The following is a 227,406-nucleotide window of genomic DNA, read 5'->3' on the forward strand; positions in this document are numbered from 1 at the left end:
TTAAACTTGCTAGTTTTTTTTAAAAAAGTATCAACAACTATATAAACGATATTCACATTCTTATGTCAGGGGACAATTTCTAAGCCCTTTTTTCATTCAACTCGACATCCCATTCATGCGAAAAAGAAGAAAAAATGGTGATACGTTTATAAAGTTGCTGCTTTTCTTTAAAAAAAAAAAAAGAAAAGTGCTCCCATATTTTTGTCTTATTTTGCTAGAAGAGATTGTATACAAGGAATGTAACTTGTCCTTTGGATTGACCACTACAGTTTGGATGACTTTCTATCCTATGGTTATGGGTTTTAACGCACAAAAATGCATTTATTCGAGGAATCAACTCCTTGCCCTGATGCCGGCGTGATGAGGGGGCCCTATCGTGGTTGCAGAGCCGGAACTAAGCTGAAGGCTAAGCGGCTAGCGGCGTTAGAAGCCTTCGGTACCGTCCGTAATCATGGGAAATGTCAACTCTCTACCAAACAAGACCAACGAACTGGCTGTGAAAAACATCAAAGCGTACAGGGAGTGCAGTTTGCTGTGTTTTACGGAAACGTGGCTCACGTCTAGCAACCCGGACGCTACGCGGAGCTACCCGGCTTCAGCGCTGTTAGGGCAGACACGAAAGCCTGCGGGAAGCGGAGAGGAGGCAGACTCGCTATCTACGTGGACACGAGGTGGTGTCACCCTGGGTGCAAAGATTTCCATCTGCTGCAGGGGCGTCGAACTTTTAACCCTAGCGTTCATATAGATGGTCAGAGAATGGTCACTTGCCACATGAAGGTTTAAAAGAGTTCTAGAAAGCGGAACGTTTTACAAGATGTTTCCCTTGTAAATCAAGAGAAGTGAGTCTGGCGATGGGCTGCAGCCTCATTTATAGGAACATTAACACAATGTAACCTACCAAGAGGCACTGGAGCTACTGAAGCTCTCAAATGGTAAATGGTCTGCATTTCTCTGGCGCTTTTCAAGTCAATGAAGACCTCCAAAAGCGCTTTACAATGTACTTCACACAGACCCATTCACACACATGTAACCGCGGTGTACCTGTCCCACCAAAGATCCACATTCACGCTGGACTGCGTGATGAGGTTTTTATTAGAGTTGCTGCAAATGAATGAGTCACAACACAACACGTGGTAAGCTTCTCTGCTGGCTTTGATCTCGTTGGCAGCTCGTTGTAGACTGCCCAAAACATATCAAAGAGCTTTCTTTACAGTTTACATAAAAAACATTTTAGAATATCAACCATCACAATACATTTTTACATCCATTTTAACAAGATCGTATAGTGGTTTTTTTTTAACGTTTACAATGACTTCAACATATTTTTCTTTAGTCTGAATTTTACCCAATCATCCTTTTTATATTTATGAGAAAATATAAATAATAACAATAATGAGTATAAAAACAGGTACAATTTACCTGCAAATGAATGAGTCACAACACATGGTTAGCCTTCTCTGCTGGCTTTGATCTATAAGGGGAATTAGCATTTTAGCACAACATGCAACGTCCGGCAAAACTAACATAAGAGGCGACAGAAACAAAACAAAAATAAATCCAAACTGCTTGACAACATCAATCACATTACTGTACATGTTGAGAGATTTGTCAGCTGTGGTTTTTGGTTGAAAATTAACTTTTTGCGGGGCACCAAAAGATGGTGTCTTTCTGTTGGCAGCTCGTTGTAGACTGCCAAAAAACCCCACCTTCCTGTCGCAAAGCCCAAACCAACTTTACCACATACCAGCAGGTGGCACTGTTGGACTCATCATTGCAGGACACATATACAGAAACTATACAACATATTTCATCAAAAATTTTAATAAAACAAAAGTTATTATCACACCCGTTACACACACACTCACACACCAGCAGCGGCCATGCACCAATTACGAAAAAATAGGGGCAAAAACATTTCGACCTATGAAAGGTTAGTCCAGCTTTCCCGGACTCTATGGTACGCTGCTGAGTCCATCCATAGGCGGCACTATAGGCCGGCATGCTCTTCCTCGTTTTTTGGCTTCATCCACACAAACTGGACAAGTCTGATAGTTTGACCCGACTAGCTTAGCCAGCAGTAGGCACGCCGACAAAAGGGGCGTGTCCTATCTCATCTTCAGTTTGCACGTTGCCCAGTTTGAACCGCGTTACCCACAATGCCCCGCGTCCCTACGTCATCTTCGAGGGCCCGGCATCCATGATGGCGGCGCTCGGTGCGGCAGAAGTCATCACACAGCTGGAAAGCGCTGCTAAAGTTTTAATGGTGAGACGCGACGAGCTTTTTCTCGCAGCCGCCGCGTCGCCGACCCCGCTCGGAACCGCTGAGGCGAGGCGAGTCGGCTGAAAGTTTCCCCGGTGCCGCTTTAGTCGGCGAGACTTTGCTCCCAAGCGCCAGGAGCGGCGATGCGTGGCTAAGCGCTTCCTTCTCTTTCTTGATTTTCTCATTCTTAAATAATGGCAGACTGTTTCAACTTTTGCCTTAAAACTGCGGGGTGAAATGTCACCTTTTTTTATATGTGTTTCAGCGTTAATGGACGCGCTGTTAAAAAGCATTCCCCCTTAAACTCAAGAGTCACCAAATTCCCGGTTTTATCGTTATTCATCTCTTTTTGGGTTACTGGGATTTCAAAATGTCTCGTCCCTTCTATTTCTCCATGGTATCTTTCGCTCCTAAATGCCAATTATTCCATATTTTCTACATTTCTCTGAAAGAAAGACATTCAAACAATACTCGAAATGTATTGATCCAACACAGGATATCATCATATACTTTTTTATTACCAGTTACTTCACACGTGGCTTAGGCTAGGAGTGTTAAATCTCATGGGGCTGAACTGCTATCTTTAAGAGAAAGGAGAGAAGGAAGGAAAGAGAGAACAAGGGAGAAAGAATCAGAGAGAGAGAAATGGTGAAAAGAGTGAAAGTACAATATATAGAGAAAGGGTAATGAAGGAGAGTGATAGAAAGAGAAATAGCATTAGAAAGAAAGAAGAGAAAAGGATAGAGAAACAGTGAGCATGAGAAAATGAGAAGGGAAAAGGGAGGGAGAGAAATAAACTAGTGAATAAAAAGACAGAAATAGAATAGAATATACCTTTCTTGTCATTGTTACAAAATGGGTTAACATATTGTGACAACGAAATTGGGCATGACACTCCAGTTTTACACAATCACAGTGAGGTATGAGCCAAGAAGATAAAGGAACAGAGAAGATAAGGTTATAAAACAAGGGGGATAAGGCTATAGTTATAATTGACATGGTATTTACACAAGAAATGTCGGCATGTGGGATGTTGCATACAGTTGTTATCGTGATACCGTTGGTATCGTAAGGGTTGTGCAATATTGCATTTGGTGCAAAAGTCATCATAGTGCAAAAAAATAGTCAGCATAGGCATTGGTGCAAACATAGTCATCATAGTGCAGAAAAAAGAAACGGTCAGACATTGTGCAAGGTGAGCAGTAAACGTAGTGCAGTCGACATGTGCAAGAACATAGACATGAGTACCATTATATTCGTATGAGGAAGTGTTTGGCAAGAGTTTTTCAGATTTTGGGGCGGTGTCTGTTTTGAGCAGTGAACAAACATAGTGCAGTCAGCATGTGTAAGAACATAGGCGTGAGTACCAAATAGAGAGAAAGGGAGAAAAAGAAAAGACAAAGTGGGGGTAAATAGTTACTTTGCCTGGCTTGGGCGAGGAGAGTATGTGTGTGCGCCCTGTCTATAGCTCTGCCTCTTTCCTACCGCTCACCCAATCAAATGCTCTTGTGGCTTTGCTAAAGCTTTTGGGTAAAACATTTGTTTTGGGTTAAAGTTTGTTCTATGGCTTTTCATCATAAAGTGTCTCAACAATGAGCATGGGTTGTTTAATTGCTTCCACATAAAATATTATTTAGCAATTCACAGCCACAAAGAAGTCTGTTGGTGTGAAACCTTGACAGTAAACGGCTGTTGATATTGTTTTCAATATATAGTGGACTGAACCTTTCGAAAACCTATATTCTGTCCTGGCAACGCATCGACGCTCCGTGTAACAATTTAAATAGTTGCTGTACTATGCTGTACTTGGCTCATGTGCTAGACTCAAGACTACAGTGTAAGCCTGCACAGTCACATCAAACTCCCACCATGCAGGGCAGTAGTCAAAATTCAGACCAGCTCAGTAGCCTAGATGGTAGGGCGCCCGCTCTGGGACTGGGAGGTGCCTGGTTCAAGCCTCGGCCGAGTCAAGACTTCCAACATTGGTACTCATTGCCTCCCTGTTCGGCGCTTGGCATTAAGGGTTGAATTGGGGGTCGTATATAGAATAGAATAGAATATACCTTTATTGTCATTGTTACAAAATGGGTTAACATATTGTGACAACGAAATTGGGCATGACACTCCAGTTTTACACATTCACATTTGGTCACCTAATGACTAAAATGGCTGCGCCCTGTTTGGCTGCAGCTGCATCGGCTCGCTACAGTTTAACTGTACGGGTCAGGTGTATCGACATTTCCTTCTGTGTGCATTGTTACAAAGAATGACAATGAAAGTAAATTCTAATTCTAAAATTCTCATGAAAAGAGCCATATATGGCTCACAAGCCATGGGTTCCCACCCCCTGCTGTATCGTGTGTCACAGTTGCATCTCTACATATAGTAAGTCCATGTTGTGGCTAGCCACCTACGAGCACATCTTGTAAGCCCGCTAGTCACAGTAGAGCTCACTTTTGGACTGTAGAATTTGTTGAATTCTATGTGCGATATGAATGAAGGGCGGCATTAGCTCAGGAGGAGAGCGCTTGTCTTGGGATCAAGAGGTCGCAGGTTCGATTTTTGGCTCCTCTGTGTTACATGTTGAAGTGTCCTTGGGCAAGACACTGAATCCCTAATGCCCCTAATACGCAGGTCGGCGCCTTACATGGCTGCATAGGCGCTATTGGTGTTTGTGTGTGTATCCGTTTGTTTCTCCGCATTTGGACGATCAATTTCCATTCCCGCCTTCTGATTTCCATTTCACGTGTCATTGAAAGGCTTGTTGGTTTGAATTTTCAGGCACCGCCATCCATGGTGAGCACGGAGCAGCGCCAACACGCGGAGCACGTCTTCCTCTCCTTCAGGAAGTCCAAGTCGCCTTTCGCCATTTGCAAACATATCTTGGGTAAGTGAGACCGATACCGTGACAGGGCGCTTCATAGGGATCGAGCGATAGGGCCGATATCAATGATGAGCATTAAGAGAAGACCGATAACCCGTATTTGGAGCCGATATTTATGTGCTATAAAAGCTGAAAAATCGGCGTAAGGAAAGAAAGCAAGTATATTTGTTATCAAGGTAAAACTTGAGTAGCTTTCTGAAACCCATCCATCCATTATCGGCATCGCTTATCCTCAGTAGGGTCGCGGGGGTGCCGGAGCCCATCCCAGTTATCTTTGGACAGTGGGAAGGGGACACCCTCAACTGGTCTCAGGGCACACAGGGACAGACATTTAGCTCGCTCATTCACACCTAGGGACAATTTGGACCAGCCAATTCACCTGAAACGCATGTTTTTGCAATATGGGAGGAAACCCACACAAACACGGGGAGAACATGCACACTCCACACATGAGGTTCGATCTCATAGCCTCAGAACTCTGCCGCACACGTGCTAACCACTGCGTCGTAGATTTTTTTGCTGCATATCTGTCATATTTCAATAGTATTTTGTATTATTATTTTTAATTTTATTTTATTTTTTTAGCGTTTCCTTTGTAATAATTTTGTAATGTTACTGTAGCCCACAGTAAACCACACCCCCTACATTGCATATTACCGAATCTTATTGCAATATGTATCCTGTGTAGCACTATTTAGTTACTCTATATAACATGCTACAGTGGGCATTTGCACGTCACACTGGGTATTTGTATATTGTATTCTTTTTGCTTTATTATTGTATTGTTCTCAGCTCAGGGATGCTGCTGGAAATGTGAATTTCCCAAAGAGCATGAAGAAAGTATCTATCTATCTATTTAGTTGTATTATTGCAATATTTCGGTGGTAGTACCTCTGTAGTATAATTTTTGTAGTAATTTGGATTAGAAGTATTTCCAAAGTAGTATTTTAGTAGTATTCTGGAGATGATTTGTAATATTTTTATTGTCGTATATTTGTCATATTTCTCTAGTATTTTTGTAATATTACTAAAGTTGTTATTTTGTAGTATTTTTGGGTGAATGTAAATTTTTCGTTTACTTTCTGTCATATTTTTGTATTATAGCATTCCTGTAATATTCTTGTACTATTTTTATTGTTATTTTTTTCTTTTCACAATCAAAGCATCATAATATATGACTGGCCCCTATTTCAAGCACAAAACTTGATAATTAATTTTGTAGTGTGTTTGTATTATAGTACTACTGTAGAGGTATTTTTTAAAGTATTTTAAATGTAGTATTTTAGTCGCATTTTTGTAGTATTTTGTAGTAGTGTTTTTGCCATATTTCTTTAATATTTTGTAATATGATTGAAGTTGTATTTTGGTAGTAATTGGGTTTAATGTTTCTGTAGTTTACTTTCTGTAGTAGTTTTTGTAGCATTTCTATAGTATTTTTTTCTTCTCAGATCTGAAGTAAAAAATATGACCTGTTCCTTTTTTTAAGCACTATATTTGATGTTTAGTTTTGCAGTCAATTTGTTGAAGACACTCAAAGGGACAAAGTTGGCATCATGAAACATGTTTCTATGAAGGGTACTCTATTTACTATTGTGTATATATGTGTGTTTTTTTTGTGTACTTGCAGAGAGCAGCAAGGTGGACTACGTGCTTTTCCAGGCGGCCTCCACCATTATGGAGGCGGTGGTGAGGGAATGGATCCTCCTGGAGAAAGGCAGCTTCGAGTCCCTCCGAGCCTTTCTGCTCACCTACGTGCTGCACAGACCCAAGTAAGAACGGGAAGAAAAATCCGGGGTTCGGACGGGGGCTTGAAATCCTGGAACATACTTGAGTTTGAATGGGGTGTTTTCAAGGTCAGCTAAATGTCAGAATTTTGTGAAGTACTTGAAATTGTTGCCATTGCCGTGTTTGTTGGCATTCTGACTAGAGACCACGCGATAAATGAAGAAAAAAAATCTGAGGGCCATTGGTTGTACCCAAGAGGACGGCTCTTTTTTTTGGGTTCAGCTCAATGAGAAGAGCCGTCTCTTTGGCTACCTCTTATTTTTTTTTCTTTTGCAATATATTATCAACAATAAGAAAACATCACACACCAATTTATCAGCAATTAGAAATTTCATGTTATGCAGAGAATCGAACACAAAATGTAAATTTAAATATTCACATCTACAAAAAAACAATTTGTAAAATTCAAAGCAATTTTAGCTTTTTACACACAAAACAGATTCAAAGTCCATCAACCACACAAAAGTTACTGAAAATACAAAATAATAAAAACAGAAATTAAAAATATTAACTATTCAGTGCTATAGATCAGTGATTTTCAACCACGTGCCGCGACACACTCGTGTGCCATGAAAAATGATTTAAAGTCACTTTTTAAAATTTTATAAAACATTTATGAATCATTTTCTGCAAATAATATGTCATTTTCAAGTGTCTGTGCTGTAAAAAGTGGGGGTATTATCAATTATATTGTAATTAAACATACTGCTCAGTGTCATTTTATAGCATTTTTGGTTAGATAGATACTTTCTTCATCCCCATAGTGTATCCTTGTAATAATAATAATAATAATAATAATTTCCTTTGTATTGTCATTCTTTGTAACAATGTGTTGAAAAATAAAAGAATAAAATAAAGGATATGGAATACAAAAATACCCAATATAACATGTTGATAGAGTATTTAAATAGTGACACTGTAATAAGAATAGGGTAATATGCAAATGCAGGGGTGGGGTTTCATGTGGGCTTTTACTCCCCCGGGTGGAGTTAAAGAGCCTCATGGCAAGAGGAAGAAATGATCTCCTCAGTCTGTCCGTTAGTGGTGAGCTGCCAAATTTTTCCCATGTAAAAAACATGCCCCGGCTCAAAAGAAGTTTGAAAATCACTTCTACAGATAAATGATAAAATGGAAAAAAGTAAACCATTTACAATTCTGTTTAAACCAATTAGGACGAGGATCCTCTGACAAATACGCAAAGATATAAATACTGAATGCACTCTCTTTCGGAGCAATCAATATCATTAAAATGAGTCCAAATTTGGCTCGATTTTTTTTTTGCTTGTTATATACACAGTACTCTTTCTTTTTTTGTCTTCCGTATTAAACCCTTTTATTACCCCACACCTCTGGAGCCCTTTCTTTTTTTGACCACCATTCTTACCAAACACTTATAGAGCCCTTGTTTTATGATGTAGCCAATTTTTGATGGGGAATGGCAGAATTCATGTCAGTTTAAAGCAGCCCATTGACACAACAAGATCCAAACTAGAAAAAATTCAAATAGCTTAAAGAATGGGCTAGCATTTTAATCATAAAAGTCAACTATAACAACAAAAAATGTTCTTTTGAGCGGCGCTGGATTTCTTCCTTGGAAGGTCCTGGAAAAATTGGCCTTGAAAGTGCTTGAAAAGTGCTTGAATTTGGCCACGATTGATCCTATGATGATTATTTTTCAGAGGCTTGTAGGTTTGGGGGGTTGCTTCTTCGTGGATATTGAAAACCTTTTCTTTGCAAAGGGGAAAGAAACAAAACTACTGTATGAATGATCCTTATTTTGAATGTTTTTAATCTATTAATAACAAATGAATAAGAATAAAAAAGTGCTGGAATTCTGCCATGAAAAAGGCGTAGGAACCCTGGTCATCCTGAAAGGGGGATTACCACTTGTGAGGTCCCTTCTCAACGCTGTGGTTTTGAGTTTTTCCTTGCCCGCATGTTGGATTTAAATCAGGTGATGGTGTCATTGTAATCCTGTGCAGTTCTTTGAGACATTTTTGTGATTAAGGGCCATACATATACAGTGGAACCTCGGTTTTCGAACGCCTCTCAGTTCGAACAAATCGGTTCTCGACCAAAAATTTCGAGAAATTCTCGCTTCGCTTTTCGTTCCAAAAATCGGAGTTCGAACGCCGGTACGCTAGGGGCGACGCTGAGCGGCGTACGCGTGTAGATTGCCCCCACCCCTCGTGAAGAACTGTTGTCACAGCAACGCGCACTCCTTTTCTGTTTTCGTTTTTCAAAAGCGGTTTAACCCCTAATGATGCCTCGGAAGAAGGTCGGTGCAAGCAGCAAAGTTGCTACAGGTGAAAAAAGAGGAGTAGTGCGTACAACTATTGCATTTAAGAAAGAAATAATAGCAAAATATGAAGAAGGTGTGCGAGTTTCCCTTCTTTCAGGAATACAGCATGGCTTCTGCCGACCGGTAAGAAATCCTATTCATAATTCTTTTCTTTATCCTTTAACCGCTCACCACTTGTTGTGGGGGGGCCCGGGTGCTAAATGACGTGTAAACGACCTGATTTTTTTATTTTTACATGTTCACGTTAGCGTCATCTTTCGTACGGAAGATGACGCTAACGCGAACGTACGATTAGCCTGGGTTAGCTTCATGTTTACATTCATGGTAAGCCTTCAAGGATTTGGAACAGATTCAAATGATTTTACACTACTTTTAATGGGAAAAAACGGCTTCGGTGATCGCACAAATCGGTTTTCGTACAAAGAAATGGAACGGATTATGGTCGAGAACCGAGGTTCCACTGTAAATGGGACTTGACTTGTTAAAACACCAAAGCGGTAGTGAGCGCGATACAAGCTATGGCCGCTTTGCCGTTTCAGCTTGCAGAAATACGTGCGTGAGCAGATCCTGCTGGCCGTGGCCGTCATCGTCAAGCGCGGCACCCTGGACAAAAGCGTCAGCTGCAAAAGTATTTTCCTGGAGGTGGGACAGCTCATAAGCAGCGGGAATCCCAACGTGGTAAAACACACACACACACACCTAACCAAACAGTGTTTTTCAACAGCACTCGTGGGCCGCAGGAAATCGTCCGGTTTTAGATTCGATCAAAAAATCCATCGCAAAAATCATGTCATTTTTCAGTTTTTATCCCTTATTCAGTAACTGCAACATTCATACACACCAGTAGGTGGCAGCAGATCAATCATACATATCTATCTATCTACCCTGGTCATATCCCTCAAGAGGGGGGACCGACAACAAGACAAACACATACAATAACAAAGAAAATAAAAAAGGGAAAAAAATAGCAAAAACACACACATTTTTGGGGACCATGGCCAACCCAAATGCCCAAACAAGTTAGGCACCTCGGCACCCAAGTTAGTCATGCTTTCGTCCGTCCGGATGAAACGGGACGCAAGAAAGCGGCCGTGTCACTCGGGTGAGGGTGACTCAACACACTATTTTGTTCAACAGCAGGGCCCGACAGCTTTCGCTGGTTTACCCCTGCCGCATCATACAGGTGCCCTGACCTAAGTTAGTCATGCTTTCGTCCCTCCAGATGAAACGGGACGCAAGAAAGCGGTCGTGTCACTCGGGTCAGGGTGACGCAACACACTCTTCTGTTCAACAGCAAGGCCCGACAGCTTTCGCTGGTTTACCCCTGCCGCATCATAGAACACGTCCAAACGTCCCGCTATCCTTTCACGACACCTCTCCACTTATACCTATCACCAACAAGAGCTCTAGATTCCACTAGATTTAGACCTCTTTCCTACAGTGCACTCATAACACCATCCATCCACGTCAATCGCGGCCGTATCATTTATATAAATAAGATTTTTGTATACCATATAACTGCTCATGAAGTAGTACAGGGAAACATATATTTCTTCACCCTTTTCTGTTTGATAAAGCTGTCTAAAATTGTTCAGAATCAATCCAATAGAGTCAAAACCTTGCTCATAGTTTTGCAGATTTTAAAGATGATATTTTACTTCAAAATAAAGGGTTCCCACAGATCCTTGAAAAGTCCTAAAAGGTCATCAATTTATTATTCTAAAAATAAGGCTTTTGTTGGCATTAAATTTCCTAAATTTTCAAAAGGCTTATAGATATGAACACGTAAATAAGATTTCTGTTTGTTTGAACAAACAAAAAAAATTCATACATAATGATAAAGATGCTTCTTGAATGTAGCAGGAGAGTTCTATAGAATTTAGGAGCATGTCAATGTTCTCGATTTTCTTCAAATTGTGCGACACGCCCTAGTTTTTGGCGCCCTCCTCGAACCTGTAACTTCCCAGTTTTGAGTCTTGGCTGAGTCGTACCTAAGATTTACAACATTTTCGAGAGAAATCCGATGTTTGTGTGAGATCGTTCACATGTCCGACTAAATGTGTCTCCTGTGACTTTTAAGCATCTCTTATTATTTCGCTTGCGGGAAAGATGCATTGTTAGCGGAATTACTCATGGATGCTTGCGCCGTCGCATACAGGGTTAACAATTTGAAAGTTGTTCTGCTACCGGAGGCTGAAGAGAGTTGTTCCCCCAAATATGAATTCAATCCAAAAGCTCTCTTTCCCTCCATGGGATGCTTTCCATGTTTTGGTCCGCCATGGTGTGTTGATTTCTATGCTACATGAAAAAAATGATGGAAGCCGAGCAGCCGCCACGAGAGGATTGAAGATGAATGAATCAAAGGTTAGCAAGTGGAGGGAGCAGAAAAACAAATTTAGATAGATAGATGGATACTTTCTTCATCCCGGTAGGGAAATTCACACTTCCAGCGGTATCCTTATGTTGAAAAATAATAAAATAAAAGATAGAATACAGAAATCCCCAATATAATGTGTCGACACAGAGTACTTAAGTAGTGCTACGGAAAAAACACACTGTCATAAAATAGGGTAATATGCAAATGTAGGGGTGTGGTTTAATGTGGGCTTTTACTCCCCTGGGTGGAGTTCAAGAGCCTCATGGCATGAGGAAGAAATCATCTCAGTCTGTCCGTGGAACAAGACTGACAGCAGTCTGTCGCTGAAGCTGCTCTTCTGTCTGGAGATGATGCTGTGTAGTGTGTGTTTAAATTTGTAATCAAGGCGGCGCAGTGGTTAGCGCGTGTGCGGCACAGTTCTAAGGTCTTGGGAACCTCCTGCGAGGTTTCAAATCCAGCTCCCGGCCTTACTGTGCGGAGTTTGCATGTTCTCCCCGTGCTTGCGTGGGTTTCCTCCGGGCACTCTGGTTTCCTCCCACATTCCAAAGACATGCATTTCAGGTGAATTGGCCGGTCCAAATTGTCCCTAGGTGTGACTGAGCGAGTGAGTTGTCTGTCCCTGTGTGCCCTGAGATTGGCCGGCAACCAGTTCAGGCTGTCCCCTGCCCACTGCCCGATGATTGCTGGGATGGGCTCCAGCGCCCCCGCGAACCTACTGAGGATAAGCGGTGCAGCTGATGAGATGAGACCTAAATAAACAGAAAGCAAAATCTTATTCTTAAGTACGCACACTTGTAAACAATAGAATAAGCTGCAGGGACTCTGATTTCGTAAAACCTTGAGAAATGGGTTAGAATTGTAAATTCTGAAAGAATAACCTGAAATTGATGAGATAAAACTTGATACTCTCAAATAAAACAAAACAAAAATCTAAGTCTAAAGAAAACAGATTTACTTTATTGTGATAGGCGGTATGAATGCTCAAAAGAGGTTGAGAAAGACTGCAATAACCAACGCGCGGCCAGTAGATGGCAGCAGCCCATCGGTGTTTGTCTGTGCTTTTGTGCAGCAAACGCTGGCGTGTTCCATCTTGACCGCCCTGCTCAGCGAATTCTCCAGCTCCAGCAAGACCAGCAGCATCGGCCTGAGCATGGAGTTCCACGGGAGCTGCAAACGCCTTTTTCAGGTGGGTGGGTGACGTCACCCAAGGGCGGGGCTCTCTTCCAGGGCTACTCCTCGCTACTTATTAGTGCCAGGAGAAATGACTTCTTCGGATAAAAACTTGTACTACCGTATTTTCCGCACTATATGGCGCACCATGTTATAAGGCGCACCTACAATGAATGATATATTTTAAAACTTATGCCATACATAAGACGCACCCCATTATAAGGCGCTATAAGTGCATGCTGGTTTAAGATCAGGTAATTGTGCAATTTTGTAATTGTAATCCTGTGCAGTCCTTCGAGACATTTTTGGGATTAAGGGCTATTTACGGTAAATAAATGTGACGACTTGACTACAGTAGAGAATGTAGTTACGTTATGCAACCTCTAGATGTTGCCACGCTCAAGGGAATGTCAACAAAATATTCAAAAAGGTCAAACTTTATTAACAAACAAGCTTTCCACAACTCCATTCACTCCCAAAATAAATAAACAGCCGTTTTATTATTTTCTCTGAGGTAAAGCATTTTCGTGACACATCTTTGAACAACATCGACATATCATTTTATTTTTTGTCCATTTAGTCAACACGCAAAGAAAAAAACGTCTGATACTGTTATTTTAAATGAAACGTTAGTGCAATCGCAATAAAGTGACACTCGTAATGTGCAAAAACAACGAGTGCAAAGCAATAACATAATAACTGTAAAATGTAAAACGTAAACACACAAAAGAAAAACAAAGATCACTCTATAAGCTCCTCATCGACGAATCCCTCGAATTCTTCTTCTGCTGTGTTCGAATTGACCATATCTCAGTGAATGGGCCATCCGACACGTCCGGTGTTTTTGTGCCAGCGCTGTTGCCTTCATACGTATAGTTATCGTACTGACACTTCTGCTTGCCGCTCTTTGTTGAACAACCCACTGTTCAAGTGTCTCCTCTAACTCTGGCCATCTTGCTTTATTGCCACGGAAACTTTGTTGAGTTTTCCTTACTTGGCGGAGCTTATCTTCATCCTTTCTCCACTTCCGTACCATCGATTCATTTAAGTTTAACTCTCTCGCTGCCGCTCTATTGCCGTGTTGTGCTGCGTGACTGATCGCTTTGAGTTTAAACTCGGCGTTGTACGCGTGTCTCTTAACAGGAGCCATTTTTTATACAAATGCACGTATGAAAGAGAATCTCGCTCTCTCTCTCTCGCTCTCTCTCTCTCAAACGTGACATTCTGAATAATTCTGCGTTTGTTTAAGGTAAATTGTGCTTTACATCTTCACCAGTCATAACCCTGGATTCAGACAAATACTGTATTTGTTGAATATGAATTAAGCAGTTTAATGGGGTAGCCATTTTGCCACTTAGTAAACAAATACAACACGAGCCCCGGCAACTACCAATCGTTTAATATTTCCCAGTATGCACAGCGCGAAAAATGGAGTCGGCGGCTGTTTCTCGTAGTTGCGAGACCTTGCCAATTTAATATTGAGCCATATATAAGGCGCACTGTGTTATAAGGCGCATGGTCAGCTGTTGAAAAAAAACAAGACTTTTAGGTGCGCCTTATAGTGCGGAAAATACGGTACTTGCTAAGTTGTTACTGGAGAGAAAGAAAGAAAAGGGAGAAAGAATGACAAAAATAGAGAGAAAGAAAAAGAAAGGAGGAAGGAAAGAGAAATAAAAAGACAGAGACAAATAGAGAGTGAAATAAAAAGAGATCGGCAGCGCAGTGGTTAGCGCGTGCGGGGCACAGTTCTGACGTCATGGGTTCAAATCCAGCTACCAGCCTTCCTGTGCGGAGTTTGCATGTTCTCCCTGTGCTTGCGTGGGTTTCCTCCAGGCACTACGGTTCCCTCCCACATTCCTGAACATGCATGTCAGGTGAATTGGCCGCTCCAAATTGTCCCTAGGTGTGAACCAGTTGAGGGTGTCCACTGCCCGGAGATAGCTCGGATGGGCTCAAGCACCCCCGCGACCCTACTGAGGATAAGCGGTGTAGATCATGGATGGATGGATAAAAAGAGATTGAAATAGAGATTAAAAGGGAGTAAAAAAGATTATAAAAATAAAAAATATACAGGCCTCTGCTGTAAATGGCCACAGGATAGCACTAGTCTCTATTCTCTGGTGCGATTTTGGCCCATTCTTTTTCCAGCCTCTTCCACAGTTCGATGATGGTAGTTGGGGGTTTTTGGGTTGGTTTTTTTTTACCCAAAATTTGTCACCGAGGCATGGCAGTTAAGCAGACCCCCAGGGTACGACATGAATCCATTCTGAAGTGAGGATCGCAAGGTGAAAGTGTTTTATAGTGAGGGATACTGTCAGCTAGACAATGTCTTCGAAATCCCCGGTACCCGCGTAAAAACCTTTAAATTGTATATACATCCAATCTTTGGTAACAAAATGGGAGATTTGTAACGTATGTGTACATGGTTAAATAACACAATAAATACACTTGTAAAATAATTAGAGCCATTTATTTACCTTTGGTGTGATTGAGCTGGTACACTGGAGTAGCGGGTGGATCCAGTAGTGGGGAGGACAGGGTGGGTTGAAATGAAAATGAATTTTGAGACTTGCAAGGATTGATTTGTTTTTCTTGCTCACGGGGCGCTTTGGTCCCATTGTTATCATGAGAAAGGTATTATTCTGCGAGGGGTCGGAAAAACATCTTGTCCCACGTGAGAATATTGTCCGGTAACGAGGCCGTCACCCGGTGGTCTACTACATTGTGATTGCGGTCGTTGTGTATGTCAGGAGGACGGTCTTCGGCAGATCTTCGCAATGACCATGGAGGTCCTGCAGGAGTTCAGCCGGCGGGAGAACCTTAGCGCTCAGATGTCGTGCGTCTTCCAGCGCTACCTCGCCTTGGCCAATCAGGTGCTCAGCTGGAACTTCCTGCCGTCCAACTATATCCTTTCCTCGGTATTCTACCATATGAAAGGGATTATGAAAGACCCTGCATTGATCATCAAAAGCTGCGTGGGGTAAGTTTACCCGCCGTCGTGTACAGCTTGCAGTTTTTATTGCCTTCCCTTGCTTTTAGGTATTTGATTGTGACTTTTACTTTGTGTTTTTCGCCGTGTGTCTTGCAATGAATGTAATATTGTCCAGATAGCTCCGTGTTGGCGTCCAAGCTAAGGCTTCCAGTTTTGTTTGGTCCAGGTTAGCCCTGTTAGTAGTTGGATAGCAGGCTAGCTGGCTGTGTGCCCATTATTTTTTTCCCCCAGCCGGGTTCGTGTTTGTCAGTACCCGGGATGCTTCCCTGCATATTTTTTGTCAGCCAGGCTCTTGTTTTTTTGCCTAGCCTGCCTTGATCATTTAGTATATTTACGACTCTGTGTGTTTGTTGCTGTGGTGGTTATTGTTTGTTGGCTTCTGGTTATACTGGCCGCCTACTGCATGCATTTGTTTGGCCCGTCTCTTATTTTGCTGCCAAGCGGTCCCGGTTAGCCATCTGTTGCAGCCAGCTCGCCTTTGGTGTCCCAGCTGTTTAGCTCTCTGGGTGCTATTTTTGCCAGTTGGCCCCATTTTGTCTGCTCGCCATTTGTCGTACCATGCTGCACCAAGATAAAATTGAATTTTCAGCTCATTTTATTTCACTGATTGACGTAAGATGATATAATAATATCTATGAAATGATAATGCCAGAGCCTGTGTCCCCCCAGTTACTTAGGATGGTTGAGGCTCAATTTTTACCTTCATGTTTTTCATTTATTACGGTTTCCAAACAAGGTGCAAGGAGAGTTGTTTTGTAAAAATGTTACAAAATACTGCAAACGAGGATACTGACGTATTTGCCATTGACCCACTCATAACGCTCATCCAATCAAATGACTCTGCGCTTCCATGAGCTTCCAATAAAAGGAACGGTAGATGGGACCCAACTGCTCACATTATTGGCGTTACGTCGGTTATGCATCAACATTGGAACTTTTTCGAAGAAATTTGCACGAGCGGGATTTTATCTCTGAGCCACGTAGACTCACGAGAAGAGCCATATCTGCCTGGTGAGCCATGGGTTCCCGCCCCCAGTTTTAGATGGTCACATAGGGTCATCGTGTACCCTCTTGCATCAACGAGTTAAAAAAAACGCCGAATCATATTGCAATTTGAAAAAAACATTTCGTGTTACTCGTAATCAACATCATGAAGAGTATCTACATTTTCATTATATGCCCCTGAAAAAAGACGACACGTGAACTCACTCTTTCCATGATGCTTTTAATGTACCTTTACGTTTTGTAGCGTCATCCATTTTGTGAGCTTCTTTTGAATCTTTCTTCTGGGCTGAGGTTTTGGCTGGTTTCCTAACCACTTCTCCATTTCTCTTGTGTTCTTGTTGTGTCTACTTTGGAAAATGATATGCAAACGATCGACTTTATAAAGCTTGGGAAAATCCGAAAGCAGGGAATTATTCGATGCAGGCTTCTGATTGGCTGCCGAGTATGCAAATTGCTACAGTAGTACTACAGAAATACCTTATTAATACTACTGCTATGGAAATACTTCCAAATGTATTCTACAGAAATACTACAAAAATACCACTACAGTAATAGTTTAATGCAAAAATACTACTACAGAAATATTACAACAGACATACTACTAAATACAGAGTCAGTAATAATACAAAATTACTAAAGAAATACTACAACGGGGCTCAGGAGGTAGAGCGCTCGTCTTGGGATCAAGAGATCGCAGTTCGAATCCCGGCTCCTCCGTGTTACATGTCGAAGTGTCCTTGGGTAAGACACTGAACCTAATGCAGGTTGGCGCCTTGCATGGCTATTGGTGTATGAGTGTGTGTGTGAATGGTTAAGTGTGAAGCACATTGTAAAGCGCTTTGGGACTTGACTTGAAAAGCGCTATATAAATGCAGATCATTTCATTACAAAAATACAGTAATAGTATAATGCGAAATTACCACTTCAGAAATATTACAACAGAAATACTACTAAATACAGAGTCTGTTATAATACAAAATTACGAAAGAAATACTACCAAAATACTACTACACTAATGGTATAATACAAAAATATTACTGCAGAAATATTACAACAGAAATACTACTAAATACAGAGTCTGTTATAATACAAAATTACGAAAGAAATACTACCAAAATACTACGACACTAATGGTATAATACAAAAATATTACTGCAGAAATATTACAACAGAGATACTACTAAATACAGTCAGTAATAATAAAAAAAATTACGAATAATAACGAAATACTACAAAAATAGGACTACTTTAAAAATACTACAAAATACTACTACAGAAATGCTACTACAAAAATAAAATGACAGTGATATTGCAAACATACTACAGAAATACTCCTATAGAAATACTTATACTTGCACAGGAATACTACAATATCACAACTCCAGTAATACCAAAATACAGAAATATCACAAACAAAATTCCTACAAATATACTAGATATACTATGGAAATTCTACTATGGAAATACTTTAAAAAATTACCTAGATTCTGCATAAATTTTGCAAAAATATCACTGAAGTCATTGAGGAGGTGGGCAAACTATGGCCCAAGGGCCACATACGGCCTCCCAGGCTTTTTTTCACCCAACCCGACAAACTAAAACAATCTCGTTCTAATGGCCATATACTGTATATAATAAAGTATTACTGATGAAATGTGTTTTTAAATGCCATTGTCCTTTTGTGTGTCTACCACAAAAATCATTCTACAGAAATACAGCAAAAATATCACGACAAGAATACTATATGTACACAAATACTACGAGAGAAATTGTGTCTGAAAACCTTAATGTGTCCTTTGGATTTGATATTAATGGGCGCCGGCCTTAGTTCTGGTTATGAAGACATAAAAAAAATCCATTCCGGGGAAAACTACCCAAAATAAAGTCACCGTGAATAAAAAATTTTGTAGGCATGCGCGAAAGAGAATTGCTAGTCCGTCTCCAGCATGCACAAGTGTCGTCCGGGCGCAAATCCCAAATCCTCGCTGGCTCCGTATCTGAGGGGATCCGGATCACTTTCAAACAAGCGTCCGCAGATGAGTGGCGGTGTGAGTGGGGCGCGAGTCATTCCTCGGGGCCTTACCCTCCCCCATCTTTTTCCAGGCTGCCCTTCGGTATGCCCGGCACGCCTTTGTGTGTGTCTGCCTAAAGACACCGCGCCAAAGGCATCCCGACTTATGATTGCGTTGGCATATTTGAGGTGCTTGATACTACACGAATGCAAAAAAAAAAAAAGTCCCGGGTTACCAGGGGTCGTAAAAGGCAAACAGGCGGCCCGCGGGCCAGATCCGGCCCACCTAAGGGATTGAATCCGGCCCGCGAGACAACACTCAGAGAAGCGCAAGAGAAAAACAAGCTGCAGGTTGAAATATGTCAACTTGATGTTGCCAAAGCCAGGTGCCTCCAACAAAGACACTGTACAGTGGGACCTCGCTACTTTGCCGTTCGACGTTCGCGGGTTCAGAGCTTCGTGGGCCTAAAAAATTATGCTAATAAAATAAAGTGTATATATATATATATATATATATATATATATTTTTTTTTTTTAAATTTATTTTAAGCATTTTTGAAGGGGCGTCGCTACTTCGTGGTTCCACGTTCGTGAGTTCAGAGCTTTGCAGGTCTAAAAAATAATAATAATAAAAGAATATTTATTTATTTATTTATTGAAGGGGCATTGCTACTTTGCGGATTTTCACTTTTCGCATGTGGTTTTGGTCCCCATTAACCGCGATAACCGAGTTCCCACTGTGTCTCTCTCTCTGTCTCTCTCTCATTTCCACTCCTTTTCTCCCACTCTCTGTCTCTGTCTCTTTCACTCTTTGTGTCCCTCTTTTTCTCTTCCTTTGTTGCTCTTTCTCTCTTTCTCTCTCTGTGTCTTTTAAGCTCTTTTGCTCCAACTTCCTTTTTTCCTTTTCTCTCTTCTCTTTCTCTCTTCCTACCCTTCGTGCTTTCTTTTCTCTTTTCTCTCTTTCTGTCTTTCTATTTCTCTTTGGATTTCTTTCTTCCTCTCCCTTTCTTTCCCCCTCTCTCACACTCTCTCCCTCTCTCTCTTTCTCTTTCTTTGTCCCACCCTCTCTCCTTTTCCCTCCCTCTTTCTCTTATTTCTTTCTCTCTCTTTTTCTTTCTCTTGAATCTACTCGTCCGGCCCCCGACAGAATGTTTGTTCTATCGTGTGGCCCCCGAGTTCAAACGACTTTGACACCCCTGCTTCAGAGTATAAGTCGCACCAGCCAAAAGATGGTTAATTAAATGTCGGATCTAAAGCGACCGTTTGCGTATGGGAGAGCTTATCAATGTTGACTGATAGGAGAAATTCAGGCAAGGACTTTTTGGTATTAAAAAATGCAGAACATTTACCATTTGGATGCTATTGGCCAGCGCGACCCATTATTGAGGGGAATTCAGCTTCTTTTTAGAGAAGCAGCTCTTTCAGCTCAGCTCTTTAGATTTTTTTAGTCGCTTTAACCGATATACTACCAATAATAACGTAACATTATGCATGATATGAATAATCAAAAATGTATATCTATATATTACACTAGCCTTTATTTTTTTTAGTTTCTTTATGAAATGAAATGATGTGCATTTCTATAGCGCTTTTCAAGTCAATGACTTCCCAAAGCGCTTTACAACGTGCTCCACATTTCCCAATAGCGGCCTTGCAGCCATGTAAAGCGCCAACCTGCTTATTGGGGGTATTAGGGGTTCAGTGTCTTACCCAAGGACACTTCGACATGTAACATGGACGAGCCGGGATTCGAACTGGGATCCCTTGATCCCAAGACGAGCGCTCTACCTCCTGAGCTACTGCCGCCCCAGTAGCTCAGGAGGTAGTTCCCTTTTTTCTGTATTACAATCTCTCCTGAATATTTCATGTGCCCTATGTGCTCCTGCGGCAGCTCCTCACAAACCCTCATTCCTCTGCTCAGCGAACTCATATTAACCAACTAACCAATTAACATGAAGTTAGTGAGAGTGCCCAAAAAAACTTTTATTTTTTTAAATACAAGTTTGAGACCCTGGCGACAAGACAGGGTTTTTTCATATGACTGGGCAGGAATGTCCAAAGTCCGACCCTGAGGGCCAGGTACGGCCTGTGATCAAATGTTCACTGGTATAGAATTCATGATATGAATGAATGAAAACTTTATTTCCAAGATGAAGATAAAAACAGAACAAAAACAATACCTCAACAAAATGATGTTGCATAACATGTTGGAAAAGGGGTAGTATGAAGCAAATCCTTATATTTCCTACCCCCTCATCTTCCCTTGTTAAATTTACACCAATGATATAACAACAATAGTAATAATATTAATAATTACAGTTATGATATAACAATAGCAACAATAACAACAAAGTTAACCATAGTTTTAAACACAGTATTTCCAATCTCACTCATACGCCATTTTCTTCATCCCTGTATTCCGCCAGGAATGTTTTTTTGTATTTCAATTTGAACACGTGAATCGTCGGACATTGTTTAATCTCGTCTTTTAAATTATTCCAAAGTTTGACTCCGCGCACAGACACACACATACTTTTCCTGGTGGTTCTCACCTTTAGGATTAGGAATTAATTACAGCCCCTTAAATTATAATTTCGTTCTTTCTGAATGAATTATTTATGGATATTTTCTGGCACTATGTTTTTGTTGACCTTAAATAGCAGTTGTGTAGTGAAAAATGTCCCTAAATAATCTCATTTTAATCATTTGGACTGCACCACGATATGCATTGAATGTGGCCTGCCAGTGATGTTGATCTGTGTAAAAAAATGGTTCCAAAAAAACCCCACCATTTCACCAAATAATGGCAGGAGCCCATTGGCCACCTTGCCCTTGGTATTTTGTGTTCATTTTATCCCTGCCCATTTCCGACACGGCGACTGTAAATAAAAAAGGAAAGTTGACTGTGAGGGCTGCCGCTTTGAAGACAAGGAAAAATTAGAGGATTTTTCCACCGAAACTGGAATTAAACGAGTCTACCTAATTTGCCAAGAGACTGTGGCTGTTTTCAAAGAAACAGCGGCTAGGCAAAACACGCCGACGGCAAAAAGCGAGAGTCAAATAAAAATGCTACAAAGGCGAGCGACGAGGTATGCGTTCGACGAATGCCGGGCTGAATATCCGGTCCTCGCATATTTTCAGTTTAACAAATCGGGACCGTTTTCTCAAAGGTTCCGAAAGCCCGGGTTCCCGTAACTGCCGACATTGGCTGGCTTTCCTTCGTTTGGGTGCGAAACGGGCGGCGCGCGTGTCTGTCGGCGCTTCATGAAGCTTTCTGGCTTCAGCTAAGAGGGCGGGACGTTGAAGCGCTTCACTCGCCACCTCCTTTCCGCTCGGGGGCTTCTAATGGAGCGAGGCTCGGGTCGCCCCGTCTCTCGGCCACGCCGCTCACTTATTTGCCATCTGTCGGCACGCCGTCTGTTCTCTAGCAGACGGGAAGGCGCGCTCAAGGATAAACCTCGAAGACCCCCGAGTGAGGGGGTCTTTTTGCTCTTCGCTTCGCCGGCGTCAAACGTAGGGTTCGAATCCGGCCCGCGAGACGACAGCCAGAGAGAAATGAGCTGCGGTTCGAAATAGGTCTTCTCCATGATGACAGACACCACTCTCTTTTTTCACTCTCTTCTTTACTCTTTCTTTTTCTTTCCTTTTCTCTCTCTTTTTTTTCTCTCACCCCCCCCCTCTTTTTTCTCTTTATATTAATGTCACTTTATCTCTCTTTCTTGTTCTCCATTTACTCTGTCAATCTTCTTACTATCTCTTTTCTCACTTTTTCTCTTTCTCGCTCTTTCTTTTTCCTGTTTCTTTCTCTATATCACTGTCTTTGTCTCTTCTTTCCCCTGTGTCTCTTTTCTCTCTTTCTTTCCATCTCTGTCTTTATTTTCTGTTTCTCCTCTGTCTCTTTTCTCTCTCTCAATCTCTCTATTTTCTGTTTCTCCTCTGTCTCTTTTCCCTCTTTCTCTATCTTTTCTGCTTCTTTCTCCTTTGTCTCTCTCTCTCTCTCTCTCTCTCTCTCTCTCTCTCTCTCTTTCCTCTCTTTCTCTCTTTTTCTCTGTCTTTTGAATCTACTAGTCCGCCCCCCGTAGGAATTTTTTCTAGCATGTGGCCCTTTGCCCCGTCTATAACTCACAGAGGGGTATTTTCAACGCTAATTCATTTTTCTGTTTCTCCTCGGTCTCTTTTCTCCCTCTCAATCTCTTTATTTTCTGTTTCTCCTCTGTCTCTTTTCTTTCTTTCTCTCTCTATCTTTTCCTCTTTCTTTTCCGTTTCTTTCTCCTTTGTCTCTTTTTCTCTTTCTCTTTCCTCTCTTTCTCTGTTTTTCCCTGTCGTTTGAATCTACTAGTCCGGCCCCCGTCAGAGTTTTTCTAGCTTGTAGCCCCCACACCCAAATTAGTTTGACGCCCTCTCCTTGTTTAGAACTCACAGAGGGGTATTTTCAACGCTAATTCATTTATTAGCTTTAGATTTTGGGAGTGTCATATCTTTGGGCAGGATTCTAATATTATTTTGCTATTAATATTGAATTTGGTACTTGCTATTAAAAACTCTCCCCCAAGTGAAAGCCAGCTTCGCGTGGCTCGTTTCACCTTAGACGTGATGTTATCACGACACCGAAGCCTTGTTTTCGGTTTTATTTTTTCTTTCGGGAACAACCGAAAAAGCACTTTGTCTTCTGACAAAGATTTTTGGTGCTGAAAATTTAGCACCTTTTCGTTATTTATAAAAGAAAATAATCACCTTGACTGGATAAACATAGATTTCATCACTTACATGAGCAAGGCTGAGAAAATAAACCCTAGATAGATAGATACTTTATTCATCCCCGTAGGGAAATTCACTTCCAGCAGTATCCTTTTGTTGTTTATTAACAGATGAACAGGATGGCCTCGGGGTGCTGTGTTATAGTTTAGCCACAGCGGAGTGGATGACGTCACACGCTAGGCCAAAAGTTCCACGTCCCTGCAGCAGATGGAAATCTTTGTGCCCAGGGTGACACCACCTCGGGTTTCACGTATATAGCGAGTCTGCCTCCTCTCCGCTTCCCGCAGGCTTTCGTGTCTGCCCTAACAGCGCTGAAGCCGGGTAGCTCCACGTTAGCGTCTGGGATGCTAGACGTGAGCCACCTTTCCGTAAAACACGGCAAATTGCACTCCCTGTACGCTTTGATGTTTTATCACGACACAGAAGCCTTGTTTTCGACAACCGAAAAGCACCTTGTCTTCTGACAGCAAGATCTTTGGTGCTGAAAATGTAGTGCATTGCTGTTATTAAAGAAGAAAAAAATGAGCTTGACTGGATAAACATAGATTTCATCACTTATAAGAGCAAGGCTGAGAAAATAAACCCTAGAATTCCACCGAAGAAAAAGTTTTAAACATCTCACCTCATACTCTTGACCTCCCAATCAAAGAACAATATTATCCCCCATCGGAAGGTCCCATTTTATGGAGTGGAGCGCCGCTAACACGGTAATTCTAGCGCTCCCGTCAAGACATTGTCCCCCTCCTCCCCTGCCGACAGCTGCACCGTCGGGGACAAAGCTTTCGGGGAGCCGACGACAACGGGAGACGGGTGCCGGCTTGTTATTCCACAGGGTGGCATTTAGCGAAGGATGCTTCCCTTAAACCCCCGCACGCGCCTTAGCGTAGCGCCGTCGGGATCAGGCGTAATGAATAGAGGACACAGTAGAAGCTCGCTAATCCGTTAGCCGCACACGGCGAGGCATGGCGGAGATTAGCCCACTCATCCGCGTTTGGGCTATTTGCAGAGGCGATGAGGACACCGTGAGTGTTCTCCTTCAAGGAAGGTCCAGCTGCTGGCCCTTTAGCTCTTTGCGTATCGGGCGTGTATAAGGTGTCCCCGGGGCCGTTAGCGCTTTGCTAAATGAGCCCCATTGTTTGTTTGGGGGTCGCCGTTGCTGCGGTTTCACGCGGAAAACTGGCTACGGATATCCCTGGGGTTTTCCCGCCCAATGGGGACCAGGACCACCGGCTAAAAGTGAAAATCCGAGAAACCCCAAAAGGTTAAACTTACCTCCAGATGAGCGTTCATCACAATAATAGATCTACGGAGAATAACGCACTGCCCGTAATTTCACTTGCATGAATTGTTTTGTTATCATTAAGCAAAAGTAAAACGAAATCAGTGTGAGAAAGCACTTTCGAGAGGTGACCCCACAAGTTGTAGCTCCCGGTCATCCGTTTCATGGCTAATGGCGTTAGCAAGACACAAAGTCCACTGCAATGGCTTCAAAATGTTGTTAGCCTAGCCCAAGGGGTTTCCTACGTTTTGTGACTAATAAGCGCAAAGGGCACCCACTTTGACATGAATTTCTAAAATAGCAACTTAGCTAGATGGCTATCCTAATAGCTCAAAGGGTAGCTTGATGGTTAGCTTAAAAGTTAAACAGGTAAAAACTAAAAGAAAGCTAGATATCTAAAAGAGTAAAAAGCCAAGAAAATAGCCATATATATATATATATATAATTACCCCTAACACTTCCTGTGGTGTGTCTTGGGCAATTGGTAAGCTATAAAAAGCTTGATAGCTACCTAGAAAGGCCAAAATCTACTTTGATATCTAGCAAAACGCGAGGTAGCATGCAAAAAAAAAGAAAAAAAGCTAGCTAATAGCTAAAAGAAAGGGAGAAAGCTAAAAAGACAGCCATATAGCTAGCTGAAGTTTTTTTTGCTCGTTCGCTTTATAAAACACAACTGCAATTTGTTGTATTTTGTATTTCCTTTCAATGAAATCAATAAAAGGATGAATACATACATTTGCCTAATACATGAATCGATTCTCATTCAATTCTCTTAATTGCTTCAAAATAACCATCGATACCTGAATAGCCCATCGGCTGGAATTCATTTTTTGATTTTCAAAAATAATAATTGATCATGTTATTACTATGTTGTTACAATGATGGTACCACGTTAATGATTAAAATAAGCTTAAATCCGTGTTTTTCAAGCCTTTTTGAACCAAGGTACACTTTTATTTATCAAAAAGTCAGTCGAAAATTTTTGAAAATGAAGTTAGGTCAAATATTTTACTGTACTACCTCATAAGCAGATAATTAGTATATAAAAAGAAGAAAACAATACTTAAAATGAAAAATAATGTTTTTTTTACAGTGCAATCTTAAACCGCTTTGTTAAACAAATTAAGCTATTAAATGTACTGTGCTACCTCGTGAGCAGATAATTACTATATAAAAAGTATATCAAAATCTACTGCCCCCTACTGATATTGATGACTATTACAGTTCCATGTCTGAAAAGAGCAAAAATCCGGAATAATGGCCTGATTTTTTGGGGAAAGATCAAATTGGGAAAGTTCCAGTGGCACACTAGACAAGGTCTCATGGCACACTGGTTGAACCACACTGGGTTAAATAGACTTAGTCAACTAATAAGTGGCAAAATAAGACACACTGTCCCTTTATCTTTCATCATAAAACTATCATCCTGGGGGTTGCAATTGTCTCCTGAGCCCTGAGTTGTTGAAAATGATCATGCATAAGCAGAAAGGAGTAGCAGTACAAAATAACGTGTCTCCTCCAATGACGTCATAAGATTGCTCCTTTATAAAGTCCTCCGCATGAAAGTTACAGAGGCACATGATGTAAACTCGAGCAATTTATACACTCGGCGCAAACGGACTTCGCTATGAATGAATGAATGAAAACTTTATTCGAACATTAAAATAAAAAACGGAACAAAAACAATAACTCAACAACAAAATAATGTTATATAATATGTTTGAAAAGGGGTAGTAAGAAGCAGATGCTTATCTTCCCTATTGAATACACCAATGATATAACAATAGAAATAATAATAATAACAATTATGATATAACAATAACAACAAAGTTAACCATAGTCCTAGACGCACTATTCCCAATCCACCCCATTTTCTTCATCTTTGTATTCCGCCAGTAATGTTTTTTTTTTATTTAAATTTGAACACATGAATAGTTAAAGTGTGACTCCGCACACAGACACACACATACTTTTCCTGGTGGTTCTCACCTTTGGGATCATCATATCACGACAGCCCTTTAAGTTATAATTTCCCTCTTTCCGAATGAATGATTTATGGATGTTTTCTGGCACTAGGTTATTTTGTTGACCTTAAATAGCAGTTGTGCAGTGAAAAATTGGACTAAATCATCCAATTTCAATCATTTGGACTGCAAGAATAAAATATGAGTATGATCAAGATACGTTCTAATTGCACGTTTTTTGGGAGGATAAAAAATGAACTTTTGTCATGATTGCCCCAGACTTCTGCACAGTATGTTCAGTATGGCAGAACGAGAGAACAATAGAATAAATACAATGCATCATATTTTCAAATGAATTTGGCTTTATTCATGATTGAAATGCTTTTAGATACTTTAGTTTGTATGTGTCTGATGTGTGTTTTCCAGCTTCATTTCTTGTCTATGATGACCCCTTAAAACTTGCGTTGACTATTAACAGATTAAAAGGATGGCCTCAGGGTGCTGTGTTTGTAGTTTAGCAACAGCGGAGTGGACGATATAGCGTCTAATGCAGCAGCATCCATTTTGACTTCTAAATCTTGATTTGCCTTGCGATGACCAAAGAATATTACAATAGAACGCAAAGGGTAAACCAACAAAAGGAGGCGAAACACACGCCAAAGTTCCCCGTCCGGCTAACGTGGCCGCGTTGATGTGCGAAGGCGCTCGTAATATGTTAACGGCGCGCGTTCGAACCCCTTGGCTCGTTGACCCGCTTTTAAGGGGAGGGTGCGTTCTTGCATGTTTGTGTAAGCAGCTATTGGGAGCCGGCCGGCTGGAAGCGGCAGCAGGTGAGGCTTTTTAAAAAGCCAGCAAAGAGCCCACACGTGTCCTCGTCGCTCCCCTCCGGCGCATTCGTCATGCGGGAAACATGCGGCTGGCGCTCATGCCTGCGCTTTAACGCGGGGGTCGGGGACCCTGTGGCTCAGAGATCAAATGGAATATGATGGATAGATAGATAGTTTATTCATCCCTGTAGGGAAATTCACACTTCCGGCAGTATCCTTTTGTTGTTTATTAACAGATGAACAGGATGGCCTCGGGGTGCTGTGTTTGTAGTTAAGCCACAGCGGAGTGGATGACATCACACGCTAGGCCAAAAGTTCCACGTCCCTGCAGCAGATGGAAATCTTTGTGCTCAGGGTTACACCACCTCATCTTCACGTAGATGGCGAGTCCGCCTCCTCTCCGCTTACCGCAGGCTTTGGTGTCTCTGTCTTACAGTGCTGCAACCAGGTAGCTCCACGTTAGCGTCCAGGATGCTAAATGTGAGCCACGTTTCTGTAAAACACAGCGAACTGCACTCCCTGTACGCTTTGATGTTTTTCACCAGCACAGTCAGTTCGTCGGTCTTATTTGGTACCATGATTACGGACAATATTGAAGACTTGTAATGCCGCTAGCCGCTTAACCTCAGTTCCGGCTCTGCATCCATGATAGGGCCCCCTCATCAGGGCAAGGAGTTGATTCCTCGAATAAAGGCATTTTTGTGCGTTAAAACCCATTACCATAGGATAGAAAGTCATGAAATGAAACGGTCTGCATTTATATAGCGCTTTTCAAGTCAAGACTTCCCAAAGTGCTTTACAGTGTGCTTCACATTTCCCAATAGCGGCCGTGCAGCCATGAAAGGCGCTAACCTGCTTATTGGGGGCATTAGGGGTTCAGTGTCTTACCCAAGGACACTTCTACATGTAATACGGAGGAGCCGGGATTCGAACTGCGATCTCATGATCCTGAGACGAGCGCTCTACCTCCTGAGCCACTGACTGTTATAAGTAGATTTGTGATAAACCCAAAGCGTTTTTCTGTTATATAATTTGATTAGCAAGCCTTAATACTTTGCACAACGTTTTTTTTTTTTTTGCGATGAGTCGTTTTATTATGTTTCGAGTTGTGAAAAAATGGGGCAGGCAACTTTATGGCTGGTGTCCGCCGCACTTGACGATAAGGCGCACGTGCCCACATTGAAACATGAGATATTTACAAAGGTACTCAGAAAATGTCTTCGTAATATACGGTACCTTGACCCATTATCGCGTATCTGTACGATGTCCCCAGTCACAAAAACTCTTGGGATTCAAGATATGCTGACCGTTTCAAAATATACTCATCACAGATCACCATCAGTCTGAAACAAGATATACGAAATCATTGAGGTTACTCACCAGTTTGCCCCTGGCTGTCTTCAACCTTTTTGAGTGGCCGCAAAAATGGCTTTGTTACGTCAGGGACAATCTACAGAATCCAACCGTGTCAAATATTGACTCCAAGACACACCTTAATGACCACAGATTAAAAAAATCCGCCTAAGCGCATCCCTGCATCGTTGGACGATCCTTGTTGTGATCCATTGGATTGGCCACATTAATCCCGTTGACTCGTAAAATGATTCCCAATGTGGTTGTTTGATTTCCCCTTTCGATGGACACCTTTTCCATGATAAGAGTCTGTTCATGCTAGTTTTATTCATGCACAAAGCGCCAAGTTATATTCAACTTGCGTCTATCCAAACACATATTCCACCTGTCTCACTCCTACCTGTACTGCTCTGGCACTCCTGAAAGCCGCAGGCTTAAAAGCTTGTGAAAATAGTCGCGGCTAATTGTCCAACTTTTACGGTATATTGCTTTACTATACTTATGCTTATATTACTCTCGCTCTCTATCTAGACATCTAGACATCTATTGATCTAGACATCTACCTATCTAGACATCTCTCTATCTATCTATCTAGACATCGATCTATCTAGACCTCTATCTCTCTATCTATCTAGACATCCATCATCTAGACATCTCTATCCATCTAGACGTCTATCTATCCATCTAGACATCAACCTATCTCTATCTATCTATCCAGACATCTATCCATCTAGACATCCATCTATCTATCTTGACATCTATCTATCTAGACATCTATCTATCTATCTAGACATCTATCTATCTAGACATCCATCATTTAGACATCTCTATCTAGACATCTATCTATCTATCTAGACATTTATCCATCTAGAGATCTATCTATCAATCTTGACATCTATCTATCTAGACATCTCTCTGTCTATCTATAGAGACATCTATCTATCTATCTAGACATCTATCTATCTATCTAGACATCTATCTAGACATCTATCTATCTATCTATCTAGACATCTCTCTATCTAGACATCTATCCATCTATATCAAAACTATATTATACTACTTTATGATGAAAACCCACACAACAAAGTGTAAACACCCAGAAGCCTTAGCAAAGAGCGGTAAGAATGGGCAGAGCTATACCTTCAGAACACGCAATCCTGCTCCTTCCACTTTGCACTGAATGTAAATACGTTGGTCGTTTGCAGTATTTTGTAACATTTTTACAAAATAACTTTGCTTGCACCTTGTTTGGAAACCATTTTTAGGACAAAAATGAAGGTCAAAATGAGGCTAAACTCTCAAGTAACGACAGGAGGGAGACACATTTTAAGTGGTACATTTATATGGATATAGGTCACAAGCTCTGGTATTATTATTATTTTATAGATTTGATCATATCATCAAACGTCACACAGTGAAATAAAACGTGCTGAAGTATTTTAGCTTTTGTCTGGAAAGCGGGTTTGGCTGTTTTGTTGAATTTTGTATTAAAATATATGACGTGGCTCTCACACTAAAATATACTTTTTCTCGTACGGCTCTTTGGGTCATACGAAGTTTCCCGAGCCCTGCTTTAACACCCACACAGCCTCCACTCTGCTCGTCCTTTGTCCAGAAGAGACAAGTATGTAGTGGCTTGGTTTTAAGTGACGGTTATCCTTCCAGGAATGTGGTTCGGTCCATCTACACATGTGCACCGGTTATTTTTAAACAAATGAGTCTTTTTTAAAACTTTGGAATTTCCCCTTAAAAATGGAAGTCCACATGAAAACTAACCTTGCTGCCAAAATTGAGGGAAAAGTTTGATTTCGTTAGTGGGCGGCACAAGAAAATTGGGGAATATATCGGAGTTTTCCGTGGATCCTTGAAAATTCTTGAATATTTCATTGTTCTAAAAAGAAGGCCTTAATTGGCATTAAAAGGACTTCCTCTCTTTCTCTTTCTCCCTTTCTCACTCTCATTCTCACTTTTCTCTCCATCTCCTTATTTCACCAGTTTTTCTCTTTCATATCCTCTTTCTCTCTCACTTTCTTTCTTTTTTTCACTCATTTTCTCTTCTTTCTTGCCCTCCCTCCTCATTCTCTCTCTCTTTCTCGCTCTCTCTTTCTTTATATTTCTCCTTTCTACTTCCAATTAGTAACCTTAATCACAAGAAGTCTCAAAGGGCTTTACACGTTACAGACTATTATAAAACCATCCCCTGATCTAAAACCTACATGAGGGCAAGGAAAAACTCAAAAAGATCAGCATGAGGGAATTAAATGATCTGCAATGAAATGATCTTCCCAAAGCGCTTTACAGTGTGCTTCACATTTCCCAATAGCGGCCTTGTATTGCAGCCATGTAAGACGCTAACCTGCTTATTGGGGGTATTAGGGGTTCAGTGTCTTACCCAAGGACACTTCGACATGTAACACGGACGAGCCGGGATTCGAACTGGGATCCCTTGATCCCAAGACGAGCGCTCTACCTCCTGAGCTACTGCCGGAATGAAAAAACCTTGAAAATGGGGCCGCACACGACGTAAGGAACGGATGTTGCATGAGTATCAAAAAAACGATACCCAGACATTGTCAACATGAAATGTAGGTCATACAATATAATTGTGTTTTAAGACCAGATTTCAACAGTTCCACCGGGGTTGTAGATTAAATCTGAGAGCAGAGCATTCCAAAGCACCAGGGCCTGAATGAAGAGCGCTCTCGAAACTGCTGATTTCTTCTTGGCTCTTGAGACGAGCATCCCTCGAGTAAAGGCTCCAAGCAGGAACATAAGGGGAGATTAAATCTGAAAGATATGGCGGGGCAAGTTCGGGCATCATTTTTGTAGTACAACGACAAAACCTTGAAATCAAATCTTAAACTGACGGAGGCAGTGCAGGTCAGCCAAATATTTAGCCAATATATTTTTGGAATGAATGAAGTTTTATTTGACCACTATGAAGCGTTAAATAATACGCAATGTCCCTTTAAATGATGATTTTTTTTTTTTTACGTAACTTCCCAAATTCAACCGATGACCATGTTTGTTTCCCACACAAGTCTACTTCATTGTCTTTCAATTATTTACAAGTTTTGTTTGTATTTGGCTTGCCAGAAACATGGACTTACACTATACATGGATGGACACAAGTATGGTATTTTTACCGTGAGGGAGGAAAATAAGACAGAAATGTCTGGAGAAAACAACCAACACTTGTGAGATCCCTTCTCAAGGTTTCTTTTTTCCTCACACTGAGGTTTTGAGTTTTTCCTTGCCCGCATGTTGGTTTAAGATCAGGGGATGGTGTCATTGTAATCCTGTGCAATCCTTTGAGACATTTCTGTGATTAAGGGCTATACAAATAAACGGGACTTGACTTAAGGAGTAAGCTGAAGTTTTCACGAATCATTTTTCTCCGTACTAAAATTCCCATAGTGCTTTGCGGCATAGAAATATCCCGAATGAGGCAATGCTAATGTATGGGTGTGCAAACTTCAAAAAGCTAGTCAGATTTGTTAAGCTGAAAATGTGAGCGTGCCAACTATTCCTGGGCCATAATAAAACTGGAAGCCTGAACCCGGACATGAACGGGGAGCTATCGGGACAATATTCATACAATTTCTATCTTCGCTAACATTTGAACAGGATGTAATTAAATCTCAGGAAATCTACACCAGAACATCACGTTTTGGTTATCTGATGTGTATATTGAAGCTTTTAAGGGATTCAAAATGGCAGCTAAGACGATGGTTGAAGGATTGTTTTTCTGTTTTGTTTTTGTATAAGCTAAATAAATGATCCCTGACAAGAAAAAAAAAATTATTAATTGCAAGACACGCGGCGAAAAACACAAAGGAACAATCGCATACCTAAAAGGAGGCGAAGGCAAAAAAGGCATGAACGCTGTCAACGACGGCTGGTAAACTTACCCCACCCAGCTTTTGCTGACTAATTTCTTGAGATCCATGGCGCGTGGAATCATATGGAACATATCTGCATGATTGTGGGGAAATCAAATAAGATCTTTTCATTTAAGGCACCGGCCTAAAAAGAGCGTTCTTGTCTTCTAGACAGCGCTTTTTTTCCATTGTCGCTACTCGGCAAAGTTCACGGCGAGGTCCTCGGCCCCCAACGCGGCTATTTTTACCCCCGTCCGCTCGCCGCGTTGACAGGTGCGAAGTGGCGGCGCGAGGCGGCGGAAGCCGGAATGCGTCGGCGCCCCCTGCCCCCGCTCCTCTTTGATGAGGCATTCCTCGGCTCTCTCGTTTGTCCAGCCGTGCGCCCGGAATCTCGACACGGACGCTCGTTGACGAGACGGCTCGGTAGCGCTCGACTGACGGGAGATGGGCGCGTTATTTTCATTGGGAGCAACTGTCACTTTCATCTCATTTTAGAAAAGTTCCACATTCGGGATGTTATTTTTAAGAGTTGGCTTCTGAATGATGACATCGTTTAAAAAAGAGGCCGTTCAAGTAGAAATACGTAAACTTTTGTATGATTCAAGACAGGGGACTCAAATACGGACAGTTGAGATGCCCGCGAACCCGTTCTGATAAGAGCTCATCAGTGCTGGCTCATTGGGATTTCTTATTGGTTGAGTCTATTTAATCCTATTTTTAATCATTAACATCCTAATGACATAGTAACAGCGTAGTGATAACATTGTTGAATCAATTCCAGTTCGACAAAAAATCTATTCAATTATTGATCGTTATTTTTAAGCAATTAAGAGAATAGAATGAGAATCCGTTAATGGTAAATGGTCTGCATTTCTATAGCGCTTTCCAAGTCAATGAAGACCTCCCAAAGCGCTTTACAATGCGCTTCACACTTACCCATTCACACACGCACTCACACTCCGATAGCGGCCATGCAGCCATGCAAGGCGCCGACCTGCTTATTGGGGGCATTAATATATTTATTCATTTTTTATCCATTTATTTTATAGGAAATACAGGATAAAACGAATTCAATCGCACTTTATGTTATTTATAAAGCAAATGAGGAAAAAATGAGCAGTTAGCTTGCTATCTGGCTAGCTTTTTAGCTAGCTATCTTCTTCGCTTTTTTTTAGCTATCAAGCAAGCTATCTGACAAGTTATCTAGTTAGCTTTTTACATTTTTTGCATGCTATCTTGCTAAAATGTTACTTTTTTTTGCTAGTTGGCTAAGTAGATTTTGGCCTTTCTAGGTAGCAATCAAGTTTTTTTTTAGCTTACTATTTGCCCAAGACATACCACAGGTGTTAAGGGTCATATATATATATATATATATATATATGCCTATTTTCTTGGCTTTTTATTCTTTTAGTTATCTAGCTTTCTTTTAGTTTTTACCTGTTTAACTTTTAAGCTAACCATTAAGCTACCCTTTGAGCTATTTAGAAAGCCATCTAGCGAAGTTGCTTTATTAGAAATTCTTGTCAAACTGGTTGCCAAATTTTAGACATTGTGAAAGTGTTGTGATTGTTTGACTTCTCTTCCTAGAAGTCCATCCACAATGCGTGTTATAATCATGCGTAAAAACGAATCGCGGGTTGCATTTATGGCTGTTTATTTTCTGCTCTGATTAGAATGCACATTGTGAAATTGCATACATGATGTTTGGGAATTTCATTGGCTACCCAATGTCAATCGTTTAAATCGGTTACCCTTGTTCGTAGATATTTAAATTAAAATCGGTCACGGTTTTTTTTTTTTTTCAATTCAGGCCGTCATTGGCTATTGCAGGCTAAGGCCCGTGAGAAAAACTTCGAGAAACAAAGAAACAACGTTGCAGTGTCGGGGAATAGCTTTGTGTCGGACCCAAATTTGCTAAAAGCGGCATTGGCGTTTGCACTTTCAATGCACTTCACCCCCTTTCGCTATTCCTGCTTTCTTTCTCTCCTTTCTTCCTTTGTTTCTTTTTTGCTCTTGTTCTTTCTCTCCTGCTCTTTTTTCTTTCTCTCGCTCTTTTTTATCCCATTCCATCTTCTTTTCTCCATTCCTTTGTCCTTCTTTTGCTTCCTTCCCTCTCTATTTCTTTGTTCTTTCACCTTTTCCTTTCTTTTGTTTCACTTTTGCTCATTTTGTCTTTTCCCTCTTCATTCCTTCTTTTTCTCTCTTCCTTTCGTCATTTCTTTAATTCTATCTTTCATTCTCTCTTCCTTTTGTCTTATCTTTTGTCTTTTTTTCTCTCTTCCTCCTGTTCTGTAAACACAGTTCTCTCTTGCTCCTTTTCTCTATTTCTTCCTTCCATTCTGCAGACCTTTGAGACTCTTTGTGATTAAGGGTGTCACAAATAAACATGACTTGACTTGAGGTTTTGGAGTTTTTCCTTGCCCTCATGTAGGTTTTAGATCAGGGGGCGGTGTCATAATAGTCTGTAGAATAATCTGTGGTCCGTGCAGTCTTTTGAGACTCTGTGATTAAGGGCCAACAAATAAACAGGACTTGACTTGAGGTTTTGAGTTTTCCCTTGCCCTCATGTACGTTTAAGATCAGGGGATGCTGTCATAATAGTTTGTAGTTTGCAATAGTCTTTGATCTGTGCAGCTCTTTGAGACTCTTTGTGATTAAGGGCCAAACATTTAAACATGACTTGACTTGAGGTTTTGGAGTTTTTCCTTGCCCTCATGTAGGCTTTAGATCAGGGGATGGTGTCTTAGTAGTCCGTGCAGCCTTTTTGAGACTCCTTGTGATTAAGGGCCAAACAAATAAACTTGACTTGACTTGAGAGTGGTGTCAATCGAGCGGTCTGGAGAGGAACGGCCATATTAGCAATAAAGAAGCTCAATGAAAAAGGAAAATAAGAGTAGACTGATTGAGACTCTTCGAGTCCCTCCCTGTTGGAATTTTGGTACGGTGGAGGAGCGTGCCGGGGGGCGTGTCCCCATTTTCCAAGGAGTCCGCAGGCTAGATCCCGCGGCACATATTTTACTAGCTCTGGAGAGGGGGTTTAGGGTCTTGGCGGCGGGGAAGCGTGGAGGCAACGCCATGCCGCTCTTGTCCTTAACCGGGAGCCGCTCACTGGGGCGACACTACATCGCCATGTTCGAGGCCGTCCAGAACGTCAACCTCAAGCCCACCGAGACCTGGAGGGAGGCGCTGCTCGACACCAGGGTCATGGACCTCTTCTTCACCGTGAGTACATCATTTCCTCTTCCTGCCGGTCGTTTGAACTCGTGTTTGCCGATGATGTTTAGCGCTTTACCGCGTCCTTCGCTCTTACCCATTCGCGTACTCGCACACCGATAGACGGCCATGCAAGGATGAGGGGGAATTGGGGGTTCTGGGTTTTGCCCGTTCTGAGATGGGGCTCTTTAGGATAAAAAAAAAAAAAAATCCGCCTAAAAGCATTTCAGCCTCGTCGTAGGTTCATTGTTGTCATTTTTTTGTTTCGCCACAATAAACAGACTTGCGGCATGAGCTCAGGAGGTAGAGCGCTCGTCTTGGGATCGAGACATCGCAGGTTCGATTCCCAGCTCCTCTGTGTTATATGTCAAAGTGTCCTTGGGCAAGACACTGAATCCCTAATGCCCCCAATAAGCAGGTAGGCGCCTTGCATGGCTGATGCTGCTATCGGTGTGTGAGTGTGTGTGTGAATGGGTAAGTGTGAAACACATTGTAAAGCGCTTCGGGAGGTCTTCAGTGACAATGAAGAGCTCCCAAAGCGCTTTACAATGTGCTTCACACTTACCCATTCTCACACACACACACCAATAGTCAGCCTCCAAACGTTTTGAGGATAATCAAGATGCTAAATGGTAAAATGGTAAATGGTCTGCATTTATATAGCGCTCTTCAAGTCAATGAAGACCACCCAAAGCGCTTTACAATGTGCTTCACACTTACCCATTCACACACACACTCACACACCAATAGGGAGTCAGCCTCCTAATGTTTTGAGGATAATCAAGATGTTAAATGGTAAAATGGTAAATGGTCTGCATTTATATAGCACTTTTCAAGTCAATGAAGACCTCCCAAAGCGCTTTACAATGTGCTTCACATTTTTCCCTTTCTCACACACACACTCACACACCAATAGCTGCCATGCAGCCATGCGAGGCGCCGACCTGCTTATTGGGGGCATTAGATATTCAGTGTCTTGCCCAAGGACACTTCCACATATAACACGGAGGAGCCGGGAATCGAACCTGCGACCTCTTGATAATACTTGCCTTACTAACACACAGGTTCAGAACAGCAATCTGAATATGAATCAGTCTGAGCATGAAGCTATCAGCAAATGAAGCAAGCAAAATCTGTAGAACATCGACGTTTCGTTTGGGGATTGATCTGCATAAATTGTGGAAGCTGTCATCAGACTAACACTATAATACGGAGGAGCCGGGAATCGAACCTGCGATCTCTTGATACCAAGACGAGAGCTCTACCGCCTGTTCACCACCCCTGCCCTAAAGGCTATCGCAGCTGAAGGACTGTGAAAAAAAGCTTGTAATTGGACGAAAATAGTGATAGTCGAACGGTCAGAGGCTAATGGCCGCTTTTGAAATGATTTCACAGTCTGTTTACTTTGAAAAGGAAATTATTTCGCGAAACCAACGGATCGCCACAAGGATCGTCCAACCATGCAGGAATGCGTTTAGGCGGATTTTTTTTATATGTTGTCATGAAGGTGTGGCTTGGAGTCAATACTTGGATTCTATGGATTGTCCCGGATGTCGTATTTTGGTTAATTATGCCAGCTTTATAGTTTTGGGGTATCTTCTTGCCCTGGCAAGCTGACTCGCATCCATTAGGAACCTGGAGCAGACCCCAAAACCTGCGAGCCTCTCGAATCCCCGAAGGGCCCCAGAATGTTAGCGACGCTAACTTGCGGCGAGCCGTGTCGGGTTTCCGCCCCGACCGGCGCTCCGGTATTTCTAGTAGCTCCCGTGTTTGTTGTTTTAGACGCCGTCAGCTGTCGGAGCCTTGGCGAGGGTCGGCCCTCGGGGGTCTCGGGTCAACCTCGGCGTGTGCGCCGTCTCCATCTGTTCAACCCTTCCTTGATTAAATGGCATACAGGCCGCCTGTTATTTTTATCCATGAAAATCACGTTTACTTTTAGCCCTCTTTCAGGAAAAACACCAAATTTCAATATCCGGCGATATCTAACATTACTGTTCAGAAAATGTAACAGTTAAAATCACATTTTTCAGGGTTATAATGAAGTCAAGACGGGAACAAAAAAGTGGAAACAGGAACTGTTTATGGATATATCAGGGTTGTTCGTGGATCCTTGAAAAGTCTTAAAAGGCATTGATTTCGTTATTTGAAAAATAAGGCCTTCATTGGCATTAAAAGGACTTCCTCTTGTTTTCTCGCCTTCTCTTTCCATTTTGTTCTTTCGTTCTCCCTTTCTCTCTCTCATTCTCGGTTTTCTCTCCTTATTTCACTCTTTTTGTCCTTTATGCCCTTTCTTTCTCTCCTTTGCTTTTTTTCATTCAATCTTTCTCCTCTTCTTTCTTACCCTCTCTGTCTTTCTATCTTGCCCTCTTTCTTGTTCTCTCTCTTTCATTCTCTTTTACATTTTTTTCTTACCCTCCTTTTTGCTTTCCCTTTCACTCATTCTCTTCTTTTCTTTATTGCCCTCTTTCTTGTTCTCTCTCTTTGATTCTTTTTTTCACTTCTTTCTTACCCTCCCCTTTGCTTTCCCTTTCACTCATTTTCTCTTTCTTATCCTCTCTTTCTTTATTTTCCTCTTTCTTGTTCTCTCCCTCTTTGTCTTTTTGCTTTCTTACCCTCCCTTTTGCTTTCCCTTTCACTCATTTTATCTTCTTTCTTACCCTCTCTTTCTTTGTCCTCTTTCTTGTTCTCTCTCTCTTTCATTCTCTTTTACACTTCTTTCTTACCTTCCCTCTTGCTTTCCCTTTCACTCATTTTCTCTTCTTTCTTACCCTCTTTCTTTATTGTCCTCTTTCTTGTTCTCTCTCTCTCTCTCTCTTAGTCTCTTTTTTCTTTCTTACCCTCCCTTTTGCTTTCCCTTTCACTCATTTTCTCTTCTTTCTTATCCTCTCTTTCTTTATTTTCCTCTTTCTTGTTCTCTTTTTTTGTCTCTTTTTCACAGAAGGAGTACTTGGGGAGGAACAGTGTGGGTTTAGAAGAGGAAGAAATGTAGGGATGAGATTTTTGCAGTGAGGCACTTGCGTGAAAAGTTTATAGGGATAGGGAAGAGAGGTGGATTGGGCATTTAGAATAGAATAATATATATAGAATATACCTTTATTGTCGTTGTTACCAAACAGGTTAACATATTGTGACAACGAAATTGGGCATGACACTCCAGTTTCACACATTCACACATTTATGGATTCAGAGAAAGCAAATGACTGGATAGACACATGTTGTATGACAGGCGCCATATATATAGACATAGATATATATATCATACATTTTTCATGCTTGCAGAATACATTTAGGGTCTCAATGGAGCAATTTTTTGGGCCCACTGAAGACCATGTGACTTACCCTTAGCATTGTTGGCGTCTTATGAGGTTCTCGAGTAGAAGTCCAGAAATTGGACGCATGGATTCATGCCTCTGAGCTGTTTTTTTTTTTTCTGGCTGCTCAGACGGCAATCAATTATCAATGTATCTGTAAGATATGTCAAAATTGGCCGCACTTGAAGCAAACAAGTTGTCGCTGAAAGGCTTTACTGGAATCGGACAAAACCAGACACAAAATGGCGGCTCGACACATAAAGGACGGAGCTTTTTGATTTCATCTTTATCGTCTTTGCATTTTGGCAACGAAAATCTTCTTTTGTTGTCAGTGGGTTTTCAGAAGACTTCAGAAATGGACTATTGTCTATGAAATGGGCCGGCCTGAAAATGAAACGGCTGCCCTATTTTTTCAGGCATGGCCGTTTCAGAAGATATCTGCTAGGGCATAAGTGTCCAATGCACTTGAGGTGGGGGACACGCGCTAGGGGAAAAAAATCTCCCGGTGGCCGGGGGAGTGAGAGAGAGAGAGAGAGATAAATAAACTATCTAATCTATCTAGACGTCTATCCAGACATCTTGAAAAGGAAATTATAGGGTGACGTTCACTGTTGAAGGAACAGAATGCCAAACAGAATTAAGTAGAATAATATATTTTCTTATTCAAATGATGCATTCATTTTCTGCATTCAATTATTGTTGGTAATATACTGATTAAAAGGGATCACCACAAACCTCTTCTTTCATTTTCTCCTTTTATACCTTCTTTTTTTCTTCACTTCTTTATACGACATCATCATTCGTCATATAATGCATCAAAGCAAGTGAGCCGTTGGAGAGCCGGCTCTCTTGAATGAGTTGAGCCGAAAAAGCCGGTTCTCCGAAAAGAAACGGACTTTCACTACAACGACGAAAACTCGAACCGCGAGACCAAAACAACAATGGCGGATCTGCCTGACGAAAAGTTTGGAGTGCGGTAAATCTTAGTTCAAAAATGATAATGACCATTTTGTGTCCAAAAAGTTGCATCCCGGGGACGCATATATCAATATCAAAATATCAATCTTGCAATTGTCGAAATGATAAGCAAAGTATACAAATAAATAATTAATTGAATACCAAATTATAGAAATTTTGTGTTTGAAAATCTTCATATACAATGTGATTAATTAATAACAAATATATTTAATTTTGGATCTAATTATTGTAATTTTATTGTTTGTTAATGCAGTATTCAATGCAGCCTGGTCATCCTGGAAGGGGGATGACCTCATGTGCAGTCCTTTCTCAAGGTTTCTTCCTTTTCCTCATGTTGAGGTTTTTGAGTTTTTCCTTGCCCTCATGTAGGTTTTAGATCAGGGGATGCGGTCATAATCGACTGTACTGTAGTCTGCATAGCCCTTTGAGACTCTTTGTGATTAAGGGTGTCACAAATAAACATGATTTGACTCGAGGTTTTTGAGTTTTCCCTTGCCCTCGTGTAGGTTTTAGATCAGGGGATGCTGTCTTAATAGTCTGTGGTTTGCAATAATCTGTGGTCTGTGCAGCCCTTTGAGACTCCTTGCGATTAAGGGCTATTCAAACAGGACTTGACTTGACTTGAGGTTTTTGAGTTTTCCCTTGCCCTCATGTAGGTTATAGATCAGGGGATGGTGTCATAATAGTCTGTGGTTTGCAATAATCTGTGGTCTGTGCAGCCCTTTAAGACTCCTTGTGATTAAAGGGTCATAAATAAACAGGACTTGACTTGACTTGAGGTTTTTGAGTTTTCCCTTGCCCTCGTGTAGGTTTTAGATCAGGGTATGGTTCCAGAATGATCTGTAGTTTGCAATATTCTGTGCAGCCCTTTGAGACACCTTGTGATAAAGGCCTATACAAACAAACATGACATGACTTATATGGCCGTAAAACGGATTAACTGTGAAAATCGAGGGAACACTGTCGATCCGAGAGGCCGCCCGGGTTCTTTTGTTTTTGCCGGATTCTATCACGGGGTATTTCTCAGACACGCCTGCCAAATTTCATGTCGCCTGCGGGGACCCCTCACTCCGTTATCGATTCATCGGGCCTTTCCCGAACGCGGACCCGCGTCCTAAGCCCTTCTTTCCTCCAAGGTCGAAGAAAATCCTGTCAATCGGCACGCGTCGCCGCGGAAAGACAATAGGCGGCGAGCAAAGTGTTGATGCCAGACCGACGATGGGAAAGATGAGCCTGGGGGGGGGAACGCACACCAGCCAGGCTTTGTCTCTTTCTAAAAATAGCATCCTCATCTCCGCTCTCTCCTCCTTCACCAGCCTCCCTTTTGTTATCCCTGTTGTAAACGCCGCCCTTGTCTTTCCCGGTATCGAATGTTGTTTATATTAAACGCGGGCGGAATCGTTTTACGACTCGGCCCCGGGGGTTGTTTCGGAACGCGAAATTCGCTAGTCTGGAATAGAGGTCGTCCGATGATCAACCTGGCCGGTTATCGGCGCCGATATTTGGGAATTTAATGGACGTCGGTAGCCATCTTTTTATTGATTCGACCGGGATGATCATTTAGGCTCGGATGCAGCCCGGTATCGCTCTCCCTCTCTCCTCGGACGTTACCCGCCCTGCACCTTCTGATCGGGTAAGTGACCTGGGACGCGGTCATTAAAGCAGGAACAATAAATAACCTTAGTGCGACAGCTATGCTAGCTCGTCCCCACATGTCTGTGATTCAGGATCACTGATTGGTGGAAATTCTTGTTTGTGATTAAAAGATATCGTAAAAAGTGTCGTTAACTTGTTTTAGGGAAGCTCGTTAAGGTGGAGACTCATCTATTAGCTCTTATCATGACATGAGTTAGGATATCGAGATAATACTCATATTTTATTCCTGCAGTCCAAATTATTAAAATAGGATAATTTAGTCAAATTTTTCACCGCACAACTGCTATTTAAGGTCAACAAACACAGGGTGCCCGAAAACATCCATAAATGATTCATTCGGAAAGAGGGAAATTATAATTTAAGGGGCTGTCGTGAATTCCTGATCCCAAAGGTGAAAACCACCAGGAAAAGTATGTGTGTGTCTGTGCGCGGAGTCAAACTTTGGAACAATTGACAAGACCAGATCAAACAATGTCCAACGATTGACTTGTTCAAATTTAAATTAAAAAACAAAACATTCCTGGCGGAATACAGAGATGAAGAAATTGGGTGATACGAGAGATTGGGAATAGTGTGTCTAGAACTATGGCTAACTTTGTGTTATTGTTGCTATTGTTATAGCATAATTGTTATTATTATTATTTCTATTGTTATATCATTGGTGTATTTAAGAGGGAAGATGAAGGTGTCAGGAATATAAGCTATTTGCTTCTTACTACCCCTTTTCGAAAATTATGTAACATTATTTTGTTGTTGAGTTATTGTTTTCGTTTTGTTTTTTATTTTAATGTTCGAATAAGGATTTCATTCATTCAATCAAGCGTGTGTGTTTGTGATTGAGAGAGAGCAAAAATAGAATGCTATAGAGGAAGTGATTTGCTCTTATCATAACTTCAGTTGGTCGATCTGGCTCTAAAACAGGAGTGAGCTCTGTGCACATTTCCATACACTTTTTGTTTTACATAAATTTAAGTCAAGTTGGTGTCATTGACATGTATTCATTGTAAAAATGGCTTCTAAGCCTAATTTTATTTCCTACACTATTAGTTTTTGGCTTAAGTGAAAGATTGGTCATGTTAGTGATGAAATTCTCATTTTTTAGGTTTCAGAGAGCTTTAAAGTTTATCTTAAAGTCAAGTCCTGTTTATTTGTTTGGCCCTTAATCACAAAGAGTCTCAAAGGGCTGTACAGACCACAGACTATTATGACACCATCCCCTGATCTAAAACCTACACGAGGGCAAGGGAAAACTCAAAAACCTCATCATGAGGAAAATGAAGAAACCTTGGGAAGGGACCGCACATGAGGTCATCCCTTTTTCAGGATGTCAAATTATAACCAATATTCTTTGTTTCTTTTTGTATTGTTAACATTTTCTTGCGTTAATTTAGCCTTTTACAGCAAATCAATCGCGGCTCCAAAGACCGGTTATCGGCCTCCTCTTAACGGTCGGTGTCGGCCCTGAAAAACCCGTACCGGTTGATCCTTGAGCCCAAACTGATTCAAGGGAGGAGTTTACCGGTTCGGGATTTGACTATGGATTGAACAATTTGGTTATTTTGAATTGGTAAGCATAGCATTAAAACTGCTCCTGGGCCTTTGAAGGGCCGAGGACGTGTCTTTGAATTCCTGATCGTGGTCCGTGATCATTAAAACTTTCGAGAAGATCATATTGAAATTCAAGTCCTTTCTACCATCGAATCTAGATCCGTACCAGTTCGCGTATCGTGCTAATAGAAGTGTGGATGATGCCATTTCAATTTATATTCATGAGATTCCAAGTCATCTTGAGCATAGGAATTCATACGTTAGGGTTTTATTCATAGATTTTAGTTCGGCTTTTAACACTATCATTCCTTCTAAAGTGCATTTTAAACTTCTTCATGACCTCAATTTTCATGTTTTATTATCAAATTGGATTTTAGATTTCCTTCTCAATAGAGAACAGTCCGTTGGCATTGGTGAGAAAGATTCATGTTCTATTGTCCTCAACACTGGTACGCCTCAGGGCTGTCCATTGTCTCCAACTTTGTTTTCCCTATTCACTCATGATTGTCAACCCAATTCTGACCATTCACTATCCACTAAATATTCAGACGACACCACGGCTACTGGCTTTATTTCAAATGGAGACGAAACTGAATACCGAGCAGAAATTGATTCACTTTCCACCTGGTATCATGAGAGTAATCTGTTATTGAATGTAGGTAAAACTAAGGAGATGATAATAGATTTCCGTACTAAGACTCCCCCGCATGTGCCACTGTCAATTAATGGTAGTGAGGTGGAAATTGGTCCATTCATTCAAGTTTCTGGGTACTTACTTGTCAGCTGACCTCACATGGACTGTCAATGCTACTGATATTCTAAAGTCAGCCAGACAAAGGCTCTGCTTCCTTCGTCAACTCAAATCATTCGGAGTCCGTCAATCCATTCTAGTCAATTTTTATCGTGCTATCATTGAATCTGTTTTAACTCGGTCAATCACGGGTTGGTTTGGTCGCGTCAATCAGAAAGAATTGTCAGTAGTGAGGACGGCAGACGAAATAATGGGTATCGGCTTTCCATCCCTGCATAGTATCTACATCGAACGAACTAGAAAACGGACACTAAAAATGATGGACGATCCCAGTCACCCTGCTCGCAGGTACTTTGATGACCTGCCGTCAGGTCGGCGTCTTCGCTGCATTGCGAGCAAGACTTCACGTCTTAAAGAGAGTTTTTACCCTTCCGCTATCCGTATGTTCAATAGGAATTGATTTAAATTATTATGTATAGTATTATTATGCCAACGGCGTTCCTCCGACCTATTCTACTCTAGTCTTGTTTTTTACATATTCTTTCTTTTTAAACGATTTTATATGATTACCTTGTACTATACACTACAATATCTTTATTACCGTATTTTCCGCACTAATGGGCGCACCGGGTTATAGGGCGCACCCCCAAAAAATTGTTTTTGGTCCTATATCTTCCATAGATAAGGCGCACCGGATTATAAGGCGCTACAATGGGAACGTGGACAAAACAGTCAGATGATTCAGTCCATCTGATTACCCCCTTAACATTCCCAAAGCTTGCAAAGACGCAAATACGTGTCGTAGACACGTGCGGATGCGGTGTCCGTACCATGTCACTCAAATGCATCGTTTCAAATATCATTCGGAAGGTTAAAGTCTTGGGATTCAAGAAATGCCAACCATTCCTTAATTTCTATTTTCTTTTTCGCTCGCAACTTTACTGTGCGTATGACAATAAACACTTGGAATTGATTTTAATTCATTCAACATCAAGATCGTTCTAAAACAAGATACCGGGAAAATATAGTTCTCACGTTCAATAATGATACGCAATCATGGTCTTCTTACAACCGTGAGTGAAGTAAATCCAGGAGAGTAAAATATTTACAAATACAGACTAATGAAACATGTTTCTTTATGGCGTACTTTAGCAAGCTTGCTATTCAGAGTCATCTTTTTCGGCCGATTGCAGGGTTTGTTTTGGCCCTCTAGCCTATCCGAGGCTCCGAATAACTTTAGCCAATAGCGATCGATTTAACGGATGATTGACACATCTTTTTCGGCCAATTGCAGGGTTTGTTTCGGCCCTCTAGCCTATCTTAGGCTCCGAATAACTTCAGCCAATAGCGATCGATTCAAATGATGATCGACACATTGGTTAGCCAATGAAACGCCGGTATATAAATCCCAGCATACACCGCGGACTACTCCACGTTCGGGGGAAAATCGAGTCGGCGGCTGTTGCGTAAGTTGCGAGACCTTGCGACTTAATATTGAGCCATATATAAGGCGCACTGTATTATAAGGCGCATGGTCAGCTTTTGAAAAAAATGAAGACTTTTAGGTGCGCCTTATAGTGCGTAAAATACGGTACTCTATTCTTTTACATCTGTTATCATTATTGAGAGTTGGCGTGTCAAATGATTTCTTGTATAGATCATGTTTATGGTTTATACTGGCTGAATAAATACATGTAATAATTGCATTTCATGTCGCGCACCTAAATGAGTGCGGAACGGGTTACCCCGGCGACGACGCAAACAGCGCTCCGGGGGCTTTGCCGTTTGTCGATTAATTAGCGTCGGGCCGCGGAGTTAGCCGACTTCCTCCGACACACACGCACAGTTGTATTGCACGCTAACAATAGTCAGAGCGCACCAGTATGACACGCATCATTCGCTAGCGCAGCTGCCTTCCACCCGCCCTCCCTCCGGCCGATGACTTCACGTCGGGAGAGGCGGCAGGAACCGAGCGCTACCGCCGCTACGCTAAATCTTAGCCGGGAAGGAAAAGCGGAGAAAATTGAAGCCGGGTGAAGACCTCCGGATGCCGGCAGTCGACGGAATCCTGCATCGCCGAGGCGGCCGGGAACGAGATCTCATCGGGATGTTTTTCCCGCTCTGGGTTGGATTGAGGATGCCTGTGGGGTTTTGAGACCTGAGTGACGGTGTCGGTGTCAGGGGGAGAGAGCGAGGTCAGGCGGAAGTCCAAGGCTCGGACGCTTGCGCCGGAAATTGACGTTTTGACAGGTAACCTTCGAGAATGCCGATTTCCCCGGAGTCCCTGTCGATTGGATTCGTTCGGCTCGCGTTTGACAGATTTGTTTTGAATGAACGAATGAATGACAACTTTATTTCGAACATAAAATAAAAATAGGACAAAAACAATGACCCAACACAATAATGTTACATAACATGTGAATTTCCCTCCGGGGATGAATAAAGTATCTATCTATCTATCCATCTAAAGGGGTAGTAAGACCCTTATTTTCCCGACCCCGTCATCTTCCCTATTAATTAAATTTTATAGATGGTTCCTCTTTTGTGTCTAATACAACAAAATCTCACGGATATACATATTACATAGGTCAGATATCAATTATTATTATAATAATAATAGTCAAATATGTTATATACTAATAATCGTAGTACCCATCGTAGTACGTTATAATGTTACTAGTCACAAAATATCATTGTGACACCAATGATAATAACAACAATAGCAATAATAACAGTTATGATATAATAATAGTAACAATAACAACAAAGTTAACCATAGTTGTAAACGCAGTATTTCCAATCTCTAGTATCACTCATACCCCATTTTCCTTCATCTCTGTATTTAAATTTGAAGACGTGATTAGTTGGACATTGTTTGATCTCGTCGTGTCAATTGTTCCAAAGTTTGACTCCGCGCACAGACACACACATACTTTTCCTGGTGGTTCTCGAAGTATCAGAAAAATTGATTTTGTTTGTTACATATTATTTTTTTTACAAATGCATGATTCCTTATTCAAAACATGAATCGGTCTCACCTATTGGGGTATGTTTTGCATCATTTAATCAAGCCCAAAAAGTAATTCAACAATAAAAAACTATTATCCCCCATGTAAGCTTGCACACTGTATCGATGTCAATGCCAATAAGCGGCGCTTACCGTGTTAGATAATCGGGGTTAAGTTTCAAATTTGATAACCGCAAATAACGCCTTGAAATGGTCTTAAATTTTGTTTATAAGTCTTAAACTCATCTCTCAAATGTCTTTATTTTTCCCTGTTGGATTTATTTATTTTACATTATACTTTTATTCTTTTATACTTATTTAATTGTCTTGTTTGGGAATTTTACATTCAGTGCAGCTTGGTCATTTTAGAAAGTGGACTCCCTAATGTATGGTCCCTTTTTAAGGTTTCTTCATTCTCGTGTTGAGTTTTTTGACTTTTCCTTTGCCTTCGTGTAGGTTTTAGATCAGGGGATTGTGTTACATTACTCTGTAGTTTGAAATAGTCTGTGCAGCCTTTTGAGACTCCTTATGATTAAGGACTACAAAAAAACATGACTGTCATATCTGCGTGATATAGCAAATAACTGGATAAGAATTGTGGAACATTGTGTGGGAAAACGATTTGTCATTTTCTCCGACTTAATCGATCTCTCAAAATCCAAATTTAAAATGCGGGGTCACTTTGGGATGGGATACTGTATTACAGGTTGAACCTGCGATTTGGAGTTTAGATTTTGTTGAATTTGTTAAGATGTTTACTGGTGTAATATAAGCAGACAAACACACTACTCACACGGTTTCATTTTTCCAGTGTCAAAAGATTGCAGCAGAGGTTTATAGGCCTAGATGCTGTGTCATCTTTTTGCACCAGGTGTACTTCGAAGATGATGCAATACTATATTTTCTTACTGTATTTATTAACTCTGGGTTCAAAAACTCAGTGATGCTAAATGGAGGAGCAAAAACACCATGACCATGGAAACAAATCTTGCGATTACGCAGAAATACGTCTTAGGAACATGAATCCTTACCCTTGACCATTAAGACTATGATTAAAATGATGGATGATTAAAGAAATTCAATCTTTTAAGGGCAAGACAATCCTAGCAAGTAGAAGTTTTCTAATTTTTTTAAATTTTTAACCGGCCTCCCCAAACTCACTCTGCATACACTCAGTAACTCCACTGTACCAGCTCAAGTCACATCAACACCAAAGATACCTGTCAATAGAATTTGTTTTTTTCATTTTAAATGTATATATCTAATTTGAATTCATTTTATGCATATACATCGCACATAAGTAGTCATTACTCTCTATACCTGTCCTATTTAGTCAATGAAACGCTGTATTGTTTCATGAAAAACGTGATTGTTACTCGTCCCTGTCTTATTCTGAAGGATTCTTTTTGCGTTATTTCATAAATGTATGCCTGAATAGGTGCGAGATTGCTATTAAATCTTACTGAACTGGTGTTGAAAAAGTCTTAAATTTGAATGGAAAATCATGAAGGAACCATAATAAAGTTACATACAACATTTTTAATAATAAGCCACATTTCACTCCATATTTGATAAAATTAAATGAATATGCTTGCAGTTTAGAATATTCAGCCATTGCATGTTTTTCTTTCATGATTTTTTTTCTATATGAATTTCTATGGTTTCTTCATTGTTTTAGTTTTTAGATTTCTATTTTATTTCTGATGGATTTTTTTTTCTCTTTTCTTTCATTTTGATTCATTTTCCCCATTTTTTAGTTGTCATAGTAATATGTCGGTTTTGAGCATTCTGACTTATTTTTTTGTGTTTCTATTCATATTTCTGTTTTAATTTTTTTCATGAAGTAGGGTTTTTTTGTTTTTTTTTTTTAGAAAAGTGTTGGTATTTTATTTCGTTTAATTTTCCCTCTTTTAGTTGTCATTTAAAAATGTTTGTTAGAATTTAGACTTTTGTTTTCTTTTTTGGACCCAGCAACAATTCTAAATCAAACCAAAAACATCTTAGCTAGAAAATTCCTTTGGAAAAAAAGTGTAAAGGGGCATTTACCGTTTTCAAAGCATGCAGCAGTGTGCCTGGCTACTTAAATAATGCATTTAGGTGTCTTTATTGGATAGTGTTTTTAATATCCAGTATCTAAAACTAACCATTTCAAGCAGTTACGGCCTGTGATCAAATTTTTATTGGCCCGCTGCTTCTGTCATAAAATTAATAAGATGTGGCATGGTGACCGCAGTACAACATAAATTTGTACAAACAATAAATAAATCACCGTTTCTTCAGTTGATGGCTGTAGCCCTTTGGGCACCTTGTTTTTCTGTGAGAATTTTAGTCCATCCCATTTCTGACATTGGGACTCTAAATAAAAAAAGGAAAATTGACTGTGAGGGCTGCCGCCACAAGGACGAGTGAAAATTGGAGTCTTTTCTTTGATCTGAAATTAGAAACAACTGTGTGTGCCTAATTTGCAAAGAGACTTTAAAGAATATCATATCAAAAGGTACTGCCATACCAAATATACTGACTATTGAGACGCTAACTGAAAACGAACGCTGTGAAAAGGTAGAGCAACCAGAAGCCGTTTTAACGGCACAGCAGTGCTTTTTCACGAGACCCCCGGAGTCAAATGAAAATGCTACAAAGACGAGCTACGAGGTCACTACACACTGAAGCACTGCACGCCTTTGATTGAGGGTGAATTTATAAAAGAGCGTTCAAAGAATGGTCGGCCCTCACACATTTTCGGCTCACCGAATCTGGCCCCCCGCTTTCTGAAAATTTTGGACACTCCTGATTTAAAGAATACCATAACCTAAATCACAGGTGTCAAACAGGCGGCCCGCGGGCCAGATCAGGCCCGCTAAGGGATTGAATACGGTCCGTGAGACAACACAGAGAAGCGTAAGAGAAAAACAAGCTGCAGGTTGAAATAGGTCCACTTGATGTTGCCAAAGAAAGGTGCCTCGAACAAAGACACTGTACTTGTATTCCTTCCTCTCTCTCTCTCTCTCTCCCTCTTTTCCACCCCTTTTCTCCCACTCTTTGTCTCTCTTTTTCTCTTCCTTTGTTGCTCTTTGTCTCTTTCTCTCTCTCTCTCTGTCTTTTTAACTTATTTTGCTCTAACTTCCTTTTTTCCTTTTCTCTCTTTTCTCTTCGCGCTTTTTCTCTTTTCTCTCCTTCTGTCTTTCTATTTCTCTTTGGATTTCTTTCTTCCGCTACCTGTCTTTCCCCCTCTCTTGCAACTTCTCTTTTTATCTGTTTTGTTTCTCACGCTCTCTTTCTCTCTCTCTTTCTTTGTCCCGCTCTCTCTCCTTTTCCCTCCCTCTTTCTCTTATTTCTTGATCTCTCTTTTTCTTTCTCTTTAATCTACTAGTCCGGCCACTGACAGAATGTTTGTTCTATCGTGTGCCCCCCCGAGTTAAAATGAGTTTGACACCCCTGAATATGTCCATTTTATCTTGTCATTTTTCCCATGTTCCACGGACAGACTGAGATCATTTCTTCCTCATGCCATGAGGCTCTTTAACTCCCACATGAAACCCCACCCCCACATTTGCATATTACCCGTTTTTTTTTTGTTACAGTGTGTATTTTCCGTAGCACTATTTAAATCAACATTTTTTGTATTCTATCTTTTATTTTATTATTTTATTTTTCAAGTGTGAATTTCTCCAAGGGGATGAATAAAGTATCTAGCTCTCTATCCCTCTATCTCTCTTTATCTCTATCTATCTATCTATGACTACTATTTTTCCCACATATATTTTAACGCTAAAATTAATTTGGCCTTTTCTCCTTTTCCCCCCCGTCCAGGTCCACAGGAAGATCCGCGAGGATTCCGACATGGCTCAGGACTCTTTACAATGTCTGGCCCAGCTGGCGTCCATGCACGGGCCCATCTTCCCGGACGAGAGCGCCCAGATCTCCTACCTGGCCCACTTGGTGGAGGGTCTGCTCAGCATGATCAACGGGTATGAGGAAAAAACTGTACAATGGACCATCAGGTTCCCATTAAAATCCAAAGCGTCGCTGAGTAAATCTCCACCTTCCCTTTCATCCCCCCCACACGTGTACACAATCACCTATTCCTGGATCTGTTTTTTTTTTTTTCCGTCGGCCTCATCGGAAAACAACGTGCGGAGAAGCTGGCCGGCATATCTGTGCTGAAGGAGCACTTCAGCTCACACCTTTGATTTTTCCACTCCGCGTGTGACTCGGAATGTCGCTTTTTGCAGAGCGGAGACGTCTTTTTTGCGTGCATTTAGTGCGAATCTGAAAATACTCGGCTGCTTTTTAAAAAGAAATTATTATTCAGGGTAAAAATTTAAGAGACTCTCTCAAAAGTACTGTAACTTCATTTGTGGTTTTAATTGGTCTCTTTGGGTCCTCTCACTCTCTTTAGAGGTTTTTATGCAATTTTCTTTTTTATTTTATTTTTTTTTCACTGAATTTAAAAAAAATCGAATATAATGTGATGATATGAATATTAATGTTATTATTTATTTCATTGTAAACGACAAAAACACCTAATAGTTAACTTTTTTGCAGTTATAATTTGTTTTTGTTTTTTTGGTGCACTCTTTATTTTTTTGAAATTTAAAAAAAGATTTTCCTATAATTTAGAAGTATATAAATTATTGTTTAAATAATGTATACATAAATTTAATACATAATATTTAATCTAAATATAATTTAGAATTTAATATGAAGGGCAAAATTGTAGACGAGTCCTATCCATCCATCCATCCATCCATCAATCCATTATCTGTACTGCTTATCCTCAATAGGGTCACGGGGGTGCCGGAGCCCATCCCAACTATCTTCATGCAGTGGGCAGGGGACACCCTCAACTGCAGGGCACACGGGGACAGACAACCATCCAATCACTCACCTAGGGACAATTTGGACTGTCCAATTAACCTGTTTTTGGAATGTGGGAGGAAACTCACGCAAGCACGGAGAGAACACGCAAACTCCACACAGGAGGATCGATCTCATGACCTCAGAACTGTGCCCCACACACGCTAACCACTGCGCCGCCGTGCTGCCTTAGACGAGTCCTAATATAATCTGATTTGTTTATTTTTTTGGTATTCTCGTAATTTTTATTTTGATGGGTTTTTCAAAATGTTATTAGTTTATGTATAAAACTTCTTAATAATATAAGTATATAATGTTTCTTTTTTGTATTTTTTCTTATTATGAAATGCTAAAATAATAAATTAACACTCTAATTAGATACCATTTTTTTCTTATGTGATTTGATTTTTTTTTTTTTTTTGACTTAATGATGTTCTTAATTATTAATGTTCGGTGTCAGGTTGGGAAGAGCGAAGGAAAATGGGTGTTTGGTGAATGGGAGTGTGCTCTCTACTCCAGCCACCTTCCTATTAGGGCAGGGGTGTCAAACTCATTTGAACTCAGGGGCCACACGATAGAACAAACATTCTGTCGGGGGCCGGACTAGTAGATTCAAGAGAAAAATAAAGAAATAAGAGAAAGAGGGAGGGAAAAGGAGAGAGGGCGGGACAAAGAAAAAGAGGGAGGGAGAGAGCGTGAGAAACAAAAGAGATAAAAAGTCGTGAGAGAGGGGGAAAACAAATGGAGAGGAATAAAGAAATCTAAATAGAGATAGAAAGACAGAAGGAGAGAAAAGAAAGCACAGAGGGTATGAAGAGAAAGAAAAGGAAAAAAGGAAGAGAAAAAGAGAGACACAGAGAGTGAAAGAGACAGAGTGGGAGAAAAGGAGTGGAAAAGAAAGAGAGAGAGAGAGAGAGAGAGAGAAATAAGTACAAGTACAGTGTCTTTGTTGGAGGCACCTGGCTTTGGCAACATCAAGTGGACATATTTCAACCTGCAGCTTGTTTTTCTCTTGTGCTTCTCTGAGTGTTGTCTCGCGGGCCTGATTTGGCCCGCGGGCCGCCTGTCTGACACCCTTTGTATTAGGGGGATACGGCTTTGGTATATTGATAAATGAATATACAATGAATAATATAGAATGTTTTTATATAATATCTTGGAATTGAGATAACCGGTTCGCAGTGGCTTTTTTGGTTTTGTGGCAAAGGGTATTTCGGGGTCTGCGCGCCAACGGCCGCATGGTGTTGACTCCCGGCTTATTTATAGTTTTATCGTCTGTTTTCGGGCCGCCTGGCAGGTTTCCACGCGCCTTTTAGTCCGGGCGACGAGGACAAAGCTTAGCGCGGCGGCGGCGGCTCGCTAAAAACGGGACTCGTAAGAAGCGCTAACCGTCTCGGCGCTTCGTATCCGCCGTGTCAAAAAAGGAAGTTGAGCGACCGCCTGAAACAAAATCGCACGTGTTAAAAGATATAAAGTGCTTTAAGAGCGTCCATCAAATTTTGGATGCTGTTAGCACATTTGTCCGCGGTTCGAGACCGGGTGGAAACATAGATTGGCCTGAAGAAAGATGGCCGCCACTAGGCTGTACTTGCCCAAGACACACCACAGGAAATACTGCCCCTACTACCCGTGTGCTTAAGAAAAAAAAACTCCAACCCCATATAGATATTAATATTTTGAATCTTACAAAAGGCAGTGTCTGAAATAAGGTCTGCCTGGACGCCCGGGGCGTGCATCTTTTACATCGGGCGTACAACAAAACTTCTTCGCCCTTTTTCAAGGGGGGGAAAAACAGCCAATGTCTCAAGGTTTCAACGTCGTTAGGTTCGATTTTCCGGGTCGGGCGCCACTTATTTTGGAGAGAACGTCGTCGGGCATCGCCCCAAAAAATACGCAGAGAAGAAATATGGCAAAAAGGGAACACGCTTTATTGCATTCGGGACACGTTCCAAGTCATGGCAACCTCATACCTTAGCAGCAGCACACAAGCCAAGAAACCTACAAAAAAATGTCTTACTTAACAGTTTCTTTTGTAAACAAAAGTGACACTCCTAAAAAAAAAATCATACTATCTGTGCATATTTATTCTTGAAATATAACGTCCGGTTTAAAAATGTTTTCCTCTCAGCATCGAGGTGGAGGACTCCGAGGCGGTGGGCATCTCCAACATCTTCTTCAACCTGATCACCATGTTCCCGAGGAGCGTTTTGACGGCGCTGCCCAGCGAACTCTTCGCTTCCTTCATCAACTGTCTAACGCTGCTCACCTGCTCGTTTGGACGGAGCGCCGCCCTAGAGGAAGTGGTGAGGAACTGCAATGACATGAGCTGCAACTTTGGAAATATTTTTGTCACAGGTGTGCTTGTTTAGGGTCATGATGGCTCATGGGAAGTATCTGTCCCTGAGCTTGTTAGTTTTTCTTTTAACCGACCTGTAGTGTCTGCCAGAAGACACATTGTAAAAGAGGTGGTGACCGGTAGGGCTGCGCGACTTTGGAAAAAAACCTAATCATAGCTACACATCTGTATTGCAATTTCGATTTTTAAAGAAAAGTGCATTTTCTATTCTATTTTTTTCTACTTTTTTGGTAAGAACTTAATCAAACTTACCTAGCGATGACGTCATGACCAACTGAGAGTATCAGCTGTGACAAAATAACGACTACAAATCTTCAAATTAAAACAGAATTGCAACGAATTAAAATCACTTTTATTGTCATTATACAAAAGGACAATGGGGGGGCTTTTCCTTTCAGAGTAAGAAAGCGATTTAGAGATCGGCTAGCTTGCTGGCGCTAGCATCTGGTTACCGCGATGATTAAAACACAAGCGTCCCGAATGTTGCGTTTTTCCACAAGTTGTAGCTCCAAGTCGTCCATTTTGCGGGTAATGGATCTGGCGTTGGTAAAATACAGGCTCCACAAGGGTTGCTTGTGAAGGTGACTGTGTAGCTTAGCCGTCACAGTAGGCTAGACCTGCCGGATTCTCAGTCTTTCGCGGACGGAATAACAATCCACAGAGCACCCGCTGGTGATCACCAATTTTTTGCACTCTTATGACTTTTGCCAGGGTACAACTTCATTGATGAATTTCTTTTTAATGTAACAAGCGGCGCTGCCACGAGCGGCTGCCTTTTCCAGCAGCTGCTCTATTGTTTTTTTGTCTGCTCCTATCTTCGGTGTTTTTTCTTCCCGTTTTGACAACTACACTATGGATTACTTCTATCCTATGGACATGGGTTTTAACGCACAAGAAATGCGTGTATTCAAGGAATCAACTCCTTGCCCTGAAGAATTCTCGTGCCGGCGTGATGAAGGGGCCTATCGTGGAAGAAGAGCCGGAGCTAGCGAAGCGGCTAGCGCCGTTATAAGTCTTCGGTACCATCCGTAATCATGGTAAATGCGAACTCACGACCAAATAAGATCATCGAGTGCTGGTGGAAAACATCGAAGCGCACAGGGAGCGCAGTTGCTGTGTTTTGCGGAAACGTGGCTCCGGACGCTAACGTGTAACCACCCGGAGCTACCCGGAGCTATCCGGCTTCAACGCCGCTATACAGAGACACGAAAGCCGGGGGGAATCGGAGAGGAGGCGGACTTGCTAACACGAGGTGGTGTATCCCTGGATTTTCACAAAGAAAAGATTTCCATCTGCCGCAGGGATGTCGAACTTTTGGACTAGCGTGACGTCATCCACTCTGCTACAAACCCCTAGGGCATCATGTTCATCTGTAAATAAACAACGGGGTAGACTGCTGGAAGTGTGAATTTCCCTACGGGGATGAATAAAGTATCTATCTATATCTAAGCCGCACTCTCGTGAATGATGCAGGGGGCAGAACACGACTGAACACAAGGGCCAAACAAATACACAGGACTTGACTGAGGTTTTTGAGTTTTTCCTTGCCCTCATGTAGCCGGTTCCTTTTAGTGAGCCGAGCCGAAGAAGCCGGTTCTCGAAAAACTCTACTGACTTTACTCAACTTTGTTCTACTTCGACCTTGACTTCCAAATACCGCATTTAGAACACAGCGTCAAGGGAACCCTTGTATTTTGACCTTCATGCACTGTAACTTCGCTTTTTAATGAGCAATTTGGAGCCCTGATTTTTGTGAGCCGGCTCGATTTTCTTGTGCGCGAAAAAGCTCTGGGCAGTCCGCAATCGCGCACGCGCAGCTTAGAGGGAACATTGGTCGGCACACAATTGATTAGATTTCGGTTGATCGGGCGGTCCTAGTGGCTGGGCTGAAGAGAGTCCTTAATGATGTTGTAGGCAATGTCCTCCAGACCGAACAGAGAGCAGTTGATGATTTTCAAGTCTTTGTCGAAGACTCTGTCGGTAAATGTGAACGAGGATCCGGGTTCCTGTTTCCAGCTGGACAAAGACGACATGGTGTACATGGAAGCTTACGACAGACTCCTGGAGTCTTGGCTGACCCTGGTCCAGGACGAGGAACATTTCCCTCGCGGCTGCTTCGTCCAGCCGGCCGTGCGGGTCTTCAACGCCTACATCCAGTGTCACCTAGCCGCACCGGACGGCACCCGCAACCTGGTCCGGATTCTTTGTCCTCTCCTCGGATCCACGTCCCGATCCTCGTCCTGACTGTCCTTCCTCCGCTTCCGTTTCCTCAGGCGCTCAACGGCGTGTCCTCCCACGAGGACGAGGAGATCAACGAGCTGCAAGAGGACGACAGGGAGCTGTTCTCCGATCAGCTGTCCAGCATCGGGACGCTGGGTCGGGTCGCTTCTGACCACTGTATCCCGCTCCTCACCAGGTAAACCGGGGGGGTCGAACTCGGGGGGCCACACCATAGTACAAACATTCTATCAGGGGCCGGACTAGTAGATTAAAGAGAAAGAAAAAGAGAGATAAAGAAATAAGAGAAAGAGGGAGGGAAAAGGAGAGAGGCCGGGACAAAGAAAGAGAAAGAGAGAGAGGAAGAGAGCGTGAGAAACAAGAGATAAAAAGTCGTGAGAGAGGGGGAAAAGAGAGGGAGAGGAAGAAAGAAATCCAGAGAGAAATAGAAAGACAGAAGGAGAGAAAAGAGAAAATAAAGCGCAAAGGGAAGGAAGAGAGGAAGAGAAAAGGAAAAAAGGAAGTTAGAGCAAATGAAGTTAAGACACAGGGAGAGAAAGAGACAAAGAGCAACAAAGGCAAGGGAAAAGAGAGACACAGAGAGTGAAAGACAGAGACAGAGTGGGAGAAAAGGGGTGGAAAAGAAAGAAAGAGAGGGAGAGAGCATGAGAAACAAAAGAGATAAAAAGTCGTGAGAGAGGGGGAAAAGAAAGGGAAAGGAAGAAAGAAATCCAAAGAGAAATAGAAAGACAGAAGGAGAGGAAGAGAGAAAGAGAAAAGGTGAAAAAAGGAAGTTAGAGCAAAAGAGGTTAAAAGACACAGAGAAAGAGACAAAGAGCAACAAAGGCAAGGGAAAAGAGAGACACAGAGTGACCGAGACAGAGTGGGAGAAAAGGGGTGGAAAAGAAAGAAAGAGAGGGAGAGAGCATGAGAAACAAAAGAGATAAAAAGTCGTGAGAGAGGGGGAAAAGAAAGGGAGAGGAAGAAAAAAATCCAAAGAGAAATGGAAAGACAGAAGGGAAGGGAGAAAGAGAAAAGGAAAAAAGGAAGTTAGAGTTAAAAAGTTAAAAAGACACACAGAGAGAAAGAGGAACAAAGGAAGAGAAAAAGAGAGTCACAGAGAGTGAAAGAGACAGAGTGGGAGAAAAGGGGTGGAAAAGAAAGAAAGAGAGAGAGAGAAAAAAATACAAGTCCAGTGTCTTTGTTCGAGGCACCTGGCGTTGGCAACATCAGGTTGACATATTTCAACCTGCAGCTTGTTTTTCTCTTGCGCTTCTCTGAGTGTTGTCTCGCGGGCCGGATTCAATCCCTTAGCGGGCCTGATGTGGCCCGCGGGCCGCCTGTTTGACACATGTGAGGTAAACGATATCTGAGCAAATTCAAGGGACGTTGTGTACTATTTGGCGCCCCCCACTGGTAAAAAATAATATTGATTTGAATAACAAGCGGCATCTGTCAACAGTGGAACTTTTACAAATTTAAAGTTTGGAGTTTCGTAACAAATTGAAATTGAAATCAAATATTCTTGAAAAACAACAAAAAATATCCCTAGATTCAAATATTGACTGATCTACCAAAAATAAATGATAAAATACAAAACAATATGAGCTTTTTACACACCGAACACATTGCAAGTGAAAAACATAACAGAATCCCTGTGAAAATGCAAACCATAACTTCAAAATATTCACTTTTATTTGAGTAGAATTCAAATGAGATGTTTTGTGTGCTGTTGTCGGCAGCCTCCTGGAGGACCGCGTGACCCGACTCCATGGTCAGCTCCAAAGAACTCAGCAACACTTGATGTCCACGTCGGACCTGACGTCGGTAGACCGCAAAGTACTGGACGACCTCTATGAGGACATCCACTGGCTCATCCTGGTCTCGGGTCAGTGAGACCCAAGTACTTTTATGAGTATTCAAGGATGCTAGAAGCTTAGCGTATCCAACAATTTGGAAGTTATTGTCCTACCAGAGGTTGAACAGAGTTGTCCCCAATGTTCCCCGAAATTTTCCTTACGGGTCCGAGCGTTGACACAAAGTGGGTGAGCGACGCTTGAAACAACAGTGAGCAACGGCAATCCAAAGCATGGCAACTAAATCATGATCAAACATGTCCAAAACTTGACATCAGCTTATATTTTGCTGAGTTTCCGCCAAATTTGAATGAATTGACTCATGTACGATGGCCTACAAACGTCATTTTTTTTTTACAATTCTTTCACAAGATTTCCATTTCTTTTTTTCCTGGTATCTTTTGTCGCATAACACTAATATTTTTGTGGGCTTAATGAGTCGGTTGCACGATACACAACGGTATTTAATTACATTTTTGAGTGGAAGTACAATGTTGGCAACAAGATTCACTTGATTGACTTCACCACCAGATGGCGTGCTGCCCGTTTACTTCGAAAAAAAAAAAACGCGCTTTGGATACCAAATTAGCGATGCGGGTTCGAGTCCCATTTTGGACCACTATTAAAAAGTCACTTCCGGGTGAATGTATTAAATGACACACGTGCATTTACTATGAAAAGTGAAAAAAGGAAAACTAATCGTGTTGAGTATAATAATAACTAAGGTTATTTTTGGAGGCGGCAGTAGCTCAGGAGGTAGAGCGCTCGTCTTGGGATCAAGAGATCGCAGTTCGAATCCCGGCTCCTCCGTGTTACATGTCGAAGTGTCCTTGGGTAAGACACTGAACCCCTAACGCCCCCAATAAGCAGGTTAGCGTCTTACATGGCTGCAAGGCCGCTATTGGGAAATGTGGAGCACATTGTAAAGCGCTTTGGGAAGTCATTGACTTGAAAAGCGCTATAGAAATGCACATCATTTCATTTCATTGATATAATTGAAAATTATTTCAATGCAACACAAACTTTTTCTTCTTTTTCCCTGTTTTTCTTCCACTTTTTTAAAATTCCTTTTAAAAAAAATCTCATTGTGTTTATTATTTCCTAGCTGTTACTTTTTTCTTTTTGTTCTTTGTTTCTTTCTTTTCTTTTTTTCTGGCTTTTTTTTCTGAAATTTTCCTTCTTTTTTTCTCTTTCTTTTGTTTCTTTTTTTCTATGCTTTTTGCTACTTTTTCATTTTGGTATTTTTTTTTTCTTTTTTTTGTTCTATTCCCCCCTTCCTTTAAGTCATTTTCTGCATAATTTTACATAATATTTGGTCATATCGGGATTAAAGAAGCAAAAACAACCTGAAGAGTCGTTTGGGGCCCGAAAGAGCCAATTCTTTTTAGTGAGCCGAGCCGAAGAAGCCGGTTCTCGAAAAACTACTGGCTTTACTCAACGTCGTTCTACTTCGACCTTGACTTCAAAATACTGCATTTAGAACACAGCGTCAGGGGAACCCGTGTATTTTTACCTTCATGCACTGTAACTTTGACTTAATTCGCTTCTTAATTAGCAATTTGGAGCCCTGATTTTTGTGAGCTGGCTAGATTTTCTTGTACGCGGAAAAGCTGTGGGTAGTGCGCAATTGCGCACACACGCAGCTTAGAGGGAACATTGCTCCCTATGCTCGTGAAAATCCGCTAGCCTTTAGTCCTTTTTAGTTATTCCTCTGCAACAAAACGGCCCCGTCATATCTGTATCACATCTAACGAACTTGGGTGAGAACCTACAAAAATAAACACCTACTAGCAGTCGTTTAAGCTGTATTTTACGTGCTGTTTTCAGGGTATCTCCTGGCGGACGACCCCCAGGGAGAAACGCCCCTGATCCCCTCCGAGGTGATGGAATTCTCAGTCAAGCGGTCGGCGGACGTAGACATGAACACCACCTTGCAAATCATGGGCTCGCCGGGGGAGAGGCCGTCGTCCATCCCTGGCTTCGACCGTACCGACCCGGTCGTCAGGTATTCCGAAATAAATAAAAATTGGAGAAAAATAAACAGACTTGGCATATGAGGAAAGGGACCTGAGGGAGGCTCATTGACGCTGATGGGAGTGCCAGCAGATGCCCTTGGGAAGGACTTTAAATCCACGCATCAACCAGCGTTGTGGAGGACCATATGAAAGGAAATACTGACATTTCATGAAAAGTTGGAGAAAAACGACATAATTGTACCATAAAAGAGTGAAATACTCATAAAAATGTAAGAGGAGTAAAAATAATCAAACTCCATAAAAACTATCAATTAGAAGCCATACTTAAAAATATCCAAGGTCTTTGCAGACCTGAAGTTCTCCAGCCAACGGTTCCATAGGCGAGGACTAAAGTGGACACATACTGCCTCACCATCAGTGTTGGCCAAGTTATAACTGCTCACTACTTTTTCCAAAAAGTAACTCAGTCACTGAATAGCTCTATAGTAAAAGTAATTAGTTTTACTAATTTTTGGCTAACCACAATTGTTACTGTTGGAGTTTTAAAAGCGCTGGCCAATCAGAGGCAAGTTTTAATAACAGCACTAGCCAATAAAGGCGATTCAAAGTTTGCAGGCACCGCACTATGGTACACCCAACGTATGAGCTCACTGAGGCCTCATGGCGAAATCTGTAAACATAGTCCCAGAGTCAACAAACGAGAAATTGGATTACTCCGATACTTTAAAAGATAACGCAACACTGCTCAGCATAGGCTTTGGTCCTCACCCTAGGAACAATTAGCAAAAACGACCCTAAAATCAATCTTGAAACACACAGAAAACCAATAGTGATTTTTAAAACGGAGGTAATGAAATCCTATCTCTACTGGCAGCCCTTGTGAGCACACCTTTTGCATCATTTTGTAACTGATATTCTGTTTAGGGATCCGGTAAGCAAAGAACTACACTCAACTGAACTCGTCTTTTCCTAAAGGGGGAAATGGGTGGACTATGGTTCTATTCTTCAAATGATAAAAAAGATTCTTAGTGTTAGGGAAAAAACTATATTACTAATGTCGCGTTTACCAAATTGTTCGAATGAGTTATCTGACGCCATTAACCGAACACAAACTTCATTCTCCTAACAATGCATGCTCGTTTCTTAATGGGAAAATGAACAAAGATAGCCGGCATTTTCACACGGAGGCAGATTTATTTTCTTAAAGTATTTCACTAAGTGAATTCCATCGAATTTAGCTGAATCATTGTCGAATTAGTCTAATTAGTCTTCGTCGAGCCTCCCTCTCACGATCTCCTATCTCTTGTCTCTCCGTCTTCCGTCTTTTCACACGTCGGGGCGTCGGCCACCCCCCATGGGCGGGCCAGGTGCCAGCTTCACCACCTCCTCGCCGAAAGGTGCCGCCACGTCTAAAAAAACTCACAACAAGAAAGCTTATCAGGCAAACAATGTCTCCTTTCCTGCGTCACAGGCGTCAGCCCTTGTCCCCGTTCTTGCTGTTTTTCCGTAAACATCATTCTTGTCTAGGCTACAATGACCTCGCCCCACAGCTCAGCCAGTGAATATCTTTTGTATGTAAATGTCATTTGTATTTGATTGTAAAAAAATCCCTTATAGTCAAATATATAAAATATAAAGTCCTTTATTAGTTTGAAATGTCTTTCATAAAACTGATCTCCAAAATAACGCTGAAGTTCATTCCACATTGTGAAGGTCCAAGATCTTGGGAACCTGTGATGAAGACCTCTGTTTCGTCCTGGTTGAGAGCTAGGAAGTTCTGTTATCTTCATGACTTCCTATCCAAAATAAGTTCTAAAAGGAGGAAACGTATGCATGTCAGGTTGCTGTCGGCCGTGCTGAGGACGTCGGAGGTGGAATCCAGAGCCAGCAGAGCCAGTTTGACGCAGCTGCTAAGTCCCCAGATGGGCAAAGACATCGTTTGGTTCCTGAGACGTTGGGCCAAGACTTACCTGCTCATGGACGAGAAGCTCTACCAGCAAGTAGGTTGTTCGGGAAAAAACTATATTACAAATGTAGCGTTTACCAAATTGTTCCAATGAGTTATCTGACTCCATTAACCAAACACAAACTTTATTCTCCTAACAATGCATGCTCCTTTCTTAATTTAAGGGAGAAATATTGACAAGAGACAAGCATTTTCACATGGGGGCAGATTTATTTTCTTAAAGTATTTAGCTAAGGGAATTCCATCGAATTCTGCCGAATTATTGTTGAATTAGTCTAATTATTCTTTGTCGAGCCTCCCATCTCTCGTCTCTTATCTCTCTCTCCTTTGGTCTTTTGACACGTTTTGACACAATCGTGCTGACTCCTCCTCCCATGGGCGCGTCGCCAAAGGGCGTTGGGGATGTTTGTCCATGTGCGTCTGGCCTTCTCCCGTCAGCATTCACAGGAATGTTTTTTTATCAAAAGACGTCTGATGCATTCCAGACAGCCTAACCTTCTAATGTACCTTGAAGAAAAACTGTCAGTGCATCTTTCTATTGCATCAAACTGAGTAGATGTACTTATTTTGTAGTTAATTTTATAATATCCGTTATAGTCAAAGGTGCACTTTAAAGCACCTGCAGGGATTTTTGTTGCAAATATGTTATCCGATAACAGAAACCGCAGTATTTTATTCTTTGGAACGTTCCTCTCAGGTCAGTTTGGCCTTCAGCACGGCGTTCGGCGCCGACACGGAGGGCGCCCAGTGGATCGTGGGCTACCTGCTGGAGAAGGTCATCACCAACCTGACCGTGTGGAGCTCCGAAGCCGAGTTGGCCAACGATACGGTGGAACTGCTGGTGACCATGGTGGAACGGCGGGAGAGGTCAGGCCAGGCCCGAGGAGTATGTTAGAAAAATTAAAGAAGAAGGGCGGAATCAAATGATTTTCCCTTCTACTTTGTCCGTGCAGGGCCAACATGGCGGTGCAGTGCGAGAGCTGGTGGAACTTGGCCAAGCAGTTCGCCGGCCGTAGTCCGCCGCTGCATTTGCTGTCCAGCTCGGTGCAGAGGACCCTCATGAAGGCTCTGGTGCTGGGGGGTTTCGCCCAAATGGACTCGGACACCAAGCAGCAGTACTGGGCCGAGGTAAACTTACCTGGAAACGATGTTCCCTCTAAGGCAAGGGTGTCCAAACTTTTCAGAAAGCGGGCCAGATTTGGTAAGGTGAAAATGCACGAGGGCCGACTATTCGGCCTTGCATTCTTTGAACAGTTTTGAATAAATTCATCCTCAGTGCTCGGCGTTCAGCGGCACGGCCTCGCAGCTCTCCTCTGTATCATTTTCATTTGACTCGCAGGGTCCCATAAAAAAGCGCAGTAGCGGCGTTAAAACAGCTTCCATTTGCTTCCCCTTTTCACAGTGTTCGTTTACAATTAGGTTTTTGTAGCACGTTTGGGCTGGCAGTGCCTCTTGAAATTACTTTTTTTAAAAACCGTCACAGTCTCTTGGCAAGTTAGGATTTGTTTTGGATTTGGGTGAAAAAACGACTCGAATTTTCTCTCAGTCAGTTTTCTTTTTTAGTTCCACGTGTTGTAAATGGGGTGGGCTTAAATTCTCACAGAAAGCCAAAGGCAAGGTGGCCAAATGATTACTGGCGAGCCACATATTATTAATTTTAGGACAGAGGCCGAGGGCCAATAAAAATTTGACCGCGGGCTGTAAATGGCCCCGGGCCGGACTTTGAACATGCCTGCTCTAAGGTGCACTGCCTGGACTTCCTCAGCACACAAGAAAATCTATCCAACGCATGAAGGTCAAGGCTCGTCATTGCAAAATGAATCGACCGGCAACTTCTATCAGAATGACTACGTATGCAGGGAAAAAAAAAACAACGCGCGTTCCCTCTGTGGTGATTTCATCGTGGTATTTTGAAGTCAATGTCTGCACAGGATTGAGTAAATGAAAGCAAGCGCGCAAGTGAGGTCAATAAGGATGTTTCCTTTTTAGAAAATATGATGGTCTTTTTATCACTAAGACATTAAATTATAGAGAGACGAGCAATGTTCCCTGTAATTTCCCCATTATCAAACATGTCCAAACATTTTGCTGAGTTTCCGGCAATGCAAAAACATTTTTCACCTTTCAGTCATTTTGTGCACATTTTTACATAATATTTGGTCATGTAGGGATGAAAGAAGCAAAAACAACCCGAAGAGCCGTTTAGGACCCGAAAGAGCCGGTTCTTTTTAGTGAGCCGAGCCGAAGAAGCCGGTTCTCGAAAAACTGAAGTTATAATTTCCCTCTTTCAGAGTGAATCATTTTTGGATGTTTTCTAGCGCTATGTTTTTGTTGACCTTAAATAGCAGTTGTGCAGTGAAAAATTGGACTGAATCATCCAATTTTAATCATTTGGACTCCAGGAATGAAATATGAGTATGATCTTCAAGATATGGTTCTAATTGCACGTTTTTGGAGGATAAAAAAGGAACTTGTGTAATAATTGCCCCAGACTTCTGCACAGTATGTTAAGTATGGCAGAACGAGAGAACAATATCATAAATACAATGCATATTTATACTTTCTGTTCACTTTTGACCTGTATCATTTTCTCAAAGTCCAATTTTGTCGCTGTTTTCCGAGTGGATGACAAACTTCTACGTGACGTCCTCTCAGGTCCTGCAGCCTCTCCAGCAGCGCTTCCTCAACCTCATCAACCAAGAGAACTTTGCCCAGATCAGTCAAGAGGAGGCCGTCAAGCAGGAGATCGTGGCCACCCTGGAGGCCCTCTGCGGCATCGCCGAGGCCACGCAAATCGACAACGTGGCCTCGCTCTTCTCCTTCCTCATGGACTTCCTGTCCAGCTGCATCGGACTCATGGAGGTCAGGGAGCTTGCGGAGAACGGGTCGACCGACGCCCACCGCGTATCCGTGTCATTTATCTTCCCGGTTTGGTTTTAGGTGTATAGCAACACGCCGGAGACCATCAACCTCATCATCGAGGTCTTTGTGGAGGTGGCTCACAAGCAGATCTGCTACCTGGGAGAGGTCGGTACCCCGCTTCCCTGGCAAAATCCGAGTCTACGCCAAGGAGTTAACTCCGAGTTTGGCGTTTGTGTGCAGAACAAGTCGATGAAGCTGTACGAGGCCTGCCTGACGCTGCTGCAGGTCTACTCCAAAAACAACCAGAGCAGGAAACGGAGTGACGCGGCGGCCGAGGAAGACCAGTACCAAGACCTGCTGCTCATCATGGAACTGCTCACCAACCTTCTCTCCAAAGAATTTATTGACTTCAGTGACACGGGTACGTGCGAATATCACAAATATTCCGTAGAATACTACGCTGGTTTATAGATAGATGGATAGAAACTTTATTCTGCCCTGTAGGGAAATTCCCACTTCCAGCAGTATCCTTGTGTTGAAAATAAAACAATAATAAAGGAAAAGATACAGAATACAAAAATACCCAATACAACATTTTTCTATGCAGTATTTAAATAGTGCTACAGAAAATACACACTGTCATAAAAATAGGATAATATGCAAATGTGGGGGTGGGGTTTCATGTGGGCTTTGACTCCCCTGGGTGGAGTTAAAGAGCCTCATGGCATGAGGAAGAAATGATCACCTCAGTCTGTCCGTGGAACATGGGGGAAAAGGACAAGATAAAAGGTGCATCTAGGTTATGGTAATCTTTAAATCAGGGGTGTCCAAACTTTTCAGAAAGCGGGGGGCCGGATTAGGTGAGCTGAAAATGTGTGAGGGCTGACTATTCTTTGAACACTCTTTCAAAAATTCACCCTCCTTCAAAGGCGTGCAGCGCTTCAGTGTGTAGTGACCTCATAGCTCGCCTTTGTAGCATTTTCATTTGACTCCGAGGGTCTCGTGAAAAAGCACTGGGGCGGCAGTAGCTCAGGAGGTAGAGCGCTCGTCTTGGGATCAAGGGATCCCAGTTCGAATCCCGGCTCCTCCGCGTTACATGCCGAAGTGTCCTTGGGTGAGACACTGAACCCCCAATAAGCAGGTTAGCGCCTTACATGGCTGCACAGATCACGGCCGCTATTGGGAAATGTGAAGCACATTGTAAAGCGCTTTGGGAAGTCATTGACTTGAAAAGCGCTATAGAAATGCAGATCATTTCATTTCATTAAACCAGCTTCTGGTTGCTTCACCTTTTCACAGCGTTCCTTTTCAGTTAGCTTCTTATAGTTAGTATATTTAGTATGGCAGTGCCTTTTGAAGAAATGATCCAAATGATAGCAAATGATGACACATTTTCTATGTGAATTATTGAGAAATTGAAAAAGAAAAATTGAGCAATTTTGACTCCTCTAGATGGCACTATTGGTTTGAATATAAAGGTTAGTTCAATACATTTTGGAATGCTATAACAATAGAATAAAAAGCCTTTATTGTCATTACACAGTGCACATTTACATATAGAATTTCAAAGTAGTGTATTTACCTATATGCTAAAAATGATATCTAAATTTACACAAGACGTAACACAATATGAAAACCCAGTAGGCAGCAACTGAGATTGCAGTGATCTACGATAAATATCGGTTATTTTCAGATGATCCATTATTTACGGTGCAAATACGGACTACCTGATAGGCCAAAGAGGGGCAGATGACACCCAGTGCAGAGTATATCAGTTCAGTGCAGATTTGAGTTAAGTATTGGGACAGCTTTAGGGAAGAAACTGTCTCTGAGTGCATCTTTCAACAAAGAGTGCCATCTAGAGGATGGTAGGACCAACTTTTTGTATCTACCAATACATTCTGCTATCCAATACCTTGGCAAGACATCAGGAAAAAAGATAGATACTTTATTCATCCCCGTAGGAAAATTCACACTCCTAGCAGTATCCTTTTGTTGTTTATTAACAGATTAACAGGATGGCCTCAGGGTGCTGTGTTGTAGTTTAGCAACAGCGGAGTGGATAATCAAATGGGGGCATTTGATGTTAATTAGATTTTGCCTATGGCAGGTCCTTTTTGGAACGTGATCCTGGTGAGAAAAAACAAGGATTCACTATATATCCCTGGCATATACGCAAATACTAAGAATATTGTGTAGTAGACCACTTTCAACCTATAAAAGTGGCTCTTGTATGTTACTAGGAACATCCATCCATCCATCCATCCATTATCTGCACCGCTTATCCTCAGTAGGGTCGCGGCGGTGCTTGAGCCCATCCCAGCTATCTCCAGGTAGTGGGCAGGGGACACCCTCAACTGCTTACCAGCCAATCACAGGGACAGACAATTCGCTAGCTCATTCAGACCTAGGGACAATTTGGACCGGCCAATACCTGACATGCATGTTTTTAGATGTGGGAGGAAACCAGAGTGCCCGGAGGAAACCCACGCAAGCACGGGGAGAACATGCAAACTCCACACAGGAGTTTCGATCTCATGACCTCAGAACTGTGCCGCACCTGCGCTAACCATTGCTTCTCCGTGCTGTTACTAGGAACAATTTTTCCAAAATCTGAAAGTTCTCTTTCTCTATTTTGAAATACAAATTTCAATATCAGGCAGCTCTCGGAAGAGAACTTGTGTTTCGCCTTCGTCTCCACCTTTAATATCCAAACCGTTTTTTTCCGTGCCCGCCCAGACGAAGTCTTCCGGAACCAAGACCAGGGGACGCCGGCCTCCAGTCGGCCGGTGTCTGCCGCAGACGTGGTCCTCTACGGCGTCAACATCGTTCTTCCCCTCATGTCGCAGGATCTACTCAAGGTGAGATCCTCTCGTTTTCGTGTTCTTTCTACGAAGGGGGTCTTCATCTTCTGACCGACGTCCCCCTTTTTGGTCCTAGTTCCCATCCCTGTGCAACCAGTACTACAAACTCATCACGTTCATCTGCGAGATCTTCCCCGAGAAGATCCCGCAGCTGCCCGAGGATCTCTTCAAGAGCCTCATGTTCTCGCTGGAGCTCGGCATGACCTCGTATCCTTTTCACTCGTGGGAGAAGGTGCTCCCTTCAAAGGTTTCTCTTTGGTGTTTGACGTTCTTTGAGAGAATGAGAAAAGCTCTTTTAAATTGCTCTTTAGTAACTGGCAGAATTCCCCCAAGTGTTTAAGAACTTAAAAGCCTTGAAATGTTGTTTAAAAGTTTTAAATTGAACTCTCAAATGTCTTATTTGTGTGAAAGTGATCTCATCTCATTAGCTGCACCGCTTATCCTCAGTAGGGTTGTGGGGGTGCCGGAGCCCATCCCAGCAATCATCGGGCAGTAAAAGGTGTGTAAAATAAGTAAACCCAAGAGCCAAGAAGAAATCTACAGGTTGGAGAGCGTTCTGCATCTGTAGAATGCTCTTCCCCCTGAGATTCGATCTGTAACCTCAGAGGAAGTGTTTCAATCTAAGCTTAAAACACACTTTTGCTCTATAGCATATGAATAACCTAGATTTTATGTTGATGATATGTGTATTTGACTTCATGTAGGTTTTAGATCAGGGGATGCTGTCATAATAGTCGGTGGTCTGTGCAGCTCTTTGAGACTTTGTGATTAAGGGCCAAACAAAGACTTGACCTGAGGTTTTTGAGTTTTCCCTTGCCCTCATGTAGGTTTTAGATCAGTTATCAATAATGATAAAATATTATGCACCAAATGATTTAGTAATATCAATGTAAAATATTCAGATTTACACAAAAAAATGCGTAAAATACAAAACAGTACATCCAGTATGTTTTTTTGTCTTCCGTATTGACCTCCATTATCACCAAACACCTATAGAGCCCTTTCCTTGCAATGTAGCCAATTGTTGATGCGGAATGGCAGAATTCATGTCAGTTTATAGCAGCCCATTGACACAAAAAGATCATCGATGGGAACAGCTCAAAATAGCCCAAAGTTTGGCGAGCAGCAGGATAACCCCTTTATTTTAGAAATCAACCAAAAAAGCCTTTCTTGATCAGCGCTTGAAAAATTCAGAAAAAAGTGTACGAACCCTGTAAAAGTCTTAAATTTTAATTTAAAAATCCTGGAAGGGAACTCTCTGATTGGTCGATAAGAAAATTACTAGATAAAACGTTCAAAATATCCATTCAAAAACGGAGGAAGCAAAAGGAATTTTCTCTTTGCTGGCTGCCAACCAGTTGAGTGTGTCCCCTGCTAACTACCTGGGATGGGCTCCGGCATCCCCGCGACCCTACTGTGGATAAGTGGTGCAGATGATGGATGGATGGATGGATGACTTGTTTGTTTTTTTAGATTTTTTTAAAGCCTGAAGGATTCATCTAAAAAGAACTTTGGGTTACAGCATCCGTAGCTTGCGATAATTTCACGTTTGGATGCGGAATACAATGTTTTTTGCCCCCCTCGTTTCAATACTAAGATGCTGTTTTTCTATCGGTTTGCGTCACAAACTATCTGAAGATGTTGAAATGCTTTTGGCTGAACTCTCTCCCACGATACCTTTCTCTTTGTTCAGTTCAGAATCTCGTGCAACCATTTTTTAGCTATAAATCCCAAATCTTGCAGTGATGCTAAAGGTAGAAGCCAAATCATGATAACCATGGAAAAGAAGCTTGTAATGATCAAGAGATATAAAAAGGCACAAGGATTATTTCCCTCACAAAGGAATATGGCCTTGACCAATCAGAGATTGGAACAATTATTAAGACTAAGGAGGCAATCGATGCAAAAAATCTCTTCTGAAAGCATGACAGTCCTCACGAGGACGTTTTCGTTTGAATCCGACGTTCCCCCCCTTTCTGCTTCCACCCGCTAACTCCATCGTACCGGCTCAAGTCACAGAACCATTCCCCGTACACCGCGTTGACGTCCTTAATGCCCCGAATTCAGGATGGGTTCAGAGATCAGTCAGCTGTGTTTGGAGGCTTTGTCGCCATTGGCCGAGCAGTGTGCCAAAAACCGGGAGAAGGACACGCCCCTTTTCATGGCCACGCGTCACTTCCTCAAGGTACGGATGTCGGACGCCATCTTCCCTTCGGAGTCCCTTTTGACACGTGCGCCTTTGTTGTTTGGGCAGTTGGTCTTTGACATGTTGGTGCTGCGAAAACACAACGCGGAGATGACGGTGGCGGCGGGGGAAGCGCTTTACACGCTCGTCTGTTTGCACCAGGTCAGATCGCACATCTATCTACGCTATCTATCTCTACATCTCTATCCATCCATCCATCTCTAGTACATCTAAATCTTATTTATATATATATATATATGTCTAAATCCAATCAACATCTAATCTAAATCTAATCTAACTATACAACTAAATCTAGTTTAGCTATCTGAATCTATCTTAATGTTATCTATTTAAACCTATCTAATCTATCTCTAATATATTTAAATCTTATTTATAATCTATCCGTCTAAATCCAATCAACATCTCATCTAAATTTAATTTAAATCTAATCTAAATCCAATCTCACTATACAACTAAATCTAGTTTAGCATTCTGAATCTATCTGAATGTTATCTATTTAAACATCTATCTCTAATACATCTAAATCTTATTTATAATCTGTCTAAATGCAATCAACATCTAATTTAATTTAAGTCCAATCTAACTATTCATCTTAATCTAATCTACCTACCTATCTGAATTTATCTTAATCTAATTTAATATAGATCTAATCTTAATCCAGCTAAACTAATCCAAATCAGATCTAGATCTATCTTATCCAAATCTGTCCAACCTAAATGTATATCTATTTGTATCTATGTATCTAAATCTGATTTATATATATCTGTCTAAATCTAATCAACATCTCATCTAAATTTAATTTAAATCCAATCTCACTATACAACTAAATCTAGTTTAGCTATCTGAATCTATCTTAATGTTTTCTATTTAAACATTTATCTATCTAATCTATCTCTAATACATCTAAATCGTATTTATAATCTGTCTAAATCCAATCAACATCTAATCTATATTTAATCTAAATCCAATCTCACTATACAACTAAATCTACTTTAGCTATCTGAATCTATCTTAATGTTATTTAATTAAACATCTATCTATCTCTAATATATCCAAACCTTATTTATAATCTGTCTAAATCCAATCAACATCTAATCTAATTTAAATCCAATCAAACTATTCATTTAAATCTAATCTAGCTAACTAAATTTATCTTAATCTAATCTAATATAGATCTATTTTATCCAAATCTGTTTAAATCTGTCCAACCTAAATTTATATCTATGTATCTAAATCTCATCTAAATAATCATCTAAATCTGATTGATCGAATTCTATCTAAATTAGACTTCTCGTTCATGCTCTCAATTTAAACGAGGCCTCTGTCGCCCCCTGCAGGCGGAGTACGCTGAGCTGGTGGCGTCCCTGCTATCGCGCCAAGGCGACGCGGTCATCTACGGTCGCCTGGCGGCCGCCTTCAACGCCCTGACGGCCAGCAGCACGCCGCCCGCCATGGAACGCAAACAGAAGATGGCCTTCCTCAAGAGTCTGGACGATTTTGTGGCCAACGTGGGCGGTCTCCTTTGCCTCAAGTAGTCCACGGGAACCGCCGGTGACCGAGAAAAGGACTCTTCCGGCGCGGACATTCCGGACCGCTGTGCGGACGGACGGGGAAAGTCGGCGGAGGGCGAAGAAAGCAGCTTCTACGGCACGGGAGTCCGCCATGCGGCCCCGATAGGCCCGGGAGAAGTGTGAGGTCAAAAAAGAGCCGCGGCTTTCAATATGTCCACTTGATGGCGCCAAAGCCAGGGCGTCTCTCCCCAAAGACACTGTAGCTGTTTTCCATTTCCTTTTGTTTCTCTTATTTTATCTTTCTCTGCCTATTTTCTAGTCTCTTTCATTTCCCCCTTTTTCTCTCAATCACTTTCCTTTTCTCTTTCCCTGTTGTTTCTAGTCTCTCTCCTTCTTTGTCTTTCATTCTCTCCTCTTGTCTGTCTTTTTGTCTCAATTTATTTTGTTTTTCTCTATTTCTGTCTCTTTCACTTCTCTTTTTCTCAATTTGCTTCTCTTTATGTCTCTCTATTTTTCCTCTTTTTCGTTTTCCCTGACTCTCTTGTTCTCTCACATTCTTTCTGCAGTTATTTCCCTCTCGCATTTTGTGTCTTTCTCTATCGTGTTTTTTTTCTCAATTTCTCTGTCTCTTTCACTTCTGTTTTTCTCTATCTGCTTCTCTTTTTGACTCTCTATTTTTCCTCTCTTTTTCATTTTCCCCGACTCTCACGTTTTCTCTGCAGTTATTTCCCTCTCTCATTTTGTGTCTTTATCATGTTTTTTTCTCAATTTCTCTGCCTCTTTCACTTCTGTTTTTCCTCTATTTGCTTCTCTTTTTGTCTCTTTTTCGTTTTCCCTGACTCTCTTGTTCTCTCAAGTTCTCTCTGCAGTTATTTCCCTCTCTCATTTTGTGTCTTTATCATGTTTAATTACTGTGTTTTTTTTTTTCTCAATTTCTCTGTCTCTTTCACTTCGGTTTTTCTCTACTTGCTTTTCTTTTTGTCTCGCTATTTCTCCTTTCATTTTCCCTGACTCTTGCTCTCTCTGCAGTTTTTCCCCCTCTCTCACTTAGTGTTTTTTTCTCTATCTTGTTTAATTGCTGTTTTTTCTCAATTTTTCTGTCTTTCACTTCTGTTTACCTCTACCCTTTTGCCGTCTTCTCTGATTCTCTTTCTTTTTACCTCTATCTGTTTACATTTTTTCTTTTGCCTTGATCTACAAGCGTGGGCCCCGAGCTCAAATGAGTTTGATGCTCCTATTTTACAGTGTTATTAGAGGGTGAATAAAGTTTAGTTTTTTTTAACTCTTTATTCGCCCTCCGGCACCTCTGAACTGGTGGTAAGACTGTTCAGTTTATCGAATGTTGTACGGATACTGAGGCACACTGCTCTATACTCTGATATGCATACATTTCATTTGCATCATTTTTTAAACTATCAGTAGGAAATTCCCCAAAAGGTTTCTTATTTGTTCTCTTTTGGATTAATCCATTCCACAAAGTTAAAAAAAGTAAGAAGACAAAATGACGCAATGAAATAATTTCACAGCGGGAGACCCCGGGGTACGGCGACCGCGCCTTACGACGATCTCGTTTTAATGTTTACATCCGGATGACTGGCGAGTGTGAACGACATGATCTAATTAGCATGAGTTGCTATCCCCCGCTATACAACAATTCCCCTTTGCGTTCCTCACCTGAGAATGGAATATTATATATTTCAATAGATAAAATCTGATCAAGTAAACACAAGTGAGCGTGTGAGACACAAAAAGTCCCACTTTTACGGACGCACATACAGTTCCTAATCTCCCAGAGTGCCTTGCGTGTAGCAAAGTATGTAACGTGCGGATGTGCCTTGCATCGCGTGTTTCCATGACAACAAGGCTTACCGGTTTCTCTGAGCACCAAAAATCGACAGCATGCTAGCGTTCCCCTGCAGGCCCCCTTTTTTAAAAGTTTCATTTTTGCTCCGTTTGAGGAACTACAAGACGCGACGAATGATTTTAATGTTTTTTATGCGCCAGCAGGGGGCGGCGGCGAGTCGCTTGGCCCAAAAATGTTACTTGATGTACTATTGTTTAAGTGTAAAGATGTTTGCCACCTGATTTGTGTGTGTCAACCACAGTTGAAATTGTACATAAAGTTTTATTGTATTACGTGTTTAGATGTTTATTGCGTGCCTGTTTTTTTTCTACATTTTAATGACCTGAATAACAATATCAAATAAGGAACACCCAATAAATGCCTTTGTTTCGATTTATTTTTTAATTTCCACGTATTTAAAGAACTTAAAAGATGTGTGGGACTAACCGACTGCCATCGTTTCGGTGAATTGTAAAACTTCCTAGTTCACGTGAACGCGCAGTCAGGTAGATGACGTCAACGCCTCAAAGTGCTGACGAGTGACGTCATCGTTCGGCGACACCCGCCGCACGGCTCGTGTGTTCATAGAATGATTGGATTGTGAACATTCTGACGTCAACTTTTCAGAAAATGCAACAAAATGTCAATGTTATCTCTTTTTTTAGATCATTTTTGGTGAGATTTTGAAAACAAAAGTATTTTTCTAAGAAACAATAAGAAATTGAGTTCTAAATTTTGACGTAAACAATGATTTAGTTTAAATGAACTAAGACAAAATGCATCTCATTTAAAATGTAAATAATTAGATTTCCCATTTTTTAAATTTATTATTATTTAGTCACTTTTAAGTCATGTTTATTTGTTTGTCCCTTAATCGCAAGGAGTCTGGAAGGGCCGCACAGACCACAGATTATTGCAAACCACAGACTATTATGACACCATCCCCTGATCTAACACCTACATGAGGGCAAGGGAAAACTCAAAACCTCAAGTCAAGCCATATTTATTTGTTTAGCCCTTAATCACAAAAAGTTCTGCACAGACCACAGATTATTGCAAGCCACAGACTATTAAGACACCATCCCCTGATCTAAAACCAACACGAGGGCAAGGAAAACCTCAACATGAGGAAAATGAAGAAACCTTGAGAAGGGACCACACGTGAGGTCACTTCCAGGATGACCAAGCCAAAATGGATGTTGCAATGACAAATAATACCCAGATATTGTCAACATAAAATATAGGTTATTCATATAATATAGAGGTGTGTTTTAAGCCTAGATTTAAACAAATTCCGAGGGGAAAAACTGTATTTTGAAAAAAAATATTCAGTTTTTGGACATTTATTTTCAAATTTTAAAATATTTCTGGGAAATGAGTTTATTTTGGGGGGGTGTTCTTCGGAAAGTATTTCTTCTTTTGTGTTGAATAGGAAGTTCTCAATTCTCAGAGGAACAGCAGATAAGTGGAAGGATAAACAAGAGCAAATGGTTCAGCAAAAGGCTGAAGAACGCAAGTAAGTTGAGCATAAATATGGCATTTGGCTAGGAGCTGGCCTTGGGAGATGATTTTTCACTACAAATGAAAAAAGACACAAAAAGCAGTGGAAAGGATATTCTTTTCAATTCATCCATACCTGCAATATTTTATAAACTGTTTTTAGTCACTTCAAATACAGCAAAGGTCTCCTACATGGTGCCCATGGGCACCCCAAGGACAGCCGAGGTGCCTGTGGACCTGTTCTGAGTCATTGTGATTTCCTAGTCAATTGCCTTCGATTAGATGACCGAGTCTATTCAAGCCTACTTCCAACAAATAACCTGGTAGTAACCGAATAAGTTGTTACTGTGGAAATGCTTATCCAACTGCCCTTTGTGCTTATTAGTCATACAAATGAGCTCTTTGCTTAAAAGAGGGTTGCAGACCTCTGGGGTGGGGAACTTAGAAAATGGCAGACTCTCTACATCCACGCCGACACGTTTTTGATTTATTTGGTGGGTTTGGATTTGGAATTTCTTGGCGTGCTTAGGAAGCATTGAATGCTCACCATCACTGCTAGCTCAACTGGTAAACCTCCTGATTTAAAGGGCTTTACAACGTACTTCACACTTACCCATTCACACATCAATAGGGAGTCAGCCATGTAGTATTTTTGCAGGATTTTGTAGTATATCTGGAGTATTTTTGTAGTATTTCTGCAGGATTTTCATAGTTTTTGTGCACTATTGTTGTAAATGGTCCGCATTCCTATAGCGCTTTTCAAGTCAATGAAGACCTCCCAAAGTTATTTTACAATGTGCTTCACACTTACCCATTCACACTCACTCACACACACACCAATAGCGGCCGTGCAGCCATGCAAGGCACCAACTTGTTTGTTGGGGGCATTAGGGATTCAGTGTCTTGCCCAAGGACACTTCGACATATAACCGAGGGAGCCGGGAATCGAACCTGCGACCTCTCGATCCCAAGACGAGCGCTCTGCCGCCCTCTTGAGCTAATGCCGCCCCAGTTAAGAGTTTCATTTGCAGTCGTTAGCAGTACTGGTAGCTCAAATGCATTGATTGCACTCGCGGGGTTGTAGGGTCCATTCCCAATCATGCCAGTAAACATCCCGGGGTTAGCGTTTTAGTTAATGCCAAAGCTAGGGTTTCGATTGCTCCAATGAAAAAGTAAAACGATCGGACAATTTGCACGTCCTCGACCGGCGCTCGAACTCAGAACTTTGAGACAGGTGCTGTAAGAACCCTATTGCAGGTTCTATAGTTATAGTTTTGGTTGGAGTTTGGGTTAGGCTTTGATCAGTAAGTGTAATGAAACTGAAAGCTCAAATGGGAAAACCTGTAACGCACACATACAATTGTGGGTCCGATCGCTTTTCAGGAAAGTACTCAATCTCTAGTTTCTGTTGGAGCTGCTCCAAGAAAAACCTAAACCTGAGAATTTACGCATCCTTGACTGGGGTTTAAACCCAGAACTCTGAGTGTAATACAGGCATCCAAGCAGTTGAGCTACCAATGCTGTATAATCTCCGTATCCTACACACAGTCTTGTAGGTTCTAGGGTTAGGGTTCGAGGGTTAAGGTTAAAGTTTTGGTTGGGATAAGAAACAGCAGCGGTAGCTCCCAAGTTAAGACGCCTTTATTACACTCACAGGGTCCTCGGTTTGATCCCCACAACAAATTCTAAGAATAAGCCTTTTTGTTGAAGCAACCAAAACCCTAAACTGAGAAATTGTACTGTCTTAACAAGGAATAGAATTGACAACCCTGTGAGTCTAATACAGGTACAAACCTGTCAAGCTGTACGTTTTTGCCATACAAAGTAGGTTTATGATGCATTTAACAAGAAAATCCGTACAGAAAAACGCAAATTTGTCAATTTGTATACACTGACTAGCACGAAACGGCAAATCAATCAAGTCAAACGAGTTTGCCGCTGTAGCCTCTATCTCGGTATCGTTTTTTTCCGTTGCAAACGGAGCGAGCGCTTTGATGTGGTTAAAGGAAGTCTGTCTTTTTTTAGCGAACCGGCTTTTTCGGTTCAACTCATCAAGAGAGCCGGCTCTCCAACGGCTCACTTGCTTTGACGCATTATATGACGAATGATGATGTTGTAAAAAGAAGTTAATAAAAAAGGAAGTATAAAAGGAGAAAATGAAAAAAAGTCAGGTTTGTGGTGATCCCTTGAACCAGTATATTACCAACAATAATTTAAAGCTGAAAATGAATTCATAATTTGAATAAGATTATGTATCTCTCATCTCATTGGCTGCACCGCTTATCCTCAGTAGGGTCGCGGGGGAAGATTATGTATTATTCTACTTAATTTTTTTCCTTCTACAGTGAACGTCCAAGCGACTTTATTTAAAAAACTTTTTTTATAATAAAGCTCATTCATGTCAAGCAACTCAGTATCTCACAACAAAATGTTCATGAACAATATATATGATATAAGGAAACACATGTACAATAGAACATGTTCAACAACATCAATAAACACGTTTGAAAAAAAAAAATATGGTGCAAGATGATTTTGTATTTTGTAAGGGAAGATACAACATTTTGTAAGGGCATGGAGCCCCGGAGTGCGACACGTATGCAGGTATCTAACCATTTGAGCTACCAGTGCTGTTGAAGACAACTGACAAACCTCTGACACTCAACCATAACCCTAGTTACAGGCTAACCCTAACTCTAACGATGGATCCAACACTAGTTACAGCAAAATCTCAAACTAAAACCTAAACCTTAGCTCCGTTGGGAATGAATTAACAAAATGTACCGTTTACCGAATTGTTCAAATTGGTTATCTGAAAACCTGGTCACCCCTATCGAGGGATATGACCAGGGTACATATAGTTATCTGACTCCATTAACCAAACACAAACTACATTCACCCAACAATTTATGCGCGCTCGTTTCTTGAAGGGAAAATGACCAGGAACGCTGACATTTTCCCACCGGGGCAGATTTATTGTCCCTAACAATTTAACTAAGTGTACTCCATCAAAAACGGCCGAATTAGTGACGTTGGCGTCTGTGTGAAGCCTTCTGAAGTTCTTTAGCTTTTTTATTATTGGCCATCTTCTCCCCGTATAGTGGGGTGCCAACTCCTCCCATGGGCGTGCCAAGGAAGCCCAACGTGGGCTTCACAATCTCATAGACGAGCGTCTTGATGTCTGGCTTGCTCAAAACAACACCGGGCCTTTCTGCGTCAACAGCGTCTGGGTGTGCTGATTATCTTATCAGCAGTACATCCCGTTCCTGTAAACAATCTCTTCCACCACTTACGCCTGACCTGAACTTTCACTGCTCATCGAATAAAGGCAGTCAGTAAATAACTATAGCACTAAACTCAATAAATGGAACTTGTATTCAATCGTATAAAATCCTTTATAGTCAAATGCATAAAATCCTTCAGCTCCAACCAAAACCCTGAACTTCTACTGGTTTGACTAGGTAGTGAGCGCACAATCCTGCGAGTGTAATACCGCATCCAAACAGTTGAGCTACTGTAGTTTACATTTTAAAGAGGTTTTTTTTTTCACACTTCGCAAATGGAAAATACAAACAGGGCGACGACATCCAGCACCCGTTTATCGACAAAAACAACCCCGAACTCTTACAAGATGACACTCTGCGCCCTGCTTACGGCACACCTCCCGTTCTGTGCCTACACTACCAGTAAATCTTCTCATTTGGACCAAAACTCAAACCCGAGCGCCAACCAAAACTGCAAGCTAAGGTAGTTAAAGCCCAAACTAAACTCCAACACTAATTAACTCAACATGGCTCCAAGACCAGGCCCCTAAACCTTTGGATTTGTGCTGGGCGGATGGATGGATTCTCCAACTAAAACCTAAACCCCCCAAAAAAACACTCATTTGAACCAAATCTGTATCTCTATAATATATATTTTTGTTTTTAAACATTGATTTGAATACTAGGCAAAAAAATGTAATTTTTATTTACCGTAAAACAAATGAGAAATGTTTTTATTCTTTTACATAGAGGAATTCCTATCTGAGGTCGCCGCCATTTTGCTGCTACGCTGTGCTCTGTGGCACTGGTTTTACTTCGCATTACTTATTAGTTATCTTATGCTCAAAAATTAAACACTGGAGATTTCTTTCAAGATTAAAAATAACTTAAAAAATGCCTGCAGGCGCACGGTGTCACTTTTCGGTGGTCAAAAAAACTAGCGCGCCTAAATGCAACTAGGAGGGTTTTGTTGACATGCAAGCCACATTTCGTTCCATAGTATTTAGATAAATATTAATTTTGAAGAATCAATGTTCTTGTCCTTTTTCACATCTTGATCATTTGAGTTGAAAACGTTCTAATTTAACTAATTAATTTATAAAATGTTTCACAAATTAAAAAGACAAAAAAACGCACTCACCGAGTCTTTGAAATGGATTCCGAGTTCACGTGAACGCATCCATCAAGTGTCCAATATAAAATCCCAGTAGACGTGAGTACGGCTGTCGTGTGACGTCATCACCCCGCGACTCCCAACGCGTGGTGTCTGAAATTGTCAACATTCGGAATTGAGTTCGACGACGTCACAAAAAAAAGACAAAATAAATAAATAAAATCGAGACCGTTCAAGATGAGCGACAGCGACGACGACGTCCCGACGCTTTCCGCTCACACTCTGGCGGCCCTGCAAGAGTTTTACGCGGAGACGTCCCGGGACGAGAACACCCGCGATGATCCGTCCACGAACGGCGACCAATTTGCTGTGGGGGCCGTGGGCGAGGACTGGGTAAGCAACTCACTACCTTAACTTCGGAAAACATGGCTTGTTTTGCGCTTTGGAACTCGAAATCAAGTGATTTTGGTGGCGTTTGTGTAGCGGATGAGTCAATTCTGGTACACCGACGACACGGCCACGCGATTGGCTGAGGAGCTTCTGCAACAAGCCGGCGAAGGAGGAAGGTAACCGGAAGCTCGCTTTATAGACGCTGTCGTGGCCTACGTCACGCGTGACGTCACAGCTGAAGTTCCGGCCGCTGGTCAGAAGACCGAGGAAAAGAAAGCTGTCCTTTGTTGTGTGTTTGGTATTCTGTCCAACTTCAATTGACCTTTTTTCCTCCAAATCTGACACACAAACACAACGTGACGCCATTTTAACCCCCAGCTAGTAGCAACAAAAGCTTTCTTTTCCTCAGTTTTCTGACCAGCAGTGGGTCTTTTTGGCTTCCACCTTCGTTACTGAATTGTAACTCATAACGCACGGGTGTCAAACTCATTTAAGCTCGAGCCACATAGCAGGAAAAAAAATCTCAGGGGGAGGGGCCAGATGAGTAGATTAAAGAGACAGGATGATAAAAAGAGGGAGAGCAAGAGAGAGAAAAAAAAGACAGGGAGAGAAAAAGAAAGAGAAAGAAAGGAAAAAGACTGAGGGAGACAATGACAGAATTAATTGAAAATTAAGAAATAAAAGAGAGAAGAAATAGAATGACACAGAGAAAGAAAAAGCAAGAGGGAAGTGAGAATGGGGAAGTGGAGAAGACATAGGGAGAGAAAAAAAAGAAAAAATAGAGAAAGGGAGAAGAAATACTAATAGATGGAGAGAACAAAAGAGAGCAAGTGAGAAGAAAGATATAGCAATAGTAAAAAAATAGACAGACAGGGAGAAAAAGAAAGGTAAAAAGACGGAGGGAGAAAAGGAAAGGAGACAGAGAGGGGGAGACAATGACAAAATTAATTGAAAAATGACAAATAGAATGACACAGAGAAAGAAAAAACAAGCGAGAAGTGAAAATTGGGAAGTGGAAAAGACAGAAGGAAAGAGAAAGAGAGAAAATATAGAAAAAATGAGAATCAGAGAAGAAAAATAAATAGATGGAGAGAATAAAAGAGAAAAGGTAGAAGAAAGATATAGCAATAGTAAAAAAAATAGACGGACAGGGAGAGAAAAAAAAGAGAAAGAAAGGGAAAAAGACAGAGGGAGAAAAGGGAAGAGAAAAAGAGGGGGAGACAATGGCAAAATTAATTGAAAAATGAGAAGTAGAAGGACACAGAAAGAAAAACAAGAGAGAAGTGAAAATGGGGAAGTGGAAAAGACAGAAGAAAAGAGAAAGAGAGAAAATATAGAAAAAATTGAGAATGAAAGAAACATAAATAGATGGAGAGAATAAAAGAGAGAAAAAATTGAGAATGAGAGAAGAAATAGATGGAGCGAAGAAAAAAAGAGAAGATGTAGCAATAGTAAAAAAAAAATAGACGGGGAGGGAGAGACAGACAAAAAAAGAGTGAGAAAGAGAGATAAAGAAATAGAAAGACATACTGCTCCAGTTGCTTTGCGAGTGGTGTCTGGCTTTGGCGCCATCCAGTGGACATATTTCAAACTGCAGGTCACGTTTCTCTTTGGCTTCTTCAACCTGGACCCGGTCTCCCCTAAATCCCAGAATCGCATGCGTGAGCGCCCCCAGCGTGTACCAGAAGCTGAAGCAGCTGCGGACCCCCGAGGGCGACGCCCCCCCCGTCGCCATCTTGGAATACGACCGGCGCTTCGAGATCTACGGCGCAGACTTTGTTTTCTACGACTACAAGGACCCTCTGCGTCTGGGGGGTCTGCCGGCCGCCAGCTTCGACGTGGTCCTGGCCGACCCCCCTTACCTCTCCCGGGAGTGTCTCGAAAAAGTGGCCCGGACCCTCAAGTACCTCAGCAAAGGAAAAGTCCTGCTCTGCACGGGTGAGGAAACGGGAAAGCCGGAGAACGCCGTTCTCGGGGTTCCTACTCGGGATCGAACTCATGCGGTTTTTCAGTGCTGACATCGATGATTAGTATCAAGGCCAGTCCCCTGACCCAGATTTGGAGCCCATGTTTATTTCAAAAGACATATACTGTATTTTCCGCACTATAAGGCGCACCGGGTTATAGGGCGCACCCCCAAAAATAGTTTTTGGTCCTATATTTGACATACATAAGGCGCACAGGATGATAAGGCGCAACAATGGGAACGTGGACAAAACAGTCAGATGGTTCAGTCCAACTGATTACCCCCTTAACATTCCCAAAGCTTGCAAAGAAGCAAATACGTGTCTCAGACATGTACGGAAACAGTGTCTTGTACGGTGTCACTCAAATGCATCGTTCCAAATATCATTCGGAAGGTTAAAGTCTTGGGATTCCAGAAATGCCAACCATTCCTTAGTTACTATTTTCTTTTTCGCTCGCAACTTTACTGTGCATATGACAATAAACACTTGGAATTGAGTTGAATTTCAAAATAGACACTCCATTCCGTCCATTATCTGCACCGCTTATCACAGAAACATCGAGTTCAGTCTAAAACAAGATACAGGGAAAATCTATAGCCGGAGTAGCTCACCGAAGTCGTTGTGCTCAATAATAATGTGCAACCATGGTCCTCTTATATCCGTGAGTGTAGTAAATCCAGGAGAGTAAAATATTTACAAATACAGTACAGAATAGTAAAATACTGTTTTCCCTATGCCGTCAACCCAACGTGCTATTCACATTCATCTTTTTCTGCCAATTGCAAGCTTTGTTTTGCCCCTTTAGCCTATGCCAGCCTGTAAATGATAAAAAGGATCCGCCCCCTTGACCTCCGAATAACTTTAGCCAATAGTGACTAATTCAAATGATGATTGACACATTGGTTAGCCAATGAAACGCCGGTATATAAATCCCAGCATACACCGTGGACTACTCCGCCTTCGGGGGAAAATCGAGTCGGCGGCTGTTGCATTAGTTGGAAGACTTTGCGACACACCATTGAGCCATATATAAGGCGCACTGTATTATAAGGCGCATGGTCAGCTTTTGAAAAAAAGAAAGGCTTTTAGGTGCGCCTTATAGTGCGGAAAATACGGTATGTTATCGATTCTAATAGAACTTAATAGCTCTCTGAAACGCACGGGACTCAATTGAACCCAAAACTAGCAGGAAATGAAACAAGGCTTAGCAGCAACTTGTACTAAAAGTACATCAAACTTGTTTTACGATAATGACAAAAGTCAAAACTGCCAACATGAATTCAATTCATTTCCAACAAAAAATAAACTGAAATATCAACAGAGCTTGCAAATTGAAAAATGTGGGTAGATTGACAAACGTGTGTTATGGTAACAGCTAATCACTCAGCCTTGTGCGCTTTCTATGCCTTCTCCCAATCACAAACTCACGCTTGAGTGACCAACTCGTGTTATGACAAGAGCTAATTTATCAGTCTGCACCTTAATGTGCTTCCTTAAAACAAGTTTATTACCGTAAAATACGGACTATAAAGCAAACTTAATTATAAGCCTCACTCAGTATATTTTTAAAGAAAAAATATTTCGTACATACGTAAGCCGCACCTGACTATAAGACGCACGTGCCCACGTTGAAACATGAGGAATAGGGTACACAGAGTTTTAATTATATACTCTACAATAAACCTTTCGATGGCCTTAAAGTGGAAGGCTGAGCGATTAGCTGTTACCATTACACATACCTAATGGCTCATAAATTGCATTATACAACGCATTGATGATCTCATCAGTCGCTTTAAATCATCGATGTTATCGATGAGTAGTTGCGGGCCTAAATAGTGCAGAGGACACTCACTCTGATATGAATGGCAACTTAGCTATGCGGCTATCTAAATGGCTAAAAATGTAGCTCGATAGTGATCTAGAAAAAAAATAGGTGAAAAAACTAAAAGGGATCAAGATAGCTAGCTTAGAAAGTTTAAAAAGAATAGCTAGCTAGAAGGGGGCTTAAAATGTAGCTCGATAGTGATCTAGAAAGGTAAATAGGTGAAAAAGCTAAAAGGGATTGAGATAGCTAGCTTAGAGAACATAACCAGATAGAAAGTTTTAAAAAAAGCTAGCAAGCTAGAAGGGGGCTTAAAATGTAACTTGATAACTAAAATAAAAAGGTAAATGTTAGCTAGATAGCAAACACGTCCACATTTGATACATAATCCTTGATACACAGTTCATAGGACCCTGTTTGGATGTAGCATGCACCAGTCCTCTTGAACGTGACCTGTAGGGGGCCATGGCGCGTCATTGGAAAACGCCATACAAACTAATGCCAGCGGTTGTTAATCACAAGGGAAGAAGAAATGCAATGGCAATGTGAAGCCACCAGAAGGCGGTGTCGGCATCATATCTATGCAGGGACGTGGCAAAGCACTTTAGAATAAAAGGATTTCGAGCGCCCGTACGAACCCTAAAGAAGTCGGCTTGGGTGTTGCTGCTTCGACCTTATTAGAAAGAAAACCAAAGCGGCTACCGTCCTAATCTGTGAAAGGCTGAGTGATTAGCTCTTACCATAACACGAGTTTGTCAATCTGCCCGAATTTTTCAATTCGCTAGCTCTCTTGAGATTTCAGTGTACTTCCGGAAGAATTTGTCGGGAACAAAACTCTTCTCGTTTTTCAGGAGCCATCATGGAGGACTTGGCCAAAGATCTCCTGGACGCCAAAGTGTGCCGATTCCTGCCGCGACACCGGCGCAATTTGTCCAACGATTTCCGATGTTTCGTCAACTACCCGTCCCGGCTGCTGTCCTGCTGAGAAAAGTGGGCGGGGCTGGAAGAAGTCCTCGCTGTCGATTGGTCAAGGACATCGAGGAAACGATACTGACGCTTGACGATATTCGATTTGTTAATATGTATTACACATACATGTTTTTGTAATAAAGTAAAACTATTTTTACTCGATTTTTTGTTTTGTTTTCTAGAACGATAAGAAAAATACATAAACTAAGTAGTATCATCTTCCAGTTGGACCATTTTGAAAATACATTTTGAAAGGGATCGTACGGGTGCTTGAAATCATCAAAAATGCTGGTGCTTACATTTTAGGTGAAGGGCTTGTGAATGCTTGAAATTGTTGTTTCTTAGGTTAAGTGTTGGGCTAGGCTTAGGAGCCATAGAGTCCAGGCCTCAAACAAAGGTTTTAAACAAATGTTATGGTTTCCAAAAAGAATTGGAGAAACTAAGATTAGGGTCCTTATTAGGGTATTCAACAGAATTTAGGGTTCTGAAATAGGGTTGGGCTAGGATTACAGGTAGGGTTAAAAAGTAGGTTTTGAGCTCCAGTCTAGGTTTTTAAACTGTATATAGGGTTCCAGGACAGGTTTAGAGCTAGGGTTATGATTTGGAACAGGGTTACAGACGATAGAACAGACATTCTCTCGGGGGCCGGACTAGTAGATTAGAGAGAAAGAAAAAGAGAGAGAAAGTAGTAATAGAAAGAGAAGAGAGAGAGAGAAAGAGAGGGCGATATCTAGAGAGAAAGTGAGAAACAAAAGAGATTAAAACTGAAATAGTGAGAGAGGGGGAAAGAACGAGAGAGATAGAAAGAAATCCAAAGAGAAATTGAAAGAGAAGGAGAGAAAGAGACAAGGGGGAAAAAGAGAAGGGGAAAGCAAGAATTAGAGAGAGAGAAAAGGAAAAAAGGAAGAGAGCAAAATGAGGTAAAAAACAGAGGAAAGAAAAGAGAGATAGTGAGAGAAAAGGAGGAAGAGAGAGAGAGAAAGAAATTATAGTGTCTTTGTTCAAGGCACCTGGCTTTGGCAACCTCAACTGGACACATTTCAACCTGCGGCTCGTTTTTTTCTTGCACTTCTTTCAAGTCAAGTCAAGTCAAGTCAAGTCATTTTTATTTGTATAGCCCTTAATCACAATTAGTCTCTAAGGGCTTCACAAGTTATTACATATAAGAAGATTAGGTTACTCGTATGCTATAGAGTAGAAGTGAGTTTTAAGCCTAGATTTAAACATTTCCACCGAGGTTGCAGATCGGATATCAGGGGGAAGAGCATTCCACAACACCGGTGCCCGGATGGAGAACGCTCTCGAACCAGCGGAACACTTCTTGGCTCTTGGGATCACCAGGAGACCGGCGCTCTCGGAACGAAGGCTTCGGGCCGGGACATAAGGGCAGATCAGATCTGAAAGATACGAGGGGGAAAGTCCATGTATGATTTTGTATAGTAGTAGGAGAACCTTAAAATCGCATCTTAGGCTAACAGGGAGCCAATGCAGGTTAGCCAAAATTGGGGTGATGTGATCATACTTTTTTGTCCTTGTTAAAAGCCTCGCTGCAGCATTTTGTACCAGCTGAAGACTCTTAAGTCTGGTCATCGGAAGACCGGAAAGTAGTGCATTACAGTAGTCGAGACGGGAGGTAACAATCGCATGAATTATGATTTCCGCATCCGACTGAGAAAGTATAGGACGAATTTTAGCAATGTTACGGAGATGGAAGAAAGCGGTTCTAGTCATTTTCTTCACATGTGTTTGAAAGGACAGATCAGGGTCGAAAATGACACCTAAATTTTTAAGTGAGTCACTCTGTGTGATGTGGCAATTGTCCAAGTTCACTGCGGTTTTAGAGAATAAGTCACGGGACTTAGAAGGACCAATGACTAACATTTCAGTCTTTTCAGGGTTAAGACGCAGGAAATTGAGTGACATCCACTCTTTTATCTCAGTGAGGCAGGCCTCCAAAGTTCCACAGTTTAGTGTGGTAGATTTCTCCATCGGGAGATAGAGTTGAGTGTCATCTGCGTAACAATGGAAACTGATGTTATACTTGCGAATAATATCACCTAGTGGAAGCATATAGATGCTGAAGAGAAGGGGGCCAAGCACCGAACCCTGCGGAACACCACAAGTTACACTAAATGGCTCAGATGTCAATTCGCCATATTTAACGCAGTGTGTCCTATCTGAGAGGTAAGATCTGAACCATAATAGGACGTTTCCTGAGAGACCAATCCATTTTTCCAACCGTTCTAGCAAGATAATATGGTCCACTGTGTCAAATGCAGCACTAATGTCCAGCAGCAGCAAAAGTGATGATGCGCCCGAGTCCATTGCCCGTAGGAGATCATTGGTTACCTTTATCAGAGCTGTCTCAGTAGAGTGGTTAGCCCTGAATCCTGATTGCATCGATTCAAAGAGATTGTTATCGGACATGAAATCATTCAGCTGCTGTGCCACTACTTTTTCAAGTATTTTAGAAAGAAACGGTAGGTTTGACACAGGTCTATAATTACATAAGTTTTCTGGATCTAGGTTGGGTCGTTTCAGTGTGGGTTTAATGACAGCGGACTTAAAAGCAGCTGGAACTACACCAGAGGCGAGTGATATGTTTAAAATATTTAGAACTGAAGGTGCAAGAACGCCAAAGAGACCTTTAATAAGTGAACCTGGAAGTGGGTCGAACTGGCAAGTCGTCGGTTTGGCAGTATTCACCATCTGTTTAAGATTTTCGAGTGACAGTTCACTAAAACGGGACCAAGTCCCTGGACAGCCACCATGTCGTGCATCTAGGGATTTGAGTGCTTTAGTATGTGTTGAATTAATATTGTCTTTAGCAATTTCTTCCTGTATGCTCTGGATCTTCTTAGTAAAGAAGACCATTATGTCGTGAGCAGAATGGGTGGAGCTATCTGGGATAGTCTGTTGCCTTGTAAGTGATGCTACAGTGTCAAAAAGGGCCTTGGGATTGTTCTTTTGTGACGCAATCACTTTCGAAAGGTAGGCTGATTTTGCAGAGGCCAGGGCCGCTTTATACTTCAACAAACTATCACACCAGATTTGATGGAAAACTTCAAGCTTGGTAGCGCGCCATTTTCTTTCAGATTTCCTGCATTCTCGTTTAAGGGATCTAGTTTCATCATTAAACCAAGGTGTGCGTCTTTTAGGTCGTAATTTATGCCGGATGGGCGCAACTAAATCCAGGGCATTGGCCAGGGTAGCGTTAAATTCATTTAGGAGTGGTTCGATGGAGCCTATGTAGGAAGGAAAGGACGCAACTGCTCCTGGAAGAATATCGGAGAGCTCAGAAACTGTGCCTGTGCTTATATTGCGTCCGGTGAATCCTTCAGTTTTTTTGGTACTACATTTAGCTAGCACCTCAAATGTAACTAAATAATGATCCGAGATAACTGTAGTACACGATAGCACCGCCATGTTTGAGGTTGAAACTCCTCGAGTCAGAACCAAGTCGAGCGTGTTTCCATCTTTATGGGTTGGCAAATCAACCAGTTGATTAAAACCAAAAGCATCAATTATAGACTGAAACGCAACAGTGAGTGAACTGAGTGGAGAGTTCATATGAATGTTAAAGTCCCCCATAATAATAATTTTGTCTGCGTAGGTTACTAGTTCAGACAGAAGTTCGGCGAATTCGTCTAAGAAAGTTGTGTATGGTCCTGGTGCGCGATAGATAGTTATTACGTCAATTGACAATAGGGGGGACCGCATCACAAGAGCCTCAAACGTTTTGTAATTATTAGAGGTACGTGGATTAAATTTAAGCGATTTTTCAGAGATTAGCGCGACACCGCCACCCTTTTTCAACGTGCGTGCTATATGGCTGCTCTCGTAATCTGGGGGAGACGCATAATTTAGAGCTAAATACTCATCCGGGCGTAACCACGTTTCACAGAGACCAATACAGTTAAGTTTATAATCACGAATAATATTATCTACAAGTAAAGCTTTAGGAGCGAGCGATCTAACATTCAAAAGACCAAATTTTAGCTTTGAATCATTTGACTTAGCTGTAGCCTTTGTAGAGATCGTCACGAGATGCCGGTTGTGTGCGTTGGGCTTCGGTTGTCGGTTTACTCGTAGAATCGACGAAGAAATGATGGTTGGATTAGACAGATCTTCATGTCGTTGCTCCATCAACTTCACACGCTTCCCTGCACGACATCCTCGCTTCTGTTTTCTATCTTTTCGCCGTCTTCGTCTCCGATTTTTCTTCTTTTTCTTCGGTGGAGCGGGAAAGCAGGGCGAACCAGAGTCCCTTTGGAGCTCATTTGGGATGTCGTGGGTGGTATAAAAAGTGCCCGAAAAGTCGAAATTTAGACACCCACCTAGTCGGATGAGCTCCTCCCGACTGTAGGTCTTATTGGCCACGCATGTATCCAAAAAGGAAAGCAGGAGGACAGTTGTAAGTAGTAGGATAACCGGGTAACAATTAGCCGCAACGTAAACACGCGCCGCCATGTTGGAAACCCAAATGAAGCATTGTCCCACGGGCCAGATTCAATCCCTTAGCAGGCCCGATCCGGCCCGCGGGCCGCCTGTTTGACACCCCTGATGTAGAGCTAGAGTTTGAGCTGCAAGTTAGTTTTGAACCAATTTTCGGGTTCCAAAATGAGGTTGGGGTTTGAAACTAAGGTTTAGCCTCTCGTTCTGTTGAACGGTGCCAAATTTCTTCTTTTAATGGTACTGAAAAAAACGGAAAATTGGCTTTAAAAGTGCTTGAATTTTAGGTGAAGGGCTTGCGAATGCTTGAAATTGTTGCCATGTTTCTGAGGTTAGGTGTTGGGCTAGGGTTGGGAGCTCAGATTTGGGCTTCAAATAAGGGTTTTAAACCTCTTTAATGGTTCTAAAATAGGATTAGAGCTAGGGTTACAAACTAAGGTTCTGGGTCCTTATTTGGGTATTGAACTGGATTTAGGGTTCTGAAATAGGGTTGGGCTAGGATTGCAGCTAGAGTTAGGTAGAGGTTTAGGGTTAGGAACTAGGGTTTGAGCTCCAGTCTAGCTTTTGAAACTGTATATAGGGTTCCAAGACGGGTTTACGATTTGAAACGGGCTTAAGGCTCAAACTCGCCACGTTTGAAATTCCAGACAGCTCCTTTAACCCCTTCGGTGCCATCATTGTATTTTCACGTCACCCAAAAAGAATCAGCTTGTCAGAAAATGTCACTTTTTCCTTTTTGGGAACGATCCCATTTTTTGACTTCAATTTCTAACTAAATGATAGTCGCGTTAGCAAAATAGCACTAACAATTTTAACCCATTGTCAGAAAATGTTTTTTTTAATTCAATTTATAATAAAATCACAAATACTGTCATTCGTATTGTTACCCCAATGTCAGAAATTGTAGCTTATTTTTTATCATTTTTTTTTATAATTTTTACTGAAATTCAACAAAATGAACTCTCATTGGAAAAAAAAATATGATACGCTATTTAATTTGACCGAATTGATACCATTTTGGGTAAAAATGCAGAAAAGGTTTTATTTTAGGAAATGTTTTACTGATATTACTCAAAACGACTTTTTTCTTTTCTAGCAAATTGGATATTGTTTTGCTCCTGTCCTCAATTTCTTTCTCATCTTGGCACAAAATCTCTCTTAAAAGGACAGTGTCTATTTTAAAGACGTCCTATTTTGGTAGAATTTTTTTTCCAGATGAGCTCAATTCCATGTTACTTATTTGAAGTGGAATTTTCTCATTTTAAATATTTTGGAACTAAATTGTACTAAAATAGGCGTTTTTTTCTTAAATTCTTCAAATATTTACATTAAAAAAAAGGTAATGGATGTGAAAATACGTCTATGAGTGAGTGAATAGGGAACCGTTTGCCAATGATTATAAACTCAGGGAGAAAGTTGATTCGTACGTGCGCTCGAGGTCCTCTTTAATTGTAGGATGAGAATGGTGAAAGTAAGAAAAGGACTGTTTCAAACACAGTCCAAATGCCAACCCAAACCCCCAAAAAGATGCAAGAGTTTAAGAAAGAACGTCACATACTTGCACGCTCAACAAAGGGAGCCGCAATGACCATTTCAGTGCAGAAGTACAATATTTTAAAGTTACATACAGCACCTTTAACTGAGGAGATTATTTTTTTCTTTCTACTCTGGAAGAAGCTCGACACCAAGCTCCTCCTCGGTAAGGACACCGCCCTCTGACCGTTTTTCCGACCCGGTTGTGGTCTGGTCAGCCGGTGGGTCCTCGTTGGACACGTCTGCAAACATTAAAAAATAACAAATTTAGCTCATGAGAAGATATGGTAAAGGGTCTGCATATTATATAGCACTTTTTAAGTCACTGAAGAGCTCCCAAAGCGCTTTACAATGTGCTTCACACTTTACCCTTTTACACACACACTCACACACCAACAGGGAGTCAGCCTCCAAACGTTTTGAGGATAATCAAGATGCTAAATGGTAAATGGTCTGCATCTATATAGCGCTTTTCAAGTCAATGAAGAGCTCCCAAAGCACTTTACAATGTGCTTCACACTTACCCATTCACACACACACTCACACACCAATAGGGAGTCTGCCTCCAAACGTTTTGAGGATAATCAAGATGCTAAATAGTAAATGGCCTGCATATTATATAGCACTTTTCAAGTCACTGAAGAACTCCCAAAGCGCTTTACAATGTGCTTTACACTTACCCATTCACACACACACACACTCACACAACGATAGCATTTTTCGGCACAACGGTACTGCTAGCATGGGAGACTTTGGAGGGAGTGGATTTTCAGGGACCGACTTGAAATATTTCTCAACAGCGTTGGCATAAAGGGGAGGTTCCCTCACGTGTGCCAACTTCAGAGTTTTTTGTGATCTAAAAGGAGGAACAGAGCGTGTGCACTGCCAAAATGTATTGGTGTCATGAATTGTTATTCTTGTTTATTCCATGGGGTGGCGCACATAAATTAGCGCATGTATTAAGGTAGAAATGCTTGTGTTGGACAGGTATCTGACCCGGAAGGGAATTAAGTTTTGATCGCTATGCTAGGCTACTATAAGCTGGTTCGATGTTATTTCGGGGCGTAACGGACCGTAAGTCGAAGAGAGACAAACGTTTTGAGGTAACCTGAAGACCGTTCCAAGCGTCCTTACTTGAGATCACTTGATGGCAAATATCAAAATATACGCAGACACAGAAATATGGCAGAAAGGGAACGTCCTTTATTCAGCAATATTCAAACCACAATCATAAAAAGGGGAACATCAAAGGGACTTGTGTGTCACACCAACTCGACAATACAGCTCGTCTTCTCAAGCTAAGTTTCTTTTATTATTGGATAACTGCAAAGGCAATCTTATGGAGTGCCTGTTACTTATTTCGCGCACTTTTTGTTGTTTTGACTATTATATCCGTGTCGCTATCGGCCAATCGTGTTGCTGCTTTTGGAGAGGACGTCGTTGGGCGTCGCCCCAAAATATACGCAGAGACAGAAATATGGAAGAAAGGGAACGTCCTTTATTTAACATTCAAACCAAGTTCAAAATTTGTCCAAGAGACGCTTGAGTTCAATAAGATCACGTGATGTTTATCTCGGAATCGAAAGTATTTTTTCTCGGAATCCAAAGTGTTTTTTCCAGCCTCGGCTCGGTAGTCAACAACTTGTGATTTCTTGTATCAACATTATCTCATAACATCCTACCAGATGTCTGTTGTCAGCTCGAAGCTGACTTATAGTTAATCCACAACACTGCCCTTTGATGATCACATCCCTTAGGGCTGATCTACTATTTGTAACCTTGGAGATTTCATAAAAAAGACAAACTTATTGGAGGGTTTTACAACTGGGATGGAATTCTCTTATCTGAAGGCTTCGCTCACTGTCCTCTTAGCAATTTCAAAATCGAATTCTTATTTTCAGTGCCTACGAAACTTGTATAACTTAACCGGAGCAAAGAAAACACATAACCCAACTGTAAAGTCCCAGTAATGTTCAATATTTTTAGAAAATGCACATTATATTTACAATAGTCCTCTTACCCACCGATTTTGTTGGAGTTGCCGGGGCTTTCGTCGGACTCGCCGGAAACAGGAAGTGACATCACTGAGGTGGCGCTTTCTGAAAACGGGGTCCATAGCCCACACACGACCGGTTTATAGAGCAGAAAGTGTCATGATTACCTCATTAAACATTTATACCTTTTGGGTTCTATTAAGATCAGAATGTACCCTATTCTCAGACTTTAAGGCGCACAGTCCGGATTTGTGTTTTGTCGATTATTTTCATATAAAAGGTGCACAAATATACATTTTCCAGCCTGTAAAGTGCACCAGATGTTACAACGCACCGGCAGAAATAATTTCTTGGAAAAATATTTTGATATATAAGGCTGTAGGGTACTGCCTTGCTGAGAATTTCATTTTTAAAAGTATCAACCCAGAGCCACTAGGCTTGGAAAGCCCATGGTTCTCTCCGTCCCTGTCATCTGGATGAGAAGAGCCTCGATATCCACTGCCAAAAAGGATCAAAACCTGGTTTGGCTTCCTCTGAGGCCATGTGCTCCCCCCAGGGTGCCCCCATTTCTTCTCAGACCTCCGCCAAAATATAACGCAACTACCTGCCTTTGGGGTTCTGGGAAAATATTTCATGCTGAACTGCGATTGAAATGAATATTGACCCTTAAAATGAGTAGATTACCTTTAAAACCAGGTTTATTGATCAGTACTTTTATTCTTGCTACAGAATTCCGTTCCTCCAACCTCTTTTTCCTCCTTTACATGGGTTTCTGTCATATCCTGCCACATGTTTACTTTATTTATTGATTTTTTTTGTTTTCGTAAACAAACCACGTGCATTACTAATTTGTGTGTCGATATTATTTACCTTAAAGACTGATCCATCATTATCCAAACCAATCGACTGGAAAATCGATCATTTCAAGCTCAAAATACAATATGTTTAGAGTATTGCTTCCTTCATTATAAATGCTAATCACGGAATGAAGCCATTTAGAATGAATTTGTGTGGGAAACCGTGAGCACCACCTGCTGGTAGAACTAGTAACTCATTCGAAATCTTTTGAGGTGCGCCTTATAGTCCGCAAAATATTTCAGTTGCACTGACCTATATCCAGCTCACCGCCATCGTTTAGTAGGCTTTTTTCTTCTTGGTCCGCTTTTAATCTCTGCAGAAGATAAAGAATAAACACAAAAGAAACATTCAAAAATGAATTAAAGCTCGGGGGCCACGTGGCAGAAAAGAAACAAAGAGAAAGAGAGAGAATGGAAAGGAGAATGAAAGGGGGAGAATGAGCAAGAACAAGATATAGAATGACAGATAGAGAGTCATATAGAAAGGGAGAAAGAGAGAAAGATCCGGACAGAGAGAGGGAGACAAAGAGAAAGAAAACGAGAGTGAGAGTAAGACAAAAGGGAGAGGAGGGACAGAGACTGAAAGAGAAAGAAAAAGGAGAGGAAGAGAGATAAAAGGAAAATAGAAAAAGAGTCAGAAAGATATCAAAGGAGAAAGAAAAGAGGGGAAGAGAGAGAAGGAAAGAATTATGTATAGAGAGAGCAAAGAGAGAGACAAAGAAAGAAAGAGATTTATAAAGAGAGAGAGCAAAGAGACAAACAGAAAAACAAAACAGTGAGAGAAAGACAAAAGGGGGAGGAGGGACAGAGAGGGAAAGGGACCAAAAAAATAAAGAGTGAAAGACAACAAAAAAGAAAGAGAGTAGGAGGAGAGAGAGAAAGAACGGGAGGAATGAAAGACAGAAAAAAAGAAAAACAAGACAGTGTGAGAAAGACCAAAGGGAGAAGAGACAAAGAGAGAGAAATGGACCAGAAAAAAGAGAATGAAAGACAACAAAAAAGAAAGAGAGAAGGGGGAGAGAGAAAAAGAGTGGAAGAAATGAAAGACAGAGGAAAAAAAAGAAAAACAAGACAGTGTGAGAAAGACCAAAGGGAGAAGAGACAAAGACAGAGAAAGGGACCAGAAAAAGAGAATGAAAGAACAAAAAAGAAAGAGAGAAGGGGGAGGGAGAGAAAGAGTGGGAGAAAGGAAAGACAAAGTAAAAAGAAAAAGTGAGGAGATAAAGAAAAAGAGGAAGAGAGATAAAGGGAAAATAGAAAAAGTCAGAAACATCAAAAGAGAAAGAAACGAGGGGAAGAGCAATAAGGAAAGAAAGAGACAATTATATTTAGAGAGCGAAGAGAGAGACAAAACAAACAGAAAAACAAAACAGTGAGAGAAAGACCAAAGGGAGAAAGGACAAAGAGATAGAAAAAAAGAGTCAATGAAAGACAACAAAAAGAGAGAAGGGGAGAGAGAGAGAAAGAGTGGGAGGAATGAAAGAGAGAAAAAAAGGAACAAGCGAGGAGCGAAAGAATAACAGACAATGAAAAAAAAGAGAAGAAAGAGGGCGCTAAAGAGTAAGTAAAAGAGAAAAAGCTCACAAACTGAAAGCAGACCGTCACCTGTTCCGCGAGTTCCTGCATCTTCTCCAGCTCCTGGAGTTTGTCGGCGTAGTGGTGAGGTTCCTTCAGGTCCATGTAGCGACACAGCTGCAGTAAAAGCCGGAGACCTCCTCGCACAAACACAAAACCTTTACGTTCGTCGGGAAATCAAAGACGGATTCTGTGGCGCCCGCCCAGATGCCTGACATTGAACGTCCTCGGGGAACCTGCGGTGGATGTCCTTGTAGGTCTCCAGAGCTTTCTCACTGTTTCCTGGAAGGAGAGGAGAAGCTTGAGTCTGGAGTCAAAAGGGGATAATGGCTACAGGGGTTCTGACCGCTTCTCCTGTAGCAGCTGGCCACCATCAGCCGCCACTTGACTTCGCTCGCTCTGATGAGAAACACAAATCACACTTTTAAACCCGCAGATTTCTTCTTGGCTCTTGGGATCACTCTTTCAGAGTGAAGGCTCCGAGCGGGAACATCGTGTTTCATGAAGCGTGCGCTCGATGAGAATACGCTGAGAGAAGTGCAAGAGAAAAAGGCGTGGAGTTTGAAATATGTCCACTGGATGCCGCCAAAGCCAGCCACCACTCGCAATGCAACTGGAGCTGTATTTATTTCTCACTCTCTATTTTCCCTTTCTCCTCCTCTTTGTTTCTTTTTTATTGTCTCTCGATCTCCTCTCTTTCTCTCCCTTTCTTGATTTTTTTTCTCTCTCTTCCTATCCACCCCTCCCTTTCTTCTCTCTTTCTCTCTCCATTTCTTATCTGTTTTTGTCTCTCTTTCTATGTCTTCCATCTTTCTTTCTCTCTTCTGTCTCTCTTTCTTCTCTTATTGTTTCCCCTCCTCTCTGTCTCCATTAATTCTGTATTTCTTCTCTTGTTTTCCTCACTCTTTCTATTCTCCCTTTCTCTTCCTGTTTCTTCTTTTTTTGTCTCCCGATTTCCTTTTTCTCCCTTCTCCCTTCTCAATTTTTTTCTCTCTCCCTATTCATCCCTTCCTTTCTTCTGTCTTTCTCCATTTGTTCTCTCTCTCTGTTTCTGTCTCTTTCTTTCCTTCTATTTCTTCTTTCTTTCCCTCTCTTTTTCTCCCTTTCTCGATTTTTTCTTTCTCTCCCTATCAAAACCTTCCTTTCTTCTCCTTCTCTCTCTCCATTTGTTCTCCCTCTGTTTTTGTCTCTTTCTTTCCCTCTATTTCTTCCTCCTTTTTTTCTCTCTTCTATCTCTCTATTTCTTCTCTTATTGTTTTCCCCCTCTCCGTCTCCAATACTTCTGTATTTTGTCTCTCTTTTTGCCTTTCTCCCTCTCTTTCCCTTCGTCTTTCTCTATTGCTGTTTATCTCTTCCCGCCTCTCTTTCTTTCCCTCTATTTCTTCTTTCTTTCTCTCTTCTGTCTCTGTATTTCTTCTCTTATGGTTTCCCCTCCTCTTGATCTCCATTACTTCTGTATTTCTTCTTTGCTCTTTCTCCCTCTCTCTTTCCCTTCGTCTTTCTCTATTGCTCTGTTGATCTCTTCCTGCCTCTCTTTCTCCTTTCTTTCTCTCTTCTGTTTCTCTACTTCTTCTCTTATTGTTTCCCCTCCTCTCCGTCTCCATTACTTCTGTATTCCTTCTCTCTTTTACTGTTTCTCCCTCTTTCCCTTTGTCTTTCTCTATTGCTTTGTTTATCTCTTCCTGCCTCTTTCTTTCCCTCTATTTCTTCTTTCTTTCTCTATTCTGTCTCTTTTTTTCTTCTCTTATTGTTTCCCCTCCTCTCTGTCTCCATTACTTCTGTATTTCTTCTTTGCTCTTTCTCCCTCTCTCCCTTCGTCTTTCTCTATTGCTCTGTTTATCTCTTCCTGCCTCTTTCTTTCCCTCTATTTCTTCTTTTTTTCTCTCTTTTGTCTATTTCTTCTCTCATTGTTTCCCCTCCTCTCCGTCTCCATTACTTCTGTATTCCTTCTATCTTTTACTCTTTCTTTTCATCTTTCTCTATTGCTTTGTTTATCTCTTCCTGCCTCTTTCTTTCCCGCTCTCCCTTCTCTCTATTCTGTCGATCTTTTTCTTCTCTTATTGTTTCCCCTCCTCTCCATCTCCATTACTCTTGTATTTCTTTTTTGCTCTTTCTCCCTTTCTCTTTCCCTTCGTCTTTCTCTATTGCTCAGTTTATCTCTTCCTGCCTCGCTTTCTTTCCCTCTCTCTGAAGCACTGTAAGAGTTTTCGTTTCTACCAGTTGGATTTAAAATAGTAAAGTGTTTCTACCCCAGCAGGGGTCGCTATACAATCTTATCAGTGTCGGCGACTCACTGCACCAGGATAGCGCGGTCAAAATAATCCACGGCCTTCTCGTAGAGCTGCGTCTGCACGTAGTAGGCCGCCAACCACTCGATGACCTCCATGTTGCAGGGGAAGAGTCGGAAAGACTGGAAGAGAACGAGGACGGTGATCCCCGAAACGGCGAAAACGGGAACGTCGGGGTCGGTACCTCGCAGTAGTAATGCAGAGCCTGGGGCTTGTCCCCCTCCGAGTCGTGCAGATCCCCCAGTTTGGCCAGGGCCTCGGGGTCGTTGGGGACGGCGCCGATGACTTGAGTCAGCCACTCCGCCGCCTGCTGGTGCTCCTCCATCATCTCGTAGCTGACGGGGTTAAAGAAGTTTCGGAGAAGGAGAAGCGAAATCCGGGCGTTCCCGTCTTTTTTGAGGAGGATACGTGTCGGCCAGCTGATACATGACCTCGGCGCTGTCCACCAGGATGGCGTTGAGCTTCAGGAAGCAGTCCAGCGCGTCCTCCAGACGATTCAGTTTCTTGTACGTGAGACCTTGGCAAAGGAGGAAATTGAAAAAGGCCATTTAGAGCCCCGTCACCCCATACTTACTGATCCGCAACCCGCCAGGATTAAATTGATCGGTACGGGTGAACGTTTCAGAATTTCACCAGTGGATAGCAGGAACCTTTTGGCCACCTTTCCCTTGGTATTCTGTAAGAATTTTAGCGTTTCCGACACGGCGACTTGACATAAAAAAGGAAAGCTGACTGCGAGGGTGTTGTGGTTTATTGGAGTCGAGCTTGACATAATGAGAGCACATAATAATAATAATAATAATTTCCTTTGTATTGTCATTCTTTGTAACAATGTACACAGAACGAAATGTCGATACACCTGACCCGTTGTAGCGGGTCGATGCAGCCGCAGCCAGAGGGCGCCGCCATTATACCAATTAGGTATGTATTTGTTTAAGACAGGAAATTCCAGGCTTGTTTAGATGTCATCGAGTGTTTTTATTAATAACACTCGCTGACATCTAAACTTGGGAGAAACAAGCCTGGAATTTCCCGTTTTAAACTTCTAAGTCAAGTTGAAATTGGAGTATTTTTTCACCAAAATCTGAAACAACTGCGTCCAACTAATCGAGAGGAACTGCCAGACTACACACGCCGACGACGACGAGCTAGCTGAAAAGGAACTCTGAAAAGGTGAAGCTGTTTTAACGGCACAACGGCGCTTTTTCACAAGACCCTTTCCAGTTAAATGTATACGCTACAAAGGCGAACTACAAGGTCGCCGAGCGCCTCAAATCTTTTACAGAGGGGGAATTTCATAAAGGCAGTTGAAAGAATGGCAGGCTGAATAGTCAGGATGGGGAAATTGAAAAAGGCCAGTTACGGCCCGTCACCCCATACTTACTGATCCACAACCCGCCAGGATTAAATTGATCGGTACGGATAAACATTTCAGAATTTCACCAGTTGATGGCCGCAGCCCTTTGGCCACCTTTCCCTCGGTATTCCGTGAGAATTTTAGCCCACCCCGTTTCCGACACGGCGACTAGACATAAAAAAGGAAAGCTGACTGTGAGGGCTGCCACTTCTAGATCAAGTGGAAATTGGAGTATTTTTGTTGTGGATTATTGGAGTCGAACTTGACATGAGGAGAACGCATTAGTTTAAAACGTGAAATTTCAGGCTTGTTTCTCCCGAGTGTAAATGTCAGCGAATGTTATTATTAGTCGCCTTGGGCTGCCAGGGAATAACATTCTTCTTTGCCAAGTAATAACAGTCTTCTTGGCGGGGAACATGCGGTCAAGCCGACCCCAACAGTTCTTGGAAATTGTGAAAATCAAAGGAGGACAAAACATTCTGTCTGGTAGCGTGCATTTTGAGATAAACAAGTGCGTCATCGCGAGGGGGACGGGCGAAAGTAATACGAGATGTTGTCTTAGGATATAAAAAGCCAATTGTCTGAAGACGAATGAGACCTCTGTTTTGTACGCTGATGAAGATAATTAAAGGAGCTCTCCCTCTCACGCCAAGATTTCTCCCTGCATCTTGTTTTTCATATTTTGGGACATATTTCTCAGGCTGCTCCAAAATGTTTTCACCAAAATCTGAAACAACTGCGTCCGACTAATCGAGAGGCACTGCCAGACCAAACACGCCGCCAACGACGAGCAAACTGGAAAGGAGCTTTGAAAAGGTGAAGCTGTTTTAACGGCATAACAGCGCTTTTTCACGAGACCCTTCCAGTTAAATGTATGTTTTCTCTTGACAAATTGATAAAAACAGAGAAAGCGGGCAAAAAAATAGAAGAAATTAAAAAAATAGAAACAGAGGGAGAGGGAGAAAGAAAGAAAGACAAAGAGAGAAAGAAAAGTGAGAATTGAAAATTGAAAAAGAGTTGAGAGAGGAAAATGAAAAGAAATAAAGGAGAGTGACAAGAGACAAGAGAGAGAGGGAGAGTGAGAGAGAGGAGAAAGCGTGAGAAAGATAAAGCGAATTGACAGAAACTGAGAGAAAGAGGGCAAAAAGATAGAAAATATGAAAAAAATAGAAACAGAGGGAGAGGGAGATAGAAGGAAAGACAAAGAGAGAGAGAGAGAGAGAAAAGTGAGAATTGAAAATTGAAAAACAGTTGAGAGAGAGGAAAAAGAAAAGAAAAAAAGGAGAAAGAGTGACGGAGAGGAGAGAGAGGGAGAATGACAGAGGAGAAAAACAGAAGAAATAAAAGGAGGGAAGAAAAAGAGGGAGAGAAAAGGAGAAAGGGTGAAGAAATAGGGGGGCAGAGGAGAAAGAGACAAATAGAAAGAAGCAGAGAAACAGAGAAGGAAAGACAAAATGAGGGAGAAAGGATGAGAAAGATAACGAGAATTGACAAAAACAGAGAAAGAGGGCAGAAAGATAGCAGAAATTTAAAAAAATTGAAACAGTGGGAGAGGGAGACACAGAGAGAGAGAAAAGTGAGAATTGAAAATTGAAAAGAGTGAAGAGAGAGGAAAAATAAAAATAAAGGAGAAAGAGTGACAGAGAGAAGAGAGCGAGATAAAGAGAAAGGGTGAAGAAATAAGGGGGGCAGAGGAGAGAGAGAGAGACAAAGAGAAAGAAGCAGATAAACAGAGAACGAAAGATAAAATGAGGGAGAAAGGGTGAGAAAGATAAAGAAATTTGACAAAAACAGAAAGAGGGCAAAAAATAAAAATATTTAAAAAATAGAAACAGAGGGAGAAGGAGATAGAAAGAAAGACAAAGAGAGAGAGGAAAGTGAGAATTGAACATTTAAAAAGAGTTGAGAGAGAGAGAGGAAAAATAAAGGAGAAAGAGTGACAGAGAGAAGAGAGAGAGAGAAAAGGAGAAAGGGTGAAGAAATAGGGGGGCAGAGGAGAAAGAGACAAAGAGAAAGAAGCAGAGAAACAGAGAAGGAAAGACAAAATGAGGGAGAAAGGATGAGAAAGATAACGAGAATTGACAAAAACAGAGAAAGAGGGCAGAAAGATAGGAGAAATTAAGAAAATAGAAACAGAGGGAGAGGGAGATAGAAAGAAAAACAAAGAGAGAGAGAAAAGTGAGAATTGAAAATGGAAAAAGACAGAGTGAAAGAGAGAGAAAAAAAGAGAGAAAAGAAATATAGGAGAAATAAAGTGAGAGATAAACAGAAATCTCTATTTCTTTCCCTCAGTCTTTCTCTTTGGTGAGACTTTCTCCCTTTCCTTCTTTACCCTTTCCCTTTAAGCTAGTAGACCGCCCCTCTCTCTCTACGCAGAGGACAAAGAAGGTCACCCAGGTTGTTGAGGGCCTGCGTGCAGGAGGAGTCGTTCCTGAGCGCCTCCAGGTAGAACTGGGCGGCCTTGTCGTAGTCCGGCTTGACAAACTCAGAGTTTCCTTTGCAGACGAAGGCTCCGGGATTGTAGCCGTCGGCGTCCATGGCCAGATCGGCGTAACGCTCCGCCTGCTCGTAGTCCCTCTCCTGGCGAGGACAAGGGACTGCGCCGTTGGACCGCGCAATACTTCTTCCAAAAAAAGAACCGACCCAAAGTAAAACCGCTTAGCAGGGACAGAAACGCTCTCCCTTACTTGAAAAAGAGCAGGAAAATACACAGTGGACAACTAATCAAGTAGACATAGCCTACTGTACTGTGTGAAGTCACTTGTAAAACAATAGAAATTGACTTTAAGTCTCTGGAATAAACACCACTGCATTCAACTTAATTTAAGGATTATTCGATGTATTATTTCAAGCAATTTAGGTTCAAATATAGTACAATAGTGAAAGTACAGTGTGTAAACTCATTTTCACATTTCATTACAAAACAAAACTTTAAAATATTGTAACATTTAAAAACAATAACTAAATTTAAAGTCTTACATTTCTCAAAAATAAAGTCAAAAGCACAATAAATACTAGCTATTATTGTAGTATTTTTGTCATATTTCCTTGAGTAGATTTTTGTAGTTTCGCTTTAGTTGGAGTTTTGCACTCTTTCGGTTGTATTTTGTAGTATTTCCATAGTAACATTTCTGTCGTATTTCTGTAGTAGAGTATTACTGTAGTTTTATTTTTTGTTGTATTTTTGTCGTATTTCCATAGTAGATTTTTGTAGTATCGCTTTAGTTGTATTTTTGCTTTCTTTCTGTTGTATTTCCATAGTAACATTTCTGTAGTATTTTTGTAGTACAGTATTACTGTAGTTTAATTTTTGTAGTATTTTTGTCCTATTTCCAGGGTAGATTTTTGTAGTATCGCTTTAGTTGTATTTTTGCACTCTTTCTGTTGTATTTAGTCGTATTGCTATAGTAACATTTCTGTAGTATTTCTGTCGTATTTTTGTAGTTCAGTATTACTGTAGTTTTAGTTTTGGTAGTACTTTTGTCATATTTCCAGAGTAGATATTTGTAGTTTCGCTGTAGTTGTATTTTTGCACTCTTTCTGTTGTATTTTGTAGTATTTCCATAGTAACATTTCTGTAGTATTTCTGTAGTATTTCTGTATTGCAGTATTACTGTAGTTTTATTTTTTCGTAGTATTTTTGTCGTATTTCCATAGAAGATTTTTGTAGTATCGCTTTAATTGTATTTTTGCATTCTTTCTGTTGTATTTCCATCGTAAAATTTCTGTAGTATTTCGTAGTATTTTTGTAGTAGAGTATTTTTGGAGTGTGTCAAAAAGTCTCACCAGGATGAAGATGCTGGAGAGGTTGTTGGCTGCCGCACTTTTGACTCTGCTCTCCTGCTTGGCCACTTCCTTCAAAATGGTGGTGGCCTGTGGCAAAACACAAAATAATACTCTTCAGGGGTGTTACAGGGGGGGCGGTAAGGGGGGCAGTGCCCACGCACAGAAGAGCGGCATACGCTATATCATTCATATGGGGTATGTCAGCGTGGGCTCTCCTGCCCCCTACAGCACACAGTGTGTGCGTCAGTCCTCTCCCGCATTCAGTCGTAGTGACGGGAAGTCCGTCTCTTTTTAGAGAAGCGTCTCTTTTGTCTCACAGCTTCCAGTTGCTTCACCTTTTCACAGCGATGGTTTCCTGTTCGCTTTTTGTCGTCGGAATTCCTTCTCTTTTTAGAGAAGCGGCTCTTTTGTCTCACAGCTTCCAGTTGCTTCACCTTTTCACAGCGTTCGTTTCCAGTTTGCTTTTTGTATTCGGAATTCTGTCTCTTTTTAGAGAAGCAGGTCTTTCATCTCACAGCTTCCAGTTGCTTCACCTTTTCACAGCGTTCGTTTCCAGTTCGCTTTTTGTATTCGGAATTCTGTCTCTTTCTAGAGAAGCGGCTCTTTCATCTCACAGCTTCCAGTTGCTTCACCTTTTCCACTGATCTTCATTTCTTTTCTCGCTTGCACTTTCTTTCCATACCCATGCCACCTAACATACACTCTTACATAAATTCACTTTCCATCGAAGGTGTGCAGTGCTTCAGTGTGTAGTGACCTCGTAGCTCGCCCTTGTAGCATTTTCATTTGACTCTGAGGGGTCTCGTGAAAAAGCACTGCTGTGTGTAAAGTAGGCTTAAACGTATTTGCTCAAGGTGTGTATTTCTAATCAGTTTTATGGCCCTTTTGGCGTCTCCTAGTCTTCCTGTCTTTGTTTAAAAGTGTTGGTACTTTTCCAGGGGGATGGTCCTTTTCTCTTTGTCTCAACATTCCAGTACTTACAATAAAGGTATATTCTATTCTACTTGTGACTTTAATAAGAGTCAGAGGGAGTTTTGACTGGCAAGCAGAGAAAGCGGGTAAATTCCTCGCTCCTCTGAGCTCCCCCTCTAACTGCAGTTGTAAAGAAAACTCAACAAGTCTCATGCCTGGTGTATTTTCTAGCATTAGCCAACTTTTAGAGCTCTCCCACACATCCTTTTTAGACCCAACACTGTGCCGTTTAAAAAGCTTCCAGTCGCTTCACTTTTTCAGTGTTTGTTTACGGTTAGCTTGTCATAGTTTCGGAGCAGAGCTTATTGCCTCGCCCCTAAACATGTACAACAAGATGCAGGGAGAAGTCTTGGCGGGAGAGGGAGAGCCGTTTAATTATCTTCGTCAAAGTTCTCATTCGTCTAAGAGACAATTGGCTTTTTATATCTTCCGACAACATCTCATATTACTTAGCACGTCCCCCTCGCGATGACGCACGTGTTCATCTCAAAATGCACGCTACCAGAGAGAATGTTTTCGTCCTCTTTTGATTTTCCACAATTACACACTTTCCAAGAACTCGTTGGAGTCGGCCTGACATCCAAATTCCTGGCTTGACCGCATGTTCCACACCAAAAAGAATGTTATTACTTGGCAGCCCAAGACGATTAATAATAACATTCGCTGACATTTACACTCGAGAGAAACAGGCCTGGAATTTCCTGTTTTAAACTAATGCGTTCTCCTTATGTCAAGCTCGACTCCAAAAATCAACAACAATAGTCGGCATGTTTGGCCTGGCCGCTGTTTCTTTGAAAACAGACACAGACTCTTGGCAAATTAGGCAGACTCACTTAATTTCGGTTTCGCTGAAGAAAATACTCCAATCCCACTTGCCTAGGAAGCGGTGCCCTCACAGTCAACTTTCCTTTTTTTCCCATTTACAGTCTCCATGTCAGAAATGGAATGGGCTCACATTCTTACAAAAAGCCAAGAGCAAGGTGGCCAAAGGGCTACTGCCATCATCTGGTCAAATGGTGAATTTATTTTTGGGACACGTTAAATATTGCGGGCCACATATCATTGATTTTATGACAGAGAGGATGGAAATCTCTGACCTGCTCAAAGTCCATGTGCCTGAAGAAGGTCATGGCCTTCTTCAACTGCAAGTCGTCGGCGAGCTCGGCGTACGGCGAGTCCTTCACGCAGTCCGCGCACCTTGGCGCACCCAAAGACCCTCAAAATCCATCCGGCGGTACGAGAGGGAACCAAAGAAGAAAAACCAAAAAACCCACCAATCGAAGCCGGCCGCGAAAGACGCCTCGACGGCCGGAGCGATCAGCTTGGCCGACGCGGTCACGTACTTCTCGGCGCGAGCTTTTCTGGAAAAAGGACGAAAGGTTTGATCGACACGAGGAACGTTCGAACCCCGGGGGGAGAATGTCCGATAACGCTTACAAGTCTCTCTCCATTTCATGCAGCTTGTCGTTTTCCATGACCTCCGTCAAGATCTTGTTTCGCACGTCGTCCTGAAACGCAAAGCATACCCTTCCGCGCTTTGAAAGAATTTGTGATTTAAAGGGGCAAAAACATGAATACAAAAAAGACCGAAATCAAAAAAGAAACAACAAACAAATAAAAAAGGGGAAAAAACAGAGGGAAAAGGAAGAAAAACTGTAAAAACCTTGAAAAAAAGAGAAAAAGAAGGAATAAATAAAATAAAAAGGAAACTAGAGAACAAAAAAGGCAAGAAAAAAAGTAAAAACCTAGGGAAAAAAGAGAAAAAGGAATAAATAAAATAAAAAGGAAACTAGAGAACAAAAAAGGCAAGAAAAAAAGTAAAAGCCTAGGAGATAAAAGAGAAAAAGAAGGAATAAAATAAAAAGGAAACTACAGAACAAAAAAGGCAAGAAAAAGTAAAAACCTATGAAAAAAGAGAAAAAAGGAATAAATAAAATAAAAAGGAAACTAGAGAACAAAATGGCAAGAAAAAAAGTAAAAACCTAGGAAAAAAGAGAAAAAGAAGGAAAAAATAAAATAAAAAGGAAACCAAAAAGGCAAGGAAAAAAGTAAAAACCCTAGGAAAAAAGAGAAAAAGAAGGAATAAATAAAATAAAAAGGAAACTACAGAACAAAAAAGGTAAGAAAAAAAGTAAAAACCTAGGAAAAAAAGAAAGAATAGACAAAATAAAAAGGAAACTAGAGAACAAAAAGGCAAGAAAAAAAGCAAAAGGGTAAAAAAAGAAGGAAAAAGGACAAGTTTTCTGGGGTGGCATTGATCACTCTTGTGTCACCTTCAAAATAAAACACAGTGGAGATCAAAATGAGAGAACAACTTCTAAATAAGGGAATCGTTTTGAAGTGATACCATCTTCACAGCTCAACACTTTAAGGACATTTTGTCGTGCCTATACCACGCTACCACGAGACTTTTTGCATTCGCTGACATTAACACTCGGGAGAAACAAGCTGGGAATTTCCCGTTTTAAACTAATGCGTTCTCCATATGTCAAGCTCGACTCCAATAATCCACAACAATGGGAAGTATGATATTGGCCGACACATTGGAGAAAGAGTATATTCCAAAGGTGTGTCAGTGAAGAGGGTGGAGGAGGAAGTGTCATGGTTTGGGGCCTCTCGTACAGCTACGTGGCCGAGTGAATGCGCGTGGTTCCTTACTCGTCTCGATCGCCCGGCAGTCTTCACGCCAGACCATGTTCCATGTCAAACAGCGAGGCGGCTAAAGAATTTCATCAAAGGTGGTCATTTGAGGAACAAAGTGTCGTGTCCCTAGCGTGATATATTGTTGTGGATTATTGGAGTCAAGCTGACATTATAATTATAATAATTTTATAATTTCCTTTGTATTGTCATTCTTTGTAACAATGTACACAGAACGAAAAGTCGATACACCTGACCCGTTGTAGCGAGCCGATGCACATTAGGGGAAAGCATTAGTTTAAAACGGGAAATTCCCGGCTTGTTTCTCCCGAGTGTAAATGTCAGCGAATGTTATTAATAATCGCCTTGGCCTGCCAAGGAATAACATTCTTCTTTGCCAAGCTCAGCGGGGAACATGCGGTCGAGCCGACCGCAACAGTTCTTGGAAATTGGGAAAATCGAAAAAGAACAAAACATTCTGTCTGGTAGCGTGCATTTTGAGATAAACACGTGCATCATCGCGAGGGGGTCGGGCGAAAGTAATACGAGATGCTGTATTAGGATATAAAAAGCTAATTGTCTCTGAAGACAAATGAGACCTGTTTTGTACGCTGATGAAGATAATTACCGTAAATTCCAGACTATAAGCCGCTACCTTTTTCCCAAACTTTCAACCCTGCGGCTTATTCAGTGATGCGGCCAATTTATGTCATTTTTCTAACGGCCGCCAAATTAGCGTAGACATATCCTCATCATGCAAATTGCAAAAAGGAAGGCACATGACGCAACTTTCGAGTTTAACGCAGTCGAGCAGTTCGATATAGGATTTACTTTGCGAGGTTAATGCTAGTGTGTTTTTATATAAGGGAACGTGAGTCCACGTCTATGTGACAAAGTCTCATTCCCTTATTGAAGGAAGACGACCTTGATGACGTCAGTCACAAGTAGGAAGATGAGTACGGTTTAACGTGCATAATACAAGTACGGTATGTTTTTTTTAACAGACCCGTTTACTGTTACGCGAGCGTGTTGCTAGTAGCGTTTTGCTACCCTTCACAGGCACGGTTTGGGATGAAAGTTATATTATTATTATTATTATTAAAGCTTTGAAAACTCTCTCGGTGTACCGTCTTTCTTTGTAAATATGTGTATAATATGTATTTGCAATTGTATATTTTTGTAATGGATTTATTTTAGAAACTTATTCTGATGTGTTTTGTACGAGCAAATGAAAAAGAAGGGGCGGGGCAAACGCGAACTGACGGGAAGTGGAGTAAAGGTGAGACGTGTTTGTGGACACGGCCGACAATAGTGGATATATATTTTTCTGATAGGTTGGTCGTTTTGGTTGTAATATTTGTCAGAATTCACTGTGTGAATATAACTTGTTTTTATATTCCTAAATATAAAAACAATATTTCACACACACACACACACACATGAAGTAACGTTCCGATAATCAGTCTAATTGCATCTCTTGTACGTTTATCAGTCTTGTACTCTTTTATTTTGAAGTCGCATTCCGGTGTTCTTTTTCTGTTTCCTGTCTGAATAAAGTTAACACCGGGAGCTGTCAGTTCTGCCGAGGCATTTGCCTAGAATGGCCACCCGACAGGGCTCTCCCGCTTGGGAATTTTATTTACCTTAATGCTTGTTTTTATTTGAGTAATTTTGCCAACATAGAGTTTATATAAGTTTTAACTTAAACATTTTCCCACCCTTACCTTTGGAAATATACACTTTTTTCCTTGGATTACTTTCGACGGGCACCTGGACTCTGCAGGTCTGCATTAAATCTTAAGTACCGGTATCATTTCCCGTTCATTATGCCGGCTGTGTTGTTTGGACTGTATCGGGTAAGGGTTAATTTCGTGTTTTTTCAATGTTGGCGCATGCGGCTAATATACAGGTGCGGCTTGTGTATGTACAAAATCGGTTTTCCTCCCGAAATGTAGTGGGTGCGGCTTGTAATCAGGTGCGCTCTATAGTCCGGAATTTACGGTAAACGAGCTCTCGCTAAGACTTCTCTGCATCTTGTTTCACATATTTTGGGACATATTTCTCGGGCTGCTCCACGATACTAGATGTCATTTAACAGTGGAACGGTGAAGGTGGTATCGGTTCCAAACAATTGTTGTGGAATTTGGATCTCCAGAGTGAGAAACCCCCAGCTTAAATGTCTTCCCCGTTCAAACGAGGAAGCGTTTCTCCTCACGTTAGCAGCAACGTATTTGTGCGGTCGGCGCAGGTGGAGAGGAACCCGGAGGAGCTCGCGAAAGGCTTTCTTCATGCCCGGGACGTCTCGGTTAGCGTAGTAGCAGAGGACCAGGTTGTAGCCGGTCCTGACCTTGGCGCTCTTGCTCATGACGTGTTCCAAGGCGGACGCGGCTTCGGCGTATCGGCCCTGGAGAACGAAGACGGTGGCCATGTTCTGCAGGATTTTCATCTTGGTGTCGGCGTAGTCGTCCGAGATGTGGTCCAGAGCCATGCGGTAATACTTGATGGCTTGGAGGTAGTTCTTCTGCTTGACCCAGATGTTGGCCATGTTCACTTTCAGCCGACCTGAGCGCAAAACAGTGGTTTGCGTTTCGTTTTTGCTCTTTTCAGCTCAAAACACTCGTTTTTGTGTATTGTTTTGCTTGACTGGACTTAAAACAGTCATTTTCCTGAAAATTTTTTGCTTTTTTTTTGCTCAATTAAGCCGAAAACAAGACAATTTTGTGTATATTTATGCTCAATTGGGCTCAAAACAGTCAATTTTGTGTATGTTTGCTTGATTGGGCTCAAAACAGTCATTTTTGTGTATGTTTTTGCATTTTTTTGCTCGATTAAGCTCAAAACAAACATTTTTGTGTATATTTATGCTCGATTGGGATCAAAACAGTCATTTTTGTGTATATTTTTGCTCGATTGGGTGCAAAACAGTCGTTTTTGTGTAGATTTTTGCATTTTTCTGCTCAATTAAGCCAAAAACAGATATTTTTGTGTATGTTTTTGCTCGATTGGGCTCAAAACAGTCATTTTGTGTATATTTGTGCATTTTTTTTCGCGATTAAGCTCAAAACAGTCATTTTTGTGTATATTTTTGCATTTTTATGTTTGATTAACCTCATAACAGTCATTTAAGTGTATATTTTTTGCTCGATTGGGCTCAAACAATGATTTTTGTGTATATTTTTGCTCGACTAAGCTCAAAACAGTCATATTAGTGTATATTTTATACTAATACGACAAAAACTACGACAGAAATACTACAATACTGCAGATGTACTAAAAATACTACGGATATACTGCAAATATCCAACAAAGATACTGCAGAAATACTACAAACTACAGAAATACGACAAAATCCTGCATATATATATATATATATATATATATATATATATATATATATATATATATATATATATATATATATATATAATACTTCAGAAATACTCACCTGCATTGCTGAAGATCTTATTGTTAATGATGTCGGCGTAAGCGGCCAGAGCTTCGGGGAACATCTCCTTCTTCTCGTATTGATTCGCCAAGTTGAGAAGAACCTGAGGACCGGCGTATTGGAGAGAGAGGGAGAGGGAGAGAGAGCGATGAAAGAGAGAGAGAGAGAGAGAAAGAAAGAGAGAGAAAAAGAGAGAGAGAAAGAGAAGGAGAAAAAGAGAGGAGAAAAAGAGAGCGTGATGAAAGAGAGAGAGGGCGAGATGAAAGAGAGAGAAAAGGAGGAGAAAAAGAGAAAGAGAGAAAGAGAAAAGGAGAGAGCGAGATGAAAGAGATAGAGAGCGAGAGAGAGAAAGAGAGAGATGAAAGTGAGAGAAAGAGAGAGAGAGAGAGAGAGAGAGAGAGATGAAAGAGAGTGAGAGAGCGAGAGATAGAGAAAGAGAAAGAGAGAGAGAGAAAAAGAGCAAGAGAGAGAAAGAGACACAGCTAATAAGGGAAGTCCCATCTAGACTTTTCTCTTATCAGCTGAGGTCCGAAGCCTTCCTCTGAACCGGAGATAATAGATAGGAATCTCCGTCATGGTCTCCTTCTGGCGGTCGCACTCACCACATAGGCCAGGTCGGCGTCGCCTTGCTCTCCGGTTCCCGATTGTTCCCTCTGCCTCGCCGCCATTTTCTCCTCCCTCTCGGCCTCTTTGGCCATCTCCAGAGCCTGGCCAGAGACCGCGGTCAAGGATCAGGACCGGACGCCGAGCATAAAGACCCTAGAGCGCGGCTGTCAAACGTGCGGCCCGTGGGGACAAATCGGGCCGGCGAAGGGTTTCGATCCCGGGCTGCGGTTTGAAACGGGTCCGATTGATGTTGACGAGTCACTGCAGCTATATTACTGTCTTTCTCGTTTACCCTTTTCTCTCTCTGCCTCTTACTTTATCTCTCTTCCATTCTCTCTTTTCTAGCTTTTTCTCACCTTTCTCCTTTCTTTTTCACTCTTTTTCTCTTTCTCTTTACTCTCACTCTATCTAGCTCTTTTTCTCAATCTTTTCTCTCTTTACATCAGTCTTTCTCTTTCTACGGCTCTCGCCTTTAAATCTCTCTATTTCCCTCTTCCTCCTCCTTTTTGTACCACCGGGAGGAGCTAAATAATACAAATCGTCCCTTTTAAACTTTCAAAGGACCGTCCCGCTGGCCGCAATGAGCCCCCCAGGCCGCAGTTTGGAGACCCCTGAAAAGTTGATGACCATTTGCGAGTTTCCCAAACTTTGAGCCAAGCAGCTCTCGCTGATCAAGTCTTTGACGTTCCTCTCCAAGACCTTGAGTTTCTCCTCGGGCCTTCAAACAAAAATCACCTCGTACTTAGACAAAAATACGACAGATGTACTACAAAAACACTGCAGAAGTACCAAGAAAATACCACAGAAATACTATAAGAATAGTACAGAAATACTACAACAATAGTGCATAAAAACCAGGAAAATCCTGCAGAAATACTACAAAAATACTATAGATATACTACAAAATCCTGCAAAAATATTACAAAATTATTACAGGTATACTACAAATATATTGCAGAAATACTACAAAAATCCAGCAAAAGCACTAAAAGAATAATTTTACAGAAATACCACGAAAATCACAGTACTACTGCAAAGATCCTGCAGAAATACTACAAGAATACTATAGATATACTGCAGAAATACTACAAAAATACTGCAGAAAGACTACAGAAATTCTACAAAAACTACTACTGAAATACTACAATACTGCAGATGTACTAAAAAAATACAACAAATATAGTGCAAATATACTACAAAATTCCTACAAATATACTGCAGAAATACTACAACCTACAGAAATACCTCAAAGATCACAGTACTACTAAAAAAATCTTGCAGGAATACTACAAGAATACTACAGATATTCTGCAGAAATACTATGAAAAATACTAGAGTCGTAATACAAAAATACAATCAAAATACTGCAGATATACTACAAAATTCCTACATAAATGCTGCAAAATACTACAAAAATACTTCAAAAAAAACTACAGAAATACGACAAATATCCTGCATATAAACTATAAAATATTGCAGAAATACTACAGATATACTGCAGAAATACGTAAGATATACTGCAAAAATACTACAAAAACTACTAGAGAAATGCTACAAAACCTACTAAAAAAAGGACTAAAATACTGGGATGTACTAAAAAAATACTACTGATATACTGCAGATATACTACAAAATTCCTGCAAAAATACTGCAGAAATACGACAAAATCCTGCATATATATGCAAATAAATACTGCTGAAATACTACAAAAAGACTACTGAAATATTTTTTAAAAAGTACGACAGAAATCCTACAAAAAAGTGCAGATATACCATAAAATCTATAGTACTACTATGAAACTACCATTATGAAAATGCTACAGAAATACTGCAAACATACTACCAAAAAATACTGCGGAAATACAACCAAAAAATTCTACAGAAATACTACAAAAACATACTACAGAAATACTACAAAAACTACTACATAAATACTACAATACTGCAGCTGTATTAAAAAATACTACAGATATACTGCAGATATACTTCAAAAGTCCTACAAAAATACAACAGAAATACTACCAACTACAGAAATACGACAAAATCCTGCAAATATATATATATATATATATATATATATATACCACAAAATGCTGCAGAAATTCTAGAGAAATACTACAAAACATATTCAAGAAATACTACAAAAGCTACCACATAAATACTACAATACTGCAGGTGTACTAAAAAATACAACAGATATACTGCAGATATACTACAAAATCCCCCCCAAAATACTGCAGAAATATTACAAACTACAGAAATACCAAAAAATCCTGCATATATATATATACTACAAAATACTGCAGAAATACTACAAAAAGCCTACTGAAATACTTAAACAAATACGACAGAAATCGTACAAAAAAATTGCAGATACCTGTATACCATAAAATCTATAGTACCACTATGAAACTACCATTGTGAAAACAGAAATACTGGCGTAGAAATGCTACATAAATACTTTTAGAGTAATACTACAAAGTACTACGTAAAAGTAGTAGCGTGAATTCTAAGGGCCAATTCAATCAACGGGACGCCATTAATTAGATGACGTCACTGCTAGCACGCTAATACGCTAACACGCTAATAAGCTAGCACGCTAATAGGCTAATTTGACTTACGTGTCCTCTTTAGCGACTTGCAGTGGGGGCGCAGGACGCCTAGACTGTCCCAGGGAGTCCAAGGGGAAGTCTAAAAGCATTTCCAAAGATCCGTTATCCCCATTTTATCCAAACATTGGAAAATTGCTGGACGCACGTCGGCCGGGGGAGGACGTGAAACCCGCCGCGTCGATGGCGGACGTAGGTCGAGTCGCCCCGCTCGACTTCCATACAAAAAAAAATTAAAAACATTTTATTTTAATACAGAGAGTGCTTACATTGAAAACACAATTTATTTGACTCTCTTTTCGGAATTATAATCGTTTTTTGACGCGACTATTAAGAAAATGTTGGAAGTAGCGTGTCACTGGTGACGTCATGACGCAAACGAGGTCGTTTACATCTTCACAATTTTGTCAAAATGGCCTCCAATTCCAACCCTAGACGTATATAAAGTCAATTGAATTCTCTTCTTGCTCTCTTTTCAAAGGGACCACTTTACTCATTTTTCTAAGGGTGGGTTAGGGACATTCGGAGACGACCGTTTTACAGCCCTAAAACCTTTGCAAATGTTACTGATGTGACTCAGCGGTGCCCGCTCTTTTGGCACCAACTGCCGTGGGTTCTGATTGGCTCCCGGTCAGTATTTGAACCCGTTCCTGTCTGTCCCCTGTTGTCAGTCTGCTGCGAACCTCAGTGAACACTAGGCAAGCCCTTTTCGACCCTGACTCCCACCTGTTTTTGCTCCCGTCTGTTCCCCGGCTTCGACCCGTTTTTGATTCTGACCACATCTGCTCTCCCATCCCGGCTTTCGACCTCTTTTTGTCCCTGCCTATGTCTTCTGTCCTTTTCTGGCTTACGACTCACTTCCTTCCTACCCCGACCACGTTTTTGCTCTCCTGTCCCGGCTACCGACCTGCTTTTTCCGTCCCTGACACCGCCATCACTCGCCACCAAAGATCCACCTCCGCGTTCAGAGCGACCTGTTTCCCGCGTCCAGCTGTCCCCGGATCGTGGTGCACCCCTTTCTCTTTCTTCCAATAAAAATGGTGAGAAACGCAACGCAAGTGGGTCCTGTCTCTGTTCTGGTCTTGACACCAATATAAAATATATCTAATTGTTTTTCTGTTCATGATCAAAATAGTCCCTCAAAAGTTCATTAGTTATTTAAAGAGTAATCACTATTTTAATCTGTCAATATTAAATGTATTGTTGTTTATATGTACAACAAAATATTCAAAAATGCAATTTTTAAGTAAATATTGTTTTTTAATATCCTCCTGAAAAAAAATAGTAACTCAACCCTATTATTTGACATTTTCCAGTCCATATAATGCAATATTCAAATTTTCATGCTGTCATGATTACCAATATGAATCACCTGTGCCCGCTCCTAACCCTAACCCTAACCCTAACTGCCTCGGACTCTGATTGGCTCCCTGTCACTATTTAAACCCACGTCTATCTGTCACCTGTTGTCAGTCCGTCTGCGAACCTCAGTGTACTCTAGGCAAGCTTTTTCAACCCTGACTCCCACCTGTTTTTGCTTCCGTCTGTTCCCCGGCTTCGACCTGTTTTTTGATCCTGACCACGTCTACTCTCCTTACCTGACTTACGACACGCTTCCGACCCCGACCACGTTTTTGCTCTACTGTCCCGGCTACTGACCCGTTTTTCGTTCCCAACACCACCATCGCTCGCCATTTCCGCAGTCAAAACGACCTGCTTCCCACGTCCAGCTATCACAGGATCGTGGGTGCACCCCTTTCTCTTTCTTCCGATAAAACGCAACGCAAGTGAGTCCTGTCTCCGTTCTGGTCCTGACAAATGCGACTTTCCACTGCATGTCAAAATCCAGATTTCGTTCATATAAAATTCCCATTTGCGTCTTCCTCCCAGGGTGTGCCCTTTGGCTCCGTCTCAAGCCCCTTTTGTATTTTCTCACCTGCGCAGACGTCATCAGCCGACTCACCGAAGGTGGCACGGGAGTGCGACACTGTCGACGCAAAATACAGCTGTTTTTTGTATATTTTCATATCTTATTTTGAAACCAAACATATCAAACTTACACCAGAGGAAGAGGTTGAAGGTCGGCCCTCTGCGGTTGAGTCGGTCGGATGTCCGGTATACTGTGCGGAAAATCGGTTATTAGTTCTCCAATAACTTTAATAGATGTCTAGATGTCTAGATGTCTAGATAGATAGATAGATAGATAGATAGATAGATAGATAGATAGATAGATAGATAGATAGATAGATAGATAGATAGATAGATAGATAGATAGATAGATAGATAGATAGATAGATAGATAGATAGATAGATAGATAGATAGATAGATAGATAGATAGATAGATAGATAGATAGATAGATAGATAGATAGATAGATAGATAGATCTTTAGTTAGCTCTAGATAGATAGATCTTTAGTTAGCTCTAGATAGATAGATAGATAGATAGATAGATAGATAGATAGATAGATAGAGAGGTAGATCTTTAGTTAGATCTAGATAGATAGAGAGATAGATTTTTAGTTAGAGCTAGATAGAGAGATAGATCTTTAGTTAGATCTAGATAGATAGAGAGATAGATCTTTAGTTAGCTCTAGATAGATAGAGAGATAGATCTTTAGTTGGATCTAGATAGATAGAGGGATAGATCTTTAGTTAGATCTAGATAGATAGATAGATCTTTAGTTAGATCTAGATAGATAGATAGATGTCTAGATAGAGAGATAGACCTTTAGTTAGATCTAGATAGATAGATAGACCTTTAGTTAGATCTAGATAGATAGATAGATCTTTAGTTAGATCTAGATAGATAGATAGATCTTTAGTTAGAGCTAGATAGATAGATCGATCTTTAGTTTGATCTAGATAGATAGATAGATCGATCTTTAGTTAGATCTAGATAGATAGATAGATCTTTAGTTAGATAGATAGATGTCTAGATAGATAGATAGATAGATAGATTTAATACCAATATGTTAAAAGTAGTGATGATACACACCGGTTGTAAATGTGCGCTTTTTCCTTGACTGCTGTTGATGGTTTCTTGGAGGGTAGGATCACTCTCCAACTCCTAAAATCAGCAGAATAAAAATATATATAAAGTATGTAGGGCAGGACGGCGGCTGGGTGGTTAGCGCGCAGGGTTCAAGTCCAGCTACCGCAGCCTCTCCGGACGGAGTTTGCATGTTCTCCCTGTGCTTGTGTGGATTTCCTCCCACGTTACAAAAACATGCATGTAAGGTTAATTGACTGGTCCAAATTGTCCTTAGTGAGTTGTCTGTCTCTGTGTCCCCTGCCCGCTGCCTGAAGACAGCTTGGATGGGCTCCAGCACCCCCGCGGCCCTACTGAGGATAAGCGGTGCAGGTAATGGATGGATGGATAAAGAATGCAGAGGAAATACATTTCCCCTAACCTTTTCCAACCATTGTCTTAGCCAAAACAAGGAAAAACCTCGAAAAAACTGCCATTTGTTCACAAGACCCTTCCTGAATGAAGTCACAAACAAAAGAAAAAGGAATCTAGAGAAAAAAAGGAAAAAAAGGCAAGATAAAAGAAGTAAAAGACCAGGAAAAATTAAAATATAGAAATAAAAAATAAAGTCAGAAATAAAAGAAAAAGTAGTCTAGAAAAAAGGAAAAAAGGCAAGGAAAGAGAAGTAAAAGACCAGGAAAAATGAAAAAAGAGAGAGGGAAAATGAAACAAGAGAAGAAAAAAACGTGTAAAAAAAACTGAAGAAAAAAGTTCAAACAATGTCAAAACATGTGAAGTAAATACTGTGTTTTAAGTCAATCGCATAGATATGTTATCCGACCGATACTGGTGGAATGCGAGGTTAGGGAAAGGGGGGCGTTCGCTTGCATTTTGGCATCAAAGGTTGCCGCGACAACTCCACCACAGGGGGCCCGCCCCTCCCGTGAGACCTGAACCCAGAACGAGGGAGGAGGGGATATCTTAACAGGAAGAACCGGTGGCAGGCGCCTTTTGGTCACTCTGAGTGTCGTTTTCAGCAGCACGACAGACTACAGCGACATCCGGTGGGCAAATGACACACACAGTCCCTTTAACTTTCCTATTAAGGCCGGGGCCTTAAACTATCATCGAGGCTCTTCTGAACGCATTCTAGCGGTGAACCTTTAGTCCCATCTGGTGGTCAACTCTGTAACAACAAGAGGAAATCACCTTGCAGTCCAAAAGTGGATTCAAGTCATTGTAGCCGGAATAGAGGTCGTCCTCCTTGGCGCTGAAATGGCGATTGTTCATTTCTGGATCTTTGGTGGAACTCTTCACTTCACAACAACAGAGAAGCGGCGGCGGAAGAAGAAAAGACGCTTTCATAGAAGAGTCAAAGCACAAAGAGGGTGTGGTTAACTTCATGACGTCAGATGGGGGGCCGCGGTTATCTTTATGACGTCATTATATGTTTCACTTTAATGATTCAGTCGCGCTGCTCTGACGTCATACGAGCCTTAGTGATGTGCTGAGGCTCAAAATATATAGATAGATGTCTAAATAGATGTCTAGATGGATAGATATATGTCTAGATAGATAGATGGATAGTATTGCCTTTTACACGCTGGTTAACTACTGTTAAAAGAAAATAACTCTGAAATTGTTTGGTTGATGTTGAAAATGTCAGGAAAAAATGTTAAAACGTCTTATCGTCACGTCATATTGTCAGATATAGGGAATTGTGGATGTGCTTGGTGGCTGTTGAGATTGTCGTGTTTGTTTTGCTGCTGTTGGTGTCGGTGGATTTGTTCAGACCGAGGACAATCGACTTTGGCCTGGACGGATCTATTGACACTAACAAAGATGTTATATAATGAAATTGTGAATATGCTTGATTGCTAATAAGATTTTCGAGAGGGTTTGTTCAAACCTCACTTTGTGTTTGCTGTTAAAAACGTAATATTGGAATATAATATTGTGAATGTGCTTAATTGCTGTTGAGATTGTCATGATTGTTTTCTGTTTTTAGTGTCAATAAATTTGTTCAAACCAAAAAAGATGTCAAGATAGATGTCTAGATACATAGATATCTAGATAGAGAGATTGAACTTTAGTTAGATCTAGATAGATGGATGTCTAGATGGATAGATCGATAGATAGATGTCTAGATAGAGGTCTAGATAGATGTCAAGATAGATGTCAAGATAGATGTCTAGATAGATGTCTAGATAGATGTCTTGATAGATAGATAGATAGAAATTGATCTTTTGTTAGATCTAGATATATAGATAGATAGACAGATGTCTAGATGGATAGATCGATAAATAGATAGATGTCTAGATGATGTCTAGATAGATAGATGTCTAGATAGATGTCAAGATAGATAGCTAGATGTCTAGTTGGATGTCTAGGTAGATAGATAGAGATTGATCTTTTGTTAGATCTAGATATATAGACAGATAGACAGATGTCTAGATGGATAGATTGATAGAGGTCTAGATAGATGTCTAGATAGATGTCAAGATATAGAGATGTCTAGATAGATAGATGTCTAGAGAGATGTCTAGATAGATAGATATTGATCTTTTGTTGGATCTAGATATATAGATAGACAGATGTCTAGATAGATCTTTAGTTCCATTTAGATAGATAGATAGCTACTTTATTTATCCCCATAGGGAAATTCCCACTTCCAGCAGTATCCTTGTGTTGAAAAATAAAATAAAATAGATATAGAATACAAAATTACCCAATATAACATGTTGATATAGGGTATTTTAATAGTGCTACGGAAATTAAATAGGGTAAGATGCAAATGGGGGGGTGGGGTTTCATGTGGGTTTCTACTCCCCCGGGTGGAGTTTAAGAGCCTCATGGCATGAGGGAGAAATGATCTCCTCAGTCTGTCTGTGGAACGAGACTGTGACAGCAGAAGAACTTATTTTTGTATCATCTTATTGTCATGTTTGTTATTGTAAGTAGAAATGGCGGGATGAATCCCCGCGAATGGATAGGCTTTTGTTAGTAGTGCTGACATCTGCTGGCCATTTGACGTAACGCAGATGTTATGTGGATATTCACTGGCAACTCACCAGTAAATACGTGCGCAAAAAAATGGCATTTTTAAATATTGTAAATCCAAAGAGAAATAGAAAGACAGAAGGAGAAAAAAGAAAAGGGTAGAAAGAGAGAAAGAGAATAGAGAGAAAAGGAAAAAAGGAAGTTAGAGCAAAAGAGGTTAAAAGACACCGAGAGAGAAAGAGACGAAGAGCAACAAAGGAAGAGAAAAGAGAGACACAGAGAGTGAATGAGGCAGAGAGAGTGGGAGAAAAGGGGTGGAAAAGAGATAGAGAGAGAGAGAGAGTGAGAAACAAGAGATAAAAAGTCATGAGAGAGGGGGAAGAGAAAGGGAGAGGAAGAAAAAAATCCCGAGACAAATAGAAAGACAAAAGGAGAGAAAAGAGAAAAGAAAGCGCAAAGGGTATGAAGAGAGAAAGAGAAGAGAAAAGAAAAAAGGAAGTTAGAGCAAAAGAAGTTAAAAAGACACAGAGAGAAAGAGACAAAGAGTAACAAAGGAAGAGAAAAAGAGAGACACAGAGAGTGAAAGAGACCGAGAGTGGGAGAAAAGGGGTGGAAAAGAGAGAGAGAGATACAAGTAAAGTGTCTTTGTTCGAGGCACCTTTCTTTGGCAACATCAAGTGGACATATTTCAACCTACAGCTTGTTTTTCTCTTGCGCTTCTCTGAGTGTTGTCTCGCGGGCCGGATTTAATCCCTTAGCGGGCCCGATCTGGCCCGCGGGCCGCCCGTTTGTCACCTGTGTATTATAGTAAACATAAATGTATGAAGATATCAAATATGAACTGACCCTGTACCGCTCCGTCGCGGCGAAGAGGGAGCTGAGTCGAAAGGCAGAGCTCTCGATTTACACAGTAAAAATGCAAAAATACTACAAAATGTGATTTTAAAAAACTACAGTAATAGTATAAAATCCCAAATCAACTGCCGAAATACCATGAATATACATCTAAAATACAACTACAGTAATACTGTAAAAAATGCAGAATGACAACAAAAATACTACAATGGAAAAAAACGACTACAGAAATACGACAAAATATTATTCACAAAAACTAGTAATACTACAAAAACACTACAATGCAAATACTACAAACGACTACAGAAATACTAAAAAAATCGACTTCAGGAATACTATGAATATAAATATAGAATTCAGCTAAAGTAATTCTATAAAAAGTGCAGAATGATTACAAAAATACTACAATGGAAAAACTACAACAAACGACTACGGAAATAAAACAAAATAGTATTTACAAAAACTATAGTAATACTACAAAAACACTACAATAACAATTCTACAAACGACGACTACAGGATTACTACAAAATATTGTTTAAAAAACTACAGTAATACTACAAAAATACTACAAAAAATAAACTTCAGGAATACAACGAATATATATTAAAAAAGTACTACTACAGAAATACTCCAAAAATACTTCTATGGAAATACGACAAAATACTACTACAGACATTCTATGAAATATTCTAAAAAGAAAACTACAGTAACACTACAAAAATAAAACAGAAATATTAAAAAAAATTCAACTGCTGGAACACAGCAAAAATATTTGAAAAATACAAGAGTAATACTGCAAAAATAAAAAAGTACAACGAGAGTAATAATTCAAAACTAGATATAATTGCTTAAAGCATGGAACTAATATATATTTTTTTGATTGAATTTGATTTAAAAAAAGATATTACAAAAACACATGTGAATAAATAGAGCATGTAACTGTCTGCATTTATTTCAATTCATAAATGAAAAACTGCCAAGTTGGTAACATGAGTGGCTAGAGAAGGAAACAGTGGAAAAACAGTCAAAGACCCCTGAACCACAGGACTAAGCCTTCAAAAGCAGGCAACACTGAAGGGAGAAGCAGATGGAGCTGACAACGACAATAGTGAGGAACCATAGATTGCAACCAAGTGAAATGTGTGGCTAGAGAAGGAAACAGTTGAAAAAACAAGTCAAAGATGCCTGAACCACAAGGCTCAACCTTCAAATGCAGGCAACACTAAAGGAAGAAGCAGAAGGAGCTAACATCAACAGGAGTGATTCACTATATCTTGCAAACAAGGGACTAACATAAGGGGCTAGAGAAGGAAACGGGATAAAGAAGGCAAAGATCCCTAAACTATGAAACTCAGCCCTGGAAAGCAGGAGATACTGAAAGATAAAGCAGAAGGCCAACAGCAACAACAATAGCAATGAACTATATCTTGCAAAGAAGGGACTAACAAGTGGCTGGAGAAGGAAACAGTGGAAAAATAATTCAGAAATCCCTGAACCACGGGACTCAGCCGTGTAAGGCGAGCGACACTAAAGTACAAAGCAGAAGGAGCTGACAATAACAATAGCAGCTAGTGGAGAGCCATAGCCTGTAGCCAAGTTGGTAGCATGAGTGGCTTGAGAAGGAAACTGTGGAAAAACAAGTCAGATCCCTGAACCACGGGACTGAGCCGAGTGAGGCGAGCGACACTAGAGGACAAGGCAGAAAGAGCTGACAATAACAATAGTAGCTAGTGGTGAGCCATAGCTTATAGCCATGTTGGTAACACGAGCGGCTAGAGAAGGAAACAGTGGAAAAACAGTCGAAGACCCCTGAACACTGGGACTCGGTCTTAAAAAGCAGGCAACACTGAAGGGAGAAGCAGAAGGAGCTAAAAACAACAATAGTGATGAACTATATCTTGCAAACAAGGGACTAACATGAATGGCTAGAGAAGGAAACAGTGGAAGAAGGCAAAGATCCCTAAACCATGAAATTCAGCCCTGAAAGGCAGGCGACACTGAAAGATAAAGCAGAAAGCCAACGATAACAACAATAGTAACGAACTACAGCTTGCAACCAAGGGACTTATATGGGTGGCTAGATAAGGAAACGGGAAAAAGAAGGCAAAAGACCCCTAAACCATGAAACTCAGCCCTGGAAGGCAGGCGACACTGAAAGATAAAGCAGAAGGCCAAAAACAACAATAGTAACGAACTACAGCTTGCAACCAAGGGACTTATATGGGTGGCTAGATAAGGAAACGGGAAAAAGAAGGCAAAAGACCCCTAAACCATGAAACTCAGCCCTGGAAGGCAGGCGACACTGAAAGATAAAGCAGAAGGCCAAAAACAACAATAGTAACGAACTACAGCTTGCAGCAAAAAGGACTTACATGAGTGGCTAGAAAAGGAAACAGGGGAAAAAGAAGGCAAATATCCCTAAACCATGAGACTCAGCCCTGGAAGGCGGGCGACACTGAAAAATAAAGCAGAAAGCCAACAACAACAAAAGTAACAAACTAGAGAAGGAAACAGGGGAAAAACAGTCGAAGACCCCGGCCTGAACCACAGGACTCGGCCTTCAAAAGCACTCAAGGGAGAAGCAGAAGGAGCTAAAAACAACAAAAGTGATGAACTATATCTTTCAAACAAGGGACTAACATGAGTGGCTAGAGAAGGAAACGGGAAAACAAAGGCAAAAATCCCTAAACCATGAGACTCAGCCCTGGAAAGCGGGCGACACTGAAAGATAAAGCAGAAATCCAACAACAACAATACTAACGAACTACAGCTCGCAGCCAAGGGACTTACACGAGTGGCTAGAGAAGGAATCAGGGGAAAAAGAAGGCAAAGATCCCTAAACCATGAAACTCAGCCCTGGAGGGCAGGCCACACTGAAAGATAAAGCAGAAGGCCAACAACAACAATACTATCAAACTACAGCTCGCAGCCAAGGGACTTATATGAGCGGCTAGAGAAGGAAACGGTGGAAAATGTACTCGTACAAAAAAATCAAAGTAAACAACACAAAATCCCCCCTTTTTTTTAATGGTCTCCAAATCTTAACACGTCGAGAATATCGGACTGGTCTTCATCCCCAGGACGTGGGCGCCCGGGACTTGGCCGTCCCCCAAGAGTCCAAAGTCCGGTTGGCGTTTTGGAGGGTGCGGTCCTTGTCCAGCAGGGGGACGCAAGTGCAGCCCACCGCCACCGAGACGTAGACCTCCGAGTAAGAGTGTCGGCCCCCCGGACAGGCCGCCGACCTCCTGAGGACCACTGAGGGAGCGTAGACCGGAGTGCTGCGAAACTCTTGGCTCTCCTGCCGCCGTGGCCCCGTCAGGCAACCTCTGCAAAGGCAGTAGGCCTCCGGGATGTGGCGCGGGTATCGGCTCGGGTCGTAGGAGATCCTGAAAAAAAAAAAAGTCCTGTATCAAAACCCCATCACATTTCTAGCCATAGCTATAAGTTTCACTATGTTAGGCTACATTGAAGCCGTTAATGAAACCCAAAGGTGGGTCGTCACGAGTTACTCTGTGACATTGACTTGAGGACGTTTTGGGACCTACTTCCGGTATTTTCAAATCACTATACTTTTTAGTTTTACTCGAGTAGATTTGGGAAGAAGAAACTGTACTCTTACTCTTCTACGTTAGGCTACATTGAACCCGTTGATTAAATCCAAAGGTGTGTAGTCACGGTTTACTTTGTGACATTGACTTGAGGACGTTTTGGGACCTACTTCCGGTATTTTCAAATCACTATACTTTTTATTTTTACTCAAGTAGATTTGGGAAGAAGAAATGTTACTCTTACTCTTCTTAATTAGGCTACATTGAACCCGTTGATTAAATCCAAAGGTGGGTAGTCACGGTTTACTCTGTGACATTGACTTGAGGACGTTTTGGGACCTACTTCCGGTATTTTCAAATCCCTATACGTTTCACTTAAACTACGTTAGGCTACATTGAACTCGTTGATTAAATCCAAAGGTGGGTAGTCACGAGTTACTCTGTGACATTGACTTGAGGACGTTTTGGGGATAGATAGATGTCTAGATAGATAGTTGTTTATTTCAGCATTTTTTGATAAATACTCACCATTTTATGTATATAGTGTATTTGTACTTGTTATTTCAGCATTTTCTGATAAATATTTGACATTTTTTTTATGTATATGGTGTTTTATATTTGTGTTTAAGCATTTGAGCAATTGACAAATTTACTTGTTATATTCGTGTTGAATATATGTCTTGGCAATTTTTTAGGGGGTGGGGGAAACGAGAGAGGGGGTCTCGCCCAATGTCATTTAAAGTAGAACCGCCACTGCCCGGAGCCCCGGAGAACACAGATGAGACTCTCGGAGAATCCAAATTGGTGAAAAACATCTCGTACGCGTGAAAAAACGAGGAGTTCACCTGTAAGCCCAAGGAGAAACGCTGAGCAGGTTGACCGGGAGTTTCCCCCGACCGTCCGCGGAAGACTCGGACTCTCCGGCGGCGCCGGGGCAGCCCAGGTGGAGCCGGTCCCGGGGTTCCAGCTGCAGGGCGTGGTGGAAAGCGCTGAAAACTCCCACCGACAAGCGTCCGAACATCTGCTCCAGGATCTCCTCGGGGAGGTCCAGGCAGGAGCGTCTCCGACCCGCCTTCTTCCGGACTCGAAGGCCCTGCACGCTGGCGAGAAGAAGCAGAAGCAAGAGCGGGATTCCGTGCCCCGGGGTCATGATGCCTCGCTGCGGTGGATTAAGATGAAAACCTTCCCATTGCGCTCTCCGCGTAGAACTCGGGACTCCGTGTGAATTTTTTTTCCCTCTGTCCGCGATGACGCGTGGGAGTGGGAGGCGCGCCGAGCACATTGGGAGCAGCTGTGCCGAACTGCATAAAAGGACGATTGCAGCTTTCCCTCACTTTGAAGCAGTACTTTTCCCATCACTGATTGACTTCTGGAAAGAGAAGTCAAACATTTACAACTCTTTCACAATGTCTGAAATTTGCCATACTTAAAACTATACGGTTGCAAAGGTTTTATAGGTGTACACTTTTGGAAAGGCTTTGACATACTGAAGGATTTTGTACGATCAAATACAAATGAAATGCAAAAGATATTCACTGGCTGAGCTGTGGGGTGAGGTCAATGCAACCTTGTGAAAAATGATGTTTACAGGAACAGCGGGGAACTGGGACAAAGGGCTGATAAAATAATCAACACTGGTGACGCAGACGCTCGGGGTCCAGACATCGAGGCGAGGGGGCTTTCCTGGCACGCCCATGGGAGGAGCCGGCACACCAGCTGGCGGAGAGACGTGGGTCGAGAGAAGAACTTCAGAAGATTGAGAGGGAGAATCGAGAGAGGAGGCTTGACGAAGACTCAAGCGACACTAATTCGATGGAGTTCACGTAGTTAAATTGTTTGAGAAATTAAATCTACCCCCGTGTGGAAATGCCGGTATCTTGTCCATATTTGGGATTTCAGACCAATTTTACAGGAAGGGTAAGGGGTTAACATAGCGAGCACACCGGTCTTTGCTCGTCTCCCTCCAATGTGGCAGTGAAGCGCTTCCTCATCTTAGCTTTCAGGAGACTTTTGGATTTCCCCTTTACCCTGTCTCTTTTTGCCTGTGCAGAAGAGACATCCGTGTGAAATATTTATTTGAGTGGGGTCACTTGAGGGTCTGCTACACTTCATGTCTCCACTCCATTACTCAACGCTTGTACTTTGTGCTTAATGCACTAAATGTAAACACAATGCTAACAAGAAAACCACTGCACCCTAGTGTAGTGGAGGTGCAATTGCACTTTATTCTGGGACAAAAAAAAAGACAAAGAAAAAAAAGGAAGCTGCCTGAAGTCAAAGGCCCGCCTCATTATTTGAGAGCCCTGATTTAAAGGGACATTGTCTCTTATTTAGCACCTCCCAGTGGTAGGAAAATAACTTTTAAGAATATTGATTTTTTTTGTGTGTGAGTAAAGCGTAGACAGAAAAGGCTTTTTACCTTAGATACAAAAACAGACAATTCCAAAAACTGACATACTTGCAAACATTCCCTTAAACATTTTGTACATTCAAAGAATTTCCATTTTAATTGTGCATTTTTCTGTACTTTTTATTCGATTTCTCAAATATCGTGCACGAAAACCCACTTTTGCTTTGGTGTTTTTATTGCTTATGATCAAATTAGTGGCTAGAAAAGGAAACTGAACTATAACCCGCACATAAAAATATATGCATGTATATTTACGCATACACATAAAAAAATTGGATATTTTTTCCTCATGCTTTAACAAGGATCGGATCGAAACTATTGGAAGAAACCTTTATACAAATATTATACAATAAAATACTCTACAATGCACTCAAATCAAAGAAAAGAAACATTTTACAGGCCCAAGCATTCATTTAACAGGTAAAAGTACTGTATACTCTAATCATTTATTTATTTATGACCGATAACGACTTGCTTTGAAACTGTTTGGTCAATACGAACGCAGTGCACGATGCAAAAAAACTGAAACTCTTGCAAACACACTACCTCATACAGATGTAAAACTGTATTCACGCCTATGCTCACTATTTTGCACTAATACCATCCCCAAACTGTATGAAAACACCCTACATTCACACACTTTCCTGTGTAAATTTTGTGTAAATTATCTTTTATCCTTTTTTGTTTTCTTTTATCCTCACTGTAAAATGTGAAACTGGAGTGCCACGTCCAATTTCGTTGTCACAATATGTTGGACCCATTTTGTAACAATGATAATAAAGGTAGATTCTATTCTATTCTAAAACCGTGGATAGTATACCGCGTTATAGCGAGGGATCACTGTATACCGGTTGTATGCCCTCTAAAATAAGTCCCCAAAATAAGGGTCCGTTTGGTCCCAGAGACTGTCCGTTATTAGACACACTCACCAAAATGTCTTCCTTATTGGCAAAAGTGGTTTCTGTGGCTTTATGTACAGTACAAACATCTTCTCTGTTCCTTTATCTCTTTGTTTTCCTGATCCTCACTGTAAAATGTGGACCTGGAGTGCCACGTCCAATTTCGTTGTCACAATATATCCCACGTTGTAACAATGACAATAAAGGTATATTCTATTCTATTCTAAAACCGTGGATAGTATACCGCGTTATAGCGAGGGATCACTGTATACCGGTTGTATGCCCTCTAAAATAAGTCCCCAAAATAAGGGTCCGTTTGGTCCCAGAGACTGTCCGTTATTAGACACACTCACCAAAATGTCTTCCTTATTGGCAAAAGTGGTTTCTGTGGCTTTATGTACAGTACAAACATCTTCTCTGTTCCTTTATCTCTTTGTTTTCCTGATCCTCACTGTAAAATGTGGACCTGGAGTGCCACGTCCAATTTCGTTGTCACAATATATCCCACGTTGTAACAATGACAATAAAGGTATATTCTATTCTATGTGCAAACCAGTTGATGACATAAACTTTGTCTCCCTTTCAGTTGAAGCTTCTGTTGGTATTGTACAAAATCACGCATGGACTTGCTCCCTCAGATTTAATTTCGCCCTATGTTGGGGTCCGGAGCCTTCGCTCTGGAAATGCTGGTCTACTTGGGACTCCAAGAGCCAAGAAGAAATCTGGTGCTGTGGAATCCTCCTTCCCCTTGAGATTCCATCTGCAATCTCAGTGGAAGGGTTTCAATCAATTAAGACACTTTTCTATTCAATAGCTTATGATTGATGCTGACCTCATACTTTCCCTTTCCTGTTCTTTCCTGCCTGCTTGGTGGCGAAAGAGCACCTTGGGGTGTCAAACTCATTTGAACTCGGGGGGCCGCACGATAGAACAGACATTCTGTCGGGGGCCGGACGAGTAGATTCAAGAGAAAGAAAAGGAAAAAAGTGAAAGAGGGAGGAAAAAGGAGAGAGGGCAGGACAAAGAAAGAGAGAGAGGGAAAGAGCGTGAGAAAAAAAAGATAAAAAGTCGTGAGAGAGGGGGAAAAGAAAGAGAGAGGAAGAAAGAAATCCAAAGAGAAATAGAAAGACAGTGGGGGAGAAAAGAGAAAATAAAGTGCAAAGGGTAGGAAGAGAGAAAGAGAAAAGAGAGAAAAGGAAGTTAGAGGAAAAGAAGTTAAAAAGACACAGAGAGAGAAAGAGACAAAGAGCAACAAAGGAAGAGAAAAAGACAGACAGAGAGTGGGAGAAAATGGGTGGAAGAGAGAGAGAGAGAGAGAAATAAATATAAGTACAGTGTCTTTGTGAGAGGCACCTGGCTTTGGCAACATCAAGTGGACATATTTCAACCTGCAGCTCGTTCTTCTCTTGCGCTTCTCTGAGTGTTGCCTTGCGGGCCGGATTCAATCCCTTAGCGGGCCTGATCTGGCCCACGGGGCGCCTATTTGACACCTGTGCATTACATCATCTGTTGCAGCCTGGTCATCCTGGAAAGGGGCATTACCTCTTGAATGGCCCCTTCTCAAGGGTTCTTACTTTCCTCATGCTGAGGTTTTTGAGTTTTTCCTTGCCCGCATGCCGGTTTCAGATCAGGGGATGCTGTCATTGTGGCCTGTGCAGTCATTTTTGTGATGAAGGGTGTCACAAATAATTCCCACTTGACTTGTAAGTATGTGGGCGGAGCTACTCGGGCAGTAGATCATCTCCGAGTTCTTCATCGGCGAAGTCGTCCTCGTCCTCGTCGTCCGGTCGTAACTTGGCCCCCGTCTTGGGCCGCTCGGTCAGGGGCCCCAGTGGGTCCGTGTAGGAGGCATCTGTGGGCAAAAGACTTTCGATTCGAATGCCTTCGAGAGGAAAAGGAGCGTGGCGGTTCCTCACCGAGTTCTTTGGGGCCGCTGCTTTCGTAAGGGTCCCCGGAAGCGGCCAGAGACATGACTTGGGCGCCCAGACGCTCGCCCTTGTTGCTGTCGCCGCTGCTACGTCCGCCGTCTGCAACGAAAGCCCACGTTTACGATTTTGAGTTGTTTCCGAATGCAAATGATTGTTTAGTTCACGGGTGTCAAACGGGCGGCCCGCAGGCCAGATCAGGCCCGCTAAGGGATTGAATCCGGCCCGCGAGACAACACCCAGAGAAGCGCAAGAGAAAAACAACCTGCAGGTTGAATCATGTCAACTTGATGCTGCCAAAGCCAGGTGCCTCGAACAAAGATACTGTATTTGTATTTATTTCTCTCTTTCTCTCTCTTGCACCCCTTTTCTCCCACTCTCTGTCTCTTTCACTCTCCGTGTCTCTCTTTTCTCTTCCTTTGTTGCTCTTTGTCTCTTTCTCTCTGTGTGTCTTTTTAAGTTCTTTTGCTCTAACTTCCTTTTTCCTTTTCTCTCTTTTCTCTTTCTCTCTTCCTACCCTTCGCGCTTTCTTTTCGCTTTTCTCTCCTTCTGTCTTTCTATTTAGCTTTGTATTTCTTTCTTCCTCTCACTTTCTTTTCCCTTTCTTTCTATTTCTCTTTGGATTTCTTTCTTCCTCTCCCTTTCTTTTCCCCCTCTCTCACGACTTTTTATCTCTTGTTTCTCACGCTCTCTCTCTCCCACAGTCTCTCTCTCTCTCTCTCTGTCTCTCCCTCTCCCACAGTCTCTCTCTCTCCCTCGCAGTCTCTCTCTCTCTCTGTCTCTCCCTCTCCCACAGTCTCTCTCTCTCTCTCTCTCTCCCTCTCTCTCACAGTGTCTCTCTCTCCCCCGCAGTCTCTCTCTCTCTCCCCCACAGTCTCTCTCGCGCTCTCTCTCTCTCTCACAGTGTCTTTCTCGCTTGCTCCCTCTGTCTCTCTCTCTTTCACAGTGTCTCTCTCTCTCCCTCTCTTTCTTTCTTTGTCCCGCCCTCTTTCCTTTTCCTTCCCTCTTTCTCTTATTTCTTTATCTCTCTTCTTCTTTCTCTTTAATTTACTAGTCCGGCCCCCAACAGAATGTTTGTTCTATCGTGTGGCCCCCGGGTTCAAATGAGTTTGACACCCCTGGTTTAGTTTGATATTAACACTGCAGAAAAAAAAGATAGGATTTCAATTTGCTTGGTTTAAAGTCTCACATTTATTTATTTATTTTAATTATTATTCCTTTAGGGGGGTTGCATGGTTTGAGGTCTTCTTAAAAATTCGAAAGTGAAATATTTTCTCTATTAAGTATGTCTCAACAATGCCCAATTGAGTTCAAAGAGCCCGTACGCACCCATCTGCTTTTCTATAACTTTGATCAGGCCTGTTCAGGGTGGAACAAACCCCCAAGAAGATGAAAAAAGAAGAGTTTATTCGAGTGTGTCCCAGAAATGCACATTATGTGTTACTCTGCTGCCATCTCCTGGCTTAAACTCACGATTGCAGCTTTAAGTTTTAAAATGCTGCACCCCACCTTTAAAAAACAAAATGAAATTAAAAAAAATACACACATATACCGTACTCCAGTAACTTTTTCCCCTGAAAAAATATACATGCTAAAACAGATAATAACAAGTATATATGTTTGAAATATTATAAGTTTTTATTTCACTCTATTTTCAAGAGAATTTCTTCAGGTAAAATTCGAAAAATAATTACCATTTTTAGTAAATGTTGACCTTTTTTTCTTATTTGCAAAACCTCTTGAACCAAACAAAATGATCTGTCGATTGGGTAAGTTTATTTAGGTATTATATTTCTTACTTTCTTATTTTCAGATAAATTTACTAATAAAACGTAAAGTTATAGGGAATATATCTCGGGGTTTTTTTCGGGAAAACTAATATATGTTAAAACAGATACAATATAGTACTGGCATTACTATTTACATGCATTTATGTTCATAATATATGTATACCAAATTCTTTTTTTTATTTATTAGATTACTATGTATTTTATTATAGTTAATTGATAAAACAGTTAGATTTTTCCATTAATTTTTAGCTTTTTTCTTATAAACCAGTATGCTACAATACATGAATAAAATAATATAATATTTGCATTTATGATGGCAGGTAATTTTGCCAATTTTAAGAACTTGAGTGAGATTAAAAAGAAACAAGAGTATATTACTTAAAAGCTTTTTTTCCCTATGAAATAATATTTGTTAAAAGTTAAATGTGCAGTTTTTTGTGGCTCTATTTTTTTGTTAAAATGAATAAAATAATATTTATATAATTATTTTAGAGTTAAATGTGCACTTTGTGTAATTATTTTCTTAAATATTGAGAGTAATTACAGATATTTTTCTCATTGCAATTTTTTTTCTCTATTCAGAATTTGTATTTTTTTAACCAAAATGATTCAACATCTGCCATATCCAACTAGTTTTATCAGTTTACCTATGTTACGACATTTTAAAGTTGATTTTGAAGTCAACTGTTTTAATCGGAGAGTGTAAAGTTTTGTTATGTAAATAAAAAGCTCGAAACAAAAAAACAAAAAAACAAGGATTATATTCTGCCGTTCCAGAATGAAAAAGATTTGGGGAATTTCTCAAGACGCGGCCTGTTACACAATGGAAAGCGAAACACGAGTAGGACGAGCAGGAAGCCGGTTCGCTTCCTATTAAAGTTACGTAAAGAGGAGCTGAACTCCATCAAGAACACAAAAAGTCACGTCCCCTTAAAAGGAGAAAGAAGAAAATGAAGAATCCCCACACGGATCTCCCACAAGTCCCGGATACTTAACCCATGGCTCGCGGGCCATATATGGCTTTTTTTCATGACGACATTTGGCTCGGAGATCAAACGGAATTCGCGCGTTTGCTTTGTGTATTGTTACATATGAAAATGATTGTCGCACAATAGTAGCTGATCAAATGATTTGAACTCAAAATGAGTCCAAATTTCCCACCGACAGACTGCATTTTGGCAGTGAATCACCAAGTCATCCTTTATATCAGGGGTGTCAAACTCGTTTTAGCTGGGGGCCACGTGCTAGGAGAAAAAAAATCTCACAGGGGCCAGACCAGTAGGTTTAAGAGGAAGAAAGAAAGCATGGGAGTGGGAGAAAAAGAGACAAAAGAAAAGTGAGAGAGATAAAAGAGGGAGAGAACCCGAGAAAAAAGGGAAACAAGTGAAAAAGAATAAAGATAGAAAAAGAATGAGAAAGGAGTGAAGAAAGAAAGAAAGAGGCATAGATTAAACAAATGAAAAAACAGAAAAAGACAGAACGAAAGAGAGAGAAAAGGATTAAGCATGAGATAGAGAGAAAGAGAATGAGTGAGGAAAAGAGAGAGGGAGCAATAAAAATGATAAAGAGAGAGAGACAAAATAAGAGTGAGAAATAGAAAAAGAGGGTGAGAGACAAGTAAAAAAAGAGAATGAAAGAGAGTAATAGAGGGAGTTGAAAAGAGGGAGGAAAAGAGGAAAAAAAAAGATATAAAGAAGAAACAGAGTGGGTGAATGGGAAAAAGAAAGAGAGAAAGAGAGAAAGAAAGAAAAAAAAGAGAGAGAGATAAATACCACTACAAATGCTTTTTTGAATGGTGCCTGGCTTGGGTGGCATCAAGTGGACATATGTGAAACTGCAGCGCATTTTTCTCTTCTGCTTCTTTCATTGTTGTCTCACGGGCCAGATTAAAATCCTTAGCGGGCCTGATCCGGCCCGCCTGTGCTTTATGTGGAAGCTCATTAAACAATTTCTGTTCATTGTTGAGACACTTTATGATGAAAAGCCACGTAACAAACTTTAAAAACCCAGAAGATCAAGCTGAGCAGCTAGAGCAATTTGATTGGGTGAGCAGTAGGAATGGGTGGGACTATGCTAGGGGGTGCACACTCCTTCTCTTTGTGTCTCGATAGCAGTATTTTGTGACATTTTTACAAAAGAACCTTGCTCGCACCTAGTATTGAAACTGATGGGATGGTTTTAAATACATTTATTATTCATTGACTAAAATGTTAGGATTAGAATTGGAATTAGAATTGTCTTAATTATATAGGGTCCTTACAATAGAGTCTATAATTTTCCTTGCTTCAAAGAGACTTATCACCTTTGAGGAGAGGAGCTGTCCAAACCTCTCAACCATTTGCCTGCAGAGCAAAAGCTGCATTCTTCGGTTTGATCTTCCCTGTATACAATAGTGTGTCCCCTTGTCCCTTCTCCCAAGAATTCTGTGACTGAGAGGGGAGTTGTTCAAGTTTTGAGCTGAGCTGCATATATACGTCCGTTATCTCTCAAAGTATCTTTTATTCAGAAATTGAAGGTGATAAACCTCAAAGTAACCGTTATTTAGGACAAAAATGAGCCCCATGCAGTAAAATATGACATTCTTTATATAGATAAGATAGATAGATACTTTATTCATCCCCGTAGGGAAATTCACAATATATGGAAGCTCATTAAATAATGTGTTTTCACTGTTGTGACACTTTAGGATATTTACCCAGAAACGCTAGCCAAGCACATGGAGCTATTTGATTGGGCGAGTGGTAAGGGCGGGCGGAGTTAGGCACACACAGCATGCTGCCCTCTCTTTCACACGCGCTGAATGGAAAAACCTCCGTGAACTTTTCATTTGCAGTTTTTTTGTGACATTTTTCCAAAAGGACTCTGCTTGCACCTTGTTTTGAAACCATTATTTATTTAAAAAAAAAGCCTCAATGATCTTAAGTAACTGCGGGAGGGAGACGAATTTGAAGGGATATATTTGTTGATATGGGACATTATAATCATTGAATGGATTTCGAACAAATCATCAAATGACACATCGTGAAATAAAGAGCAGGTTTGTTGGATTTTGTCTTCAAATATATAGCGTGGCTCTAAATATTTTTGCTTTTATGGCTCTTTGGGCCAAAAATGTTCCCGACCCCCGCTTTACAGAAACCGGGGAAAACTCTCGGCAACGCTCGAGCTTTCTCACGTTTGCATTTGGGTCCTGAAAGTCAACAAATGCGGCGCTCACAGTGTCGTGAAGGGAAAAAGTATGAATCCCGGGTGAGCCCTTGACACAGTGTTGACTTTGTAGGTTGAGTCGTGAGTGCGTGTCAAAGAAATAAATTCATCTCACTGGCGCTTCCTGCGCTGCCTTCCCTCCGACCTCGGGCGCTGCCCTCTCGCACCGATTTCACCCTCTGTGGGAAAAAAAGAGGAAAAATGTGTTTGTTAAAAAATATGAATACTAAACTGTTGTTTAAATGTCTAAAGAGGAGATGATTTCCTTCTCATGCCATGAGGCTCTTTAACTCCACCCGGGGGAGTAAAAGCCCACATGAAACTCCATTTGCATGTTACCCTATTATTATTAAAGTGTGTATTTTTTGTAGCACTCTTTAAATACTCTATATCAACATGTTATATCGGGTATTTTTGTATTCTATCTTTTATTTTATTATTTTATTTTTCAACACGAGGATACGGCTGGAAGTGTGAATTTCCCTACGGGGATGAATAAACTATCTATCTATTATTAAGAGTTAAAGAGAAGAAATGACCAAGATGTAATACTACTTCTTTAGTACATTAAAATATATTTGAATGAGGAAGACAAATCTTTTTAACCAGTAGTGACAGCCTAGTGCACAGCTGTCAAACAGGCGGCCCGCAGGCCAGATCAGGCCCGCTAAGGGATTGAATCCGGCCCGCGAGACAACACTCAGAGAAGCGCAAGAGAAGAACAAGCTGCAGGTTGCAATATGCTAACTTGATGTTGCCAAAGCCAGGTGCCTCTCACAAAGACACTGTACTTGTATTTATCTCTCTCTCTCTCCCTTTTCCACACCTTTTCTCCCACTCTGTCTCTTTCACTCTCTGTGTCTCTCTTTTTCTCTTCCTTTGTTGCTCTTTCTCTCTCTGTGTCTTTTAACCTCTTTTGCCCTAACTTCCTTTTCTCTCTTTTCTCTTTCTCTCTTCCTACCCTTTGCGCTTTCTTTTCTCTCCTTCTGTCTTTCTATTTCTCTTTGGATTTCTTTCTTCCTCTCCCAATCTTTTCCCCCTCTCTCACGACTTTTTATCTTTTGTTTCTCACGCTCTTTCCCTCTCTCTCTTTTTCTTTCTCTTTAATCTACTCGTCCGGCCCCTGACAGAATGTTTGTTCTATCGTGTAGCCCCCGAGTTCAAATGAGTTTGACACCCCTGGCCTCGTGTGACATCAAGTGACTAATTATCGGGTCTTTTTTGTCTATGGTGACAAAAATGGTGATGTCATCTTCGGCCATTATCAGCCTCATGGTGCCACCCTACAATCAAATCCTCCACAATAATGCGCCGAGATGAATTGTATTGCCTGTGACATTGAGCAGAACGGAACACACATGAAGTAAAGCGATGACGGCATTTCTGGAACACGCAATGACGATGTTGCAACGCCGCTCGATGGATTTTGGAGTCCGAACTGGCGAGTCAAGCGCTCCTTGGCTTTTCCAACAGATCCTTGTCATGCAGTCGGTTGAGTGAGCTCATTCAAAAGCAGCTGCTTGTGATTTGACAAAGGCCTAAGTCCGTCGCTTGTGTGTGCAGGATTCAGCCACGTGCTTCTCTTAGTCTCTTAAAGCTTTCAGGCTCTTGTACAGATCTTACATTTCTATACTATTCTTCTCATTTAACTTGAGGAACTTTGTTTGGCTCTCCGCATCCAAAATTGTGAATCCAGCGTTCAGTTTTGGTTTCTGCAATACTGGGCTAAGATAGATCGATAGATAATAGATGAGATGGACTAGATAGATAATAGATGAGATAATTGAGATAGATAATGGATGAGATAGATAATAAATGAGATGAGATGGATAATAGATGAGATGAGATAGATAATAGATGATATATGAGATGGATAATAGATGATATATGATATAGAATAGATAATAGATATAGATGAGATAGATAATAGATGATATGGATAATAGATATAGATTAGATAATAGAGGATTAATGATATAGATAATAGATATAGATGAGATAGATAGCTACTTTATTCATCCCCTTAGGGAAATTAAAACTTCTAGCAGTATCTTAGTGTTGAAAAATAAAATAATAAAATAAAAGCCATAGAATACAAAAATACCCAATATAACGTCTTGATATAGAGTATTTAAATTGTGCTACGGAAAAACACACTGTCATAAAAATAGGGTAATATGCAAATGTCGGGGTGGGGTTTAAAGTGGGCTTTTACTCCCCCGGGTGGAGTTAAAGAGCCTCATGGCATGAGGAAAAAATGATCACCTCTGTCTGTCCGTGGAACAAGACTGTGACAGCAGTCTGTCGCTGAAGCTGCTCTTCTGTTTACAAAAAAGTCAGCAGCAAAGTGACATTTAGATTCCATCATAAACCTCAATGGAACTGTTATAATCTACAACACACTTCTATTCTATAGCTTATGAATGATCAATATTGTTGATGTTTTGTTAAACATCATAATGAAATCTCTGCAGAAATGTAAGGGGTGCGACTTTTCTTTTTTTTTGTTGTTAAAAAAGTAAAACATATGCAATAAATGCTTTTCCACTTCACACGTGTGTCCTACTTGTGTCTTCGTGAATCTTTTTTCATTTTCTATCTTTGTGTTTGAAGCCTCTAGGGACATCTTAAAACGTTCAAGGGGGCCGAACACTTTCGCAAGGCACTGTACCTGTTCCCGGAGCTCCTTCATCTTCTCCACCTTCTTCAGCTTGCTGGTGTAATCATGCATCTCCTCCTCCAGGCCCATATCCTGGCTAAGCCTCACCAGGAAGCGGAGACCTGAAAGCGATTCAAGTTATTTTTTGTGTCGGATGCCATGGACGGTTATTCCCTTCAAAGATTCATTATATAGCTATGCTTCAATTGGCCTCTCTAGACCTCATAGATCCATTCTAACTATGCTGCCACTGGCAGCTAGAGACTTTAAATAACAATTTTATCTAAGGTGACACAGACAGCTGCATACATCAAAAATCGGAGTTATTTTGCCATTGGCGGCCACGATGGATGTCATTTATCTGTTTTAGCTATGCTGCCATAGACATCTACAGACTTCAAAAATATTTGTCTAGCTATGCTGCCAATCACAGGCATAGACATCAAAGATCCATGTTAGCTTCGCTGCATTGACCGCTAAAGGAATTATAAATCCGTGTCACCTAAGCTGCCATAGAGGGCTACAGACATAAAATTTTCATTTTAGCTATGCTACCATGGGTGGCTACAGATTTCAGAGATCCATTATAGATATGCCATACCTGTCAAACTGTAGGTTTTTGCCACACAAAGTACGTTTATTATGCATTTTAAGACGTGTAGGTACAAGAAAATTTGTACGGGAAAAAGGCAAATTTGTCAATGATGGGTACCATCCGGTATACAACGACTATCGCCAAACGGCAAATCAATCGAGTCAAACGAGTTCGCCGCAGTAGCCTCCATCTCGGAATCGTTTTTTTTCCCTTGCAAACGAAGCGAGCGCTTTGATGCTACAGTGCGCATGCGTCTGCAGCCTCGGATTTCATGTGGTAGTTTATGTAGTGAAAGGAAGTCCGTCTCTTTTTAGAGAAGCGGCTTTTTCGGCTCAACTCATTAAAGAGAGCCGGCTCTCCAACGGCTCACTTGCTTTGATGCATTATATTACGAATTGTGGTTATCCCTTTAATCAGTATAATTACCAACAATAATTGAATGCAGAAAATGAATGAATAATTGGAGTAAGAAAATGTGTTATTCTACTTAATTATATTTGCATGTATTTTTTCCTTCTACAGTGAACGTCCAAGCGACTTCATTTTGGAACTTTTTTTATAATAAACCTCATTCACGTCGAGCAACTCAGTATCTCACAACAAAATGTTAATGAACAAGATATATGATATCACGAAACACATGTACAATATAATACATTAAACTACATAAATAAACACGTTTGAAAAAAAAAATATATAGTGTAAGATTATTTGTTATTTTGTAAGGTAAAATACAACATTTTGTAAGGGCATGGAGCCGTGGAGCTTGACAGGTATGATATGCTGCCATTAGAGGATATAGGTGTCAAATAACTACTTTAGCTATGCTATCATGGTCGGCAACAAACATCAAAGATCCATTTTGGCAAGTCTGGCAGGGATTGAGTAAACAGCGATTCATTCGTTAGAAACCAGCAAGATAATGAATTTACATTCCACGTTTTCAGGAAACCTCCGGTGAATTCCTTTATACGTGTCCAGAGCTCTTTGGTAGTTTCCTGAAAACAACAAAATAAACAACAAGTAATTTAAAAGGTGACGAGGGCAATATAGTGAAATATCCCTTACCGCTTCTCCTGTGACAACTGGCCACCATGAGTTGCCACCTCACCTGGTTCGGCCTGGGGAGACACAACACGCTCAGAGAATGTACGGATGAAAAATATCGGCGTGTGCTTAGTTGACTCACTGCACCAGGATAGCTCGGTCAAAATAATCCACGGCCTTCTCGTAGAGCTGCGTCTGCACGTAGTAGGCCGCCAACCACTCGATGACCTCCATGTTGCAGGGGAAGAGTCGGAAAGACTGGAAGAGAACGAGGACGGTGATCCCCGAAACGGCGAAAACGGGAACGTCGGGGTCGGTACCTCGCAGTAGTAATGCAGAGCCTGGGGCTTGTCCCCCTCCGAGTCGTGCAGATCCCCCAGTTTGGCCAGGGCCTCGGGGTCGTTGGGGACGGCGCTGATGACTTGAGTCAGCCACTCCGCCGCCTGCTGGTGGTCCTCCATTAGCTCGTAGCTGACGGGGTTAAGGATTCAAACAAAATCCAAACACATGGAGCAAAGAATTTCAACGTTTTGTTTTTTTTGAGCAAATAAAGGTTAATTGTAGCCTGTATCCTCCTATAAATGTCATGATTACTCATTGCACTCATCTCCCATCCAGGCTAACGACGTGTTTCTGACCACCGACCAGGTTCTGATCTCCCGTCCCGGCTAACGACCTGTTTCTGACCACTGACCACGTTCTGATCTCCTGTCCCGGCTAATGACCCGTTTCTGACTACCGACCACGCTCTGATCCCCTGCTCCGGCTATCGGCACGTTTTTTCCCGTTTGACCACGCTACGATCTATGACACAATGTCTCTTTAAGAAATATATTAGCATAACATGGGAACTATTTACGGGGCAGCACAGCGACGCAGTAGTTAGCGCATGAGCGGCACAGTTCGAAGGTCATGAGATCGAACCTCCTGTGTGGAGTTTGCAAGTTCTACCCGTGCTTGCATTGGTTTCCTCCCACATTCCCAAAAACATGCATGTCAGTTTTATTGGCCGGTTCAAATTGTGAATGAGCGAGCGAATTGTCTGTCCCTGTGTGCCCAGCGATTGGCTGGCAACCAGTTGAGGGTGTCCCCTGCCCAAAGATAGCTGGGATGGGCTCCAGCACCCCCGCAACCCTACTGTGGATAAGCGGTGCAGATAACGGATGGATGGAAGCTGTTGACCTGCACTAGCCAATGCAGCCACAAATAATGAAAACAACTTTATATTGTCAACATAATTGATGCTTTTCAGCTTGTATTTGGATTTATAAGTTCTAAAATAAAACATAAATACAGGGAGATACTTATTTCCTCTGCCTCAACATTATTCCGATGAAAAAATATGTTTCTTGGCTCAAAAAATGACAAAACACACTGCCTTGGTGGACCTTGCTCTGTACACCGAGAGCAGAAAACAGTCCAGCAGGGTTTTTTTGGTCTCTGAAGGATTTTTTATTTTATTTATTTGACTATAAGGGATTTCATATAATACAAATTACATTTGTTGAATGCAGTGGGGATTTTTTTCACAGGAGGCTAAAGGTCGAGGACAGGTCGCGCCGTTCCAAGTGTAGAGTGTTTTGGCTGGGAAATTTTGATAGCGGGGCGCTGACGAGGGAATTAGGCTTTGTTTTGATAAAGGCTTGGCATTGCTTTGAGCTGATATGAGTTTCCTTTAGACGTGGCGGCGTCTTCCGGCGAGGAGGAGGTGAAGTTGGTACCTGACTCGCCCCAAGGGGGCTGTGTGTGGGTCTTGGGCGGGGGGCCTTCGTGACGCACCGGTCAGACGAGGTGGGGAGTTCCTGGCCCGCCCATGTGGGGTGGCTGATGCCCCGACGTGTCAAAAAGACAGAAGACAGAACACGGGAGAAGAGAGACGAGAGATGGGAGGATCGACGAAGACTAATTAGACTAATTGGACAATAATTCGGCAAAAACTTTAAGAAAATAAATCTGCCCCCGTGTGTAATAAAAAAAAGAGCTAACAAATTGGTGGCCTCGACGTGACTTAAATGGGGAAGAATTTCGGCGACACCTACGTGTCTTTAATGGGAAAAGACTTTGAGAGACCACAGGAAAAGAATACAGGGGACGCAATCCTGGGTGCGCATCCGTGCGCGTTTGTCCCGATCTACACAGGTGATAAATTATAACATCGCAAATTACAGCCTGTTTTTCCTCTGGTGTGGCCGCACTCTTCTTTAAGGTAAGCACAATATTTCTCATACATTGGACACTACTAAATTGAACGGAGGAAAACGAATTTGTTTGGTTAATGGAGTCAGATAACCAATTCGAACAATTTGATAAACGCTTCATTTGTATTATAGCTTTTCCCCCTAACATCTCAAATATGACTTTTTTAAGAGAAATGATTGTATCTCTATGGGAAACCGTGACACATTTTCCACTAACGCTATTTTTTTTGGAAGTAGGATACATGTCAGCCAGCTGATACATGACCTCGGCGCTGTCCACGAGGACGGCGTTGAGCTTCAGGAAGCAGTCCAACGCGTCCTCCAGACGATTGAGTTTCTTGTACGTGAGACCTTGGCAAAGGAGGATGAGGAAAATGGAAATGAACACTCTATGCGGAAGAACAAGAAGGTGATTGGTCTGGCAAGGTTACCCAAGTTCCTTAGTGCTTCAGTGCAGGACGAGTCGTTTCTCAGCGCCTCTTTGAAGAATTCGGCTGCCTTGGAGTAGTCTTGCTTATTAAATTCCGTGTTGCCTTTGTTGACCAGAGCCCCCGGGTTGTAGCGGTCGGCCATCATGGCCAAGTCGGCGTAGTGCTCGGCTTGCTCGAAGTCTTTTTCCTGTGACGTGAGGACAAGATTGGGGTCATGAGAAAATATGACTTTTTAATATTGTATACTTTATAATATTCCATCCAGCCATCCATCCATTAGCTGCAACGCTTATCCTCAGTAGGGTCGCGGGGGTGCTGGAGCCCATCCCAGCTATCTTCGGGCAGTGGCAGGGGACACCCTGAATCGCAGGGCACACAGGGACAGACAACTTGCTCGCTCATCTACACCTATGGACAATTTGGCTTGGCCAATTCACCTGAAATGCATGTTCAGGAATGTGGGAGGAAACCGGAGTACCCGGAGGAAACCCACGCAAACACAGGGAGAACATACAAACTCCGCACAGGAAGTCCGGCAGCTGGATTTGAACCCATGACCTCAGAACTGTGCACTAACCACTGCGCCGCCGTGCTACCCTTTATAATATTCCAAACAATAATAATCTAAATACCTTATATCTTTGGGAAACTATCACCCATTTTCCATTGCTGATGATTAAAATAATGTAATGTCAGACTGGTATGATAATGATCTGAGTTACTCTGGATCTCGAATACTTCCTTCCTTCATCATTTAGCTTAGAATAATTATTTGGTCCTTAAAAACACTGTGGTTTTGTTTTTAGTTTTGGGCTGAATAGAAAAGGCATGTGCAATACTTTTTTTCCGGAATTTTTTTCCCCCTGTATAAATATATATATATATATATTTTTTTCCCTATATATATTTTTTTCTTTTCCTATATATTTTTTTCCCTCCCCCTATATATATATATATATATATATATATATATTTTTTTTTTTTTTTCCTATATATATATATATATATATATATATATATTTGTTTTCCTATACATACATTTTTTTCCTATATATGTATTTTCCTATATATATATATATATATTTGTTCCTATATATATCTTATTTTTTTTTCCTATATATTTGTTCCCCCTATATATATATATTTTTTTTTCCTATATATGAATTAACTTACTTATTTATGATTTGTATTTCTTTTCTTTTAAGAATTAGTTTTTAAAACAATAAGGTAACAATTTTGTATTTAAAAAAAAAACAACCTTATTTCCCTTTCCATTCTACAGAAGATTTTTCGAATAACTTTAAAAACAAAATTTAGCACAAGTTCAAATTTCCTTCAACTATAGGACATTTTCTTCAAAACGGGACATTTCTAGGTCGTATTTATCCTCAAATGTTTTTGTATTTGATTTTGTATCCTGGAGTGGCATGTCTCATCTTGTTATCAATGTACTCAATGTTGTAAGTGGATTCTATTTAAATGAGAGACAGCAATTCAATTGTCAGTAAATCCTTGTTGTTCAGTTTGGGTCCTAGAAATGAAAATGTCTTTTTGATCAATAATCATCAATAAAAGACTCACCAAAAAGAAGAGAGCGGACAGGTTGGTGGAAGCTGCACTTTTGACTCTGCTTTCCTTCTTCTCAAAGGTCTTCAGTATGGTCACCGCCTGTTCGACACCACAAAATGAGGGAGATCTAAAAAAGGTGAAACTGGTTCTCTCATATGAACTGTACATAGTAATGCTACTGGACACGAGCGATGAAGAAAAAAAGCAGAAGGCACACATACCTCAGCCTTATGCATGCAGATGAGCGAGTGGAGGAACACGGGAACAAAAGAAAGCATGAAGTCAATGAGAATGAGCAACAAGCTGTTCAGAAGATAAAAGAACCAAAGCAATATGCTGGGAAAGAATTGGCACACCAGGAGCAAGGACCCCGACTTGCGGTTGGATACCTGGTTAAAGTCCTTCTGACGGAGGTAGGTGATGGCTTTGTTGATCTCCAAGTCGTTGGCCAGCTCCACGTACTGAGAGGTCTTCACCATGTCCACACACCTCAACGTTTAAACGACATATTACGTGTTGAATGCCGTGTCATTTCTATGCAGACAATGCATATCTAAAGAGGAAACCGAATTACAGGAAAACAATAGTGTTGCCTGTGGTGTTCCGCAGGGTTCAGTACTTCGCCCCCTTAATTTCAGCATTTACATGCTTCCATTATGTGATATTATTCGCATACTTCTTATAATATCAGTTTTCTTTGCTACGCAGATGACACTCAACTATATCTTCCACTGGAGGAATCTGCCACACTAAAGTGTGGAAATTTGGAGGCCTGCCTCACTGAGATAAAAGAATGTCACTCCACTTTTTGCACCATAACTCTGAAAAGACCAAAATGCTAGTTATTGGTCCATCTCAATGCCGTGACTTGTTCTCAAAAACTGCTCTGAACGTTGACAAATGTAAGATCACCCAGAGTGACTCAGTCAAAAATTTGACCCCAATCTGTCCTTTTAAACACACGTGAAGAATATTACTAGAACCACTTTCTTCCATCTTCGCAACATTGCTAAAATCCGTCCTATGCTGTCTCAGTCGGATGCGGAGATTATAATTCATGCATTTGTTACCTCCCGTCTCGGTGACTGTAATGCACTACTCTCCGGTCTCCCCAAGTCCAAAATCAAGAGCCTTCAGCCGGTAAAAAATGCTGCAGGCATGTTTCTAACTAAGACAAGAAGGTTTGATCACATGACCCCGATTTTAGCGAACCTGCATTGGCTCCCTGTTAGCTTAAGATGAGATTTCAAGGTTCTGTTTGTAGTATACAAAATCATGTATGGACTTGCCCCCTCATATCTTTCAGATATAATTTCCCCCTATGTTCCGGTCCGGAGCCTTCGCTCTGAAAATGCTGGTCTACTCGTGATCCCAAGAGCCAAGAAGAAATCCGACAGTGTTTTCCATTGGGGGGCCTGGTGCTTTGGAATGCTCTTCCCCCTGAGATTGGATCTGCAACCTCAGTGGAAATGTTTCAATCTAAGCTTAGTCAAGTCAAGTCAAGTCATTTTTATTTGTATAGCCCTAAATCACGAAGAGTCTCAAAGGGCTTCACAGATTGTTACACTATATTACACAAACTATTTTCAACCGACAAGAGGAGTAGGTTATTCATATGCAATGGAGTAGAAGTGAGTTTTAAGTTTAGATTTAAACATTTCCACTGAGGTTGCAGATCGAATCTCAGGGGGAAGAGCATTCCACAGCACCGGTGCCCGGATGGAGAACGCTCTCGAACCAGCAGAAGACTTTTTTGCTCTCGGGATCATCAGAAGACCAGCACTCTCAGATCGTAGGCTTCGGACCGGGACATAGTGGCAGATCAGATCTGAAAGATAAGAGGGAGCAAGTCCATGTATGATTTTGTACAATACTAAGAGAACTTTGAAGTCACATCTTTGGCTAACTGGGAGCCAATGCAGGTTAGCCAAAATCGGTGTTATGTGATCGTACTTTTTTGTCCTGGTTAAGAGCCTCGCTGCGGCATTTTGTACTAGCTGAAGAGACTTGATTCTGGACTTCGGGAGACCGGAGAGTAGTGCATTGCAGTAATCGAGACGGGAGGTAACAAATGCATGAATTATTGTTTCCGCATCAGACTGAGACAGTATTGAACGGATTTTAGCAATGTTGCGAAGATGGAAGAAGGCAGTTCTAGTAATTTGCTTTACATGCATCTCAAAGGATAGATCAGGGTCAAATATGACACCTAAATTTTTAACTGAGTCACTCTGTGTGATGTGACATTTGTCAATGTTCACAGCAGTTTTTGAGAATAAGTCCCGGCATTTAGAAGGACCAATGACTAACATTTCAGTCTTTCCAGAGTTAAGACGCAAGAAATTGAGTGACATCCACTCTTTTATCTCAGTGAGACAGGCCTCCAAATTTCCACAGTTTAGTGTGGAAGATTCCTCCAACGGAAGATATAGTTGAGTGTCGTCTGCATAGCAATGGAAGCTGATATTGTACTTGCGAATAATATCACCTAATGGAAGCATGTAAATGTTGAAAAGTAGGGGGCCGAGCACTGAACCCTGCGGAACACCGCAGGTAACATTAAAGGGCTCAGATGTCGTTTCACCATATTTAACACAGTGCGTCCTATCTGAGAGGTAGGATTTGAACCACGAGAGGACAGCTCCTGAGAGACCAATCCATTTTTCCAACCGTTCTAGTAGCACTGTGTCAAAAGCAGCACTAAGATCCAGCAGCAGCAAAAGTGATGAAGCGCCAGAATCCATTGACATTAGGAGATCATTTGTTACCTTGATCAGAGCTGTCTCAGTAGAGTGGTTAGCCCTGAATCCTGATTGCATGGATTCAAAAAGGTTATTCTCGGATATGAAAGCATTCAGCTGCTGTGCCACTACTCTTTCGAGTACTTTAGAGAGGAAAGGTAGGTTTGACACAGGTCTGTAATTACTTAATATTTCTGGATCAAGGTTGGGTCGTTTCAGTGTGGGTTTAATAACGGCGGACTTAAAAGCTGCTGGAACTACACCTGAGGAGAGTGATGTATTTATAATATTTAGAACTGAAGGCCCAAGGACGCTAAAAAGACTTTTAAACACGCTTACAACACACTTCTATTCTATTGCATATGAATAAACTATATTTTACCATATAAAAACTCTGGCTGGCCTCCCGGGGTTTAATTGTTTTCTGCCAGGGTCTCAAACATTTTTAAAAAAGACTTTTGGTCAATCGGTTGATTCGTTAGTGTTTTTGTCGGCTAAACAGAGGAAGGGGTCGGTAAGGGGCTGCCGCAGCAGCACATTGAGCGCAGGAACGGTTCAAAAGGGATTGCAGTACAGAGGACAAAAAGGAGATTTTAAAAATGGAGTCAATTGAAATATCATTCTCCTCATATTAAAAACACACACCAGTCAAATCCAGCAGCAAAAGAGGACTCAATGGCCGGTGCTATGAGCTTGGCTGCAGTCATCACATGTTTCTCAGCACGCACTTTCCTGTAGGAAAAAATCATTTACAGTGACTTGCGAAACCATTTGGCCCCCTTGAACTGTGTGACCCTTTGCCACATTTCAGACTTCAAACAAAAAGATATAAAACTGTCATTTCTTGTGAACAATCACACAATCATGAAGTGGAACAGACGGTATTGGATATTTCAAACTTTTCTAACAAATAAAAAATGAAAAAGTGGGTGTGCAAAATGATTCAGCCCCATTGAGTTAATACTTTGTAGCGCCACCTTTCTATGCGATTACAGCTGCAAGTCGCTCAGGGTATGTCTCACATCTAGAAACTGATATTTTGGCGCATTCCTCCTTGCAAAACAGCTTGAGCTCAGTGAGGTCGGATGGAAAGCGTTTGTGAACAGCAGTTTTCAGTTCTTTCCACAGATTCTCAATTGGATTGAGGTTCGGACTTTGCCTTGGTCATTCACACACCTTGATGTTTTTTGGTGAACCGTTCCATTGTAGCTTTTGCTTTATGTCTTGTTGAAAGACAAATCTCAGTCCCAGTCTCAGGTCTTCTGCGGACTCCATCAGGTGTTCTTCCAGAATGGTCCTGTATTTGGCTCCATCAATCTTTCCATCAATTTTAACCATCTTTCCACTCTTCCATAAGGGCCAGATTTGTGCAGTATACGACTGATTGTTGTCCTATGGATTCTCCAACCTCAGCTGTAGACCTCTGCAAGCGGCAGTAGCTCAGGAGGTAGAGCGATCGTTTTAGGATTAAGGGATCCCAGTTCGAATCCCGGCTTGTCCGTGTTACATGCCGAAGTGTCCTTGGGTAAGACACTGAACCCCCAATACCCCCAATAAGCAGGTTAGCGCCTTACATGGCAGCACAGATCACGGCCGCTATTGGGAAATGTGAAGCACACTGTAAAGCGCTTTGGGAAGTCATTGGCCCAATCCCATTTCTCTCACTCGGCCCTGAGAACCCTCCAGTGAGGTCCCTCGATAGAGGAGTGCCCTCCGCGAGTTGAGTGCAAAGTGGAGATGGTTTGGACAAGACTTGCAAGGTTCCACCCCTGTCCAGGAGATGGCGGTAATATTAATTGGCTGTAGACCTCAGTGACGTATTGGTCTACGTCACATGTAAACAACTCGAGTCTCAACCTGTGGTGTGTCAGTTGGAGAGTTCGTGCAACGTTAAAAATGCCCGCTACGGCTGTGTTATTACCGATTGCCTGAAAGCTCATCATCTTTTCCGTGTCTCCAATCAACGGAGGAGAAATGTGCTATACTGAAGACAGCTTCGGCGCTATGTAGTGCTGATTCATCTTTACAAGGTACGTACACTCATTAAAAAAATGACCCGTTCGGTCAAATACAGTAAAAAGTTAACATACAATGCACGTTCACATAATACCTTATGTTTGTGTAGACATAAATGGCAATCTACTTATTAGTATCTTAATGCCATTTTATGACATATAGTAGGGGTCTTTAGTGTGTGACATGATGAAAAGTAAACACACACAAGAACAGTCCACCTGACCCTTAAGCTGACATAATATCGTCACCAAACTTCCCTGTACGACCCAAAAACCTTAGTTCATAAGGAATTTAATTCAAAAGAGTTGTCATTGGATATAAAAAAGGTCATTTCAACATTTTTTCATGATGCTTACATCATCTATGCCCACATTTATGTCTAAATTGTGTGTTATCTATTGTGTTCCAGAGTGGCTGTCCCATAAGCGTGGACAGGTTGGACAGGAATGTTCCCATCCTGTGCTTATGGTTCGATGTGAAGTCAAAACTCATTCAGGACTTAAGGTTGAGCAAAAAGGTCATGTGGGCCCTGCAGGAGCTGCTAAGAGGGAACAGGGCCATGGCTGGAGGTCCTGATCTACGTGTACTGGCTGGCCCACGGTCTGTCCTACCGTGTGGTGTCACGGGTCTTCAGGGTTCCCAGGTCCACCATACACAGAATTGTCCACAGTTAATATGGAATAAATTGCCCAAAAGCCATGTTTTAGGCTTTGGAAGTCAGACCCACATTTGCGTTCCGTGCTTTTCTGCATTACTATTCAATAAACATCTTTATTTTGAGTAACACCTTGGTGGTTTATTTCATAATGATGTGAGATACTGTGTGTGAACTATGTGACTGTTGGACAGAAAACAACTACAAATCACTCCAGTTTAAATAATAGTTTACTTTCAGAAAAACAAAATCACATTGGGCCGAAATACATAATAGTAAATAAATAATATGTCACAAATTGTAACAAAAATATACCAATACTTCCATAAAGCTGGAAAACACAAACTGGAAGTTCATTGAGTTCTTAATAAAATAAAATATTTTCCTTTTATAAAACAAAGGGAAACATTGCAGGGATGTCACTGTTCTGGAAATTTGTCCACGAGCTTCCCAAAAAGGACGGGAACCGCTCAGTTTTGGCCACAGTTTCCTCGAGCCTTTTCCTCACTCCGGCAGACTCCGCTTTCAAAAAGTCAAGGAGTGTATCGTGCTTCCTTTTTTTTCTGGGTGATTTGGGGTTTGGCGCCGGATTAGAAGATGCCAACGACGTGCCCGTCGGTGTGGATGGCGTGGTAGCTGTGATGGTGGCCAGCTCTTCCACGGGACGTTCTACAGTGGCCTTTAGGTTGGGTGGAAAAAACAAGAATTACTTAATGCTTGTGTATTGCACAAAAACAACTGTGTATAGGATGCTCAACAAGTTGATGTGAGAAATTATAGGATGTGTTCTGGATAATTATTTGATAGTGAATAGATACACAAAATTGACATGTTATTCTTATGGCTGTAAGAGCCTTCTATTGGCCAGCATCACATATGCTTTAGAATTGTCTCCACATTTGGACAACATTTTGAGAAGGTAATTAGTTTACTTAATATGTGTTTACAGAGAAGGCAGTGGACTGTGTGATAGTAATTTGTTTCAACTGTATTTCCACGTGAAATTCGGAGACATTACTCATAATGCATGATGAAAACTAATGCATTCTGATCTCACATGAAATAATCATATTGTAAATAAAACACGACAGCCGAAATTGTGACTATGCTCCTTTAGCGACTGGGCATGTAGATGTAAAAAGCACGACTCGTTTAAGATACAAACAGGGATGGGCTGAACCGTGGTTTTCTGCACAGTTATCCTACTTTACAGTTTGTAGCGTGAAGATTTTTTTTGGGCAGCTCCCTCGGTAGACTTGTGCACTTCGTAAAGTAGCGATTTTGCAATGTTCATGTTTTAACGCGAAAATACGATTTTCTATTGCATTTATGTCTAACTAAGATATCTCAATACATTTCGTTGCAAATAGATGCGCGGTTGTGGAAAACTACTTACATTTGTGCGGTTCCTTTCCGGGCATGTTTGTTGATATTGAGAATTTGCAAAGCCTTCTGGGTAGTCACTTCGCTGCCAAGTGAGGTCGAGAGCCCCCTCGGTCTTGAAGTGGCTACGACATGGTTTGAGGGCACTTCTGCCTCGGTCTTGAGAGTATCGGGACACACCCCATTTTCACGTGAACGCGCAAACCGAGTGACTAGGGCACATAGCGAGTGAAAGTGCGAAGAATGGGACTCAGCCATTGACTTGAAAAGCGCTATAGAAATGCAGATCATTTCATTGCAGTTCATCCAGAGTGATCATGGGCCTCTTGGCTGCATCTCTGATCAGTTTTCTCCTTGTATGAACTGAACGTTTAGGGGGACGGCTCGATCTTGGTAGATTTTCAGTGGTCTGATACTCCTTCCATTTCAATATCATTGCCTGCACAGTGCTCCTTGGGATGTTCAAAGCTTGGGAAATCTTTTTGTATCCAAATCCAGCATTAAAATTCTCCACCACAGTATCTAGGAACTGCCTGGTGTGTTCCTCATTCTTCACGATGTTCTCTGCGCTTTAAACAGACCTCTAAAAAAAACACAGTGCAGGGCCCTTTATACAGAGACTTGATTACACACAGGTGGATTCCATTTAACATTGTTAGTCATTTAGATCAACATTAAATCATTCAGAGATCCTCACTGAACTTCTGGACAGAGTTTGCTGCAATGAAAGTAAAGCGGCTGAATCATTTTACACAGCCACCTTTTCATTTTTTATTTGTTAAAATGAAGTTTAAAATATCCAATAAAGTGTGTTCCACACCATGATTGTGTCCCACTTGTTGTCGATGCTTCACAAGAAATGACAGTTTTAGATCTTTATGTTTGAAGTCTGAAATGTGGCAAAAGGTCACGAATTTCAAGGCGGCCAAATAGCTTCGCAAGCCACTGTATAAATGTATTCAATCATGTCTCTCCTAGTCAATGCGCTCTTTTGTTTTACTTACAAATCTCTCTCCATTTGGTGCAGCTCGTCATTCTTGATGGCCTCGATCAACATGTTAGACATCAAGTCATCCTGAAATAAATGGCATTGAAGAGACTTTTAATGGACAACCGAAAGAAGGAGCTGCTTTAAACAGGAGAATGGATTATAGAACAGATTCAAGCGTTTGACTCACGTTAACAGCAATGTACTTGTCTTCGTTCTGCACGTACAGAGGTACGTCCAGAAGCTTCTGGAAGGCATTCTTCATCCCTTCTGAATCGCGGATGGCGTAGTAGCAGAGGATGAGGTTGTAGCCGGTCCTGATGTTGGCGCTCTTGCCCATGATGTGTTCGAAAGAGGCCGCCGCGTCGGAGTACTGGCCCAGGAGCACAAAGACGGTGCCGATATTCTGCATTATTTTGATCCTCAACTCCTTGAAGTCATCAGAAATGTGGTCCAGGGCCATGCGGTACAACTTGATAGCCTTGGGGTAGTTCTTCTGTTTCACCCAGATGTTGGCCATGTTCACCCTCAGACGACCTGCACAGTAGCAAAACGTCATTATGAAACTCAGGAGACTGGTTTACGAAAAATGAAGATGAAATAGTCGATGTGCACAGACGCAAGTAGCTCTTACTCATGAAGGATTTTATACATTTGACTATAAAGGATTTTATACGATTGAATACAAGTTACATTTATTGAGTTTAATGCAAGATATTCACTGACTGTTTTTATTCAAGGTACATTAGAAGGTTAGGCTGTTTGGAATGCATCAAACGTATTTCTGATAACGGAATTCCTGTGAGTGCTGACGGAGAAGGCCAGACGCGCAAGGACAGACATCGCTACGCCATTCGGCGAGGAGGTGGTGAAGCCCAGGGGGGGCTTCCCTGGCACGCCCATGGGAGGAGCTGGCACGCCATTGTGTGGGGAGAAGATGGCCAATAAGAATAAAGCTAAAGGACTTAAAGAGAGGCTTCCCAGAGACTCAGACGACACTAATTTGACTAATTCGGCTGTATTCGATGGAGAACACTTAGTTTAATTGCTAAAGAAATTGAATCTGCCTCTGTGTGAAAATGTCGGCTATTCTTGTCCATCTTTTCCATCAAGAAACGAGCGCACATTGTTGGGTGAATGTTAATGGAGTCGGATAACTAATTCGAACAATTTGGTAAACAATACATTTTAATATTCAAATTCCTAACACTCAACAGGCAACACGTTAGAGCTAAGATTCATGGCCCGAGCCCGAACCCAAGGCAATTTCGGGCCGGGTCGGGCCTGAAATGTCAGTCATACGGTCGGGTTCGGTCCTGCTTTTTTTTTTTTTTTTTTTTTTTTTTTTTTTTTTTTAATGAATTAATAATTATAAATATATGTTCATTAAAAATATATACTTAAACTATGTATGGATACTAGACCAAGGAATACTTGTTATAAAATAAATAATTTGGATAAAACGGAGAAGGAGCTGTAATTGCTTTTAACGGAGCCAGAGCATGCTCTGTGCACGTGACGTGACGTGAATGCTGTCCTCTTAATAATCTTCCCCTCCGCAAATTCGCGTGATTTTGGCCTGGTATCCCCGATATGGAGTCGGACCAACAAGAAGTTAAGGATAAACTCAAGAGAGGAGAACTGACGAGGAAAACGCACTCTGGTAAGAGTTTTAATAAGCGTTTTATATAGAATACGATCGCTTTTGTCGGAAGTGTACATTGACGTTGGTGACATTTTCATCCGCGTTAAAAAACGCAATTTGCAGAATAAAATCACGCTTTATTGTTTAAATAAACGCGTTATATAGACTAGGATCTCCCAATTATTATAATTAGCTCGCTTTATTGTTTTAATAAGCGTTTTATATAGAATACGATCAGGGGGGGGGGGGGATTTGCATAGGAGTCGGAAAAGGGCACAACACGTCAAACCCCCTGCGCTAAAATCTTAAGGACGTACTACTACTGCTGCTGTGGATTATGGCCCAATGATCAAGTCGTCAAAATGACGGACGCCCTTAAATGTTTTCGCTACCTCAAAAAAAAAAAACCGTCAATGACAGATTGTCGCTTAATGTAACATCTGCAGTGCAGACACAGAAATATAAAAGATGTAAATGTTTATACAGTTTTATTTAACTTAGTCCTAGATGTTGTAACAAAAGGCAGAGTTTAATTTGTTATCATAAATCACCCCTCCTTATAAATAAAATATGTAATTTCGGGCCCCCTCGGGCCGGGCTTGCAAATCCAGTTAATTAGTCGGGCTCGGTCCGGGTCGGGTTTAATACCCCTCGGGCCTGCGTCGGGCTCGGGTGCTTTTTTTGGGCCCGATCTTACCTCTACAACACGTCGGTAACCCCGTATTGAAATAAATACTAGAACAAAAAAGATTTCTAATCAGGCATGCAAGGCCTACCTGCATTGTTAAACACCTTGTTCCTGACAATGAGTTGGTAGCTGCTCAGAGCTTCTGGGTACATCTCGTTATTTTCATACTGGTTCGCCAGGTTGAGCAGAACCTGAAAAACAACAGCATTTAATATCTCCGCCTGCATCACCGGTACAATTCTACAACTCACAGCGTAGGTGAGATCGATGTTGATTTGTTCTCCGTTGCCCGATTGCTCCCTCTGCCTCACTAACACTTTCTCCTTCCTCTCAGCCTCTTTGGCCTTTTCCAGAGCCTGTAAAAAAACAGACAATATGAAATATTCTATCTCCATGAATGATGATTTTTGTTATGTTTTCAAGAGTCTGACCAGCTGCGAGTTGCCCGTGCTCTGCGCCACGCAGCTCTCAGTGATCAGGTCGTTGACTTTTTTCTCCAAGAGCTTTATCTTCTCTTCGGGCCTAATAAAACAGAAGTCAAAACATCTCGAGAAGGTTTTGATAGACGGTAATCGAAATCTCGACTCACAAATCCTCTCTCTTTTCCTCCAATGCGGGTGCAGCGCTTCTCGACTGGCCGAGAGGGTCAAAAGCTGTGCCTGAGCATAAACATGAAATGAGTCATTTCTGCTAAGGATTTGAAGTTGCTAGTAAGTACCAGAAAAAGGGTATAAAATAAACTCACCGTGTGCTCGAGAAGAGGTAAAGCCCGCCGCTCTGACTGCTGACATGGGCCGGGATACTCCATCCTGAAAACAGAAATAACAAATGTCAAAATAGCCTTACGGTTTTTCAATTATACGTACAGCTTTTTAGTGGCCAAATTCAAGCACTTTCGAGGCCAGTTTTTCAATTTCTCCAGTACCATTTAAAGAAGAAATATGGTGTCAATAGTCAAGTGATGTTTATTCGTATGGTCCTTATTCACAAAAAATCTTAAAGGGCTGCACAGATCAAAGTCTATTGCAGACTACAGACTATTAGGATAGATAGATGTCTAGATAGATGTCTACATAGATAGATGTTCCAGATCGATAGATGTCTAGATAGATGGATAGATAAATAGATACTTTATTCTTTATTATGACACCCTCCCCTCATCTAAAACCTACATGAGGGCAGATAATACACATCTTAATCATCGGGAAAACTCGAAACGCGAGATCAAAACAACAATGGCAGATCTGCCTGACAAAAAGTTTGGAAAGCGGTAAATCTTTGTTAAAAAAAAAGTAATCAGGTGATAATGACAACTTGGGTGTCAAAAAAGTTGCGTCTAGGACGCAGGGGACGCGGGCAAACCAGAACACTGATTATGAGGCGGGTCCAAGAACCACCCCTCAAACCCTACCGCCCCATTGGAAGTACGACCCGACCGGATGCAGTTCCCCCACCACCGCCCACCGACCAGAACCCTGCTCCACCTGTTTGAACAGGCGGACGAGAGTATCCGACAACGAGCGGTCCGACAACCGGGTCCATCCCCCAGCTAGTTAACACCGGTTATTGTAATGGCGTCCAGCTGGATTTCACTTAGCAGTGGTCGTTGTTGGAGCTTCTGACCACCATTACCAAGCATTGTAGTATCTTCACTTTGAGACTTTTGTCTTAAGTGTTCCGACTTTCATCTGCTGGGTCATTACCCCCTTGACTGGGAACCGGAAGCTTATTTTCAGGATCGACCACATCCGCCGCCACCATCATCATCTATGTTGATTCCCTTGCAACGTCCCTTGTAGCGTGGTCATCCTGGAGGGGAGATGACCTCATTTGCGGTCCCTTCTCAATGCTTCTTCATTTCCTCATGCCAAGTTTTTCCTTGCCCTTAGGTTTTAGTTTAGAGGATGGTGTAATAATAGTCTCTCATCTGAACGCAAGCGTGGGGAGAGCATGCGGGCTCCACACGGGGTAGCTGGACTTGAACCCTGAACCTATGCACCACGGGTCTGCGCGCTAACCACCCAGCCGCCATGCCGCCTCCATATCGATATAGTTAATATTATTTCTATTAAGCCCCAACCCTTTTTCTTATCCTTAAGTTTCATATTTTGTCTTTTCTTCTCCCCTGGATGGTATGAACGTGTGGCTAAGTGTGTTGTTCAGGTGGGAAATCTCATTCTTACAAAATCGATTTTCAATGGAGACCCTAATGCTTACGGTCCCCTTCGAATGTCCGTACCACCATTAAAGAGAAAACGTAAATCCAAATATTGGAATTAAAAAACTTGGCAGTATTCATCTTTGCTATTTTCGTAAAAAACGTATAAAGACCTTCCATATGTTCAGGTATTTCCACGATTCCGTCTCGATATTCCACGAACAATACCAGAAATCGTGTTTGTTTAAAATGGTGGCAGGGTATAAATTTGTTTTATAGAAAGATCGCAAATATAGAGATGGTACGCAAATTGACAATTGTTTCAGCTTGAAGTGAAAAAAACGATCACAAATATATGTCAAAGAAATAAAATTTTCCTGCGCAAATACAAAATACCGTGGTGACGTCTTTGACCAGTGTTCATTTGAAGAGATCGAAATTCTGACTATTTTAGAGATTTTCTTTTTAAAATTGATTTACCTGGTACAGTGGAGTAGCGGAGGGATGCAGAAGAGGGAGGAGACAGTAGATTTAAATGAAAAGTGATTTCAAACTGTTAAAGCTTTGAGACTTTTTGTGATACAAGGCTATACAAATAAATATGACTTGAATTGACTTGACAGCCCTTTGAGACCTTTGTCGTTAAGGGCGTCACACATAAAAATGACTTGACATGAAAAATTACCTGCACAGCTCCAGTCATGGGTCGCCCGATTGAAGAAGTCAAGGCCATCCGGGCCTGATGAGTGTCAAAATAAAAATTGAAATTTAGAAATCAGTTTTACATAGAATCCCTTTGTTAAAAAATGACTACTATTGAAAGATTTTACTATAAAGGATTTTATACAAGTTACATTTATTGAATGCGATGAAGATTTTTCACAGGGAAGGCTTAAGTTCACTGACAGGTCACCCCATTCTGATTGTGAATGTTTCGTTTAGTTAATGAAATGAAATGATCTGCATTTATATAGCGCTTTTCAAGTCAATGACTTCCCAAAGCGCTTTACATTGTGCTTCACATTTCCCAATAGCGGCCGTGATCTGTGCAGCCATGTAAGGCGCTAACCTGCTTATTGGGGGTATCGGGGGTTCAGTGTCTTACCCAAGGACACTTCGACATGTAACACGGACAAGCCGGGATTCGAACTGGGATCCCTTAATCCTAAGACGATCGCTCTACCTCCTGAGCTACTGCCGCACCAACAGGACTCTGACGGAGAAGGCCAGGCACTGATTTGATAATCGTTCGGGGTCCAGACATTGCGGAGACGAGGTGGAGTGCACGTGGGGAGTCTATGGCCCGCCCATGGGAGGAGTCGGCACGCCCATGAGAGGAGTCAGCATGCCCATTGGAGGAGCCGACACGCCAGCTTGGGAAAACGGCATGGGCCGGGAGAAAGGAAGGAGATCGCGAGGGACAATCGAGAGAGAGGCTCGACGAAGAGCGACACTAATTCGACTAGTTCGATGGAATTCACTTAGTGTATAATTTAAAAAATTAAATCTGCCCCCGTGTGGAAATGCCGGTCTCTTGTTCATTTTTCCATAAAGAAACGAGCATGCATTGTTAGGCGAATGTAAGTTGTGTTTACTTAATGGAGTCAGATAACTAATTCAAACAATTTGGTAAACGATACATTTTAATAGTTTAATTCCTAATACTAGGGCAGCACGGCGGGGCAGTGGTTAGCGCTTGTGCGGCACAGTTCATGTCATGGGAACCTGTCGTGGGTTCAAATCCAGCTCCAGACTTCCTGTGCGGAGTTTGTATGTTCTCCCCGTGCTTGCGTGGGTTTCCTCCGGGCACTCCGGTTTCCTCCCACATTCCAAAAACATGCATTTCAGGTGAATTGGCCGGTCCAAATTGTCCCTAGGTGTGAATGAGCGAGTGAGTTGTCTGTCCCTGTGTGCCCTGCGATTGGCTGGCAACCAGTTCAGGGTGTCCCCTGCCCACGGCCCGGAGATGGCTGGGATGGGCTCCAGCCCCCCGCGACCCTAATGAGGATAAGCGGTACGGCTAATGAGATGAGATGAGATTCCTAATACTATGCAGAAAAGTCGCCCAGGTTCACTTACCCCAAAGGAAGAAGCTAAAGGGCGCCCCCCAGCGGCAGTGCCAAGAAATTTAGCAGTCATCTGCAGAGAGGAAGATGCAATAGTGTAGTGGTTTATCATGAGAACCATAAATACACACGTATTCATTTATTGAAATTAAATATATCGAATCCATTTTGTGAGGTGTCATTTTTGCATGAAGACGTTTATGAATGTAGGATACTCACCGGTGGTCTTCTTCCATGACTGGTTCTAACTGCCTCTTGGAAGCCCACATCGTTATCGATGTCCTTTAATAAAAATACATTTAAAAAGTCGTTATTCTCCTTACTTAAGTTTATAATATGTTTTGTATTATTTCGCTAACTAGTTTTTCATGCTAGCTAGCTAGCTAGCGGCAAGCTACCCGATAGCGCTCACCTCCGTGTCAAACGTTGGGTTGTAGTCGTTATATCCAGAATAAATATCTTCCTCGTCTCCCGCCAGGTGCACATTTTCCATTTTTAATGTCCAAAAAATATCACGTTTGCAAGAATTGTTTAAAAAATAAAATGTATATACAGAATACACGATCATCGACAAGTTTGTTGTCAGTCCCAGAATTCCTAGCGACAAAGGCGGGACTAATATTCTTTTACAAGAGCTGATTTGTCATTAGCGCGTCAATCACAGTTTAACATTACGTTCATTGGACAAGGCTGGTTTTGGGCTGTTGCTATGATACGGGGATGGGCGGCAAGCTTGCCCCTGATATTTTAAAGCTTAAAAAACATTTACTCTAATAAGTTTCACACCGTTTTAAAATGATACGAGAATATAGATGTTTTAAATTTTCTAGAAAATAGGAAGTATAGGAATAGGAAGATGTCCAGACTTTCAATGACTACGGCACATGGGGTGTAGCCCAATTGGTCACTTTGGACGTCAATCAATACCAGCTTTATGTTCATTGGTTAAAAGTGATTTGCTGTCACGGTCATTGGACAAGGATGGTTTTGGGCTGTTGCTATGATACGGGCGTGGACGGCAAGCTAGCCCCTAATATTTTAAAGCTTGAAACACATTTATTCTAATGATTTTCCCCTCGTTTTAAAATAATACAAGAATATAAATGTTTTAAAATTTATAGAAAATAGGAACATAAGAGGCCCAGACTTTCATTGACCACAGCACACTGGGGTGTGACCTAATTGGTCACCTTGGACGTCAATCAATTCCAGGTTGATGTCCATTGGTCAAAAGTGATTTGCTGAGCGATGCTACAAAACACAGATAAGCTCATTTATGACAATTTATTTATCAAAATCATCATTAATATTAATAGTGAAATAACTTTAGAAAATATAAATATGATAATAATAAATTTGGTGATATGTGCTCTCAGAATTTCATAGCCTCGAGCGTATTTGGCAAGCATGTGATTAAGCCTTTTAAGTCTCTTTTCACATTTGACTTGGACGTAAAATATCAATGGAGTTGTTATTAATTAAAAACATGATTTATATATTTTTTTTAAAGAGTTTGTTTTTGCCATAAAAGTCACGTATCCGCAAGTCACGTGACTCCGGGGTGGGGGGAGCCAGTTTTGTTAAAGTCCTGCACTTTCAGAAAATCTTATATTTTAACTCCACAAACATGAAGATTATCACAGTCATTGGCAGGTAAGTGAAATGTATCACAATAATGTGCACAATAATGACCAAGTGCACGTTCAAACCACGCGCATTAGCTTCTGTAAAAACAAAGTCCAAAACAATTTGCTTTTTTTGTTACAGTGGCTTGATCGGTCGGTCATGGGCGATGGTCTTCACCAGCGGAGGCTACAGTGTGAAAATCTACGATAACCAACCGGGAATGGCAGCCAACGCTGTAAAAGAGATCAAGTAGGAATCAGTTCTGCGGGGATTTTGCAACGCGTGCATCTTCGTCTCGCGAGACTTCAATTTCACGCGATAATTACTGTACGGTAGACCCCCGGGAGACGTGACTCAGTTCAGAGGTGGGGATCGCTTAGTACAGGGGTGTCAAACTCATTTGAACTCGGGGGCCACACGATAGAACAAACATTCCCTCGGGGGCCAGACTAGTAGACTGAGGAGCAAGTAAAAAAGAGAGAAATAAATAAGAGAGAGAGAGCAAGTGGGATAGAGAGAACGTGAGAAACAAAAGAAGAGAAATGGAAACAGAGAAAAGAGGAGAGAAAGAGAGAAGGAGAAAGCTAGAGAGAAAGAGACAAAGAGGAACAAAGAAAGAAAAAGGGAGAGAGACAGAGATGCAAATTGAGAAAAAATGGAGAGAGAAAAAAGAGATACGAATGGATAAAGAGAGAGAGAGAGAGGGATACAAATTGAGAAAGAAAGAGAGAGATACAAATTGAGAAAGAGAGAGAAAAGAGACACAAATGGAGAAAGAGAGAGAGATACAAATTGAGAAAGAAAGAGAGAGAGGTACAATTTGATTAAAAGAGGGAGAGAGAGAGAGAGATACAAATTGAGAAAGAGAGATACAATTTGATTAAAAGAGGAAGAGAGAGATACAAATTGAGAAAAGGAGAGATACAAATTGAGAAAAAGAGAGACAGAGATACAAATTGAGAAAGAAAGAGAGAGAGATACACTTTGATTAAAAGAGGGAGAGAGAGAGAGATACAAATTGAGAAAAAGAGAGAGAGATACAAATTGAGAAAAAGAGAGAGAGAGATACAAATTGAGAAAAAGAGAGAGAGAGATACAAATTGAGAAAGAGAAAAAGAGAGCGAGAAATACAACTGCAGTACAGCGTCTTTGCGAGAGGCACCTGGCTTGGCAAAATCAAGTGGACATATTTCAACCTGCAGCTCGTTCCTCTCTTGTGCTTCTTTCGGTGAACACTTGTCTCCTTTTCTCGCGTCAGCCCTTGTCCCCGTTCTTGTTGTTTTTCTGTAAACATCATTCTTGTCCAGGCCACACTGAACCCGAGCCTTCCCTGTGAAAAATCCCCACTGCATTCAGCAAATGTCATTTGTATTATATGAAATCCCTTCTAGTCAAATAAATCAAATAAAAAATCTTTCAGTATTCAACTGGGGAATATTTCCCACCTTAAATGAGAGGGATTTTTTTGTGTCGCGTGCAGGAAGCAGATGACGGAACTCCAGGAAGCGGGAATGCTACGAGGGAATCTGAGCGCCGCCCAGCAGTCGGCATTGCTCAGCGGCCATGATGACTTGGGGCAGGCTCTGCAGGGGGCCTTCTTTGTGCAGGTTTTCGCAACATTCTACCTTTAATGTCCTTGAACCCTTGTGTTGTGTTAGGGCGGGGGTTAGGAACCCTTTTGACCCCGACAGCCATGATAGCAAAATACAGTATTTTGATTTTTGGGGGGGAAGGGGAGGGAGAGAACCACAGAGTATACTTTAAGACAGGGGTGTCAAACTCATTTTAACTCTGGGGGCCACAGGATAGAACAAAGACTCTGTCGGGGGCCAGACTAGTAGATTAAAGAGAAAGAAAAAGAGATAAAGAAATTAGAGAAAGAGGGAGGGAAAAGGAGAGAGGGCGGGACAAAGAAAGAAAAAGAGAGAGAGGGAGAGAGCATGAAAAACAAAAGAAATAAAAAGCTGTGAGAGAGGGGGAAAAGAAAGGGAGAAGAGTAAAGAAATCCAAAGAGAAATAGAAAGACATAAGAAGAGAAAAGACAAAAGAAAGCGTGAAGTGTAGGAAGAGAGAAAGAGAAAAGGAAAAGAGAAAGTTAGAGCAAAATAGATCAAAAGACGCAGAGAGAGAAAGAGACAAAGAGCAACAAAGGAAGAGAAAAAGAGAGACAGAGAGTGAAAGAGACAGAGACAGAGTGGGAGATAAGGGGTAGAAGAGAGAGAGAGAGAGAGAGAGAAACAAATAAATACAAGTAGAGTGTCTTTGTTCGAGGCACCTGGCTTTGGCAACATCAAGTTGACATATTTCAACCAGGAGCTTGTTTTTCTCTTGCGCTTCTCTGAGTGCTGTCTCGCGGGCCGGATTCAATCCCTTAGCGGGCCTGATCTGCCCCGCGGGGCCGCCTGTTTGACACCTGTGCGATAGAACAAACATTCCTCACAGGGGCTGGACTAGTAGATTAGAGACAGAAGTGAGAGAAAGAGAGGGAAAGAAAAAGAGAGGGTGGGACAAAGAAAGAGAGAAAGAGAGAAAGACAGGGAATGTGAGAAACAAAATAAATAAAAAGAGAAATAGTGAGAGAGGGGGAAAGAAAGAGAGAATGAGAGAAGAAAGGGGAGGAGAGAAAGAAAGGGACAAAGAGAGAAGAGGAAAGTGAGCGAGAGGGAGAGAGACAAAAGGACAGAAAAGAGAAAGGGAAAAAGGAAGAGAGAGCAAAAAAGGTAAAGCGACAGAGAGAGAGAGAGAGAGAAAAGAGAGAGAAAAGGAAAAAAATGAAGAGAGAGAAAAAGAAGGTAAAAAGACACAGAGAAGGAAAGAGACAAAAAGGAAAAAAGAAAGAGAAAGAGACAGAGTGAGGGAGAAAGAGAGAAAGATAGAGAGTGTGAGAAAGAGAGAGAAGAGAGAGAAAAGGAAAAAAGGAAGCGAGAGCAAAAGAAGGTAAAAAGACACAGAGAGAGAAAGAGACAAAGTGAGAGTGAAAGAGAGAAAGATAGAGAGTGAGAGAAAAAGGGAGGAAGAGAAAGAGAGTGAGAGAGAGAGAGAGAGAGAGAGAGAGAGAGAGAAACACAAGTACAGCGTTTGTGAGAGGCACCTGGCTTTAGCAACATCAAGTTGACATATTTCAACCTGCCGCTTGTTTTTCTCTTGCGCTTCTCTGAGTGTTGTCTCGCGGACCGGATTCAATCCCTTAGCGGGCCTGATCCGACCCGCGGGCCGTCCGTTTGACACTTTGCCAAGAGAGATCTTATTAAAGGGGTGTCCAAACTTTTGAAAAAGTGGAGCAGATTTGGTAATCATATTTAAATTCACCCTCCGTCAAAAGTTCGCAGTGCTTGGCGATCAGACCTCATAGCTCGCCTTTGTAGCATTTGACCCATTGGGTCTGCTGTACCGTTAAAACAGCTTCCGGTTGCTTCACCTTTTCACAGCGTTCGTTTTGAGTTAGCCTTTGTAGTCTGCATGTTTGTCTGGTAGTCCCTTTTGATATTATATTCTTTACTAATTAGGCAGACGCAGTTGTTTCAGATTTTGGTGTCAAATACTCCAATTTCCATTTGACCTGGAAGCCGTGGCCCTCACAGTCAGCTTTCTTTTTTTTTTTTTTCTTTTTTTTTTTACAATCGCCAGTCGGAAATGGGGTGGGGTAAGTTTTCCACAGAAAGCCAAGGGCTACTGCCATCATCTTGTCAAATGGTGATTTTTTTCGGGCTACATATGTTTCCGGACTGCAGTCGTTAGCACATTGGCCGTAACTGGCCCCTGGGCCGGACTTTGGGCGCACCCGGTTTATTTCATCCCGATTTTTTTTCCTGCAAAATATGGCGACTCTGGTTCTTCCCAGGAGTGTGTCTTTGAGAACCTGGAGGTGAAGCAAAAGCTCTTCAACGAGGTGGAGCGTCTGACGGGCCAAGAGGTGATCCTGAGCAGCTCCACTTCCTATTTGGTGCCCAGTTCCGTCTTCTCGTCCGTCCGGAACCCGAGCCGCTGTCTCGTCTCCCATCCGGTACGCCGCGCCTTCGCCTCGATAACAGAACAAAACAAGAAACTATTCTCAATTGGAAACCACATTTTCATGGTATTCAGAATGTGTGACTTTAAATCGTTTTCTTTGCCACGCTGTGAAAGTAAACATGGATTTTGAATGAATGAAAAACATTGCATGTATTAGTGCAGGGGTGTCGAACTCATTTTAACTCGGGAGCCACACGATAGAACATTCTGTCAGGGGACCGGACTAGTAGATTAAAGAGAAAGAAAAAGAGAGATAAAGAAACAAGAGAAAAATGGAGGGAAAAGGAGAGAGGCCGGGACAAAGAAAGAAAACAAGGGAGAGAGCGTGAAAAACAAAAGATAAAAAGTCATGAGAGAGGGGGAAAAGAAAGGGAGAGGAAGAAAGAAATCCAAAGAGAAATAGAAAGACAGAAGGAGAGAAAAGAGAAAAGAAAGCACGAAGGGATGGAAGAGAGAAAGAGAAAAAAGGAAATTAGAGGAAAAGAGGATAAAAGACACAGAGAGAGAAAGAGACAAAGCGCAACAAAGAAAGAGAAAAAGAGAGACACAGAGAGTGAAAGAGACAGAGTAGGAGAAAAGGGGTGGAAAAGAGAGAGAGAGAGATAAATACAAGTACAGTGTCTTTGTTGGAGGCACCTGGCTTTGGCAGCATCAAGTTGACATATTTCAACCTGCAGCTCGTTTTTCTCTTGCGCTTTTCTGAGTGTTGTCTCGCGGGCCGGATTCTATCCCTTAGCGTTTGACACCTGTGTATTAGTGTTTCAAATAATTTGTGAGAATAAGTTATGTGTAGGGCAGCATGGCGGCGCAGTGGTTAGCGCATGTGCGGCACTGCTCTGAGGTCATGAGATCGAACCTCCTGTGTGGAGTTTGCATGTTCTCCCCGTGCTCCAGTGGGTTTCCTCCCACATTCCAAAGACATGCATGTCAGGTGAATTGGCTGGTCAAAATTGTCCCTAGGTGTCAATAAGCGAGTGACTTGTCTGTCCCTGTGTGGCAAGCAGTTCAGGGTGTCCCCTGCCCAATGCCCGAGGATAGCTGGGATGGGCTCCAGCACCCCCGTGACCCTACTGAGGATAAGCGCTGCAGATAGCCGGGGTGTCAAACTCATTTAAACTCGGGGGCCACACGATAGAACAAACATTCTCTCAGGGGACGGACTAGTAGATTACACAGAAAGAAAAAAAGAAACAAATAAGAGAAAGAGAGAGAAAATTAGAGAGGGTAGTACAAAGAAAGAGAGAGAGAGAGCGAGAGAGAGAGATAAGAGAGCGAGAGAGGGAGCGTACGAAACAAAAGAGATAAACAGAGAAATAGTGGGGGAAAGAAAGAGAAAGAATAAAATCCAAAGAAAAATAGAAAGAGAGAAGATAAAAGAGGAGAGAATAAAGGAAAAAGTGAAGGAGAAAGCAAGAGAGAGAAAAGAGAGAAAATGAAAAAAGGATGAGAGAGCAAAAGAAGGTAAAAAGACACAAAGAGATAGACAAAAGGAACAAAAAAGAGACAGAGAGAGTGAATGAGAAAGAAAGTGAGAGAAAAAGGGAGGAAGAGAGAGAGAGATAGAAAGTGAGAAAATAAGGGAGGAAGAAAGACAGTGACAGAAAGAGAAAGAAATACAAGTACAGCATTTGTTCGAGGCACCTGGCTTTGGCAACATCAAGTGGATATATTTCAACCTGCAGCTTGTTTTTCTCTTGCGCTTCTCTGAGCGTTCTCGCGCAGGCTGGTTCAATCCCTTAGTGGGCCTGATCCGGCCCGCGGGCCGCCTGTTTGACACCCCTATCTGATAATGGATGGATGGATGGATGGAAGTTATGTGTATTTAAAAAAAATCCCCCTTAATCTCTGTTGAAACCAAAGCACTAAACAACAGGACTCTGGCCCCATCTTGTGGCCTCTCGGTGCTATCACGTGTTTTTTAAACCTGCTTTCATCGCAGAATTACTCTTGAAATGGCTACAAAAGAACAAGCTGAGACTTTCTGTCGAAGGCTCATAAAGATAAGTTTTTATTTTCTGATGGGACGACAAAAGGCGCCTACCTGCTTATTGGGAGCATTAGGGATTCAGTGTCTTGCCCAAGGACACTTCCACATATAACACGGAGGAGCCGGGAATCAAACCTGCGACCTCTTGTTCCCAAATCGAGCACTCTACCTCCTGAGCTAATGCCGCCCCAAAAAATACAAATATTACTTTTGATCCAAATGATATTTTTTACTGACATAACTTGTTTTTTCATACTTATGAAAAATAATGGTATTTATCGGAGATTTTTGCTATTTTTATTGATTTTTTATTTTACTTAAATTTCAACTTTGAAAAAAAAGTAATATCAATACATTTTAATAAGGTTTTTTTGTCTTATTGGAAAAATCATGTATTTTTCTGATTTTATACTTTGGAAACATATCTTACATTTCCGACAAAAAATAAATTACCTTATTTTAAGTGTTATTGCTGTATATATATGTATAAATATATATATATATATATATATATATATATATATATAGAGAGAGATATATAATGTATGTATGTATATGTATATTTATTTATTTATTTATTTTTTTCTACTGACTTCACCAAAAATACATCCTAAAACATACCGCAAAACAGGAAAATTCTATATTATGAGAAAAATGATCTGATAGTGGAAGCAGAAAATTGAAATATGTTTTTTGTTTTTTTTGTTTTGTTTATTTTCTTAACCGGACTTTTGGCAGCAGTGGAAAAGACGTCAGTATTGTGTTGGCCTCATGTTTCAAACACTATCATTTGTTTCAGTGAATTCCAAGATATTTATTCAAGGTTAAAAATGATGGTTTTTACTCGATACTCACTTTGAACCTTGTCATCAGGTCAACCCGCCTTATTACGTCAAACTGGTGGAGCTGGTCCCTCACCTGGACACCACCACCGACACCATGGACAGCGCCTACGCCCTGATGACTGAGGTAACGAAAATCCAATCAATAAAGGGCAAAATACGGTGTGACACAATTTAATTATCTTAATCAGCGTACAAAACAGAGGTCTCATTCGTCTTCAGAGATATTTGGCTTTTTATATCCTAATACAGCATCTCGTATTACTTTCGCCCGTCCCCTTCACAATGATGCACGTGTTTATGCACGCTACCAGACAGAATGTTTTGTCCTCTTTCGACTCCCAGTTTCCAAGAACAGTTTGGGGTCGGCTCGACCACATGTTCCCCGCCAAGAAGACTTGGCAAAGAAAAATGTTATTCCTTGGCAGACCAAGGCAATCAATAATAACATTCGCTGACATTTACACTAGGGAGAACCAAGCCGGGAATTTCCCTTTTTATATCCTAATGCGTTCTCCTTATGTCAAGCCGACTCCAACAATCCACAACAATCCCCCCTTTGGGAGTTTATCTCCCACACCTGAATGAAAAATAAAATTCAAATATTAATACAGAGTAATGGTAAAGTACATTAAATCATAGCTTCTAATACACGGACATAATGACCCGAATTGTAACATTAAAATGCCGGCGCTTCAGCCTGCTGCAAAGAATTTAACTCTTGTTGATTACTTTTTGCTTACAAAAATCTCCAACACACCAAACATTGACTAAACATTTCAACCCATGCAGAGATTTCATTAGAATGTTAAATAAAACAACACTGTCATGAACCGGAACAGGATCAGGACCCAAATGCGTGATGTTCTCACACAAGCCTTTTATTTTACGGGAAATGGGGAGTCGTGCACGTTAGGCAGCAGTCTGGCGTGAAATGATAGGAAGCCAGAGACCGACAAGATTGATTTCAATTGCCCGAGTTGATATCAGACAGATTGGGTCGATAACGGACAGGACAGGACAGACAGGATTGACAATGAAACAGGAAATGGAAATAAAAAGGACAAACTAGACGGGAACGAAAACTGGAGAGAATAATAAACAGGACAAAAATAGAACGAAACTGGAAACCGTTATATAACAGGACAAAATAAACGCGAACAATACCTGACAGGAAATGCCAACAGGAAAACAGGACCGAGTCAGAACCCACGTCTTGCAGGGCAGAGGTTCGTTGACGGACTGACAAAGGAAAAATGAGAGCTTAAAAAGACGGAAAGCCAACACTGAAGAAACATCGCTGTGACACGATGAAAAGAAGTCTGTGTAAAGCTTATATATATATATATATATATATATATATATTTTCCTGTCAAAATATAGCCACCAATAACTAAACCCCTGGAAGTAAAAGTGAGTACACCCCTATATGTCCAAACAAAGCACTACTGCTTGTCATTTCCCCACCAAAAAAACATTTGGCTTGTTACTCATACTCGTCCTCTGGTGTGTTCAATTTGAAGTACACTCTCTCATACGGGTCACTGAAACACCCAATATGGCACACCATGGCAAGGAACTCTCTAAGGACCTTAAAAATGAATTGTGGCACAACATAAGGCTGCCCGAGACTACTAAATGATTGCCAACACTGAAGTTGAGCTGCAGTAAAGTGGGCCAATGTCACGGTTGCCATGGCGCCCATGCGGCCCCGCCCATGCGGCGCCAGCTGCGCCTCTTTGACAGATTGGCTTCCCTTCTATTTAAGCTCAGTGCTCTCACTCACCCTTTGCCAGTTCGTCAACGAACCTCTGCACCCGAAAGACGTGGGTTTAGACTCTGTCCGGTTTCCTGCTTGCGTTTCCTGTCCGGTATTGTTCCCGTCTATTTTGTCCTGTTTGATATTGATCTCCAGTTTTGATCCCGTCTTGTTTGTCCTGTTTAATTTCAATATCCAGTTTTGATATCAATCCTGTCTGTCCCGTACTGTCCGGTATCGACCCCATCTGTCCGATATCTGCTCGTGCAATTGGTATCAATCTCGTGGCCTCTGGCTTCCTGTCATTCCACGCCAGACTGCTGCCTTACGTCTTTTGCCCAACGATCCCCGAACCACTGGCGTTTGGGTTAACGTGCATGACTGCCTTATTTCCCGTAAAATAAAAGCTTGTGTGAGAAACGTCTCGCATTTGGGTTCTCCTCCAGTTCCGGTTCATGACATCCAAATCCTCCAGCGTTTTAAAAAATCAGGATGCACTCACAACAGGGCTTGTGTTGGATGTCCAAAGAAACACTGCTTCACATCCAAATGCTATGTAAGAAAGATGGAGGCAGTAGTGCTGTCAGCATTGCTGCAGAGATTGAATAGGTAGGGGGTCAGCCTGGAGGTACTTCAATCCTACACTTCAGGAACTTTCACTTTGGGGTGTACTCACTTTTGTTGCAAAAAGGTTTAGTTATTGACAGCTATATTTTGAGGCTTAAACTAAATTGACACTGGTATAATAGCTTTAAACTACTAAGTACTATAATGAGATTTCTGCAGAAATGTGAGAGGTGTACCCACCTTTGTGACATACTGTACCTTTAATGCTAGTATTTGATGGATGTGTTTTTCTTTTTGCCCTCAGGTGGGACAGGTGCCCGTCCGCCTGAGGAAAGAGATTGACGGCTTTGCCCTCAACAGAGTTCAGGCTTCCGTTATTGCGGAATCCTGGAGGCTGGTACAGGTCAGTTCTAGAAGTCCACCGATGATCAGGCCGATGTCGGCACTGATATTTGAAAATTTGGCGGTTATCGGTATCAGCATATTAATCCATTCGCAGGTTGATTAAATATATTTAAAATCGGGTTATTAAGGCTCAGATACAGCTAAACTCTCCTGCCTTCTGTCTCTATCACTGAAAACTAAGGGCAAGGTGTCCAAAGAGCTACTGCCATCTTCTGGTGAAACGGGGATTTATTTATTTTTTTTTGAACATTTTTTTGGATACTGTGGTCGACTTTACTGGTGGGCCACATATGACTAATTTCATGATAATGGGTCGTAGCTGGGCCCCAGGGCCGGACTTTGAACACGTGTGGTTTAAGTGAAAGATTAAAATTCAAATTGATTTACTGTAAAAGGTTTGAGAGAGCTATTCAAGTTGGATTTGAATTCCATCCATCCATCCATTATCTGCATTGAATATCCTCAGTAGGGTCACGGGAGTGCTGGAGCCCACCCCAGCTATTTTCGGGCAGTGGGCAGGGGACACTCAACTGATTGCCACACAGGGACAGACAATTCGCTCGGTCATTCACACCTAGGGACAATTTGGACCGGCCAATAAACCTGACATGGAAACCCACGCAAGCACGGGGAGAACATGCAAACTCCACACAGGAGGTTCGATCTCACGACCTCAGAACTGTGCCGCACACGCTTTAACCACTGCTCCACCGTGCTGCCCCTGATTTGAATTGATAACAAATATTCTTTGTTTCTTCTTGTATTACTAACATTTCATTCTCATGCTAATTTTTAAGCTTTTATAGCAAATTAATTAATACATTTTTTCATGCGTGGGGTCAAAAATTAGTGGGGGAAAAAATAAAAATAATGATGGCATCATATCATAAACATGTTTCATGACAAATATCTGCAATAGGACAATGTTACAGCTTTTTTTTATTTATGAAAATTTTAAAGAATATATTTATGACCCCATATATGCATCGAAGGGTTAAGTTTTAGGAAAGAGTTCCACGAATGCATGCTCTGAAAAGAGCGAGTTATACTGCTCCCATGTGGCCAAAGCGTGCAAATGGCGTGACCTTAAAAGATGGCCGTCGCAAACAAGATCCTCGTGAGACATCGCGTTCTAACGCATGTGCGGAAGAGCCATTGGTTCAGCATGCTGGTTGTTTATCCATTATCCTTTGAGAAAAGTCCAGAGTCATTGTTGTCAACATTCGAAGGAATGGACGAATAATGTCAGGGATGCATGATAATTAAAGGGCGATTGACACTAACTCAGGGGTGTCATACTCATTTTAACTCTGGGGGCCACACGAAAGAACAGACATTCTGTCGGGGGCCGGACTAGTAGATTTAAAAACAAAGAAAAATAAATAAGAGAAAGAAGGAGGGGAAAGGAGAGAGGGCGGGACAAAGAAAGAGATGGAGGGAGAGAGCGCGAGAAACAAAAGATAAAAAGTCGTGAGGGAGGGGGAAAAGAAAAGGAGAGGAAGAAAGAAATCCTTAGAAAAATAGAAAGACAGAAGGAGAGAAAAGAGAAAAGAAAGCGCAATGGGTAAGAAGAGAAAAGAGAGAAAAGGAAAAAAGGAAGTTCGAGCAAAATAAGTTAAAAAGACACAGAGAGAGAAGGAGACAAGAGGAACAAAGGAAGAGAAAAAGAGAGACACAGAGAGTGAAAGAGACAGAGTAGGAGAAAAGGGGTGGAAAAGAGAGCGATAGAAATAAATACAAGTACAGTGTCTTTTTGAGAGGGACCTGGCTTTGGCAACATCAAGTTGACATATTTCAACCTCCAGCTTGTTTTTCTCTTGCGCTTCTCTGAGTGTTGGCTCGCGGGCCGGATTCAATCCCTTAGCGGGCCTGATCTGGCCCACGGGCCGCCTGTTTGACACCTGTGCACTAATCCCTTAGCCGACACTACTTCTAAGAAAGATTTCAAGCCTTTATCTCTTGATAATGTGTGTAGCATTGTGTAGCGTGTATCGTCTGGTAGTGCCTTTTGATCTTATACTCATTGCACATGAGGCAGTTGTTCCAGATTTCTATAACAAATGTTGCTATTTCTACTTGTCCTGGAAGTGACGGCCCTCACTGTCAACTTTCCTTTTTTTATTTACAGTTGCCTTGTCGGAAATGGGGTGAGCTAAACATTTTCACAGAAAGCCGTGGGCAAAGTGGCCAGAGTTTTACTGCCATCATCTGGTGAAATGGTGAAAAAATATTTTGTACACCTTTATTTTATACTGCGGTTGACAACACTGAGGGGCCACGTATTATTATTTTTATGACAAGGCCAGTAAACTTTTTATCACAGGTTGGAAATAGCCCCCTTTGGACAACCCTCATGAGAAGATATTTTGATTTATTTAAGTAGTAGTGGCACAACTTGGTCGTGTCCCCCCTCTACGTCCTCATAATGTGCACGAGGCACTGGAGAGCTCAGCAATCATCAGTCGACCCTTATGGACTTGTTAGAAATATTCCAAGCATTTTTATTCCTCATGAGAAGATATTTTGATTTATTTATAGAAGTAGTGGCACAACTTGGTCGTGTCCCCCCTCTAGCTCCTCATAATGTGCAGGAGGCACTGGAGAGCTCAGCAATAATCAGTTGACCCTTCTGGACTTGTTAGAAACATTCCAATTATTTATGTTTCTCACGAGAAGATATTTTGATTTATTTCTCGGAGTAGTAGCACAACTTGGTCGTGTCCCCCCTCTAGCTCCTCATAATGTACAGGAGGCACTGGAGAGCTCAGCAATCATCAGTCGACCCTTCTGGACTTGTTAGAAATATTCCCAGCATTTATGTTCCTCATGAGAAGATATTTTGATTTATTTATATTAGTAGTGGCACAACTTGGTCGTGTCCCCCCTCTACCTCCTCATAATGTGACGAGGCACTGGAGAGCTCAGCAATCATCAGTCGACCCTTCTGGACTTGTTAGAAATATTCCCAGCATTTATGTTCCTCATGAGAAGATATTTTGATTTATTTATATTAGTAGTGGCACAACTTGGTCGTGTCCCCCCTCTACCTCCTCATAATATGCACGGGGCACTGGAGAGCTCAGCAATCATCAGTCGACCCTTATGGACTTGTTAGAAATATTCCAAGCATTTTTATTCCTCATGAGAAGATATTTTGATTTATTTATAGAAGTAGTGGCACAACTTGGTCGTGTCCCCCCTCTAGCTCCTCATAATGTGCAGGAGGCACTGGAGAGCTCAGCAATAATCAGTTGACCCTTCTGGACTTGTTAGAAACATTCCAATTATTTATGTTTCTCACGAGAAGATATTTTGATTTATTTCTCGGAGTAGTAGCACAACTTGGTCGTGTCCCCCCTCTAGCTCCTCATAATGTACAGGAGGCACTGGAGAGCTCAGCAATCATCAGTCGACCCTTCTGGACTTGTTAGAAATATTCCCAGCATTTATGTTCCTCATGAGAAGATATTTTGATTTATTTATATTAGTAGTGGCACAACTTGGTCGTGTCCCCCCTCTACCTCCTCATAATGTGACGAGGCACTGGAGAGCTCAGCAATCATCAGTCGACCCTTCTGGACTTGTTAGAAATATTCCCAGCATTTATGTTCCTCATGAGAAGATATTTTGATTTATTTATATTAGTAGTGGCACAACTTGGTCGTGTCCCCCCTCTACCTCCTCATAATATGCACGGGGCACTGGAGAGCTCAGCAATCATCAGTCGACCCTTATGGACTTGTTAGAAATATTCCAAGCATTTTTATTCCTCATGAGAAGATATTTTGATTTATTTATAGAAGTAGTGGCACAACTTGGTCGTGTCCCCCCTCTAGCTCCTCATAATGTGCAGGAGGCACTGGAGAGCTCAGCAATAATCAGTTGACCCTTCTGGACTTGTTAGAAACATTCCAATTATTTATGTTTCTCACGAGAAGATATTTTGATTTATTTCTCGGAGTAGTAGCACAACTTGGTCGTGTCCCCCCTCTAGCTCCTCATAATGTACAGGAGGCACTGGAGAGCTCAGCAATCATCAGTCGACCCTTCTGGACTTGTTAGAAATATTCCCAGCATTTATGTTCCTCATGAGAAGATATTTTGATTTATTTATATTAGTAGTGGCACAACTTGGTCGTGTCCCCCCTCTACCTCCTCATAATGTGACGAGGCACTGGAGAGCTCAGCAATCATCAGTCGACCCTTCTGGACTTGTTAGAAATATTCCCAGCATTTATGTTCCTCATGAGAAGATATTTTGATTTATTTATATTAGTAGTGGCACAACTTGGTCGTGTCCCCCCTCTACCTCCTCATAATATGCACGGGGCATTGGAGAGCTCAGCAATCATCAGTCGACCCTTATGGACTTGTTAGAAATATTCCAAGCATTTATATTCCTCATGAGAAGATATTTTGATTTATTTATATTAGTAGTGGCACAACTTGGTCGTGTCCCCCCTCTACCTCCTCATGATGTGACGAGGCACTGGAGAGCTCAGCAATCATCAGTCGACCCTTCTGGACTTGTTAGAAATATTCCCAGCATTTATGTTCCTCATGAGAAGATATTTTGATTTATTTATATTAGTAGTGGCACAACTTGGTCGTGTCCCCCCTCTACCTCCTCATAATGTGACGAGGCACTGGAGAGCTCAGCAATCATCAGTCGACCCTTCTGGACTTGTTAGAAATATTCCCAGCATTTATGTTCCTCATGAGAAGATATTTTGATTTATTTATATTAGTAGTGGCACAACTTGGTCGTGTCCCCCCTCTACCTCCTCATAATATGCACGGGGCACTGGAGAGCTCAGCAATCATCAGTCGACCCTTATGGACTTGTTAGAAATATTCCAAGCATTTTTATTCCTCATGAGAAGATATTTTGATTTATTTATAGAAGTAGTGGCACAACTTGGTCGTGTCCCCCCTCTAGCTCCTCATAATGTGCAGGAGGCACTGGAGAGCTCAGCAATAATCAGTTGACCCTTCTGGACTTGTTAGAAACATTCCAATTATTTATGTTTCTCACGAGAAGATATTTTGATTTATTTCTCGGAGTAGTAGCACAACTTGGTCGTGTCCCCCCTCTAGCTCCTCATAATGTACAGGAGGCACTGGAGAGCTCAGCAATCATCAGTCGACCCTTCTGGACTTGTTAGAAATATTCCCAGCATTTATGTTCCTCATGAGAAGATATTTTGATTTATTTATATTAGTAGTGGCACAACTTGGTCGTGTCCCCCCTCTACCTCCTCATAATGTGACGAGGCACTGGAGAGCTCAGCAATCATCAGTCGACCCTTCTGGACTTGTTAGAAATATTCCCAGCATTTATGTTCCTCATGAGAAGATATTTTGATTTATTTATATTAGTAGTGGCACAACTTGGTCGTGTCCCCCCTCTACCTCCTCATAATATGCACGGGGCACTGGAGAGCTCAGCAATCATCAGTCGACCCTTATGGACTTGTTAGAAATATTCCAAGCATTTTTATTCCTCATGAGAAGATATTTTGATTTATTTATAGAAGTAGTGGCACAACTTGGTCGTGTCCCCCCTCTAGCTCCTCATAATGTGCAGGAGGCACTGGAGAGCTCAGCAATAATCAGTTGACCCTTCTGGACTTGTTAGAAACATTCCAATTATTTATGTTTCTCACGAGAAGATATTTTGATTTATTTCTCGGAGTAGTAGCACAACTTGGTCGTGTCCCCCCTCTAGCTCCTCATAATGTACAGGAGGCACTGGAGAGCTCAGCAATCATCAGTCGACCCTTCTGGACTTGTTAGAAATATTCCCAGCATTTATGTTCCTCATGAGAAGATATTTTGATTTATTTATATTAGTAGTGGCACAACTTGGTCGTGTCCCCCCTCTACCTCCTCATAATGTGACGAGGCACTGGAGAGCTCAGCAATCATCAGTCGACCCTTATGGAATTGTTAGAAATATTCCAAGCATTTTTATTCCTCATGAGAAGATATTTTGATTTATTTATAGAAGTAGTGGCACAACTTGATCGTGTCCCCTGACGACCTCCTCATAATGTGAACGAGGCACTGGAGAGCTCAGCAATAATCAGTCGACCCTTCTGGACTTGTTAGAAATATTCCAAGCATTTATGTTCCCCATCCATTATCTGCACTTCTTATCCTCAGTAGGGTTGCGGGGGAGCTGGAGCCCATCCCAGCTATCTTCGGGCAGTGGGCAGGGGACACTTTCAACTGGTTGCCAGCCAGTTGCAGGGCACACAGGGACAGACAATTCGCTCGCTCATTCACATCTAGGGACAATTCGATTAGGCCAATCAACCTGACATGGAAACCCACGCAAGCATGGGGAGAACATGCAAACTCCACACGGGAGGTTCGATCCCATGATCTCAGAACTGTGCCGCAAACGCGCTAACCACTGCTCTGCCGTGCTGCCCTTTATGTTTCGCATTCGAAGAAATTTTGATTTTCTCTGGAAGTTGTCTTCCTCATGCCATGAGGCTCTTTAACTCCACCCGGGGGAGTAATAATAATAATAGATGTTCCCACGCCTAAAATAATAATAATTGATAAGCATTTACCCAAGACATCTGTGCCATTCAGTATTTGAGCATTTGTATGCTTAGTAAGGAAATATTTTCACGTATCAGGAAAAAAAAAACTACAATCATGTCAGTCATATAGCGCTCATAATAATATCTAGTCATTATACTGTGGTTATTATTACCGACAAACAATAGAAGTATTGATTCATTGATAACTTGTATCGTCTAAAAGCGTGTGAAAACCAATGTCCGCATCCTCACGAGGATCAAATTGGTCACGGATGACCCTCGGCGTTAAAGACAATTTGTTAAGGACAAATCGAAGATTATTTTCTATTTTCCAAATCCGTCAGTTCTTTTGAGTTGGGAGAGAGAAGTTGGGATCAATAAATTCCTCAATCGATACACACTTTTTGGTAAAGCAACTTGAATGTTAGAACCAACAAATGGATTGAGTTTGATCACATGACCCCGATTTTAGCTAAACTGCAATGGCTCCCTGTTAGCTTAAGATGTGATTTGAAGGTTCTGTTGGTAGTATACCAAATCATGCATGGACTTGCTCCCTCAGATTGAATTTCCCCCTATGTTCCGGTCTGGAGCCTTCGCTCTGAAAACGCTGGTGTACTGGTGATCCCAAGAGCCAAGAAGAAATCTGCAGGTTTTAAAGTGTTCTCCATTCGAGCCCTGGTAGAATGCTCTTCCCCCTGAGATTGGATCTGCAACCTCCGTGGAAATGTTTTAATCTAGGCTTAAAACACACTAATATTCTATAGCATATGAATAACCTAAATTTTATGTTGACAATATCTGTGTATTATTTACCCTCATGTAGGTTTTAGATCAGGGGATGCTGTCATAATAAACTGTAGTTTTCGATAATCTGTGGTCTGTGCAGCCCTTTGAGACTCCTTGTGATTAAGGGCCAAACAAATAAACATGACTTGAGGTTTTTGAGTTTTCCCTAACCCTTATGTAGGTTTTAGATCAGGGGATGCTGTCTTAATTGTCTGTAGTTTGCAAAAATCTGTGGTCTGTGCAGCCCTTTGAGACTCCTTGTGATTAAGGGCCAAACAAATAAACATGACTTGAGGTTTTTGAGTTTTCCCTAACCCTTATGTAGGTTTTAGATCAGGGGATGCTGTCTTAATTGTCTGTAGTTTGCAAAAATCTGTGGGCTGTGCAGCCCTTTGAGACTCCTTGTGATTAAGGACCAAACAAATAAACAGGACTTGACTTGAGGTTTTTGAGTTTCCCCTAACCCTCATGTAGGTTTTAGATCAGGGGATGCTGTCTTAATTTTCTGTGGTTTGCAGTAGTCTGTGGTCTGTGCAGCCCTTTGAGACTCTTTGTGATTAAGGGCCAAACAAATACACATGACTTGTAACTTGAGTTTCAGACACAGACTTAACTCTCGAGTCAAGGTGCTACAGTCCTGGACACTTGAAGCGGATTCTTTGCCCTGAGTGGTTTCTGTTTTGTTCGGTTCCTTTGCTTGACAGACGAGTCAAGTGTGCCGGTCGGCTTTTTAAGAAGCTAGAGAAGCATGAAGAGTATACGCTCATACTGAACTCGGGTTCTACATAAAACACAACAATTTTGTTCCTGTCATGGGAAACGCATGAACGGTATTTCCTCGATTTTCAGGGTTTTGATCCGCTGATCTGCCAAATTGTTCTACCCTCTCCAGACGTCATAGCTTGGGCAGACCTGACAGCAACTATTTTGTTTACTTTATAAAGGGTTTGTACGGGTACTTGATATCCTGGAAAATGCTTGAATTTTAACGTTGTGTTTTCAAGGCCAGGAAAATGCTTGAATTCTTCATTTTCCTCATTGTAAGCTTTTTGTGTTTTTCCTTGCCCTCGTGTAGGTTTTAGATCAGGGGATGCTGTCATAATAGTCTGTATTTTGCAATAATCTGTGGTCTGTCAGCCCTGTTTTGTGGTAGTCAGCTCATGAGATCATTCTTGCAAAGACGGAGCCATCCCATCCAGGACTGTCTGGTGAATCCAACTGTGTAAAACATTTCCTTCCAAACACACGACAATGCTGATGGATTGGGCAAGACACTGAATCCCCAATGTCCCCAATAAGCATGTCGGCAGCCTTGCATGGCTGCATGGCCGCTATTGGTGTGTGAGTGTGTGTGTGTGTGTGTGTGTGAATGGGTAAGTGTGAAGCACATTGTAAAGCGCTTTGGGAGGTCTTGGGAGCGCTATAGAAATCCAGACCTTTTACCATTTAGCATCTTGATTATCCTCAAAACGTTTGGAGGCAGACTCCCTATTGGAGTGTGCGTGTGAAGCACATTGTAAAGCGCTTTGGGAGGTCTTCATTGACTTGAAAAGTGCTATAGAAATGCAGACCATTTACCATTTACTTATCACCTTTGGGGAGGGGCGCTGTCCAAACCTCTCAACCATTTGCCTGTTGAGTAAAAGCTGCATTCTTCGGGTTGATCTTCCCTGTATACAATGGTGTGTCCCCTTGTCCCTTCTCCCACCATTTTACCATTTGAGACTCTTTGTGATTAAATAAACATGACTTGACTTGACATTGTTGCCATTGACACGTGTCTTGACAGTCTGACTCTTTAGACCACGCATTTAATGAAGAAAAAATGTCAAAGGTGCGTGAAAATGATAATAATATGGCGTTATCGTTTGAAGCGTCGCCGTCCCCTACTGGTCGCACTCAGAATGACAGCTCTATTTAGGAAACCTTCTCTTTTGGCTTGACTCTCTAGGTCCTCAAACGGCTCCTGAGATTGTTTTTTAATAATAATCAATTCGTAAACACAACTGCTTTCAAGAAACCTCACACTCGAGGAACGTCGCCTGGGTTTTGTGGCGTCCCCGAGCCGGAATTTTGCACGTGTCGGTCCCGGTTGATCCCGTTCCCAAAAATTCGGCACGTTTTTCTTTTGATGCGCTCGGCACGAGGACGGTATTGCGCTATCGCGGCATTCCGGCGTGGGAGGGAAAGCAAGGGGCCGTCTTCGCACCGAGACGTGGAAATTCAGGCTCCCTGCGAGGGGACGTAACCCAGAGGCTTCCATTAAATGGCAGCTGTTAAAAACGCCATCAGGCTGTTAAAAGAGGACCACGTTGCCCACAATGCACTATGGCTCCTCAAGGGCTTCAGATGATACTTTTCTTTTAGGTTTTTAAAATACATCAAGTGATTATTAATTGATGTTTCAAGCCGATATTCTTCCAAGATTACAATTTGACATGAAACTCTAGGAAATACATAAAATAATACATCTCTATTTGGATAGATGAATAAATAAATAAATATAGAAATTTATTTTCAGATAATTCTGTTCTTTTACCAAAAATAATTCATAAAATTATTCTTAACATGAAATAGATATTTACATTTTTTGTACTATAAACAAATCTTATACGAAATTTCAAAGTATATCGGGGGATTCATCTAATTTTACGTATTATTTAAAAAAACATAAATAAAATAGGCAACTCTACTTACAGATAATTTAAATATTGTTTATCTTATTTTGCTATAAATAAATCTTGACAAATCTTTAAAAAAATAATCTAATTTGACATGTGTTATTTTTGACAAAAAAAAATCAAAATACATTTTTTTAAAGTGGGCAGATATACTTGCGATAATTTAAATGTTGTTTTTCTTATTTTATTATAAATAAATCTTAATAATAATAATACTACGGAAAGAAATGATTGATTTTGCGTGTTATATTTATATATATATATAAAATTTATTCTTTTAACTAGAGTGAGCAAAGATACATGATATTTTAATATTTTTACCATACATAAATTTTATAAAAAGATGAATTGGCTTATTTTATGTATTATTTCTTTTTTATTACGAATAAATCTCAAAATAAAAATATTTGAAGTAGTAAATATATTTGTTGACAGTTTAAGTACTGTTCTGTTACTACTAACACATTTTCTAATCTACCTTTTAAAAAGTTAGGTTGATTTAGCTAATTCAAATTTAAAATAAAAATGTTATGAAAGAAATCTCAATGAAGAAAACAAATATATTTAAAGGGACACATATACCTGCAGATAATTTAAATATAGTTTTTTTTCCATTTCCTATGAATAAATATAAAAAAAACTAAACATTTAAGTTCATTTTCCAATTTTTCCTATATTTTTTTAATTTAATTTAAAAAGAATCTCAAATTAAGTTGTTAGATAAAAAAATATATATATATTTTCCCTAGAAGTAAAAACCTTAAAACATATCAGAAAACAATTTTTTAATAAAAAAATCATTTGAAATTTCTTTAAATGCGAAATACTATTTGACTTTTTTTCATTAATGTTTCCAATTTGACTTTTTGCTGTAGAAAATAAACAATAAATAAAATGACTCATACAAAATAAAAATTCCCGAATAACCATGTAGAAAACCTTTAAAAATGAATTATCAGTACCAGTATTATGATGTTGATTTTTTACTTAAATTATCATGTTACCAAAATGACAATATAAAGAATAAGTATAAGCACTTTGGTACACTGAAAGGACTACTGTAAAGGGCTGTGTCAATAAAGTACTGTACAGTTAACATGAACATTTTATCATCATTTGTGGTTACCGTGGGTCAGGAGGCAAACCAATGTATTGATTCTGGTAAATAATTTTGCTGTGATTTGGGGTTGTATTATATGTTTCATCTGTTTTCAAGTTTAGCTATATTTTTTGCTGTTTTCCTCATGTTGAGGTTTTTGAGTTTTTCCTTGCCCTCATGTACGTTATAGATCAGGGGATGGTGTCATAATAGTCTGTTGTTTGCAATAATCTGTGGTTTGTGCAGCCCTTCGAGACCCCTTGTGGTTAACATCTATTCAAATAAACATGACTTGACTTGAGGTTTTTGAGTTTTCCCTTACCCTCATGTAGGTTTTAAATCAGGGGATGGTGTCATAATAGTCTGCAGTTTGCAACAATCTGTGGTCTGTGCGAGGTTGAGTTTTTCATTGCCCTCATGAAGGTTTTGGATCAGGGGATGGCATCATAAGAGTGGTTTGCAATAGTCTGGTCTGTGCAGCCCTTCGAGACTCCTAGAGATAAAGGGTGTCACAAATAAACATGACTTAAGGTTTTTGAGTTTTTCCTTGCCCTCATGTAGGTTTTAGATCAGGGGGTGGTGTCATCATAGTCTGTGGTTTGCAATAATCTGTGGTCTGTGCAGCCCTTTGAGACTCCTTGTGATTAAGGGCCAAACAAATAAATATGACTTGAATTGACATGTGAATTTTGTTTTAATTTTGGGTTTGCGTGTTATTTTGTGTTCTGCCTTTTATTTTATTGACATGTTTTTGTCACCAAGTAGCCGTAATCCAAGATCCAATGTGGCCGGCATGGGGGTTTTCATGTTTATCTGAGAAGCGACCCTGTTATGCAACTCTGACCCCCACCCAATTGCCCCCCGGTCGATTACACAGAGGGAGAGAGAGAAGGGGTCCTTGAGCGGAGGCCAGCTCGGAAAGCGGAGCGGCTGAGAAAAGGGACGGCCGCCATTGTGCGGGAAAAAGGTTGCGCCCACCTGCTCGCCAAACTAAGATAACAGACTCGTTGTTGAAGGGCAGACGGGAACAAAGAGGGGCCTGTGAAGCCCCTTCCTCATCGACCCTCGCAACCCGTTTACTCTCGGCTTTGATTCCCTACAAGGCGATAAGCGCACCTGTACAGATACGGATGCTAGTTTTATCTTCTCTCGACCAAAGTTTTGAATCGTTCCACTGTCAACCTCTTGAGATTTCACCCCTTACTGCTCCTGTCAAATTGGCCTAAAATCCTAATTCAAACAAGTCCATTGAATGAAAACTTTATTCGAACATCAAAATAAAAACAGAACAAAAAGAATAACTCAACAACAAAATAATGTTATATATGTTCGAAAAGGGGTAGTATGAAGCAAATGCTTATATTCCCTACCCCTTCATCTTCCCCACCAAATATACCAAAGATATAACAACAATTGTGATGATATTAATAATAACAGTTATGATATAAGAATAGCAACAATAACACAAAGTTAACTAGACGCACTATTCCCAATCTCTCGTATCACTCATACCCCATTTTCTTTATCTCTGTATTCCCCCAGGAATGTTCCTTTTTATTTAAATTTAAAGATGTGAATAGTTGGACATAGTTTGATCCCGTCTTGTAGATTGTTCCAAAGTTTGACTCCGCACACAGACACACACATACTTTTCCTGGTGGTTCTCACCTTTGGGATGATGAATTCACGACAGCCCCTTAAGTCATAATTTCCCTCTTTCTGAATGAATAATTTATGGATGTTTTTTGGCACTGTATGATCAAGATATGGTTCTAATTGGACGTTTTTGGAGGATTAAAAAGGGGCTGTTGTCAAGTTTTGTAATGATTGCCCCAGACTTCGGCACAATATGTTAAGTATGGCAGAACTACAGAACAAATTAATAAATACAATGCATTATAGTTTCAAATGAATTTGGCTTTAGTAATGATTGAAATGCTTTTAGATACTTAAGTTTGTATGTGTCTGATGTGTGTTTTCCAGCTTCATTTATTGTCTCTGATGACCCCTAAAAACTGAATTTCTGATGCAGCACCATCCATTTTTACATCTCAATCTTGATTTGCCTTGCCATTACCAAAGAATATGACTTTGGTTTTATTTAAATTTAAAGATCATTTATATATATATATCCATCCATACTTTTAGGCTAATTAATTCACAATGAATACAGGTTACCAAATCAATATAGTTATCATTTGAATAGAAAATGTTAGTGTCGTCTGCAAATATGACTATTTTCAATAGTTTTGAAACATTAAAATTGAGTTGAATGCTGTTTCTTGAACCGTTTGGAGAATATGGACACTTTTGGTCTCCTTTGAAAGGAAACACGCTTAGGTTTTGTCCTAATTACTGCAAGTGCTATTTACATTAAGTAGGTTAGGCTGGAACACACAGAAACAGGTTTTTATTCTCCCCTGGATTTCCTCTGCAATCACATGCCTGCAAAAAGAATGTAGCATGGGCATCTTAGATGGAAAAAGAGGTGAGACACCTTGTCAAATTTGATCAATAACTGAAAAACTAAACTTTTTTTTTAACGGTAGGTCACAAAGTGGCTATTTGTAGACAACCAGTTTATGGCCCTAAAACCGTGTATTTTACTCTGGCCAATTTTTAGACATTGTGAAAGAGTTGTAAATGTTTGAATTCTATTTCCAGAAGTCAATCACTGACACGTGATAATTGTGCGCAAAAATAGATCCTGGGTTGCATTTGCGCACGTTTATGATAGGCTCTGATTTCATTCCAGCCCTTAAAATTGTGTCAAATTACGTTGGGAATTTCAATGGCTAACCAATGGGTCAATCCATTTTATAATCGGTCACTATTGGCTAAAGATTTTTGAAAACAAATTGGTCATGGCGTTTTTTTCTTCAATACAGGCTTGTCACAGGTTAAGGACCAAGAGTGGTCAATCAAAAGGTCAGACGTTCACGTCCGTATTGGAAATCATCTGACGGGTCTTTATATTTTTAAAGGGGAGTTATGGATCCAAACAGACAGATTACAACAAAGATCTTCAAACAAAGCAGGGATGCATTTTTTTTTACTCAGTCGGCATTATCGCGTGTTGGAGTAATTATTTGACACGGTTGGATACACTGGACTCTCGTGAATGTCACCAGACCAAATGTGCGGGGAATCGGGTCATGGGTAGAATTTCACAGCACTTTTGGGTGAGTTACACCAGATTTATAGTTAGAGTATCTTGTCTCAGACTGATGGTGATGTTTCTGTGAGGAGTACACATACCACGCCCTTACAAAATGTTGTATTTTCCCATACAAAATAATCTTACACCATATTTTTTTTTCAAACGTGTTTATGTAGTTTAACATTTTATATTGTACATGTGTTTCCTTATATCATTTATATATTGTCAATTAACATTTTTTGTGAGATACTGAGTTGCTCGACATGAATGAGGTTTATTATAAAATGAAGTCGCTTGGACGTTCACTGTAGAAGTAAAAAATACATGCAAATAGAATGAAGTAGAATAATACATTTTCTTATTTTCTGCATGAAATTATTGTTGGTAATATACTGATTCAAGGGATAACTACAAACCTGTCTTTTTTCCATTTCTCCTTTTATACTTCCTTTTTTTCTTAATTTCTTTACACAACATCATCATTCGTAATATAATGCATCAAAGCAAGTGAGCCGTTGGAGAGCCGGCTCTCTTTCATGAGTTTAGCCGAAAAAGCCGGTTCTCTAAAAAGAGACGGACTTCCTTTCACTACATCAAACCGCTCGCTTCGTTTGAAACGAAAAAAAACGATACCGAGATAGAGGCTACCGCGGCGAACTCGTTTGACTCGATTGATTTGCCGTTTGGCGATCGTCGGTGTATACCGGATGGTACCCATCATTGACAAATTTGCCTTTTTCCGTACAGATTTTCTTGTAAGTCGTACACGTCTTAAAATGCATAAAAAAGTACTTTGTACGGCAAAAAACGTACAGCTTGACAGCTATTAGTACATCTTGAAATGATCATCAAATATTGAATTTGATAGAGTTGAAGCTTTCCAATGATATGTGGCATGACCGATTTTAGTGACTGGAAGACACGACTTTGTCGTTTATCAACAGTCTGATGGCCGTCGGAACAATAAAGGGTTAAACAAATGCTTGAACAAGTAAAAAGGTTTTCCTTTTTGGTTTCTGTGTTTAATGGAGAATTGAATTCTATAATAATTGAAAAAAAGACTTTTCCTATCACAAGTTCTTTTGGAAATGAAACCCCTGCGATATACAAGGGTTATATGTAGACGAAACGTTTATTAAATCTACTTATGATTTAGGGTGTCCCAATGTATATATATGTATGTATAATTGTACTCTCTTAGAAACAATTTAGCCACTCAGAATGTAGAACACAACACAGGATGAAAATCTGTGAAAGGTGAACCATTTTACAGCGAGGTATTACTGTATGTAATCCGTATCCTTGCAGCCTTTTTTTGCCATATTTTTTTTCCAAAGTCACTCTATTTACCTTTAAAGAACCTTAGTGTGTATCACTGTGACTCACCTTTCCGTATGCTTGCTCAGGACGGCGTCATCTCCGTCCGGGACATCGACCTGGTGATGTCAGAAGGCCTGGGAATGCGTTACGCCTTCATCGGTCCCATGGAAACCATGCACCTCAATGCCCCTGCAGGTAACGTCTTTGAGGTGTTCACCTGGAAAAAGAATTTATGTTGTGGTAAAAATCTCAAAATGGCCCCATGAAACAAAATGGACAGTTCCATTGGTTTTGGAGGCTCATTTGATGCTGTTGGGAATTAAATATCAGAATGTACCGTTTACCAAATTGTTCGAATTAGTTATCTGACTCCATTCACCCAACAATTTATGCACGCTCGTTTCTTGAGGGAAAAGATGAACAAGAAAGCAGACATTTTCACACGGGGCCGATTTAATTTTATTAACAATTGAACTAAGTGTACTCCATCGAAAACGGACAAATTAGTTTCGTTGGCGTCTGTAGGAAGCCTTTTTCTCAAGTCCTTTAGCTCTCTCCTATTGGCCCTCTTCTCCCCGCATAATGGTGTGCCGACTCCTCCCATGGGCGTGCCAAGGAAGCCCACCCTGGGCTTCACCATCTCGTCGAAGAGCGTTGCGATGTCCGGAATACTCAAAACAACACCGAGCGTTTCTACGTCATCAGGGCCTTTCTGGGTCTGGATGTGCTGCTTATCTTATTAGCCTTACGTCCCTTTCCCGCCGTTCCTGTAAATAACATTTTCCACCAGGGTGCCCTGACATCGCACCACAGCCCAGCCAGTGAATATCTTTTGCATTAAATGTAATTTGTATTCGATCGTATGAAAGCCTTTATAGTCAAATGTGTGAAAATCCTCCAATGCCGGTGTACCTATTGACCTGTTTGCCAAGTGGGAAATTGTCAGTTTTGGAAAGGACGCCATTAATAATAACACTGTTATGAAACGACGTTATTCTTTAGGTAACAGGGTAATCAACTATCCTTATTGACTGTCAAAAGCTGTGTGTTACTTTGATTAAAGCCGTATTCCATTCTCCTGAGAGTTGTTTAGGTCATGTCTTTTCACATCACCATTCAAAATAGTGACTACTGTTAATCTTGTTGCCAACATTGTACTTCCACTCAAAAATGTGATTAAATGTGCAACTGACTCAATAAGCCCCAAAAAATGTTAGTATTATGCCACAAAAGATACCAGGAATAAAAGAAATGGAAATCTTGTGAAAGAATTGTAAAAACAAATGACGTTTGGAGGCCCTGCAACATGAGTCGATTCATTCAAAAGTGAAAAATAATGTTTGCATTGCCGGAAACTCAGCAAAATGTAACGTGATGTCAAGTTTTGGACATGTTTGATAATGACTTAGTTGCCACACTTGGGATTGCCGTTGCTCACTCTTGTTTCAAGCGTTGCTCACCGACTTTGTGTGAACGCTCAGACCCGTAAGGAAAATTACAGGGAACATTGCCCCTGAGATAATACGATTTCCCGTGTTTTTTTTCTTATTTTCTAAAAAAAAACATGCTAGTTATCATATCAGTCTCCAGAAGCAGGACCTCATCAGTTCTCGTCAGGAAAAAACAATTAGCGCGCGTCCCGGCTCATAAAGGAATATCTTACATCTAAGTGACGCGTCCTGCTGCTGCATACATGACATGCTATGCCGGGCGCTGTTGCCGAGAGTCAATGTCAGCTAGATGGAGAATATCGGCCGAAGGTGCGAAAACCGCAGTCGCCGGGACTGCGAACGGGAACACCTCAGGGGCCCGACAAAGGGGTCTTTTGAAGGCTGAAGACCACCCCCCCCTTCCCCCCATCTCGCTCGCACCGGTCGTCAAAAACTCGCATGGCGTCCCCAGCCTTATGCTCAAAAAACACTGAAAAATCATTGAATGGCAGAAGCATGTACAAGTGCAATTGACCTGGGACTGACACCATAACGGACGGCAGTAAACCGGAGTTTAAAAAAAAAAAAAAAAAAAAAAAAAAAAGAAAAGTTGGTCAGGCCAGTAAACAGTAAATGGTGAAATGTCCCCCTCGCGCAAATGTCACTAAAACGACTTTATCACTGTGAATTTGTGAAACTGGAGTGTCATGCCCAATTTCGTTGTCACAATATGTTAACCCATTTTGTAACAATGACAAAAAGGGTATATTCTATTCTATTTTATATCTGCCGTATTTTCAGGACCATTTGGCGCACCGTGTGAAAGGGCGCCATATTCGTAGCTGGTTCTATTTCTCAATTAAACCTATAGAGGGCGCACCCGCACAATAAACCCTCTGCTCGCATGAAGTGTTTTCCATTGCGCATACAAAGTGCTCTGTGCTTTACAGTTCTAGAACATTCCCCTAAAAATGAGATGAAATGAATGCAGGGGGCTGGTTCGGCCATTTTGTGGCACACCACAGACTAGCATACAAGTGTGTGTATTTAAAAATACAGCATTAGCAAAACTGAGTTGGGTTGTGGTCTTTTTAAGTATTTATTACAAAGTAAAACACACGGATAAAACCGTGTCGGAGTACGTTTTTCAGCTCCGTCCATTTGTGAACCTTCGATTCATCTTCAATCGTCTCGCAACTGCTCAGTAACAGCATAGAAATCAACACACGATGGCGGACGAAAACATGAAAAGCATTCAATGGAGGGAAAGTGAGTTTTCGGATCGAATTCATATCCGGTGGACAACTCCGTTCAACTTTCAGTAGCACAATAACTTTGATATTGCTAGATAAGCTAGCATCCATGAGCACTTCCGCTAACAATGCATTGCATGTGACACCACGGGTCCTCTTCCGCACAGGCGGGATATGTCGGCAATCGAACAAGAGACGCTTGAAAGTCACAGGGGACGCATAGAAGTCACATTTAGTTAGAAATAGATAGATAGATAGATAGATAGATCTTTAGTTAGATCAGATAGATAGATGGATGGATGGATAGATAGATGTCTAGGTATATGTCTAAATATTGTCTAGATAGATAGATAGATAGATAGATTTTTAGATAGATAGATAGATCTTTAGTGAGATCAGATAGATAGATAGATAGAGATAGATAGATAGATACATGGATGGATGGGTAAATAGATGTCTAGAAAGATAGATGTCTAGATACATAGTCTAATTTGGTTCCACTTAACGACTGTGTCTCATATGAAATTGTCTCCATTGTCTTTTTTTTCAGCTTCAAGTTTGATGCCCAAAATGGGGCAACATGACAAAAGGCCCCTGGGGGGCAATACTTATGCTACGCCCTGTAACACCATAATTATATTAACTGCCAGAGCAGACAAAGGAATGAAAGAAATTTCCCTCAATACCTAAGTTGTGCACTGTTTTAAGGGTTAAAGCACCACAAACGAAATGTTTAGACTACAATGAAGCTAAATACTGTACACCAATGTTCCCTGTCATTTTCCATACGGGTCTGAGCGTTCACACAAAGTCGGTGGGCAACGCTTGAAACACCAGTGAGCAACGGCAATCCTAAGTGTGGCAACTAAGTCATTATGGCAACATGTTCAAAACTTGACATCGCCTTACATTTTGCTGAGTTGCCAGCAATGCAAAATTATTTTTCACTTTTGAATGAATTGACTCATCTACGATTGCAAAGGTTGTACGGCCTACAAACGTCATTTCTTTCACAAGATTTCCATTTCTTTTTTTTTCCTGACATATTTTGTCGCATAATATTAACATTTTTGGGGGCTTATTGAGTCGGTTGCACGATACACAACTGTATTTAGTCAAATTTTTTAGTGGAAGTACAATGTTGGCAACAAGATTGACTTGGTATCATTGGAAATTATTTGAATGCAACACAAACTTTTTCTTCTTTTTCCCTGTTTTTTTTTCATTCCTTTAAAAAAAATCTCATTGTGTTTAATTTTTCTTGGCTGTTACTTTTTTCTTTTTGTTCTCTATTTACTTTTTTTCCTATGTTTCGTTTTTTTCTCAGCTTTTAACTACTTTTTCATTTTGGTGTTTTTTTCTTTTTTGTTCTATTCCCCCTTCTTTTAAGTCATTTTGTGCATAAGTTTACATAAGATTTGGTCATATGGGGATGAAAGAAGCAAAAACAACCTGAAGAGCCGTTTAAGACCCGAAAGAGTCGGTTCCTTTTAGTGAGCCGAGCCGAAGAAGCCGTTTCTCGAAAAACTCTACTGACTTTACTCAACTTCGTTCTACTTGGACCTTGACTTCAAAATACCGCATTTAGAACACAGCGTCAGGGGAACTCGTGTATTTTGACCTTCATGCACTGTAACTTTGACTTAATTGGCTTCTTAATTAGCAATTTGGAGCCCTGATTTTTGTGAGCCGGCTAGATTTTCTTGTGCGCGGAAAAGCTCTGGGCAGTGCGTAATTGCGCACGCACGCAGCTTAGAGGGACCATTGTCTGAAAACGATTCCGCAAACATTTCAAACTCTTCCGTTGAATGCGGTTTTGCGGTTCGCGGTTTTACGTCTGGGTCAACAACAATAAAAGGACGAGCGAATCTTTACGACGTTTGACCTTCATCGTCGTCTAAAAACCAAGCGTCGGGTTTCCTGTTGCGTTAATGTGTAGCGCGTTTTTTAGAGCGTGCCATTAATCATTGGTCAAGCTCAATTTCTGACGCCTTCCTCGCCCCAAAACGACGAAAGCCATCGATAATGGGCTGCGACGGGGCAGGAAGTATGCGAATGAGATCAGATTTGATTGTAGAAATTAAAAAAAAAAAAATCTGTACAATTTTATATGTATAAATTAGGGAATTAGGGAAAAAATATATAAAATGGAATTAAAAATGTATTAAATTGACATGAAATGGAACAATAAAAGAACATAATTAAAGAAAAATATAAAAATGAAAAAAGGTGGACAAATTATAAAAAAAATGTCAATAAAAAAAAGCTATGTTAAACAATAAAAGAGATAAAGTATATGTATATATAAACATACATACATAACTAAAGAAAAAATAAAATGTATGATAAAAAATAAGAATCTTTGCATCGATTAAATTAATAATAAAAAGAAAAAATATAAATACAAAATAAATGAATGGGGGTGTATATATCATTAAATTAAAAAAGTTATATGGGTAATTACATTTTTTTTTAAAAAAACAACATAAAATATATTTAATAGAGAGAAAAAAGAAAAACATCGAATCATGAAAAAAAGAAAAGTAATGATTACATTATATATATATATATATATATATATATATATATATATATATAAACATAACTAAGGAAAAAATAAAATGTATTATAAAAAATTTGAATCTTTGCATTGATTAAATTAATAATAAAGAGAAAAAATATAAATGCAAAATTAATGAATGGGGGTTTATATATCATTAAATTAAAAATACAAAAACAACAATTTTTTTTAAAATATTAAACAAAAAGTTATATGGGTAATTACATTTTAAAAAATAAAATAAAAATATATTTAAAAAGAAAGAAAAAAGAAAAACATATGTACATAATCAAATTATGAAAAAAAAGAAGTAATGATTACATGTATATATACATACAGTATAAATAAAAAAACATGATAAAATATAAAAAGATAAAGAAAAAATCTCTTTAAAACGATTTCAATACAAAGATATATTTAAGATTTATGGATAAATACGTTAAGACGTTTAAATAAAACTATATCAAATGAATAGAAAAATACATAACATTGATTAAAGACAAATATCAATATAAAATAAACCAATGAAAAAAACATATAAATGAACACATTGGTAGATGCAAAATTCTAAAGCCCATCTGCCATTTTTTCCTCAGGTCTGGAAGACTACACAAAACGCTACGGACCTGGTCTCCAAAGAGTTCTGAAGTCCTCGGGACCTGTGCCGGACTTCCTCGCTGAGGACGCCAAGATTATCGTTGGGGTACATATCTGAAGCAAAAAACTAAAAATATTTTAGATACAAGTACTTATGTCTGCATATTTCGTCTGTCTAGGTTTTTTTGCCCACATCGATTATTGACAACATTTAATCTTTCAAAGACTGAAATACCGTATTTTCCGCACTATAAGGTGCACCGGATTATAAGACGCGTGCCCCCAAAAATAGTCTTTTGTGATACCCTAGTACAGGGGTGTCAAACTCATTTGAACTCGGGGGCCACACGATAGAACAAACATTCTCTCGGGGGCCGGACTAGACGATTAGAGAGAAAGAGAGAAGAGTAAAGCGAGGGAGAGAGAGAGAGTGAAAGAGAGAAGGGGATACATTTGACTACAAAGGATTTTATACGATCAAATACAAATTACATTTAAATGCAAAAGATATTCACTGGCTGAGCTGTGGGGCGAGGTCAATGCAACCTCGTAAAGAATGATGTTTACAGGAACAGCGGGGAACTGGGACCAAGGGCTGTTAAGATAATCAGCACTTCTCGACGCAGACAGCCCTGGTGAGGTAGAAACGCTCGGGGATGTTTTGACCATTTCAGACATCGAGGCGAGGGGGTTTTCCTGGCACGCCCATGGGAGGAGCCGGCACACCAGCTTGCGGAAAAAACGTGGGAAGAGGAGGAAAGGCAGAAGATCGAGGAAGATAGAGAGAGGAGGCTTGACGGAGACTCGAGCGACACTAATTCGGCTAATTCGATGGAGTTCACTTAGTTTAATTGTTTAAGAAATTAAATCTGCCCACGTGTGAAAATGTCGGCATTCGAAAACCACTTTAAATGTTTCTCAAAGGCAAAACAGTTACCATACACGGTATCATTTAATTTAAACACATTTTCAATTGAAGCAACAGTATTCTCCGGTATATACCGTAAGGGGAACTTTTACATTTCTGGTCAATTGAGGGTTTTTGGTGCGCCTTATAGTCTGGAAAATACGGTAATTGAGCTGGATTTGTTTTGCAGGAGATGTGCAAACTGATCCCCAACGACGAGCATCATTTGTCAGAGCGCCGGCAGCGGCGAGACCAACTTCTTATGGGCCTGGCCCGCCTCAAGAAGGACCAGGGACCGAATCCGGACCACTAAACCCGTCGCTAAAATTCGCCTCAACAAACATCCAATCTGACATTGACTGAATTCACCAGATTTTGATAAACTTATTCAAAAGAAGAAAAGCGTATTGATATATAAATTCAGGGGTTTGTACGGGTGCTAGAAATCCTTGAAAATGCTAGAATTTTCACGTGTTTTCAAGGGTTGAAAAATGCCTGGATTTTGGATGTCGTGCTTGTGAATGCTTGAAATCTTTTCCGTGTTTCTCAACATGTTAGCTGAAAAACAATGCCATTGCATTTCTGCTTTTTTCTTCTTCCTCTTGATTAACGGCAACTAGTATGAGTTTGTATGATATTGTCCTGTGAAGTGTCATTGCCCCCCTAGGAAGGCAGGTGCATGCTACACCTCACTAGGGAATTATCAAATGTGTATTAATGCTAGGATTTAGGAATGCGACTAACAATTATTTTCACAATCGATGAATCGTTCGATCTTTGATTAATAAATGAATCAGATTTCCCAAAGACATTTAAAATGTCCTCCTCCTCATTCAAATATCAAAGTTTGGGACGGACGGGAAAAAAAAACTAAAACCTCAGCATATTCTATAATATCAAACAATAATCAAAAATCAAAGTACATGCAAAATATATACAAATATATGCTATACACCTGCCAATATATGAGATACTCTTTTCCTACCTGTCACGATTGCCATGGCGCCCAATTGGCCCCGCCCGTGTGGCGCCAGCTGCGGCTCGTTGACAGATTGGCTTGCCTTCTATTTAAGCTCAGTGCTCTCACTCGACCTTTGTCAGTCTGTCAACGAACCTCTGCCCCGAAAGACGTGGGTTTTGACTCTGTCCTGTTCCCTGCCTGTGTTTCCTGTCCGGTATTGTTCCTGTCTAGTTTCGATATCCAGTTTTGATATCAATCCCGTCTGTCCCGTCCTGTCCGGTATCGCTCCATCAGTCCGATATCTGCTTGAGCAATTGGTATCGATCTGGCTTCCTGTCATTCCACGCCAGACTGCTGCCTTACGTCTTCCGCCCAACGATCGCCGAATCACTGGCGTTTGGGTTAACGTGCATGACGTCCCCATTTTCTGTAATATAAAAGCTTGTGTGAGAAACATCGCGCTTTTGGGTTCTCCTCCTGTTCTGGTTATTGACACTACCACCTTTTTTAAAGATCATTTTATATTTGTACTTATAATTTAAAAGAAAAAAGAAAGCAATACAGTTCATTCTATGTGTAACAAAATTTGTATCCGCAAAAAAAATGTCAAAAATGTAAACCCACTATTCAAAACAAATTTGTTTTTGGTATATATAGTATGCTAAAGAATCTGGAGTTAAACATGTCTTTATTATTAATAACTTTAGTTTTTTTATTGACTTATTTCCAGATTGAGTTTCCTCAGAATTTCTGCAGCACTTTCTGTTCTCTTTGAAAAGGGTTCACTTTGTTTCATGATGATATCGTCAAACACTACAAAGTTGAAACTTTCATGACAATTTTGTTTAGAATGATCTTCACACAAAAAAAGATGTATAAAAAACACAGAAGGAAAAGAGGGACAAAAAAGGGAGAATAAGAAAAATGGGCAAAAGAAAGGGGGAAACATGCAAAAAAAGGAAAACGGAGAAAAAGGAAAGAAAGAACATCAGAGAATTAGACAAAAAGGTAAAAAAATCAATTTTCTATCTTTTTTTCCCTTTTCATTCTTCCATTTTTTTCTTTTTTGTAATTTTCCTTTTCTATTTTTTTCTTCGGTTTTCACCTTTTCTCTTATTTCTTATTTTTTTCATACATTTTGTTTCTCTTTTTGGTTCTTTTTTTCTTCGTTTCTCTCTTCTTATTTCTTCTCTTTTTAAACCAAAAAGGTGCGTTTTGGTCACTCGGAGTCCCCGCATTTTGTCTTTTTCCATTGTGCTTTCAGCACCTGTTTTCAAAGACACAACAGAAAAAAATAATACACAAGGTCCCCTGTACTCCAATTATCATCCTGGGGGCCGCAATTCGCCTCCGGGCCGTGAGTTTAAGACCCCTGATCCACCTACTGATATGGACGAGTGTGACGGTTACACAGCAGATCGAAGGAAGAAAGCAACTTTATTGCACAATGGCATCATTTTTTAAAAGATCAAATTGGACAATATTCTGCGGCACACGGGCAGCACGGCGGGGCAGTGGTTAGCGCGTGTGCGGCACAGTTCTGAGGTCATGGGTTCAAATCCAGCTACTTTGGGGGCGGCAGTAGCTCAGGAGGTAGAGCGATCGTTTTAGGATTAAGGGATCCCAGTTCGAATCCCGGCTTGTCCGTGTTACATGTCGAAGTGTCCTTGGGTAAGACATTGAACCCCCAATTACCCCCAATAAGCAGGTTAGCGCCTTACATGGCTGCACAGATCACGGCCGCTATTGGGAAATGTGAAGCACACTGTAAAGCGCTTTGGGAAGTCATTGACTTGAAAAGCGCTATATAAATGCCGATCATTTCATTTCATTTTACTAGACTTCCTGTGCGGAGTTTGTATGTTCTCCCCGTGCTTGCGTGGGTTTCCTCCGGGCACTCCGGTGATAGGTTGGTCGTTTTGGTTGTAACATTTCTCAGAATTCACTGTGTGAATATAACTTGTTTTTATATTCCTAAATATAGAAACAATCTTTCACACACACACACACACACACACATGAAGTAACGTTTCAATAATCAGTCTAATTGCATCTCTTGTACGTTTATCAGTCTTGTACTCTTTTATTTTGAAGTCGCATTTCCGGTGTATTTTTCTGTTTCCTGTGTGAATAAAGTTAACTACACACACGGGAGGGGCCAGGGCTGCCGAGGTCGTGGCCCATCCGGGACAGTGCTCTTCCGCTTGGGAAATGTATTTACCTTAATGCTTGTTTTTATTTGAGTAATTCTGCCAACATAGAGTTTATACAAGTTTTAACTTTAACACCAGTTTCCTCCCACATTCCAAAAACATGCATTTCAGGTGAATTGGCCGGTCCAAATTGTCCCTGGGTGTGAATAAATGCCCTCTGATTGGCTGGCAAGCAGTTGAGGGTGTCCCCTACCCACTGCCCGAGGATAGCTGGGATGGGCTCCGGCACCCCCGCGACCCTACTGAGGATAAGCGGTGCAGATAATGAATGGATCTGCGACAAGGTCTCGCGGGACACTGGTGTGCCCCGGCACACAGGTTGAAAGACCCCGCTTTACAAGACTAGTGTGTGTCCATTGTGTGTGTGTCTTAAGCTCCGCCCACTCCTCACATGTCGATGAGTGGGAGAAGTTTGGTACGTATTTGCTTGAAGATTTTCCTCCGAAGAGCACGTCGCTTATCTGCTCTACTATAGCTTGGATTTCGTTCCATTGGTTGAACTGACTTTTTTAAATGCGCCCAATCGAAGGACTACTTTTGACGGGAGATAATTGATTTCTTCGATTGTAACTGGATTCGATCAACACAGGTGAGGTCACAAACGTGTCATCGTTTAAATAGGAAATAGGAAAAAGTTTAGAATGGAAATAGGTTTGCAAGAATTCGAAGAAATGTGTGTCACAAATCTGGGAAATACCTCTACTTACGAATTGAATTGCTTGTAGGAGTCGCTTTGTAACCTTAAACATTTGTAAGTAGAGACGCCTTTTCAATGGAAATGCATGAATCCGTTCTAAGTCTCGCAAAAGTATGTTTTTTTAAAGAAATCAAAAAGAGCAGCAGAACCAGTGTCTAAAACTCATGAGAAAAAGTTAGCGGTCTGAAAAGTTGCCTGGCCCATTTTTCACAACTTGAAACGCAAAAAGACGACTCATCGCAAAAAAAAAATACATTGTTACAAATTACTAAGGATTGATCATCAGAATATATAACAGAACAACACTTTAAAACTCCTCTTTCCACGATGCTTTTAATGTATGTTTACGTTTTGTAGCGTCATCAATTTTGTTAGCTTCTTTTGAATGAGGTTTTGCTTTGATTCTGAACCACTTCTCCATTTTTCTTGCGTTCTCTGTGCATCTACTTTGGAAAATGATATGCGAAGGCACGACCTTATAACGCTAGGGAAAGTCCGGAAGCACAAAGTTATTCGACGCGGGCTTCCGATTGGCTGCCGAGTATGCAAATTGCCTCACGAACCGAAATTCCGAAATTTCCAAACCGAACGAAGATTTCGAAATCGGAATAAAGCAAATGTTTGATTTGAAAAAAACAAAACACTGAAAATTAAAAACAGGCAGACGTTATTTCAGACACCGATCAGAACATGAAACAAGTCCGATAAATATGATGCAAAATCAGTTTTTTTTATTTTTAACGCTCCAAAAAAACTCAAGTTACTACGGTCGTTGGGATCATTCGGATAAATGTATGTGGGTTCGGGGTTGAGAGTGTTTTTACGCATACGCTTACGGTTTCCTTTGATCGTAGGATGAAAATGGTGAAAGTAGGAAAAGCAGCGTTTCAAACACAGTCCAAATGGCAACCCAAACCAACAAAAAAAAGAAAGAAGAGTTTATTCCAGCACATCTAAGCTAAACAGGCTGCAATGATGATTTCCGACAGAAGATGGCGTCAGCAAGTAGGATTTTCGAAGTGACAATGAAAATATGAATCATTGCGAGACAAAAAAAAACGGATGTGTGTGATTCAAAACTGCATGAATAATATTTGTGTATAAAAACTAAATAAATAAACGATACAGGAATTGAATGAAAGTCAAAATTTGCATTATTGTTTTGCCGATACGACAGCGCCATCTAGTGGCTTTTATTTTTAAGTGCAGCGCGTTCTACAAAGTGGGAGAAAACTCAACCAAACGACAAACAGTGAAGACAAAAAAGTTACTTTTTAAAAATGACAGTTTGTAATATTTAGTGCCTCCTAGTGGTAGAAAAAAACCTTTCATATAGAAAAAGAAAAACATGGATTTGAATACGAGGTAAAAACACATGAACTATAGATAGTTAGATAGATGTCTAGATAGATAGATGTCTAGATCACAGGTGTCAAACAGGCGGCCCGCGGGCCAGATCAGGCCCGCTAAGGGATTGAATCCGGCCCACGAGACAAAACTCAGAGAAGCCCAAGAGAAAAACAAACAGCAGGTTGAAATATGTCCACTTGATGTTGCCAAAGCCAGGTGCCTCAAACAAAGATACTGTACTTGTATTTATTTCTCTCTCTCTCTCTCTCTCTCTCTCTTTTTCTACCCCTTTTCTCCCACTCTGTCGCTGTCTCTTTCACTCTCTGTGTCTCTCTTTTCTCTTCCTTGTTGCTCTTTGTCTCTTTCTCTCTCTGTGTCTTTTTAACTTCCTTTTTTCCCTTTTCTTTTTCTCTCTTCATACCCTTTGCGCTTTCTTTTCTTTTTTCTCTCCTTCTGTCTTTCTATTTCTCTTTGGATGTCTTTCTTCCTCTCCCTTTCTTTTCCCGCTCTCTCACGACATTTTATCTTTGTTTCTGACGCTCTCTCCCTCTCTCTCTTTTACTTTCTTTGTCCCGCCCTCTCTCCTTTTCCCTCCCTCTTTCTCTTATTTCTTTATCTCTTTTTCTTTAATCTACTCGTCCGGCCCCCGACAGAAGTTTGTTCTATCGTGTGGCCCCCCGAGTTAAAATGAGTTTGACACCCCTGGTCTAGATAGATAGATAGATGTCTAGATAGATGTCTAGATGTCTAGATAGATAGAAAAATAGATAGAGATACTTTATTCATCCCCGTAGGAAAATTCACAATAATAATAAGTAATAATAATAATAGATTTATAATAATAAATTCACACTTCCCATCATACCAATGTTAATCTTTATAAAAAATCATAGGTTGAGAAATGTGTATTTCTTTAACATAGTGAAATCCATATATCATAGTTGACGCCATGTTTGTTTGACGTCTTTTGCTGCTACGCTGTGCTCTCGGCACTGGTTTTTATTTGTATGAGACAACGGTGCCGTCTAGTTGTCAAATATTACGCGCTGGGGCTTCAAATGACAACTCAGAAAATGGTTGAGAAGCACTGGCTTAAAAGGATGTTTCATTTGACTATCTTTACTATCTGCGAATCTCCGTGTATACTAGGCAAGCCTTTTTCGACCCTGACACACGCATGTCCCGTTTTTTGCTCCTGTTTGTCTCCCGCTACGACCTGTTTTGATCCAGACCGCGTCGGCTTATGACTTGCTTAGGACCCCGACCATGTCTTGCTCTCCCAGTCCCGGCTACCGACGAGTTTTCCGCCCCTGACACTGCCATTGCTCGCTACGGAACATCCACTTCCGTGTTCGGATCACAATCCGAGTACAAGAGCGACTTGCTTTCCGCGCCCAGCGACACCTGATCGTGGGCGCAGCCCTTGCTCTCTTTCAATAAAACTTGTGGTAAATGTCACGCAAGTGGGTCCTGTTTCTGTTCCGGTTCTGTCAATGATAAGAAAAACATTGTCGATTTTGGAAACTTGATCATTTAAGCTTCAAAAACCAAAAAGATGAAACCGGTGCCAAGTATTAATTTCCAACATTTTTTTTAATTACTTTTATTGTTAAAATAAGACGTTTTTGTAAACTTTCCCTCTACAGTTTTTTATGTAATTTTTTTGTTTGTTCATGATCTAAATCAGTTGTCATTACACTTTTAAGTTGCGGAGTGCATTTGGTTAAAAACTTTGGCAGAATGGGCGAGCCAAGAGGGGAAACAATGTTAAGTCTACTAGTGATCCCAAGAGCCAAGAAGAAATCCGCAGGTTCCAGAGCAGAACGCAGATCCCGCCTGCAACCTCAGTGGAACTGTTTAAATCTAGGCTTAAAACACACTTAGATTCCATAGCTTATAAATGACTTAGATTTCATGTTGACGATGTCTGTTTGCATGTATGTTTGAGTTTTCCCTTGCCCTCATGTCGGTTTTAGATCAGGCATAGTGTCATAACAGTCTGTAGCCTGTAATCGTCTGTACAGCCCTTCGAGACGTCACGAAAAACGGGACTTGACAATCTTTGTATCATCTCCTACGAGTCTCGATCCAATAACAACGCATGAGGGTGGGAAAAGATTAAATATACATGCAGACATTTGTATGTGCATGTTCAATTCAACATTTCAATTCAAATTAATTTATTGATAGACCGTTTCATCACATTTTTTTCTAAAAATAGTAATAGTAATATATCACACCCCTTTTTAAGCACAAAATATGATCATTTATATTTAAGGCTTGGCATTTGATATATACCTTGATAAACAAATACATGATGAAAATGAATGGATGAGTGATAAGTTGATTCTGTCTCATATTGAACACTTGCTGAGGATATTTCATGGGATGCCACTTTTGGCTTATCGTGCACTGTTGTTAGTTGTTTTGACTATTATATTCTTGTCACTACCGGCCTACCATGCCCCTGTTCTTTGATTCCACACCCTAAGAGTGGATCTGCTTCTGTAACCTAGGAGATTTTATCAAAAGAAAGTGCTCAAGACAGGACCTTTAGAACAGGTTGGACTTTCTTTTCAGAAAGCTTCTGTCCCTTCTTCTCCTTGCAAGTTCAAAATCCATTGATGACTTCTCTCCTTATTTTGCGGATCTACTAAAGTTTAAACTTAGCAAATAGGGTTCAAGGGACACTGGAGAAGAGAGTAGTAGTAGTGGCAGGCCTGATTAAAAAGCCTGATGGGTCATATGTGTCCTAGCGCTGTGAAAAAGTCTCCTGCCCCTTACTGAATTCTGTGGTTTTTGCATATTTATCACTCACAGAGATTTCAGATTTCTGTTTTGTATTTCAGCTTTGGTTCGGCTTTGCGTGTATCTAAACAGGATCGGTGTCGATAAAAATCGTTCAAACTTCATATTGTTAGAATATGATATAATGAAATTGTGAATGTATTTAATTGCTGTTAAAAGTGTCGATAAAAACTCGTATTGTTGGGATATGATATAATGAAATTGTGTGTTTAATTGCTGTTAAAAATGTCGGAAAAAAATGTTAAAATGTCATATTTTCAGATATAACAAAATTGTGAATATGCTTAATTGCTGTTAAAATTGTCGAGAAAAATTGTTCAAACCTCACATTGTTTATTTGCTGTTAATAGTCTCAATAAAATTGTTCAAACCAAAAAAAACAAAAAAAAACAGGATCAATCGTAAGTTTTGTACAAGATGGAAAAAATTTTCATGCAATTAAGTTTGTCTCTGAGCCATAGGTACTCATAGAAAGAACCATATCTGGCTCGCAAGCCATAGGTTCCCGACCCCTGGTATGTCGTATAGTATATGTCATATATGAAGGAATAGGTACAGTGACTAAAACGTCAGAATATGATGTCCGGGGATGAGACGGCGTTGTTGCAGACCTGCAGAGTCCGGGTCCCGTTGAAAGTAATCCAAGTAAAATAGTGTATATTTCCAAAGGCAAGGGTGGGAAAAATATATATCCACTATTGTCCGCCGTGTCCACAAACAGATCTTTACCGGTCCCCACTTCCCGTCAGCCCGCGTTTGTTACGCCCCTTCTTTTTAATTCGCCCGTCCAAGACATATCAGAGTAAGTGTCCAAAATAAATACATGACAAAAATATACAGTTGCAAATACATATTATACATGGTTACACATATTTACAAAGAAAGACGATACACCGAGAGAGTTTTCAAAGCTTTAGTAATTATAATATAACTTTCATCCGGGCAGTTAATGGTAGCAACACGCTAGGAACACGCTCGCAACACAGTAAACGGGTCTGTTAAAAAAACATACCGTACTTGTAAAAATCACGGTAAACCATCCTCATCTTCCTCCTTAGAACTGAAGCCATCAAAGTCGTCTTCCTCAGTGTCGGAAAGAAACTTTGTCATATAGACGTCGTCCCACGCTCTCATCCACTCCTGATTCTGTGCCCTCCTCTCCGTCACGCAGCAGACCGGCTTTTCGGAACCCGTTGGTGATGGTGCATTTTTTGATGCTGCCGCACGCTTTCAGGATCCACTGGCAGACTTGCGAAAAAGTTGCCTTTCACATGCGGCCAATTTTAGTGAAGTTGCAGTCTTCCTCGGCGCATATATTCCACCGGTCTAAATCTTACCTTTTGTACTCGAGCGCCGCTGGCGGCCGTTAGAAAAATGACATAAATTGGCCGCATCGCTGAATAAGCCGCAGGGTTGAACGTTTGGGAAAAAAGTAGCGGCTCATAGTCCGGAATTTACGGTACACGGCGGGTCGGACATGTGTTCTATTCTATTGTATTCTGCCGAAAAGAAATATTGAAGTGTGGTTATGGTTGTCGTCCCTCAGGGCAATCATGTCGTGGAGCGCCCTCTACGCCATGCTGGGCGGCGTCAACAAGCACTCCACCAGCCTGGGCAAGATCTGGCTCTCGGTCCTGTTCATCTTCCGCATCACCATCCTGGTGCTGGCGGCCGAGAGCGTCTGGGGCGACGAGCAGTCCGACTTCACATGCAACACGCAGCAGCCGGGCTGCAAGAACGTCTGCTACGACCACTTCTTCCCCGTCTCGCACATCCGCCTGTGGTGCCTGCAGCTGGTCTTCGTTTCCACCCCGGCACTCCTGGTGGCCATGCACGTGGCCTACCGCAAGCACGGCGATAAACGCCGCATGCCCGGGGCCGGGGAAGCCGAGCTGGAGACGCTCAGGCGCCGCCGGCTCCCCATTACCGGCACGCTTTGGTGGACCTACACCTGCAGCCTTTTCTTCCGCCTGATCTTCGAGGGCGGCTTCATGTACGCCCTTTACTTCGTCTACGGCGGCTTCCGCATGCCCAGGCTGGTCAAGTGCGAGCAGTGGCCTTGCCCCAACAAGGTGGACTGCTTCATCTCCAGGCCCACCGAGAAGACCGTCTTCACCATCTTCATGGTGGCCTCCTCCTCCACCTGTATGGTGCTCAACGTGGCCGAGCTGGGCTACCTGGTGGGCAAGGCGCTGCTGCGTTGCACCGGACGCCGCCCCGACAGGAACGCCGTGTACAACCACAAGGGGGCGGCGCCGCACGAAAACGCCGACGCGCAGAACAAGAAGAACCAGATGCTCATCTCCGCGCCTTCCTCCGACTCGTCCGTGCGCAAGACCGTGTGTTGAAGGAGGACCGGGACGAGTCCTAGAGCTGAAGGAGGACCGGGACGAGTCCGGGAGCTTCCTTTTCCCAAAAACTGGATGCGTCAGTCGTCTCGGATTCATCGTTACGCGACGCTTATTTCACTTTAAGCAGGGGTGTCAAACTCAACAAAATCATCGGCTCTTCTCTGCCCTGTCATTATTGTTCATTGCATTGTTGCATTCACGACAAAGGTCTCCTACGTCAGGGGTGTCAAAGTCATTTGAACTCAGGGGGCCAGACCATAGAACAAACATTCTGTCGGGGGCCGGACTCGTAGATGAAAGAGAAAGAAAAAGAGAGATAAAGAAATAAGAGAAAGAGGGAGGGAAAAGGAGAGAGGGCGGGACAAAGAAAGAAAAAGAGAGAGGGCGAGAGCGTGAGAAACAAGAGAGATAAAAAGTCGCGAGAGAGGGGGAAAAGAAAGGGAGAGGAAGAAAGACATCCAAAGAGAAATAGAAAGACAGGAGGAGAGGAAAAAAAGAAAAGAAAGCGCAAAGGGTAGAAAGAGAGAAAGAGAAAAGAGAAAGCTAAAAGACACAGATAAAGAAACAAAGAGCAACAAAGGAAGAGAAAAAGAGAGACACAGAGAGTGAAAGAAAAGGGGTGGAAAAAAAGATAGAGAGAGATAGAGAGAGAGAAATGAATACAAGTACAGTGTCTTTGTTCAAGGCACCTGGCTTTGGCAACATCAAGTGGACATATTTCAACCTGCAGCTTGTTTTTCTCTTGCGCTTCTCTGAGTGTTGTCCCGTGGGCCGCCTGTTTGTCACCTGTGCTTTAAGCTAACAAAAAGGGTTCAAATCAATAGCCCGGGTTTGTGGTCATTTGCAAGGTTGTCGTCGAAAATGTCAAATGTGTTGAAAATGCAGATCCCATAAATATAAAAACAAACTAAAATTTAGTAACAAAAATTGAATCATTAACAGAACAAAACAACGAAGAGTACCAAGATATCAAAGCTACCCCAACACAGACTTCAGATACCTGCTACATTATGTTGAAACACTAACTAGATCTAAATGAGCAAAACATGAAATAAAAAAGATGCAGCATCTGTTGGAACACAGGTGTCGAAGAGGCGGCCCGCGGGCCGGATCAGGCCCGCTAGGGGATTGGATCCGGCCCGCGAGACAACGCTCAGAGAAGCGCAAGAGAAAGAGAGCTGTAGGTTGAAATAGGTCCACTTGTTGTTGCCAAAGCCAGGTGCCTCTCACAAACGCTGCAGTTGTATTTCTCTCTCTCTCTCTCTCTCTTTCACTCTCCCTGTCTCTTTTTCTATTTCTTTGTTCCTTTTTATCTCTTTCTCTCTACGTCTTTTTACTGTCTATTGCTCTCTCTTCATTTTTTTCTTTTACTCTTTTTCTCTCTCTCTCTCTTTTGCTTTCCCCCTCCGTCTTTCCCCTTTCTCTCCTCTTTTTCTCTCTTTCTATTTCTCTTTGGATTTCATTCTTTCTCTTTCTTTCCCCCTCTCTCACTATTTCTGTTTTTATCTCTTGTTTCTCACATTCTCTCTCTCTCTCTCTCTCTCTCTCTCTCTTTTTGTCCCACCCTCTCTACCTTTCTTTCCCTATCTTTCTCTAATTTCTTTCTCTCTTTTTTCTTTCTCTCTAATCTACTAAACCGGCCCCCGAGAGAATGTTTGTTCTTTCGTGTGGCCCCCGAGCTTAAATGACTTTGACACCCCTGTGTTGGAATAACAACCGTTTCTAGCGAAACTAAACATGAAAAGAAAACGACACGGGAAACATTCCCACACCTGGCCATCAACTAGAGTGCCATGACAAAAAAAACATGAAATATCATGAATCAAGAACACACCCTAACTACACAAAACATGAAAGGAAGAAGACACAAGAAATATTACCAAACGTTGACTTCAACTAGAGTGCCATGACAAAAAGACCATGAAATATCATGCTGGATCAAGAACACGCCCTAACTACACAAAACATGAAAGGAAGAAGACACAAGATGTTAAAACTGTATCAAGAGCTCATTTTTTAAAAACCCTGAAAGACAAAAACACATGATGTGTAAGAACACAAACAAACTAACTGAACAACACCACAAAGTAGACAAATACCGGCGAGTTCTAACTGAACAAAACACAAAAGTGAGAGGACGCAGGGGAAAAAACGCGTGGATAGAAAAACAACATATTGTTCCAACGCCAAACCGTTGTAACAGAACAAAACATGAAAGTCAGATTATTTTCCTGCTTGTGGACAACAACTAAGATGCGATTAAAGACAATGAATTATAGTTCAGGCATACTAACTAACTGTAACTGAACAAAATTGTGAAAACAAAAAGCAGAATGTTAGGACACTGACTCTCTACTATCAACAAAAAGTAGGACGACAGAAGCTGTCTTTATCTAGAGCTCTTTTTTTTAAAAAAACCCTGAAAGACAAAAACACATGATGTGTAAGAACACAAACAAACTAACTGAACAACACCACAAAGAAGACAAACCAAGATGTTCTCAAAATATCGACTAATTCTAACTGAACAAAACCAAAAAGTGAGAGGACAGAGGGAAAATACACGTGGATAGAAAAACAACATATTGTTCCAACACCAAACCGTTGTAACAGAACAAAACATGAAAGACGGATAACATTTCTGCTCGTGGGCAACAACTAAGATGCAATTAATGACAATTAATACTTTCTTGTCGGATGGAACAGTAATCGAAGCCGGGCCGCGACGGTGGGAACACCGAATCCTCACCACTGGACCACAAGTGGACATAGGAAAAGGCAGTCGATTTGATCTCATTATCACACTATTTTTAGTCATGGTACCAAAGACGAATGTTAATTTTATCGTGCTTTTCACGTTATACAAAGACATTACATTTTACATTTACACTGCTTATAATACAATGGAACAGGAAAGTCCAAAGTCCGGACCCGGGGACCAGGACCCACTTGCGTTCGTTTTTTCTCAGTTTTATTTAGAAGGAGGAAAAGGCTTGCACCCACGATCCGGTGATTGTCGATCACGGGGAGCAGATCGCCAGGAACGCGGAAGTGGTATTCCGTGGCGGAGTCGAAGCGGAAAAAACAGATCAGTATCCGGGACGGTGGAGCAAAAAATGTAAACGAGTTCAGAAAAGGGGTCGGAGCCGGGAATCAATCAGAAAACAGGACAGGAGAGAGTCAGGGTCGAAAAGGGCTTGCCTAGCGTGGGCTGAGGTTCGCAGACGGACTGACAATGGGTGACAGGAAGACGGGGGTTTGAAAAGAGATGAGCAGCCAATCGGTGTCCGAGGAAGTTGGCGCCAAATGCTGACTACAACAAGCTAACTACAAACAAACGCTGTGAAAAGGTGAAGCAACCGGAAGCTGTTTTAACGGCACAGCAGGGCTTTTTCACGAGACCCCGCGAGTCAAATGAAAATGCCTCAAAGGCGAGCTACGAGGTTAGGACTTTTTTCAAAAGTTTGGACAACCCTGAATAGAAGAACAGAATAGAGCGGCACATGCTGATCATAGATCTAGCTTCTTCATTTTGCTCTAAAAATCTACAAGCTTGATGCATTTGTATTAAAAAGGTAGAACGTTTTCTTCTGGACCGTCCTAAACTCTCCACAGAAGTCTCACAAAATTCTATTGAAAACACTGTAGTGACTGTGAGCAAATTAGGTTTTTTTTTAATAGATAAATTGTAAATATAGCAGAGATGGGCTCCAGCACCCCCGCGGCCCTACTGAGGATAAGCGGTGCAGATAATGAATGGATGGATGGAAATTGTAAAGAATATCCATTTTTTCAACTCAAACTTGATACTTTTACATCAAAGATGTTATTTGATTGTGCTACTGTTGAACAAATATCAAAAATACATAAATGTCGGCACATGCTGACATTTTTAACAACATATTAAAAGTTTTCTAACTTAATTCAAGAAATAAAAAGCACACAAATAGATGTCGTTTACGTATTTTACCTTTTGGGAGACTAGATTCACAAAAACATACAAAGTACCATGCTTACTCCATCGCTAATTCCCCTCTATTTACAAGTTTTGCTCATACGTAGCTTCCCAGAAGCATAGACTTACACTATTCATGGACGGATGCAACTGTTGCATTTTCATTTATCTGTACTACAATTTCACTGCTGCTTTGGGGCATCAAAATATCCCGGATGATGAAAAATGTGCACGCGGATTTTGTTACGCTATTACATTGACACGTGGTTCCTTTTTCACAGAAATTAACTTAATGCAGGCGGTTATGGTAAGGATTACCTGCCAAAATCGAGTGACACTGTATTAGGTTGGTTATCGGTGATGATTTTCCACAAAAAGAAATTGTTTATCTAATAGCTCCAAAGGAGTACAAAATGCTATGCCTTGTAACAACGGAGTGGTGTTCCTCAGGGGAGCGGTCGAGGTCCACTCAATTTTCTGTCGTGACAAAAGGAATGTGTCCTAATACTTTAGAAATGCCGTTTTTTGGGAAAAGTAAAACTCCTGCTGCAATTGATTGAATTCCACTTGAAGTGACTGTTGAAGATTTGTGCTTGAAGAAAAAGTCATGTGACTGATTTATTTATTAACTCCTGCGTGATGTTCTTTATTCGGTCGCAGCGGAGTGATTTTCAAGATTTTTACTGACATCGAGTTTATGTACTTTTGTTGTTACAGAGATTGTGTAGCCTATTTACTCGCTTAAAACTTTTTTTGCAGCTTTTTGTGAAATGAAAATCAAGTATGACGAATATATGACAAGAAATAAATCATTTGTTCTTGGTTTGAAATATGTTTGTGTGTTTAAAGTGATAGAATAATTTAAAATATAAAAATTGAATCAGATAAAGGGATTACCTTTGAAGAACCGGAAGAGGAATATCACCTGCGCATACTGGATCGAGTAGATGCTTGTAGAGCAATGCCTCCCCTTAGCGGAAATCAGAGGAACTGCAAAAATAAAAAGTCAAGTCATGTTTACAGTATCACAAAAAGTCTCAAATGGCTGCTCTTTTGTAGTATACTGTAGTTTTATTTAAATAGTATTGCTGCTGTAGTATTTCCATAGTAGTATATACTTAGCATTTCTGTTGTATTTCTGTAGTATTCTTGTAACATTTCCATATTTCATATTACTGTAGTATAGTTGTATTATTTTTGTAGTATTTCTGTCATAATATTTTGGTAGTAGTATTTTTTGTAATGTTACTGTAGTTTTTTGTAGTATTTCTGCAGGAGTATTTCCATAGTAGTAATTTTGTAGTATTTCTGTCATAATATTTTGGTAGTAGTATTTTGTAGCATTTCCATAGTTACTTTTACCGTAGTATAGTTGTATTATTTTTGTAGTATTTCTGTCTAAATATTTTGGTAGTAGTATTTTTGTAATGTTACTGTAGTTTTATTGTAGTATTCCTGCAGGTGTATTTCCATAGTAGTATTTTTTGTAGTATTTCTGACATAATATTTTGGTAGTAATATTTTTGTAATGTTACTGTAGTTTTTTGTAGTAATTCTGAAGGAGTATTTCCATAGAAGTATTTTTGTAGTATTTCTGTCATAATATTTTGGTAGTAGTATTTTGTAGCATTTCCATAGTTACTTTTACCGTAGTATAGTTGTATTATTTTTGTAGTATTTCTGTCTAAATATTTTGGTAGTAGTATTTTTGTAATGTTACTGTAGTTTTTTTGTAGTATTTCTGCAGGAGTATTTCCATAGAAGTATTTTTGTAGTATTTCTGTCATAATATTTTGGTAGTAGTATTTTTGTAATGGTACTGTAGTTTTTTTGTAGTCTTTCTGCAGGAGTATTTCCATTGTAGTAATTTTGGAGTATTTCTGTGGTATTTTTGTAGTATTTCTGTCATAATATTTTGGTAGTAGTATTTTTGTAGCATTTCTGTCATGATATTTTGGTCATAGTATTTTTGTAATGTTACTGTTGGTTTTGTAGTATTTCAGCAGGAGTATTTCCGTAGTAGTATTTCTGTGGTATGTTTGTACTATTTCTGTCATAATATTTTGGGAGTAGTATTTTTGAAGTATTTCTGTCATAATATTTTGGGAGTAGTATTTTTGTAATGTTACTATAGTTTTTTTGGAGTATTTCTGCAGGAGTATTCCCATAGTAGTATTTTTGTAGTATTTCTGTCATAATATTTTGGTAGTAGTATTTTCGTCATAATATTTTGGTAGTCGTATTTTTATACTATTGCTGTAGTGTTATGTTTGTAGTATTTCTATAGAGGTATTTTTGAGGTATTACAATAGTTGTTCAGCTGTATTTTGTCTCATAATATTTCTGTAGAAGTATTTTTGTTTTTCAATTATAGTACCACTGTAGTTGTGTTGCCTCTCCATTTCACTAATAGTATTTCCTGAAGCACTTCCATGTATAATAGAGTATCTATAAATAAAGGTTCCTTTTTGGGAACGCAACTCCCGTGAAAAACGAGGGATTATTGTAATTAGATGTACAACAAAGATCAAAGATGATTAATGAATAAAAGAATAAATAAATAAAAAGTTTTATAAATAAAGAAACGATTGTTTCAGGTTTAAACTGAATGAATGAAATAATACCGTGTTTTTCGAACGATAAGGCGCACCCATAAACCCAAATTGGGCAGAAATTTCAGAGTTCGTACGGTTGCTTGAAACCCTTGAAAGTGCTTGAATTTAAATGTTACGTTTTCGAAGTCAAACTCTCAGTGTATTGAAAAAAATGTTTAGATTTAGAAATTTGCCAAGCTCATTTACCTTTATGTTTACTTTTTATTTCAGTGACCTCGGAAATAAAAATGCGTAATTGTGCTAAGCTAGCGTCTTAAAACGGAATAAATGTGTCCAACTAACACGAAAATATGAACAAGTCAGCCACTTTGAACATAAAGTATCGCAAACCAGACTAAAATCCTTTAAAAAGCACACAAAATGGAGTTAATTGCGGTAAATTGGTTAAAAATTGATTAAAATGACTACCTTCGAAGACCGGAAGTGACATTTTAACCTCTAAATTTCGGAAAACGTAAATATCATTGGAGGGCGCTGCTGCCACCTAGTGGGCATCGGAGGAACTGCTGGATGTAAAAGTGTTAAACTTGTGTAAAACTTCAGTAAATCTATTTAAAATGAATTACAATGGTAGTAATATAACATTTTGTTTAGATTTTATTTTTTTATTTTTTATTAAGTATTTTGTGAAATGAAAAACAAGAGAAATCTTATCTCTAAAGACCGGAAGTAATACTGCCTGACAGTGGACACTACGGGAACTAATTAATTAAAACAAAACTTAAGAACTCAAGTCGTGCTTTTTTGTGTATTCTTTAATCACTTAAAGTCACAAAAGTATGTTCAGACTATTATTAAACCATCTTTGAACTGAAAATAAAGGGAATTTCATCTCTGAAGACCGGAAATAGATCTGATCTTCGCAGGGCGATACTGCCTCTTAGTGGCTATTGAAGGAACTGCCAATTTCAAAACAACACTTGTCAAGTCAAGTCATGATTATTTGTATAGCCCTTAATCACAAGAAGACTCAAATTTGTCTAAAATTTACCTTGCAGGTCCATCTACTCTCCAGACCACCCTTTCCCCAGCCACTTCATCCAGCGAGATCCTGAGAAGTTCCCAGGCTAGCTTAGAGACATTGTCTCTCAAGCTTGTCCAGGGGCTTCCAGCTGGTGGTACATATCTGGAACACCTCCTGAGGGAGGCGTCCAGGAGGCATCCTCATCAGATGCCCGAGCCACCTCAACTGGCTCCTCTCCATGCAGATGAGCAGCGGCTCCACACTGAGTCGCTCCCGGATTATCGAGCTTCTCACATCTCTAAGGGAGAGCCCAGCTACCCCCTGAAGGAAACTTATTTCAGCCGCTTGTATCTGGAGTCATGTTCTTTCAGTCATGATCCACAGTTAATAACCATAGGTGAGGGAAGAAAAGTAGATCCTCGGCTCCTTCTTCACCAAGACGGTCTGGTACAGAGTCTACACGATGGCAGACGCTGCACTGATCGTCTGTCGATCTCCCGTTCCATCCTACTCTCACTCATGAACAAGACCCCGAGATACATGAACTCCTCCACTAGGGGAAGGATCACACACCTGACCAGAGCATGCCACCCTTTTCTGGCTGAGAACCATGGTCTCGGACTTGGAAGCAAGCGCTGATCTTTATCCCGGCCGCTTCACACTCTGCTGCGAACTGCTACTGTAGGAGCTGAAGATCACAGCTTGAGGCACTCCTGAAGCACCCCACACATCGCTCCATGTCAAAGGCCTTCTCTTAAGTCCACAAAACACATGTGGACTGGATAGGTAAACGTCCACGCACCTGCAGAGAGTGTAGAGCTAGTCCACTGTTCCACAGACTTTATGAAACCCACACTGCTCTTCTTGGATCCTGAAAGCCCCATCTCTTAGTACCTTGAATAGACCTTACCAGGGAGACTGGAATGTGTGATACCCCTTTAGTTGGTACACACTCTCTGGTCCCCCTTTCATGAAAAGGGGAACCACCACCCCAGTCTGCCAGTCCATAGATCCTCTCCTTATTTTGTGAGTCAACCATGGCACGGCACAACATCTAGAGCCTTAATGAACTCCGGGCGGATCTCAGTAACCCCTGGGGCCTTGCCACCGAGGAGCTTTTAGACCACCTCAGTGACTTCAACCCAAGAGAGATAGGAGAGCCTACCTGGAAGTCTCCAGGCTCTGCTTCTTCAGAGGAAGACATCTTGGTGGGATTAAGGAGGTCTTCGTAGTAGCCAGGTCGAGGTCAGCAAGGCCCCATCTTGACTATACGCAGAGTAGACGACACACCACTTCCACCCTGAGATGATGGTTGGACCAGAATTTCCTCGAAGCTGTTCCCAAGTCTCACCAAACTCCCTCTGTGTCTGAGTTTTTAACCTAGGTTCTTCACCGGTGACCCTACCCAAACAACATAGCTCCTGAAGGATTTTATACATTTGACTATAAACGATTTCATACGATTGAATACAAGTTACATTTATTTAATACAAGATTTTCACCGACTGGGCTTTAGTTCAATAACAAGACAGGCTGTTCGAAATGCATAATATTTTGTCTAGGGGATTTTGATAACAGGTCTCTGACGCAGGACAGCAGGCGTTGTTTTGAGGAAGCCAGACATCATGACGCTAGTCTATGAGATTGTGAAGCCAACGTCGGGCTTCCTTGGCACGCCCATGGGAGGAGCCGGCACACCATTATGCGGGGAGAAGATGGCCAATAGGAAAAAGCTAGAGGGCTTCAGAAGAAGGTTTCACACAGACTCCAACGTCACTTCGGCCGTCTTAGATGGAGTACACTTAGTTAAATTGTTAGGGAAAATAAATCTGCCCCTGTGTGGAAATGTCGGCTTCCTGATCATTTTTAGGTTGTGTTTGGTTAATGGAGTCAAATCACTCATTCGATCAATTTGGTAAACGCTACATTTTGATGTTTAATTCCCAACACTCCTTAGGATCATTGGGACACACAAACTCCGCCATGATGGTAAGGTAGCAGATCATATTATTTCTTCTTCAGACTTAGCAACATGCTAAGCTAATTTGAAGGCGCCTACACGCCATTTTCATGGCCTGGTATCAGCTTTCCGCACAGGTCTTTTTTTAGCGAGTGTCTAATCGCGCTTGAATTGTCACCTCCCTTAAATAACCACAGGAACCTTGTCTTTGTCCTCTGTTCCAAAAATAAAAGAAGAGGGCAAAAGTCATTTCATCTTTAACAACATCGATTATATAACGTTAGTTGTTTATTTTACAACCCGGCATTTATTTGAAGATTTAAAACGAAATATTGTAATTTCACTTGATTTCCTTCGTATCTATTAATTCATTTTCAATGTATTCTGTGTAAATGATTTTAATTTGACAACGGAAGTCATCTGTCAGCGATTTTATCGACTCGGGGAGGAAGGTGCGCTAGTTGTTGACAGTTCCCACACCGTCAGCGACACCCAAATGCACCACCAAACTCGACAGCTTTTTTTTAAATGTATTTTTTTCCCCTTTGAGTTTTTGTTTGGTTGATTAATTTTATCTTAACACATTTAAATAATAATACATTTCCGTCTGTTATCCGTTTTTTTCACTTAAGGCTCGACGAACTTTATAGGGAAGTGGGTGTGAGGGCGCAAAGATGACTGGAAATAGTTCCCACACTGGCAGCGATGCCTGAACGCACTATAAAACTAAACACTAGCTTTTTAACGAATAAATTCGGGTTTTTTTTTATCAGAAAAATAATTGTATTTAATCACATTTTATTACATGAAAAATAATTCGTACAATTCTGTGTTTTTTTCAATTAGGGTTAGTGGAAGGCGGTTATGCGTACCCACTGTTCTAACAACCGCAGTGACGCCTGAACACATTGCCGAACTAAATAGTTTTTATTTTATTTTATTGATTTTATTTCTTATTACACACCCTGGTGGAGGTAGCACGACTTTTTTAGAAAGTCCAGAAAATTTTTACGATTTATTTTTGACCTCATGTCTTATTTTTGTATTAAAATAAATTTTGACGATAATTGTATTGCTTTCCAATGAATGCTTATAATTTCTAGTAAAGAAATTTTGACTTACACGGATCCGTGTGGTTTTTTTTAAATTGATTTTTTTACTTTTTTAGGGATCAACGAACTTTTTAGAGAGGGGTGTCGTGGGAGTGACCAAAGCTCCCACACCAGCGGTGACCCATGAACGCATCACTAAACTAAACAATAGTTTCTTTTTTTAAAATGGATTTAATTTTTTTTCCATATTTGCGCACCCTGGAGGAGGTCGGTATACTTGTTTTTTTGTGCACGCGTGTGTCTTTTTTGTGCTTTGTAATGGAGGAGGGGTGGAATCGTGGCCCGGGGGGCCCCCAGAGGATGTGAGCGTCGGCAGTGCCATTTAAAGCGCGTCTCTTCTGCTGCGTTCAGGTACGAGGACTTCTTTCTCTTTCTTCAACATATGGAAGGATAGCCATTATTCATCTTATTTTAAGATCGACATTTTTCCTAAACGTCCACCGACGGAAACAATGGTGCCCCTTTTCTCTAGTAGCGTCTGCTTTGTTCCCTTTTTATTGTCCCGTTCTTGTTTGGGATTACCTTTATAAAGTCCCCCCCCCAATGGATTTATTGGTAATATATTAAAAACTCAGCATTTTTGGGGGGGATATCTAAATAAAGCCACCTAATATGGCAGGGGAAAGGTTACCTAACACGATTTTAACCTTTGTGTACTTTTGCAGGAGTGGAGAAGATCAAGAAGTTCATTCCATGGATTTATTACTTTTAATACAAGGACATTTGTGTAAGTTGATTCTTTTTCTTGTGTGTGTTTTGAGCCATCATACCTGTCACGCTCCAGGGCTCCATGCCCCAACAAAATATTGTATTTTCCCTTACAAAATAATCTTACACCTTATTTATCTATGTAGTTGAACATGTTCTATTGTACATGTGTTTCCTTATATCATATATATTGTTAGTGAACATTTTGTTGTGAGATACTGAGTTGCTCGACGTGAATGAGCTTTATTATAAAAAGGTTCAAAAATGAAGTCGCTTGGACGTTCACTGTAGAAGGAAAAAATACATGCAATCAGAATGAAGTAGAATAATACATTTTTTTATTTTCTGCATTCAATTATTGTTGCTAATATACTGATTTAAGGGATCACCACAAACCTGACTTTTTTCATGTTCTCCTTTTATACTTCCTTTTTTTCTTAATTTCTTTATACAACAATAATGGTTCGTAATATAATGCATCAAAGCAAGTGAGCCGTTTGAGTCTTTTATGAGTTGAGCCGAAAAAGCCAGTTTTCTACAAAGAGACGGACTTCCTCTCACTACATAACTACCATGGAATGATGCATGATGGGAAATCCCCAGGCAGCAGACGCATGCGCAAAGTAGCATCAAACCGCTCGCTTCGTATGCAACGAAAAAAAACGATACCGAGATAGAAGCTACCGTACAATTAAACAGTGTATTTTAAAACACTATTTTAGTCAATTATGTATACTGTAATTCCTTTTTTACATGTTGCTTTAATTGTGTGTATTAAGAATTCCTTTTTTACATTTAGGGTTTTAATTGCAAACAAATGTACTCAATCAATTTTCATTTAACCTTAATTATTTGCCAAAATGTGTTTGATTTGTATTTATTTGACACAAAATCAGTTTGAATTAAAAAGAACATGTTCAATATTTTATTTTGCGACGGTCGTATATCGATGACTTATTTTTGTAGTTTTTAACTTATATTTAAATCTCTCTTCAAAAGAAGTTAAAATTCATTTATTAGTTGATATTTAAGTTGATATCGAATTGTATATTTCTAATATCCTTTTTTTTTGCTTTTATCTTGAAAGGATTTTAAATGTAATTAAAAATGTTGAGATATTTTTGCATTTTGATGCAATTCCAGTTTAATATTGTATTTCTTATTGCACGGAATCATTTTGAGAATGTATAATAATAAATATGTAATAATTATAATTATATTTGCACAATTGTCATAGTTTCGAACATTTTGCAAAGCAAGTGAAATAGTACATTTTAAAATGACATGTATGTAAATATTATTCATTTTTAAATTCTTTTGCATTTTCCTTTAAATATAAAGCAAAAATGTTTTTTCCCCCAATGCCAAATAATTATCAGTATTTATTGCTATTAACTTCTTATTTGTGCTTTCATTTTTGAAAAAAAAAAAAATAGTAATTTAACTTATTTTTTTTATTGGCTTGTTTAAAAAAACTGCAAAAATACTACTAAAATTCTACATATTTTCTACAAAAATTGTATTATGGAAACACTACCAAAATAACACTGTCGAAATACTACAAAATACTTCAAGATAAATGTATAGTCATACTATAAAAATACGACAGAAATACAAGAAAAAAATAAAACTCCAGAAATACTACAAAAATACCACAGATGTACTACAAATATTCTACAATGGAAATACCAAGAAAACACAACTGCAAAAATACTACAAAAATACTATATATATATATATATATATATATACTACAAAGATTCTACTATGGAAATACTAAAAATCCTGTAGAAATTCTATAGAATACTTCAAAATAAAAGTATAGTTATTCTATAAAAATAATACAAAAATACAAGAAAAAAATAAAATTGCAGAAATACTACAAAAAAACAACTCAAATAATACTATAAAAATACCACAGATGTACCCCGGTACTACAAATATTTTACCATGGAAATACCAAGAAAACACAACTGCAAAAATACTACAAAAATACCATATACATATACTACACAAATTGTACTGTTGAAATACTACAAATACTGTAGACATTTTATAAAATACTTTAAGATAATAGTACAGTAATACTATAAAAATACTACAGAAATACTGCAAAAGTTAAACTGCAGAAATACACAAATTGTACTATGCAAATACTACAAATACTGCAGAAATTTGATTAAATACTTTAAGATAAAAGTACAGTAATACTATAAAAATACTACAGAAATACTCCAACAGTCAAACTGCAGAAACACTACAAAAATAAAAACGAAAATAATACCGCGGCAATACTACAAAATGACGACCGGGGAAAAAACAAGGAAGATTGTAATGTTCTTCAGGTGCTACTTGATCTGGCAAAGCATCATAGCTTTTTCTTCTTGTTTCCGTTTGGATTGCCACTGATGGTTTAAAGGGACCGTGCGGAGTTGAGAAAAGGGGGCGCGTCCACGGGTCCCCACTCTTCTGCCCGCGCTCCTTTTTGTGTTTCGACACGAATGTCCGTCTCAGCAAATGCCGGACGACCGCTGGAGCCCACTGGCTTAGCGGCTAGCCTGCGATTCGCGGAAAGGAAAGCCGCGAGAGAGCAAGAGAGGGAGAGAGAGAGTTAGAGAGAGAGATAAAGAAAGAAGGAAAGAGATAAAGAGAGAGAGAGATAAAGAGAGAGAAAGAGAGAGAAAGTTAGAGAGTTAGAGAGAGGGAGAGTTAGAGAGAGAGAGAGGGAGTGAGAGAGAGTGACACAGTTAGAGACAGAGAGAGGATAAGAGAGAGTTAGAAAGAGAGTTAGAGACACAGTTAAAGAGACAGACAGATTTAGAGAGAGAGACAGTTAGAGAGACACAATTAGAGAGAGAGAGACACAGTTAGAGAGAGAGAGAGTTAGAGAAAGAGAGAGTTAGAGAGAGAGAGTTAGAGACACAGTTAGAGAGACAGAGAGAGTAAGAGAGGGTTAGAGAGGGAGACACAGTTATAGAGAGAGAGAGAGAGTTAGAGAAAGAGAAATTTAGAGAGACACAGTTAGAGAGTTAGAGAGAGAGAGTTAAGAGAGTTAGAGACACAGTTAGAGAGACAGAGAGAGTGAGAGAGAGAGTTAGAAAGGGAGAGAGTTAGAGAGACACAGTTAGAGAGACAGAGAGAGTGAGAGAGAGAGAGTTAGAAAGGGAGAGAGTTAGAGAGACACAGTTAGAGAGAGAGAGACACAGTTAGAGAGAGAGAGAGAGTTAGAGAAAGAGAGAGTTAGAGAGACACAGTTAGAGAGAGAGAGTTAGAGAAAGAGAGTTCTCTTTGGATTTCTTTCTTCCTCTCCCTTTCTTTTCCCCCTCTCTCACGACTTTTTATCTTTTGTTTCTCACGCTCTCTCTCTTTTTCTTTCTTTGTCCCGCCCTCTCTCTTTTTCCCTCCCTCTTTCTCTTATTTCTTTATCTCTCTTGAATCTACTTGTCCGGCCCCCGACAGAATCTTTGTTCTATCCTGTGGCCCCCGAGTTCAAAGGAGTTCGACACCCCTGACGTAGGAGACCCTTGTTGTGAATGCATCAATGCAATGAACAATAACGACAGGGCAGAGAACAGCCGATGATTTAGTGGGCCGTCCCGATGAATCTCCGTTGCGTTCCAGGTACGGCGTGGTCCTCGAGCCGGCAGTCTTGAAGCATGGGAGACTGGAGCTTCCTGGGGCGTCTCCTGGAGAACGCTCAGGAGCATTCCACGGTGGTGGGCAAAGTCTGGCTGACGGTCCTGTTCATCTTCCGGATTCTGGTTTTGGGGGCGGCCGCCGAAGACGTCTGGGGGGACGAGCAGTCGGACTTCACCTGCAACACCCAGCAGCCGGGCTGCGAGAACGTCTGCTACGACGGGGCCTTCCCCATCTCCCATATTCGCTTCTGGGTCCTCCAGATCATCTTCGTGTCCACGCCCACCCTCATCTACCTGGGCCACGTTCTTCACATCGTTCGCATGGAGGAGAAACTGAAGGAAAAGGAGGAAGAACTGCGGAAGGCCCGCAAGTTCCGGGAAGAGGTGAGGAACTCTTCTCCTTGAAGGAACGTCTCGCGGGGGGATAAGGTTTGAAGGTGGTTTCGGGGGGGACTCCTTTGGGATCGGGGACCAAGCGGTGGGGGAGAAAACTCGCGGGAGAATAGATGGAAAAGGGAGAGAAAGACAAGAGAGACAGTGATAGAGAAATAAAGAGAGAAAAAAGAAAGCGAGAGAAAGAAGAAAGAGAAATAGTAAGAGAGTGAAAGTGGAAAAAAGGGAGAGAGACTTAGCAAGAGAAACACAATGATACAAAGAAAGGAAAAAAAAAGAAAAACAGAGAGAGAAAGAGAGCGAGAGAAAGAAAAGAGAGAGAGGGAAAAAGAGAAAAGAAAGAGTTAAAGAATGAGACAGAGGGAATACAAGAGAGAAAAAGAGATTGAGAAAGATAAAAATGAGAGAGCGCAAGAGGAAGAGAGGGAATAAGGAGAGAGAGAGAGACAGAAGAGAGAGACATAGAAAGAGAAAAAGGTTAAAGAGGGACAGTGATATTGAGATATAAACACAGAAAAAAGAAAGAGAAAAAGAGAGAGTAAGAGTGAAAGTGGAAAAAAAGGAGAGAGACTCAGAAAGAGAAACACAATGATATAAAGAAAGGAAAAAAAAACAAAAACGAGAGAGGGAGATAGAGAGAAAGAAAAGAAACAGAAAAGAATGAAAGAATGAGAGGGAAAAAGAGAAAGAGAAAGTTAAAGAATGAGACAGAGGAAATATGAGAGAGAAAGAAAGAAAAAAATGAGAGACTGCAAGAGAAAGAGAGAATAAGGAGAGAGAAAGAGAGAGAGAGAGACTGAAGAGAGAGACAAAGAAAGAGAAAAAGGCTGAAGACCTGCGGTGTAATCTCTTATCAGAAACTGTGAGCAAAATTCGGTATTAGCATGTTTTAACGCAGGAGAGTAAGTCCTTCTTCTCCTCGCCTCTAGGAGGAGAAAGAACTTCTGTTCAGGAGCGGGGACAACCACGGTGGGGAACAAGGCGGCGGCAAAAAAGCCAAGCTTCCCGTCCGGGACGAACAAGGCAAAGTCCGGATCCGGGGAGCTCTCCTGCGCACTTACGTCTTCAACATCATTTTCAAGACCCTCTTCGAGGTGGGCTTCATCCTGGGACAGTACTGCCTGTACGGCTTCCGACTGCAACCCCTGTACAAGTGCGGCCGCTGGCCCTGCCCCAACACGGTGGACTGTTTCATCTCCCGGCCCACCGAGAAGACCATCTTCATCATCTTCATGCTGGTGGTGGCCTGCCTTTCGCTGCTTCTGAACCTCCTGGAGATCTACCACCTGGGGTGGAAGAAACTCAAGCAGGGCATGACCCGAAGGGCCATAGCGGATCAAGAGTCGGCGCGGCGTCCCGCCAGCAGGGGGTGTTCGACCCCGAGGACCGAGGGCGCCTACCCTGGCAAGTACACGGAGGTGACGGCCGGAAGCAGGGTCTTTCTACCTCGGGGGGAGTTTAAGATGGACAATTTGCAGCAGGAGGAGGCCATGCGCCAACACGGACCTGCGGCCCATTACTACATCAGCAACAATAACAACCATCGATTGGCCGCCCAGCAGAACTGGGCCAACCTGGCCACCGAGAAGCAGACCAAGGAGATGAAAGCCACCTCCCCGACCCATTCTTCCACTTCCTCTGAACGGACAGCTGTCCCAGACACCGGACTCAGTACCACACCCAGTACCCTGGCGTCAAGTTCGTGTCCTGGCAGCAGTCAGGGCTCCGAAGCCAAAGAGTCTAAAAACGTCCGCCTCAGCAGCCCAACCACCACGGTGGAGATGCACAGGCCCCCAGGGAACGTGGGGGTAGACCCTCGGCGGTTGAGTCGAGCCAGCAAGAGCGGCAGCGTCCGACCGAGATCTGACGACCTGGCGGTATGAGCCTTGAACCTCTCAAACCCAAGAAGAACGGCTTCCTGAACCCCAAAATACTCTGTGGTAGACTTCAGTCGATCGAGTGAACTACCGGTAGTCCCTTTCACGCGAGGTTCTCAATCAAGAGCCGGAGTTCATTTGTGTGTTTCGGAAGAAAGATCTCAATGTGGTTTTTGCGATACAGTGATTGCGGGTCGACTTTCTTCTTGGTGTACATGGCGAGATTTTGCCGGCACTTTAAAGGATTATCAAAGACCAGCAAAACTGGGCCAACCTGGCCACGGAGAAGCAGACCAAGGAGATGAAAGCTACCTCCCCGACCCATTCTTCCACTTCCTCTGAACAGACCGCTGTCCCCCAGTTCCACTTTCACCTGACCGGACACAGGACTCAGTGCCACACCGAGTACCCTGGCAACTAGTCCGAGTCCTAGCAGGGCTCCGAGGCCAAAAAGTCAAATCACAGCAGGACGACCACCACGGTGGAGATAAACAAGACCCCCAGGAACGTGAGAGCAGACCTTCGTAGGTTGATTGAAGCCAGGAAAAGCAGCAGCTTCTGACCGAGATCCGACAACTCTGCGGTATGAGCCTTCAACTTGAAACTTCTTAAACCCTGGAAGAAACAAAAATCATCCTGAAGGGTGGCGCTATAAACTTCAGGAGACCGAGGGAACTGGTCCCTTTCACATGATGTTCTCGATGAAGAGCCGGAGTTCATTTGTGTCTTTCGTAAGAAAGTCAGCAATTGTCTCAATGCGAGTTTACCTGCGGCCGTTACAGTGTGCGTTCCTTTTTTCCCCTGTCACCATTTAGGTAGACAATTGTGTCCTTTCAATGTGTTTGATGGTTTGAATAGGATCCCCATTAGCTTTGGGGCTACCAAGGCTTCCAGTTTGTTTTGTCCAGGCTAACTCCGTTAGCAGACGGCTAGCTGGCTAGCCTGCCGGGTCCATTGTTTTTTTCCACTGCTGTTACCACATCCTTTTTTTGTTGTTGTTGTTGGCTCCAGGTTATCCTGGCTGCTTACTGTACCTTCTCGGTCGACCGGCCTCCCGCTCTTTCTAGTAGCAGGCTAGCCTGCTGTGTCCCTGCTGGTTTAGCCCCCGTTAGCTCTCTTTATGTTGTTCTATTTGACTCATTAAAATGTAAACCAATATGGCGACTGGCTTGCTGGGGGGCTGGTGTTTCTCGGATGACGTAACAGTTCTTTGGAGAAGGATTGACTTTTCTTTGTCTACTTTTCGACGCACTCAATGAACTCCTGTGTGTGCCTGGTTATAAACTGGTACCCAGAATGCACTGGGGCATAGAATGCACCAGGATTGGAAGGTAGTAGGGCAGGAGTCGCAACCTATGGCTCGCGAGCCATATGTGAGCTCTTTTCATGAGTACGTGTGGCTTGGAGATAAAATGCTACTCGTGCAAATGTTTCCCAAAGCAACTTTCTCTCTTGGTCTCTCTTTTTCTTCCTCTTTGTCTCGCTTTCAATCGCTCCTTCAACATCTTTTTTTCCCTCTTTCTTTTCTTCTATCTGTCTCCCGTTGTGTCCCTTTCTTTCTCTTTCTCCCCATTTCTCTCTCTTTTTCCCAATTTTTCTCTCGCCCTCTTTCTTTCTCCTACTCTCTTTCCCTCTCTTATTTTTCCTTCTCTCCTTTTATTTTCTCTCTTTCCTTCTTGCTTTGTATTTTTTTATTTTAATCTCTTTTTCTCTTCTCTTTTTCTCCTTCTTTCTTGTCTTACTTTCCCCCTCTCTCCTTTTCCCTTTATCCGTCTCTTCTTCACTCTCTTCCTTCCTTTCTTTCTCTCTCGCTCTTTCTTTTTTTATCCTTATCTCTAATTTCTCTCTTCTCTACAAGTCCAGCTCCTGTGAGTTTTTTTTCTACTATATGTCCCGAACTAAAATGAGTTTGACAGCCCTTGCGTGATATGGAAGCTCATTAAATAAAGTATGTTCACTGTTGAGACACTTTATGATTAAAAACCCACAGAACAAACTGTAATTACCCAAGAACACAGAACAATTGGATTGGGTGAACAGTAGGGGTGGGCGGAGCAATGCGCACACATCACGCTTTCCTCTCTCTCTCTCCCACACACGCTCCAAAGGTAAAGATGTCAGTATCCTCCTTTGCAGTATTTGGTGACATCTTTACAAAAGAACTCTGCTTGCACCTTGTTTTAAAACCGTTATTTATGAAAAAAAACACTCACTTGTCACATGACACAAATAGAGATTTCAAAGGGTACATTAAGTGCCATGGTGTACTGCAGGGGTCTCCAACGTGGTGCCCCCAACTCTGCCCGTGGAGCCGTTCTGATAAGAGCTCATGAGTGCTGGCTCTTTGGGATTTTCTGGTAACATGATTTCTTATTGGTTGACTTAATCATTAACATCGTAATGACATAGTAACAACATAGACTGTTCATGAGGCTTCATGGGCAAAAAAATAATCTATTATTTTTTATAACAAATAAGAGAATATATTCATGTATGAAACAAATGTATCTATTCGTACAAGCAACATTTTAATGAATGGGTTTTATCAAAGGAATGAGCAAAAAATGCAGTTTTTTTGGCTAGCTCTCTTCCTACACTTAAAGCTATTTAGCAAGCGAGCTGGCTAACATTTTTTGCATGTTTACTAGCTAACATTTGAGCTTTTTGCTAGTTGAACTTTGGCCTCCTTTCTAGCTAGCTCACTAGCTTTTATCTTTTCTATCTGGCTTTATATTTTTGGAGGAGGCTACCTAGCTCCTTTACATTTTTTGCATACTATCTGGCTAACACTTCTTTGCTAGTTATCAAGCTGAATTTTCATCTCCTTTCTTGCTAGATATTTAGCTCGTTTTGGCTAGCTATTTACTTCGTTTTTATTACCCGTTTATCTTTCTAGCTAGCTACTTAGCTCCTCTTTGCTAGCTATCTCGCTCCATTTTTGTTTGAATTTCCCGTTTATCTTTCTAGCTAGCTACTTAGCTCCTTTTTTGCTAGCTATCTAGCTCCCATTTTGTTTGTATTACAAGTTTATCTTTCTCGCTAGCTACTTAGCTCCTTTTAGCTAGCTATCGAACTCCCTTTTTGTTTTTATTACCCGTTTATCTTTCTAGTTAGCTACTTAGCTCCTTTTAGCTAGCTATCTAGCTCCATTTTTGTTTGCATTTCCCGTTTATCTTTCTAGCTAGCTACTTAACTCATTTTAGCTAGCTAGCTCCCTTCTTGTGAAAAAGGTTGGAGACCCCTGATGTGGTGAATTGTCCCTCAATTATTTGGACCTTCTTCTATATTTCCTTCCTCCAGTTTACATTTTCGGAGTTTTTTTGCACATGTAGGAAACAAAATGTCACCCGAGGGATACGGTGTCCCTTAAGGGACATCAAACCTTACTTTGAAAACGTCTTAACGGGGGCTTGAGAAGCTAGGGTCCGTGGTGAGCTCTTCCGCAAAAACATTCCGCTGTTTTTAAAGGGACAGTGTTTTATATTTGTCCACGAGATGCTGCAGCCAAAATGGAGTCACAGGAAAAGTACAATCTACGCGGACTGAAAAGGAGCAAAAAGCAGAGTTTTCTGCTCATTTTGAGCCAGCGTTCACAAAGGAAGACCAAAAGGAAAAAGAGGTTTTTTAAAAAGGAACAAAAAAATAAGGTGAATGGGAGTGAAAGTAAAGAAAAGAAAAGCAAAAAGAGTGAAAGCAAAAAAAGGAAAATGGAGAAAGAAAATAAAGGAATTACAGAGAAAAAGGTTTTTTTAAAGGAACAAAAAATAGGGGGAATAGGGGGAAAACTAAAGAAAAACAAGAGTAAAAGTAAAGAAAAGAAAAGCAAAAAGAACGTCAAAGCAAAGGAAAATGGAGATAAAGGATCAAAAAACAGGCGGAATAGGAAGAAAACTAATGGAAAACAAGTGTAAAAGAAAAGAAAAGCAAAAAAAGTGAAAGCAAAAAAAGGAAATTGGAGATAAAGAAAATAATTGAGGCTAAAAAAAACAGTTTTTTTAAAGGAACAAAAAATAGGGAGAAAACTAAAGAAAAACGGGAGTAAAAGTAAAGAAAAGAAAAATAAAGAAAGTGAAAGCAAAAGAAGGAAAATGGAGATGAAGAAAATAAAGGAATTACAGATAAAAAAAAGTTTTTTTAAAAGAACAAAAATAGGGAGAAAACAGGAGCAAAAATAAAGAAAAGCAAAAAAAGGAAAATGAGATAAAAAAAAATGAATTACCGGTACAGATAAAAAAAAACAAAAAAAATGTTTTTTTAAATAGTTTTATTTTCCTTTTTTAGTTATACTTTTGCCTTATTTCCTTATTTGACCGTTTTTTTCTTTTATCTTTCCTTTCATTTCTCTTCCTTTTAAAAACAAGGTGCGTCGTGGTCCCTTTGAGTCTCTCTATTTCTTCGGTTGGGCTTCTAGCACTTGTTTTTCGGCGGCGCGACAGTACACAGCGACATCTAGTGGAGAAATCATACACACTGTCCCTTTACCTTTCATACGAATGCAGTGGCTTCAAACGATCACTCAGGGGATCACCATTGGCCCCCGGGCCATGAGCTTGAAACCCCTGCCTTACACCCAAAAAACCTATATAAAAAGTGATTTATCCGAGGAAGACGAGAAGAAATGAAAGTACGTGTTTATGTACTTCGTTTTGTAAAGTTGATGTTTACAAAAACTTACAAAATAAAACTTTTTGTACTGCTTGGTTTCGTGTTTTGGATACTCATACGTCAACACCGGAAGTGGGGAGAGTACCACAAAAGTTTGTTAATCAAGTACTAAATCAAGTACTTGTTGATCAAAGTAATATTGATCAGAGAGAGAGAGAAAAGAAAAAAAGGAAGTTAGAGCAAAAGAAGTTAAAAAGACATACAGAGACAAAGAGACAAAGAGCAACAAAGGAAGAGAAAAAGAGTGACACAGATTGAAAGAGACAGAGTGGGAGAAAAGAATGAGAAAGAAAGAAAAAGAGAAAGAGAGAAAGAGAAAGAAAAAAAGAGAAAGAAAAAAAGAAAAAAAAGAAAGAGAGAGAGAAAGAGAAAAAGAAAAAGAGAAAAAGAAAGAAAAAAGATAGAGAGAGAGAGAAAAACGAATACAAGCACAGTGTCTTTGTTCGAGGCACCTGGCTTTGGCAACATCAAGTGGACATATTTCAACCTGCAGCTTGTTTCTCTCTTGCGCTTCTCTGAGTGTTGTCTCGCGGGCCGGATTCAATCCCTTAGCGGGCCTGATCTGGCCCGCGGGCCGCCTGTTTGACACCTGTGTTCTACAGAAATACTACAAAGTACTCCCAAAATACTGCTATGAAAACACTCCAAAAATACTATTAAATAAAGATTGTAGTAGTGTTAATTTAGTAGCCTGTTCAGCCCTTTGAGACTTGTTATGATAAAGGGCCAAACAAATAAACATGAATTGAATAAATAAACATGAATAAAAAATAAGGAAGAAACAAGAATAGGCCCAAAAAAAGAAAACTGTAATAAAATGAAAAAAGCCCAAAAAGAAGCAATTTCTCTACATTTTTAATAATTGTATTATTTTCTTTATTCTCTTACTTTTTGTCCATTTGACTTTTCTTATTTTCTTATTTCTCTTCTTTTCAAAAGTAATTAAGTGCGTTTTTGGTCACCTCGTCTCCGTAGTTTTTAGTCTTCTTCCATCGTACATTTAGCACTCTATTCCGTTGGCTCCACCGAATAAAGCCACATATTGTCCCTTTAACTTTCACATAAAAGTGGGGGCCTGAAACGAACCTCCAGGGGCCCGTGACCTTGAGACCCCCGAAGCCGGCGGTGTGATATATTCACTCGAAGTCCGGACATATTGGGAATTGAACCGACAAGTGGTTCCCAGCCCCTTTTGGAAAAAACTTTCTCACTTAAGCATCTAAAAGCGGAGCTGCCGGGAGTTTATTTTCAGCCTCTAATCAGCTCACAAATTCACACTCTGCGCACGGGACAAATACCTTCCCCACAACCTTGATGGACGGTGCTTCCCCCCAACTTACAAATGTCTCTACATGCCAACGTTTCAGCTTACAAAGAACCCGAATGGGGAAATATTTCTTTTTGTTAGTTTCAGGATACAAAGTTCAAAATACATCCCATTCCTAGATTTCTACCTGGCAACCGGTGCAAATGAGTGAATCCAGGCATGCTCTTCGTGTCCCCTTCACACTCTATAACTCGTCTACTGTACGGTACGAAAATCATTCACAATGGAGCCCACGAAAGACATGCAGAAAAGTGGACGAAGAGAAAAATACTTTTTCTACCAATGGAAACAAAGGAATGAAAACACATACCGCCACGCAGGGGGGAGTTCAGAGACGACAAGGAGGAGGAAGCAGCCATTATTCCGTCGGCTCAAATGAAAGACTTTTTGGCAAAGTCTCGGAATTTGTGGAAAGGAAGCAGCCGGAAAAAGTGTTGACGGGTCAGGCTATCGCTCATTATGACAGCAGACTCTGACATTTCCGAAACATCGTCAAAAGCAGACGTCGTTGGATCGGTTTCTCAAGAAATCCTGGGCAAAAAAGGCTGCTGGGGACCACTAAACAATGAAGCCAATGAAAGGGTAAATGATTATTTCTCATTATTTCCTTTATTATTTGTTTTTTATCACATGGTGGGCATTGTGCGATAATCTTATTTTAATATGTATTTGTTTCATGTTCTGATGCCCTTTTATGATTCATTTAAAAACATATTGGAACAGGTGAGTGCATTTCTATTGAAAAGGCGTCTCTACTTACAAATGTTTCAGGTTACAAAGAGACTCCCAGAGAACCAATCCGTAAGTGGAGGTACCACTGTTTTTCAGCTTGGGTGATGACTTTCTTCCTCATGTTGTCTTCTAAGTGTTCATGGCCAAGGAGAGTTAAGAATGACCGATATTGACGGATATGATGCGGAGGGGGTAAACCAGTGTATGCTGTGAAGGCCTCTGCTAATGAAGGAATGCACGGCAGAGCAACTCAGCCCTTGTTGGGCTGTGGGCTTAATGTTCAGAGTCAGGTTGGGAAGAGCCAAGTGAGATGAATGTTTGAGAAATGTGAGTGGGTTCTTATTTGTAGCAGTATTTTTTTGTAATATTTCTGCTGTGATATTTCTGCAGTAGTATTTTGTATTTGTACTCTAGTAGTATTTCTGTAGTATTATTTCTGCTCCGAATAAAAGCAAAATACCATTTTAGGTCCCTGCACTAAATTTGATATTTCATTTCTTAGTAATTTTGTAGTATTTCTGTAGTAGTATTACTTAACTATGCAATATTTCTGCAGTAGTATTTTGTATTTTTACTCTAGTAGTATTTCTATAGTATAATTTCTGCTCCGAATAAGGCAAAATACCATATTAGGTCCCTGCACTAAATTTGATAGTTATTGGTAATTTTGTAGTATTTCTGTAGTAGTATTTCTTTACTATGTAATATTTCTGTTGTGATATTTCAGCAGTAGTATTTTGCATTTTCAATCTATTAGTATTTCTATAGTATTATTTCTGCTCCAGATAAAAGCAAAATACCATATTAGGTCCCTGCACTAAATTTGATATTTATTAGTAATTTTGTAGTATTTCTGTCGTAGTATTTCTTTACGATGCAATATTACTGTTGTGATACTTCTGCAGTAGTATTTTGTATTTGTACTCTAGTAGTATTTCTATAGTATTATTTCTGCTCCGGATAAAAACAAAATACCATATTAGGTCCCTGCACTAAATTTGATAGTTTATTAGTAATTTTGTAGTATTTCTGTAGAATTTCTTTACTATGTAATATTTCTGCAGTAGTATTTTGTATTTGTACTCTAGTAGTATTTCTATAGTATTATTTCTGCTCCGAATAAAAGCAAAATACCATAATAGGTCCCTGCACTAAAGTTGATAGTTTATTAGTAATTTTGTAGTATTTCTGTAGTAGTATTTCTTTACTATCTAATATTTCTGTTGTGATATTTCTGCAGTAGTATTTTGTATTTCTACTCTAGTAGTATTTCTATAGTATTATTTCTGCTCTGAATAAAACAGGTTAGGTCCCTGCACTAAATTTGATATTTAGTTCATTAGAAATTTTGCAGTATTTATATCTTGTCATCATATTCTGACCGTTTTCATTCGGCGGGCCGGCCGAAAAAGCCTGACGGACCGTAGTTTGCCCACCCCTGGTCTACAGTGTTGACCCCCCCTTCGCTCATGCTGAGCACAGCGCTCTCTTTGTGGTCCCTGAAAAGCCGTGGATCGGGCCCCAACAATTAAAAAAAAAAAAACGGGTGCACGGGGGCGACAACTCCTGTTTTTGAACTCACACGATAGAGACAACAACTAAATGTGGTACCTCGACTTACAAATTGAATTAGTTCTGGGAGTCGATTTGTAACCTGAAAGATTTGTAAGTCGAGACGCCTTTTCAATGGAAATGTGTTAATCCGTTCCAAGTGTGATTTTTTTTTTTCAAATAAATTCTAAAAGAGCATCAGAACATGAAACAAATGACATTAAAACGATAGTACCGCACAATAAACAAGAGGAAGATGGCGTAAACAAACTATGAATAAAGGAAATCATGAAAAAATGATTTTACCTTTCAACTGGCCTCTCTCTTTACTGGTCCTCAGCAGTGTTTTTTGCCTAGGATTTCTTGAAAAACGGATCCAATGACGTCTGCTTTGATGATCCGTCAAAAATGTGCGAGGCAGGACTTTTACTGGCTGGTTCCCTTTCACAAATTCTGAGACTTTGTGGAACTTTGCTAAAAAGTCTTTCATTTGGGCTGGTTGAATGTCGGCTGCTTCCTGCTCCTTCACTGTGGTATGTGTTTTCATACCTTTCTATTAACGCTTGCTTTGTTTCCATGGCTAGAAAAAGTCTCTTCCTCTTCTTTTCTCCCAGTCCACTTTTCTGCATGTCTTTCGTGGGGTCCGTTGAGAATGATAGCTCTTCGTAGCAGTACCGTACAGTAAACTGTTTACAGAGCGGGAAGGGGACACGAAGAGCATGCTGGGATTCAGGCATACGCACCATTTTGCCAAGGACGACTCTAGGAACAGTGAATGGCAGCATGTACTGTACTTTTTTTTTTTTTTTTAACTTTGTATCATGAAACGCCTTTGTAACTAGAGGCAATATTTTCCCATTCAGTTACTATGTAACCTGAAACTTTTGTATGTCGTGAAATAAGTGAGTAGAGGTACCATTAGTAATAATACGCCCCCGTACTGGTGAGCAAGCGAGAAAATCGAAAGGACCAACATGATTTACTTATTCATGCCGATTGGCATCACGGACTTAAAGCCGCAACAAAAGATTATTTTTATAATTAACGAATCGGTCGATTCGTTTTTCCATTAATTGAAGAATGACAATTATAATTTCCTCGTCTCTTATTCAAATATTGAATTTTTGGACGGATAGAAAAATAGTGCACAAAACCACAGACTTTTCTATAATGTAGAACGAGAAAAAAATACAAGTTTGTTAGATAGGTAACACTAATACATATAAATATGTTATTTACCTGCCAATATGCAAGATACTCTTTCTACTAGCTTATCCAAAAATCATATTACCGTATTTTCCGCACTATAAGGCGCACCGGGTTATAGGGCGCACCCCGGAAAAATAGTTTTTGGTCCTATATCTTCCATAGATAAGGCGCAGCGGATTATAAGGCGCTACAATGGGAACGTGGACAAAACAGTCAGATGGTTCAGTCCAACTTCTTACCCCCTTAACATTCCTAAAGCTTGCGAAGAAGCAAATACGTGTCGTAGACACGTGCGGATGCGGTGTCCGTACCATGTCACACAAATGCATCGTTTCAAATATCATTCGGAAGGTTAAAGTCTTGGG

At 41.0% G+C, this 227,406-nt stretch overlaps 8 protein-coding genes and 1 long non-coding RNA gene across 14 annotated transcripts; 6 read left to right on the forward strand and 3 right to left on the reverse strand.

Moving 5' to 3' along the window:
• The first annotated feature begins 2,158 nt into the window (after window positions 1-2,158).
• On the forward strand, window positions 2,159-72,253 carry xpo4 (exportin 4). The gene is made up of 24 exons (XM_088352380.1): window positions 2,159-2,263; window positions 5,042-5,147; window positions 6,772-6,913; window positions 9,771-9,909; window positions 12,678-12,794; window positions 15,529-15,674; window positions 35,950-36,070; window positions 51,123-51,280; window positions 54,298-54,472; window positions 56,542-56,718; window positions 56,799-56,941; window positions 58,485-58,630; window positions 60,426-60,603; window positions 62,415-62,574; window positions 63,238-63,407; window positions 63,494-63,668; window positions 65,196-65,402; window positions 65,481-65,567; window positions 65,643-65,823; window positions 68,142-68,263; window positions 68,343-68,473; window positions 70,334-70,451; window positions 70,521-70,613; window positions 71,810-72,253. The coding sequence occupies exons 1-24, from the start codon at window positions 2,198-2,200 to the stop codon at window positions 72,005-72,007; spliced, it is 3,456 nt and encodes a 1,151-aa protein (XP_088208506.1). The 5' UTR covers window positions 2,159-2,197; the 3' UTR covers window positions 72,008-72,253.
• Window positions 72,254-79,935: 7,682 nt separating this feature from the next.
• eef1akmt1 (EEF1A lysine methyltransferase 1) lies at window positions 79,936-85,013 on the forward strand. 2 transcript variants are annotated; one of them, XM_088352688.1, is made up of 4 exons: window positions 79,936-80,096; window positions 80,187-80,269; window positions 81,691-82,031; window positions 84,734-85,013. In XM_088352688.1, the coding sequence occupies exons 1-4, from the start codon at window positions 79,941-79,943 to the stop codon at window positions 84,865-84,867; spliced, it is 714 nt and encodes a 237-aa protein (XP_088208814.1). In that variant the 5' UTR covers window positions 79,936-79,940; the 3' UTR covers window positions 84,868-85,013. The 2 variants fall into 2 exon arrangements, with proteins under 2 accessions (XP_088208814.1, XP_088208815.1); XM_088352689.1 differs by having other exon boundaries at window positions 81,745-82,031.
• Window positions 85,014-90,723: 5,710 nt separating this feature from the next.
• On the reverse strand, window positions 90,724-117,307 carry LOC148352414 (intraflagellar transport protein 88 homolog). Its single transcript, XM_088353330.1, has 24 exons — window positions 117,143-117,307; window positions 115,961-116,032; window positions 115,025-115,084; window positions 114,901-114,951; window positions 113,113-113,179; window positions 112,977-113,046; window positions 110,984-111,074; window positions 110,353-110,457; window positions 109,751-109,853; window positions 108,521-108,867; window positions 105,103-105,173; window positions 104,940-105,026; window positions 104,763-104,862; window positions 102,694-102,780; window positions 101,301-101,487; window positions 97,959-98,067; window positions 97,735-97,885; window positions 97,557-97,672; window positions 95,609-95,661; window positions 95,479-95,544; window positions 95,293-95,399; window positions 93,941-94,001; window positions 92,861-92,935; window positions 90,724-91,078 (listed from the first exon to the last, which is right to left on the reverse strand). Exons 1-24 carry the CDS (start codon window positions 117,296-117,298, stop codon window positions 90,966-90,968), a joined length of 2,505 nt encoding a protein of 834 aa, XP_088209456.1. The 5' UTR covers window positions 117,299-117,307; the 3' UTR covers window positions 90,724-90,965.
• Window positions 117,308-120,731: 3,424 nt separating this feature from the next.
• il17d (interleukin 17d) lies at window positions 120,732-126,944 on the reverse strand. 2 transcript variants are annotated; one of them, XM_088353334.1, is made up of 3 exons: window positions 124,933-126,944; window positions 124,184-124,438; window positions 120,732-123,176 (listed from the first exon to the last, which is right to left on the reverse strand). In XM_088353334.1, the coding sequence occupies exons 1-3, from the start codon at window positions 125,001-125,003 to the stop codon at window positions 122,861-122,863; spliced, it is 642 nt and encodes a 213-aa protein (XP_088209460.1). In that variant the 5' UTR covers window positions 125,004-126,944; the 3' UTR covers window positions 120,732-122,860. The 2 variants fall into 2 exon arrangements, with proteins under 2 accessions (XP_088209460.1, XP_088209459.1); XM_088353333.1 differs by lacking the exon at window positions 124,933-126,944 and having other exon boundaries at window positions 124,184-124,620.
• A 147-nt stretch (window positions 126,945-127,091) lies between these two features.
• On the reverse strand, window positions 127,092-156,994 carry ift88 (intraflagellar transport 88 homolog). 4 transcript variants are annotated; one of them, XM_088353331.1, is made up of 24 exons: window positions 156,821-156,994; window positions 156,628-156,690; window positions 156,422-156,481; window positions 155,028-155,081; window positions 152,930-152,993; window positions 152,774-152,843; window positions 152,616-152,706; window positions 152,436-152,540; window positions 152,273-152,375; window positions 150,042-150,388; window positions 149,868-149,938; window positions 145,455-145,541; window positions 142,458-142,557; window positions 142,081-142,167; window positions 140,500-140,686; window positions 140,311-140,419; window positions 138,191-138,341; window positions 138,013-138,128; window positions 137,892-137,944; window positions 137,756-137,821; window positions 136,241-136,350; window positions 133,685-133,748; window positions 128,564-128,674; window positions 127,092-128,499 (listed from the first exon to the last, which is right to left on the reverse strand). In XM_088353331.1, exons 1-24 carry the CDS (start codon window positions 156,974-156,976, stop codon window positions 128,369-128,371), a joined length of 2,556 nt encoding a protein of 851 aa, XP_088209457.1. In that variant the 5' UTR covers window positions 156,977-156,994; the 3' UTR covers window positions 127,092-128,368. The 4 variants fall into 4 exon arrangements, 1 of the variants encoding a protein (XP_088209457.1); XR_015852747.1 differs by lacking the exons at window positions 155,028-155,081; window positions 156,422-156,481; window positions 156,628-156,690; window positions 156,821-156,994 and having other exon boundaries at window positions 127,092-127,407; window positions 127,480-127,586; window positions 128,036-128,499; window positions 152,273-152,540; window positions 152,930-152,990; XR_015852746.1 differs by lacking the exons at window positions 155,028-155,081; window positions 156,422-156,481; window positions 156,628-156,690; window positions 156,821-156,994 and having other exon boundaries at window positions 127,092-127,586; window positions 128,036-128,499; window positions 152,273-152,540; window positions 152,930-152,990.
• LOC148352417 (uncharacterized) lies at window positions 146,488-147,609 on the forward strand. Its single transcript, XR_015852683.1, has 2 exons — window positions 146,488-146,839; window positions 147,235-147,609. It is a non-coding gene; the product is annotated as an uncharacterized LOC148352417 (long non-coding RNA).
• Window positions 156,995-157,962: 968 nt separating the features above from the next.
• On the forward strand, window positions 157,963-190,764 carry cryl1 (crystallin, lambda 1). The gene is made up of 9 exons (XM_088353332.1): window positions 157,963-158,061; window positions 158,176-158,283; window positions 159,515-159,641; window positions 161,876-162,037; window positions 164,906-165,001; window positions 167,505-167,603; window positions 183,295-183,403; window positions 189,048-189,154; window positions 190,146-190,764. Exons 1-9 carry the CDS (start codon window positions 158,036-158,038, stop codon window positions 190,266-190,268), a joined length of 957 nt encoding a protein of 318 aa, XP_088209458.1. The 5' UTR covers window positions 157,963-158,035; the 3' UTR covers window positions 190,269-190,764.
• A 2,828-nt stretch (window positions 190,765-193,592) lies between these two features.
• On the forward strand, window positions 193,593-200,332 carry gjb8 (gap junction protein beta 8). Its single transcript, XM_088352428.1, has 2 exons — window positions 193,593-193,718; window positions 199,531-200,332. The coding sequence occupies exon 2, from the start codon at window positions 199,538-199,540 to the stop codon at window positions 200,330-200,332; it is 795 nt and encodes a 264-aa protein (XP_088208554.1). The 5' UTR covers window positions 193,593-193,718; window positions 199,531-199,537.
• An 11,273-nt stretch (window positions 200,333-211,605) lies between these two features.
• On the forward strand, window positions 211,606-217,563 carry gja3 (gap junction protein, alpha 3). Its single transcript, XM_088353271.1, has 3 exons — window positions 211,606-211,668; window positions 215,271-215,671; window positions 216,610-217,563. The coding sequence occupies exons 2-3, from the start codon at window positions 215,306-215,308 to the stop codon at window positions 217,561-217,563; spliced, it is 1,320 nt and encodes a 439-aa protein (XP_088209397.1). The 5' UTR covers window positions 211,606-211,668; window positions 215,271-215,305.
• The last annotated feature ends 9,843 nt before the right edge of the window (window positions 217,564-227,406 follow it).

The sequence above is a fragment of the Urocampus carinirostris genome, chromosome 14 (genome assembly GCF_059441175.1).
Source record: "Urocampus carinirostris isolate Australia breed hairy pipefish chromosome 14, RoL_Ucar_1.0, whole genome shotgun sequence".
Lineage (NCBI taxonomy): Eukaryota > Metazoa > Chordata > Actinopteri > Syngnathiformes > Syngnathidae > Urocampus > Urocampus carinirostris.

Coding starts and splice junctions, on each gene's coding strand:
- xpo4 (XM_088352380.1), top strand. CDS start 2,198: ATGATGGCGGCGCTCGGTGCGGCAGAAGTCATCACACAGCTGGAAAGC. Junction 36,071..51,122: donor TCATGGACCTCTTCTTCACC/GTGAGTACATCA, acceptor CCCCCCGTCCAG/GTCCACAGGAAGATCCGCGA. Junction 62,575..63,237: donor ACGAGAAGCTCTACCAGCAA/GTAGGTTGTTCG, acceptor CGTTCCTCTCAG/GTCAGTTTGGCCTTCAGCAC.
- eef1akmt1 (XM_088352688.1), top strand. CDS start 79,941: ATGAGCGACAGCGACGACGACGTCCCGACGCTTTCCGCTCACACTCTG. Junction 80,270..81,690: donor CAAGCCGGCGAAGGAGGAAG/GTAACCGGAAGC, acceptor TTCAAACTGCAG/GTCACGTTTCTCTTTGGCTT. Junction 82,032..84,733: donor AAAAGTCCTGCTCTGCACGG/GTGAGGAAACGG, acceptor CTCGTTTTTCAG/GAGCCATCATGGAGGACTTG.
- LOC148352414 (XM_088353330.1), bottom strand. CDS start 117,298: ATGAAAGCGTCTTTTCTTCTTCCGCCGCCGCTTCTCTGTTGTTGTGAA. Junction 105,027..105,102: donor CATGAAATGGAGAGAGACTT/GTAAGCGTTATC, acceptor TCCTTTTTCCAG/AAAAGCTCGCGCCGAGAAGT. Junction 97,886..97,958: donor ATGTATCAGCTGGCCGACAC/GTATCCTCCTCA, acceptor TAACCCCGTCAG/CTACGAGATGATGGAGGAGC.
- il17d (XM_088353333.1), bottom strand. CDS start 124,620: ATGTGCTCGGCGCGCCTCCCACTCCCACGCGTCATCGCGGACAGAGGG. Junction 123,177..124,183: donor GTTTCTCCTTGGGCTTACAG/GTGAACTCCTCG, acceptor TTTTTTTTTCAG/GATCTCCTACGACCCGAGCC.
- ift88 (XM_088353331.1), bottom strand. CDS start 156,976: ATGATCGTGTATTCTGTATATACATTTTATTTTTTAAACAATTCTTGC. Junction 156,482..156,627: donor GTCATGGAAGAAGACCACCG/GTGAGTATCCTA, acceptor TCCTCTCTGCAG/ATGACTGCTAAATTTCTTGG. Junction 152,541..152,615: donor GCACGGGCAACTCGCAGCTG/GTCAGACTCTTG, acceptor GTTTTTTTACAG/GCTCTGGAAAAGGCCAAAGA.
- cryl1 (XM_088353332.1), top strand. CDS start 158,036: ATGAAGATTATCACAGTCATTGGCAG. Junction 159,642..161,875: donor AGGGGGCCTTCTTTGTGCAG/GTTTTCGCAACA, acceptor GGTTCTTCCCAG/GAGTGTGTCTTTGAGAACCT. Junction 167,604..183,294: donor AATCCTGGAGGCTGGTACAG/GTCAGTTCTAGA, acceptor ATGCTTGCTCAG/GACGGCGTCATCTCCGTCCG.
- gjb8 (XM_088352428.1), top strand. CDS start 199,538: ATGTCGTGGAGCGCCCTCTACGCCATGCTGGGCGGCGTCAACAAGCAC.
- gja3 (XM_088353271.1), top strand. CDS start 215,306: ATGGGAGACTGGAGCTTCCTGGGGCGTCTCCTGGAGAACGCTCAGGAG. Junction 215,672..216,609: donor CCCGCAAGTTCCGGGAAGAG/GTGAGGAACTCT, acceptor CCTCGCCTCTAG/GAGGAGAAAGAACTTCTGTT.